Here is a 288,358-nt window from a genome sequence, read left to right on the forward strand (position 1 = left end):
CTCTTCCTTTTGGGTGGTCCAACACTGGGGAGGAGGATGACAAAAAGGATAAAACAATATGCCACAATGTAAGGAGACATGAGAGCTGTCAAACAGAAAGTGGAATGGATGCTGTGGCCTAACCAGACATGGAAGAAGCTTGGGAAACCCTGTGTAAGTTACATATACCAGCATGCCCTGTGGAAAATACTGCCCCATGGCTGTAAATCTGAACCATGTGCTAAAGCCCCAGCGTCACTGCTCGTGTGGGTTGTGGGGGCTCCCTGGCTGGGCAGCTGTTCTGCTGCAGTGAACAGGCACTGTGGAGGAAATAGGGCTGGAAGGTGTTCAGATAGCATGTCTCATGCTTAGCAGGGGTGATTTGATGGGGCTGCTATGAACTCAGCAATCTCTATCCTCACCATACATTTTAGAAACTGCAGACATTTTCAGTGCTCTGGAGATTGCCGTGTGTTAGAACAGGAGGCAGTTGAGACAGATAAAAGTAAATATTGCTCATGTCTACAGCTGTGGCCTTCTTAACCTCCAGAACACAGGAAAAGACATCAGATTAAATACAGGTTATCAGGCTGAAAAAGGATGAAATTCCTGTTAGTCAGCATGATCAATGAAATTAAATTTAATTTGCTTTCCAAATGTATCCTGAGGACAAACCCAAAGCCTCCAGATGACAAGTCCAGACAAAATGGACTGTTCTCATTTCTCTTCAAGTAAATGGCAAATCTGAACAACTTCCAGAGTTATTTGTACTTGTGTTGCAAAGCTGGCCCTGGCACGGTGACAGCTTGAGCGGATGGGGATAAAACCTGTCTGAGGAGTGCATTTCTTTGGGAAAAGCCAGGTTTACACCTTCAGCAGCTGGAAGAGGAAAAGAATATTTTGGGTCATACAGGCCAAACTGCCTGAAAACAGAACTTGAAGTCACAGAGAGTGCAAGTGCAGCAAGGTAGGATGAACACATCCTGAGAGAAAAAATGAAACTAGGTCATAATATCTGAGAAAAGAGGAGAAACCACACTTATCATTCATTAGCAATTCCCAGCTTACTTGGCATCTCAGATCAATTGTCTGGTCCAAGGATGGATTTCACAGAGACCAGAATGATTCCCATTTTCAGGTCACTTTTAAAGAAAACTCACATTTAGCAAGTATTACTCCAGTAACTCAAGGAATTTCTTACATTAGCTGTCTGTCATTTGACAGCCTGGTGCAGCCACACAGCTGGGCTGTAACCTCTAGGAGAGGGGGACAGTGGCAGCAGTGTGCCAGCCAAGGGAAGTGGCAGCCTCCAAGCCTTTGGGAGATATGCAAAGCCTTGGGGCACCAACATCCTCTTAACAACTTTATTTCAAGGGTAAGACAAGCCTTAAAACAAGGTCCTGTGCTGTCTGTCGAGGTTTTTATCATGTGTACCTTCAGATACTTAAGGCTTAATCAAAATCTGCCTTGAAGCTTATCCATGTAAGAGAGCAGATCTGACTGCAGCTGGGAGCACCACAGGGTGGTTGACTTCTCCTTGCCTGGTGAGATGCACTCAGCCTGAGAGTGCACATATTTCTCAGCAGCTACGAGGGGCTGTTGTATCTGTAGTTTCTCTGCTGTAAGAAGTTTCATTGTCTAAGTAGAGATGAAAACATTGGGTACAAACTCCTGAAATCAGGATTGATGAAAGAAAATTGTTCTACTATACAGGTATAATCAAGTGATGGGAAGCACACCATTGACACCTGCTATGGATATGCATGGAGAAAAGAGCATGAAAGAAGCCTTCATCTTTCTTGTATTTAGCTCCTTTGCTAAACAGATTTGTTATACTCCATATCTGGAGTATACTCCATATCTACACACCATATCTGGTAATATTAACTCCTGAAGGGGCAGAAAAATGTTATGGTCATGTCTAGCACTGACTTTCAAATATCCATGGTCACAAAGACAAGGATGGCACTGCTCCCAGGAGCATGGCACCTTGTGGATCCATTAAAAACCAACAGATTTGTGGTACACCACAAACTCTTTGAAGCTTGTCAAACTACCTGCTGTACTGCTCTGAACCTGAATTAAAGTGGAACTTCCAGAGGAGAAAGGAGAATTTATTTATAGTATGTGCATCTTAGAATCTCAGAAGAGTGAGTAGCAAGAGTGTTTGTTTTTCCTCAGGGTGCTTGAACAGATCTGTATGGGTAAAGTTTGTCTGTTTGCACATTGTTATAAATGATACTGAGCTGCGACAGAACCTAATCTTGAGAAAGTTGGCTATGTTGCTATGGGATAAACTCCAACAGACCCAAAAGTGCCTTTTAGTATTACATGAAAATATTGTTTCCAATCCAAGTAACACTTTTCCAGCTTTCTCTTGCTCTTTCTCATTCAAGAGATTTGTGCCTGAATTACCTTGTTTTCCCAGAAATGACAGATATTTACCCTGAAGGGATTTTGCTTACAACTTCTGTTATTTTACAACATGTCATTGGCTTATGTTGCAGCACAGTAGTGCTCACTAAGATAACATGATATGAAGTTACAGGTGATGACGTGACATGAACCATGGTCTGCCCCAAGAAACAACTCTCTTTTCCCTTCAGAATCAAATATCTGTCCTTACTTAGGCTTTTCCCCAAGAATTTTAAGTTTTGATCTAATTGGAAAGGTGTCTATTCTGGTGGTGGGTTTTTTTAAAATTTTAAAGGCATTGGAGCATCTGAAGCTTCAGTTTAATTAGAGCCACTTTCTGAGATGGCTGAGTATGTCTAATTTTTTCCCTTCAGGTGATGATGTATTCTGGTAGACTGTATGAGACTTGACACATAATGCCAGTGGTTTGAAAACTTGTGAACTTCGCTTGCAATTGCTTAAAAGTTAAATGTTTGATAAATATATACACATTGGGAAATAAAGATTATAAGACTATCAGGGGTGTGGCTGAAAAGTGTAAAGAATGTCACTTATTTATAAGTAGCCACATTTTACTTGCTATAATATTAATTATTTTTTGCTAATATACATATTCCCTTGCAAAACAGAATCTCCCATTTCACCCTCCTTTCCAAGTGTTCTGTTAGACTGGGATCTGAAGTACTCCTGGAGAATTATTTCCTTCACTGTCTACAGTAACTCCCTGACTTAAAGACACAGGCTATTTGTGGATGTCTTCCACATATGCAATGATGACAGCCATGTCTCTACTGCCGAGATTTTTGATAAAAGTGGTTGTCTGCCTATTAGCCTACCTTCCCAGGATTTATACTGAATTTCAAATCTTACATTCAAGTAGCTACCATTTAATACCTTAACAAATAAATGCTTAGTAGCATGTTAAGCCTATCCATAAGACATTGCAGGACTGCAGGAAGAAGTCCAGGGGTTTCAAAGTTTTTTCTACGGGGCCTCCCCCATCAGTATCTCTGGAAAAACTAACAATTACATCCTTGAAAATTAGGACAGATCTCTGCATTTGGTTTTGTTCTACCGATTCAAAAAAGAGTCAGTGACCATATATTTTACAATGCTGTGGTTTTATCTGAACCCTAAACTGTTGTTTTATGGCAATTCCCAGGAATAAAAATAGTCCAGGGCTGCTTTTAAATTGGCTTTTGGGTGGTATCTCATGTACCATTAGTCTAGTCTCTCGACGGATGACCCTAGGTTAGCATGATCTAAATTTATTGCTGGAAAGAATAATTAGTTAACATGTAATGGCTTTAAAGGTGCTTGGTATTATTGAAGTATATAGACTTAGAAAAATATGAAACAGACAGTAGTATAAAATAATACCAAAGCTAAAATGTAGAATCTTTACTTTATGGTTATGTAAACTGAATAAGCTGAAAATGAGATTAAACTGTTGGGCTGGTCTACTTGCTGGAACCAAGCTTCCTGGCTCTTAATGACTTTGCCCTTTCCATAGTGCTGAGCAAGGTTTGCATCCTGCTGTTTCTTCTTGTGTCTCATTTCCAATGGCTCCAAAACTTATCTTTGTCACACTGTAATTGGTTTCACGGGAAATACCTGTCAAAAAGCAAACAGGAAATGAAGGAAAACCCATTTTTATGGGCTGATATATTGTTATACACAATTAACATATTGCACCATGTCTTGGGAAGAGTTTTTTACAATTAACTCATTAACTTGATTTTTTAAATATATTTTATTCAGATTTAGTATCTAAATAAAAAATCTTTTTCAACTAAATCTTTATGACCTTTTAGTAAACTAAACACAAGGAGAAGGCTATGCACTAAGCAACTGCTGTAAGTAATCAACAGAATAAAAGTACATATAGTACTTATACAGCTCCTTCAGTTACTCAGTGTAATTCAGGCTATGTGTACTTGATAATTTTGCAAGAAAAATTGCTCTCATATGTTCCAGATCTTACCTGCTTACAGATGCTTCTGAGTATTTGCAGCTTCTGAGCCCTCATTAATTCTCAAAACTTGGCTATTCAGGAAAACTAGTTACACTATCTTACCAGCACAGGAATTCAAATGCTACCGGAGAGTGACTGGAGATGCAAGTCTGTAAATGACTTGAATATCAAATTCTCTTAGCTTTCACTTTATTCATCTTCTAAGGCACAAAGAGAAAACCTAATTTTCTTTTAATTTGCAGAGAAAGGAGTGTTTTGCATTCCACACTCGCAGTGTGCTCTGTTGTTCCTTGTGATGGTGGGATAGAAGTACAGCACTAATCTGTGGCCCACTCTGAGTACCCACTGGTTGAGGGTGGGTTAAGCCTGCAAAGACATGAATAAGCTTGAAAGCATCCATCAGAAAGAAAACAAACGTGGTAGGTAGTGAGAGCAACTAAATACAAAATCTTTCACAAAACTTGATGCTGCTCCAGCAGGTAATTGCTACTTAAGTACAAAGTAAGTTAATTAGAAATAGCTCCTGGCTTAAAAAGCTTGACTTATGTCTTCCAGAGATAAGACTGAATGACCCAAAAATCTCTCCCTCTAGCCTGAAAAGACAGGAAGCAATCAAAGAAAAAAAAAAAACCACCAGCAGTAGCAATAACAAAATTAGATCATTATCCAGTCATGCATTGACTGAACTGGCACCTAATGGCAAACTGTCTTTGTCCTGCACAATTTCTGAAGGTGCTTTTTGCAGCCAAAATCATCCACAACCTTTAAGTGTGAATTCTGATTAATTTTAGCCACAGTTTTGTGGCTATAACAGCTGTGGTTATAACATCTAGCAGAAGAATCAAATTCCTTTAATAACCTAACCCTACATTATGACCTTTTAATTGGATTAATCCATTAGAAAGACCCCAGCAAGATGGTCAAGAAGGATAAAACTGATGGCAACAGCCATAAACTGTACAGGTCTTTCCTGCAGGGACACAGAAGCTTCAAGACTCCCCAGACATCTGCTTCCTTCCAGGCAGCTTTGTTGTGGAACTGTCAGCACAGTAGATTAAAAAATTGTGGGTTTTTAAAAATGTATTCTATTCTCTTTTCTGAAGAGGCTTTGTAATGTTGGCCAGACACACACAGAGCTGGGCTACAGGTTAGAGTAAAAATGATTTTTGTGTTACAGAAATGCTGCTTGCAGTACTAAGGTCGCAGCACTCCAACAAGAGCCTGCAGCAGGGCTCAGATCCATTGAGTTGTGCGGTGTCGCCCTCAATTAACCGAAGGCGCTTTGCCCCAGGGGCCGCCGGTTCATGTTTGCTTCGACTTGCACCAAATTAACACACAATGAAATCGAAAGAGTCTTCCAGGATGAACGGCCTGCTGAGTCACTCTTGTTGCACTGTGCTGCTGTACTCATTACCACACTTGATTTCATTCGTAAGTGCTAATTGTGAAAAATACACTGTCAGACCCTTGCTTTGGGGCATGAAAGATCAACAAAGCAAATTGATGCTGCCTTTTGGGGCAATCAAAATACACTCTGTAAGATAAATTTGGAATGGCTTGCAAAAGCTGCAGAATAAGGAGCTAAAAAGGTTTTAATTCTTGTTTAGAACTGTAATTTTTTTGAGGGGAGGGGAAGTTAATGTTTTTTAATATCTGATTTGCACAAGCATAATGTGTGAAGGATTCCTCAACATACATAATCCTTTTCCATCTTCATATATTTCCCAGTAAAAAAAAAATAATAAAGTCAGATCCATATTGTAAGGGGCACTGTTTGCTAGAAGAGTTACTCAGATCATAAACCTCAGCAGTGAAAACAGTAAGTGGCATCTTATAAGCAGCTATGAGGAACTATCAAGCACACACACTGGACTGAAAACTGAAGTTGCACTAATAATTTCTGTTCCAGTTCATATAGAAATAGGCTTATTTACTATGCAATTTGAAAATTACTTTGAGTTAATAATATGACATTCAAGAATTCTCAACAGTTGTGTTTAAACTGCGAAGATCATTTTCTTTTCTGGTACCTTTCTAAGTTTAGTAATGACAGCTGGAAAGACATAAATACCGCAGATCAAATGATGGAACTTCCTTCTAAATTCTTGCATTTTGGCAGCAAATAAAATATTAACTAATGAGGATTGCTGGTAACTAAGATTCCTTTTTAAATAGCTTGTGATGATTCCAATAATATAAAATGAAAATGGACAAAATAAAATTCCATAAAAGATGCTGCATCTATTCAGCCAATAATGCTTTTGCACTTCACACCATGTGACAGCAATTAATGAGTGTTTCTGTCACCTACAGAATGCTCTGTGGGGGAACCTGTGGGCACACTTCTTTAAGCTCCCCAGCAGCCACCTTCACCAGCTACAAGTCAAAGATGACGGTGGAGAAGTAATAAATACTAAAAAAAAAGACATAAGATTCATAAACTTGTTTAGGGTTTAGCTGAGACATTCTCCTAATACATCAGAGAAACATGAAAAGATTTCAAAGGTCTGTTTCAGGATGTGCCATTTCAGATTGCCTTAACATCCCACATTTCTTAAAGGTCTTTTAAAAAGGTCAGGTTCAGAATTCATGTAAATTTATTCCTTTTAGCTAAAACACAAAGTATGACAGAAAGTCTTCATTTGTAGTTAGTAGTGGTAGTTAGATTAATCCAAATATTTATTTAGCAACAGTGTTTATGTGGTAGCACATATAATGTGCAATGCCTTATTTTCAACTACTAGTTATTAATTCTGCAAGCTTCTAAATAGCCTTCTGCCTAATTGAGATCCAGAATAAACTCCCTCCTGGGCAGAGAGGAACACATGCATTTATACAATTTTGTACCAGTTCTGTGGAGTCTCTCAAAATGTTAAGACTATAAACCCAGGTTTTCATGGCATTAGGGATGTAATTTAACTTGCATAAACAAATGAGACAAACCATACAGACTGAATTTATTTAACCCATACACTGCAAGGAATATAAGAACTTTTGCTTTACATATGTATTTAAAATTCTTTTAAAGTATTTTAATTTTAAAACCTAACATTCAGTAAGAAAGTATACTATCAAAAGCTAACATGAAAACCAGTTAGGAAGTATTTTTACTCTGTTTCTTCACAGATTGTCACATGGGAAAGTTTAAAATCAATTTTTTTCTGCATAAAAGTCAGAAAAAATCCTTTTGTGTAATCTCTTGTATACAGAGGTGCAAAGTTTTCTAGCTGCATTTGAGTAAGTGTTATCTTTTAAGATGATAAGTAATTGAAACTCAATCTTTTTTTGCTTCTCAAAATAACACAAGCTTTGCCACAGGAATGCATTAAGTATAGTTCATCTACTTTGAGCTGGTGTTCTCAGAATGTGTATGGGACATTTGCTCTGGCTAACTTCTTACATAATAAAAAAAAATTTGCTCATCAGAGCATAGCAAAGTGCTCTTTTAACTGTTTGAGGAGCTGCTGTGTATCAACATGGCCTGGAAATGCTTCCTCAGACTTCTGAGCTGCTGTATAACTTCTCTGAAGATCTCCAACCTGTAAGAAACACACAGACTAATTTTGAAAATCCAAGCTCTGCATCTTGTATTCTTTGCATTTTGTGCAGTACATTTCTGATGCTCACAAATTTGAAACACAGCTAGTTCAAAGAGTGAACAGTCAGAATAAAAACATTTGGACACAGGATTATGTTGCCCTTACATCAAGGGATGAGAAAGAGAAATGTGATTTTAATGGGAGGGATGCTTCGAGACATCAAGGTAACCTGTTCCATTTCACCCAACTTCTTGGAGAATGGACAAGGCACACACCATGCCCAGTGCTTGAAGTACCATCTCTGTGATTTCCTGCTTCCTCACAGAGATGCACAACAGTGTTGGAGAAATAATGGTGTCCTCAGTTGCTTTTAGAAGAAATTGTACCCTACTTAGATAACTTGATTTTTTCCCTTATTAGACATCACTTTTTGAAAGGATTAAAAGGAAAGCATCTCAGAAAGTGGGTTCAGCAAAAAAGAACCCAAATATTTGGGAACACATCTAGTAGAAGTGACTACACCTGAATGGAAAGAGAGGAGCTATGGACAGCCAGGAGGCCTTTTTTGCCAGTGCATCACACAACAGAGAGCTTCAGCACAGCTTGAATTCTCTGAAGGAGAAAAAGCCAAGGCCCCATCCAGAGAAGTCATGTTTTGTAAACCATGGCCTTACACTGACTGTAAGGATTGCATTACCCCACTGCACCAGCACCTGGCTGATGTGGCTGTCTGTCTTCTCCCATAACCTGTGAGAGTTCTTTGTGCAAAATCTACCTAACAAGACATTGCAGACTAGGATTTACTCCCCTATCTGTAAGTAAAAAATACAATTATTCAACACCCTCCTGTGTTTCACAATGGAGGGGATATGCTTACAAATTAAGAGGTTATTCTCTTCTTGATGCATGTACTGCAGCATCTGTAGGAGTGGAGCTGCCCACACAACACAGAATCATAACAGAAGCATGAAGTGTAGGCACAAGCAAAGGAGCAGGCTTTTTTCTTACGAAGAAACAAAAAAAAATTGTACAAGCTTCTCTTATTAATGGGAATGTTGGACACTATTACTACGTCTTAGACACTCTGGATGAAACTGATCATTAACACAAAGAATTCAGAGGTTGTAAAGCTAAAAAACAGATCAGTATGATACTATCAGAAAAGGATATTCTTTCTAGCATTACTAATAAATCATATGATATTGTTACACTTCACATTCTGAAAAAGCTCATGACTATAAAGACTGTAGATGGAATTGTAAACAAATTGTTCATCTTCCAGGCATCTGGACAATTATAAAGTTCCTTCATAGCCAGTTGGCTTCATTTATTCCCAAAAGCAAACACTGGAATGGCTACTTTGGCACACTTCTGGGTATTAAAATGAAAATGTAATTTAACATTTTCCTTGAGTTTACACACTCTGTATTCTTTTGTCTTATCTATCTGGCATTCTCAGTAATCATAAAAACCACCTGCCTCACCAAGGCTCAATTTTTTAGATTAGAAGAACAGGATAATGCATTACCTTCTCTGAGAGTATGGCAATATTGAAATGGGGCTCATACATGTGAGGTGCTAAAGATGAAGCAGTCTGCAGCAAAGCTCTTGCCTATACAGAGAAATTAAAAAATAATATTGTGAAATCTGGGAGGAAGAGTAACAAGAATCTAATGAAATACTCATAATTCTTAGAAGAAATCATCCTATTTTTCTTTACTAAAAAAGCCATTTTCAAAAAGGTTACATCAATAGCATAGGCATAACAGAGTCAAATAACATTGAAATTAATAAAGACTTTTGGTTGAGTCAGGAAAAAAAATTATTGGGACATATTCAATTAAGCAATTCAATTAAAACCCTGATGATAATATATCAAGAAAATTAAATAAAATCCAAAGTATTTAAAGAACACCCCACTTTATTTATCTGTTGTCCCTGACAGCTCTGTCTTAAGCATCCCTGAAACCATAAATTTTATCATATAAATGACAGCTCTTGCACTCAAACATTTTAATAAAATTAGGGGTTTTTCTCACTAGCAAAATAGAGGCATAAAAAGGTAAAACAAATTAAGTATCAGTATGTATAGTTTCATGCTGTAAATCCAATGCAGAATTAAGGTCCACCTGTGAAACATTTTACTAAAAAATGGAGAACTTAATGGGCAAAACTCCAAAATGTTTAAAAACAAAAGTAACTGCAAACTGTGGCAAGACTGAGCTAGGAACTTATTAAAATTTCCTACATCTGAAAAATCTGAGTACATGCAACAGTACTTGCATGTACTCAGTGAAAGAACATTGTGAAATAAAATCCAATATAAGCAAAATATCATCTCTTTTTTAATTCTTCTGTGCGTATTTTTATTGCTAAGGTTATAGCAATTTTTAATTATACGTAAGATACAAGAAGAAAACAGAAAATTTTAAGCCAAAAACTAAAGTAGACGGGAAGCTATACTAATGGAAAGTCTCTGCAGTGCTAATTGTGAGCAATCACAATTTCAACAACTGAGTATGCTCCATTAGGGAATTAAATGTCTACAAATTTCCTGATTATGAAACTGAAACTAAACCCAAAGTTTGTCACTGGAAACACCTAATGCTGGGTTTGTTTCAGTGTTTCCATGGTAATTGGTAGGTTATCTGAATAAAGTTAACTTCTGTCTAAGAGAATTCGCTCTTAAAAAAGGTATTTATAATTTATTTTAGCTCCATGATGTATATATAAATCCATCAAATTAGCTTTCTCTCATAAGCCAATAGTAGTTCTGTCCAAAACCACATATTCATTTTCCCTGCATGTGCATAAAAATGGTTACATTTATTCCACCAGGCATGTCAATTATACATCTAAGCACAATACACTTAGTATACTCATATTAGGCAAGATGAACCACCAAGCTTATTGATGCAAAAGTATTTATCAAGAATCTGTTGCTTTCTGACAAAATTTTAATGCAATCTCCTTGCTAAAATAAAGCCCCAAGTTTCAAGAGCTAATCTGATTGCTCTTTTCTGCCACCCAACCGAAAGTGTGTTATCTACATTTATAAACTGAATATAGAGTCAAAGTTATCTTTTAAGTGATGATTACAGTGTCATGGGGTTTGCTTTGAGTATCAATTTAAAACAAAACATCTCAACAACTGCAAAGCTATTGGAAGCCTTGCTTGTCTTTGCTGATTCATTTGGATAATATGCCAAAGAATAAGCAGTTTCATGACAACACAGAGTTTACACTGAAACATGTATAATAAATTATCCATGTTTTCTGCCTGTAAGAGTAAGTTAGACATTTATATGAGGCCTCCACCTCAGAGAAACGACATGTTTGTTAAACACAAAATACCTAAATGAAGCATTCTGCTTAGGCTGAGATTCAGCACTGACCTGTTCGGTGTGACCTTTTCGCATTTCCAGCACAGCCAAGTTGTTGTAAGCTTCTGCATAGTCGTTATTGTTGACTAATGTTAGCTTGAAACACTGGTAAGCCAGATTCAGGTCTCCTATGCCCTAAAAGTAAGATTGTGTTTTCATTTGTGAAAAGATTGGAAACAACATGCATCTGTTTTGGTTTTTGGAGTATCTTTTCACCCGTAAGTACTACACTGGAATGCAAATTACAATAAAATATGCTGATCAGAAATGCTTTCTTACCAGACCCTCTCCTTATTTTTTCTTTATTCTTTCTACAGACAGAATAATTCTCTCCAGCACAAAGTTCCATGCTTCAAGTGATATTCACTTCATCTAATTTAACTTTTAAATTCTTAAAGTGTCATCTAAAGGATTATGTTATCTGCTACTGTCTATAGCAGGGTAGGAAAAACTGAGATGTCTCCAGAGAGGAAATCACCTTGCCTCTCTGCCTCTACACACATTTATGTTAAGGAAGATTCACTTCTCAGATGGAGCAGCTGACTACTAGTACTATAGTGTTAATACCAATACTGACACAGCATCAGGTTAAACATCAAAAGTGACAAATGCTGAAAAATACAGGCCCATCAGTTCAAATTTCCATCTTTAAGGCAGTATACATTACTATGTTTATCCTATTTGCAGTACAAGACAAACAGTTGTGTTTCTGACTCAAATCATTATCAGCAATTGAAGACAACTCATGTGAGAAAGTTGTCAAAAATTTTATTCAGCAAACTTATTCTGGGTGTGTAGCTAAAGAGACATCCAACACAACTTCTTGAAGAACATCTGCAAAAATGGACAGGACTGTAAGAAAATTTGTGTAGAAATTTAGCAAATTTATCACACAACGACACAATATTTTCATAGCTGCCTTTAAGACAGAGGTACATACCTTCTCAACCATGACCTACTTACTGTTTTAGTATTGGCTACTTGGTGAAATACACTTGAATGTGTATTTTCATGACAAGGGAATCAGTCTAATTCTGCATGTAAAACAAATAACAGTTCCTAGAAAAATACCTTGAATTCCTTTTTTTTTTTTTTTTTTTTTTTTTTTTTGGGCCAGATTAGCTTGTTTTGCAGCCAAGGCCTTCAAGGCCTGGTGTACATTGCAATTTTTAAAGAAAGATGGGAAGGTTAAAGACAGTGGGGAGTGAGCACCTTTTAGCAGGAGAAAACCACATTTTGTAGAGAGTTTTTTTTTCTTGCTGCTTTATCTTTACTGAAGGGCAAATAAACATTCCATCTGTACTGAACTTCATCCTGTACACTATAAGGTTTCGTATTTCCAAGAAGGGAAATTATGAAATTACTCCTTCCTAGTTATTTTTTTACATTTTTTATAAATTGTATTTATTCAGAAAGATGGTTAATATTTTTCATACCACAGCCACGTGTCCCAAGTTGTACCACACATCTGCTGTCTCCTCCTCATTTTCAGCCAAAAACAGTGCCCGTTCAAATGACGATAGAGTCATATCATACTGCTGGGCATAGAAGCAACAGAGGCCCAGATTGTTAAAGAGCTGGCAGTTATAAACACCCATCTGCAGGAGCCGTCTAGATTGAAAGAAAACATTTGTTTCATTTTTTAAAATTAATTTCAAGGAGGAGTTCTACTCTAAAAGACCAAGTTCTCTCCTCTTTTCTCCCTATTCTGAGAAAGTGTGAAAAGTGTTATAGTCTTACATTTGTTAGTTTCATGAAGGGCAGTGCAAGGTATTTTTTATTAGAATCACAACTGTGCAAAAGTCTGTGTAAATTAGTAACTTCTGTCTTCTTGACTGGCTCATATGATCTGAATTTACTGTAAGACAGAGATGTCCTAGCAGACTTTCTCTGTTTCCACTTTCCAATCCCTCAACATCAGCCAAGCTGTAGTTTGTTGCAATTACTGCATATAACTCTTAAGACTTCAATTTTTTGCTTGATTCCCATCCTTCAGTACTGCTCTAATTAGTAACAGTATTTAGTATCTAATAGTAATCATATTTAGATGTGAATATATATTAATCTTACACATCAAGCTTAACTCAGCTTTTGATTCACATTGATATTGTTTAATGTGTCTTTTAAAATGGAAATGTATTATAAAAATTATGTTTATTAATATTTATAGGAAAAACAGAAATGCTATGAGGGCCAGGAAAAAAGAGGGCTGCTGTCTGCAGCATGACTGCGAGGTTCTGAACCTAAAGCATAAAAGGGCTCAAGTCCAACAGAAATGTGATGACAGTGCTCTTGCTAACTTGACCTGCTCTTAGCGAGATAACTTCAGGCTCCTTTGCACCTTGACTGTATTGAAATAAAAATCAAGCAGCAGTGTTTAACAGTATCTTTCCATTGCTTTCAGTAAAACATACAGGAAGCCCAGCTCACATTCCAAGTCTGGGATTTTGTGGTCACAACTCCTGGTCACTTCAAGTGGAATAAGGGCTAAAGAGGAAGTCCTTCTGCCTTTTGTATTTCTGCAATTCTGCAATTAAGTTGAGGGTAAGATCCACTGCTCTCAAACTGCCACATGCTTCAAAAGAGCTTTCCTTGGTTTTGGTTGAGTGGTAACTGTTTTGATAATCTTTATTGATACTTCTACATACTCCTCATGTAATGATTACAAGTTTGTAGTGATGTACATAATTATCACTGTTTAAAAAGATACAAAAGTTGGTAAACAGATTTAATGGCAGTATTTGCCCAAATGCTCATTCATACTCCCATGCTAATCTCTAAATTAATTTTTTTCCTGCATTACAAAAATCAACTTCTTATATTACCTTCCCACATATTCTGTTCCCCCTCCCTCCCTCTCCATAAGTACAGATACCTGTAAAACCGCAGAGCTATCTCAGGTTGGTCTGAATAAAAATGGTTACTGCCAATGCAGGCAATGGCTTCCACATGAGTATTGTCTTGTTTTAAGACGTCTTTATAGTACTCTGCAGCTGAGGAGATATTGTTCATTTCCTACACAATTGGACAAAAATTCCAATTACTTCTACTGTTTATCATCTATTTTTAATATGGAACTTATTAAAATGTTAATTCACTTTATCTATGCCTTGTACAGTACCTAATTGAGATTAATTATCTATGCTCTTAAAGTTCTCTGATTGTACCATTGAACACCACTGTTTGGCATCTTCACTTATTAGTAATATCTTTACCTGAAATTAACTCTGCCACAGCTACAAAAGCAGATGTATTCGGGTTTTATTTTTTAGAATAAGAGACAGCCTGTTGTATTGAGTTTGGAAGTCGAAGGGGGACTATGGGGGTGGCTTCTGTGAGAAGCTGCCAAAACTTCCTCCACATCCAACAGAGCCAATACCAGCTGGTTCTGGGATGGACCCACCATTGGCCTCAAGGCTGAGCTCATCAGAGAAGGTAGTTACATCTCTGTGATAACATATAACACATTTAAAAAGGAAAAAAATGTTATTGCACAGATATAATTGTGGCCAGGAAGACAGGAGTGAGATTATGTGAGAGGAACAGCTCTACAGGCACCAAGGTAGGTGCAGAAGGAGGGGCAGGAGGTGCTCCAGGAACTGGAGCTGGGATCCCCCTGGAGCCCGTGGTGCAGACTGTGGTGAGGCAGCTGTGCCCCTGCAGCCATGGAGGCCAGTGGAGGAGCAGAGATCTATCTGCAGCCCACGGAGAAGCTCCATGCTGAAGCAGGTGACCCTGCTGTGACCCTGTGGGAAGACTGTGCTGGAGCAGGCTCCTGGCAGGACCTGTGGCCCCATGAGGAGAGGAGCCCACGCTGGAGCAGATTCACTGACAGGATTTGTGACCCTGTGGGGGACCCACGCTGGAGCAGCACCAGGTGCAATAGACCTTTGCCCCTTCTTGCAGCTGAAATATCCAGACCTGTGCAGTCAATTTCCCAGCATGGTAACACAGAACAGACTGATTTCCCCAGACAATGTCTCCACTATTTCCAGTGCTTTTTAAATCAACTCATTAATTCTCTGAACAAAAATGAGAATATAATTGCATATGAAAATCTATTATGTGCCTTTGAAAACAGGAATAATGAATTTACCAAAACTTGTACTACCTAGGGTATGACAGTTAAGAGAACTATATTGCATATAAATATATGCTTGGATATGTGCTACTTCAAAGATGAATTACGGTAAACTCACTGCTATAAATGAGAGTGCACTGTTTCTGAGGGGTGCTAGGCTCTGAGAACTCTATCCCATATAAGCAAAAAAAAAAAAAAAAAAAAAAAAAAAAAAAAAAAAATTGAAAGATCAAACTCACTTCTGTGTTTGTATAGAAATAATTTCTACCTGTGTGCTGTAGATAGAATGTGCTCCCAACATAACTAAAGAAGAAGCTTTTCTATAACTTCAGCAGTGTATTTAGCTATCAAAAGGAAGAAAAAAAGGATTTCTTGTGATTAAAGGAAACAATAATAAAGCAGTCCCTTTAAAAATTAAGCTTTTTTTTAAACCAAAAACGCTCTACATCTCTTTGTACTGTCAAAAGTTAGTGACTGAGAAGAAAAGCTCTGATTAAGATGCCTGATACATATGTTCCACTTGTACTCACAAGTCTATGTAATGAAAGCAGCCCTGTGCTGCAGTACAAATCTTTGCTAATGAAGCTATAATCCTACACTCAAGTGTCAGTGCAAAACTAGATTCTATCAAATATATGCTGCTCTTCAGTGATTCCTTAAAGGGTTATGCAATGTTCTGCAAAATAATATCCATATTAAAAACTATTCAACAATTCAGAAAGAAAAGCCTCCAAAAATTATGCAGCTGTTTTCTTCTCGCTGAAGGACAAAAAGGATTTAATATGAAAATGGATTAAGGCTTAGGGGTTAGATGAGAATGATGAGAACAGGATAGAATGCCAAGCATGAATATAGAAAAAAAAATAATTCATCACTTTGTTTTTAACATTTGTTCTGGAATAGGACATTACCAACTTTCAATGAAAAACAATATGAAGTCCACTGTTTGACATGAAAATATACAATTTTAAAATACGAAATACATGGTTACCATGCTAAAGTGAAATTACTTTGTAAGTAATCCTACTTAATACAATATTTACTTCCTAACTAAGAAGCATTTACATTCTAACTGTTCTCAGAGCGTTAAGAAACTAATGGTAACACATAGTGCTAACAAAAAAAACACAGACAAACTATTTTGCTGTTTAATTTTGCTAGTTGGTGACTTGAGCAGTTTTAGTATGATGAAATATATATAAACTAGCAAGAACAGCATCTGGACAACTTGACTTAATATGGACTTGCTTCTGCATGCCAAGGGCAAATGGGATCTCACTGGTGTGATTAATTGTTGAAACAAATAAACCTGCAGGGGTCCCCTGACATTACCTCGTTACCTTTGTGGAAAGTTACGTTTTGCATTAGTGACACTGAAAATCAGCACAGTTGGTTTTAGATGACCTTATAGTTATATGCAACTACTGAGTCTTTCTTCTTGCTCAAGCAGCTAAATTTGGCCACTATAAGGATTGGATAGTGGGTGCATACCTCGTAGATTCTGGCAATTCCACAAATAAGAGTCACTTCTCCAGGAAATCGCTCTAACCCTTGCTTGAAAAGGTTCAAAGCTGTTACAGGCTGATCCAAGCGCACATACACCTAAGCAAATAAAAAGTGTATATAGATGTCAAATGTCTGACTTTTATACATGTTCTGCTGTTTAAGGGAGATAAATAAAAGGGATGACACCTCCATTTATGCAGTAAACCATTAGCTGATATGATTAATAATACTTGGAAAATAATGGAGTGAATACTGAATAAATCTGTGTAATTAAGATAAAATAGGCTACTTAAGATAATTAAATTTACCTCATAGCATCTATACATTATTAATTTGAATATTACTAATTTAAAATATCTTGTTATTTATTATCACATATAATATACTTTGACACTGAGGTGAAGGTATCACCTTGAATATTTCCCTGTTTAATGTATTTTCAAAAACTTGTGTTTAGGCTTGAAAGAAATGATTCTTCAGGTTGATAGTGCTGGAAGATCAAAATGTTCTACTTAGTCAAATAAGACTGCACTGCACAGAGCAGTGACACTTTCAAGTTTCCTTACTGCTCAACCAACCTCCCGTCACAAACAGTAAAATCCTACAGAAAGAGGGCAGTTTTGCCTCTATCGAACACCACATAGCCACAGTACTCTACTATGTAATTCCTATATCCAGTGTGATATCACACTGTCCAACATCTCTGTAGAAAGTAAAGGTGCTCGCTAGATAAGTGGCAAAAGAAATTAAAAAACAGGTGAGACAATTTCCATCTACTCGCAGTTGCTTTGGGGAGACCTGCTCTTTAAAAGTACAACATCTACAGTAATTATGGTTTATATACTAAAGGCAGAATATAAATGGTTTATATATTAAATATGTCAGTATATGGTTTATATACTAAAATCTCCATTCTCTTTTTGGACTCTTGCTTCTCTCTTGTAAAAATATCACATTTCTAGGTCTTCTAGGTCATGAAATACCTTGTAAATTTGCAGCAGGTCCTGAATGCTTTAAAGACTCCTACTTATTTTTTTTCTTTTGGTCTTTTATATTTTTGTAAACTACATTTCAAGGGACAGATCGGTTTCAAGAAAATATTATTAAAAACCCAGATAGCTGTTGCAATAATGAATATAAACAAAACTAATTAGTATCATAATATCTGTATATTTCCACAGAACTTTATGCAATCTTATTATTTTTTAATGGCTGCTTAACTCAAGCCTGATTTTTTCAGTTCTGTTAAATTGAGCTATATCTCAGCGCCTTAGTCTATTGCCTGTCCACTAAGAGTCACTAAATCATGCTGTGCAATGTTTTATACTTGAGCAAGCTGATCTATAGAGTGGGAGGTGGAAGTTCAAATGCAGCTCCTGCCTGAGCTAGTACTGATGTAGGGGGATGCAAATCTCCTGCAATGAATCACTGTTTGTTAATCCAATTACTCTGCCAATTTAGTAATTCTGTGTAGTTCATGGAGTGAGTCCAGAGAAGGGAGAACACCTCTCCTGAGAGGAAAGGCTGAGAGAGTTGAGTCAGCCTGGAGAACAGAAGGATGTGGGGTCACCTAATTACAGCCTTCCAGTACCTGACAAGAAAGCTGAAGAGGGACTTTTTACAGAGACATGTAGTGACAGGACAAGGGGAAATGGCTTTGACCTGAAAGATGGTATGTTTATATTAGATAGTAGGAAGACATTCTTCACCATGAGGATGGTGAGGCACTGGCACAGGCTGCCCAGAGAAGCTGTGGATGCCCCATCCCTGACAGTGTTCAAGGCCAGGTTGGATGGGGCTCTGAGGAACCTGGTCTGATGGAAGGCATCCTGCCTGTGGGGGTGGGGGGGGGGAGGGGGATTGGAACTGCATGATCTTTGGCATCCCTTCCAACCCAAACCATTTTGTGATCCTATGTATTTTGTAGAATGACTTGTGATAGAGACAGGAAAATTAATAAGCTTCAATGAACTTCAAACACAGTATTGAAGACATGTCTCTAGATAGCAATGATGATCATTTAAATACAAACCACAAATTGGTCAAGAAATGTAAAGCACATATGAATATCTGAAGTATCCACTAGCAGTGATGACTTTTGGACAGGCCTGTAACATTTGGCTTAAGGAGACTGATAAAGAGCAACTGGTTTCATCTCCTTCTAGAACATGACGAAGAAAAATGCAGCTTTAGTTTCTCACAGGCCATATTTTCTTGAATGTCTTAGAAAACATTTTGAATCTAATGTGTATCCTGCTCTGAGATTCAGCTGTGCCACTTCTTTTAAAGCTTTTAATGCCTTTATTTTGACAGAACATTCCCTGTTTCAAGGTCTCTGATTGCTTCCTTTAAGCTCACTTTGTTTTGATTTTGCTTGTGAAACTAGGATTTTGAGCTTTGTTCTTTATTTACAGATTTATTGCATTTGTTTCCTAGGAGACCATATATAGACACATTGTTCTTCATACTGGAACTCCAATAATTTTTTTAGCTATATAATCCTCATTGGAATTTAGAACAAACAATCCAGTAACATAGGAGATTTTTTAAAATCTTGTTTTAAATCTGGGAGCTCTAAAATAATTTCATAAACTATCGATTTCCATTGCAACTGTTAGCATGTATTGCCTCAAGAGAGGCAATGGAGAGAGAGGTATGGAGACCATACACTTTAAAACACAATGATGTGTCTCTGACTTACTTTTGCCAAATACAAGATGGTATCAACCATGTCCTGCTGCTTAAGGGCTGACTTAAATTGTTTTTCAGCTTCACGATATAATCCCAACCTATAGAGAAAACAGACACATATAGAAGGTACTTGTTTATTGGGGTTTTTTTAGTATTTTTTTAAAAGCTTATTAAATAATGAACCAGTTCAAACTAAATCAAACATAAATGGCCTAAAAGCCCACTTTTGTGTGCATGTTAACAAAAACCATGTCATTATATAAAGAAAACAAACCAATCATTCAAAACTATAAAAAAGACAAATCATGAAATTTGTCCCCATCTCATACATGCAGCCTTCTGGAAGGACTGAATGGTGAATAATGATGTCTTCATATTCATAAGAATTCCTCCTGCTCTTAGAACAGACAGTAGAATATGTGCAATTAATGTCTCAACTCTACCCAAACTGTTTCAGACCAGAATTTCCTCACCCATGGCAAAGATCACATAGATAATCTCCACTGTGAATGAACATTACAGAAGTCTATTTCATCTCAAAGGCATTTATTTTGCATAATTACAGTCAAATGTTTTGCATCGATCTATAAAAGCTACATAACTACAAATTAAGAGGACTATGCAATTTCAACAACAGAAAACATTACACTTTATCAGATACAAATTGCTTTTTGTTTCCTTCAGCTGAAGCATTGAAGAAACACAAAACACAAACAGAACAAGTCAGCTAAAACAAAGAAACATGGCCAATTGGGACATAAGGTATTTTGGGATCCTGGAAGTCCATATACCTGCTTGGATGCATTAGTCTCTATAACAAAATTCATAAAAATCCTGGAAGTAATGAGTGACCTCTAAGCTCATATGTTGGGTTTGCATGAGAAGGCTTTGGTAGCTGGGGGTTTCAGGAATGGCTTTTACAAGAAGCTGACACATCTCCAATGTGTGACAGAGCCAAATCCAGAGCGCTCCAAGATGGACTCAAGGCTGGCCAAGGCTGAGCCCACCCATGATGGTGGTAGTGCCTCCATAATCAGCATAGGAATAATGTAACATGCAGGGATAATACATTTAAGAAGGATGAAAAAACAGTACAATGGCAGGCAGAGAGAGAAGTAAGAATTTGTGAGAAGAGCTCTGCAGACAACAAGGTCAGTGCAGAAGGAGGAGGAGAATGTGCTCCAGAAATTCTTCTGTAGCCCTTGGTGAAGACCATGGTAAGGCAGCTGTGCCCCTGCAGCCAATGGAGGACCAAGAGGATGCAGAGATCCACCTGCAGCCTGTGAAGGAGCCCATGCTGGAGCAGGTGGATGCCTGAGGGGACTGTGACCCTATGGGACGCCCATGCTGGAACATACTCCTGGCAAGAACTGTGGCCCCATGGAGAGATGAGCCCACTGGAGAAGGTCTACTAGCAGGACTTGTGACCCTGGGGAGAACTCATGCTGGAGCAAGGGAAGAGTGTGAGGAGTCATCCCCCTAAGGAGGAAGGAGCAGCAGACGCAAACTGATTGCAACCTCCATTCCCTGTCCCCCTGTGCTGCTGGGAAGGGAGGAGGTAGGGAAAGCAGGGAATGAAGTTGAGCCCACGAAGAAGGAAAGGGTGGGTAGTTGTTTTAAGAATTGCTAATATTTCTCATTATCCTACTCTGATTTGATGCTTGTGTATAGGGTGCCAGCCTGAGGCCTCAGCATATTTTTAACTGGTACTTCTTGGGCAATGTAATTCTGGCAGAAAGTGTCTAACATGAATATTTTATTCTGTATTATTTCATCAATCTGAAGCCTTTATTAACAGGTTATTTCTCAAACTAATACTGTGATATTTATTTTATGTTGTCTGTTTTAGCAATAGTTCTTTGCATTTATTAACTGACTTTTCAAATAATTACTTTGAAATCCACTAACAAAGACAAAACTGCAACTAATTCAGTAACTCATTATGGATGCCTTTATCTCAAGCAGTGGTCTCCTTGTACATTAAAGGAGATTTAACAGTAAGCACAGCACTCTCCAACAAAACACATTTTCTGAGCTATTTCTCAGTGTTCAGCATTGCCCAACACACCCAGCAGTACAGGTCCTGCACTCACAATCACTCACCACAGAAGAAATGAACAATGGCTTACCTATAGTAGCACTTTCCAATTTGGACTTTCCACCACCAGTCCTTGAATTGTGCGTGCTCAGTGGCAAGGGCTGCCAAATCTAGAGCCTTCCAAAACAAACCCATCATCTTAAAATTAATGTTTACATAAAGAAATCACAGTAAAGATTTTTTTTAAAGAGAAAATGTTGAACAAAAGTCCAGTTAACTTGAGGTGAAGGCACTGCTTTTTGTTTATTACTTTTATAGTTCAGTACATAAAATAGATGAAAGAATTATTTGTCCCTATAAAAATAAACAATCCAAACAGTTTCTTCTAAATCAAAGAGAAAATTAATTTGATCAGACTCCTGCAATGCTGCTTCAGAACATACTATTTGTTTAAGCACAAACACTTTTTCCAAGCTTCCCATCCCTTTTCAGTAAAGTTGTTAAAACCAAGTAAAAATCAACTGAAATAAATAAGTTCAGCAAGTTTGAAATACTGTAGAAATTTTCATCTCATTGCTATTATCAGGTTGTCATCACTTCTGGAAACTCTCAAGTGTACAATAAGAAATATTTCTTCCTTTAAAAAGTCTATTATGTAAACAATTGTTTTATTACAGCAAAACCAGAGAAATATTCTAAGAAATAGATATCTATTGAAGATGGTGGAGGTCTAGAATCTCTTTTATCTGGTATACTGGAAAAGCAGGTAAGCTAATCAATGTGCTCTGATCAGCCACCACAGCCAGAATCTATGGGCTTTCATGTTTTAGCTATAATTTTAACACCTCTGTTAAAACAAATATATGTCTTTTCTGTACCACAACCTACCACAGAAGCACTTGTGTTTCTTTTTTTTTTTAAATTTCATTTTGTCTCAGAACATATCAAAGCCATGTTATGTTTGTTATATTTTCAGGATGTCATCAGAAAGAGGGTAAAAAGGTTTAACACAGTGCTTTAATAACAAAGAATCAACCTTTCTTGCCTGCTTTTTTTGGCAAACATTTTGCACAGAAACATTTTTGGTAATTTTGCACAGAAATCAGAAACAAGTTACCTATTAGGAACAATATGTAAAAGTTCTGTGCACCAGTCACTCAGTAGCTGAGAAAGAAATAATTCCCGGAAAAATTAATCTGAATACTGAAATGCTGTAAGAGCCCAATTTAGTGACATCCACGCCTATGCTGGATTCCTGTTCTTTCTGCTAGCAAAATGAGGCCACAAGTAGTCAATGGGTTTAGATCTGACATAATGAAGAAAAGTGAGTGGAGCTATGACAATTTAGACAAGTTGCTCTCTTTTGGCTTTGTGAGAAAGAATAATTTGTTTTCAGTAGCAATTCAGGATAAGTAGTTGCATCAATGCTGTCCCTAAGAGAAAGAGACAGCTGTCATTCCCTACCTCTGTGACAGGAGAGAGAAAACTAAGGTAATCCTACAACTCTGAATTCACTGTTTCTTCAAGTTAGGTGGAATCCTTGAAGGCCTTAGATGGCAGCTCTTACCTTGGCTGCCCTTTGTTTCTTAATGTCTTTGCAAACTGGCCAACAGGGCCTTTGGATGCTACAACTATATGGGGAATAAAGTTTGCTTCAAGACAGAAATTGTCTGATACTCTTTCAGACAGATTTGTCCTTTCATATGAAAATACATAAGCAATTTTGTCCCAGTACTGGAAAATTCATGAAAGTAGTTGATGTTAAAACAGTGGTTACTTTTGATGCATTTACAAATATATAAACAACGTGGGTGACTGTCAAATACCACACCTGCTTCTAAGGCAGCAGGAGCAGCCACTTCAGAGGAGTAAGGATCATACTGCAAATACTGTGCTCCAAAGAGCTTTCTTCAGAATTCTCTGATGGCAGGGTCTCAAGAAGGAGGACTGAGTGTCAGAAAATGATCCCATCTGTAGCTACACATTCAGGTTTTTTTCTGGTATCCTAATTGCTTCTGATAACTGTTTTATGCAAGGCTAACAATTTTGGCTGTGATTGGAATATGGGAACTAAGACTGCTTCAGGCTTGGTAGACAGTAACATCAGCAGTTTATCTGTCAGTGCAGATCTTGAACTCTTCCTGGGATCTTCTACTAACATCAAGAAACACAGCATGACTTAATTTTCAAGTTAGTTTATGAATTCAATCCTGTTTTTATATATTCCAATTAATGAAAAAGGAAAGGAAAGAAACATCCTCTTTCTGATACTTTACAAGAGATTACAATAACTTCCATCAAAAAATACTACCGAAGTGACAAATACTTCTAAAATGTATTTGCTTGAGAAGGCTTTGTGCATGCAAATAGTTAAAATTTTCTGCTGATATTACAAAAAAAATCTTTTGACAATGTGGCCCTTAAAATGCTGGTAAATGGATTAAAATAGTCTTTTAAAAGTAAAAGCTTTCAACTTGCCATGTCAATACCAACTGCTAACATATTTAAATTTCAGTTTTCTATAAACTTTGGGTTTTTAATTGTACAGTTTGGGTACAAATCAATGTTCAATCTGCACAACATGTGAACTTAAAACCAATATAAAAGAGCACTAGTGATATGCCTGTCTGCACTCCTGTGCATTGCTGGATGTTGGTGCAGTCACATTGATAATTGAAAGAGAAAAACAGGACGGATTTGGAATTGGCAGATACTGATATATCCTTTTAAGGATTTTTGATTGTAATACATATATCAGTTCAAAACTTACATTGCTTGTCCTGAAAGTTTTAAAAAACTTTAGGATGTAACTCATCATCTGGACATACTGATGAGCTGAAGTTGTTACTGTCCAGAGCACTTAGCATACTCAAGAATGCAGATGCATTTCAACAACAGTCTTAACCATGGGAAACTTTTAAGAACAAATTAATTTTACTCACACTTCTTATGTTTGTGAAAATAAAAATCTTTTAAAGACTGATACTTGGTGGATTTTCTGTTTCTTTTTTAAAAGAAGTTTTTCTTAAGGAATGAAAATTAATGTAGATTTTTAAATTGTATTTAGCATGATTCTGAGTTTCTTTTTTTTTTACCATTACTTTCCTTAGCTAAACTGTATTATAATTAAGACTTCCAAACTATCTACCAGCTGTAACACAGTATAAAACAGCCTGTAGGGTTGTGGTAGTTTACTATTATATTGCAAAATTAAATTGGTAAATGTACAGTTGTTTGAAACAGTAATTTCATACAGAGTATTGTATGCACCTAGAAATTAGATAGATGGAAACAACAGTGAGCATCAGCTACTTCATTCATGTGCTGTTGAATGGCAGTAATTTTCCCAGCAACAATTATTGACTAAAGTCTTATTTGTAGACAAATCAATACCAGATAGTCTATAAGATGGCTGAGGAAATGACATCAGCCATAGTAAATTTAGCACAATTTATTTTGGAGAGTGTCTTCTGGATTTCAATATTTTGTAGATCTAACATGGTTCCATTTTAAACAAATTTCTATCAGAGAGTATAAACTACAAAGTATTGAGAAGAACTAAGGAAAAAATGAGAGGTTGTGACTTTTGGCCACAAGTATATGTTGTACAATCTTTGTGCTTCCTCAGGACAAAGTGTTTTGTCATTATTACCCACCTGGGAATAATGGCAAAATACGATGTCATGGTCTACCGAAGAAAGTAGCAGCAGAACTATTTCTGGACAAGTCTTTGAAACTGCCCTGTGCTTACAGCATTTAGCCCATAAAATGGCTTTTATAAATAGCTCAAGAGGTACAGAAAGTCAATTATTAAGTATATGTGTTCAAAAGGAAACAAGTCAAGAACAATAATGGATACAGAAATAGTATTTTCTTCTGACAAGTGTTTAATTTTTCATTACATAAGACAAAAGACTTTTGAATATATTTTCAAGTGCTGAGAAGCTCAGTGCTTCTCTGTTCTTCTTGCATCCCCACGTTTCTGATAATTGATAGATTACAGATATATTTAGTTTTATATATTTGAACCAATTTCCTCGCACTATTTATCCAGTTGAATGCACACTGATTAATGGCATTTCTCAACTGAAATTGCTGAGTCTTTTTTTTTTCTTTCTAGATACTGGTTGAATATGAAACAGAAGATAAATAATAAAACTGCCTTTGTTTCTCAAATAATAACACAAATGAGAACAGTACAAACTGTTCCAGTTCAGCATAATGACAAAGAAAGGATATTGTCATTACTGCTTTGTTTTATTTGCAAAACTGCAGGAAGTGGTATTCTATCCATGTAGAAAGCCCAAAGTAAAGACTTTTCAAACTTAAGTCAAACTTAAGTCAATTGTCCAGACTTCCAAGCCTTTCAAGCTCTTTCATCTCATCTCATGCAGAAAAGTGCTGGGTTTTAAGAATATCCATTATCACACAGCAGCAGAAAATACAAAGATGCAAGAGATGTCAGTGAATGTTCTAAGAAGTGATCAAACAAGAGCCAGATCAACTTTTGAAAGTTAACATATCTGCTGTTTCTCTGATGAATCCTAAGTGACCAAATTCTTTTCAGGGAGATGCAAGATATTGAATTTAGTGAAATGCCATTGCTAGGAGAGGTGAATAAACAGTGATGCAGCCACATTTTAGCATGCATTAAAGTGTTTCTTTTTTTAAAAAAGAAAAATTAAGGCAGATGAGGTTCAATAGGAACAGAGAACAGTATGGAAAATGGAGTTATATTGCAAATGGTGTAGAAAGCACACAAGAAAAGAGTCAGTGAAAGCAAATGAGAGAAAGCAAACGGAACAGCTAAAAAAATCTCTTCAGAGATATACATTACATGATAAAGACATCTCATTCTGTGATGTATGAATTCAATCCACAGCAATATTTTTTCCAAGAAGACACAATCATTAACCAAACACTGATCTCTCTCTCATTATACAGTAAATGGTGGTGATTAAGCTGACAGCTCTTTGCTTACAAGTATTTATTCAAACTGCTCAGGTGGGTAAAAAAATAGAGACAGAACTTTTCCTGCAAGACAGTGATTTGGGATTCTTAGCAAGGATTTCAAAATCATGAAGTACAGTGAAAAAACATCCTCAAATTTTTTCTGGAATTCTTGAAAAATTACTTGCATTATATGAATCTATGACTAGCCTATAGATCCTGCATGTCCATAAAGTGTAGACACGTGTAGCATCATATCAAGTGACCCTTTTATTCTTAGTGAAGTGGACTTTCAGTAACAAACATCAATTTTTAATTACTAGTGGGCTAAACCCCAGGGCACTTCCTTCATATTCAGTATTGGATATATAAATTTCTCTCTGACATTTCTGACACTTGCATTTACTGTTTCAATGGTATTTTGGATTAATAGTGCATTACAATTCAATCCTCTTAAAAGAATGCTATGCAATAAATTGACAGTGTACAACTATAATCATTTGATACTAGATTAAAAAGCTTCACATAGGAGTACATTTGGAAATTATTAGGAGCTATGTCAACAACAGCAAAATATTTTTGTGTGTGTTGTTGATTAACTGGATGGTTTAACTCCAGATCTAATTGCACACCAGCTAGAAGTGTTGCAGAAAGTTCTATAACTATGCATTAGTGACATAAACTTCTTTCAAACAAACTTGAATATTTTGATTCCATTTCAACTGGGTGTATATATCTAATATAGCAATGAAATATATTGACACTTTAGTAATTCCATAAAGAGAATCCTTCCCTGGGTGAACTGCCAAAAAAACCTCTGCAACATTTGTCTCTTTCTGAAAGCTTAAACAATATGTACCCAAACTTGATCTTTCCCATCCAGAGAAGTAACATAAGAACCAGAGAAGAAAAATTTTGGATAGGTTAAGACAGAAAATATAATTAGGAAAATACTTGAAGATTATATTGTCCATACAGACAATTGTATGGGCAATATAATCTTTCTCTTGATGTCACAAAACACCTCAGCACTACAGATTTTCATTTCTAGAAAAAGTATCCAAAATCCCATTGATATTTTATTTTTATGTAGTTTCACCAAATGTTTTCTTTCTCTTCACCCAAATACATAAGCAATCATCTCAGGAGTATAAAAAGTCAAGTGATGTTCAACAGTATCTGTTTTGTCAGGTATTTTCACCTTCCTCTGTTAATGAACATTCTTTTGTAACTTATACTCAAGCCTCAGGACTCTGAACTTTCTAGGCAGTTCAGCTACCACTCAGGCTCCAATAAATCCAGATAACATGAATCCATTAGATTCAGAGACCTTGTCATATTGATAGCTGAGGGACCCAGTTTTAAGAATTAGAATGTTTTGCTTCTCAAAAAAAGATAGTAATCCTTATCTTGATATTTGCCAGTTATCATTCCTGCAAGAAAGAATTTCTCTTTCTTAAACAACTATTAATGCTTCACTTCTGTACTTGTGATGTTTTACCTGAATCCTTAGTTTAGCAGAATACCAACAGATAACCGAACCATACATAATAAATTCTGAAAAAGGAACACATGAGTTACTTACATTTTTTACATCATTTTCATGGTGAAAGATATATTCAAACAATGCCTGCCAGAAGAATATTTAAAACACTGTCATATTCAAAGAGAAAAATTGATAATATTATTTTAGAGGAACACATAATCTCGATTATGCTAAGCTGAAATTAATTCTTTGGGAAAACAATCACATTAACATGGAACAAATCCTGACATTTACATTTTTTTAAGACTCCAACAGACAAAAACTATAGATGTGCTACATTGTCATCACAGGAAAGCATCTTAATTCCTAATTTGTTGCAAAAGATTAGGGGAATTGCCTCTTATCTTTGGTACTTATCATCACTTTAAAACAAAAAAAGGCAGCTATAACCTCAAAGTGAATATATATTTGAGAATCTGGTATCATTTTAATAACTTTTTAACTGTAAAATCAACCAGTAATCTAAAAAAAGCTTTTTTTGCAATGGACATTGATGTGCTTACCTAGTGCTAAACCTACTTAAATTAAACACAAGTTTATTAAGAATGCAAGCTGAGCAAACTTTGTCTTCAGAGACAAAAAAATTAAGCTCTACAATGTTCTGAGATCTGTAAAGGAAAAAGAATTATTTTAAAAAATTGTTTGTAAATGATAAATAAATGCTAATAATACTGTGCTTCATAATACCAAAGCTTAAAGAAGTCACATTCATCAACTGTGCTGTGGTATAAGCCCACAACAATTACACAGCAAAATAACTGCAGCTTTATTTCCACCTGTATAAAGCTAACTAAGTCATACTACCTAGTAGGTGTCCTGCACAAGAGTATTAGATGAGGATATATCAGGTAATGGGGATGGCATTTTCAGTGAATAAGATGATATTGAAATATACTGGATAACTAAATCGCAACTGGAAGCCTGTTCCCAAAAATGTATTATGGGTGCTAGTAACACAAGGTTCAATTGAGTTGAACCTTGACCTTCTTCTGGATCCAAATCCCACGTCTTAATTGCTTCAAAAGAACAGAATGTTTTTCTAAATTTGTTTAATTCATTCTAAAAATCCAGGAGAAAATATTGTCCCATGAGGAAAGAAATACAGAACAAGAACTCAATCTCCTAAGGGCTGCCATGACCCTTCTGCCAGATTTTCTTAGACACTATTCTTAAAATATTTACCTTCAGGAAACTAGAGAATTACTAATGAATTGTTTTATCTTGTGAGGAAAATAAACCACAACCTACTTTTCTTCTCGTTTCGGTTAGAAAAGACTCTGAACAGATGATTAAAAGACATTAAAGAATTATAAATAGTAACACATTTATAAGGAGCTTAGATTAGGTAGATAAGAAAAGAATAGACAGTAAAGAATTAGTGGGACATTTTTTCCTCTTGTTTAATAACATGGAACCATTCAGTAGAAGTGTGTAAATCTAAAGTGACAAAAAAAAGATGTTTTCTTGCATGGCTGGCACGAGGAATTTACTGCTGCTATGCACAGACTCTGACCTTCAAAAGGATTTAAGTGACTGAACATTCACTTGGATAAAAATATCCAGAGTTATCTTAACAAGTCTATTAACAAACAACAAGCTAAAAAAGATAAAACTTTCTGTTTCATACCAGAGAACAGTTGCTAACTGGGATTTACCAGAGGTTTTCTCTGGTGACAGGTGATACCTTATACGTCTACTATGGTGTTTCCTGGGTAGTCTTTACCATGGTTATTGCTAGTCAAAGACAAGCCACATTTCTGTATACTTCAAAACCTCAGACAGATAATCGAACTTCAAAAAAAAAGATAGTGAGGCTACTTTTCAAGCACATAAGAAGTATACAAGAGGTATTCATATACAAACATGAATAGACTGGCTAATTATGTGAATTCAATAGTACAAGATTTATCACCTTTATGCATTGGGAGAGGTGACAGCTCAAAAAGTTTTAGAACTTTAATCAATTATTCTTAACAGAGAGTGCAGTCTGCATTCTCACATCCTGCTTTGGCTTTAGCCTTAATGCTGTTTTGTTTTAAAAAAAGCTACAAATCCATGTAGCTCCAAATTTAAACTTAGATCTTACATTCTGCGTGAAATGTTAATGTCATAATGTATTAGCTTCATAATAATGACAAGTACACTTGCTGCCTATGGATGTTTCTATGACTGCTGATTTACATTTTTTGGCTTAAGCTTCTTTTCATATGAAACTGAAAGAAGACAAATCTGCCACAGAAAACGCTAATTAAAACTCAAAATTGTTAAAAATATGTATGTTTCTCATTCCTATGAGCCATTGTTAAGAATATTTCCTCTGAAAGCTAACCTACCTACTTAAATACTGTGTAGTTAGCAATCACAATGAAAAGCTAGCTGTCTTCAAGCAGAATAACTATGTCTAGTTTTTATGGATGCATCTTGTGCTTCTTAATCCTTCTCAGATTTCTTACATTCCTGTAATGTAAGAAATTAAGTCTGGAAGAATCCAGACTGTAATGGATTTATAATAATGTGTCTGCTGGCTGATTGCCTCCCAGGACATAACTGGACAAAAAGCAAACAGTATTTTTTCAGCACTGATAAGGAACAGATTTGTAACTGCCCTCAGATGTTAGTCTGGAAGTCTTCAATTACCTCATCAGACTAGAACTTACTATACTTGATACCTATTTTTCTGCCTAGTTTGGTTAAGAGGCCAAGAGACAATGATGCAAGCAGTGGGTGAAGGAAACAGTACAATTACACAAGATTTATTTCCTTTGAAAATGACACTGAAATGCAGTGCCCTATATCAGTCTAGATCAGGCTTAAAAAGCAAAGAAATTTCTTGGCTGCTTATGAAAAACTGTTAACCAAAGTTTTGGACTGGAAGAGCAATTTCCACCAGCACATTATCAGATACTGCCAGTTTTCTTAACAGTGTTCACCATTATGTTTCCCCAAATAGACTGAACTCATATTGGTTTGTTCACCTTTAGGCTGAGAGCCAAATACAGCTCCCTAAAGTGTGTTTGATACCTTGTGCTCCCTAGAGATAATTACTTGATAACACTGTGCAAAATGAGCTGTTGGCCTCAGCACAATAGTTTTTTATGCATACACTATGCACAGAAAACATGTTCAGGCACACAGCTAACTGGTTGTGTTGGGGAAAGATTCAACTGGAAGGCAACAGAATGATAAATCTTCACACAACTTTCAGCTCCCTGCCACGCAGAGCTGAAATCTGTAAGTTGGGCAGACAATCTGCAAAAACCTGTTCTATTGTCAGATAAGTTTCACTGACCATCAATCAGATGATCTTAACTGAAAATGAAGAAGTATTCTGAACAAAAAAATAGTATCCTTTTACATAAAAAGTGTTAACTCATGCCATAAAAGCAAAGGAAAAAGTCCAAACATTGGACTTTTATGGTATTTTTATGCCAGGATTGCCATCTATTTGTACACAGAACCACATTTCCAGACATTAGGGAAGGTTCTGCTGATTTTTTGCTCCTGGCTTTTTTTTCAGTTGCCCTTCATCACTCCTAGATGCACAGCTCAAAAGTATTCACCAGTGGAATATTTTTTCCTATATGAATGTTTTTCCTAGGTTATACTTTCACCATAACCTCTTCAGACATACCTTCAATTTCAAGTCTGGTAAACTTTCAAACTGATAAACTATCAAAAGGTGATTAACACTATTTTTCTGAGGTTAATACCTAATCCACTGTTCATCATTGTTTTTTATCCCCAACCCTATGTACAGTTACATTAGAATGACACCAGAAAACGAGAAAAAGATATCACAACATTAACTAAAATTGCTACATACCTTTGCCAGTTTGGGTTTCTGAGCATATTTTGTTAAATTCAGTCGAGACAGATTTATGAAAGGGCCATCTGGATTTGTTAGCATTGAAGCCTGAGGGGGAAAAAGAAGCTTTTTAATTGAGAAGATCCCCTACACTTCTCCTGAGGATTTTCAAAATAGTATTAGCATACAAAAAAAAAAAGTCAAAATTCTAAACAAAACATTCGTAGATTCACTGCTCTACTGTGCAGTATGGACTTTTCCTTTCTCTTCTCTGTCTCTCCCCACTATTTCCATACAGTGCCCAAGCATGTAACTTGATAGTTGAGATACATAACCAAAAAAAATCTTCAAGAAATACTTAGAAAGATTAGTTCCTACCTGCAATAGTGAGAAGATGCCACATTTTGCCACTAATGTGATTTTAATATGTATTACATATTCATGCTGGTTGTAGTTTATTAATTTTGCCCAAAAAATGGGATAAATTAGTACAGACTATTCCTGTTATCTTTTGAAGTGACAGACACTGAGTGCTTAGCAATTGTTTTGCAGTAGACATTTATGGTGAAATCACGTCACAGACTTTGCATGGCCTTCCAGGAATAAAAATGTGTCTTAAAGAGCATGTGAATTTGGAATTTATAAGAATCCTGGTGAACTTGTGAATTTATGCACATTTTTAAATATAAACAGACTAGCAAATGCACAAGAAGTTTTATTTTCAAACTCTATTTTGAAAAGAATTTTAAAAATTAAAAATACTTGCCTCCTTCAAAGTTGAGTTTAGATGCAGCTTTTACGTAAAGTACAGAGTCACTGTGCCTGATACTGTGACCAAGAAATCTTCCATTCTGGGGACAGGGGAAAGCAACTCACCGTGCCCAGCCTGATGTATCCTCCGGAAGCACTAGTGATGGGACGAGCTGTGAGAGCTGTTCGAGGTGTTCTGATTGCCTGTTCCATGGTACTTGGCCGCCCACTTTGTGTGCTGGGTCTCACAAATCCTGTAATGGGTCTTCCTGACTGAGTTACTGGCCTGAAGATGTTAAGTACATTATCCTTACATTAAACGGTATTTATTGATAGGGAATTTAAACAGTTATACATGAATAATTTCATTTTCTGAAGTTAAGTTTACAATTTGTTCATTTTTAACTTCTCACATTTTTAAAAATAAACTATCACATACCTAACAGCTGGGCTGGGGCCTCCACCTTGGCTAGTTCCAGGAAGTTTCAAAGATGTTCCCGGTCCTACAAAATAAGACCATTTCTCACTTCACTTTGAAATATTACTCCTTTGTCCAGATGACTTCAAACATGATTGTGTTTTACCATAAACAGTAAGCCAGAAATTTCTTTACTCAAACTGAGGGGCCAAAGAACTAAACAAAACAACAAACCCCAAATATTGCATTTTACTACTGATAAATTGATAGACTATTGCAAGAAACCTGCCAAACAATGAATAGTGTTTTTCTTTCTTTCACCCTCTCCATTCTCTTCTCCATCCCACCTGGGGAGAGCAAACAAGTGTCTGTATGGATGCCTACTGGGATTGACCCAACAATTGTCAACAACATCATAGAAACACCACACAGTGCTAAAGTAAGAAAGTTACTGAAACAATGAGACCAGGCTAACTTGAAATGGTGTATTTTCTATCTGGCACCCAGACTTGAGTAAGTAAATCTAAACCTTCACCAAGAGAGCAGATAGAGAATGGTATCTCATGACATTACCCTGGGTAAGATCCCCACCTACAATTTAGAGCACTGTAAGGTGTGAACTCATCCATACCCAAAGGTCTTCGATGAAAACACTGAACTAGCTTGAGCCCAGGTGAACTGACATTTGATTGGGCAGTTTTTCTAACCTCCTAAGTGAATGTCTATAAGATGATTTTAAACACTAGGTTAAAAGCAACATATAACATCTATACCTTGCAGTCTTTTCACTGCTTGTTACTATGTACAGAAAGAAATGAGATTTAAGTTAACACAGACAGTTCTTGACAAACCACTGTTACTCGTCTGCATATTTTCTATATACTTATGAACTGCTTTTATTGCAAATATTTCCAAGAACTGAAGAAAAACTGACAGGGAGACAGTTTCCTTCCTTCTTTTTCCCCGAAGATAAACCCTAAGCAGCCACCTGACTACAGCTGTATTTAAAGTTAAATAATACAAAAGAAGGTATTAACCATGATCTCCTTAGTAAAACCAACTAAATATGCAATTGGTGCTAAACTAAATAAAAACCCCTACGATTCTCTCTCTTTTGGCTGGACACATTTAGGATTTCTATTGCCTACTTGCCTTTTATAGCCCTGTGAATCTTGACATTTTTACTCCACAACAGAAAGGGTGGATAGTTCACACAACACAGTTTCTAACATGATAACTAGGGCATTCTTCAGAGAAATGGGGAAAGTGGCTTTCAACTTTTCAGACTAGCAGATAAATGTATTACTCTTCCACTTTCTGAACTCTTTTTGAAACTATTGCTGTAATATAAAAGTAGCAAGACATTAGAATTCCTTTTTTCAGACATGTTTTTTAGTAACTACAATTGCTTTGAGTTTTTGGTGTACTGGGAGAATGCTTACAGGGTATAGTTCCTCTGACCTCAACCCAGGCAACTCAGTCCTTACTTTGAGAATCCCAAGCCAACTAGCTATAAACAGATGTAAAAGGCCACGGCAGCACATGTGGCCACTAGAAGTGTCAGAATTTAAGAGTGAAATTTCAGCAGTTAGTGATGACTGCAGACGACTCTTTTAACTCCCCAGTTAATGAAATAGCTGCGATTATATTCCAATTAGTAAAACTTTCTGAAAAATATGCTGTCAAGGTCACACTTTTAAACACGATTACAATATTAACTGAGAAAATTAATGGTGTTAATCATCCAAAAGTAACATAATGGACTTTTCTGTAAAACAATGCTGTAGGACATTTTTGTTAATAAACAAGACTGATGGAAAATTAACAAAGCAAAATTATTAAAAAAAACCCCAACTGGTGGAAGAAAGATTTCATTACAAACATGTGAAGAGGAACCACAGAAAAGTAGTTTTTTCTCACAGATTCTATACACTTTAGTAATTATTTAATAACACACAACTGACAGCAAAGTCATTATTAAGAGAGTTTAATCTGGAAACTAAGATAAAGGCAGATGTAAAACTGAAATGGATATGTAACTGATGCAGAAGGATTTTAACTGCTTGGTAGGAAAAGTATAGACAATACCAATTGTAATATGAGAGGTGCGGCTACACAATTTTATGTTTATGAACTATGACTTTAATGTAGGAGGATATCCTGAAAGATCTGCCACAGTGAAAGTCCTGAATCAAGACCAACTATGGCTAACACACTTTAACAGCAAAAGAAAAAGCCCACAGTCAGTAAGCACCCATTTTTATTAAGTCATGTGCCCAAGTGGAGTAATCACAGAACCACAGAATGGTGGAGGTTTGAAGGAACCTCTGGTCCATCTGGTCCAACAATGTTCAAGCAGGGACACCTGAAACCAGTTGCCCAGGACCCCATTTAGATGGGTTTTGGATAGCTCTAAGAAGGTACATTCCACAGTCTCCCTAGGCAGCCTTTGCCAGTTCTCATTCACCTTCACAGGTGAAAATAAATGTTTCCTGATGTTCAGAAAAAACCTCCTGAGTTTCAGTTTGTGCCCACTGCCTCTGGTCCTGTCACTATGCACCACTGACTCTTTCCTCCTTGCACTCTGTTTAGAGATTTCTGTGCTTACCTTTTATGCGAAAGTATACATTAGAACACCTTAGATGTATAAAAATAAAGGAAAATCAAGGTGTAGAAGAAAAACATGTTTTCTGCGTGTTAGTGGAGCATTGTCTGGTTTGGTGACTACAAAAGACAAGTGGGTAACTAGAAAGGCTTAAGAAAAGTTTCAAGATTCAATGCAAAAATTACAAGATATAGCTCAGAATGAGGAGATTGTTTAGTTTATCAAAGAAAAGATCACTGAATGATTTAATGACAGATTTAATGAAAGATTTAACGATTTACTTTGGAAATATACCTTTGAAAATAACTACATATCAGGCATAAAATGTTCACAAAGAAGCAACAGGTGGAGTATAGTTGATAATTCCCACTAAAGATATGGCACACTGACAAAAGCTAGTAAATTTAATAATTTACAAAAGACTGCAGGGAGTTCTCTATCTTTGGAAAGTTATTATATTTTCTGAAAAATTATATACTAGCTCAGGCACACCTAGCAGATTTGAAGCACAGATAGCAGTCTTATCTCAATGATTCAGAAAGGCAGGCTATACTATTGTAATAATTTTTCTTTGGTTTTGAAATCTGTGACACACTATCCAGAAAGTCATCTTTTGTTCAGTTTCAACATAGTATGGATATTTTTCCAGAAAGCCTTGTTTCTAAATAGTACTCATCAAATTATTTTTCTTGGAGAATAATCTCTACCACAAGGGGCACAAAATCAAATAAAACTCTAAATTTTCTTTCTATGGTGTTTTAAGACAGATATATATAATTAGTTGATCACAATGTATAAACACATCTCCAGTACTGTTTGACTGTGACCAAGCATGTAAGAAAAAATTTAAAAAAGGTAATCAGATAGATACGGAATTGCCTACATCTATACAGACAAGAAAAGCTTTTAAGCTTTTCTTTTACTTCAAGTATCAGTTCTGGCCCATGTCCAGTTCTTCCCTTGAATTCCTTGACATGGTATGTGGTAGAGAGCCACACTTAATAAGTTACATAAAAAATTTCCATGTAGACTGTACTAAAGAAACAGAAAAAAACCCCAAATAATGCCAAAAAGTAGTGGAAGACAACTAATAATTGTCCATTTGGAAGGGAATTGATGAAACTGAAAAAGAATTGCTTCAATTCTTCAATAGAAGAATCAATGGCAGAGCTGAAGAACTGCTCTGTAAAGGAAGAGAAAAATGAAGTAGAGAAAAGCAGAAGAAAGAAAATCAGTTCAGATAATGTTTGCAGGATAGGATGGCATAAGGTGATTTCTGACTGTTGTCAACACTACAAGCATATGGATAAAATTCACAGTACACTGTGGGCAGATTTTTTCTCGTTTCCCATAGTGCCTAAAGAAGCCAGAAAGGATTAAAAGAAATCAACATACTGATGGAAAAAGCAAGTGACCACTCGTATGCTCACTACATTTCCTCAAATGTAGAGCAAAAGCTGACAAAACACAATTGAGCACAGTCTGAACTCTCATCTGACAGGGCTAAATACTCCATCAAGAACACATGGTGGATCTCAACATTGCCATGCAACCATAAAACAATCTAAAACGCCTTTTTTACAAATACTAAATGCTGTATCAGGTCACCTCAGTTTGTACCATTCTATGGTAGATGACATAAGAAATGGCCAAAAGAGCTCTTGTTGAGTCAATGTATTTAAGGGAAAGTTAATCTTACGTGCAACTTGAGCAATGGCATTTTCATCCAGGATCATCTCTGCGATTCCTTCTTGATCCATATCAATTTCATCCACATACACCATTTCTGTCAAAGCTCGTGTTTTCAGGTTCCAAGCAGCCTAGATAAGTAAAAAGTAAAATATCTTCAAGACACTAAGTAAATAATCTAATCAGCAATTTTACCATTTCTTTATTATTCACTTCACAGTTTTATTAGGCTTGAATAAGGTATTGACTTAAAACAGCTGAGTACATCCATCTGTTTGATGGAGGTATAAAAGAGGACTAAGTCCTTTGTCCAAAGCATCAGCTGTAAAACACTGTATAAATATATACCCTAAGCATTTCAGATTACTCATAATCTGTATTGGCATTGGAATAAAATATATTGGAATATATTAGTATAATTCATAAATACATAAATAAATAAAACATTAATAAAATGTATTGGAATACATTTTAGTGACCTGAACTGACAAATTACTACATAGTTTTGTCTTGGAGGATAATCTGAGCAGGGTGGAAAGGCAAGCATAACTCTAGCCTATGTGACAAGCTTTGTGTAGACTGTGAAGACACCAAATCAGGAAGGAGAAAAAAGAAAACAAGAAAAATCAGTAGCAGCCATATAGAAATACCAACAAAGTAAGTGCAGGTCCAACCACTTTGACAACTTGATATGCTTGTAAAGTACTCATAGAACTGGCATGATAAAGGAAGTCACAAGATCAATCCCTGATCTTCCATCAGATATTGAACAGATCATCATAAATTTTCCAGAGTAAAAATCACTGCCAAAATAATTAGATTTGTTTCCTTTCTAACACAGAGTACAGCAACCTGGTGGAAAAGCATATTCAATATTGGCTAAGGAGTCCTTTCAAAATAGAAACAGACTGATGCTATCTTAATAGAAATAAAGGTCAAACACATGGAAATATTTGTTCCTTAAGTAAGAGGTATGAGAAGATCTGAAATTCAGATTTATTTAATAATTTAAGTAATCATTTAATGAGACACTTTTTATTCATCCTGTCTTTTCCTCCACACTTCCCTTATACTTCTATGCAAATTTCTGTCAATCAAAAAGAAAGTGTATCTAAAGATGCTGAAATATTTAACTATTCTTATAAAAAGTGCTTTCTTCCAAGCAGAAGTAAAGGAGGGCTTCAGCCAGCTGATTCAACCACAATTAGAAATCTTTGTTCAAGAATGATGAGAAGGGAATTCAGCAGGATGATCTGAATCTAGGCCAGACAGTCATAATCCAGATCTGCATTTTTTTCTTTTAGTTTCTTCTTATGTAGTAGGATAACAGCCTTTAATTAATATAGAGATTTCTGTTAGGTGTTCAACACCTTCAACTGTTTCTCATGATTCTGTGAAATATTTAGTTTGTTGAATTTTTAATACCTTGATGGTTCTCTGTTCTGTATATCTGCAGTCAACACAACCATGTCTATACAGGGAATATGCTCCAATTAGAGCTCTTGTATAGCCAAGGACTGGCTAATTTCTTACTAGAAGAAAATCTGCCCATAGTAATGATCTTTTCCTGGAAATTGGAAGTAGTAATTCCTCTATACTAGTTGCTAAAACTGAGGTCAGTTCTTTACATAGGCGTAAGTGTATTATTGTGATTTTTCCACTAACTAACAAGCAAAAATGTGTTTTTAAAATCAACACATTTCTTTGTCATTACTGGATAAATATCTGTCATAAAAAACACAGATTCCTTAGGTATCTCTTCCAGTCTAAAGCTCCTAGTCTAAGGCATCACAGCCAACAAAAAATTCAAATATCACACAGTATGCCTTATTTAAACATCTGTTTGTAGATTACAGATTATCTGCTTTCTCTTTGTGGGACTGATAATTTTGTTTTGTGATAAGCACCATGTCTGGAGCTTATAAAGATAAACTGAATTTTTATGAAACAGCATTTATGTAGTAGGAAAAAGAAAGGGAAACTGATTTCAGACAACCCACATATTCACAACATAACAAATTTAGTTTGCTTAACTCATAATCAGAACAAAAATTTACAATACATAATAGAAATTAAGGTGGTGCAGAAATGTGATACAGTATATAAGTATACAGTACACAGTATGTAAAGCTAAACTTCAGAAAGAAAAGTGACAAAGTGTTTTTCACTCCATTTATGAGAAGTTTGTAACTGAATCAAGTATTTTCTTCTTGTTTCTGAGAAGTCCAAAAACCAAATCAAAAATATAAACTTAATATTTAAATTTAAATGTTTTCTCTGAACATGGTAACACTTTTCTAAGAGCTTGTATTCTCCAATAATTTTTTCTATTACAATATATTTTATTCCATACACAATGAAAACCCCAGAACACAACTACATTGTGAAGGGTAATAATTACACTCAAGAATTGTAGTGTTTCAGTGAAACCATTCTCTATGCAAACAAGTTGCATGAATTCATGGAGTATAATTAAAGACCTGTAAAATATGTTACAGAGCTGTATTTAAAGATGCTATTTCACATTGCATTTAATCTCTTCTGACTGTGGGCTAGAGCCAAAATATGCCATCACCTGCACAATACTATTGTTATTATTGCCATTGCAATAATCTAGAGTTAATGTGTGCAGAGTGAAAATTAATTAATTACTCTCAGTCTTCCACCACTTATGCAAATCATCATCATGCACCTACAAGGCTACCAGACTCTACACAAGGTAGGCAGTGAGCCTGAGCTGCAAGAGCAGGAAGAGCATGGGTAAGAGCCCACCACTACATGCATTAAATAAAACATGAAAGTGAGCCCAAAGAGCACAAACATTGTTCTGTCTGTGAATACACGTTGTTTTCTTCCTAATCTCATCTGTAGATGAAGGTCATTCAGTTCAAGGTAGATTCAATTTAGCTTTTAGAAAGCACTGAACTGCTGAATAAAGATACAGGGAAAATATGAGAGAAACAAAATTCTATCAAATATAAAAGCTGCCTGTTCAAAATATCAAAAATCTTCCCCTTATCAAATGTAATGCCTTAGCAATAACAACAAAAAAAAAAAAACTACTGAAGACTTAACAACAAAACAAGTATTCAGTGTATCAGAAATTCTTCCCAATGATTGCATCTAATAATTGTATTTATGGAAAGAACTTTACCTGAAACACAGTGTATTCAGAATCGAGCTCCTGAAAAGAGAGAAAATCGAAACTGAGGTACAGAAATGCCAAACAATAAAAACAAAAACACAACTGCATTTATACTCTGTGACAACCTCATTTTACACAAACATTTTCTCTCTAAACACATGTATCCAAATTTCCATTTTATTACATTATCTCAACTTACACCCATTATGAAGCTAATCAATGTTTTGCACAATGACAGTAAATTTGCAGAACGTGTATATTTCTGATACCTTTGCATTCTCGCTTCTGCTGGATCATCCTAGCCAAATCTTAGAATAATATTCAATCATTATAAAGCTGAAAAATGATAGATTAAAAGAAAATGAACTTGGAAGATGTATGCACATCTCCTAAAAATTAATCAGATTATAACACCACGGTCTTTAAAATGCCTACTTAATAAAATCCATTTTTTCACACTTTTTTTAGCTGCTGCCAGTGATCACAATGATACCACTCTAGAAGACAAAAGAAAATTTCAGCACTTTTTCATGGTACTTTTATGATGAAGATGACGTATTCATTGCAACTGCACAGTAATATTGCAAGTGGAATAAATGTCAAATTAACAGCCTACTGCACTACCCAAAAACACAAAAGAAAAGCTACCAGATTAAGTTTACTGTAAGGGAAAAAGCTGGAATTTACATCTACTTGAAAACTTCTGGTAAAGTTGAGTAAATATTGACAAGAAAAAATGTAGGTTTATTACCAATTAATGTTTAATTATCACTTTTACATAATATTTAAGCTATTCTTCAGAGCTTTTGCTGCTCACTTCCAGGGACTGGGGATGAGTTTTTCCGAATGTATTACTTTACCTTTAGACAAGGAAGGTGGGAGATAGATGTTACTTTCTCTAAATCACTATTATTTTGTTGTAGTGTCAGATCATTTTTGCTCCTAGAGGCAGTGAAAATTTTCTTGCATATCTGGCATTGTGTAAATATATGACAACTATATCAGACTGAATATACAATCTTCAAGTAGTTCAGACTATAAAGGGACTTCTGAAGATCTCTAGTCCAAACCTCTCAAAGCAAGATCAGCTATGAGGTCAGCTGAGGTTGCTCAAAGTCTTGTCCAATTGGATCTTGGAAACTTGCAAGGATGGAGGCTGCACAATGCCACTGGGCAACCTGCTCTACTGCTGACTATCCTTATTCAGAGATGTTTTCCTTCATACCAAGCCAAAGCCTCCTTCACTTCCCTGCATCATTGCAAGTGGTCCCTGGCTCCATTTTCTTGATTACCTCCTTGTATGTATTAGAAGGCTGCTATTAGATCACAACAATGTCTTCTTCCAGCTCAAGCACTGCCCTGCTGCTGGCTTGCTTTGCAGCCAAGACACAGAGCTGGCCTCCATTCCACCAGAGGAATGGCAATGTCAAGATCAGCCCTCTGTAGTTTGAGACATGGTCTACTTCGTTCAGTTGGAACAGTTTCACTCAGTTTATTCTGACAGCAGAGACCTGGAATACTGGTGAAGGACACGTTCCTTCTGTAGTGTACTGGAATTTGTGGCCTTTATAGGACTGTATCTGGAGCCAGAAAGTTGTTCACTGGTGTTAGAATGCATAACACATCATACATATCGAGTATACTGTGGAACTAAACATTAATTCAGGGATTAATCTCCATTGACTGTAATGTACCTGGGCCTAAGGCACTGAAACTGGCTTTGCATTTCAGTTGTATGATTAAATTAACTATTACAATTCTTTTATGTATAGCAGTTGTTTTCTAAAAAAAAGAAACTATTCAACTTTCTAAGTAATAAAGGACATTGAGATATTTCAGCATGCATTTTATTCACCTCATTGTGTCTGAGTATTACAGCACACATGAAGATGGTTATAAGAACATTAGGTGGTCTCTTCCATACCATACGTGCAACAGTAACTAATGAGGACAAGTTAGGAGTAATATGACAACACTAACACAAAAACACCACGATGTTACAGATGTGTATCTTATTTTAGGCACTGTTCACAAATTTAAAAAATAAATTATAAATCAAATAAATTTGCTTATGTAGGAGCACTTATATTACTATAAAATTCAGAAATTACATCCCTCATGATTTTGGCAAAAAAGTACAGTAGGTCAATAATACTAAAATCCATTGCACTCCCATAGTTGTAGGTGAGAGTATGCATTGTTAATACAAATTAATACATTGTTTCACTTTTTGATGAGAAATAACTTCGGATTTTAAATAACTCTCAAGCAGGTAACAGGATCCTAAGATTAAACAAAAGTATGGAATAACAAAAATTACATTTAAATATAATATACTTTAACATGGGTGGATGCAGCAGTTGCTACACATGCAAGTAATCCACAGGAACTAGATTTCAAATAAAGAGTTCTTTGAGAGGATTAACAAATAGCACTGCCCTGTAAGCTTGTCTCAAAACAAAAGCTCAAATTTATTCTTCATTTACACATAAAGCTCCCTTGAAAGTCAAAAGATTGTAAAAGCAATGAAGGAACTATTTAATCCATATCCCCAAATCCACTGAGGGCACCTTAATATTAAAATGTAAAGTCAGTTTATTTGAATACCAAAATTACTTAGAATAATTAAGGTTTTTGATGCCTGGAAGAGGGAATATATTACATACCTTTTATTATAATAAGGCTTCACTCTACAATTAGTTTCAGGTGAGTATAATTTTATACATGCAAAATATTAAAATTATTCTATTCTGAAAATGTTCTTCAAATGATTAACAGCAGAAACACAGAAAAAAACCCCACCAAACCTTTACCCAGGAACAATGATTTCACTCTAAGTGTCAATATTTTCATGCATAACCTTACAGTCTCTTGCACTAATAAGTGATTTCTGTTGAAGACGCTTTTTCAAATCAAGTTCAATGTCCATAAACATAACCATGATAACTTTATTATGATCTTACAAAAACAAGTATGCAAATTATAGCAGCTGAAAGTTCAACATAGGAGAAGAAAGGATGAATGAACAAAAGCAAATACTCATAGAAGACCATTAATCAAATTAAAGGAAGAACAAAGGAAGAACCCTATGTCTATTAATTACATTAAGCAATTTTTTTCTATTGTTAAACTAGAGCAGGCCTCATACATGGGTTCTGTTTATTGCCTTGAATCTGACATATGGAACACAAAGAATAATCAGATTAGGTGACTAATCAGGATGATCAACAGAGACAGTCCTGGATTGTATTTCCTCTAGGTCAAGCTATTACTATAAACACAGAAGAAAAGGCCTGTTTGCTTACAATAGGAAATAATTAAACTGAACACCAGTATTTTACTTCTTTCTATGCCCAAATGCTAGTTACACAAAATACAGTTTTTATTTATCCTGAGATAAGAATGTCAGCATAGAAGTGAATTCCACCAATACTACTTATATTCCTAATTCTTAAATAAAGAAATGCACAGGATATTTTACAGAAAAAAAATTCAATCTTCCACAAGATGTAACTCAGTAGCAGTTAATTATTCTTCTATCACAATGTTATTTATTAAGAACTCTTCAGGAAAACTTCATTGATTTTAAAACATTTCAATTTTGTTGTACTCTTTAAGAGTTCAAAATTTATAATAGCACAGTATTTGATACTGCTATGTAAGAAAATTTCTGATTCATGCCCCGTTAGCATGTTCAACAAAGTAGTTTAAAAACCTCCTAGGGCTTATTGCATCTGGTGACAGGGTTCAAAGAGAGTCCTGCACACTTAAGACAGCCTCTAAATCTATCTACATGTGACTATTGACTGGATCATCAGTAAAGTTATTTTTGAGATCTTTATATCCTCTTTTGCCATGTTCCTAAAGGAGAACTTCTTGTCATTATACCTTTGATACAAACATATCCTGAATACTGAGCTAATACAGGGAGTGGTAAATCAAGACATAGGTCAAGATGAACTGGTCAAGAAAATTTCTTACTGCACTTTTAAGTGAGGTGGCAAAAATGCACCTATTTCTAAGGCTATTGTAAAAAGCTGGTTTCAGCAGCCCATAGCTCTAGGACAGTCCTGCAGGTGCAGTGGAGCAGGAGTGGTGCTAACATTTAGCAGACAAGCTGGGAAAAAGGTGCAGGCTTTCACACAGGAAAGGCCATCTCTTTCAGTCATGAAAACACTCTCCAGCTGGTCATTGTTAGTCACTTCCTTTACCTACCTGCTGTTACATTACATGTCTTAGAATGGAAAAGACCAGTTGCTTGAGAATGAAAAAGTTCTGACCTGTCAGAGTCACTGTTTAACTCAACCTGGGCATGTCTTTAAAAGACACCAGCTCCTGTAGCTTAAATTATGCCCTAATTCAAAGAAGTGAATCCCTGAACAGTGACAAAGGCTATTGTTCCTACAAGATCCCTCTTTCTCTGGTTGCAGAGGTTGGGAAGCACATGCTTAGCAGAATATGGGACAAGAGGATAAGAACAGATGGCATAGTGATTACAGCCGTTGAGTATTCCCTCGTGCTGCACAGCAGCTCACTTAATCCAAACTTTCTGCAAGTGTTGTCATTTGTCTGTCTGCTTTCCTGGTGCCCAACATGACATATCTTGAGTTTGATTTGCACTAGTGCTACCATTAAGGGTCTGACCATCAAATTGCTATGTGTTTTTTAAGCAGTATAAACCACACTTACTGGTTTAGGTAGCAAAAATGATACATACTTTATTTTAGATAATTTGCCATCTTATATTAAAATGCTACTAATGTAATTCACACAGATGGAAAACAGCACCATTTTCTGGTAGGTGGCTGAAAACGACAGAATTAAAGTTCAATCAAAATATTTAGGAACTACTGATTTCATTAACATGCCATTTCAAAAATAACAGAGATACCAGAAATCAAAGCCAAACTGCCTGAAAACGATCCTGGATTCTCGATTAATGTGGAAATAAAATAATCATAGATCACTTTTCTAATATTCACAACTAGAGCAAATTTGCTGATATACTACTACTGGAATAAATTCAGAATAATCTAAAATAAGATTAGACTAGGCAAGCCAGGAAAGTTAAGTAATGTATGCCACTTACTGGAGTTCTCATTACCTCAGTATTCAGCCTTGTATCTGAGTACCTTTCAAAGGTTTTAGAAAAATAATGATTTTGTTAAATGCAAGCTATATATACTACAATCCATAAACATGATTAGATTTTTCATTCTGTTGCATTAAGTAAGTTCAAAATAGTTTGCAAGGTTTCAAGGATATATAAAATATATTCTTGAGGCATGTTACTACTTCTGCTAGACTACTTAGTCTAGCAGAGTAAAGAGGATAGACTGGTACCTGAAAGTAGCAAGTGTTAGACAGTAATGAGCTGAAAGTGCAACAACATGGATAAGGAGAACACCCTTAAAAATGAGAAGCTAATAATAAAATAAATACAGGCTAATTTGGACAGATAGCCAGAAAATATTAGGATTTTAAATTGATTACAATAAAAACGGTAAAATCTAAATATCATGAACACAGTTGACTGAGAAAGAGAAATGCTGTTCCATGTTAAGTTTGCCATGAACATTAAAGTTATATTCTAATTAGTCAATCAAAAAAATGTTTTGTTGAAGAGATTTTAGATGTAATATTTTGTATGTTGAACTGGTTTGAGTTTGGTTCAAGTTGCACTCTTGAAATTATTTAACAAATATTCTGCTTCCTGCAACCTGCTGTACCACAATGAACAGGTGGTATAAATAATGCGACATCCTCTCCTGTCAGCAGCTGTGCTTTTTGTCTGGACTTAACAGAGAGGAATGATGGAAAAGAGCTGTGTAGCTATTTCATTACATACCATGTTTGGAGTTTACCCCATGATCCTTCTGAAACAACATGAATTTCCATTTATTTATCATCTCTCCACTTATTTAATTTTTAAGAAAAATTGTTTTTCCTTACATGAAATACTTCTATAGAGTAAAATCCACTTTGTGTCTGCAAACTTTACTTTAACATTGCTGTATTAAATCTTTTCAGACAAGGACTGAAACATCCTGCCACGCATTTTTAAACATTATAGAAAAGGACTGATATTTCCCAATCTCAAACACATATACTTTCAAATACTTTTATAAGTCATTCATTCCTGCTTAAAATGAGCTATTAATAAGGATTCCTCAAGAAGATTATATGAAGCAAGAACCAAACTAATCTTATTTCAAGTTTGCCTCTCTTCCATCTGAACTTTCCAGTAGGTTTGAAGCTGCTGCTGAAGAGTACCTTTTTCACATAGAACTCTGAATAGGAACACAGTTCTGAAACAAAATACTGAAGTTATAAAATCTGGTCATTTGCATGCAACTGTGGCCTGAAAGTTTTTTCAAAACAGTGATGAAACTTGATCTTAAAATTCAGAGACTTCATGTAAGACTAAGAGCATACAGTTTGATCTGGTATTGACAATGTCCACAACCCCTCCTTACCCCACTTCTCAAAGGAAATTATCTTAAATGTTTTTCCTCTTTCATTCTTATAAGAGATGGAGCTTATAGGCTGGTGTGAACATTTCAAAGATTAAATTAGGTGATCAAAATTTTTTGTCTCAATAGAGGATTTGGAAAAACTCTCATATTGCTGGTATATAAGGTCCTTGTTCTCTAAGGAGAATATGTACCTTGTCTAAGAAAAAAAAATTAATTTATGTACTTAGATGTTTCACCATGTGCGATCCATATTTGAAGAAGGAAAACCAATTAGGATCTACATCAGAGAATCACAGAATGTGAAGGATTTGAAATGGACCTTAAAGATCATCTAGTTCCACCCTGCCCTTGACATTGGCAGGGACACCTCCCACCAGACCAGGCTGCTCAAGACCTTATCCAACTACATCCTCTAACTGCTGTTTTGTTAATTTCCGTCTAAGCATTTTTTTTTTTTGGCCTCACACATCTTTTTATTCCTTACCAGTTCTACTGGAAACAGCCCAGCAGAAGTTTGGTGCTGACAAGTATAACAATACCATTTTATACTTGAGCTTAAGCACAGAGTAGAAATGCAGTTGCCTTTACGTTCCCATGTTGACATCATAGATTGCAAAATGTTTTATCTATTAAAACGCTATAAATTAAGACCAATAGAAGCATTATGAACTTTATAACTTTTATTTACTGTTATCTGTGCTATTTCAAGTGTTTCTTTCACAAATCAAGTGTTGTCCTTCCATATGCAAAAGATCACATATATAAAGACCTAATAATGTAAATACAAATAAATAATAAAGCACTAGCATGGAACTAATACTGAGTCCCATTTAAGGTTCAGGAATAATGTTCTTGGAATACTTTCTCCATTAAAAATGTTTCTGCTGATGGCTCTTTGTTGGTGCCTTGCAGTATTAAACATTAAAAAAATAATCTTTTACATATCCATTGTAAACTAGTTCAAATAATTACTGTGCTTTATATTTGCCCTATTGTGTGACCAGGCAGCTTTCTTTAAAGACTTGCCCTTTGTGATAAAAAGAACTGTGTTCAAGATTCTTAAAACATCCGTCTATAGGATGCTTTGAAAGACTTACAAAATTACTGTAAAGTGTTTAAGATGACGTCTGTTCAATTACTGTTTTTAAAATATGGCATTAAAAATGTTTACATCATGTAAACATTAATCCAGAAACAACTTTCCGAAATCCTTTGCTCTTACAGAAAGGTGAGAAAATATGCAGGTTTTGAAAAAACATGTCCTGCATTTCCAGAGATTCTGCAGCTGGAAAAAGAGCAAAAGAGAGATACACAAACACCTCCTGTCCCAAGGTAGGGCTCATTAAGCTGAGCTAAAATGCATCTCTCTTAACACTATGTGATTTGGACCATACAGCAGCTATGATATCTAAACATCTCAACAGGAACATCCCTAGCAGGGCTGATGTTTCATCTCAGCTTTTCTCTCTTTAACTCTGCAACACCTTGGGCGGGTTAAAGTTCTCTTTGCGAAGAGCCCGGCCCGCACGGCGGTCCCGGAGCGCTCCGGCAGTGACCGGCACCGCAGCCCCGCTCTCCCCTCCCAGCCCCAGGGCCGGGCCGGGCCGGGCCGGGCCAGGCCGGGCGGGGCGGGGCGGCTCCCCCGGGGCGTGTCAGAGGAGGAGCCGCAGCCGGCCCCGCTCTCCGCTCCCCGCTCGGGCTCGGGGGGAAGGGGGAGCCGGAGGGGCGGCGCTGCCCGGCTTCCCGCTCGGCGGGGCCCAGCGCTGCCGCCCGCTGCCAGGGTCGGCCCTCGGGCGGCTGCAGCCGGCACAGGGGCCCGCGGGGCTGAGGGGCCGGGACGCTCCTCGCCTCCCGTCACGGCGCGGCCCCGGTACCTGCTCGCCGGGCGGCCTCTCCAGCAGCTGGGAGCAGACATCCGCGCACTCCCGGAACTTCCTGCGCCTGAAGTAGCTCCAGGCCTGGAAGAGCGGCTCCAGCCCCATCTCGCCGGCGGGAGCAGCTCGGGAGGTCCGGCCGGGCCCCGGCGCCTCCCGCCGCGTTACCGCCGAGCGGGGCCGCGCTGGTGCCGCCCTGGAGCCGCCGGGCCCCGCCTCGGCCGCTGGGGCGGAGCGCCGGGGCCGCGGGGAGGCGGCTCTGGGCGGCTCCGGGGCCTGCCGGGGCCGGGCCGGGCCCTGTGATCCCGGGCACGGAGCTGGGAGCCTGCCCCTGCCGAGCCCCTCCTGCCAGCGCCTCTCGTGGGCTTATTATAGCGGTGACTGACTGTAATACTGGGCTCAGTGGGCTCCCAGTAACCCCACTGTTCTTAACTGTTGTCATTTTCTGTCCTGTTATCTAGAGGAGTTAGAATAAGTGCCTAAACAAGAACAATATAGTCCATTAATCCGTATTTGGTAAAATGTCCTTTAGAGCCATGGAGCCCTGGTTGGGAGAAGTCCAGATTGCTGTAAACAACACTTTTCAGTCTTGCAGACTCTACCTGTTCCTTTAGTTCATTAGTTTTTGCAGGGAAATTTTCAGACTGAGATATTTAAAGATTTAAAAGTTGGAATACAATTGCTCCTAGTTTATATATACTTTAAAATTGTGGTTGCAACCAACAACCAAAGTAAAAGAAAAAAAACCTAGGAATGCTTGGAGCAGTAACTACATTTGTGGTGTGAAAATCTTTGAGGGATGAACACTAACAAGATTGCTAAAATCACGTTGTTGCCATTTAATGAGATCATTCTGGTTTTATTGCTTTTGTCTCACCTAAACTGTCGATTTGTCCAAGCTGCATGAAATTAATACTCAGGCTAGCAAGATCAATGTCAGGTGTAAAGATGGAGAAGCAGAAGTGGCAGTCCCAGAACTATGACTTATTCGAATATCAGAGTAAGTGGCTTGAACTGAAGTAGCAGTTATAGACAGCTTTGCTTTGGTTGTCCTGTGAACAGGGCACAGGTCTATTGGGTTCGCATGGCAAGGCTTTGGGTGGGAGCCCATACAAGTGGCTTCTGTGACAAGCTGCTGGAAGCTTCCCCTGTGTCCAGTAGAGCTGCTGGCCAAGGCCAGTGGTGGTAGCATCTCTGGGATAACAATTTAAAAAAGGGAAGAAAAACCCTGCACAAGTGCAGCTCGAAACAGGACTGAGAATATGTGAAACAGCTATGAAGGCACCAAGATCAGTAAACAAAAGGGGAAGCAGTGCTCCAGGCACCAGAGTAGAGATCCTGCAGCCTGTGGTGAAGACCAAGGTGAGGCATCTGCCTCTGCAGCCCATGGAAGGCACAGGGGAGCTGAGGATGCTTGAAGGAAGCAGGTGGCTGCCCAAAGAAGGCTGTGACCCTGTGGAAAGTTCACAGTCCTCTGAAGTCAGATGGGTAGAAACTGCCATATAGCTTCTCAGCAAAAGGAAGGGGAAGATGGTTCTGCAGCAATTTTTGTTTGTTACACTGCTGGGAAAGGTATTCATTGCACTTGGTGATCAAGCTGAACTAACGTTGTCCTATGGTAGCAATTAGATCAAGATGCATCTTCAGCTTTTTTACAATGATACTTTGCAGTGTTGCAAATGACAGGAAAACTAATTTTCCTTCTTTCCAATCACCCCCTGCCAGGGGTTTTTGTTCTCTGTTTGGTTGCAGATAAGGAGGTTTTTTTCAGTTTCTAAATGATATACAAAGCCAGAAAATTTTTCTCTGGTATTGGCACATCCTATGCATCCTATTGGTCATCCTATGCATATCATCTCTGAAGTCTTTTCTACTGATAATACTGCTTTTCACTTCCTGTGTGGAGGAATATTCTAAGCTTTCTAATATGCAGATTCTCATTTATATTGATTATTGAAGTCCTCAAATTTGAACTTTTAACCAGTATTTTCTCTAAATATTAACCTCTGTGGGTGGCCACATGGCACTTCTCTAACTTACTAAAATCCTGGAATAGAACAAAAAGAGTCCCTGTGGCTGTCTTTGTGTGCCTTGTGTATCAGTCCCCTTCCAGCATAACTGCATGGAAGCTAAACAGCCAGGAATTATATTCAGGTCCTGGAACAGGCTGCTCCAGTGTGAGCCCCCCATGGGGTCACAAGTCCCACCATGAACCTGTTCCAGCATGAGCTCCTCTCTCCATGAGGCCACAGGTCCTGCAAGGAGTCTGCTCCAGCACAGGTTTGCCATGTGGCTGGAGGTGTTATCTATCACAAGATAGCTTTTCAGTGGCTTATGGGAAACCAGTGATTGTTTTTAGTACCATTAGTAGTGGTTCGATCTCAATGTTCAGGAATTACTTTTGTCATACTTATGTGTAGAGTGTGGAAAAAGAATTATTTTGAATATACTTTGTTTATTTCCCAGAGCTCAGGGCTAAAACATTGTTTGTAGTTTGCTAGAGTTATATCCACTTCTTTCACCCACCCTTTCAAAATGAGGAAAATTAATTTTGTGGGAAGTTCAACAAAATTAATTTTGGGAATTATACCTGAGATGTACCTGATTTCTATGAGAACAAATTATAATTTTTCTGTTTAACATTGACAGAAAAAAAAAATCAGAATTTAGTGATCGCAGCATCCTGGGAGAGGTTGTCCAGGTGGAAAAAGCATTTTGCCATGCAAAATGCTACAAGTAGTGTAACATTGTGTGATATTATGAAAGGTGGAATTTGCCTGGCTTTAGTGCAATATAGGCTTGTCTGCCTTTTTTTACCAAAAGTTTTGTAGTCTAGTGGTTAGTCCTTTCAATTACCTTGGATAAAAATGCTTAATTGATCATAATAATCAAATGTTCTCCAACTATAATAAATTCCTCCATGTTTATTGAGTCAGTGCTATATTGGGACAATGATAGGTATGTGACATAACTACAGAAATCACCAGGGTTTATTAAAGAAAAGTCATGTGCTTGTCTTGTATAACTATGCACATTCATTGTATTAGAGGTGACCTGAACTTAGCTGGCATGTTTTGAGTGACTATTCTCATCCTCTGTGAAAGGACAGGAAATTTAGTGGTGCTGCTTTATTTACAGCTTGAGTATTGTGATGATATCACTGTCTCATAGATAATTTGAACCTCGGCTTCATTTATTTGAACCAAGAACAAAAGATTCAGGTATTAGAAGTCAGCATCAGTTCCTCTTCTGTCTAATATAGGTTGACTTTGTCTTCCATGACTGTAAGTCTCTCATGGGAATTTTCTGTGCACCGATCAATCATACTTATTTCTTGAATTTGGAATGCTAATACTCAGCCTTATCTCTCCTCATGAATGCACAGTCTTACAATAAAACCAGAAATAGAACCTAAAAATAGATCGATCCTAAAATTTTGTTGATACCTTAAAATTTCTTCGGCAGCTCTGAGGAGAAATGTCCTGTATCCATTAGTAGCTGACTCGTTTAGATGCAGGCTACTGCTTCTGTCAGTTACTCATGTCTCTTGAGATACAAGTTTACAGAAGAAAGATGTAGTTTGCAGCTCAATGTAATTAACAAGGACTTGAAAACAAATGTTGAAGTGGTGACACATCTACCTGCAGATTGCCTCAGCTGGAAATGTCTTGCTCACCTTTGAGCAAAAGTTGGCATCATAAAAGTTGACATGCAAAAAAGGTTCATTCTGGTGAGTCAGCTACCTTTGGTATCAGGAGAATTGAGGACAACAGAGCATAGAGCAGGTTTTGTTTTTTGTTCTTTGAAGGAACCCGAATGGGACTACAGATTAGGCCAGGGGAAGGCACACAGATGTGGCAGAAGGGCAAAAAGAGGAAGTTCCTTCTTTATGTGTTATTTTCAGCAAGGATTCTGACATCTGAAGCTGAGATCACATATTTGCTTGTAGAACCCATTTCTTGCTGACTGTAGAAAATTAAGAGATGTCATGCAAATGAAATTGCATTAAGAGTAGAGTTTTGTTCTGAGGCATGGATTCACCGTCTGGGAAAATAATTTATAGTAACAGCTTCAGGTTTCATTCTGTGACCAGCCAAGACAACAACATGCATGAATAGCAATTATTGCAATCATAAATAAGAATTCTGCTGTTCCTTTCTTACCATACATGATATCCTAACCATGGTTACCTTGGTCTACCTGAAAAGGGATCATCCAGCAGTTGATAACAGAAATGAGGTGGCAATAATGTTCAGGTCCTAAACATCAATCTACCTTCATAGGACTTTGTTTGTCCTCTGTTATTTATGCATTGACTGAACCCACTCTTTTTAATCACACCCACACCTCCTTCAGTGTATAGGACGAATGGGATGATTTTCAAGTGAGATTATTACCTTTCTTTTTATCTGTAGTACTTCATTTGAGGCAATAGTTCTTGTTTGATGCAGATGCTCTGTATGCTGTACTGCATATAGATTGGTGTTCATAACACTAGAAAAAATCAATGCAACTATAAAAAACCAAACAGAGGCCTATGAAAAAGGCTGGCATGTTATTTCCATTTAAAGATAGGTTGAAAAAAATTGCAAAGGATCCACTGATGACTGGATGTTGAGCTTAAAAATACTTGGACTTTACTATTTTTCTTCTTTTTTGAGTTTAGAGCAGCTAGACTAACACACTTATTTGCAGTGGATCTTAAATATCAAAGTAGGAAACCTGATAATACTACTAAGTTAGCAGTCATATCTGGAAATCTTGATATAAATTGTTTTGGTCATACAAATCTGTATATATAAATGCAGTGGAGAAAAAAAAATAGATTTCCTGGTATTTAGCCTACTGTATTAATTACAAAGCCATTCCAGCATCATCAGTTGTTATGAGCATCATCATTTGTTATGTACCTGTTAGCTCCCACCAAAAAAAAAAATATGTAGGTGCCCTACAAATCTACTTTCTTCCTTTTAGGAGTCTTAGTCTGTTTTATTATTAGTTTATCATTTTTAGAGCAAAAATGTGGGGAAAAGATCTATTTTGAGGATGAATGGAGTTTTATGAGGAGTGGCTCTTTTATAAAGCCTTTATAAAGGCTTGTGCACAGTGTGTTACACTAGAAAATTATGTCGTGTAGCAGTTTATGGCCCCTATTTTCTTTTACAACTGGAAGCACTTGAAAAGAACTATTTGCTGTCCTATAAGTAAGCTTACTTTATTTCAGTTGGCAGACTGACTGAAGTGCAGTGTGACTCTATTCCAGCCCTTAACTGATCTGTTCCAGCACTTAGTTAAATCTGGTAGTATGAAGTCATACAGTGAAATTAATTAATTCAAGGTCTGTGCTCCACTGCTTGATAGTATTATGTTATTTTTAAAGCTTCTTGGCATTATGAGAGTTAATAGTGTTACTTTATTTAATGTTTCAATATTTTATTTCCTTCAGTTCTTCTGAAAATTTGTATCATTGCTAATAAATTATGTCATATTTGATAAACATGCAGTATTGTATGTTGATTCTATGTAGTGACTTATGGTTAAGATGTTTCATGATTCCTTTTGACAGCTAAGCTTTTTGAGACCTTTTGCAAAGTCAGTACTGTGCACTTTATTTTGAAATCCTCGTCAGCTACTGTGTAAAAGAAGGTCAGCTTGACCTCACAATTTTAATCTAGTAATTATCATCAGCCAGCTGAAATTTTGATTCGTTCTCCGAACAATTTTAACAACATGTTTTGAGGTTATCATTCTACACTATCCTAGTTGTAAAGAAAGGATTTAAAACAGGTATAAAAGTTAGGACTGTGTGCAGAGGTGTTTTTTCACATTGGTTTTGATGATATCATAAAATGGTGCCTAAGATAGCCATCACATAAGTAGAATTTAAAATAAATTGCATTCTATATTTAGTCATTAGTCAACGGTTGAAATTGATTTTAAGAGTTCAGAATCAGATTTTTATCATAAGTTTATTGATAGAAAATGCATTGGGATTTAACTACCATCCCTTTATGTGCTGCATTTAAACCTGTTGAGGTTGTCATATGTTATGTCAAGTGCTGGTCTTGATACAAGTTCTTCAAATCACCTAGATGAGTAGCTTCACATATAATTTTGCCTCAAATGCACACTAAAGAAAGCTGTTTAGATCCAAGTTGTGTGCACATTGATTAGATCCACAGTATGTAAACACAGTGTCATTGCAGAAAGAGACTGAGTGCTCCATTCAGGGACATCAGAATGCGTCCTGGTGTCAGTTTGTTGACAGTCAGAAACACAGTAATTATCTATCTATAGACTAAAAAGAATTCTTTTAGTGGACTGTTCCCTTGTGATAATGCAGATTTTAGGCCCAAAGCTCATGATAGACATTTTAAGAAAAAGTATAGATGTTAGCACCTAACTTCTGAGATTAATATTAAACACTATTTTACTACAACAACTTCAGATGGAACTAAATGTAGAAGTTCATTTGCATTTATTTGAGGAAAAAATGTATGCTATGATGGAAGTTCTTGAACTGAGATTTTTGCTGTTGAAATCGGAAACCCTTCTTTCACTTTGAAAAGAGAGGATTTGAACTCTGGATTACCCTAAAACAAGATCTTATGGTAAAAATATCATAGCTAAGGAAGGCACCATGCAGCTCTCAGTATTTGTGTTCCCTCTGCGGTTTCAGCTGATGTTGTTTACTGATGTACTTGCATCACTTTCAAACATCCAGAAATTGTTGTTTTCTATACTAATTATGGATTAATTTAATTTTAATAATGTTTTTATCTTATTCATCCCTTTGCCAGACCTAAGTTGGGAAACCATTACCTGAAGACATTTCTAAATTAAACTTCTGTGAATAAATGTACTGTGGCCTTGGTTGCTGTCTGTATTGTGACATACTCATTGTCTTTTCAATAGGGTGCCTGTTTCTTCCAGTGCCTAGCATGAATGTTTGCCAAATGAACACAATTCCTATAATTATCAAGGTGTAATTTTCTGCAGAAACAGAAAAAAAATAATGTCTGTAATATTTCATTTTATAAACATATAATTATTACATTTTAATGTCAGCTATTATATAGAGTTCATCAATCAGCACCAACAGAAAACACGGATTCATAGTTACCATTAGTTTATAATAGAACGTGCTTTTAAAATGGTTATAGAATTGGATGATGCTTTGACACAGCACAATTTCTATCTTCAAAGCATGTCACCTATACAATTTTGAAATTGTCAGAATTTTTGGAAATACAGTATAATGTACTGATGGCTTATTGCTCTTTAGCTTATCATTTTCTAACACCTTATTATAAAGAATTCTCCTTAGGTGACCTTAACCTGTACATGCTCCTATCCTGGATTTCCCAGACTCTTCTGTGTTGAGACAAGATGTGAAGAAATCAATAACTTTTCCTTTGCTTTTTGATCATGCAGTAGACTCGATTATGTCAAGCCTTCTTGTTTCTAATGTTACTCTTTTAAAAAAGTCTGTTGTTAATTTAGTTTATTACTGTGTTAATAAACTATCTGTTTACTTTTTAAGTTGAGCCTGTTTTGCCTTTTTCTCCCAAAATTCTGTTCCCCAGTTGGTAAATAAAATTCAGCAAACATGAAACCACCACACAGGTAATTCTTGTTACTCTCTCGTAAGTTTCTTAGTTTTGCCAAATATCATTTTCAGACATGTTCCCATTAGACTGAGATCTTTTAATCCCCAAGAATGTTGAAATTAATGTTTTCACTGTTGTTCATATCTTTTATATTATATAATTACTACTTGAACCAGCTACTCCATATTACTTAGGACTTAACAGAGAATAATCCCTCATCTTGTGTGCTCTGGAATTAGCTGTTCCAAGAGCATTTGTTTAAGAAATCACTTCTCTAAGCCTTGTTACATTTAGCAGAACATGAGATACATTGTAAATATATTTGCAATATGCTGAGAAGTATGTTTTCTTAATAAGTACACACTGTGAAACATAAAAATGCTACTTACCGGATTTCATTTAGAGAGGTGATGTACCTGTGTCACTGTATATTAATGAAACGTAATTTGCAGTGATGTATATATAGGAATATATAGAACATAATAGAAAATATATAAACCCCTCCACAGGCAGCTAAGGCAAAACGGCCAAACTCTTGTGAAGTGCCTTACTGGAGGAATATAAAATGTCTTATTTTTATAAAAGGTTATTTGTTTCCCACTACAGCCATTGTGGCAATAAGGCATAGCTGACCCTGCCATTGGCTCAGTAGTCAGACCATGGTGCTGATAACACCAAAATCAGGGTTTAAACCCTGTATGGGCCATCCACAGAAGAGCTGGACTCGATGATCCTTGGATCCCTTCCAACGCGGAATGCTCTGTGAGTGTGTGAAGTTTCCTCTCCCGGCGAGCCCCGCCGGCCCGTGTGTTCTGCCATCAGCACCTCGGACAGCGCCGGGCCCGGCCCGCCAGGCGCGGCCGCGCGTCCCGGGAATCCGAGGAGCAGGATGCTCCCTGCTCCACAACAGCTCGGGAAGGGCTGGCCGGGCTCGGTTCCTGCATCTACCGAGAAACAGAAACGACAGGGACTGGTGTCTGAGTTCTGGGGTAAATGTACACCTATACAAGAATGCCACACTGATGGAGGGACGCTGCGGGGCCTTGCGGCTCCCAGAGCATTGACTGTCCGCTGTCAGTGAGCGATATAGGTGGAGACATCCAGAGGCCAAAGGGATGATGTGTGTTCGAGTGGGAACGCTAGACAGAGCAAGGAGAGAGGAACAGGTTGTTACACTGCACTGCTTCCGATTCCTGTCAAAAATAAACGCCAAATGTGTAAAATTCCGCTTGCACCCCTTGTGCATCAGCGTAGGTCTGTAAACTCTGATGATGAATAGTTTTACTCTTGTAATTTTCTCTCAGGCATTGCCCCATTTTAGAGATGGTAGTAAATTCCTGAAAAATCTAAAGAAAATGCTGGCTGCTTGTGTGGTGCATGTGATGTGCAGCTGTTCCCATTCTCACATTGTATGTTGTTTTTCTGAGTACAGTTGTGGGTTCTTCTGTTCATTACAAAAAATATGATCTGCTACCTCCAGATAGAGACAATATTGTTAAGTATTAAATTTTCTTCCTGATTGCTGTGGGGGTTTTTTTGGGTTTTCTCCTCTTCAGTTTTAGTTTTGGAACAAGTGACTGAAAACAGCCTATTCACTTTCACTTACCAAATACTCTCTTGTTCTAATTTCTGAAGTAAGGCAATAAGATTAACAAGTTTAGTTTCATTGAAGTTAATACTACACATTAGTATTAATCTCAGAATCTCTCAGGAGATCCAGAATTTCTCTTTACATAATAATCTAAGAAAAAAGTGTATTTATAGAGAGTAGAAGAAAGTAAGACACCATAATTACGGGTTTTGTACATTCAGGTTTAAATATACATTGTATGGGCAGTAAATAGAAAATTAATATATTATTAATTTATACCATAAAAATACTCCCACTTCGAAATGAGCTTTTCCAACATAAGAAGAAAAATGTATCAGCTGCTTATGTCTGCTGATAATCAATCCAATTTCCAGAATGAGATTAGGCATCATTATAGACTTTTTCTCTAACCACCTTTCCCATGGGATAGCAACACAGAACAGCCATGCAGAGTTAACATCTGATTAGAAAGAATAATACATTTTGCAGTTCTAAGACAAGCTAATTGGGAAATTTTCAGTCCATTTTCCCTGGTTTGTTATCCCCTCCTGAGTGTCCCTGAGAAACTCTGGCTCCCCAAGCTCCAAGGTGCTCCAGCTGTTTAGGAAGCAAATGGAGAAAAAAACTGCTTATGATTTTTTGAGAGTAAGATTTGTTTTTTCTGTTGGTTAGTACATATTTTTGCTATGATTAGGGATTAAAGTCCTTTTCTTTAATTCAAAAAGTTCTAAGTTTCATGGAAGGATAAGTTTCCTTGGTTGTAAGTTTCAGGCTATGTTAATTTCTCTGCAGATTTCTGCTCCATGCTGTGTTGTTTTCATTGTTGTTTTCATTTCAAATGTGTGGGACTGAAAGCTGCATCTAAGCCTGGTGTCACAAACACTGTCATTGTGAGAGCTTCAGAAAAATATTTTCTGTCAATGTTTTACACTATGAAAATATGTTAATATAAAATTAATTGACTGGAATGCTTAAATGCATGCATTCTTACAAAAGGATTATTTTTCTAAAACAATTAAAAGACTAATAAAATATTAAGTTTATGCAAGAAAGATTGAAGAGGAAAAAAACCTCCCTCTAATTAAAATGAAAATAAAGTAGCATGGAAAAATGTCTCCAGTACAAACTAACTAGTTAAGAGTAAATGTTTTGTGGGAGAACAGTCAATATGACTAACAATATAGTAAAAGAGCAAAAAAGGATAAAGAAATGGAGATTTAAAATAAATCATAATAAAATAAATACACTTGGAAAGCCAAACTTGTGCTGAAAGTAATAGGGAAAAGATTTGATCTATTTTAAATTGTCAAACCAGACAGTTACCCAGGAGCTTTTAGAACAGGAATTCAACTCTCTAGCACAAAGCTGTTCGCATGGTCACTGTACATTTATTTAGCCAGAGAGGTGAGTACCTCTATAGAGTGACAAAGCTGAGGGGGAGCGCGTTTTCGTGACCAAAACTGGACGTGGCGAGGGTTTCCCCGGCACTGCTGCCTGGAGAAGCCGCTGCCACGTCTGCGAGGCCGGAGAGCGGTGACTTTGCCACGTAAAACGCTTTCAGAACAGAGCCTGAAGAGTTGTGTATGGGGAAATCAGGGCTTGACCGGGGAAGGAACTTTTGTGTGGTGCATGACTCAGGCGGCGGGCTGAAAGGGTTAACTCTTCGTCATTAAAAGTGACAGTTGACATTCTCTCCTCGGCTGGCAGGAGCTGGCGGTGCTACAACCTATACAGCCTATACAACATCTCCTTGCTGAGCGCGGGGGGTGCTCCAGCACGGCTCACAGGGGCTGCAGCCGAGAGCCCCAGCCGAGACCGGCGGCGGGGAGCCGGGGAACGGCACGGGACCGAGATGTTCCCCCAAGGGGCAGTAAAAGCAAAAAAACCCCTAAACTTGGGGATAGGGGAGAAGACACAGCCTCGCTGGAGGAGGGGGAAAAAAGAAAAATAAAAGGAAAAGGCACACTCCACAAGGCGCGGTGGTGAAGCGCGTTCCCGCCCGCTCTCCGCCGGGGCTCGGTGCCGGTCCCCGCTCGGTGCCGGTCCCCGCTCGGTGCCGGTCCCGCGGGTCCCGCTCGGTGCCGGTCCTGTGGGTCCCGCTCGCCCCCGCGGGGCCCGCGCGCGGCTGACGGCGCCGCCCTTGGCGCAGGCGCACCGGGGCGCGGGGGGGCCGGAGCGCGGCGCGCCCTCGCTCCGCGGCCCGGGCGGTGTCTCGGCGCAGCCATGTCTGGCGGCGCGGGGCGGCGGGGCGCGCTCGGGCGGCGGCGCCCTCTGTGAGGCGGCGGACGAGCGGCGGACGAGCGGCGGGCATCCATGTCGGCGGGCACGGATTAGCGCGGCGGGCACCCAGCCGAGCCGAGCCGAGCCGAGCGGAGCGGGCGGCCGGCCCGTCGCCCCTGCCCGCGGGGTCCCCGGCGGGAGCGAGCCGTGCCCGGGCGGCGGGGGCGGGCGGACATGGCTGACCGGAGCGCGCCCAGCTGCCACCTGCGGCTGGAGTGGGTCTACGGCTACCGGGGTCACCAGTGCCGCAACAACCTCTACTACACGGCGGCCAAGGAGATCGTCTACTTCGTGGCGGGGGTCGGCGTGGTCTACAGCCCCCGGGAGCACCGGCAGAAATTCTACCTGGGGCACCAGGACGACATCATCAGGTACCGCCGGCCGCGCCCCGGGCCGCATCCCGCCGCGGGCTCCGAGCGCTCCGGCCCCGCAGCCCGGCTCGTCCCCGCCCGCTCCTCCCTTTCCCCGAGCGGGGCGCGGGATCCCCCGGGGCCGTCCCGGGCAGCGCGGGTGATGCGGTCCCGCCGGTGCCGGGGGGATCCGGGGAGCGCACCCAAATACACCCAAATACAGCCAGGACGGCCGGCGCTGCCCCCCCGCCCGGGCTTCGCCGTGGGTAGGCACAGCCTGGAAATGGCTTTTAGCTGTCGGATTTAATCAGCCGTGCTGTGTGTCCCCGCTGCCGCCGCCGAGCGCTGCCGTAGCTCGTAGGGGCGGCTGTGCCCGGCGCCCCCGGGTCCCCACCGGGCCCGAATGTCAGAGGGCGGCGGGAGAACAGCCGTAATCGCGTGTGTGCCCCGGGGCACCCGGCCTGCGGAGGAGGTTAATCTGCGGCAGGTAGACCTTGGTCTGGTGTTTAAATGGCGACGATTACATGGGGAATTAGTGGCCTGCCTGTAACTCACGCAACTTTTAGGGTGATGTTAAAAGAGCAGCCTTTCTTGAGAAGTTGAGGGTTCTTCTGTAGCTCAGAAGTTCGCTTGGGTGGGAATGTTACCAGGTGCTGAGCCCATTAAGAAATTACAAACTGATGTTGCAAAAGAAGTGTGCTGGTACAATTTGTTATATATCTTTCCACTCCAAGGATGCTTTTGTAAGCCTAGTGGTGTTGTGAGATCAGTGAGAGAATTTGAGGAGTATGAAGGGCAGATGTGAGCCTGAGTCATCAATCTTTTCCCTTGCAGTAGGTGTCATTGCAGATGGATTTTAAATTCTGATTTCCTTTGGTCTTCCTGTTGGGGTAAGAGCTAGCAGTAGATACTTTTGTAGGTCTTTTGTATGTTTTACAGCACGAAATTTGTTTTTATGATGCTTAGTGCTCCAAGGTGTACCTCTGTATGTGTTACTCATGAGTAACAGGTATTGCCTGTAGAGAGCAGAATAGATGCTATTTCCTTTAAGCTTTTAGACACACTAGAAAACTTGGTCATAATGGCCAGTTTTTTTCCTCTGTTTAAATATTCTTGAAGTAATTTAAATCGTTCTGAAGTATGGCTGTGAATGTTCCTAAGAAGGGTGTCACTTTCGTAGTATATTTCTCCTTGGTGAAATATGTGAAGAAAACCTTATCAATGTACCACGGTAGAGTGTTGTACTAGGGGCGTTGAGTCAGGAGTTCGAATCACTAGAATTTGCATTGTGTAATGTTTTAACATTCTCACTTTAATCCAGGAAGAACTGTTCTCTTAAGAGCTGCTACCCATCTATGATGTCAGGTGCTGTGGGAAATCCAGATCTGCAACTTGCTATTGTGCTGAGGGAGCGGTGGCTCAGTGCTCGTTCTAAGGTCGCGGCAGTGTAATATTACACATTTAATACCATGTATTCATGAGTGCTTCCGAATGACACCGTTTGTTTCGGTAGCACTTCTTGTAGCCTAAGAGTTAAACGGTTTGAGCTACAACTGGGCAAGTTTTCTGTTTGCATGTGGTAACAGTTTCTTGCTCAGTCTCTCTCAGTTTTGGTACAGTGTGCTACATTTGGCTAAAATGTGACAGAATTGTTTGGAATAGTACTAAACAAACAAAAACCCCAAACCAAAAAACAAACAAGCAAATCTGCTGTAAGTCAGCTAACTGGAGAGAAAGAGTATGTCTGGTTTGTGTGAATATGTACTTTGATTTGGATGGTACCATGGCCCAGCACAGCAGAGTTTCTCCTGCTCTGAATTGTATTGATGTAAGAATATACTTCTAAGTATGATAAAGCATTACAGGGTTATGCTGTTAAAATTTTGCATGCTTCTTAAATGCAAAAGCTATAGAGAAATATTACTATGCTTAAAGAAGAATGCTTGATTTAAAAGCTGAATGAGTATTTCTAATAGTACAATTAGGCTTTCATTGATAAGTCTTTCACTTGCTGCTTTTCCTAAAATGCAATGTGGTACCATTTCAATGCCATCTCACACTTTTCGTGATTAAACTTGGGTATCTAAGCATGTTAGTTCTTAATATATAAAACAGATATAGGAAGGTCAAATATTAAAAAAACCCAAACAACAAAACTCAAAAAGCAGGTGCAAAAATGGGATTATATAATGTAATAATCAGTGTTGCTAAATTTTCTTTCTGAAGATAAACTCAACTGTTGTATTGCAGAAGAAATAACATATTTTGTGCTCTAATAGTCTCAGCAAGTACTGTCTGAATGCTGAGATATTTGGGAATTTTTAGTGAAAGCAATGGGAGGATTAAGTGTCTTTTTACAAGTATGGGATCTAATTTGTGAAAGCAGTTCTAGAGTCTGAAAATCTTATGTATTTAAAGAATCAAACTTTCATGAGCTTAGCTCCATAGCTACAAGGACTAAGCATAAATATTGCTCACTGCATGGTGATATTATTAGTAGTCTTCATTATGAGAACTTTTATATTGTTGGCGTTCTTTGGATGACATTGTAATTGTAAACATCAATCAGGAGAGAGGAACTGCAGTTCTTAAGTCAGAGACTATTTCTTTAGTAGTAGAAAACGGTATTGGAGTAATGGACAGCCATAGGACATTTTCCATTGGAAATTTATAACACTAGCAGTGAGTTTTTGTTCTGCTTTGAAGTTTTTCCTGCTTTTGTTTAATGAAACCCCGTCAACCTGCTGCAAGATTTTTTTATATGATTAGGTGTTTTAACATAATTTGTTTTCAATATGAATGTCTAATCTTAGTTTTAATCATAGTGTCCGCACCCCAAACTTCTCAGCCTCAGTTAAGTGTATAGTAAACGCTCTCTTTCAGTGTTTTGTTCCTCAGATCTATTGTAAACTCTTTTGGACAAGACGATCATTTCAAATGTCTGTTATTAGTCTGGGTTGGTGTTTTTTTTTTTTTTTTTTTTTTTTTTTTTTTTTTTTTTTTTTAATTTGAACAATCTCAGTTGTAATCCATTTTTAAAAGGACTTTTCTTGCTTGCTGGTGAGCTTTTACTTTTTATGTTTGTTTTTTATCTCTTCTGAGAGTTACTTTCCAGAAATCAACTGGCTATTCTGGAGGATAGGATGTTTTCAATCTTACTTGTCTCTCATTTCTTTTGCATTTGCATATTTTTATTGTTGAGGTCTAGGATGTATGTGAACACTTGTGGAAAGTGTCAGATGCAGGAATCCTTTGGAAATTTGCATCTGTTGGGGTGCAGATAACTGAGTTTCTTACATTTTCAGGAGTAAATAAGGAGAAAAATCTTGTAATCTCAGGTGACTTGCTTTGATCTGTTACCAGCAGCGTAACTTGGATGTCTGCCGTGTTTGTGGAAGATAAGTTCCCCTGTTCAACCTTGGCTGCGTGTGTGCAGGAGATACTAATACTGAATGAAAATGCAACTTTTTCCTATAAAGCTACTGGTTTCAAGTGTGTGTTCTCTAGGATTTCATGCATCACCAAATTAGTTTGTGATTTGTACAGTGGTTTGCTTTCTGGTAGCTGAGGAAGAAACAGCACCTTGGTGTGTTCAGATTAGATTTTAACTTTGTTCTCTCCATCATTTTATTGGTTTTGAGGATCATAGGTTATTCAATGTTGGCTGATCTTCCTGTGTCAGAGAGACATTACGGCGATTGTATTTAAATGTGATCTGTATCAAGATTTCAGAAGATGCTCCCTCAGAGTATTAACTTACTCATGGTTGTGTTGGGGCTCCTTATTTGTCTGGGCTAGCTAATGCTTTTTTTTTTAATTTTTTTTTTTTAATATATGAGAAAATTTGAAACCCTTAACTTATCCATCTTTTTAAATGGCTGTCTACTGGCAAAAGCCTTTGATGTCAGTGGGACAATTCTCTATGTTGATGTGCTCCAAGGACACTGCTGACATGCTCCAAGGTGACTTGTAGAATAATTTTTCCTTTTGGTGCATTTTTTCTCCTTTTTTTTCTTAATGCTAGCCTTGCAACCATCTTTTTTTTTTTTTTTTTTTTTTTTTTTTTTTAATGAGTTTCAAAGTACTGTAATTTTACTGGGAAAACTTTTCATCTGACATTGATGATGCAATTGAAAAATAAAACCAAAACTTAAGATTAAACCAGTGCATCTTTTTGAGAGCTTTAGTAGACTTGGGAAAAGTTTATATTCTGCTTTCCATGATGTCTGTTCTTGATTTCAAACTTTTGCACTTATTTGTAATTCTCCTTTTGCACCATTATCTTTATGCTGACATAAAACAACTGCACAACTGTGCCAGTCACAGAAAGAAGAATTATGTTTTTCTGTCAGAGGGAGACAAATGACAAAGAGTTGTTATCTCTGTCCTACTTTTTTAATATCCATTATGTGAGCTAGCTGGAAAATAATAGTGCTTTAGTATATTCTTCCTAGAACTTTATCACTGTGACTACTTTATTAAAATGTTTGCGGTACATTTAGGTTTCATTGCTTAAGGTAGTAGCTGGCACATTTTATCCTAGTAAGAAGTCTTGAATCTCTGCTGATAATGGCATTTATGGCCCTGCTGTTGAGCAACCATAGTCTGTGTCTAATAAGTTAATTTCCCTTCTTGTCTGAAGTCTGTATATTGTTCCTTGTCTTGGACTAAGTTGGGGGGAAGAGATCACACATCATCTGCCCTAGGACTCTAGCAGTGTTCTGCTTCTAGGGCAAACATAACTTAAAAAAATTATTCACAAAACATTGGAATTCTTTGCTTTTAGGAGTTCTAGTAGTAGAAACTAACCAATACCATGCTACAAAGACAGAGGAGAAATAAATAGTTCTACTTTTTTTTCTGTTTGGTTAAAACGTGATTCTTTTCCCCCTTTGTGCCCCTCTGTGTCCAAGACTGTAGAGAGGTAAATTGCATGTTTACAGGGAGCAGAGTTGTATTCAAAACAGGTGGAAAGAATGGCAAAGCATTTGTCTCTATTCTCACAGAGACAGGGTTTGGCTGTTCCTAACAAAATAATTTGCTTGTCTAAATCATGGTTTTTCTTAAGACAAGTTTTCTTGCTATGAACTCTATAGGAATTACCTGAACTTTGTTTCCCAAGGAACAAAAATAAGCACCCAAACCTCTGGCCACTAAACAGTGATCTGTCCAGGCACCTTATTGAAGACTGTCATCTTTTTATATTTCAAACTTAATCTACCAGACGTTGTCCTGCCTGAGATACTATGATTTTGTTCCTGTATTCTAAGGTAAAATAAACCCATTTCATTTTAGTGTCAACATTTCTTAGGTTCTAGTGAAAATCAAACCCACTAAAATCATCTGTGCTCTCTGGTGTTAGTGCTGTCTGCCAGCTCTGATTTATCTATCTGTTGTTGCACTCTGAGTGTTAGTGTAACCATCAACCTCTAAGAAATTGTTGGGCTCTGTCAGCTGCTTTCTAAGACTGCTCCTAGATAATGCTCTCCAGGAGGCAGGTCCATCCCGCCTTCCTCTGCGTGGCTGTCAGCTGTGGTTTGCAAGCAGAAATTCTAGCAGTGCAGTGCTTAGTCACATCCTAGTTTTGAGTGGCAACAGATCTTTCCTTCACCTTCTCTTTTCATTAACTATGCATTGTTATGATTTTGGATGACCTTCTGTTGAATGCTTTTAGTAAAGATGCTGTGTATTTCTGACACCTCATTGTATCATTCTGCCTCTCTTTGATCCCTTTTCATTAGATCCTAGTAATTAAAAAAAAACTATGAACAAAAGAGAATATCTTCTCAGAAAAAGAGCCAAACAGTTTTCACAAGAACATAGAGGCAAGTTATTTTGCTTCCATGTTTTGTGTTCCCCCAGTAGACTGGCACGTTAAGGGTTTTCAGAAAATCTCAACAAACAGTTGAAGCAATTGAAAGTTGGGGTATCTGCTGTCAGGTTTATTGTCTTGTTCTTGTCTGGAATAAATGGTTTGTGTTTCTGACCTAGCTCCAGATGACAGTCAAGCACAAATGTTAAGCAATGGATAATAAATACAGCTACAAAATTTTGTCAGGGGAAATTCTATTAATTGGTTTGGCAGCTGATCTATGAATTTTCACTAGGAATTTAATGATTAGTTGTGTGTTTTGGATTTCAGGGAATGTAAATGAATTAATACCATGGTTGCCATCTAAGGAAAAATTTCTAATTGTCATATACAACCTCTTGTGTTTTTTGAATTATGAATGTGACCGAGGAAAAAAAGCTGCAGCATGTTCTGGTGAGGAATTCTTTGTACACACTTGAATTCTATACAGTCCAGATCCTTCTTTCTCGAAAAGAACTCTGTTGTTTATTCATTTGCAGAAAGGTAATCTCCCAAACGATTTCAATAATTATAACCATTGGAGAAGGCCAGTCATCCCCCTTGGTAAACTCTAATAACCAGAGGAAAACAAGAGTATAAAATCCATTTTGTAGTTATGCTTCAAATGTGAAGTGGATCATGCATAGAAACACCTCAAAATGTAGCTTATCTAATACTTAGGAAACTTACACGGTGCATACTGTCTGGATTATTAGGTATGGTATTAGGAAACCAGTCTTTGTTCTTAAGTCCCAAAGAAGGTCCTTGACAGGAGTATCTCCCCTTGACCCAGTGCTGGTGAGGCTGGAGTGCTGTGTGCATTTCTGGGCTCCTCAGTTCAACAGACATGAGGAACTGCTAAATGAGAATCCAGTGAAGGGCCACAGAGGTGAGTAAGAACCTTGACTGTCTCTCCTGAGGAAAGGCTGAGAGAGCTGGGACCATTTAGACCAGAGAGGAGAAGGCTCGGAGTGCATCCGATCAATATATATAAGTAGCTGAAGTGAAAGTGTAAAATGGGTGTATTCAAGCTCTTTTCAGTGGTGCTCAGTGACAAGTCAAGTGACTTTCCAACCAAAAATAAAACCTGTAGGCCCATGCTGAATAGTAGGAGTTTCTAGAATTGGCGGTTCAGTTTGAAAGCTTCAGTGTTTTGACTACAAACATTATTTATTACTTTCTTCCCATGTGCAAATTCAAATAAAAATCATTTAATGTAAATCTAGTTAAGGAAATATTTTTTCAAATCATTTTTTCTTGAACAAAAAAATCATTAACTATAGATGATGGAGTTTTGGTATGCAATAGAATGTTTACTGTGAAATGAAATACCTTTAATGGTATTTTCTGTAACAGAGCAGGCTTTGGGGTCTGTGCTGGTAGGTTGCTGCTCAAACATGGCACCTGGGGTTCATTCTCCATTCACATTTGATAAGGAAACCATGTTCTTGCTTCAAAGGATGGAAGCAATGTGGTGCTGAAGTCATGTGATGTGCCATTCTGAGAGGTCAAATACAGGCACTCAAATCACTTGAGCAGGTTAATTCACCAAGATATTCTACTTTGTTAATAAGCCGTTAAGGCATTTTCCTTTTCTGAATATATTTTGAGGAATTGATTTCTCTTTTTCCCCAGAAAGTTTGTTTCCAGCTGAAAAATCATGTCGTCTCCAAGCTTATTCTTTGGGCCTATATAGTGTCATGGTTATTTTTTTGTTTACACTAAAGATAAATCAATTAACTCACTTTATCATCTCACACAGAATCGCACAGAATACGTAGATTGGAAGAGACCTTCAAGATCATCTAGTCCAACCCAGCCCTAACACCTCAACTAGATCATGGCATCTAGTGCCACATCCAGTCTGTTTTTAAACACATCCAGGGATGGTGACTCCACCACCTCCTCGGGCAGACTATTCCAGTATTTAATCACTCTTACTATGAAAAACTTCTTCCTAATATCCAACCTATATTCCCTTGATGCAGCTTAAGACTGTGTCCTTTCGTTCTGTCAGTTGCTGCCTGGAGAAAGAGACCAACCCCCAGCTGTCTACAACCACCCTCAGGAAGTTGTAGAGAATGATAAGGTCACCTCTGAGTCTCCTTTTCTCCAGGCTGAACAATCCCAGCTCCCTCAGTCATTCCTAACAGGGCTTGTGTTCCAAGCCCTTCACCAGCCTTGTTGCCTCCTCTGGACACATTCAAGCATCTCAATGTCCTTCCTAAACTGAGGGGCCAGAGCTGGACACAGTATTCCAGGTGTGGCCTGGCCAGTGCTGAGTACAGGGGAGGAATGACTCCCCTGCTCCTGCTGGCCACACCATTCCTGATACAGGCCAGGATGCCATTGGCCCTCTTGGCCACCTGTGCACACTGCTGGCTCATGTTCAGCTGCTGACCAGAACCCCCAGGTCCCTTTCCTCCTGGGCACTGTCCAGCCACACTGTCTCCAGCCTGTAACGCTGCAGGGGGTTGTTGTGGCCAAAGTGCAGGACTCGACACTTGGACTTACCAGACTTCATTTTGTTGGACTCTGCTCATTGACCCAACTGTTCCAGATCTCTCTGCAGATCCATCCTATCTTCCAACAGATTGACACATGCTCCCAACTTAGTGTCATCTGCAAATTTACTAATGAAAGACTCAATACCCTCATCCAAGTCATCAATGAAAATATTGAACAGAGCTGGTCCCAGCACAGCCCCCTGAGGAACCCCACTGGTGACTGTCCCCAGCTGGATGCAGCACCATTCACCACCACTCTCTGGCCTGGCCATCCAGCCAGTTCCTAACCCAGCAAAGAGTGCTCCTGTCCAAGCCCCGGGCTGCCAGCTTTTCTAGGAGTGTGCTGTGGGAAACAGTGTCAAAGGCCTTGCTGAAGTCCAAATAGAAACATCCACAGCCTTCCCTGCATCCACCAGGCAGCTCACCTGGTCATAAAAGGAGATCAAGTTGGGTCTCTCCTAAACCCGTGCTGGCTGGACCTGAGACCCTGGCCATCCTGTGGGTGCTGCATGATGACACTCAGTATAAGCCGTTCCATTATCTTACCAGGTACTGAGGTCAGACTCACTGGTCTATCTCCAGATGATCTTTTTTGAGCATACTCAGTTTATTTCCCTCCATGAAAGAAGTCATGATTTAAAACCCCAATTATATCACAATTAAACTAAGCAGTCCTCCTATAAGCCTCTGGCTTCAGTATCTTTTGTCTATCAGTCAAAATGGCATTTCTTACAGCAGAAGCAATTGCTAGGACAAGGTGAGATAATTACCCTGCTGACCATTTTATATTGTGGTTCACAAGGGCAAAGTCTCAGTTAAGCTCTTTCCAGCTTTTCATACTAAGTGGTCTCAAATTATCAAATGTATAAAAGTCTGAAGGGAGGATTTGGATTCATATCCAAATCAAGAGGAGAGATGAAAGACAGTGATGTGCCTTCTCCCTCAGGAAAACCAAGTTTTCTCAGTAGTTCTAGACCTGTTCCGGAACACGTTATACTGTCTGAAAAATGTTTTTGAGGGATTTAGTGTTGAATCTTCATAACAAATCTTTTTTTATCTAGAGTTTTGGACATCATCTTTTAAAAAACATTTTTCTTGGATTTGGTTTGGTAAAATTAAAATAGTTTAGGAATACAGAATAAAAACTTCCCTGGATTCAGTTTGAAGTGAGACTAGAACAAGCCTGTTGTTTAATACACCTGCATACCATTGAAAACTTTATTTTTCCTAATTAAAACTACAAGAATAGAAATACCAAAAATATTCAAGCACAACTGAACATTTGAAATATACTAGAAGTTGATTAAAGTAGATCAACACAGCAAGGAACTACAGGCTGAGGAGCTTGCCTTCATGCACACTGCTTTTCATAGCCAGCAGTCACATCACCTTTTGATCTGATTCTGTCAGCACTCACAGGCAAGGTCAGGTCAGGTCAATACTTAAATGGGAAAATGTCTTGGTGCTGTAGAAAATGCTTTTCTTGGATTGGTAGTTGGGTCTTTTTCTCAGAACTATTGCAACAACATGAGGCTCTAGGACAATGTCTGAGAAGAGCAGGAGATGTAACCAAAAGCTTAATAATATTTGATTCCTAAAAATCTTGAAGTATTTCTGCAGAAATTTTGGGGTCTGCCCTAATATTTTAGTTTTTTCCAAAGTGCAGTCAAAGACGTTTCTAGCTTATGTCATCTACATTTTGGGGTTTTTGAAGTTAAGGCTGACATTGACATTAAGCTAAAAAATCCGAAGAATTTAGTCTTATGTTTCATAATATCTCAAGGTTTGTTTGTTTGTTTTTTTTTACTTCAAGATGTAGTTTACCTAGTTTTTCAAAATATTATTATACAACTTACAGAGTTGTATTTGTGATTTAAAGCAGCACTTTCGTTTAGCATCGACTTTGAAGGAAAAATAATGTATTATTCATAAAAGTGGCAAAGGTGTCTAATCTGTACTGATAAAGATTAGTCATATGCTCACATTAAAATTTAGATTTGTTAAGATACACTTATATTATAATGCTGTTATATTCTGATTAAGGAAATTGGTTTATTCACAATATATTTATTTGACTTGAAATAAACTATTGGTTTTGCTACATTCACATGGTAAACAAAACTACTGGGCACTTGAAATACCTTGAAAAGAAAAATAAAGCTGTAATTTTCCTTAAACTTAGCTAGCAGAGTGTGAAAGCTCCCTTAACCATCTTAATAATTTGGTTGAATCTTTAACCGAGATGGTGTTGAATGTTCTCTTCAAACTACATGTAGTGAAGATTTTTTGCCCAAGGAGATTCTGGTGTGTCATCTGGTGTATTATGCATTTCCCCTGGTGTAACAGTGAAGTGCCTTACAGAATGTTATAGATACATATAAATCACCTTCATTAGGGCACAGATTGCTCTGATTACTCCATTGGCTACAAAAGACTTCCATACTTCCATTTCTACTGGAAATACCCAGTATCATTATTTGCATTGCTGTTATAGCTATTACCATAGTAAGAGACTTTGAAAATGCAGTGCTTGATTTGCACAAAAAAGGTCAGAATCAGCCAAGATTGCCTTAACTCTTGGTAGCAAGAGCTATGATTGTATTTTTTTCAGCCAGGTTTCTGATGCCTATCAGTTTTATATTGCAAAAGATAGAAACCACAAAGAATTCCACTGTTTGCACCATTTGCTAACACCAATACTACTCTGCATTTAAAGCAAGACCGCTTCTGTTAGAAATGCAGTTCTCCTTGTTATTTTACCTAGCTGCTAGAGGGTACCTTCATTATTAAATCTCCAAAGAAATACTTTATCTTTTCTTCAGAGTAGCTGTCCTCAGCCTAGTTGCAAAAGACTGTCCTTTAGCTGGGAATCCTGATTACTGTTGAGAGGCTTTCTGCTGGACTCCTTTTCTTTTGAATAAGTTCTGTAAGATGGTGCCTGATGCTTATTCTTCTATAAATGCCCTAGGTATTCAGATATTGCTTTAGAAAATACATTGAAGAAATCCTTCCGACCATTTTTCATAGGTTTCTAATTTCATTTCACTCTTTGATCTTCCAAGCATTTTCAGAGGAATTCCTTTATAGTGCCTATTGCTTTGAGCTGCAGAGAGGATGGATCAAGACTTGTAACTGTATGCAAAGGCTGATTTAATTCTTTTGCTTTAAAAGCACGTCATTTTAGCAAAAAAAAAAAACCAAAAAAAAAAAAAAACCAAAAAAAAAACCCAAAACAACAACACAATAACAAAACCAACCAACTAAACGAAACCCCCAAAAAACCCACAACCCAAAACCCATCCCAAAACTAATCTTCTTGTCCAACAGCAATATCCAACTTCTAATTGCTCAGGTATTCATGGAGTCATCATAAATATTTTTAGAGGCTCCTGTTTTGGGGGGTTGAATTAAAAGATCAAGAGAAGTGTGTCCAGAGAGTGAGTGGCATAACTGGAGAGAATAATGTCAGTGTGAACAAAATGGTCAGCTTTAGATGTACCTGCAGTAGTACTTCCAGCAGTGGTTTAGCCAGAGTTTCATTTGCCTTACACCGTGTTGACTGTAGAAATTATTGCACCTTAAACATCCTTTGGCTTCATATGAAGTATATTGATAAGATATTTGGCATAAAATTACATGGAAATAAAATGCTTGATTCAGGTGAAAAGTTCAAGTGAAAGAAAAGAAACAAAACTGAGGCATAGGACCAGATCTAATAATAAGGAAAATGTGTCCAAGCTGACAGTCTTGTTTAGAAATTGCTCTTAACTATGTTAAAATGATTGTGTTCTCACAATGCTCATACATTTCACTCCTGATTACTTAATGTAGTTTTTACTTTATCCCAACTGACAATGACATTTGTAGATATGACATATTTTTGTAACAATGTTCTAAGAGAGTGTTTTACTGCTTTGATTCTTTCTATTTATGTGATACATTTCTCGTGACTAAATCTAGTTGGATATTTTAAAAATAACAGTGACCCTCCAATTTTCTGAACCATAGGTAACTTATATGAGGAGCAAAGCTCCTGTAAATGTCAGACTACGATATAGGTGCATGCAAATCTTATATATACAGGCTATTGTGGGAAAAAACACAAAACGCATTTAAAGGTAAAAATCACTTTAAAAAAATTATGCATTTTAGTGCATAATGGTGGTTTGAGGTCTCCATTTTATCAAGACAGCTTGCATGCAGCATGAGTGGATTAATTCTATGTTTTGGTTAGCTGACAACAGTATAAACCTTCTCCTGACTTTTAGAACTGTGCTAATCCCTGTTCCCTGTTTATAATCCCTCTACAAGAGCAAGCAAGGTGAATGATGCTTTATCTTAGATCAAGACAAGGCATCTGACAGCATTTGGAAATTGCCTGAAGAGTTACTGTGGCAAATGTGACATTTTAAGTGAAATAGCCTTCTGGAGTACTTGGGGAAATAAAATGAATATTTGAAGAACTGGTAAATGTTTGGTTTGGGTTTATTTTTTAGATCAAGGTTGCACAATAGATGATATATGTATTTTTTAGTTACAGGTTCCTCTTTTGCCTACTGTTTTGTTCAATGCTGTTTCTTCTGCCATGTAAATAAATCACCATAAAAATGAATAGCCTTTGAAACATTATTCTGTAACAATTTATAAATAATTATGATTTTGTCTTTTGCAGATTACAGCATGTGTTTATGAGAATGAGTATTATATTACATTACATTCCTCATTGGGATTAGCCAACTGGATCAGTATTTTTGAGATAAACATAATTTTTAAGCAGAACATTTGTATTTTCTTGAAAGTGTTACATATGAGTGCTCTTTATCCATCTTCTCCTTTTTATTGGTTTTCCGTAATTAAGTTTGTGAGCCCACATGGGCGATATCTTTCATTGGCTACCAACTACATGTTGACTTCTGAATCCCTTCAATATTTTCTAGTTTTCCTGTGCTTCTTTCCTGTTTTATTTATGGTCTTGGTACATGTGGGGATTTTGTTTGTTTAGGAGATGGTCTTTTGTGTAAATACTTTTGTGGCCTCTATAGCATTTCAATAGTTATTTTCTAAACAAGAGTCAGATGTTGTCTCAATTTTAAGTGGTATCCTGGTTCCTTTCACTTTTCTGGGTGCAAAGTTAGATGCTGGGATGGCCCATTTGTGACAAGTGTTAGAGATGTCCTGGACTTTTTTTTTTTCTGTAGGAAAACATCCCTGTCAAACACCTGCAGAACACCTGTACTAGTATTTCCTGATTTGTTAAAGGATCTCTTTTGGGTCATCAAATCCAGTGACCTAAAGGAGCTGGCCAGCTGCACTGCCCCCCTCCTAAGTTACTGACAGCTGATTGCACTGTCTTCTCTTTGCAGATCTTGTACTCTTTCCTTTTTTCTCTGTCTCTTTTTTCTTTTTCTTTTGTTTTGTTTCCTTGCTGCTAGTTCTAGGGGATTCATATTTGACACTTCACGTGTAATAATGGTTTAAATAGTTGGTTATAAGTCTGTGCCTTGTCTTGTAAGGAAAAGAAGGCAGTTGGATTTTTTTTTAGGTGGGATTCTTACTTTTACTTGCCTTCAGGCTCTAGTGTGTCCCATTATTGTACCACCAGTTCTTTAATATGAATAGCTATTAAAGAATAACAGGACATTATCTTAGCAAATTTATCTCCAAATGATTCTGGAGTATATGATACTTCTGACTTTCATGTGAGAAGATTTTTTAGCTAGGAATAGGTAAGTAATTTTGCTGTCTTCTTTTTCAAGGGGCATATTAGAAAAGAATTTTTTTCCTCAGATTTTGAAAACCTGGTGATTAAATTGTCAAGATCATGTAGAATTTGTAAAAATCCAGCAACCCCACTCAGTCAAACCATGAGTTCTCCTCTTGGCACTGGCAAAATCATTCATATCTGAAAAGAAGGGGAATATCTTTATTTTTAATCAGTTTTCTAGGAATGATAACTTACTAGAAAGCTGAGGGCAATCCCTTCCTCAGCAGTGGAGGATGTGACAATGCAAGACAAAAATGTACATCTTCATTTAGGGGCATATAGTTCCCAGAATATTTTACTCTGTTCTCATATTCAGTGAGTTGGGAACTTTGCACCAGTGTTGCTTTATTCACTCTCTAACTCTTTCCTTCTCTTTAAAGTACATCTGGTTTCTTTTTTGCCCCCTCCTTGGAGTTCAGGAACAAAACAGAAGCCCAAAGCAATCTTTAGGATTCTCTGAGTTGCTTATAAATGTTTCTTGTTGATCTAAAAGCATTCAGATTCAGGAGGAGAAAATATGGAATGGTAATGAGATAAACTGCAGCTGGGAATGTATAGTTTGAGTTATATAGTATATATATATAAACCAATGTATAGTTTGAGTTCACTGTCCCTGTCTCCACTTCAGACTCTCTTACTTTGAAGTTGGATGCTTGTGCAATTTAAGGAAGGTTCAGGAAGCTTTGTTTGACATTATTGGCTCTGGAGCAATAACTATAGGAAAGGCTGGTAGTAATGCTCCATGATGAATACTGCTTTGTTTTGTCTATGGAAATAAGTGCTCTGACTTGATCTGTTTAAACTTTGATGAGAGATGTTTGCTGATTACAGGTCTTTCTGCTTTAAGATCTTAAATAGTATGACAGAAATGGTTTGTAGCTTCCCCTGTTATTCTTTCTGGGAAATATGGGTAAATGACTGCAAATAAGAAGCTATTCTCAACTGTATGTGAAATGTCTGTAAACATACCATGAAAATATTTTGCTTTATTTAAATATATAAACAATTTCACACTTGAAATTAACTCTTAATTAATAGATGTCTGAGATGCTGTTATTTTACTGCAGTATTCTTTTGTGCATTTTTACTGGTGCCCTAGTTTTATGAAGCTCAGGAGTAGTCACATGAATATATTCTTGGATTTTCATCCAATATTGTTGCTAAGGAAACATCATCTTTAATACTGTATCCTTGTCTGCAGCTTGTCTGTATTAATCAATGCCTGCTAATGCTCAGCGCAAACCAAGTAAAGATGAAAAAAAATCTTAATTTCTTTTATTATCAAGTAGTTTATTATTGACTATTCTCCTTCAGGATCCCTTGCCACTACAAACCTCCCACAAATTGGAGGATCTTATCCATGGCTCTAGTCTCATTCTACGCAGACATAACATGGACAGATTTTATATTTTTTTCATTGGCTGCCATTAGTATTTAATAATCTAACATTGGTCTTGTACAGTGCATGGATCTGGTCAAAATGTTGGGAAATGCTTACATATTGCTCTAAAAGGGAGAAATAACCTTTTCTGTATGCATTAAAAAGAGGAGCTCGACTGTACTAAAGTGAGAAACATCCCTTTTCAGTATGCTGTTAAAACTCTACTATTGCATTTCAGCCCAATTTGAGTATCTGGCTAGGAAAAGACCTGTCATTCAGACATGTTGGTGGAAATCTCAGTTCACTACAAGTCCATCTATTTAGTTTTTTGCAATAGTGACAGGCAAGTTTTTTTAATTTTCTATTTCTGAACTCTTCTGAGGAGTTCCAAATTCTAGGGCCAATTTAAAAATTAATTAGACTTAGCAGTTTGTTAGCTTAATACTTGCTTCTTTTTTCATGGTCATGTTTGCCTTTTGGACAAGTTCTTACAAATCTGCTTCTTGAGAAACACTACATTAGATCTAACATCTGTTGTGGAAAAGCCCAGGTCAGAAAGGCCAGAGGCAGACAAGAAGGCCTGAAGAATTTGTCTCATTAGGGATATCTGTTTCCTTTTTTGGACAAGCAGCAGTATCTCATTCATCAGCTTAGTCATCCTTCAAGGACGAGGAAAGAAATCAAGCACCAGTTTACAGTCTAGCTGTGTGGGCTAGATGCAAGCACAGTTTCAGCAGTCTAACCTGGATAGGTCATACCAGCTCTCATTACCAGGATAGTAAAGGGAACTTGAGTTCTCTTCTCCTGAGTGCAGTAAAGGGAACATGTGTCCTTTTCCTCTGAGTGCAGAGCTTCTTATGCCACTAAGCAATCTCTTCCCTCTCCCTAAGACAAAAATAAATGCAAGAAAGTATTTGTGAGGGACTGTAGTTAAGCCCACAGGTCCCACACTGACAAATTGGAAATCTGCCTTGAGAAGTGAGCCATACCCAGACTTTTCTGCCTGAACTCAGGAACTGAGTGGATGAATAGCAATTCATTTGCTATTCTAATTGCTATTGCAGATACCATCCCAATGGTTGCATGATTTTAACACCTCAGAGTACCCAGAGAGAGCTTGAACTCATTGTTTGATCCTGTTAACTGCATGACACTCGTAAGTTCGTATAGTGCATGTATGGAAAGCATTTTTTGTTATTTGTTTCTGGGCACTCATTCTAGTTAAACTCTTTCTTTCTGCACTAGGAAGCTATTTAAAGTGTTTTGCTCAGGGCTGTTCTAACAATGAACATTCTCAAGTATGTGAGTTGTATAGATGCTTCTACTCTAGAGGTTAGATCAAGATACTGTATTTTGTATTGATTGCTGTGCTTATAGGGATTGCTTGATCCCTCATAGTCCAATGAAAGAACTGAAAAGAGTCACCACATTGTGTAAAATTGGAATCTAGGAATCAAATCCTTGATTTTTCATGAGGACCTAAAATTTCAGATGCATAATTCTGCATGGTGCCCCATGGGATTAATAATAACCAAGACTTGATTATTAAGGAGAAACATTGTCTTATCATTCATGTCTCATATCAAAATAATGTAAATATATGTGGTAGTTACTTCATTAAGTGTTAGTAACAGAAATAGTAGTCCCTTGACTTTTTCCATGCTTGTCTTTTTATCTGCTCTGATAGCCTGTGAGATAGAATACTTACAGGTAGTACTTTAAGTTGTCCTTCACTCCTTGGTCTCTTAGAAAAGGTGAGGAAAGGTATTTTCAGGCAGCTGTTTCTTCAGCCACTGCTAACAGCTTTGCTAAATAGTTTCCCTTAAACTCACCATATTTGCATTTTTCATAAAAGCTTGCTGTCTTAAAATATTTATTGCACGTTTATTTTCTTCTTCTTTCAATGACTGTCTACAAAAAATATTAGCAGTTTACTATAGAGACTGAAGTGATAGGAGGACATTGGTAATTCTACAATGTTGTCTGTTGTGATTAAAATACAGGGTTTGGGTCTTAATTTGTGCTGTATTATTGTCCTGTATCAAGGCAGAATTTGAGCTCAGTTTTTTAAGCCAGTATTTTGTATTGTGATGTAGAAAGAACTAATACTGTGATGCTGCTATTAGTTGTTATTTGCCATTTATTGATTAGAAATAGAGGAAACCTTCTCTGTATTCACCTAATATTTTTGGAATGAAATTAGTTGGTGTGCCAACAATGTTCTCCTTTCCCTTGGTAGTACCTGTGCTGTTGTCCCTTCCATCTCTGATGCATTGTGTTTCTCTAAAGACTCTAGGCTTTGATTAAAAACATATAGAGCTAAGTTTTTGTTGCTATAAATTGTTTTGTAAGATGTGGTATGGGGATGCTTTTGCATGTATGTGTGTCCATGTGGTGTATGAGTGTTTTGTTGCACTTGTGTGGTTTTTGCTGGTCTAAAAATGCACTATGCACTTGTAGCACAGATCAGGACAGGTTTGAAGAGGTGGTGAATCAGACATGAGACTGCTGTGTTTTTTCTATTTTCCTTTTAGTTTCTATCTCTTTTCTTGCTTGTTCTTATCAGTTCCTTTTTCAAATTTCTTTATTGTCCATTTTGTGTAATTGCTCCCTTTCTCTGGTGCCATTCTAAAAAAACAGATAATTTTTGGTGCAGCATTTTCTCTCCCTCCAGATGCTTTTCCTTTTTTCCTGTGAGTACACCATCTGCCTTTCTGTGCTCTGGGAGATGTGCAGGTGTTAGTCAGGATTAGGTGGCAGAACTGAATTGAAATGTGCTAAGTTTTGCCACCAGTTCCTTTCAGCAATGTTTTTTAATTGTGAAGTTGCTCTGTCAAACAAACAAGAAGGGAAGAACTAGGGAAACAACTCTGGAAGTGTCATGAAACAAATGGGGAAGTATTGGTTACTTTATCCTGGTGCTGAGGATAACAGGGAGTAGCCAAGAGCAGAAATTCCCATAGTAAAATGGAAAGGTTTAGGGCTTTTTACCTTTTCAACTTTGCAGTTAGAAGTTCTGCTCAGTTTTGCATGTGGAATTTGTCAAGCAGTATCAGCCAACTGAACTGCTATTTTAAAACAGAAAAAATATAGGAATGTATTGTGTACTGTAGTGTAACTTCATAAAATATTAAGCATCTTCTAATGTGGTTTTCTCTTGCTCTTTCTGTATATAGAAAATATATACATATTCTGAATTAGATTTTTTTCTGGTAATTTCCTGGTTAGCTTTGACCTTGCTGTTTTTGCTAATATTTATAGACTTCCCTTGTCTTCACCTTTTGAACTTTATTTATGAAATCCTGTGTTCAAGTTAAAGATCATCTTACCTTTGCAAAGTGCTCAACCTTTCTCCTTTCCAAATCCTTTTGAGAAGATAAATATACTTACTGTGCGTTGTTAGTGGTTCTGTCCACCAGTTTCTCAAGATCATTCATTACCATGGGATTCATCAGGCTAGGAAATGTTTTAGCCAAATTAAACAGCCAGCTTTGAAAATTATGTCTTTCTGACTTCTATGTGGTATTTCTACATCATTTTGGACTGCTGTACCTAGTATGTGTGGAATGTGATCAATTAGTTTGTTGGGGTTTCTGTTAGAACATATTCTTAGTTTTCTGTCTTATGAAATCTGAATCCTCAGACCTCATGTTCTCCCTTACAGCTTGCTGGAATAAACAAAATGAAGAAATATCTTGCTGACTAGAATGTTTTCTAGCTTGGTCCCAGATTTGGCAAAACAGTTCTGATGATCCTCAAGTGAACTCTGAAAGATTGAAATACAAGCTAGAAGAAAATTCTCTACAATATTAAAAATGTGAAGAGTTAATAATTATTCAAAACCAGCTATTCCCAATTGTTCTATATTAAAATTAAGATATTTAAGATAATCGCTCTTAAGTTTAGTCCTCTGAAGTGTAGTCATTGTCGCTAGTCTAAGCTAGTCGTACTTTGGGTTGCTGTACAATCAGCAGAGAGATGGCTCCAGAAAGCTGTCCTCTCATAGAAAGGACATCAAGAACTTCTGGAAATGCACATATCTCTCTGCTGGCGATTGATGTGTAGACAGTTAAACACTAACTTCTGTTTTCTATTGTTTGTGTTTTTAAGTTTTAAGAATTGGAAAGAAAGGAAAAAAAGATATTTCTCTCAGTGCATGAAAATCTGACCAAATCTAGTAAACACTTTTGGAACAGAAGTACTGACTATTTTGCAATTAATTTAATTTAGAAGGCTTTTGAAGGCTAAATTCAAGAAAGATGTTGGTATGTACTATATTTAGAATTTCGCAGCTACTGTGGAATCTGTGATACAAAATGACTTTTTATTATCTAGAATCCATGGGAAAATATCGTAAAAGAATTTTTAAGGAAAAAAAATAATGCAACTAATGAGGCAAAAACAAAAGTTTCATGCAGAAATACTTTATATCTTTTTTTTTGGCAGCCTTGCTTTGCACCCTGAGCGTGTGTTGGTGGCAACAGGTCAAGTTGGGAAGGAACCATACATCTGTGTGTGGGATTCATATACTGTGCAAACTGTATCTGTTCTGAAAGACGTTCACACACATGGTATAGCTTGCTTGGCCTTTGATTTAGATGGTCAGGTACGTATTTAATATCCTTTTTTCAAACACTTGAATGAATTGTTTATGTATTAGAAATTTGTCACATAGCTTTTCTTGAAAAAAGAAAGTGTATTGTCTCAGGTTTTATCTGCTTATTCTCAAGTTGAGGAAGATAAAATTACATTACTAATGAATTCCAAATATTTTTCATTTGGAAAGAAGATTAGAATTTTGAAAGCTTCTTGAATGCATTTTGCATTCACTGGTGGCTCTCCACATTTTGATTGTTTAGACTCACGTCAAGAAAAACGTTTCATTGGGTTATAATTTTGTTGCTTTTGAACATTCTCTGGTTGTCAGAGCTGCTACCTATAATGGAGATTGTTTTTACCAGACACTTGCTCCTCTGAGTAAAGAGACTTTCTTGACTGATGTATTAGAAATGGAAAATTTAATGGTTATATTTACATGTTAGGTAGCAGCTGAAAAGGTAATAACTGAGAAAATCCTTTCTGGAGATGTGCTTTCTTGGTCTAAGAAACACTTCTTTCCCTCCCACTCAGCCTTGCAATGTGATACTCAGATTTAGCTATATTCTCAGTTGCTTTTCCTTGCAGAAAAGGTCAGTGTTAGTTACTGCTGTTTTCTCAAGTGAGGATCTATTGTAGAGACCAGCTGCTGTCCTTAAGAGAATATCAAATGGAGCTGTGTGGAACCCAAGAGGAAAGCCTACCTGTAACCTGTTTCTGTTAAAACATGTTGTAATTGTTGTAGGAAAGTTCTGAGTTTGTTGAAATGACCTCTCATTGTTTAGGAAGTCAGCTTCTAGAGTCAGCTTCTTTCTAGAGCATAATTTCTACTTCACAGCAATATCTTTTCTTTATATTGTTCTTATTGTGAAAACTTGTGTCCCTCCCTCACTTGAATGGCCTTCATAATTAAAAATCAAGATGCATCAAATTAGGATTGAAGTACCCTAACTTTTCAAAGATGGAATAGAAAGATTAGGTTTTGTAATATTAATAAATAGGAGGCATAGATAGAAATTGTATTTAACTTGTTTATTTTTTTTCTCATAATCTTAGAGTTTTTAAGACAGTAAAGGAATTATGTTACTTGGAATAGGTTTCTGTCTTTAGGAAAAAAGGTTATGATTCAAGTTTGGATTTTGTTTTTGCTTTTACAAACTCACTGGATAATCTATGTAGAAATTGAAGCTAAATTTTTCTTTAATGTGTGTAAGTATTAACTGCTGAATAGTGAAAAAACTTTGCCCAAAAGATTTGAAAAACTTTCATTTATCAATAGCAAGATGGCACAATTCATGCAAAAACTGAACAAAAATACTAATTTTCTTTAAAAATTAAACCAAATCACTCAGCTTTTTTTTTTTTTTTTTTTTTTTTTTTTTTTTTTTAAATTCAGTCCTGTTAGTCTTTCTGTTGAGGACTTCTATAGGAAAAATAGCATTTTGACTGGTTAACAGATTCAATACAAGTGGCTAGTTTAGTCAATCATTTGTGTCAAGAAATCAGTGCAAGGTGTCTTCACAGTCAAGACAAGACAGGCTGCAAAGCACAGGAAGATCTCAAAATTTTATTTTTCTTGATTTTTTTGGAATAATCTTTTTGTCCATCCTAGTTTTATGGTGTAAATGGCTTTAAACTCTTTCTGAATAATAAAGACTCCATGAAATTTTGTTTGAGGCCTTTTTAATTCTTGTTTGAGAAAGTATTCGGAAAGAAATATATACTCATATGTGTCTTGAAGAATCAAGCAAAAGACTTTCAAAGCATTTAGCTGTTTTTAATCTTTTGTTTGTCTCCAAGAAGATTGAAGAAAATATTTTTTCTTTGTATCTCTTGAACTTCTAAAATAAATCCTAAATTCTGCGAGTTACATGTAATTAAAGATAATGCAGTTTCATTAACTTCAGTGATTATTCCTTTTTTGCAAATATCTCCTTATTGCAGCTTGCCATGTGTGCTATATATAATTATACATATTAAACATTATAAATCAGAAATATGTTGTTGTCTAAGAAGATCTTTATGGTCATGATGTTGTACCTGAAAAGATGCATCTATGTAAGCTTTGGTGTAAGATATAGCTTATGTTTTCTTCTATATCAAAATGGAGCTATTGCTTCTATCTCAAATGTGATACACACGTTTTGCAACTCATTCAAAATAATAACTTTGGTTTTCATTAATATATTGAGTTATTTTTGTTTGTTTAATTTGGACACTTTTAGCGTTTGGTCTCAGTTGGTTTGGATTCGAAAAACACAGTTTGTGTATGGGACTGGAGAAAAGGAAAATTGTTATCAATGGCTCCTGGTCACACAGACAGAGTAAGTATAACTAAATAGTCTGAGCATCAATGTCATTTTAGTTTGTTAAGCCGTGTCTGTATATACGTACTAGACCTGTGTTTGAACAAAAACCAGTTTGTTTAAGAAATTGAATTTGCCTATAAAAGACATGAAGATATTTAAGACATGTGCATTTATTTCTAGAATAAAATGTGTAACTCAATATTTATTTGTGTATGGTTTGTTGAGACTGAAAACATGTAGGGGAAGTGCAGAATTAATGCACTTCTTAGACTCTAATCCCCATATGAGAAATAAAAATGCAAATAATTGCTTAATTTTTTCTAGTCTATAAATGGAGCTTAATGTATTTTTATAATGTGTTTTAATTACTCTAGGGGAAAAAAAAGCCAGAATGATATTGGGTATATATTGAAATTTCAGTATGGAATGAGAGGATAAAAAAGTCTTTCCAATGGACCCATTTAAAGCATTTCAGACTCCCTGTTAATTTGCTAAACATTTTTACTGTTTTAACTGTCCTGTGCTAGAAAGGCCATCTCTGCTGACATCCTTGGTGTTTTTTGTGCAGATATTTGATATTTCTTGGGATTTATACCAGCCAAACAAGCTCGTCAGCTGTGGCGTAAAACACATCAAGGTAATAAAATAACTCTTCATTTACAAAATATTTAAGCTGCAGTAATATATGCTCTATAAAATATATAAAAGTAGAAACTAAAAGGAATACAGAATGATAACATGGAAGGTCTTGTGTAAGAATAATATTAGGTCTTAGAATTGCAATCATGAACCACACCTGACTGCAGTAGATATATTAAAAGATCTGTATAGTGATAAACAGACCCTCTCTGCTCAAAAGATTTCATGCCCTTGCAGAAGTAATGTAGTAGGAATGAAACAGTTGTCAGCAGCATTGTACATAATGATTGTACTATAATTTAAAATTTAGATTCTCTAAAATACACTGTTTGAAATCCAGAGTGGTATAAGACAGGATGTGCATGTTTAAGGTGACTCCAGGTACTCAAGTTTCTGAATCTTGAACAGTGAATGAATTGCTGCACTACAGAAATGAAATTAATTGGAAAACCATTTCTTACTATTTAGAGAGAGTATGGGGAGACAGTGGAAGAGAAAGGAAGAGAAGCAGCATTTTCCTTTCTTTTAATTCTTTTCCCTGCTTGTATTTATGCCTTTGTCATTTGGAGAACTCTGTACCTGTTACAAGATTCATAATTTGGACAGTTCATGTCTTTTTCAAGCATGCTCTGTTTGATCTATGTAGCAAATGCTGTGCAGAAACAACTTCTTTTTCAGGTTTAACTTTGTCAGCAGGATTATCAGTGATTAGGAACCATGTTTCATGTCAGCCAAAATCAGTCTTCTCCTGTGCACAGTTTTCTGTGTTACCACATAACAGCAGTAGATGGCAGCTTGAAGGTTCTGTATTGCTGTTGTGTGTAGGTTCCCATGGTGGGGAAAATGTATTGCTTCATATACAATGAACTTTTGAAGTCATATGTATTAATGGCCTACTGGAAAAAGTCTTAAATCTTTGACTAGATTGCATAAGTCTGATTTGGCATAGTGTTTAGCATGCCAGTTAAAAAATTTCATGAACTTAATAATGATCTTTTTTTTCCTACTTCTCTAAGAGGACCTTTATACCAATAGTAAGCTAATATTTGCCAGCAGTGATTTAGTATATTTAAGATGGCTTTATGATGTCAAAACATACCTATTTAGTTAAGCAAAATTTGAGCAACTTTTAAGGCTCTACAAAGCCTTTCTAAAAGGCTTTAGCAACATAATTTTAAAAATAATTGCTATTTTCCCTGCAAAAACATAATTGAAAATCAGAATTCTAGAGATATTTAGGCCTTTGGATCAGGCAAGAGATTTTTGCTGACGTATTTTTTTCTTAAACCACACCTTCTTGTTCTTTCAGAGGTCAAGAATTACTTTCATGTTTTTAATACTATTGTATTTTTTCTCAGATGATATTTTATGCTAATTATAATAGTACTTAATCAAAATATGTAGATAATTCCAAGTGAACTGATATTGAAAAATTACTTTTCTTATATATGTCACCTCTTTCCACATTGGAGCTAGGTGTTTGATTTATGAAGTGACTGTGTAGTTGCTTCTCAAGCAACAACATGGTCTATGTCTTGAAATCTGTACTTTAGTTTAAAAAATGCTACTGTAATTGTTGCACCCTAGCCAGCAGCTAAGCCCCAACCAGGTGCTCAATCACCCCATCACTAGCAGGACTAGGGAGGGAATTGGAAGGGTATAAACTGGAAAACTCATGGGTTGATATCAAGGCAGTTTAATAGAGAAAGGAAAACCTGAGCATGCAAGCAAAGCCCACCAAGGAATTAATTCACTACTTCCCATGGGCAGGCAGGTGTTCAGCCATCTCCAGGAGAGGACATGTAACAGTGACTTGGGAAGACAAACTCCATCACTGCAAATGTCTTGTGTCGTTCCACCCCCACCCCTTCTTCCCCTCACTTTATATACTGAGCATGATGCCACATGGTCTGGAATATCCCTTTGGTCAGTTTGGGTCACCTGTCCTGGCTGTCTCTTCCCAACTTCCCATGCACCCCCAACTTGCTTGCCAGTGTTGCAGTAGTTAACCAGAACAGCCCCTGGCTGTGCAAGCTGTGCTCAGCAATAACAAAACCATCTCTGTATTATCAACAGTGTTTGGCCAAATCCAAAACAAATCCCATACCAGCCATTGTGAGGAAAAATAACTATCCCAGCCCAAACCAGCACAACTAGTTAAGATACTGGGATTTGTCTTATCTCCGTACTAGTTATTCTAATCAGTAATGGTAATTTCTAGTTATTTTTGAATTACAGTATTGCAGGTACAAAAATCTGTTTGTGGTAGCTTCTTACATTATCCCATATTAATTGAAGTCTGCTCAGAATTTTGAACTGATTATTGGTAACAGAATGCCTTGCTGTGAAATACAGTTCCATAAACTCATATGCAGGAAACTCTATATGCTGAGGCAATGTAAGAGAAACCTGTCAGCAGTGATGCTTTTGTGTTATTCACTGGATTACTTCAGCAGCTTCACTTTCCAGTGCACGTCTATGTGTTTGGACAGGAGGTTTGAAAGGAATATCCAAGTGCTTCTTGTTTGCAGAGATCTCAGAAACTACAGTGTTTGTCTGGGGACTTAGTTGGCAAGTATTGTGCTCTGACAAGAGACTTTGCATGTCATTAGTTCAGGATTCAGTGGTACCTGTTAGGTGACCTAGGAGGGAATTCACACTTGTGTGATTGCTGCAATTACATACAAATGGTTTATTAGAAAGTTCTTAAAAATCTCTGCCTCAGATGGCTACTTTGTTTGATCCGTGGTTCTGATGAGAAATACATCTACAGTAAAACCAGCTGCCTTCAGAACAGAACAAATAGAGTCTTATCAGAAATGCCAGGTGGCATTGCTTAGGTGCTTAGGTCCTACATGCTTAGGTGGCATCTTTAAATATATAAGGTAACACAAAGTACAAATGCAGCATTTTCAGCATAAAAGTCTTACATCAAAGAAATGTAAGATAATTCTATTATGAAAGGCTTTTCAAAAATAACTGAAAATACAACTGACTCAAATTATTATTTGAGAGAATTTTAGTTTAATACTGATATCCCAAAATTCCTTCCGAACTACTCTGTTATGATGATTTTATGGAAAGGTAATGCTGGCTAATAACATATAACATTATTCAACTGGAGAACTAAGGCATGGCAAAGGGGCTGAATGGTGGGTGATGTCTTTTGGAGGCAAAGTACTTCTCTTTCAGATATACATATTAAATTATAAGGTATTAGCAAAATAGCCGTCTTCCTAAATCACTTTATGTTACAGTTCTGGAGCTTGTGTGGCAATTCATTGACACCAAAGCGTGGTGTCTTTGGCAAGACTGGTGATCTCCAGACTATCCTGTGCCTCGCCTGTGCAAGGGATGAAGTGACGTATTCCGGTGCACTGAACGGAGACATCTATGTATGGAAAGGGATCAACCTTGTACGGACAATACAGGGAGCACATGCTGTAAGTGTATCTCTCTAAATTCACATTAAATGTTAGATTTCTGGAAGGGCAGAAAGGGCAATGCAAGGTCACCTTGTCTGTGCTCCTAAACAGTTTCAATCATACTCAGGATGTCTTACTTGAATAATTTTTTAGGACAGTATACATCTTTGAAAAGTGAAGGCATCTCAGTGAAAGCTTAATAAATTTTTTCCAATGTGCTTGGTAATATCTTCTTTTAATTGAAATGTTTAATGTGAATATAAAGTGATCATAATTTTGCTGTGTAGGTTTTAATTACTTTCCATGTTATTTCAAAGCATATGGGTTTGTGGTTAAAGTAGGCAGCAAAAAACCCCACTTTTTGGTTTGCACTCTGATTTATGCATACTAAACTGTGAAAATCCTCATTACTTCTCATTAGGTAACGTGCAGGTTTTGACATTTAATTGTCCAAGTGTCACTTGAAAACAAAGCCAACCAGTTTCTGGATCTTTAACTTATGAAGCATGAAACTGCTAAGGTCACTTTATAAAGCTGTATGACTTGCCGGTTGAATGTTAATTTTTGTTTTGAAAATCACTGTACCTTCTTGATAATATTTGACGTTCTCATATTAGCAATTTAACATGGTGTGAAAAAACAAGCATATGAATTCAGATATTGCAGCTTCAAAATTCTAGATAAAAATCAATAACAGTTAATGATTCTTACCTGTAAAATATGTTTGTTTTTACTGGCCTGTTGGGCTGGGTGGCCTGGCATTTGTAACTGAAGTGTAAGAGTCACTCTCTGATTTAATCAGGTAGAATGGAGGGGACAAAGTGATGAATGTTATGTGTGTGGGAGAGGTTGCAGTCAGTTGTAGTAAGGAGACTCTTGGTTTACCAAAGATTTAGAAATAAACACTCAGGATGATTGCAGCTTGTTGAATGAACTAATAATTCAAAAGTGATTGGAGCACTTATTCAGACAGTTGTATAATGACACTGTCTCTGGTTGTGAACAAAGATATGAAGAACATTTGTGTGTGAAATGTATCCCACACTATATTTTGCATTTGAGATTTCTTTATAAACATAGAAGTGTATGTGTATATATATAAAAAAATTCTAGAACAACGCACACAAGCATACTGTCCTGTATGCATCTGTAGAAATATTTGGGCCAAGAAGGCCCAAATTATAAATGAGGAAGTATGAGGGGGTATTTACAGCGTGGAGTTATCCCCGATTCTTGCTCTGTAATTTCAGATCTGGTTTCAGTCTTCATAATAAGTGTTCAATAGTGTTCTGTTTTTTTCTGTTTTCCTGAGATGATTGGACATTGCATATGCAGACCTCAATTCCCAGAGGAAAGAATGCACTTAGTCTCCTGTCGAAAACTGATGCCAAAATATTCTCCCATCCTGTTGATGCTGTAGGAGACAGCTGTCCTGCATATTAACATACCTTTTACTTGGACTGTTTAGAACAGCAACAGTTTATTTCTCAGAATAATGCAGTGCTTTTCAGCTGTTTAAGTGTGAAATGACACAACTGATAAACATAAGATGATAAGAGCTTGTTGCTCCATTCCCTTATGTGCAGTCTGAGTTCTTAGCTGACCATAAGATCAAATTTGAAGTGTAGCAACATCCTTATCTTCAGTAACATCAATGGACGGAGCTCAGGTGACCTTAGAGTAGGTCTCATCTAGCCTTCTATTTTTGGCTCTGTCATCTAGGCTCAATGGAATTGTACTTTGCAGAACAGAAAATTAAGTAGGGACACTAGTTCATGTCTTTGAAATTCATTTTTACAAGAGATTAGAGTCACTACAAATCTCACCAATTTCAGGGGGAAAAAAGCCCCAGTGAAATATGGATGGAAACTTCTTTCCAACAAAATAAAACCATGTTTTTCAATAAAAAAATTACATTAAAGGATAATTCTATTAGACTATTCTACAGACTATTCTAAGCCAAACATATGGAAACTTGGAATGACAGTATCTCTTCAGCCATACTAAAATATTATAATGATATTTTATGGCTACTTAATTTAATAAATTATTGTTCTTAATTATATTAATTACATTAATTATAAATTATATCCTTCTTGTCTGAAAAAATGCAAGCATAAATAACAAGATTTATGGTGTATGTATATTGTTGAAGGGACAGTGTGCACATAGTAGGGAATTGATAAAATTTCTCTTCAGTGTGCTAGTGTTGGAAATGTCATCCCTGCATACCTGTTCATCATCCTGTATCATTACTCCTCAACAGGTGTGACATAAACTGTAATCTTATTGAAGGAAGACATCTCATTATTTGCATGGATACTATTCTTTTCTTGAAGCATAAATAGCAGATATCTGAGATACTGGAAAACAGTTTCTAAAGCACATTAATGATGTGAAGAAATAGTCCAGCCATAGATTTATTAGGTTATTAGGACATTTTCTGCATTAATATAGAAAACCTGTTCTTTTCAAAGGTTGGTTCTCTTTGTGCACTAGCTGAAATGACATTTTTCATTTTAAGAATAATTCAATGTGAAAAATAAACCATGGTCTACCAGTATGAGCAACCAAGGAAACAGATACCAACTTGAATAAGCAAAATAAGAATTCTTAATTCAAACAGATTATCTGTTTTCTGTCATAGCAATACTAAGAGAGAGGAAAGCAGAGTTTCCTGCTGATTTCTATCTCAGTTTGAGTAGAAACAAAAAGTTGAAAGCACATAAGTTGAAGTGACTGGAGAATTAGTTGGAAGAGGATTAGTGAGTTCACTTAAAATAGAAGTACGAATGAAAAGTAGAAAAAGATGCAAATGAACAGAGTTTAGGAGTAAAGGCACAGAGTTCATGTGCATGGAACAATGGATAACAGTGGGAAACTCCAATTCTGGATTTGCCTCCTAAATAATAATCCTAATAATGAAAATTTTAAAGGGGAGAAAGAAAACAATAACATGAACATATGTGTTAATTCACTGGCAATGGTAATATTCCATGAGGTTATTTGTAAGTTATGGATCTGCCTCTGAAAAATTAATAAACACCTTTACTAATAAAAAATAATATTTTAATAGATGTCCCATTTGTGTAAAGTGCAAAGAACAGATTATAGAATCTTCCACTTATCACCTTATATCTTCTAAATTCAAGGTAGTCCATGACTATTAAGATATTACTACATATTACTTGGATATTAAAACAAAATTGTGTGCTTAGTTAAAACACTGTATGTTTTAAAGATTCTTGTGTGCTATGCTTTTGCCTTTCATAGTAAATGTACATAAGACACTTTCTCAGCAGATGAATAATTAATTTTCAGATAGTCTTTCAGAGGTACACATTAAAGTTGTGTGGATTGATGTCAGAAACTGAGGTTAAATAACAAGCTTGAGGTTAAATAACAGGCACTCTGTTAAAATTATTGCACGCCTATGTCAGTTGGCTGGATACTAATTAAATATAGATGGAAACAATATAATGAACTTAAATGAATAGTTTTAAGCTAGTATCATGTACCAACACATTAAGTCATGCAGTATTTTCTTCTGCTGCTTAGACTAGTCATTGGTTTCAAAGGTAACTGTCCACTTCTTTTAGCCAGTGAGAGGTATATAGACAACTACTTTAAATTTTTATAGTGATATGCACATTTTAAAACTGTTTTCTGGATGATTTGTTATACAGGAAGACCACATTTCAAAGTAGTGTCTCTCCACTGTAAACTCACCGGCACGTATTTAGTGTTTACAATCCATTTCCTTGCTGTGCAGTTACATATTGGGAGAAGCAATGTCTCAAAGTGCCCAACATGTGTGTTGCTTTACATGTTTTACTTTCTGTGTCCTGTTGTGTATCTGGGAGTAAAAAGGAGGCACTGGAGTTGGTTTTGTGTTGGAATAGTGTCTCGGTTCACTATGTTGCTCAGTAGTAGTCAGTTGCTTCTGAGGTTTCCATATCATCTTCCAAGCTTGGTCCTAATTATAGCTAGCTGCAGTCAACATGTTTTAGGAATAGCACAGTCAGAATTAGAGTGGTGGATTTTATACAGACATTTAGCATTTAGATAAACTGACACTTGATTTTTGTCCACTGGGGGCAAGATAGGTCCAGTAGCAGTAGAAAACCATAAACTGCTTCATTGGAAACTTCTTGGATTCAAGAAGTGGCTAAGTATTCATGCAGGAGGGATCATCTTTGTCAAATTCTTTTTGTACTTCTCCAACTTTCAACTATAATCTCTGGTAGATCTGGGCATTTAATTTTTTATTTACTCCCATTCAACTATCTTCTTTTTGTTTTTGAAGGAACACAGATGTGATACCAGCTGGTTATGATGGAAAAACAGGAAATATTCAGCATTCTGAGGAAATGTTGATTGATTTGAGATATTATTTCCAGAATTTTCATGTTCATTAGGAAGTGAAATGAAGAATTTGTAAAAGAAGAATGTAATCTGTATGCCAATCTTCATAAGTTTTAAGATGGAAGTCTTTGATTTACACCTTTTATTTTTATTCAGAAGCACAGTCTTTGCAGCTCACATTCAATTGAATCTAACAAAGTCAGTGCAATTGTTTGCCTCTCATTACTGCTAGAGGGTTTTTAGCCATCAAGAATCAAATTATGTTAATGACAATTTCAGGCTGAAGGATTAAAGAAGCATGAAGATTCCAAAGTTGATTTGCATTAACAATCTTGTCAGTTTTTAAAAGGAAGGATTTACTGGCCAAGCTACCCCAGTAAAGAATCTGTGTTTTCCCCTTAAAGTGTGAGCCTAGAGCCTAACAATTATATGAAATGTAGCAAAGCTCAGCTTTTTCCATAGATACTTACAGTCCCATTAATGAGGGACATTTTTATAATTTTCATCTCGTTCTATTATCCCAGTGGCACAAAGACTGAAATGAGAGTGTCCTACTGCATTTCAAGAGATTGAGCAAGCACATCTGCCAAATCTCCTTGACAACCAGTATGTCCTTTTCAAGATAAGGATATTCTGTGGAATGGAAAACAGATTAATGCTGGATCCACTCGATCCTATCTTCAGAGCATTCCGCCAGCTCCCACATCGCCAAATGTCTGATTATTTTTTAATACTGACTAATTAAATAATGGATCTTGGAAAGAGTTAATTAGAGAAAAGAAAATAATTCTATTATCAAGATTGCATTCCAAAAAGAGCTTTAAAAGACAAACTTGGACAGAATTCAGCATATGCTACAAAATTAGCTGGAATTCCTCTAGACTTTTATTTATTCCATGGCACCTAGAATCATAGAATCACTAAGGTTGGAAAAGACTTCCAGGATTAGAGTCCAGCTGTTAACTTGGCACTGCTGTGTTCACCACTAAACCCTATCCACAAATGCCACATTCACCTGTTTTTGAACACTTCTTGGGGTTATCCCTCTGGGACTTCTCTGGGCAGCTTGTTCCAATACCTGGCAACATTTTCAGGGAAGAAATTTTTACTAGTATCCAATCTAAACCTCTGGTACAGCTGGAGACCATTTCCTCTCATCCTGTCAATTGTTACCTAGAAGAAAAGACCGACCCCCACCTGGCTACAGCCTCCTAGGAAGTTGTAGACAGTGATAAGGTCTTCCCTGAACCACCTTTTCTCCAGGCTAAACAACCCCAGCTCCCTCAGCTGCTCCTCATAAGACTTCTTTTCACAATATTAAAGGTTAATGCACTAAAATAGACACACATAGAGGAAAACAAATACAGTTTATGCTGTATTTTCAATAATCTCTAGGCTCCTAAAGAAACAGAGGATTTTTAAGATGTTAGAGATAATGAGAATTAGCCTTCTAAGCTGCTTATGACTTAAAAATTCCACTACATTTCTGTTTAGGCACGTATTGCCCCTGAACTTATGGCTTACAATGCTTAAGTCTCTTTCTTGAGAATAGACATGACATGTCAAAAAATTTGAGTTCTGTCACCCTAGTCTTTCAGTTTTGATTGTCATGTGACATTCTAGCAGGCTTCTTTTTTATGTGAAAGCTGAGAGAAAGATAGCTAAGAAAAAGGTTTTTTTTTCTTAATATGAAAAATTATATTCTTGTTACCTGATGCTAGAGAAACAAACACAATCCATATTTCATTATGACCGGTCCGTTATGATATTTTTCTTAGTTGTAATTTTAGAATAAAAAGCATATTGGTAGGAGATAATAGTCATGGGTACCTCAGAATTGTCACAAGTCACATTGTATCCTAATTTGTTCTGTGAGTGTGCAGCTTTTTGCCCCCCAAAAGCCAGCCCCTCCTTTGCAGATTGTTTTCATCCTTGCAGATAATGTGCTTCATTACTATAAAATCTGGACCCTATCTAAAGAACTGTTGGAATTTTACTTCTTTACAAAACTGAAATTTCAGACCGATATTATAGAAAATATGTGTATATTATTGGCTCTTCTACTTTCTTTTGGGCAGAAGTTAGAGACAGATTTTCTCTTCCATTGTTTCTAATGCTCTCTTCTTTACTTTTGTCATAGCTGAATATTACACACTTTAAATAAATATAGAGCAATTGTTTAAACTTCTCATAGGCTTATCAGCTAAAGTTGCCCTTTCAGTAGCTTTGCTTACTGAAATGTGTGAGTTATTTCTGAACATAAGGTTAGTAAGTTGTGTAGGTAATTAAAAAAACTCTAATAGTGTGTATGCCATTTAGATATATATTGTTAAATCAAATATAGTGCCTATGTGGCTATAGTATCTTTATTTTAATACCACATATATCATCCTTGCCTAATTGTTATCCTGAAGAAAACATGTATCAAGTGAGTTGAAGAAAATGAGTTAGGTTTTGTTTCCTGATGTTCGCCTTTCAAATAAGAATTTATATTAATTTTTCAATGGTGTAGCATGATCATTGTTTTCCTTAAGTTTTATTTCTAAACTTAAATTTTAAATCAATCTTCCTTGGTGTAAAAAATAAAAAAAATCCCAGATATTTTTGTGTTGTTGTATAGCAGCTGAGTGCTAGCAACAAAGGCCCTAAACCAAGCCTAACAGAGATCATGGGAAATCTTCATGCTGACATTGATTAGAGTTGGACCAGGTTCTAAGGCAAGAGGATATAAAATTAAACTCTTTCTAGGGATAAGAAGCAGCATCTCTATGATGATGATCATCAGAAGGAAAGCATTCCTGCAGCAATTCACTTACTGTTTATCACTTGTTGGTAATTCTGCTTGTTTTGAGTTGTTTCCATTTCTGACTTGCATGTATTTGAAGCTTGTGTTAGTTGCATGCTGGTTTTCTCTAATCTGTGTATGTTGTTAAAATAACTTTCTTCTCTCTTTAGGCAGGAATTTTCAGCATGAATGCATGTGAAGAGGGGTTTGCCACTGGTGGCAGGGATGGCTGTGTTCGCTTGTGGGACTTAAATTTTAAACCAATTACTGTGATTGATCTCAGGGAAACAGACCAGGGATATAAAGGTAAAGAGAAGTTTGTTGCTTTCAATATACCAGTAAGATAGGAAATTTATCAGTGTTTTGAACAAGAAAAGACTTTAAAACCCAAAACATTGTTTTTTGTACATTACTATGAACTATTTGCTAGAAATAGAGTAGATCATGCTCACTAGTATGAAGGTCACAGTTACTTTTACTAACAGTACATATTATGAGGATTTAGACACAGATTTAATTTTTTTATGCATGCTGTTTCTAGGCCACAATAGTTTTTAACAAGGAACAGTAATGCTTAAGAGAGCTTGAGGCAGTGAGATCTACAGTGTAAAACAATGGAGTACAACAATTTCACTTGCTGGTTATCCAAATTTTCATTAAAACTATTTGCATGTTATCTACAGTTTTGTGGAAATTAGAACACTGCTTACTTGTAACTATGACTTCAGTTACTGTTCACGTCATGCTAAAATTTTACATAGAGTGTTTCAGATATTGTTGCTGTAATGATTTAGGATGAGCATACAAACATGTACTGAAGCACTAATGTCACTTACGATACTGCTTTTGTTGGCATTTGTTTTTCTTCTCCCCCAGTCACTTTTGTTATTTTCTAATATCTTGCCAAGAATTGGAAAATGTGCTAGAATGTCTGATAGTGATGAGATACTCAGGGTCAATACATAACTGATTACAAGTGAAGTCTTTCTATGCTGTAACTGACATGGCATTCCCACCAAAATTGTGAAGTATTGCAACAAGATGGAATACATTTAATTTTAAATATGCCCAGCAGAGTGGCTCTGCTTTATATTTAAATTTACTCAGCTGCTCCCTCTCAGTTGTGATGCATGTAGCTAAAAGCTATTTCATTCCCTGTTTCATTCTTTCAGACATGTTCTCACCTGCAGTTTGCCTCCTTTATTTCTGATGTAACAGACTCTTACCATGAACTTTTGCCTTGTTGAATGCTCATGACAGAGCAAGCAGATTTTTAAAAATCTTATCTTGAATAAAATGAGTTTCCTGATTCTTTTCCCTTCACTCTTTTTTTCTTATATACTTCTGAGGATTGCCTTTATGACCTGTCCTCTTGCTCTTTTTCTTAATTCCATTTTCTACTACTCCACTGCCTTACCTCTTAGTAAATTCTATTTTTTCTTATTAGTCACAAAAAAGTTTATGTTCCAAGGGAAAGTATGCCACTATCTTTGAAATAGATAAAAAGAGTAAAAGAAGTAAATCCAGGAATAAGAGAAGAGATATGGATACTTCTTGACATTTTCTTGCTTTTATGCTTTGTCTTTTGCTACTTTACCTTTGTTTTGCAAGTTCTGAGGATGCATCTCTCAGTAACAATCTCTTCTACAGGTCTCTCTGTAAGGAGTGTTTGCTGGAGAGGAGACCATATACTCGTTGGGACACAAGATAGTGAAATTTTTGAAATTGTGGTGCATGAGCGTAATAAGCCTTTCCTGATAATGCAGGGGCACTGTGAAGGAGAGCTGTGGGCTTTGGCTGTCCATCCTACCAAACCCCTGGCCATGACTGGAAGCGATGATCGATCAGTCAGGTTAAACTTTGTTTCTTTGTTAAACTGCATACAGTTCTATACAATCAACTCATTTTGTAGGTAACCTAATTGAAATGTATATGTTTTAAAGTTAGTAAAATGTGGCATTGATATACTTCTACAGTTAAGCTATGCAGGAAATTAGTGCTCTCCAGTAATAAAATACAGTGGAAGTATATGTTTCTCAAAGACCCCTATATATGAAATTTGGAAACATTTCATTTAGGCTAACATTGAGCACTCAGAGACAAGTATCCTTTAAGTCTTTCCCTTTCAGGAGTTATGTTAAACATGCAGAGCTTGCAATGAAAAAAAAAACTGTTATAAAAACTTACACATTTTACTCTTATTGTATTTACTTTTCCAAATGATGCAAATTAACTTTTAATGTGTGAATTTCATCAGACTTAATCCATGTATTGTAAACAGAATATAAATTCTCAGAAAGTACGCCCAACTGCTCCCTCTTACATGTTCTTCTCTATTTTTTTTGGTCAAAACCACCTTTTCTTTATTATGAGTTAAATGTGTTGTTATTTTGTTAAATATCTGAAGTGTGACACAGTTAAGCAAATCAATATTTCAATTATTAACATTGAAATACTACTCTCAAATTCCAGATATGATTGTAAATAATAGATGTAATCTACCTTGTTATAAAAACTTAAATATTTTAATATTATTAGTTATAAGGAGTTATCAATGACTTTTTAATAGGAAAAGTTGTTTATACTGATCCAAGTCTTCAATTGTTATTTAACGTTTCTGGCTAAAATGATTAGCAAAATACTGGAATTTTTGCGGGAGTGCTCTAAAAGTATGTATTGTCATATGCTATCATTTTTTATATTCAGAAAATCAAAATTAATCTGTCCCCGCATTTTCTTATTAGAGATATTCCCACCTTTTAAAATATAAGAATATATCTTGCTGTATGCAAAATTCACACTTACATCTTAGATTTTCCTTTGTGGAAAATTATTTTAAAATAGGGATGCTGCCATGTCCAGCACTGTGCAGAAATTGAGAGCTTCATCTTACCTATGACAAAGCTGCACACCCATTTTACATTTGGAGTTATTATTTCATTGTAGGATCTGGAGTTTAATTGACCATGCTCTGATTGCCCGGTGCAACATGGAGGAGCCCATTCGCTGTGCCGCAGTTAGCACTGATGGGATCCATCTCGCTCTTGGAATGAAGGATGGTTCTTTCACTGTGCTTCGAGTCAGGTATGCTACAAAACTACTAAAACCACATTATTAATGTTTTTTAAGATATGTTATTAATATTTTGATACCCTTGTGGCCATACGTGTGGTCGTTTGCGGTTTTGTTTTAAATTGCAGAGGGTGCTCAGATTTTTTAAATATATCCTACATATGTTTGTGTTGTTCTATAACAACCCATTTGAAAAAAGTATATTGGTCTATTTGCAGAGAGTGGCAATGTTCTAGGAAATGTTTTATTTTAGAGTTTAGATTTGTGAATTATCCTTGAATTACTAAGAAATAAATTTTCATTACTTCCTAAATTGTTTTCATGTGTTGGAATTCTGCTGTCAGCACATCATGCATTCAAAACCAGTACTGCCTTGTGCTGCTGTGATCCCACAGTTTTAAAGGGAAAATGAGATTCATGTCTCATGTCAGAGAAGTTTCCTTCCCTGGGTGAATAAAGATCTCATATTCTACCCAATGAAATTTTCTTGTGGACCCAGTTTGGACAGTTCCTTTTGTTCACTGTCCCTCAGCCCCATGAAGAATTTTCTTGTGTTACCGTTTCCTTCTTTTTTTCTCCATGAAACCCTAACCAACTCTAAAAACAGCAGTGTTGTGTTTGCACATAGGACAGTTAACAATGTTGTTCATTTTTTAGACTGGGAACTTGACAGTATGATGAGGCTCTTCTCTACTTATGGCATGCTTTCTTTCATACTACAGAGATATGACTGAGGTTGTTCATATCAAAGACAGGAAAGAAGCTATTCATGAACTCAAATATTCTCCAGATGGGAATTTCCTAGCTGTTGGTTCCAATGACAGCTCTGTGGATATATATGGCGTTGTTCAGCGATACAAGAAAGTTGGGGAATGTATTGGATCCTTAAGCTTCATCACGCATATGGATTGGTCTTCGGACAGTAAATACTTACAGACCAATGATGGCAATGGAAAGAGACTTTTTTACAGAATGCCAAGTAAGATCCTGTGTTGCCTTCATATTACTTGTTACTTATAACAGAAATAACATATAGTGGCTTTGTAAAAAAAGCCAAATGTAAATGGGTGTATAGAGGAAGTTTCTTGTTAGTTAATAAGAGTATTTGCCACATTTCAATAAGTAGAACATTTTTCTGGCAAAGTTACTGAAATATTTATATCCTTATATGTTTACTCTTCTTTCCAATGCATCTTTTTATACTAGAGATGCTGCCTTATAATTTGTTTTGTTTCTCAAAAATAAATTTTTGCTCCACTTTTTTTAGAAGAATTGAGATGCAGCATTTAAATTAAATTTTGCAATAGCTTAATATTTTTGTTCTTATGGAGCTTGGATATTAAATAAATTATCATTTCATTGCAATGAATAGTTTTTAAAATGTGTGGAATAATCAGTACTTTGCAGCTCAGAAGAGGCATTTGGTTTTCTATAACTATGTTTGCAGCAGACTGAGGAATTCAACTTAAAAGAGCTTTTACAATGAGGAACTTTGTGACAACCCCATTATTGCAAGTGTTTTCAAAACAATTTTTTTGAAAACTTGACTGAAGTGTTTCATAGACTTGAAAAGATTTCTATCAAGATAGTTCCCTCTGTAGAGGACATATGCACATATTGCTATCTTAAAGTTTGACATTTAAGTGGTCCTCATTAGAATATGCCAATGGCAGTGTTTATCGCAAGGCTTGACTTCTGTCTGTTGCATATACTCTTTACATAATATTCTGTATTCTTCCCACTTGTCTTTTAGTATTTATTATTTAGTAACTATTAGTTATTTTTTATTATTTAGTAACTATTTAGTAACTGTGTATTATCACCTCTTTTTATATTGTCCCTTCATTCTTATACAAGATTTATTCTGTACACTGTACATTATTCACAGATCCTTGGAGCTTTTTATGACTCTCTGCTGAAGCATCTAATTCATTCTATGCACAACTTTGATTCTGTGCACTGAATGCGACAGAAGATGTGTAAGAAAAGATAGTGAGAATTTAATTAGACAGTAACAAATAGACCCAGGAGTAGGAATTTGAATTTTTATAGACAGCTTTCAACCTGTAGTTTCTTCATATGTTAGAATGTGGGATTGTAAAACCTTGTTTATGGAAAAAGTTTGTCAAAGTCAGTGGAGTTAGAGGAATCTCTCAAATATTTCAAAATAATGATCAAATTGTGTAACACTTGAAATTCTACTGTGAATTAAAGAATTTACAGTTGTCTGGCACGAGAGCTGCAGGATTTAGTTATGGATATAACCAGTATTGTTAATCATTGTTTACATAGATCAGTGATTGAAGGGTAATAAGTGAATTGTTGTCCTGCTCACCTTTTGCAGATGTGTGTTTTCAGTCTGACTCATAGCTCTTGCCTTTGCCTGCACTGTTCTTGCATTGCTCCAGTCCTTGGCTTCTGGCCTTTCCAGGAGACACAGTACTTATTTAATGGGCTTTTGGTCTGACTCAGTTCCTCGGCTCTTACCTTGTGGGATTGGATCAATCTCATTACAGTAGAGCTGGTGTGAAATAATGTAACAAAGATCTAAGCACAAAAGTGGTGGTTTTAGTAATTTGCAGTGGCCAGATATGAGTTCTTCAGTTCTTGCTCTAAATGATCTAAGTTTCTACAATCATTCAACAGTTTGTTTTTTTTTTTTTAATGAACTTTATCTTAGAACCATTGCATGTATTTTTGATAAACATTTTCAAAATAACACAGTCTCAAGCAGATACCAAGAAATAATAAAAATTATAAAGTACCAAACCTATAATCTTCTGTTAAATAGTCTTCAGAAGTCTTCTTACTGATACTGCAGATCATAGTAGGGAATACTATGTCAGGACAGTTTCAGAAGTCAATTTTTAATTCGGTTGCACTTGGATTCAATTTTTAGAGAATTTTTTTAATGTTACATTCTTTAAAATTGCATGAGTGAATATTGAAAAATGGTGTTTTATTTTTTGCTTAGGTGGAAAAGAAGTAACAAACAAGGAGGAATTGAAAGGCATTCAATGGGCATCATGGACTTGTGTTTCTGGCCTTGAAGTTAATGGAATCTGGCCCAAATATTCAGATATAAATGATATAAATTCTGTGGATGCAAATTTTATTGGTCAAGTTATGGTTACAGCTGATGATTATGGAATAGTAAAGCTCTTTCGATACCCATGTCTAAGAAAAGGTAGTGCCTTTTAAATTCAATTATATATATATATTTAATTGTGACTATTGTGTGACTATTCAAGAAAAATGTATTAGAAGACTGGAAAATGAAATGTTTTTTTAATATCACTTTTTTCAAAAAAAGTTAAAAAAAATGGGGGAATATCAACTTCAAAAACAACACCCAAGCCATTTCTTTAAGTACATAAAGCATGAAGACATATCCTAAGACCTACCCATGCAGTTGTAGCCACTATTAAACATGGATGGTATTTAGAATGAAGTTCTTCAAACAGCTCTGAAACAATGAAGCCTTTCTGGTATGAAAAGATTACTTATAATGGAGCTGTTAGCAGCTTCATTTCAGTAACTCATCCAATGACTGTGGAGTAGTTATGTAGCCATGAAAACATTAACTGGATGTAGCTGTACTACTACTACCAATTCTACTGCTAAACGTGGGAGGAGATGAATTGCTGCAAGTGCTTAGCATTGAGATTGTATATTGGGAACCCATGCTGCAAGCATGTATATGGGGGTGTTTTCACAGACCTAAATACATATGATTTAAATAACTGCATTTTTTCAAAGTAGAAGTAATAATTGTCAAAATTTTAGTTTGTAAAAAGTAAAATAAAATTAATACAGTGAAATTCTAAAAATCTCTGGTACACCTCATACAGCATTATCATATGACTTCTGTTCTTGTGTTTAACTTGATTAAGTTATTATGTTTCGGAGCCTAAACTTAGAAATGTATCTTATACACATATTAAAATTTGTGAAATCTGCAAAAAGTTGTTGCTATTGATTAAAATACCAGTAGTAATTAGAATATCTTTATTAAACACTACTTTTTCTATGTGTTCCTTAACATGATTTTCTGAGGTGCTTCTGAAACATGTATTTCACAAATATTGAGAGAGATTTTTATTCTTGCTCTAGGAGCAAAGTTTAAGAAATACCTTGGTCATTCTGCTCACGTGACAAATGTCAGATGGTCACACGATCACCAGTGGGTTGTTTCCATTGGAGGAGCTGATCATTCTGTCTTTCAATGGAAGTTTGTCCCTGACCGCAAGTTGAAGGACACTCTTCATATAGCACCCCAAGGTAGGTAACTAACTAAGAAAACACCAACAAAAAGGTGGAAGGCAGGGAGGCTGAAAGAAGTAAAAATTTTTAGTGCCAGTATTGAAATAAATATTCAAAATTGTCAGTCTGCAGAATTACAACAGCTCTTGTTCTTTAAACTTTGCAGGTGCCCGAAGCACCTGATAGAGTCATTGAATACTTGTCAGTACCCTGTTGTCCTGGTTTGGCATTAATTGATCTTTGGTGAAGGTGGCATTTGGCCAATGGTCAAACCATCACACCTGTGCATTCAGGCTAGCAAGGGTATGAAAAACCCTTCACTGCTGTGCTTTCTTTGTGATGGAAAATTTTAGAAGCTCAAATCATAGATGTGAATTTCTGAATTCTGTATATATCACATTTTACTAAATTGACAATTGGGTGCTCAGGTGTCACTGGAAAAATACAGTTTTATACTAATTTGTTTAAGGTTTTGAAGTATTTAAATGATAATTAAAATATTATAACTGAATTTTTTTTTTCAAAGCAGAATGTAGATGTTTCATGTTTGGGAAAAAATTAAGATCATGTTTCCTCTAGTGACTAATTAAACAATTATTCTCATGAGTTTCCTAAAATCAAAACGGTTAACTGAGTGCATCCCTTAGAAATTCCTAAAGGAAATTAGAGAATCCTTTGGGGAAATGAGAATATAGAGTTACAATCAAATAGGCTGTTTCACCACCTAATTGCTCAGATTGGATGAATATGCATCAGTGTGGATCCAGCAAACAGGTAAATAATTACAGATGCAGTGGTGAACTTGTCAGTGACATGTGCAGAAGGAAACAATATAGGCTCTTCCTACATGTCAAACTTTATAGGACTACCCTTTTTCTCTGCAGTCACAACAAATTTTGCCTCTTTCTTCCCATCTATAATTTTTTCCCTACCCCTAACCTACCTGAAGAATTTCTACTTGCATCAATGGCTCACTTAAACATAAGTTTCTCCTTGGACCCTTTGTTAATTTTGTGCAAATCTCAGTTTCTGCTTTATAGTGATTATTTCATTATCTTCTTTTTTTCTTTCCTCCTAACATTAAAGCTGATGAAATAATTTTAGTTAATAAAAACTAACTCACTCCAACACCCAAATTATCATATTTATGGCTTATTTCTTATGTAGCAGCAGAATTGTTCCTATCAATTATTAGCAGTTTATGTTGTAGTTAACATAAGCATTGATTATCAAATCAGAAACTTTAAGCAGTTTAAACTTTCTGGCTTGTAATTCAGGTTTCCTAATGGTTTATTTCTGTTTTCTTGGTGACAGAGAGTCTGGTTGATTCTAATAGTGATGAATCAGATTCAGATCAGTCTGATGTTCCAGAGCTGGACTCTGAAATTGAACAAGAGACTCAGATCACCTATCGTCGACAGGTAAACATTTTAGTTTTAATGGCAGTTGGAAGCTTCCTAGGATTTAGGTTGGTCATTTATGAAGACTGTTGAAATCTCAAAACTGAGGAGACTGCACAGGAACTGACCCAAATCTTTTGAATTTTTGTTACCTGATGCATTCAAAAGATCACATTATTAAAATAAAATTATTAATTAATAATTGCAAGCAAGATTTGATTAATATTAATAGAGAGAAGAATTATTATCAGAACTTTGCCAGGGTTCCAACACAGGTAATCCTAGAAAACAATTTAAAACCAAGTTGCACTATATAGTCACCAGCTACAGGTATTAGGGGGTTTTCAGTATGTCAGAATAACATTTTCATGAATGATAACAGCAGCTGAATTCTCAAAAACATGTTTTTCTGATGAGTCTTTTAATTTTAAATATGCTTTTTCTTAAAGGTTTACAAAGAAGATCTACCTCAACTTAAAGAACAATGCAAAGAAAAGAGAAAAAGTGCAGCTTCTAAGAGACGTGAGCGAGCTCCAGGGAACAGTATAAGGCTACATTTTGTTCATGGGTATGCAAACTCGGATTCTTTAAAATATACAAGCAAACTGATTTTGTAGCCTGATGTTTATAATTTAATAATATGATCAAAGACTTTTATGTCTGTTCCTTTAGGTTTTGCTATTATTATTTATATCTGTAGAGATAAATTTACGCTAAATAAATAGAAAGATTTGATGCCAGCACAATAATTCTACACATGAATTCAGAAGTGAATTCACATTCAAACTTTAGCTGGTACTTATTGCTTGAATACATGTGACTAAATAAAGTATTCAGTAATCTCACCCATACTTTTCAGTAATAGTTCTCTTTCATGTATGATTTTGATAGCTGGCACAGAAACTTTGTGCAGTTGAAGATGACTGGGTTCTGGACAAAGTGGTGTTTCTAGCAGTGGTTTATTAAAACAAAAAAAAGTCTAAACTTTTTACCTAGTCTGAAATTACTTACGTTTTCCTCTCTTAGTTTAGGGATTAAATGTAATTTTTAATAGGTCTTGTAAGTTTGTTTAAAATTAGTTTATTTTCTTTTTGGAACTAATTTGAATTACTTTCAGATGCATCCTTGAAATCTTATGATTTCATCATTAGGATTAGTAGTTTCCCATAATTCTTCATAAGTGAAGAATTTTTATCAGAAAAAAGATGTGGTGTTTTAAAGCAAACTGGTACTAGATGTTACTGCATTAGAATAATGATCAGAAATATAAATTCTATTGAAATAAAGCAAAACCAAAGCATTTATTTAAAGAAGACATTGCAAGTCAGGTTTTCCTTTCAAAAGATATCTCTTTTCAGGTATAACTAAATGCAGGGAGGAGTTACTGACACTGTCTTTATAATGGCACTTAATTTTAGTAGGGCTCCACATGGAATGCTTAATAAATTAATTGGCTAAGAACAGTTAATACTCAAATGAGCAATTTTATCTGTAGTCTGGTAGTAGCTTTGGAAATAAGGATGACTGGAAGCTTGGTGTACAGAGTTGGAGTTTTTTATTTCTTTTTTTGGTGCTGCAGAATTTTCAGTTGAAGATTTTTATATCTGTATAGAAAATGCATTAAGATGGGTAGCTGCTGTATGTAGTCTTTAAAATTTGGTCTAAGAATAAAACCAAATGATCCTGAAGAAGATGTAGCACAAGCAAGGGCCCTGGATCTTTGGTATTATTGTTATTTCCTTCACAACAGAAGTGAAGCTTGACCAGAATATCCAGGAATGACCAGAAGTAGAATGTCCTGTTGAGTTCTGTCTGGTTACCCAATGGGAATCAAGAAAACTAATGAAGAATCCATGCTGAACAACAGATTTTTCTCAATGTCCAGGCTGTTAACTTTAAAGTGACCCACATCCAAGTGAGTAATAGGCATATTCTCTGATTCAGGAAGTCTGCTTTGCTTCATCTTTCTTTAGCTGCAATGGAAATGTCTTGGATGTTTCTTGAAAATGTAAGAAGTGGTGCTTTTTTAAATTAGGGCAATCAGAAGCTCCTTTTCTTTTCTTTGTTTTTGAGCTTATTGGTCTTGTGTTTTGAATTTGTCAACTGTCTTGAAAGACAAATTTTTAAAAATCTCTTGATAAGCTGTAAGAAATCTCTTAAACCTCTGGTTACTTCCTGTTTTGGAAGGGAATAAATTCAGAGCATGTGAGCCAGCTTCTGACTAACATGGATGAGGAAAGAACTTCTGTTAAGAGGTTCAAGTGTTCTTTCTCTGAGAGATCTGATGCAGTCATGATCAGAAACAGGTTGCTAAATTGGTGTACAAATCTAGCCTGGTTTTGACTATTCCTATATTTTTATTCTGCCATGTCTTTGTTCAGAAGCATGAGCTATTCAGAAGAACCTTTTTCTTGGACTCAATGCTTATTATGCTTTCTTTTTCCTGGCAGGAAATAAGGATGCACATGTAATACTCATGCCCTATATTCTCTCAGAGCTGTGCTGTTGATGTCACAATAATGATTTTTTGTATTTTTGAATATTCACAGAATCATATAATGATTTTTCAATATTCAAAGTATTTAAGCACAATCTAGTTTGAGTTTCAGGATATTCACTGAACTAACCTTATCGTAAGATGAAATTTGGTAACAGTTTCAAGGTGACATGGGAATGCTCTGTTAGGAGAGCCTTGTAACACCTTGCATGGATTCGTACAAGTACCTACAAATCAGAAGGGAATAGCCTATGAGTGGGTCCTCTTGAGAAATCTACTTCTATGTGGAATATTTAAAAAAAAAAAAAAAGGTCTCCACCTTTGTACTAAAGACTTGGGTTCTCAATTGTGTTAGTTTTGAGATTTGGTTCTTTAGAGGTTTTTGGGTAAGGGTCAGACTACATGTGGAAACCTCCCCCTTACACTTTGAAGAGTAACATGCAAATTTTTAAGTGCTCACAGCATTAGACAAGCCATGAATATCGACTCTTTTCCCAGAGAGGACAGTACTTGTGAAGCTGCCTGTTAGTTGGATATAGATGTGTAACTTGCAATTTGTGGGTAGGATTCAGCTTCAGGTTACAGAATTCACAGTGATGTGTCCAAAAGGAGATGGTTTTGTGTGTATATCTGAACTTCCATCACAGTCTTGGGAGAGCCAGTTAGTCAGTGGAGCATAAGGTGTGATTTGGATCAGGTAAAATGGCCAGCTGAGTAACCCTGAAAGTTAAACTGACTGTATTGGCTGCAACACTGTTGACTAAAATGTAGGAATTAATCTATCTAGCAAACATATGAACAGCTATGTTTACATGTTAATCTCAAATTGAATGCAGCTCCTGCTATTCATGACTTTGGTAATGGCAACTTTTTTCCCTGTGTAGCACTGAGGAAGCTACATCTTCTGATAGTTACTATCATATTAACTTGAATTAATCCTGGATAATTAACTATGACAGAATGCAGTCTTATTTTTATTGTGCCTTGATATATATTATACTGTAACTATGATACAGAACTCGCTTTCATTACTATTTAATTTATAGTTGCTAATCAAGATGCCTTGTAAATTTCTTTGGTTTGTTTTCCACATGTGAATAAATTATTTCTCTTAATGCCTTTTCAGAGATTAGCTAGTAATCTCAGTTCTAAATTGGTTTAATAATACAGAGATGTAAGTGTTTTGGAACTGTGTAGAATATTCTTAGGGAATGATCTTCTACATTGAAATATGCTTCTCTTCATTGCTGTTTAACCCAGACCCATCACTTCCCTAAGGTGAAAAGTACCTGTATTGTCAAGGAGTTAGTAAACTGGCATGTGGGAAAGACCAAATGTGTTTAATTTGACGATAAAGAGTCTTTGTTGACACTTCTTGATATTTTGGCAAAATATGTTGTATTTGAATTGTAAACAATTGATTGTACTAATTTTTGTAATTACTAGAAGAAATTAATTAAATAAAATTAACTTCTATCACAAGAAGTTATGAGTAATAAGAACTGCATCCTAGATACATTTTGGATATTTTGAATAGTCCTGTGCTACATGGCATTAATGTACTCAGTTTCACTATATTTAATTGAGGCATAATTTCACTATGTTTAATTTATAGGCAATTGTTATGATGAGCTGGGAAAATTCTGAGTTTCTGGGTTGCATGTAGAAGGACCTGAAACCCTTTAGTTGTCTTCACACCTTTTATAGGTGACTGCTAAGCTTGCAAGAAGTTGCTCAATATCCAGTATTTCTTTCAGCACGCATATTTTCATAGATGTTGGTTTTTGTTATTTTTTTTATTATTCTCCTTTAGGGTGCATATTTGGCCTTTTTTGTTTTTTAATTACTCTGTGCTTGCAAAGGAAATCCAGTATGCTTAGCAGAGCACAGTGCAGAGTGAAGCACAGGAAAATGATGTCTGAGCAACAATAGGCTCAGGTATCTTCTTTGGCACTGTGCCTTCCTTAATAATCCCTGCCCCTCACCTACTGTTGTCATGTACTTAAAATGGTGATGTTACATTCTGTGATAGGTTATTTTTGGTTTTTTTTCTTCCTAGTTACTGTAGGTCATTGTATATTCTGTTCCTTAAAAACCAAGGTGGTGAACATCTAAGAAGTCTGCAAGCAGACAGCACTTTGGGTTAGGCAGAAATCAGCTTCAAAACATCTGCACATGCTGCTGCAGGGGAAGGTTGTTAGTGAAGGATGTGGGTGGAAGGATAGCAAAGCAGGACTGAAAAACCTGCACTTGTATTGTGAGTCTAACTTGTTGGTCACTTTGAGAGGAGCAGGGAGCAGACATAGCTGAGCCTTAGATCAGATGTGAAGAGGGATTCTGCTAGAGACCTTGAAGGGACAGTAACTCAGGAAACACTGAAAAGTTGCTGGACTGGGATCAAATATGAAGTAAAGAGTCTGCCTGTGAATACCAATCTAAACAGTGAGTTGAAGGGAGCCATATTTAAAAGCTTTATTTCTGTTCCATCACAATTTTTGCTGGGGTTTTTTGTGATCTGATGAGACCCAGCTTTGGACTTCACACTATGGCAGACAGTACTAAGCTGGGAGGAGAAGCTGGCAGACCCGATGGCTGTGCTGCCATTTGGAGGGACCTGGACAGGTCAGAGAAATGGGCAGGCAGGAATTTAATGATCTTCCAAAATTTGAGATGCAAGTTCATGAAATACAATATTCTTCTTCTAGGGAGCAGTGGATTTGAATTATCTGCTGGTCTGTTTAAAAACTTTGTGTGGTGGTCTTAGTAATTTTTCTCTAATCACATACAATGACTGATGCACCATTGTGTGCAATGTAGGTGAGCCAACAGAAATACATTATATTCAAATCTGCTCCAAGTATGTGCTCTGTGGTTGACCAGTAATGCATAGATCTACTGTTTATGAATATGGATCCATGGTTTTTGGAATATTCATTAAACTAAAGTTGGTCATCTGCCTTACAAATTCATTACTTCCCCAGTGCATATGGTTGTGCTGTGTACATAAGGAAAGATGTATATGACCTCATGAACTTCACACCTAGGAAGAAATGAATGTACTGAGATAGTGTATACAGATCTCAGTTGAGAATTGGCCTATTCATGACAGTTCCTGTATCAATAAGAAAGCAGACAGGTTTTCCTTCAAAATAAGAAGCTGTTCTAGAAAAAAAAAAATTATGCATTTGTTTTCTGTTATCAAGTTTCCAGAAACTATCATGTTTTGCTGCCTGATTTTTGAGCAGCAGGAAATAGCCGAAACTAAAACTACTACTGTGGACATTTTCTACTTCACTTAACTACATGTTGCATGCCCAACTTCTCCATGTGATCTGAAAAAATGACTAGCTATTACTTTCTCTTCTAAACTAGCTGTGGAAAGTAACAATTAAGTGCCACTTTTAAACTAGTGCTTGTAGTACTGATGTCTGAATAGTAAATTAGATTGATAAATTTGTGTTCCTTTAAGAATGGGAAAGTATATTCGTAATTTTAAAACACAGTAATTGGTAAGTAATACGAGTTTTACATGAATTAAATTCATTCAGCATAATTGTATTTCAGTTTCAGTATGTATGTTTATGACTTTGGTGAGCAACCCTTTTTTGTTTATTAGTTACAGAGGCTACGACTGCCGAAGCAACCTGTTTTACACGCAGACGGGTGAGATTGTGTACCATGTGGCAGCAGTGGGAGTGGTGTACAACCGCCAGCAGAACACGCAGCGCTTCTATCTGGGTCATGATGATGACATCCTTTGCCTTGCTATCCACCCCTTAAAGGACTATGTGGCAACAGGCCAGGTAGGATTCGTGGTTTTCTGCCATAACAATCTGAAGTTGTTACTACTGACTTTAGAAAGGCCTTGAGGGTCTTGGGAGAAGAGTGTCCAGTCTATATTTATTCATGTGAAGGATTGCATTTCTGTTGCAGATGGAATTGTGGTAAAAAACTGACACAGAAATGTTTTTGCAGTTATTTATATTATGGGAAGAGTCTATAGTCCATAGGTTTTCTGAATCCCATTTAAGACTAAGAATAGATTGATATTTTTTATTCAGCATTATGTTGCAGATTCTTGATAACAGGTGGCGGAAATGTCCAGATAAAATATATTTTTTAATATCTTGTTTGTGAAGTTAGTATATTAACATTGCATTCATTTATTATTTCATAGTGTGAAGTGTGCAGTTGTTACAGTCTGACATTCCATTTTAATGCATTTTCATTATCACCCATACACAAACTATGTACTGTTTGTGCATACAACGAAGGAATGTATGTTGCTCAAGTTCATTTTATAATACTAATAATAGTTAATTTTATCTTTTGTCAGGCAAAAGATTTAAGGTATACCTTTAAGGTATTATTTTCACTCATGTTTTCAGACAAGCAAGCCTTCTGGTAAATATTTATACACTAGGACTTGAAGGTTTGAGCTGATGTTTCAGGGTTGTTTATTTATGCTTATCATTTTTATCATTGTTGCTCTTGTTGTATAATAAATTGGAAAACATGTGATCTGAATTTTTAATAGAAATAAACTTTTTCTATTATGCTCTTGATTTCTATAAAAATGTTGAGATTAACATAACTCTGTAGTTCAGTTAAGAAATTAGCCTTAAATATAAGAATTGAGTGGATTTAGTTTTGGAGTAGTAAAGGCTATGAATAAAAAAAGTCCCTGAATTTACAATGACTTATGCTATCAGCAGAAAAATATACTCCATTTTGTATACTGTTGTATACATACACATTACATACTGTTGTATACATACACATTACATACTGTTGTATACGTTACATGAGGAAACTAGGTAATGCAGTAATGAAATTCTTCATGCCACCCTGGTTCAGATCTTCCTGATAGTGAATGTTCTGAAAAGCTTTACAAATATCTCATGTTAAGTTTGTGACAAAACCAATAATAGATCCTGGTTTTTGTGAGCCTTAAATGCAAGAGAGTTTTTTTCTGGTTTTGCAACCTTTTTATTTTTGCACTGAGGTGCAAAACCCTTGGAATAGCAAATTATCTTTTAAGTACTATTATCTGGCTAATAGTGCTTTTTGTACATAGTTGAAAAGAATACGCTATATTCTATTTCTTACCAGGTTTGTTACCTACATTAGTGCATTCTAGTGGAAATTGCTGCACAGGTATCAGTGTATTAGAATCTATCTTGTAATGACACCAGAAAGCAGCAGAAGTCACCTTGATTTCTGAAATGTAGAGAAGCTGACATACTAACAATAAAAATAACCTTTTATTTTTAGACAAGGAATGATTGATGAAGAATTGATGGAATAAATATGCTACAGTGCAAGTCACTGAAGGGCTTCCCTCCCCCTCCCCACTACAGGAGGACTTTAGTTAATTGTGATTAATGTGCCTAAGTCAGCTGGGAAGTGGTATTTGGGAAGTAGCAAAAGGAATAATGTTCTGCTAGCTAGACAGCAGTAGTACCAGGAAAAATTTATCACTGTAATTTTTTTCAAATATTTTTGAAGTATTCTTAATATTTTTTAAACAACTGTATAAAATAACTGTGAAATGAAAAAAAAAATGGCTATGAATATGTATACTTTCAGGTTGGTCGAGATTCCTCAATACACATTTGGGATACAGAAACAATAAAGCCACTCTCAGTATTAAAGGGCTATCACCAGTATGGTGTTTGTGCTGTCGATTTTTCAGGTAATAAGTATCTATTTATTTATTTACACTTTTCCTTTTCTGTGTGAAAATACAAACAGTTCTATTGAGAAACTGGGGGGTCCTTTACACTGAAAATTTTGTGGTAAAAATATTCTCCAGTGTTCAATGTCAAATGAGAGACACTGTACTAAAATGACCATTCATTAGAATGACCTCCTTTGGAGTCTTGCACATAGGAAATGCAAGAACAGCTGCTGTCCTGTTTAACAGCTAAGCTGAGCACTTCAGAATTTCTTTGTTGTACAAGGCAGGTGCACAGATCTGGAGTGTTGTGTCTACTTTACAACTGTGTAAGAAGATTTTTGAGCAAATCAATCAGGTGTGCAATCTTTTCTTTTTTAAATGAAATCCCAAAATCCATGTGGGTAGCACACTGAACTATTCAGGAAGTCTGGTCAGGGAGTTGTTCTGGTCAGAAACACAGGCTCTCTCTCCACCTCAAACTAACATGAGACTATCAATTAAATCCCTTTGGATTTTTGCACCCCCTACATTGAATTCCTGTACCAATGTTAAATTTCCTCTGCTCCACTAGCTTCTATTCATTTTTTAATTGTTTGGATTTACTGGATAAGATCTCCGAACTCACAGTGAAGATGTGTGATCAAAGATGAATGCTTTGAGGACTTTGATGCTTCTTACTTTTGTTTCTCCTTTTTCAAAATATGAATCTCATTTCTCAAATTCCAGCAGGGATATATAGCAATTCCAAAAATTGATACATGTCAGAAAGTCATTGATTTTGAGTGAGAACAAACAGCCTGTTTATTGAAGGCTAATGTGGAGTATGTGTCAAAACTTTTTACAAGGCTTCATAGTATTACTCAGTTTAAGGGCATTTCACAAATATCATGGTATGGCTTCAGTGCTTTCCTGTTCATAAATGAACAGAGATTTTCAGAGCAAACATAAAATTTTCATGAGAATAACCTGTGGTGAATGCTTTTGTGCAACTATGTCAGCAGCTAATTGAGCAAGGGATTTAATACAAACAGAGAGAACCTAAGTTCAAATTTGAGACAGGATAATTTAAAGTCCTACACTTCATCCAAGTTTAAAAGCAAACGGATGAAGAAGCATACCTCTAAAAAACGTCATATGCTTATTTTCTTGTTTGTACATTCTTCTTATATGATTTGTGAAGTAATAATATTTTTAATATGGTTTCTTATTATTGCAACATAGTTATCTATCTCCTCTCTTAATAATAAATTTATTATTCTAGCGGATGGGAAACGATTGGCTTCTGTTGGAATAGATGACAATCACACTATTGTACTCTGGGATTGGAAGAAAGGAGAAAAGCTTTCAGCAGTAAGGTAGGAATTTACCTATGCTTTAAAATCTGTACCTAGATTTACTATCAAATGGCAGTAAGGAAAATACATTCATTAAAGAATAAGAGTTCTCCAATAAATTAGCAGTTTCTATTAGGTCAGTGATGCAGGCAATAACATTTATGGCATGTTAAAAAATTTCTGGAAGGAGTAATTGAAGGTCTGATAGTCAACAAGAACTATTACAGTGGTTGCTCAGCTGGTGAATAAAGATGGCTTAGAAGACATTGCTGTGTTCTGAAATATTTTCTTTAAAACTCTATGCAGTTCTGTTTGCCCTCTTAAAGATCTGGAAAGAAAAAGTTTGGAAAGAAACTGTTTCATCTAGTGGTCTGAAAGGACAGAAAATAAAAGATTATTGCCACTTTTGAACAAGGAGGAAAAAACTGGGGGCTAGGGGCTCTTCTGCATTTAAGTAAAGAAAAACAACCTGTAAGCTTTGCTTTGCATAGATAGCAAACGTAGTTGAAAGCTGTTTTTCAAACTGTAGGACTGAAGCAAAGCATGTTTTATAGAAGCAGAGTAAGAAATCTAAACCACAAAAGTTTTAATGTTTTTAGAACCGACTGTAATTTCCATCAAGATTCAATAGGAGCATAAATTTTGTTCTAACAAATGCAGAAATATCAGCTAAATGGTGAATGACAGTGGTGGTTTGTTTTCAAAATAAGTGAATTTAAAATAAGATTTGTGACTTTACCCCTTTAAGAGTCATTATGAGCTGTCAAAGATGTAAATGCCATTTACCCAAACTTAATGCAAATATATTTTCTTTTGCAAAGAAAATGCTTCCTAGTGCCTTTTTGAAGTAACAGAATTACTCACCTTCCTTGGAAACTAAAGGGTAATGAAAATAGGGCAGAACTCAGTATATTGCTTCTTTAGTTTTCTACTTCCTCGTTATAAAGTATTGTTAGTGATTTGAAAGTAAATATTAGCAAGGTAGAGCAGGTATACATGAAAATAAACAAAAAAAACCCCTCCCAAATCTATTTAAAAATATTAATACTTTTATTTAAATTATTTTGCTTTACATTTCAGGGGAAGCAAAGATAAGATTTTTGTTGTTAAGATTAATCCTTACATGCCTGATAAATTGATTACGGTTGGAATTAAACACATGAAATTCTGGCGGAGGGCAGGTAAGAACACTTTTCTGTGTTCTTGAATTTGAATTTGAACATTTTCTGTTACTGATAGTATAACTATTGCATCTCTTACTGTGTGTTTAACGGATGAAAGGCAAATGTTTTCTCTGTATATCTCTTAGTTAGTGTTTCCCTAGCAGTAATAATGTTCATTTGCCTTATGGCAGTAGGGGAAATTCTTTTTAAGATCAATCTGCCATGGAGCTAGAGCTACATATGTAGAAAAGACCCTGCATTTTCTACTGTCTGTTTTTATATATAATAATAATAATAATATAGCATATCTGAAAATTTTACAGTGCTGCTCTAAAATCATAGAACAGTTTTTGGAAGAAGAACCTTTACAGCACATGTGCTGTAAAAGGGCACAAGTATAAACAATATTAAGGTTATAAAAAAATTCACATACAAAATTCAGATGAAGTACTTGAAGAGGACACATCTGCCAGTTGAGAGCTCTTTGACTGGATACCTCTGGTGATCTTGAGAGTTAAAAACCATGGTTATTTCTGCTTGAGAAATTTTGAACAGTGAAAAACACATTCTCTGATACTTATGTGAATGTCATTGTTTCAGACCTCGAATCATATATAAAGGCATATGTGCTACTGAAAACTAGCTTATCTGCCAAGAATGTTCTAATTATTCATGCAGAATTTATGTACATTAACTTACATGAGTCCTGATAAAGATTACTTGTGTAGAGAAAACTCTGTGATGCAAAAAAATTACACTGTTTTTCTCAGTCCTAGCTCCAACAGAAATTAATCAAGATTGCCTGAGAGAAAGGTGTTAAATCTATGTAAATTATTAATTTTCACAATTGAGCTTTCTATCTATAGAAAGAACAAAGAGTCTCAGAATATTTACTAAAAGAGCTACTATAAATTCTTTGGAAAGAAATCTTAACTATGATAAAAGCTTGGAGATGATGATTTTGAAGAAAGAAAGGAAATGGTTTAAAATGCAGCTTTGTTCTCTGGCACTGCTCAGGGGAATCAGATTCCTCTGATGCTGCAGCCCATCTGTGTGAAACTTCAATGGCACACTGGTGAGGCTGTCCTCCCCAGGAAGCACACTCAGCAGTGATAGTGTGAGCAGCAGAGTGTCAGTGCACCTGCACAAATGCCAGCTTTCTGAAATCTGCAGTTGAGCAGATGCACTTGGTTGAGAAGTCCAAAGCACATGCTCTGGACTAGCTTCTCATCACTGACTAGTGAGGGCAGAGGGATCCCAAGACCTGAAAACTCAGTACAGAAAAATACGAGGTGTCAGATCCTGAGGGACTTCTGTTTTATACCACATTGAAGTTTCTTTGTTTTGTTTTATATCATTGTGTTGATGCAAATCTGTTTTTCTAGCCAGAAGTTACTGTGTGCTATAGCTGCCAAATTATTTTAGATATAAAATAATTATAAAATTTATATATCTGTAACACTTTTATTATATGTAGTCTACTATAAGTAAACCTCTATAATAAAGTTAAAAATCCTCTCACTGAACGTCATGAAAAGAGTGAGCTGTGAAGATCTAAATGTTTTTTTATTCTTTCCAGACAATTCATTAGTAGTTTCTATGAACTGTGTGTGGTAGATGTTAATTTTTTGTTTAGATGCAAGTTTACAAATACATTTTATCTATATATGTCTGTATGGCTCTATGTACATATTCAAATCCAGATTCAAGTAGTAAGTTAAAAGTAGGGTTGGGTCTTTTGGGTTTTGTTTTTTTGTTTGGTTGGTTTGGGTTTGTTTTTTGGTTGGTTGGTTTTGGTTTTTTATTGTAGTGAAAGTTGACAAAGGATAAAATTTATTTTGTGAGATCTCATTTTTTGGGGAGCATGAGTGGACTAAAAAAAAAGGACTTGTTGCTCTGGGTATGGTTATATACTTCTTGTACTATAGTTCCAAGCAGATGTCTAATGACTTGTTTTTGGTCCGAACCAGGAGGAGGACTGATTGGGAGAAAGGGCTGCATAGGTGCACTGGGAAGAACTGACACAATGATGTGTGCAGTATATGGCTGGACAGAAGAGATGGCGTTCTCTGGAACCTCCACGGGGGATGTGTGTATTTGGAGAGATGTGTTTCTCATAAAAACTGTCAAAGCACATGATGGTCCTGTGTTCAGCATGCACGCATTGGAAAAAGTAAATAAACTGCTCATTGCTTTTTTTATGTCTGGACAAAAAAATCTATCATAAAGCTAAACCTTTCCCAGATTCAGGAATCCATGTTCTTATTTTCATTACAGAAGAGCCTTGTGTGGTCCAGATTCAAAATAGTGTTTAAAGCATTAGTGCAAAATAGTGTTTATGCAGTCTCTTACTCCTGTTATGTAGCATGCTGTTTGTCAAACCCTTGTGGTCAGTGATATCTTATTCAGTAATTTTCATAACCTCTTACTAAAAAATATTAGGAACTGATTTAAGCATCAGTAAGTTCAATGGAATATGTGAGCTTGTGAGAGGGGAAAAAAGACCATACTTGTACTATTTTGTGCTGTAATTACATTCTACCCATAGGCAAATTCCTTCTGTAGATCATTAAGTACTTTCTCCAGATTCTTGGCTTTGTTTTAGCCCAGGAAAGCCTTTAAGCATGTGCTTAAATGTGCACAGTTAGATTTTTTGTGTCTTTAAAGTTATGTATATGTTGGTGTTTTACTAGGTTAGACCAAGTTGCTCCACCTCCCAATATTTCCATTTCAGAAAAGTCGCATCAGACAACACGTGTTATTCATACTGCAAGAACTGAGTGCTCTAAAGGAAGGAAATAAGGATTTCAGTATTAACCATACCTGTTGCTTTTTAAAATACCTGTATATAATTTTTAAAGACAGAATGGCACAAATGTGCATATATTTGAAAAATATAAGCAATAATCAAATTTTTACTGTATGAGGTCTGGTTTCAAGTAATGAGAAGAAATGCCAAAGGGATATGGAGGCTAAATATCAAGAGAAACCACTACAGTATGTTGGTTATCTTTTTTTTTTTTCTAGAATGGTAGAAGCATACAGGTTAGACCTTCTAAATCCAGCCTGTGTACATGCAATGTACAGAACTGTGCTGCCTTCATCAGGAGGAGAAGTCACTCATTTTGTTGCTCCTGTTCTTTTCATCTCTAACATCTGTAGCTCTGTGCATTACAGTGTTATATATAGTCCATTTTCAGTATTGGCAGAAATCACTGAAAATTAAGGAAAGATAATAATTTATTGTAACAAGTGATTTTCATTTCTGTTCCCCCAGGGATTTGTCACTGGAGGAAAGGATGGGGTAGTAGCTCTCTGGGATGATACCTTTGAACGTTGTCTCAAAACCTATGCCATCAAAAGGGCTGCTCTGGCTCCTGGATCCAAAGGTAACACAGACTTTGGCTATGTTCTGTCCTACTTTTTAAGTACTTGCTTTAGAAATCTTTCTGAAATTGCTTTCCACAGTAAGAGGGAATCCACATTTGACATAATAAATACTAATTTTTTTTAAAAGCTTTATTGATTCTAAGTAAGTAATTTTTCTATTGGGACAGGAGTCATGTGTTGTAGGGTCTGTTTGCACATTTGGTGGTTGCAAGTCATAATATTTAGTTTACTATTAGCCTAAATTAATTGCTCTAGCTGTAACTTTCCTATAATCCAGATGTTTTCTTGCTTTGTTTTGTTTTTATTAAAGTGGCAAGCAAAAAGCCTATTACATTGCTGACCATGAAGTCTCTTACCTGATTTTTTTTTTGTTTTGGAGAAAGGAAGGAAATCAGAATTGTGGTTAGTTTTGTAAGGTATTAGTAGATAGTTTTCCGTAAATGCATGTCTTTGGAAATAATTAAAGAACATTTTAATTTCTGTTTTTCCTGTTTCTACCACTTATTCTTGATCTTAATGCTAATTTGCAATTCCTTGTATTTTCATTCTGGATAGTTTTTTCTCTTCCATCCCCTTCCCTTAAAATTATGTTTGCTGTGTTCTAAAGCACATGATTTGATTTTCAAACATGATCAATATAAATACTGATTAATGAAAACATTGTATTCAGAGTGTCTCATTCTAATAGCTTCTTTACAAAAAGCTAGAATCGGAGGTACCATAATTGCCTATATATATTTATATAGCAATATAGTGTTATAATTGATGTTATAATTCACAGGCACAAAGTCAGGCTGGTTAAACTTCTTGATGTATTGCTAAATCCTCCCAAATTAATCCAGACATGTTGTTTTGTGCAGGAATGTTTTCACTGTTACTACTGAGTAGATTTTTCTATAGTGAGAATGTAATGTAAGTGTGAAAAATCCTCTTTAAGGCAGACTTGACAATCCTATCTTTAAACACTTCAATGTTCTAGGTCTCCTCTTAGAAGATAATCCTTCTATACGTGCCATATCGTTAGGACATGGTCATATTCTAGTGGGCACAAAGAATGGTGAAATATTGGAGGTGGATAAAAGTGGACCAATAACTCTGCTGGTTCAGGTATGTGTTAAATGTCAGTCAAATATGTCATACCACTAACACAGTTTCATTTTTCAAGTAAAGATTTGTGCAATAAGAAGCACTTTAGCTACTAATGAAGTTAGTGAGTTAGTATCACTTTTGGTTAGACTAGACCATTATGACTCCTTAATGAGCAAGACAGAACATAGAATTTCATTACTAGTTTGTTCAATGAGTTCATCCTTCCAAACAGACCAAGATCATAGATCTATTTAGAAAAAACAAGAAAAGTGTGTGAAATAGTGGGTCTTCCTCCAAATTCCTTATTAACTTCTCTTGAGTACTAATTACTCTTATTTTTAAAAGTCTCCTTAGTATTTGAGATTTTACTTGTAATTATGTAAAAAAACTGCCATACAAAACAACTGCATTTTTTTAAGCTTGACTACTAAACAGATTTTTACTTTGGATCAACATAGTATTTTCTTTCATAGTTAAGTAAAAATCTCTGAATTCTCTCCTTTCTGAGTGGTCAGTGCAATAGATAAAGAAGTGTATTTGTTAAAAGAAAGTATTAGACCCTAAGGTAAAGAAAAAACCTAGTTCATAGAATAATTTGGGTTGGAAGGGACCTTCAAAGGTCATCTTGCCCAAAACCCCTGCAGTAAGCAAGGGGACCTTCAAATAGATCAGATTGTTCAGAGCCCCATCCAATCTGACCTTGGATGTTTCTGGGGATGGGGTGTCTGCAACATCTCTGGGCAAGCTCTCCCAGTATTTTACTGCCCTCATCATAAAAAATTTCAATTCTTCTGTGTAGCCTGAGTCTACCCTCTTTTACCTTAAACCCATTACCCCTTGTCCTGTCACTACAAGCCTTATTACTAAGACATGTCCCTCATATTTCTCTCTCTGAAGTACTGAGAGGCTGCAACAAGACCTCCCTGAAGCCTTCTCCTCTCTAGACTGAGCACCCCCTCCTCTCTCAGCCTGACTTCATAGAGAGGGCCTCCAGCCCTTTGACCTTTTCTGTGGCCCTCTTCTGGACCTATTCCAACAGGTCCATGTTCTCCTGTGCTGAGGAGTCCAGAGACAGACACAGCACTGGAGTCTGACCAAAGTGGAATAGAGGGGCAGAATCACCTCCCTTGACCTGCTGGTCACGTTTCTTTTGAGGCAGCCCATGACAGTTTGCTTTCTGGGTTGCAAGAGCACATTGCCAGCTCATGTCCAGTTTGTTGTCCACCAAAACCTCCAAGGGCAAAACCTTCAGGGCTGCTCTAAGTCCATTCTCTGCCCAGCCTATGTTTGTGCTTGCTGACCCACATGCAGGACCTTGCACTTGGACTTGCAGAGCTTCATGGCTTGTGTCTTCTTGCCAAGCCTGTCCAGGTTCCTCTGGATGGGATCCCCTTCCTCCAGCATGTTGAGCACACCACTCAGTGCAGTGTCATCTGCAAACATGCTGAGGCTGCACTCAGTCCCACTGTCCATGCCACTGACATACCTGTGTATGAGGATTATTTTGCAGAAGTTTTCTGTAGTACAAATTACTACAATTTTGCACAAGTAGCAGAGTGAATTTTTTTCAGGTGTTCTGTGTTTTTATTCAGATATTTATTATCTTCTAAAATGCATGTTGTCTCTCTCTGTTTTTTTCAAACTTTCTTAAATGCCTTAAAGTATTTCATATTTCAATTTCAAATAAAAAGAAATCTGATTCATTGTGTTTTTTCAGGGTCACATGGAGGGGGAAGTTTGGGGTCTAGCTACTCATCCTCATTTACCTATCTGTGCCACTGTAAGTGATGACAAAACCTTAAGAATATGGGATTTATCTCCTAGCCATTGTATGTTAGCTGTTCGCAAATTGAAAAAGGGTAAGATGCTTAGTATGAAAAAATATTTACTGATTCAATTGACATTTACAAGCATGATGAATCTTTTGAAAGCAGGACTTGAAAGCAGAATAAATTCCTTTCTTTGCTCAGATTATTTTATTAATGCTATGTTCATGTGTATATATGAGCCCTTAAGCTAATGAATTTGTACAAAAATTCTGTGTAGTACTGTTCTGAAGATTATTTGCAATTGTAACTTAAATAAGTCAGTGAATTAACAATAAAAGTTGAGTCAATTACATAAATGCTGTGTTGCTTATAATATTGCAAGACTTTTTTGAGACTTTGAATCTAGAAATTTTTGGAAGAAATCTTAGAAGAAATATTGACATTTTCTTCCTTGTGAATGTTTGAAAGATCTTGAATGTCAAGAAAAGAGAAGTCAAAATTTTTACTTGTTTAGGATATAATTAAATTCTATTTTGACAGATGGATAATCTGTTTTAAGTGACATCCTATAAGGTGATTTGTTTAGGATTAGATGAGACTGGCCCTGACAAGCTTCTGATGCTATGTATGCTCTGCTAGATAAAGGAATACTGTAGGCTTTATCTGTTTGGCATTCAGCAAAGTGGTTTGATTCAAACATAATAGGAAGCTTAATTGAAGATGATTTAAATTGACAAAGTAAATGTAGAAGAGTTAAAAGCTCACACAGGCAGGGATTAAACAAGAAAGTGTCTAGCTGGTGAATTCTTTTCAAGTTTTAAAGCTGATATTTCTTAATATTTTTTGAGAGTACTTTTGGCAAAAAAGGTCTCTGATGACTATTTGCTGATGAGACACATTTTGAAATGCTTTGGCAATCTTAAAAAGTTCCTGTGTACTGTACAGAAAAAGATGGCTACTTCTGCAGACTGAGTAATGGAATTGAAATAATGTTTTTTGATGATAAAAGGCAAGATCCAGTGACTGTAAGAAAAATGTCTGTGTAGGTCAGGAGTAACTTAAGGGGCAGAAGCTCAGGATGTTGTTGAATGCAGGGTGAAAATTACATGTGATAGTGAGGTATTTTTCCCAAGACATATTGCAGTATTCATGTAAATTATAAGACAAAAATCAGGATTTTTTGGTATGCATTTCTCATCTGTATTCAGCTGAATGCACTTAAAATAAAGTTGAGAATGGAGAAAGGAACTATGGAATGCAAAGCCTTGTGCTGAAGCCATCCAAGTAAAGGATTGCTGTCTACAAGTTAATCAGAGGAACAAATAGTAGGGGCAAATATTTATGTTAATGGAAAGCTCTGGTATGAAAACAAACCTATGTAAGTTGACCATATATAAGTTTAAAATGGAAATTAAACTGTGATTCAAACAATGCTTGACATGTTTATTGGAAGGATTCTATGAGTTAGTCTTATTGTTTGTGATACCAAATGACTGAATTCCGGGAATCCAGAGAGTCTTCTAGCTGTGTTCTCCTTATCAGAAGAAATGATAACAAACAGGCAGCACCAGATACACAAAGAAGATCGCATTAAAAATATACAGACAATAGTGATTAATCTACTAATTTAGAACAGATGTCAATTCATATGCAAATTCTAAGATTCTGGGCCTGTGTACCTGTTCATATGCTATCGCAGCTTGGAAATTATTTTGGCAGCATCTGGAAAACTTCCTTGGAAGTTTTATAGATAAGAATAGCTTTCCTTTACTAATGGAAAAATAGATTTGAAAGAAAGATAATGCACCATAAATGTATCTGAATGCAATGTCTTTATTTCTCATAGGAGGCAGATGTTGCTGCTTTTCTCCTGATGGAAAAGCATTAGCTGTTGGTCTCAATGATGGAAGTTTTTTGATAGTTAATGCAGATACCCTGGAGGATTTGGTCTCTTTCCAGCACAGGAAAGATGTTATTTCAGAAATCAGATTTTCTCCTGGTAAGTGATTTTTTTAGATGAAAATTTTAATATCAATGTTGTTCAAGTAAGGCTTATGACATTGAAGAGATAAAAGTAGTATAGAAAGTACTTTTAGATGTAAAAAATAGGTCAGCAAAACTAATACTAACATTTTGAAAGACCGTGGTGTGAAGTCCTGTGTTCCTTGTTTAAGGATGAGATTATTGGAATAGGTTTGCTTATAGTAACCTCCTGAATACAACAGTCAGTTTTAAATCATGAATATCCAGCAGCTCCCTAGGGTTCCACTTTCTGAGCTGCATAAATTGGCACATCACTAAAGGTACTGTTAGCTAGTAAGAATACTTGAAACTGATGTGTCAGAAATTTCTGGCAACTTTTTTTCCTTATTTTTCCTCCCTCACCCCCCACAGTGAGACTAGGGTGTTTCCTACATTTTAGCTCATATTTTAGGATTTCAAAATGCATGACCTACTTCAGTTAAAATTTTTGTTGGAGAAATTTGATGCAAATTACTGATACCAATTCTCATAAACCTTACTTTCTGGTTCCCTAAACCTTACCATTCTCTGAATGCCATAAATGCTTAAAATTTCAGCAAATGGTTTTTATTGTTTGAAAATCTAATGCTATCATAGCTGTATGTTTCATGCTGATTATGTGATATGAAAATCAGTTTGTTGGGGAATATGTATAAATTAACAAGCTGATATCAAAGAATTGAAAGTTGCATTTAGCTAAATTCCAGAATTTACTTATGTTAGTATGCAGAGCACTAAAATTTTATGAAAATGTTTTCTGTTTGTACTGGTGTGTTTTAGGGGCTGGAAAGTACTTAGCTGTGGCATCCTGTGACAACTTTGTAGATATTTACAATGTCATGAGCAGTAAAAGAGTAGGAATCTGCAAGGGAGCCTCCAGCTATATCACGCACATGGACTGGGACATAAGAGGTAAGCAGCATTCATTGTAAAAATGTACTGGAAGATTGAATACACTATAGACTAATAAAGTACATGTAGAACATGGATTTGTGGTATCACTGGCACATTTGATTCTTCAGCTTACAAATATGCTCTCACAGCATCTGAATAAATATTAAACCCATGATATTTGCTGCCACATAAATATTTAGAAGTTGTGAATTTGAAGTAAAATGGTTTGTATTCATAGATTGGTTTGTTTGGATTTTAAAAAAATCTTTCCTGTTTATCATTTGACTTCACATGGGCAGTTAGTGATAGAACAAGGGGTAAGGGCCTTAAGCTGGAGGAGGGTATATTCAGATTATATACTAGGAAGAAATTCTTTATTATAAGTGTGGTGAGGCACTGGAAATGTCTGCTCAGAGAGGCTGTGGATGCCCTATCCCTGAAGGTGGTCAAGGCCAGGCTGGATGGGGCTCTGAGCAACCTGGTCTAGTCTCAGGGGTCTAAATGGTCTCTAAGATCTCTTCCAACCCCAAACATTCTATGATTCTATGTTGCTACTGCTTTAATAATATACTGTACAAAGTGGTTGTCTGTAGCTGAGGAATATGTATCTTTGTTGTCACACATAGTGGAAAGACTGGATTTCTTGTGTTCCAGAGTATTAATATGTGATTACTTAAAATACTAAATTTAGTCCTGTTTCATTAAAAAGCAAGGCTGTGCAATCTATTTGTTCAAGTTCTTATTCCTCTACATAATCACTTTTGTAACAGTCTGATTTATTTTGAAAGAGTGTTGTAAGTTAGCTTCCTTTCAGAATTTTGAAAAGGAAAAGGACAGAAACATGGGTGAGAATTTCCCTCAGAAATGGAGTATAAAGGTTTAAAGAAGTCTCCTGCCTGGGATGAACTGGTGGCCAGGCAGCATATGTGCCTCTCCATCCCAAAAACACATGCATCAATAGCCAGTTATCCTGAACAAGATTTGAATTATACCCACTACATTTTGTCTACTATCTGATGGGATAGCCATAATAAGGAGAGAAAAAGTGATGCGTTAGTACAGTTTTCAAAGAGAGGAGAAAGGGTTGTGAATTTAAGGGGTCAAAGGACTTAGATCTCTTTAGAAGATCACACTTCCAGATCCATTATTTATATATCCAGATTTTCCAATAGAAACAAATAATGCAATGCTGTTAGCGATAAAAAATTCAGACTCACCTTTCTTTTTTCCTTCTGTAAAATGGAATCTTCTGTGTTAACATACAATATGTGTGCCATATGTTTTATAGGAAAACTTTTGCAAGTCAACACTGGTGCTAAAGAGCAGCTGTTTTTTGAAGCCCCTCGGGGGAAAAAACAGACCATTCCGAGTTTGGAGGTGAGGAACTGTACTGCCTTCTTAACTTGTTTGCAAATTAGTTATGATATAACCATTTATATTACATAAGAGGGAACAATGTATGAAACTGTCATTTTAAACCTTTTAAATAATAAAATATGTAGGGAATTTCACATTTTTCTCTTTTATTAAGAAACAGGCATTTGGCTCATTTAGTCATGGAACTCTCACTAGACTTCTATGAGTCTTTTCTGGTACCTAAACACCTTTGAAAACCTATTACAGATTACTTAACCCTAACCTTGCTGTGGAAAACCTCATGTTTGTCTTTATGTAACAATGTAATACAGTTTAAATAATACATATAGGCAAGAGTAGTATATTGTAGCTATAATGTTGTTTTGTTTTCTCAGAAAATTTTTCTGAGAATTTGTTTTCACTGTCATAGGGCAGAGAGCAAAAATGGATCATTTCCAATTGATATTTTCCATGGTATTGAAAGGCAGTGTTGGAAAATATAATTTGTTTTCTTTAGCCTGAAAAGGCAGCTAAAGTAAAACTTTTCAAAATATTTTGCATTTTGGAATTGAAGGTTTATAGAGGTAAAATTGCAGGTCTCAAATGAAATTCTCAATGTTAAAAAAAAGGTGATTAATATATTAAAATACTATCTTTTAGATGTGATGTGTCTTCCAGTGCAAGGACTTTCTCTTGAAACTGGATATGGAAGAAAAATGCCTAAGAAGTATGCACTGTCTCAAATGGGTTTTTTTTTTTTGTAGGTAGAAAAGATTGGCTGGGCATCATGGACAAGTGTTTTGGGCTCTTGCTGTGAAGGGATCTGGCCAATAATTGGTGAAGTCACAGATGTAACTGCTTCATGCCTCACTAGTGATAGTAAAGTACTAGCCACAGGAGATGATTTTGGATTTGTGAAACTGTTTCGATACCCTGCTAAAGTAAGTAATTTTCAGCTGTTTATGGAAAATATTTATTAATAGATCTGCCTTTTCAAAACTATGAAAATTCATCACTCTGAAGAAAATAATGCTTTTCTATTTTTCTCATTTTTATCAAAGAAAGCATTCAGTATTACATTGCAGTTTGCAGTGCATTAAACTTGCAATGAGCAAGAATCATCATTCCAGGTCAGACTGTAGAGCCATCTCATGAGTGATGAGCCATCTCAGCAGTGTCCTACTGAGCAAATGAATGGAAAAATCTTTAAGAATGAGAATGGTTTGGAAGAAAATGAACATGCCTTTCTCACCTAGATTTTATTCATGATTTTAAGGACCTCGATTTTGTCCAGTAGTAGTTACTTTTTTTCTAAGATGAAGACCTTTAAAATCACACATTGTAGAAAAGCAATTCCAGAAGCACATTGTATTTTTACTGCTCTTGAAGTACCTCTACTTTTCATGTATATTTGGTGGTAAATGTGTCTTCGGTTTTGAAATTGTACTATGCTAAGGATGGTAACAGTTCACAAGTACTGATTCAAAATATTCTATGTGTATTTTATTCCAACTCAGAATATTCTTGTCTAGATTATTGTCTCTTTTAGGAAAAGTGATTCAGTGTTTATTGCTGGAATCAGTTTATAAACTAACTCTCTCATGCTTGATATGAAAATTAGGTTAACATTCCATGAAGTTTCTATAGGAGGGGCACTTGGAAAATCACGTGTTACAATCATATGAAATACAAAACAGCTGAAGCATGAACTGCAAAGAAGTTAAGATGATGTCATTGTGCACCAGCAACTCATTTCAGTTTTGTCTGGCAGGCTGGGTAAATTTGATCTTTGTGGTTTTTTTCCCTTTTTTTAGGGAAAGTTTGGAAAGTTTAAGAGGTATGTTGCTCACAGTACCCATGTGACAAATGTCCGTTGGACCTACGATGACAGTTTGTTGGTCACTGTTGGAGGAGCAGACACCTCCTTAATGCTGTGGACTTATGAGATGGAAGGACATCGGGATAGCAGGCAGTGTGACAGTGAGGAATCTGATCTAGATTCTGAAGAAGATGGAGGTCAGTAATAGTTTACACAACTAGCTGGATTATGCCATTTCAAGAAGACCTTATTGATGTAAAACCACAAATTTAGAAATAATTCATGGGTTGTTTCTATCTTAAGTAGCAAATAGTCTTCAAAAAAGTTAAATAAAATATGGTTTTGGGGAAAGGATTGATAAACTGCTGTAAAGCAAATGATAATGAGGTGTTTGAGTTACAGCCTTGAGTCATAGAGAGACTCTTGATATCTTCTAAATGAAAAATATAAGTATTACTTATACATAGCTACCCAAAATCTGTATTTAAAATAGAATCATCACAGTTTAAATTTGGTCACTAATTCTAAAGAAATTATATTGAAATCTGTATAATGTGTGATGATCATTATCTTAATGTTATAGCATCTGCTTCCATAACATGGAAACATAGGAGACTGAAGAAGACTGATGTTTATCTATCTATTTCAAGGTCACAATATCAGTAGTTATAAAGTGCTAATTCTGTTTCGTAGCATTAACTTCTGCTGTTTTTCCATACTTTTGTTTTCTTTTTCATGTTAATTCCAAGGGTTTATGAGCCTCCAGACTTGTTTGCTCTTTTCCCAAGTGCAGTTTTTCCTCCTTGTCAATTCCTCAGTGTTCGAGCGTTTTTAAACTATCACTGCTACTCGTTAAATAGTTCTGTGTAATGAATTAACTTTAGTTGTCACTAAAATGTGCTAAATAACCAAGGAAATACATTAATTATTAAACATTCATTGGAAAAGAATTTTTAATCACTGTCTTTCTTCTTAAAAGCACTGAAGAATACATCCACAAAGTAATTTAATTGCCTATAGGAGGACTTTTCAACTTTAACTTTCTCGGTCAAAAATTGTAACCTTCAAAGTTTCTGTTCAGCCTCTGCTTGAGACCTGTTAGAACATCTTAGCCCTATAATCTTCCCTAGGCTCTGCTGCTTTACACAGAACCCTCTTAAACTGTGTGTTCAAAACTACTCTAAAAGAGAGCAAAGTCTGTGAAGATTTACAAGAAAAGACATTGACATCTTTATCCACAAAAGTTTCTCTTGGTCAGGTCCCATTAATTTCAGTCAGAGTTAAGAACTATTCACCATCATCACATTGTTTGCATTAATAATCTCTATCTTTGGAAAAACAAAATAATGGAGAGTAAGAAACAACCCTGTCACAACTTAGCTTTTCCAACATGTTTATTTTACTATAGTAAATAAACATCATCTTGATGTACCTTACTGTCCCTAAGTATTGTGTAGGAACCTTGTGCACACCTATAGATTCCATGGTAATGGATGGATCCTGGAACTGAGAACAACCAGGCACTGAATCTTACAGATACAGATACAGATACAGATACAGATACAGATACAGATACAGTAAAAGCAGGTGTCAGGTAAAGATGTTCTTTGTTAGTGATTGTAGTTAAGGCCAAGCAAGCAGAGATGGGGTAACTTTTAAAGTCCCTTGACTTTTTAATAACTTCTTTTCCACAAAGATATTGTAGGGAATTCTTTTTATTTGAATGTCTTTTATTAACAATGTTCTTGATTCCCAGCTGCTTTCTTTCTGTTGTCTATTTACGTTACTAATAATCCATGCTATAATTGTTTTTGTAATCCAGTACATTGTTGAAAGCTGCACAAATTAAGATTGAAGTGTTGTTCTTGTACCTTATTTTGGTTTGATACTCTTCCCTCTCATTTTGTTAGGTTATGACAGTGATGTGACAAGGGAAAATGAAATTAATTACACCATCAAAGCCTTATCAACAAACATTAGACCAATGTTTGGAATTAAGCCTCATCTGCAACAAAAGGAGCCAACCTTAGATGAAAGGTAATTATTAAATTGCAATTCTAGCCAAGAAATCAACCTGAAAAGATAATAGTAGAACAAAATTATATTGGAATGCATAATTCTTAACTTTAAAGGATACGTATAAAAAGAATCCAAATACTTCTTTGAAGGCAAAAAAAAAAGGTTACCCAAAGGACTAGTCTGTATCTATTTTCAGAGAGCACAAAAGACTACAAACTATGTGTGCATATTTTTATGTTAGGGGATTTCCTTGAGATGATTGAATTTTTTGCTGGTGTTTAATAACATTTGTTTTGAAACTTAATTACTGACTGGTAGTTAGTGATGGCATTATAGGCATGACCCTGTATGATTATTTTAGTGAAAGTCAGCTCTCTGTCTCTTGGTTCTGCCAACAGACTGCTCTGATGAATTCAGCTCTAATTGCTCCTTGCATTGCTTCAGTCTCCACATAACTTCTACCTTTCTTTGAAAACTTCTGTCCACAGTGGTTCTGCAGTTTCTGTTAATGAATCTTGGAAAATGAAGTTGGTTGCTTTGCAGTGTTAGTTTTATATCTTGATTCACTATTATATGCTTTAGAAGAGAATGGGATGGGGAGCAGACTACAACAAACCCAGAAGATAAAGTAGATGCAAAATAATAAAAAAATTTATAACCTCTAGAACATTATCTGTTATAGAATCTGCAGCTGAGCATGGGACCATGAAAATTGTTTGTGGTCCACAAAGCAGATGTGGATAGGATTTGTGAGGAAAAAGGAAGGAGGGATTCCTAATACAGAAATTGGGGAACACAAATACTAAACAGAGGGAAGTGAGGAAAACAACAGGGTATAACAGGGTGTAAGGAGATGGTGAAACTGGAGAGTAGAAAGTTTTGCAGGAGTGTGAGGAGTTCTGGGGCAATGCTCACACCTCTTTCCACAGTGAAGCTGGACAGGTCTGTGATGCCCTTGTTGAAAAATGCAGTGTGACTTTTGTGGGAGTTTCATATCATCTTTCATTTTTAAGTTGTGTTTCTGTAGGAGAGAGTGGGATCCCTGTGTATAAAGCTGTGGCTTCCTGTCTTGCATTTATGAGAAATGGTCTTTCTCTTTTTTAATTAGATATATTTGATGTGAAAATCAAAAAGAAATAATGTGCATGGTATGAAAGTGTTGATTAAAGATTTTTTTTTTTCCTTTTAATGAAATTTTAAACCTCTTGTGCTTCTTTCAATAACTGTTTCTGGAAGCTGAGTGAATTGTGTTTTTCAGTTTCAGATAAATTACTAAGAGAATTAATTCTGTAGTAAGGTAATTGTGATTCAGAATGCAAAATAGATCATGAAAGAATTCCATTACCTGCATTTTTGAAAACTTTAGGGCCCTAAAACTTCAAAGAATGGGGGTTTTTTTTGTGAAGAATAAAACCAGACTATTGTTACTGTATGTATTTTAACTTCTATTCTGATATTGATATTGTGTAAAATTGGTAAATGTTTTAGAAATGTTTTAGTCTACTGTCGTGGGTACTAATTTTTGTTTTATTTTTATTACTCTTTATTTTTGCTTCCTATGAAGGCAGGGGGTAGTAAGGTAAGTTCATGTACATAAAGTCCAGGATTAAATGCATTTTAATAACTTAAGTTGCTTGGAAAAGTAGTGACAATTTGCAACAGAAGTGAGAGATTTACCTCTTTACTATTAAATAGTAGCTTGTCAGTGGGTAGAAAAGAGTTAAGGGACAAATAAGTGCAGTTCTCACTCTGAGTTGACATGAGTCAATGCTGGAGTATTTGGGAGAAGGTGATCAAACCTCATGCTCCTTTCCTCAATACTTTGAAGTGGCTAAGGAACAGCTTGACTTCCCTGTCTGAGTCAGAGCACTTGCCCCAGTGCTTGTCGTGCCTGTAACACACAGGTGTTGTCTCACTGTTGTTGTAGAGGTTTAACCTGGAATAGAGTGCAGTGAGCACGTTGCACAGGTGCCTGAGGTGGCTCTAGCAGCAGCATCATGCTGGAGCTAATAAAGCTCAGAGGTGAAGGGAGCATTACTGCCTTGGCTGCAGCATTTTGCCAGTGCACCTCTGCTGCCTGGGGGTCTGAGCTGCTGGGTCCACGTCGTGTGCATGTGGGAGTCTCCAGTGTATGTGCCTGCATTAGATTATGAACTTCTGCACCTGCTCTGTTCAGAATATATGCATATGCAAAAAACATGCTGTTAAATTTGGAGCACAACAAATCCTTAGGCTGTTAGGCCACCCTGCAGACTTGTAGACTGAGCTGCATTCATGACTGGAACTTGAGATTTCGTTCAGATTCAACTGGTCTAAGATTTGCTTGGAGTGTTAAACACCAGCTCTACTAATGATATAGTGTTCTCTAGCAGGAAAATTACCATGCTATATCATTGAAATTGGAATGCTGATTTAACTTCTTTTGGAAACACAAAATAGCACTGCTGTGAGGCAGCACTTAGGTCTGTAATTTGAATTATTTATCATTTCTGAATAATAATGTTTATAGGTAATATTTTATGTGAAAAGATGTGTCCTGTGTGTTTAATTTGGTTGTGTAATAGCATTGTGGATACGCAGCAGCACAAAATGCATTTGAAAACTGTTTCTATCCTTTACTAAGAGTTCTTTCCTAGTATGTTTTTGTGCTAGGTAAATTACTCAGAAAAAAAGTCCATCATGGTTGATTTTGAAAATGCTTCTGACTCAGCTACTCCCTGAACTGCACAGCACTGAAGGTTGGGAGATGCCTCTGGAGAGTAATGCTCCATTCTTACTCTGTTCTTACACTTCCTGAAGTTGGCTATTTGTGGCTGTGAAAGGGGCAGTGCTGTGATTAATGTGCCTTACAGACAAATGGCTGTACCAAGAGATCACAAAATTAAACAACCAGAAATTTCAGTTAAAATTTTTCACCAAAAGTTTTAAAGATTTGCAAGCAGATAAAACCGTTCCTTACTCCATGTGCTGAGGTGTCTTGCATGAAAAGATCCCAGCAGCTTATCTTTTGAAAATTCTTTTGGTGTTCTGCATATTCTCCCAGATATAATTCACAACTGGGTGTTGTGGGAAAACTGCCTTCAATTTTATTTATTTAATTAGTTAGTTATACTTGAGGATTTTTTTGTGTGTATAGGGACATATAGAGAGATGCAAAAATAGATAACCTATTTTAGATCCTTATGTATTCAAAATGGGAAGCAACCTAAAAAAGTATTTACAAACCAGTCCTATAGAGATTGAAATGTGAAGAATTTTTTTTTTTTTATTCAACACAGACAGTAAATAAATCTAAATTATGCTTCCAAGAGAGTGAGAGAGGAAGGAAGCTATTGAAATGAAACATTTTTAATCCAAAGCTTCCAACTATCACCTTGTAATTGCCACTGAAGGAGAAAATCTGAGATTTTATACAGACATCTTCCACATATGCTTTAGATAAATGAAGAGAATGCAATTGCATTTTCTGTTTGCCAGTCTAGTGACTTGTGATATGAATGTAGATAATATAAATTCCAGAGCTCTTTTTGTAAAAAATCATCTTTATCTTCTCCTTTCATTTTGTCAACTTGTGTCATTTGGGAGAAGGGAGAAGCCAGAAGTCAAAATGAAAAACTATAGCAAGGGACTTTGCATTAGCAGCTTCTTCTCTCTATTTACCATGTATGCAGAATAAATTAGTTTACAGGAAAGTTTAAATTTAATATTAACATAAGCCCCCCCCCCCCAGTTTTCTGAAACAGGGCTTTTTGAAGCTTACCTTTTTTGCCCATTGGAATGTACATTAGTGCAGGGCATTAACCTTGAGACTGAAAACCCTGAAATTTCAGACTTCATTCTTTCCCATCATAAATTTAGTTATTATTAGTTACTTATATTGCAAGCTGTAGACTGGAACAACATGATGGAAAACAATGGTCTCCCTTTACCAGTTTGAGGTAATTATTTTTTCCTCTCAGAGGTGAGCTAAAACCCATGTCTTTGAAGAAGTGAATAAGACAGTTACCAAAGTATCAAGGTTTACCAAATAATCTCAATTTGAAGGCAAAGAAAAAACCTCTTCTCTTTGCAACTAAAAAGGAAATGTCTAGAGAAGCAATTGCGTGGCCCAGTGATGAGAGTTGGAAGATTTGCATTTGGTTTATGATCTGCATAGATTGGTTTTATAACAGAGAATCCATGTATTCCTTGCTTTACTGTGAAAAATATCTGGATGTATTTGAATTTTGTATTCCTTGAAGAATTGCATGCTAAACCTGTTCAAGCTATATTTGGATTTTGTTGTGGGAAAGGTTTAGCTGTTTCCTTTATGAATAAATAGTGCATCAGTCTTGCACTGCAAAATAAAGTTAAACTAATTAGAAGACATTCAGTAAAATCCATTGTTTTCAATATGGGAAAAAAATCAGTTTGTGAATTGGTGAGTTGTTAACATTGTGTTCCTAATTTTCAGGATTTTTTTTCCCTAAATTATTTTGCTTAATTTATAAGTGAAAAAAACCTAACTAGTGTTCACCTTGCCACAGTGAAGTTGCTTAGTGGTTCTTAAAAGAAGAGCTTATCAAACCAGTGGAAGTGTACCAGCTAATCAAACTAATGTAAAGTGCCCATGCATATACAAATATTAGGAAATAATCTGTACATGCCCATATGCTTTTTAATTTTGAATAATGGCTTTTGGCTAGCCAAAGTATAGGAGTATTCCATCATACGTGACTGAGGAAACCTATCCAGGGCAAAGTATCTTCAATCAACATAAGCAGAATTAAGTAGTCATGAAAAAATAGTACATATCAGTAGTGCTCAGTACCCCACACATTCTGATTAGCTAAGATAAAATTATTTTAGTATAAATGAATGTATTTTTGTGACTGAACTTGAACATCTGTCTTTAATAGTGAGCTGACTGTTCCATCCATCAGCTTATTTCAGGAAGTTAAACCTACACAACCTTTCTTTGAGTTATACAGGTGTTGTGTTTGCTGACTCTAAACACGTGGTGTAGTTCAGAGGTTTTTGGTCCTGCTTCTGCTTTTTTTCTCTATTTACAGTAGAGTTATTCCATAGAATTATATTCTCATGCCAACACATGTTCGTAATTCCCATTTAAGTGAGTGGGAGTTTTCTATACAAATAACAGATTTATATAGTCTATGAAGTGAATAATCCCCGTGTAAAAAGAAGTATACAAACCAGGAAGTCTGCAATAATTATCTATATGAATAATTCAGTGGCACCTAACTTTTAGCCAAACTTGTATAAGTAATCCTTTTCTCTTTCCCATCTGCTGCTGAAAAGAGGTTCCAGGTAATGCTTTTATTTTCCTATCTAGTCCATCTTTTACTGCCAGTTCTCATTTTCCTTAAATAGCCATCTGTCATGTTGGGTGCCATGCCATGCACCTATCACTCTTCAGGATATTGCTGTATGAAAAATCTGAAAATTATATATATTCACTGCAGTTCTGTTTCATACAATAAGCTAGATACAATTTTACCTACCAATATGAACTCCAAGTCCATGAACTATTATACTTTCCTATGTTTCACAATAATATTTTTCAGTATTATTTATTAAAATATAAAGGTTAGCAGTCTTTCCAGCCCCCTGTTGGACAGCTGTTTTACATGTGATGATTTGACAGTCTCACCTGACATGTCAAGGTATACATGTTACTAAATTATTTAAGCATTAGATTGCCTGTATCTATGTTAGAGAGTATAAACCGGCACTTACTGCTCATAAGACACATGAAAATAATTATTCTTATATAAATAATAATTTTTATAGATTATTATTAGTATTATAAGTAATTTTTGTCAAGAAGCAGTATTTAGAAACTACCAGCCTTCATTGTCTTCTAATGGAAACCAGACCTCTGTAAAGTTTCACAGATGACTTTGAAGAACTTGTCAAGAGTAAATGGGAAGAAGTCCTCCTTATTTTTAAAATTCAGTCTGTACTTCATCCTTGCCAGTACTTCTTGGGGAGAGCCGTGCAAGGCACTTCATGTTGAAAAGTAGTGCAAAGTCAATTGCTAAGTTCTCTGCAAGTCCCCCTAAGTGTGAAGTACAACTTTGGTGCCCCACAAAGAAAGGGACTTTTTCTTTTGCACCAATAACTGTAATTTGCTCTATGAAATTGTGCCCAAAATAATACTTGTATTTTTAAAACGGAAATAAATATTGCAAATCACACTGTTATAAGTTACCATAGATCTCGAAGAATTGGTGGTAATTTACATATGCTATAAACCAGAAAATCATTCCTAATCATTCTGTTAGTAACTTTAGAAACTCAGTAACAATGAGGAAAACATGGAATGAAATACATCATACAAAAGTGGGTAGTAATACTTAAGCTACATCTAAAACTGTGGGCAAGGTATTTTTTTGTTTCAGAAGCTACTTCGAAATGTTTGCACTCAATTTTTATGGTTTCATAGCAAGAAATATTAAAACGCATATGCCAAATCTATTTTTATTTTGAAAATAAAGTACCAATATTGAGGTATTTACTTTCCTTATGATAGATGGCTGGAACTCTCCCTCCCCATGCTAAAACTGACCCTATCCATATGTGAATTCACCCAAACATGTTATTCATGCTCTCCTTCCCATCTTTCCCACATAGTTTTTGAGCATGCATCCATTTATGCATACAAGTATATGACCACTGTGTTTTATATGCCATTAGTCACTTTGCTGAACATTTCATAGCAAATTAAATGTATTTTCAGCTTTCACACCTTTAAAAAGGACTTGGAAAATGTATTCTCATATCCTTTAGCATTCCTGTTTTTAAATGCTCAAGTTGGTATCTTGAAACTTAATTTGGAAGAGAATACATATGTGCTTGTAATTTGTGTTCCAGTTCCACTGTTCTGGATCAACATAGAGTTAGTCTTTCCTGGACAGATATTTAGATAAATTGTTTAGGTGACCTGTGACATAATGCAGCTGAGTGAAAGTTTTCCTGACCAATGTGCATTCATTTATTCTGTTGTGTGGTGATGTATGAATGTAAATATATTCTAATGGTTAAGGATGAGATCGAACTGTATTTGTATCTGTAGAGCCTTTAAGTAGAGATGGTCATCTCAAGCAGTTGTAAAATGTGAGATTGTTTTACTTCTTCTCCCATTCTATTACAAGGGATTAACAGGCAGTGAGTGTTATAAAAACACCACATTCTAGAACCAAGCAGCAGAGAAATACTCAGTTCTGGAGACATAAATCTCATCAGAACCATATCCTTTCATTTTTACTGTTTTCATCTAGCTTCAAATATGTTCTTCTGCTATATTTAATTTTTCTGCCTTTTTTTCTCCCTCCAACTAATTTTTCCCTCTGTGTTTCAGGGACATAAGTGAATTAAGGCCAGGGTAGGAGAGGGGGAAAGAGATGAGGTTTGAGTGCTCTATGTCAAATATGAGGCTGGCAAATGGAAGAAGGGCTTTTAATGCTGTGTTTTGGTAATTTCTAAAGGAACAGTAATGAGACTGTTGCAGACTTGTCCATGAAAAATCAGAAACTAAAAATATAAAGTCTTATGAAACATTCTGGAGTGAGCTGTTTTGTATTAAAATTAGACAGGGAAAATGAAGAAATAAATCTAAGAAAATGGTATTTTATTTGATTAACTGAAAAAAAATGCTTCTCAACTGACCTTCAAAATACACAGTGTACAAGCAAAACATATTGTTCTGAGAAAAGACAGTCATTATTTTGAATCAAAGTCATCATTGAAGAGCAGAGATGAAATTAGAAGTACTTCATACTAAGAAGGAATATGAAAGAGACATTGCTTTATGTTTGATATTAGTTTATTACACTGCCTACTGGATTAAATAATCTGGATGTCACTGAATTTATGCATAGAATTTATTTTTAAACTAATTGCTCCTTTTAAAGGTCAAGTTTAAAGGATTGTTATTACAGCCACAAATGCTGATGCTATATCTATAGAATCAATAATCAATGCTCCTGCAAATTGCTAAGAATAGTTGCATATAATTAATAAATAAAGCTTATTTGTTTATGTGTTTCTTTGTATAGGTACAGTTGAATGTAATGTGAAAGACGTTATGGATATTTGTTAAACATATCTAATTGAGATTTCTTAATTAAATCTGGGCTATTCAGAACAGTGGAGTATAAGTTATGGCTGTTACTCCTGCATTTGCATGGTCTTGGTTTACTTCCACATAAGCCTTGATCAATATCCCGTTTCAGTTATGTAACACTGAATGGGCAGGTGCCTCTGGAGTTCTTTATAAACTGTTACAAAGGCAGGAAAAATTAGGGATCTGTTGGAGGCATGTGGAAAGAGGCATTATTAGATTAATCAGGTAAGCCTCTATTCAGTAAAATCGCTGCAGAGAAGATGAAAGTACCTTGAAAACATAGCTGGAAAAAGCTAAGAATATTTTAAAAGTGGTCAGTCATTTTAAAACAAGCTTTTACTTTAACTCTATGGATTGCTGAAGAATTAGAGAACCTAGCATGTTAAACAAAGGATTTTTAGGTTTTGTCTTTCTGCTTTGACAGAGGTATTTCTTTTAAAGATGAATATGAACGTGAGTTGAGTGTGCCAGGGCTATAAGATTCCCTATGCATTAGCAGGTTGGAAGGTACTGTTAGTATGGAATGGGTGACGGACAGCCTTCTCTTATTCACAGTTCTTTATTTCAGACCACCAGTTAGTAGGGCATTGCCACAGCCAGAGAAACTTCAGACAAATAATGTGGGGAAAAAAAAGAGACCTATAGAGGTAAGAAAAACATTGCTTTTCTCATCTTCTTTTAGGATTTTGTTTTGCCAGAAACTGACACACCTGTGAACACATTAAATGATTGTTTTATTCTAAATATATCAGAGGTGGAAATAGTGAATAGTGGGAAAATAGTAGAAAAAGTGGGAGACAATTTTTTCTAGTAAATAATAAAAAATATTCCTTTTTCTTGCAAATAAAATGGAATATAATTCAATTCCTAGTAAACATGAAACCTTAGAACTGGCTGTAGAAAGCAGGATGGCTTGTTTAGATAACTGGATTGTTAAAGGGTGTATTGTTGCTAATAAAGCTAAGCATTTTTTAATTCCAGTCTTCTTAGAATTTATTTTAAAACTTCATTTTAAATTCATCACTGATAAGAGTTTTAAAAATAATTTTAAAAATCCTATTAATGATGAGTTCAGCTTTGGCACCTGTTTTTTCATTACATGGCAATTGCAAAGAAATATACCAATTTTTGATTAATTTGAAGTAAAAATTTCATCTAACCTTGGAAAATGCAGTTCTTTACCAACCCAAATATTGTTGATTCTGCAAAATATTTGGTGTAGCATGATAAGCAGCTTTTTGACATCAGTGCTCTAGAAGTTTTAGGCTGTAAGTTAGGTTTCTAGTTGCTGACTGGAATTAAATTGTGGACCAGTGTTTGTCATTCTTTGTTTCTTAGTGTCTTCTGCTTTAAAGGAACTTAATTCTTCACTGCACTTTATTTATTGATGTGTATGAGTATCTCTTTCAGTGTGTATATATATGTCTGTGTGCATTATATGCACATTCTGCAGCATCCCCCTGAGCGGTGTGAAGGGGTGACACTGCTGTGTGTGACAAGAATGAGCAGCTGTGTGAACTGACAGGGGAGGCACGGGCTCAGTTGCTCTTGGTTTGAGGTGTTGTTAAACTCCTTTACGACATAAGGGCATAAATAAAAAAATTAATTCCTACAGAAGAATGGGAAGTTCATAACTGCTTTAAGGTTTTGTGTGTCTATTGATATGACTGTCTTTTTTTAGGACCTAATTTTGGAGCTGGCATTTGGGTATCGAGGCAAGGACTGCAGAAACAATGTGCACTATTTGAATGATGGTGCTGATGTAATTTATCACACTGCTTCTATTGGGATCTTGTATAATGTGGCAACAGGTAAGAGAAAACTCACTGGAGGGAAAATGTTTCTTTGCACTCATGGAGTTACAGTTTATAAAGTAATTAATATGCTTTAAGCATTGTAAAAGGATGTGGAAAAATGTTATTTGTTGCTAAAAATTCAGTCTGTAGAAAATACTCATAATAGCTACACAAGCAAACAAGGGTACTGAAATATTCCTGGTGACTGAGCTTTAAAGAAAGTAAAGATTTGGGTTTTTTTGGTATTAACTTTCTGAAATTTGCATGTTGAAATGATCAGAGAAACTAAAGAGATGAATGATGGGGTAATTTTAATTTATTTTTTTTCTAACATTTTTATTTGGTTTACTTTTCAGTCATCTGTATCACATATTTTCCTTTCCAATAACCCAGTCAGTTTAGATAACTTAGACCTTTAAAAAAGTACACAATGCCATTTGTTTCTGTGATAGTTAAGCAACTTGCTGTGTAAAACTTGAGGGAATAGTTTGGAATTACTGAGTGCTGTGTGTTGAAGTCAAGATAAAAAATTAGGAGTTTCTGTTTTCTAGTTTTACACTTCAAAATGCAATATGACCATAATGCTGTTTTCTAGCAAATATTATAAAATTTTCAAACATTAGCCATGTCTATGTGTGTATAAATGTTTTAATTAAAGTTGAACTAGGGTTTGATTTCTTTTCTTATTTTTAGGCTCTCAGTCATTTTACCAGGAACACAATGATGATATTTTGTGCCTCACTGTGAATCAGCACCCCAAGTTTACCAACATAGTGGCAACTGGCCAAGTAGGTATGTTTGTATTTTTGTAAAAAGAATTAACATAACAGCATGCAATCAAGGCCTTGTAAATTCATGATAAATCACAAAAATATTTGATTATGCTATCTCCGTTTGTATGAGTGTTACTCAGTTACCTGTCCTCTTTATATGTTCCTTCAAGTGTAATTGAATAAATTTGACAAAAATATTGAGGCATGAAAGATTAAACATATCTTCTGTTTGGAATATTATCAAAACTATTTTTTTCAGAACTTGTAAGCCCCATTAAATTAGTCTGGTTGTGTTGAACTATCAGCTTGTGTTAGACCTTCCAAAGAGTCATAGCCCTTCCAAAGAATAGAGCTAACCTTCATTTCTTAAAATACATGTCAATCTTTTGTAGGGTTTACCTAATCAGGTAGATTTATAATACCTGCTTGGTGGTTGGATATAATATAGCTGTAATATTCCAGGCAGAACCAAAGCTTAATGGTGTTCCCTACAGATAATTTGGGATTTAGAGGAAAAATGTGTATATATATATATATACATATATATATATGTAAAACATAGTGACATTAAGATCTATGAAAAATTCAGTTAAAAAAAAATAAAGAAAAAGCAGTCCATTTTACATTAGCATAGCTGGTAGGAATTGCTGTTTCTAGATTTTGTAGAGTAGTGATTTTGTAGCCCTACAATCTGGTTGTAGTTTTCATATCTTCCAGTGGTTCTCAGCAGATTCAAACCCACATTATTTTCTTCAGTGCATAAAATACAAAACCCCCCCTTATTTTATTTCAGCCAAAATAGCTTTTTTTTGTTTATGTTTGTTTTAGAGGTTTCATGTATATCCAATCAGTTCTGAAGAGTTTATTACCTACTTTCCTGCGTCTTTTGGGTTTTAAGGTGCATTTCTCATTAAAATTGACTCACTGATAATACTAACTGCTTAGCTAAAATAGCTTCCTTTCTTGATGAATTTCTTGCCTCACATAATCTTGAACATTTTTTAATGGAAATTATTTAAATGGAAAAAATCATCAGCAGATTTTTGTCTGTGGTTTGATTGCAAAGAGCATTTGCAAGAATTACAAACTTTGTATTGTCTTTGAGAAATTGCTTTTTCATCATATTTCTTAATCTGATCCTGTTTGCCTTTCTGTAGGGAAGGAATGTGTAGATTTTTCTTCTAGTGTCCATCTTACAAAACACAAGACTTAATCCTTTTTTCATTTTCATAATGCTTTCTACGTCAACTAGCAGTAGAAAAATTTTAACAGTGAATGAAGGCATACGAAGCAGGGACAAATCAGATGACACTTAAAAATTACATACACTTTTAAGAAGAGAATTAAAATAAGCTGGAAGTGAAATATCTTAAAACAGCACTTATTTTTTGATTTTGAAGTGATGTTAAGGAGCGTATATACTCTATAAAGAACATACTTAATTGCTGCTACTTTTCTTACTGATACAGTTGGCACAAATAGTGTCACCATAATGATTTAAATCTTCAAAAGATTTATTGAATCTTCAGGTACTCAAATGCTACTTCTTCGTACCATTTTTTCCCCACTTAATTTGTTAAAATATCAATGACATGAAAAAATAGGTTTTTCATTTATTTTGGCTGAGAGAGACCTAACATACACCAAAACTAGATTTTTGTGTTGTAGCTCAAAATGGAAACTAAAATATATTCATTAATTCAATATATTCATTCTCTGATTTATTTCTGATGTGACCTCCTTTTATCAGTGATTACTTATCTTTAACAGCAGTATTGGTGCTGCTGTAATGCAAAAAGATGACATCAAGGTGTGTGTTAAGAAATTACACTGAATATGCCATATATTTTCTTTAGCACTTATCTTGTTTCTGATCTAATTATTTTTCTGCTGCTTTTCCATTACAGGAGACTCAGCAGATATGTCAGGTAAGGGAAACAAAATATTAACGTCTTCAGGTGTAGTTAGTCTATCTAGTAGCCATCTGCAGCTTTATAGAGGCATAAGTGATGTGAATTCATTTTTAGTTTATTAAATCCCATGTATCAGTCATATTACTGTCAGCACTGAATATAAGTCAAAACAACTCAGCATACTGTAAATATAGAAAAATTTAAAATGTTAGAAAACACTTAAAACTATTCTTGTTGAAGCATATTCCCTCCTTGCTGCTTAGTTATTAGTGAGTTCTAATACATACTGCTCTATAGCATTCCCATGTATGCTTGCCAGTTTCGTAGACGTGCTGGGGCTCACAACATTTGGTTTAGACCTTCAATTGAGTGTAATTTTAAATATGCATTTCTAAAGTAAATTCTATTGAGGAGGCCTAGGTGACTGAGTGAAAAAACTAATCACCTTTCACATTTATGTACAATTGTCATGCGGTTATTACCACTGATCCAAAATGCTTTCTATTATGTCAGTTTAATTTTTCCTATATCATTTTGGGTCTTTAACATTTTGACAGTTTTGACTGAGATTTTTTTATTAGTATTTTTTTTTCAATTGTAATTGTAAAAACTCATCACCATCATGTGCGAATGAGTTCATTGTTGAGCAGCCATACTTGTCTGTCTTGTGAAGAATCTTCAGAGATGCATAAATGTATGGTCATGTGTACTACAAAGTGTAATAATCTTCATGTGGATCTAAAGCTTGTTCTGTAAGAACAAATGTTCATTGACATCGTTAACGTGTGTTGATTTCTCTTAAATATGGCAAATGGTGCTTGCTCTAAGGATGGGAGGAAGAATATAGGTACCTTTTCCCACACTTTTAACCTGTATTTTAAAAAAAATAATGATGATATGGATATTTATATGAAAGAACATCTTTAGTCTTGCATATGGTGCTCCTGTGTCATGTGCCTTCTTCCTACTGCAACTTCAGTTTGAACCTTGTGTATGTTACTAAATTCTGTTGTCACTGCCTGAAATGAGCACTCTCTACTTTTTTCTTTTCTTTCTGGACCCATTAGTCTGGAATCAAAGCTGCTGCCTGCATTCATTAAAAAGTTGAAAAGTTTTACTTAAAATTTATCAATGACTATTGGGCATCCTTCTTACCCACAACTTTTGCTTTTTGAGTTCCAATTTTCAATTGTCTACAATGATGTAGAGGTTCTTGAAGCAATAATATTTGTACTAGGCTAGAATGACAAATAAAGTTTCCTAATGACTGGGTGTAGGTTTGATTCACCTTACTAAAGATTTTTTCTGTCCTGCCAGCCCATGGTACTTTTATCTAACTGCTCCCAGAAGGAGATGACACATTAGAACATCCCTCTTATGAAAGTGTTGAGTACACAAGCAGGATTCAGTGTCAGGACAGAGACCTTCAGAAGGATTCCATCACATAGAAGGACCTAAGAGTCCATGTTTTCTGTCTTGCAGCTCTTGCTCTGAAAGATCTTCTCAGTTCTTATTCAGGAAAACTAGGTGACAGTTTCTGTCTGCCACCCAAAAGAAAGCTTTTGGCCAAGGTTACTGGGCCAAAAGTGTGCAATTCAAGGGTAATACAGAGTTTTACCAAGGAGAGTGTTGAAGAGTGAAAAACAGTTCAGAGCCATATGAAGCTTTCCCTTCCCTCAGCTTCCCATAAGAACAGCAAGGAGTTTGCTGACAATTTTTGGGAAGCGCTTGTTGCTGTCAACTCCTACCCTTTCTGTTTTAATGACATGTCCATACTACACTGTAGTAAAAGGTAATGATAACACCATGTTGCTGCCATGAGAGGGAATTCCAAATGTAAATAAAAGAAATGAGGAAGTAGGTCCTAAAGACTTTTGGAATAGCTGTGGAATTGTGCTCAAAAACTGAGTTTCATGTGGCTGAAATTTTGCCTAAGTCCCTGTGCCTACTGTTTCCCATCACATACATGCCTTTGAGGGCCTAGATTTAGCTGATTAGAAACACAAAGCATGAATCTGAAAGAGAATTTAGTTTATGTGAATCTAGGGCTATGACAAATACCAGTAACCTTCAGACTACAGTCAAATTTATTAGAGTTCAGAACTGAAGAAGTTTGAGAAACTTACTGTCTTGGAAATACCTTGGATGCTGCTCAGAGATTTTAAACTATATATGGATTGCAAGATCTTTTGAGAAGGCATTGGGGAAAAGAGCAGCTGCCATCATGGTAGAGACAATCACATAAATTGGTAGCATGGAAAGACAGTTTTTTACTGCAGAGAGCTTCCAGTCTAAACAATGCAGACTAAATACCATTGTTCTTCTACATGGGTAAGCAAGCCAACGATTGGGCTGATATTCTCCTAAGAAGGCAAGCATTTCAGACAGGGGGCCATTTTGTAGAAAGGAGATTTTGGCCCTGCACTGTAAACTGATTTCTCTGTAGTTGTCAGTTGTCCAAAAGCTCCATGTAGAAGTTACATTCTTGATGAGCAGCTTTATGAAGCTTTTTGAGTTAGCATGCTGCTCTACATTTTACTAAGAGAAAAACAGGAGAAGACAGCTTGCTTTTAGAACTTCTGTTGTGTTTCACAAGTCCCATAACAAAATTAAACTACAACTTAACATCTCTGGTTATGTAATGAGGCCAACTTGATCATCCTACCTAATGATCTGTTTGTCATAAATTGGTTTCCAAAGGGAGGGCAAAATCTCCTTTCTTTTCTTTCTCTCTTTCCCCCATCTGAACACAGCAATTTTTGGGAAATGCTTATTAAAAAATATTAACTGCTTCAATAAGCAAATTATCACACATTTTCAAAATGAATACTAATGGCATGTTTTTATATTCGTGTAGCTACAGCTCCTTCTATTCATGTATGGGATGCAATGAACAAGCAGACACTGTCGGTACTGCGGTGCTACCATTCCAAGGGCGTTTGCTCAGTCAGTTTCAGTGCCACTGGCAAACTGCTGCTGTCCGTAGGGCTGGATCCTGAACATACCATTACCATTTGGAAGTGGCAGGAAGGTAGGAAAGAGACTGGTTTTGTAGAAGGTATTTATATTAGAAATATGTTGCCTTGAGTCAAGAGCAATTGTGACATTAAAGCATCGGCTGATCAAAAATTATTACAACAAATGCTGTGCACTCTGCTCCGTGCAGCAAGATCTAAAATAGATGTGTTTATCCATTCTAATGACTGTTAAATATATCTCCATTGAAACTATTGTGTAAAGATCAAGATAATTCACTGATTTCCAGTAAGAATAATGTAAGGTTTTCTCTTTTTTTAAATTGTCATTATCATCATCATCATCATCATCATTATTACTTTACTCTTCTCTAAAGTCTGATTGCTGACTAGGTTGTCATACTCCTACAATTATTCCCGAAAGTTGCAAATTGCAGAAATGGGGTGCCAGGACAACTCCTCTAGGCATGTAATCAGTGCCTTGAGCTATGCTACATGTTTTCAGATCAGCTTTGATCTGTATTCCTGATTTAGGCTAAAGAGATTCGAGCTCCTTTCCTTGTCTCCTTTCTTCCTGGCAAGGCCACGCCCAGATTATGGGTCTTTGGGGGTTGCTATTGATCAACTAGTAACACTCAGAATGTTAAAGATCAAATATCAAGTTTATAAAAAGTGATCTCTCACAGCTTGTCTGATAGATCCTGTGGTGATGGATGCAATGTCAGGTGTGTATTTATATAATCTTAGGTAGGATGCAGGATGTGTGGTCAGAACATGCCTGTGTTCATCTTAAGGGTTGATAGACATTCAGAATGGCAGCTAAGTATCCCAACTGAGTAATCTTCGTATGGGTCAAAATTATTTTAACATTTTTTAACCAGAAGCGTGTATTTTTCTCATAAAATTCAAAATGTCCATTTTCTTTCTGCCAGGTGCCAAAATTGCCAGCCGAGCTGGTCACAACCAGCGTATATTTGTAGCAGAATTCAGGCCAGATTCAGATACACAGTTTGTTTCTGTGGGAGTAAAACACGTCAGGTTCTGGACCCTGGCTGGAAGAGCTCTCCTCAGTAAAAAAGGGCTGCTGAGCTCCATAGAAGATGCCCGCATGCAGACGATGCTTTCTGTAGCTTTTGGAGCGGTACGTACTTCAAAAAACCACCTGAAAATTCATCAAAAAAACCTTTTTTTACTTTTCTACCTTTATGCAGTTCAGTGAGACTTATAACCTGCTGATGAGTATATCAGTTGTTAAACTCAGTTTAGCATTCCTAATACTTATGTGCTAGTTAGAGCTAGTACCACCTTTTTTTAGAACAGAAAGGACAAGACTATGGGTTTGTATGTTTTCTGGAGAAACAAACATAGATGCTTTGAACTGATTAAATAACACTGCTTGTTATTTAATCCAGGTAAAACAAAGCTGAGTCTAGACTGCAGGAACCAAACAGTAGAAATGAGGCTAATTTTATGCCCACCTGGAGGTGATTGTTTTGTAATCTGTTTGTGCTATTGCTCATGGGTGATCAGAGAGCAGCATTGTCCTGGGGCATTTGTTAATGTTGGACACTGTTAGACATCTGCTTTAGGGGTTTCTTTTACTTTGTGGGTTTTTGGACATGTGCAGGCCATCTTGCTAAATTTCACAGGACTGCTGTGTCTGGAGTTTCTCTGCATGAGCAGTACTCATATCTTCACCAGGGCAGAAAGCCACAGATACCTTTTGTGAAGTGATCCTTTCCTTTGATTGCCTGCATTTCTGTCCTGTTTGACCATCTGCCTGTTTTCTCCAAACTGAACTTACACCAGTTTTGATTTTTGAAACTCTAACTGGGCTGTGGATTCCTTTTTTTTTGCTACACTGTCTCTTTTACACAGTGGTGTCTACCTGATTTAGATGAAGGTCTTACAAAAAACCAAGAAATTTTCCAGATGGTAACTGTTATTGATGCCCAGCCCAGGCATTAGTCAAGGGTTTGGGAAACCTTTTAGGAAGTTGGTAAACATTCTTATGAACAGACATCTTCTTAGTGTGAGAATCAGGGTGTATGCTGCATGGCCTGAAGTTTGGTATGAGGGTTGAGGAGGGAGAGCTGTCAAGAGTTTTGTGAAAATCTGTCAGGGGTTTTGTGCAAACTGAATAAAGCCAAACCTGGTATGTTCTCAATACTTCTGTAGGGAGCAGTTTTGGGAGTGCTCTTCTTGCTTTTGTCTCCAAAGGAGCTGCTTCAGCTCTCCCTAAACAGGAGTTGGAAAGAGTGCTACAGTTAAGCTGTGAGGATGATCTGAGGATCTGCTCTCAACTTCGTTTCCAGTCCTCTTTTATTTTATTAGAGCCACACACAGGCCCCTTAAAAAAAAGGATGTAGAGCATCAACCTGCTTCAGTCAAGGAAAGTGTTTGTGCCACATGTGTACATGTGTACTGATACTCTTGAAACGTGGTAATACTACACATGATATTGAATTAGAGGATTCATCTAAGTTACTAAACTGGTTTTGCTCAATAACCAGTTCCTAATCCTAATAAATAGCCCTCTTATTTCAGAGGTAATTAAATTTATTTTTACTACCTCTCGAGAGCAGGAAGCAGAAGTAAAGAACAGACAGCTTTTAATTCTAAGTAAAGTAAAACTCTTTTCTTCCTGAACTAGCGGTTTCTGTAACCATGTGAGTCTCTTCACCTAACCTCAAAAATTATGCAAGCATAACATATATAGCAAGGGGGTGAAAATTGTGTGCTTGTGTGTTTGTGTAGAATGTCAGTACTTACTGTGTACTTTTTTGCCACATGTTGCACACCTGATTGGCTGAAAGAATAGGTAACCATATGACTGAAACTTAAGTCATTGCATTTTTTCTTGCAAAATGAAATGTGGTGATTATCTTTGAGCTACAAAAAAGCATCTTTCAGACTTCAAGAAGGAATTTAGTAGCTCATTGTTTTGTCCCTAGAGGTCCTTATTGCCTCTTCCACAGTTTCCTCTTCTGCAGGAGCAAATAAAAGCAATTTAGCCTCTGAATGCAAATGGTGTTTATTTCTGAATGTTTTTCTTCCTACCTTGCTCAGAATGAGATGATGAGTATATTTTTCCCCTTTTCAGAATAACTTGACATTTACAGGTACTATCAGTGGAGATGTTTGTGTTTGGAAAGATCATGTGTTGATACGAATTGTGGCCAAAGCTCACAACGGACCTGTTTTCACAATGTACACCACACTAAGGGATGGATTGATTGTTACAGGAGGGAAAGAAAGGCCGTGAGTCTTCTTTTTTCTTTTTTTTTTTTTTTTTCTGCATGTGCGTGTACTCTTTAAAAATGGTTTGGATTCATCCTATCAAGACTTGTTGAAACATTAAAGGTAGAAGAGTAGTCCCTTTCAGATTCCTGATAGATGTTAAGAAGAAAAGCAGCCACCACCTCCAAAGTGCAAATAACCCTATATGAGCTTCAATTAGCTATTTTTCCCATTGACTGTAAGAGAAAGCATTTAATCTGAAATTTGGAATCACAGAATGGTTAGAGTTGGAAGGAGCCTTATAGATTTCCTAGCTCCACCACCCATTTAGCTTTAAGCACTAAAAAGTTACCTAGTCCTTGGATTACTTTTTTCACTGAAGATGTACTGAGGTTTGTTAACCCAAGGAATTTGTACAGTTTTGATTGAGTACATGAATGATACATTTCAGAGCAGTATGATGCACAATTTCTTTCAAAGGAAAGATCTACTTAGTTATGATGGCAGAGGCAAGCTGTCTTCTCTGAAATCTGAGGTATAGCAAGGTGTTTTGTTTCTGGGGCTGCAAGCAAAATATCTCCTCCAGCATTTTAATTTTTGGTACCTTTCTAATCATAAGAAAATGCTTCAGCATTAGATACAATCCATCTGATGACATGACAGTGCTCCATTTTGCAGCACACAGGCCACTTATCTTTTCAGACCCAACTGAAAACATACTTCTGTGTTTAAAGTATTTCCTTCTACTATTTATAAATGTTGTTGTTATTTTATTTGGAGGATATTCTCTCTACCACTTAGCTTCAGAGGCTCTTTATAATTAGTATTTGACCTGAAACAAATAGTAACAAATAACAATAAGAACCCAGAATTAGTCTCCTGTGGGAAAATGAAGTATTGACAGTATGCAAAACAAATTTTCATTTGGGAAGAATGCATGCTTTTTTTTGACTTAGTTGCAGTTCACCAGCCTGTTTTGGTAAAATCTTCTTGCTGAGTACAATGATCAATCATATGTCAAAATAGTGCTAGTGGGAAGCAAAGAATATACTACTGCAAGGAGTATCAATTTATAATAGTTATAATTATAGTTAATTTTAATTAATTATTAATTAGTTATAAATTATAAATTCTAATTCATAATAGTTCTGTTATTAATGCTACTATAAATAAGTAATTGTGATTAAACATTCTGAAGTTCTTTGTAAGATTATTCAGTAATCAAAGCAGCTCGGTATTGTGGAACATTGTATTTTTGTTTCTAGAGGAGATTGAAGACAGATAAGACATGTCCCAGCTCAACTAGAATTGCCAGATTTATCACTGTTCCAATAGACATTATCTCTTTTTTTGAAACATTTTTATTTCAATGTGTTCTGTACTGAAATACCAGGGTTTTTTCAAGTAGGAAGGAAATACTTAGTGTTTTCATAATTAATACCTATTAGTTGTGTGGTTTGTCTGCTATATCTGTGTAACTTATTTTACAGCAGTGAAAATAATGACATTTTCACAAAAGTGAAAATCTTCTATCATTTATTTCACAAAAGTGAATTATATACCATTTCTGTTTCTCTCAGTTATAATTTGAAAACCTCTGCTTGTCTGATTATTGAGATTGTGGTTTGCATGCTTAACTGTTCTTTTGACTAGACAAATTCCCTCAGAGCTACTCCTTCAGACTAAGTTCAGCAGCACCCATCTTTCAACTTGTTCTGTAAAGTAGAGCAGTGAGGGAATCAGTGTGTCTTGCTGGGCTGTGAGGCTCAGCGTGTCAACTGGTCAGTCAAACTGAATCTTTAACAATTTAAAGCAGACTAAAATGCCTCATTTGCAGTACAGTACATTAAATAATGTAGTTCTTTCATCCATTAGTTGTCCTTTTAGTGCCAGCTGTTATGTTTATGGTTCTTCCTATGTCTTCATAGTTCAAAGGAAGGAGGAGCAGTTAAATTATGGGACCAGGAGCTGAAGAGATGTCGTGCCTTCAGACTGGAGACAGGACAAATGACAGACTGCGTCCGCTCTGTTTGCAGAGGCAAGGTAAACAAAGCTGCCTCTCTGTAAAATAAAGTTTATAATTTGTGGGTTGATGTCTAAATATCAGATAAATTGGTTGTGCTTTCTCTTACGGCTAGTATTTGAAATTAAAGACAAAGCTAGAAGGTATCTACAACTGATATTGTGGCAGGAAATCATTACTTTGTGAGATCTCAGTCTTTCTTAGGATAACATTTCATATATATTTTTATTAAAGGATTATATTTCATATATTTTTATTTCATATATATATGAAATTTCATATATATTTTTATTAAGGATTTCTTTTACATTTTCTTTTCACACTTCAGATATCAAATATCAAATGACAAGCAGTAACTCAGCCAGCATCATGATATCAACAGAGCTTTGTACTTTTAACAAATCAGAGTTTAAAAAATAATTTTTCTTTGATTATTGAATGACTTGACTTAAGCAAACTTTCTTGACAGAACTGTAGCTCTAGATGATATTTTAATTACTGTTCATCATGAGAGGTTAATGTATCTTACCAGAGATAATTCTTTCACTATTGTTCAAGGGGAAAATTCTCGTTGGGACAAGAAATGCTGAAATAATTGAAGTTGGAGAGAAAAATGCTGCATGTAACATTCTAATTAATGGTCATATGGATGGACCCATCTGGGGTCTAGCAACACATCCATCTAGAGATTTTTTCCTTTCTGCTGCAGAAGATGGCACAGTAAGACTCTGGGATATTGCTGAAAAGGTAGGTGTTAGACAATACTTGTTTAGGAAAAAAAATAGACTTGTGATGATGTTGCAGAATTGAAACTTGTTTTTTATTATATTCTGAAAATAATCCATCTGATGCTGTTAGCATGTTAACAAACTATTAGCATAAAATGCTTTTAAAATATGGACAATTAGTAACAGTTACTATTCTGGGTTTTTTATTTTTTCACAGAAGATGCTGAACAAAGTCAGCTTAGGACACGCAGCTCGTACTGTTTGTTACAGCCCAGAAGGTGATATGGTAGCTATTGGCATGAAAAATGGAGAATTTATTATCCTGCTTGTGACCTCTCTAAAAATCTGGGGGAAAAAAAGGGACAGAAGATCAGCAATTCAAGATATCAGGTCAGAAAATATTATTTGTGGTCTATTGTGGTATGCTAGAAATCTCTAATGTTTTGGTTTTTAAAATTACAATTCCGTGTTCTGAGGAACATGGCAATATTTCAGAGAGCTGGAATCAATGAGCGAATTGTGGAGTTTGTGTGATTATGCTTATACCAGGAATAAAAAAGAAAGAGGAGATACATGAAGATGAGAGATAGCATCAGTCAATGCAACTGCTGGTGTTGAACACCAGTGAGGAGTGGTGTTCCCTGGGGGCTGGTGTTGGGAGTGGCACTGTTTGACATCTTGGTGGCAGCAGGACAGTGGGATACAGTGCCCTCAGCAGGTTTGCCAGTGACACCGAGGGTGTGGTGTGGTCAATATGCTTGAGGGAAGGAATTCGAAGGAGGTAAAAGGAGATCAGAAACTTACAGATGAAGACTGGATTGTGAGACATAATGGAAATGCCAGTCTGTCAGTTTGCTGTTTGTTGTGTTTGTTAGAAAGGAGTTATAAGTAAAATTTTGCTTCTGTTTCCTGAGTGGAGGAACAAACCATTTCTTCTGTGAGATAAATTGGTCATACTCAGCTAAGGAAAGTTTTGGAGAGCAAAGTGTGATGAGAGAGAAATATAAGCAAAGACCTCGCAGGAGAGCTCTGCTAGGAATTAGGGGTTGCTGGGGTTGGAAAGCCATCCCAAGGTATGTTTCAGAGAGAACAGAAATAAAGAAACTTCCCTAGTAACACAGAAGTGGCTGTGAGGGATTTGTTCAGCTCAGGAAGCTACTGAGTTTCAAGACTTGAAAGGAAAAGTGGAAGCCAGAAACCAGTGTGCAAAGATACATTGGGCAAACAAAAGGTTTGATTTACACTCAGTGCATTTCGTCTAGGAATTCTGGCTTTTCTTCAGTTACAGCACTTCAGTTTTCCAGTTTTTAACCTTATTAAGTGTAGCATCAGGGAGTCAGAGTGTCATCAGGAATATCACAAGTCGTTAGACCATGGGATGGTCATGAAATCAGATAATGGGAATTATTCTAGCGATGTTCCCAGTTCACTTATATGTGTAATCTGTACCAAAGTTATTGCCACCTTCTGCTGGATAAGCATTCCCTGAAAATTTAATTTCAAAAGTTATTTTGCTTAGCAGACTGAACACTCTGCCTCCCTCCAGTTCTGGGTAGCAGATACTCGAAATGCACATTTCTGTACTTCTCAAATATTATAATCTGTTGTAAGGGCCAACCTGTGTTCATGAAACCCTTTTATCTGTTCAGATTTAGCCCAGATTCTCGTTACCTAGCAGTTGGTTCTAGCGAGAATGCAGTGGATTTTTATGATCTGACTTTGGGTCCCACGCTGAATCGAATCAGCTATTGCAAAGATATCCCAAGTTTTGTGATCCAGATGGACTTCTCTGCTGACAGCTCTTATCTCCAGGTATCAGTCATTAATTGTTCAAGATACTGAATGGAAAACATACTCCTGAGAGATACTCTGCAAGTATTCTCCTTTGACAGCTTTTAAGTTTCATAACTAAGTGTTGGAGTATGGTGTTCTCATTAGACTTACTTTGTTGTAGTACTAAGTGGATGCCTTTAGTTTTGAACAGTTTTCCTGAAGATCAAGTACAGAAAATAAGCAAAGAAATGAGAGACACCCTTCAAACCTCCTGTGATGTATCTCCCTGTTTTTTTACCCCTATCTTAAAAGAGGAAGGAGTACAGTCTGTCATTCTGCAGGACCTGGGGACCTATGAATTCTTCATCTTTCTGACCTTCATGATGGCATTACATGTCTTTTTAGTGCTAGACTTTGTGGAGCAGCACCAAAATTGTGGTGTTACCACTTCCAACTATAGGAGGGCTTAACATCTTTCTTAAAATAGAAATAAAGTAAATATAACATGCTTTCTATATTTTATTTGCACCTGAGAGGAGAAATAAGCTTCTTTCATTATTGAATCAATATTTACAGCCCAAGAAGAACACCTCTGTGTCCATTTTAAAGATAGGAATTTATTTTGCTTTATTCGTATCTACTCACACACTAACACATATGTACAGAATGTGAGTTCTTTCAGTTATTTTTTACTAATTAGACATTTAAATGTTAAGATTTCTTATGCTTTCCCACTATTGCTTTATGCTTGTCTAGATTTTTGAGAATTTTCAACTCATTGACTAATAGCTGTTATTTTCTGGAGTAAAAAGTGACTGTCACAAAAATGCTTTTCAAAGCCATCTCAAATTATTCTTTCATATTTTGAAACCAGTTAATGTATTGTAAATTCTCTGTGGTCAACTCAAAGGTCTCTACGGGGTCTTACAAAAGGCAAGTGTATGAAGTGCCTTCAGGAAAGCAGCTTGTGGACCAGGCTGTGATTGACAGAATAACATGGGCTACTTGGACAAGGTAAATGATTCATGTATTTACACCTGTTAAACACCTGGAACTTCCAGGAGAAGCAGCTACTATTTAAAAGCGTATTTAATCCCTTCAGTCAGATTTTTTTTTTCCAACATCTGCTCTGGCAGCACAGCAAAAGGCAGTACAGAGCAGATTCCCTCAATACACAGGGGCCGTTTATTAAAATAGCGATGAGAGTACAGGGCCAATTAAAACAGATCCAAACATGAAAAGACAACACACAACAACTGTGGTAATTCAAGTTTATTTACAGTACCACACTAATGGTATCTGTATAAGTTGCTATTAAAATTTGCATATTAGAAGGATACATACAAAAGCACTTTTAAATATCCTAAAGTTATTATATTTCTTTCAAGATATTACATTAAATATAATACCATATTTTATTTTTATTTTGCAGTTAAATAATTTGCTTTCTATTCTATGAAAATCTAATTTTCTGTGCCCTTTTTCAGTCTCTGTTGCCTCCTTTTAATCGTCGTTCTCTAATTACCACCCTCAGGCAAAAATTGAGAAAAATTACTTGAAAATTTTCCATATTTGAACCACTTTAAATAATAAGAATCCTGACTATTTGCTGCAATATACAAATAAAACTATAAGCTTTTAGAGGGCTCTCCAAGACTTATTTTGTTAGATTTCTGATTTTTCTTTGGGTAATCAAGTTTTGTCTCCTTTTGAGACAAAACCAAGAAACTGGTATTTCCTGATCCAATTCAGTATGTCTGATGTAAATCATGCCTTTTTGCATGTAGTTTGCTGTGCCCTGAATTGGGGGGAAAAAATCACAGAAAAAATGCCAAACCGTTCACTTATTAACAAATGATAATTTTTTTGTTTCTGTGCATTCCTGGAAGTGTGCATATACCTTGTAGGCAAAGCTGAATAAAAGCCCTTTTACAAGGCTTTGCAAAGGAATTTTTCTGAACTCTTAAAATAATTATATTTTCAGGGCAGTGCAGGGCAATTTTTCTCTCCCTGGTTATAATGAAGAGTCTTCATTGGACTCAGAGAAACTTTTTTTTGGATTGATACGAAAACACTACAGAAGCAACATAGTTATATGCACTAGAGAATGTATTTTTTTTTATTTTCCAAAAGCTGAAGCTTGTTCATCTAAGGCTTATGCCATGGTGTTCTATTTCTAATTGTCCTTTCTTTATTCTTTTTTTTTTTTTTTTTTTTTTTTTTTTTTTTTTTTTTTTTCTTTTTTTTTCTTTTTGCAAAATGCCTCACTGGACAATTGTAGTAATAATGATTTCACTTCTGGTTCGCTCACATTGCCGTGGGCCACATTATTTTGGGAATTATATCACTGAATCAGTTTCAGGGGCAATTATGCAATGATTCAAAAATTAATGACAGAATAAAAGCTATATAAGGTGTGCATGTGTGAGAATAAAATGTAAACATTGTATTTTTATAGAATCAGTTAGAATATGAGATCTGCTTTCTATTTCCTGACTTTTGTTTTTGCAGTGGTTTTCAAAAGAATTTCTCGGTCTTCTGTTTCAGTGTTCTAGGGGATGAAGTAATTGGAATCTGGTCCAGGCATGCTGAAAAAGCTGATGTGAACTGTGCTTGTGTCTCTCACTCGGGAATCAATCTCGTAACAGGCGATGATTTTGGCATGGTCAAACTCTTTGACTTTCCATGTCCTGAAAAATTTGTAAGAACTAGTTTTTGCATGGTTACAACAACAAGTACCGTTGATATTAGGATCTTGTCTTGTTCCTCTAGAAGACATATGATGGAAATATTTTCTTCTCTAAATCTGTAGCTTTTTAATACCTCCTGAGCTCTGTAGTCTCATATGCATGCTCCACATCAGAGTTTCCCTACCATTTTATGAAATAGCTCAAATACTTTTGATATTGTCTGCCAGTCTGCTTTAGCACAGTGTTTGCTTCATGAAAATCTCAAAGGCCTTAGTGATTTCCACATGTCTGATCCATTTGACAAATGAGGAAGATAGCTGGTGATTTTAGTCCTATCTGTGTATCTTCACAGATGAAGAGTTTACAGATTTTTCACTAACACTTTAAATTGTTTTACTGGTATTTATGATTTTAATTTAGAATGTTTTTTTAATTTGTTTTCAGTGTTAATTTGCAAGATTTGAGACTGCACAGGGTAAACTTCTCACACAATTGCAATGAAAATTTATTTTTTTTCAGTGTGAGGAATTTTACCCAAAACCTGGAAGTTAGTCATGTGTCAAGATGTATTTAATATTATTGCGTTAGCTTGAACATTCTTCCCAATTTGCAAGTGCTCTCTTATTGGCTGACCATTTAATCTGCACTGCAGCTCAATAGTAGTTGTCCTTCAGGAGATCTTTCACATTTGATAACCTCTATAACTTTTGAATATTATAAATACGTGCGGCAATAAAAGGGTAGATAAAAACTTGCATGACTTCTTTGATTTAGGAGGTTACAGAATATTTAGACAGTCTCATTCTGTTGTTGTTTGTGTGGTTTTTTTCAGGCAAAACACAAACGATTTTTAGGTCACTCTGCCCACTTAACTAATATTCGATTCACAAGTGGAGACAGATACGTGGTCAGTGCCGGCGGGGACGACTGCAGGTAGGTGACCTTGCCATTGCTGTCAGAATCTACACTGGACAGACCATAATAATGTAAAGCTCAAGTTCAGCCTTTTATCTGTGTGTTTGCTTTCCTGTTCATCCACAGAGAAAAAGATATTTGTGACAAATTAAATAGCCCAACAGCTAATATTTGATAAGTTAAAATGTTCACATGAATATTCAGAACATCATACTTTTAATGGGAATTTCTTTTGCCTGTGTTAGCCATTTCTTTTAACAATGTTGTGGTTTTCTATCTCTCATATTTAATATCTTTTTGAAAACACAGCTTATTTGTTTGGAAGTGTGTGCATATGCCTCATTGAGAGAGACATGGAGACTTGCAAAGAGGAAACTGCATGAAGTACCAGGCATGAAATACCCAGGATTGCAATGTGACATTCTGCTGTGCCCTGCATGTGTAAGAAATGACCCAAGACACAGAGCAATCTGTCTCTGAAAGACAGGACCTGGAGTCTGCCAGAAGGATGGACTGTCACAAACACACTGAGGCTGCTAGGCTTGCTTCAGTGTCAGATAATCTGGGTTTGTATTCCACTCACTGCCAGATGTTGAAAACAAAATACATGGATGAAAGGAAAAAGTGAATTGTTAATCAATGTACAGTTTTGCAGCAAGTTCTCGGGGTTTTAATCAAGAGATCTATTTCTGACCTAGTGCTGTACATTGATCTATTTTCAGCATGAATGTTTTTCCTTTAAGTTTTGAGGTCAAAATAGCATAGATAAAAAGAGTATTCCATATTTTATTACTGAGAGAGACCATATATTAACTCTTAAATATATAGTATTTTAATAAATGTTTAATTATTATAACGGAAATTATATTTCTATGGCTGGTCAAAAGGAAACATCATATCTGATGAAGCAGAAAATAATAGAGTTGATTCCTTATGTCTGAAATATTTCTGTATTTAGAGGCCTGGGTCACAGTCATGTCTGGTGAGAGCCCTTGGGTATGCATGATCTTCATGGCTAATTTAGTGTTTTTGTTGCACTTAAACATTAAATTAGTTCTGTGAGCAAAAATAGATTTGCTCACTTTGCGAGTGCCTTGCCCACTACCTAAAAGTCTAACTCCAATTTTTGCCTTGTGAATAAAAGTATTCTCAGTGGAAGAGAGATTATTGCTGTGTTACTTGACTGGGCTGTGAGCCTCTCTGCTGGAAATGAGGACCAGGGTGAGGATTTTGTAGTCTTCTTGGTAAAGTTTTGGATGTCAGCAGTGGCAAAAATAGGATTTCAGAGCAATATGAATTGATTTTATTTTCTCAGCATCATAGGGGAGATTCAGAGAGAACTTTCTGAGCATTATATTTTATACATTTGAACTTTTTAATAGAGTTAGGACTAGCTGGGAGATGTCTCTATTCAGATTTCTCTTCTGATTGTAAAAAATGTCCAGTCATCTGCTTCTTTGAATGGACCTGCTGTCACTTGAGCATTTTTTCTATCAGGCAACATAACTGAAGTTCTAAGTTGGAAAAACATTTCAGTGATAATAAAATCCTGAACAAAGCTGTGTTTTGGGGAACAAGTGAGGAAAATTTTGTTAGCTATTTGTCTAAGTCATGTCAGAGAGAAGCATTACAGACAGTTAATTTTCATGCAGTAATAGTAGAGATCAAAAATCACTAATTATCAGCACTGCTCTCATTGTGGTATTCTGCTGAACAGAAAGCTCTCTTTCTATGTAAGCCAGCATTGCTTTGACAGTGGCACTTGTTTAGGTCAGTCAAGAGGCTTTGTTATTTTTCATCTCTTGCATTTTCTTATGCCAGATGAAAAAGAAATAAACCTCATCTCTTCTTGTAATCATCTCATGTGCGTGTTGGTTACAGAGGGAATGGGAGGACTTGCAGGTAGAAGAGGAGAAAAGTTACAGAGCCAAATTTTTGCGCTCTCCTTGTTATGTGGTATACAAAACTAGTTACCCAACTGTCTTAGGTAATATATTTTATATATCAAACTATAACAAATTTTTGTTTTAAAGAAGCTGATGAACAAAACAGTTATCAGGTTTCTCAGCATGATGGTTCTTAGCAAAGTCTTGACAGTCATGCAGCTGCTATTCTACAAGAGCAAAAGCTCTGAGGATTTTGTTATGAGTGTACAGGAAGATTTTGGCATCAATGTGTTTGAGTTTAGGGAAATTGGGTATGAGAGTTGTGATTAGACCTGATGTATCTCATAACCTTGTTTCCTGTCTGTCTGTTGTAAATGAAAATTAGTCTCTGGTGTTTATATCTTCTCTTTACCAGAGAAATAGTTTGCAGTGTGCTCTTTTATGGCTGTGATTCTATCCCTTAGGAAACACATCTGTGCAGGACTTTTGGACTTGAACTAATTTTTTGTCCTGCCTCTATTTTAAAGTTGCCTTTCATTGGATCAAGATGGATGACTGTTAAGAGCTCACTCATAGTCTGTTGTCAGACTGCCAGATCAAAGTCCATATTTTTCTGTCTCTGAGTTTTCCTCACAAAATCCTAGGCTCTGTGAGCTCTTCTATAGGCCTTCACCCAGTGAAGGAGGTCTTGTGGATCAAGAGGGTTTGTTCCTTGAATCCCTGTCACTGATCCTTTTCTCCTCCCTCCCCCTACCCCCTTCATTAGTACTGTGCCTCTCCACTGATAATTTGTCCATTGGTGCTTTTCCCCCAAGGAATCCCAAAGGCCACACCAGAGCTGAAGGATGAGCAAAAAGGAGCTGGAGGGACCGGGCTGAGGGCTGCAGCCTCCAGGTCTCCCTGCTTCTTCACTCTCTTCCAAACCTCACTGCTACTGTAAAGGGCTGGGATGGGAGCAGGAAGCTGAGGAGCTCTTTAAAAACTAAACTGCCAGCATTGTTCCTCCTCTTGCAGTCTGTATTGGTAGCCAGTGTTTTCCCTGGTGAAACTGCTCTGTGGTTTGCCAGGTAAAATGGGGGCAGCCAGCTGGGGATGAGCACAAATGTTGAGGAGAAGAGTGAGCAGAGTGTCAATTGCAGTTTGGAGTATAATGTAGCTGTGAGTCTGCTGAAGTCAAGAGCTGGCTGTCACCATGGTCCAGGCTGGCAGCTTTATGGTGTTTTTGGTCTTTCTGTCTGTGATGGTGCTTGCTACTGTGCCTCATTTTCTGTTTACATTAAATGCTACTGTAGTAACTTGCTAATTGTTGCCACCCATGCTTGAAGCATGTGTACAAGGGAACAAGCTACCCGTTCTGATAGGCAGTGGGAGCTCTGGCTGGATGCTCCACAGAGAAGTCAGAGGATGACAGAACCCCGTAGGATAGGTCAGGGAAGAAGCTGGAATGTGGAGGGACTAGTGACAACCTTTCAACTGGAAGCATCAGAGAGAACTGAGGGCAGGAGGGCTTTGCCTGAAGCTGGAGGAAACCTCTTCTGGGGTTATACAGCACCAGAGAAGGGGAGGCAGAAATTCTTTGTATAATTTAATCACTCATTGTGGATGATTTTTTACTGTAGCTTGTCTTTTTGGTTAGCAGCAAACATTTATCTTTGGGCTCTGTAGTTGGCAAATTTTTTTTTAATAAAATAAATTAACTAGAGAACTGAGTAAAAATAAAATGACATTTCATGTAATAAAATAAGTATGCCCTTGAAAGCTAATAAGCATACTTGGAAAAAACAGAATAAGGAAAATCCAGCTCCTATGAGCAAGGAAATAAAAAAAAAAAATAAACACATTTAGAACTTAAAGTTTTCATAGTGCAGGAACTGAGGAACACAGTTGGGAATTAGGTCAGAGAGAGCAAATTAGCCAAATATGTTGAATCATTTAGACTTGAAATATTTTTTTTTAGTCTCAAGAAGGTAGTCAGCATATATGACTTTCTTATTTTGCTAGGGAAAGCAAGAAAAACTGTGAAACTAAAATATAGGATTCCAGAAAATTAAGGCTATTTGATCACTTGGTGACAGCTGAGGAAAAGCATACATTCAGAGCAAGTTCTGACTTTGCTCTGTATCAGGGTTTTCAGTGTTAGCAAGATCCATTTCAGCATAACTGAACTTTCTACCAGTCAGGTTAATGCTGATCTGGAATTGTGCCATCAGAAAGCAGGTCCACTGCAGGTGAGGCATCTCCTCAGTCTAAAACAAGACAAAATAAATGGCTTCAGCACCAAGAGCAGGACTTTGATAGCATTCAGGAGAGGCTTAGTTTGAAACCATGATCCAGTTCTGTCAGCTGCTGCCTGAACAAGCTCAGCCTCTCTGTTGGAGCTGCCAGTTTGCCAAGAGACCCAACGCCCCTGAGCAGCACCTCTCCTGCCTTGGGATCCCGCCCAGAGCCCGGCCTGCATGGGCTGGATAAGCTGGGAGAGTGTCACGAGCAAAGCATCTTGGCTTCAAATACAGCATTTAGTTAGGCAAGGTGACATGTTCCCTATTTCATTATCAGTGTCAGAGATGTGACCAGCCTTAATCCTGAAAGTGTTTTGTTTTGTTTTGTTTTGTTTTTAAATTCTCTTAACATAAGCTATAGACCGATGTCATCTTGGAAGTGTTTTGGACACAGTGGAACATCCTGTAGACTCTATAGAAGGAAGTAAGACTGCAAATCACAAAATGAATTGCCACATCAGTGATGTAGACACTCCTAATTGCATTCCATTTGTGTGCTTTTTTGTTCTGATTGGGTTTTTTTATGCTTCCTTTCAATCTGCTCTGTTTTTCTAAAATTTTTAGCAGCATTTGATTTCTGCTCATGTGGTTAGATCCATGTGCTTGCCAAAGCCTGCTGTCATTCTTCATACCACTCATTGTTGGATGATTACACCAAATCCATTTATTTTGTTGGCCCTGGCTTCTGCTCTTCATTTAACTTTTACTTCAGACTTGAACTCTGCATATCTCCTTTTAAAAATGAAGATAGAATAGTTTTAAGTGTCTAATATGCATAAAAGCCACAATAGGTTTCCTTGCCAAAATCATTTGCACCTAAGAAGTACTAGGTGGTCTTCTCAGCCTATTTGATGCTAGAACAGAGGTAGACACTCACCATCCTTTTCTCAGTTTACTATCAGCAAACCAGTCAAAACCTTGATACCTTGATCTGGGTTTTTTTGTTAACTGTGGGATCATCAATCCAACCCATTCACTACTATTTTGGAAAGGAAGAGGGGAAAAAGCATGGAACATAATGTTCTCTTCTTTATCCCTCTGTTTAAAACAAAACAACAAAAGGTGTAAGCTCTTAGCATGATGACAGTAGGCAATTCTTCTTATTTCCATAATGTTTATAATTTCTTCTTCTTTTTGGAATTATGGAACATAGGGTGTAGGAAGCAGTAACAGGAAACCAGTAAACAAACATGGAGAAAAGGCAGAAGGAAAGCAGAGAAAGGAACACTCAAAGATAGGCAAAGGCAAGACCAGAGAACTGACATGGTGGTGAGTGGTAAACATCTTGTTTCAAGTGGGAAGCACTCAGTGGCTGCTTGGGAAGTGTAAGGATTGGAGAGCAGCAGAGTGCTCAAGGAAGAGCTGCAGGCAACTTTGGTTGCTCTGTTTTTGTGAAGATGCAGCCACTCCCACTCACTGCTGTCTCCACTCCTCTACCTGTGGGACACCTCTTCAGAGCTGAGGTGCAGCAGCAAACAGCAGGTTACCCACAGCTGCAGTGGATGCAGTGGAACAAAGAAAGTGCTATAAAGACAGAAGTGCTCTGTAGTACTGAGAGCTCAGGTAAAAGAGTTTAAGGATGCATTTTAAAAGGCTACTTATCTTTCCACTTGAACCAAACATGGATTATTTTAATAGGTCTCTTCTGAAAATTTTCTTCAAACAAAAAAATATTAAACCAAAGAAATATTATACTTCAGAAAACTCTTCTTAACCAAGCTGTTGCAATTACTGCCTCTTGTTTCTTTCCTATTCAGCAGTTCTTGATTCTGTTCCCAGGCATTCACAACATTTAAGATGACAGACATGAAAGCTGTGGGCTCTATTACATTTAACTTGAGGTGTGACAAGGGTACTCTGCAGAGGGCAGTTCAGATCCTATTTGAGTCAAATTTTCCTTCAGTAGTTCCATGCCATGGGCTTTCAGATATACAGGAAGTCAGGTGAGTGTAATTAGACCCAACAAATGCATCTGAGTAGAAATAGATAAAAGTTCTTGATTTTATCCCATAGCAAACCATTACTAAACAAGGAAATAATGATGGCAAACTTTATATAACAAACAATCCAAACTCTTTATAGGTGCTGGTTAGACAACTGGATTTTTACTTGTAGCAACTCTTTGTAGGAAACACAAAATTTGTTCATGAATAGCTGGACTGATCTTTCTCCACCTGCTAAAGGGCAGTGGAATTTGGGAATGAGAGGCAGGATGTTCTATTGCTTGGTATGTTTGGATTTCTCTTCCATAAGCCAAAGTAGGTGTTTCCTTAGTTTCTCTTGCTGTTTGTGGGATACCTTCAAAATCACTACAAAGCGATTTTGCCCTCACTTAGTTTGGGCACAAATGTTGTGTGAGAGCTTAATGGAAAACAGGAAGAAACCAAAACCAACAAACCTCAAATGTTTTTTGTTTTTTAATGATATCCCCTCCAGTATTGTCATGTTTGTTCCAGTGATGTGAAGATCTGTGTGACTTGCACTGTTTGTAAAGGAAAGCAGGTTGTATCCACTTAACTACTAAGTGGCCCCGACATAATGGGTGTTTTAAACCAGAGGATTAAGGCCAGTTGTGCTTTACCAGTTTTCTAAGATGAAGGGACAATTGCCACTGTCCCATTTTGCGTGGTGCTGCAGAGCTCATAAGCTGGTGCTGCCTTCAGCTGCCCTTAGTGAGGCTGAGGCAGCAGATGAGGCCATAAGGACAAAATGTAAATTATTGCAACTAGTGTTGCATTGGTGGGTTCTGAAAAAGAGCTGTAGCAGAGGGGTATTTTAGTTTCAGTCCTCTGCAGGATTGTAAGTCTTTAGGGAAAACAGAAAGACATGTTCACATAATATCCTCCATTAGTCCTTCATTAGCTTTGGCTTTTATTACTCTTCCTCCTTCCCACAGAAGCCTGTATCCCAACTCCCCCCTCCCAGCCACCAAATAAGTTTATTTTTCCAATGTAGTGGCTGAGAGGGCCAACTTTACCACAGCTTTGCTGTTACTTACTGTGGTCATTTGTAATGCAAAGCCAATCCTAAGCATTCATTCTGTTGCTGAAAATTAATTTTCTATTAATTAGTTGCAAATTCTTGAGATGGGGGAGAAGGGAGTTGGAAGTGGTACTGCCCTACCACCATGATTTTTTCATCACCAGTTGCACCCAGGTCATGTGCTACACTGTATTCTTTTGGAATCCAGTAAATATCCTTTCTAAAGGAACTCCAGGCATGAACACAGACACACATTGCATGAAATAAAAATGGTTTCCTGTACTTTTGTGAAATGTTGGTGCTGTTGGGTAGTACTTTATACATTTCTGGTCTGTTTTTCCTTTTCTTGCTACTACTTACCCTGGTGTTGTGGTTTCAGGTGCAAAATAGCTTGATTTTTTTTTTAAAGCAGTATCTGGTAATTAGCTTCATTTTTTCTTTCCAGTTCAGTTATGGGTATACAGCATATAGTAATGGAAAAGCTACATTACTGATTTGTGAAGCAAGTTAAGGCATTTTTAATGTAAAATTCCATATTAGAATATACTCGAGCCCAAAATGATAACTTGAAAATGTAACAAACTAAGTAAATGCATTAGAACCATTTCTTTTTTTAAAAAAAAATGCACTTCTAGCTTTGTAACTTGTTCAGTTTTTAGCAGAGGAAAAGCTTTTCTCACGCTGAACACTGTGCAGTTGGTGACAGACCAGCACAGCAGTGGAAATGCAGCAATGGAGATGATCCTGGTCTTCTGCTGCCCTTACAAATTCTTGTCTCCTCATCTCATATGGAAAACAGCTTCATGGTGGCAGCTATTTCTGCAAGGGACAGCTACTTGAAGGCATTGGAAAATTCTGTAGAAAAATCATGTTCTTTGCAGTCTTTCATCTGGAAACCCATTCCAGCAGTGCTCTGTGCAACACCAGAGCGCATCCTCTACTCTCCTCTACAGTTCCCTGTCAGGTCACCTTACAAAAGTATTTTACTGTAGTTCTTTAAGCTTAAAACGCAGTTGTCTGTTCAGATTTGTTGTTTCATTATGGAGTGTGTCAGATAATCCTTCTTGCTTTAACAAGAAAAAAAAGAAAAAACCCCGGTATTTTAAACTAGTCCAAAGGTATGGTCATGTATTACTGTAATAAGGATCATGGGTTTAAGTGTTCTCCATTTTGGTTCCCACCATGAACATCTAATTCCTGTAACAATGTTGTATGTTTATTTAAAGTATATATATATATATATACATAAAAATTAAATGTCAGATTTTTGCATTAAGATTTTTTAAAATTTGAATATGAACTTTGAGTACTTTATTTAAAAAAATATTCAAAAATACTTTTCCTGGAGTGTTAAGTTTCTGAATTCAAGACTATATTTGTCAAATTTAAGTTTAAAATATGTAGCTATCATTGTTTTCTGATATTGAATGTAAATATTTGTAAAAAGAAATTCTTTTGTATATTTTTGTGAAAATGTAGTTCCCCAAAATATAAAAAAGATTTAATAAAAAAGTGCATTTATGTTACTGTTCAACATTTTTCATCATAGTATCACTTAACCATATTTTTGGGCATGTGTGTGCATTATTTTTTTGCCATGTAAGTCACAGGAACCTTCTTGAAGGAGGAAACCACAGTATGCCTAGTAGGAAAAAAGAATTCCTTAGAAGAAAGTTCAGCACTACTTTCTTTCTGCTTGGTACAAATGGAGGCATCTCAGAGTATCTATTTTCAAGTGAAGTGGCAGTTCATAGGCTTTTTAGGTGGAGAACAGTATCAGTAATTCTTTAACTGTTCTGGATTCTGAAGCAGGTTTTTTTCCCTTATCTTTTTTTCCCCATTTTAGAGAGCAGGACTGTGACAACCACTGCAGTGGAACAACACCCAAAAGACAATTTGCTTTGTGCCTGTGCTGGGTGGAGAGCTCAGTCCCTGGGTGCTGGGACAGCAGTACAGCATGTGCACTGTACCAAACAGTGGCTGTACAAAAAGTACTTCCAGTATGATCCCAACACAGGAATAAGCATTTCTGCTTCCTTCTTAGGAGCACACTTCCTAAGCACTTCTGCTCCCCTACTTTCTTCTGCAACACACCAACTCTTAAACAAAGAACATTACCCAAACAGAATACAAAATGTGCTTTGAAGGTTTTTAATGGAATTTAAAGTAAAACTTTCCTTACACAGATGTTTTTTTTCTTACAGTGTAAAAAAACATGTAAAATTGTCCAAACTTACAAACTTGAAAAATTAGGGACATTTCAAGTATGCAATCAACCTCGTTTTATGAAAACAATGTATATTCAAAGTCCAAAATGTGTAAGTCTTTCCTAGCATCCTGTGTCCTGGTGGTTAATCTTCATGTCCTCTACAGTCCAGAGGAGGCAAAGCTCAGTCCTAGGTTGTACCATATTCATTCACTGAGGAGGAAGAAAAGAAAGAATTCCATAAGGAACAAATTCTACCCCCTCTATAAAGATGATTTGAGACCTGCTCTGCGTCCTACCCCTGTAAAGGTTAAAACTTTTGCAGAGGGGATTAGTGGGAGTGAAAAGATTATTAAATCACATGAGCATTAAGGGAGGCCCATAGCTGCAGCTTTGGGAGTTTTGCTACTGGTTTATGTAATCAGGAGTAGATGACAGAAAGGAGCTGCTCTGGCAGAAACACTCAAAGAAACAGCTGAAGCTATTGTGGAAAATACAGCTTAGACACAAGATAAAAAAATGGTAAAAGGATTTTTTCAGCTTTATTCAAATACAACTCAGAAAATACCACCTGTCCAAGTCAGGATTCCAGTGACTCTGCCCTATCTCAGCTGCAGGGCACTTGTTTATCAGGGTTGCATCACATTAGTTAATGTTTATACAATTACTACCAAGCAACAGCACAGAGTTGTCTTTAAAACAAAGTTGCCCATAAGGGGTATCTTTTCTTCATATATCATTGTTGCTCCTCACACACACATTACTTCTGTGAGTAAAACTGTATCAGTAATGTCACAACATATTTTTTATTTTTCTTGGTTAAGTTTAGAGTGTTTCTCACCTGGTTTGAGTTCGAGTCCATTTCAAGGCGTGGCGTGGAGGTACAGCAACAGTGGGATGGTAGAAAGTGCAGTCTGGTCTTGTACACTGTGTATTAAACCTACAATGCTAAAACCAAAAGTATTTCAGAAAAGGCTTCTCAGTGCTGGCTGCCTGAACTCCTGAACATGCTGAGCTGCACTGTGACCCTTGTACTGCTGTGTGACACATCTCACTTGAAACTGGGCAAACAGCCCCCTCCACCAGTGCAACCAGCTCAACCCAGTGACAAAAAAAATCCTTTTTAAAAAGTACCAACTAGGAATTTCATGCTCCAAAAGCTGCCACTGCACTGACTGATAGAAATTCCTTTGCTTGCAAGAGTTTACAGAGCTCAGTTTGAATTCATCTTTGTGTACAAGCTGGGAGCATGACACAGCAGTACCTGAAGGGGAAGAAAAGCCAGAATATCTGGCTAGATAATATCTGAGCATGGGTATTTCAGCATTATTAGGGCTTGAAAAAGCACTAAACTTCCTGGCATTAGATGCAGGGACACAATTCTACAGAAGTACCCAAGTAAGAGACTCCTGTAGTGTATAGATTACATTAATACATTTTAGGGTAACTGGGCAATCTTCACAGTTTTTGTATGTTGTTGTATATCTGATGGAAGAGTCAGGAGTCTTGAGACATACTCCTTCCCAGAAGGTTCCTCTCTGCCCTCAGCATCCTGGCTGGGTATATTTTGAAAAGAGATATGGCCTGTTTGAAGCTCCCCAGCAGCATTTGGTAGAAAGATTACTTAAAAGTATAATTTCCAAATTCCTCAAGTTACTACCTTTGTGTATTCTGTTTATAAGGCAAAGTTAAAATGTGAAAACTAAAGCAAAAAGTGTTAAATCCTAGTAATATTGCCTGTCCCAAACTCACATGTTTCAAGTCCCTTTCTAGAAAGGAAGGAAGATAGGAGATGTATCTTACTTTTGGGTGGTAAAATGGACACTCCATTTTCTTACAAGCTGGAAAAAACTTGCACAGCGGACTACTGGAGGGTACGGACAGTGTGGGCAGGGGTGCTAAGAGTAGAAACAAAAAGAACAGGAAGTGAGTCTGGATCAGAATAAATTGCCTTTTTGAGACAGCTCCACACAACCTTAAATCTATCAATCCTTCTGCTAAAAAATAAAATAATTTAAAAAATATTCCATTTTATAATACACCAAAGTTCAGCAAGAAATATATACAGCATTTCCCAATCCAGTTAGTGGATTCTGGAGTAGAACAAGGCTATCAGATAATCATTTAACTTGGTTCTTCACCTCTTCAGGACAGGAAGTACCACGTCAAGGCAAAACTTGCAACAAATTACACAGAAATTCTGGTAGGCAGAGAATCTCAAAGGTTAAATTTAGACAGCAGCAAGCCTGTTGGAGTTTCAACTGACCAGACTGGGAAGGCGCTGCACTTTCCAGGAATACAGAGGAGCTGCTGGAAATGATACGGGAGACAAGCACATTGTACTTGGTTTCTTGGCAAGGTAACAAAACTGCACTGAACTGTGACTGGGGGCTAAATTACTTCCAAAAGATCATTCAGTAAAGGCCCTGCACCTCGGCATGGTTCAAAGGCTCAGCAACACTAACCCATATCAAACACAGGTACTGCCTTCACCAAGTAACCTCACCCTGAAAGCCATCTCATCATTACACCAACTTCACTCCTACACTGGCATTAAAGAAAAAAACGTTCAAAGGCAGAATTCTGTTTTCAGTGTGTGCTGCAAGCCCTTGGTATAACATATGTCCAATTTAAGAAAAAATCAGAGCAAAACTGCAGTGCTGGCTAATACCTTCAGAGAAACGGACTTGTGCAAGTCACCCACTTTGGCCTTGCATGGCCTTCATATGGACTCCTGCATAAGAGCACTGGGGGATTTTTCTGGTAACAGTTTTTGCAGTAATACTGGATTACTATTCTTCATCTTGCATTAAGAGTTGTAAGAAAATTAGGTCAACTCAAGCAAAAAAAAAAATTTTCATCACTGTCAGTTTCTGTTTCCAAAAATACCATTGTCCCTTCAGCACTTTCATTTAAAGCTCAGAAAACAAAGTGTGCTCACCTGGTTTAGGAGATGGATGGGGGGTTCGTCGACTGGCGTGAGTGTAAGGACAGTCTGGCTTAGTGCACTTTGCATCGTATTTACAGTTTGGGTGGATGAACAAGCATTTATCAGCAAATTTGCAGTTAGGAAAAACTCTGAGGGAAAAGAAATTGAGTCAAAAGCTCATACTTGGAGCAAAATCCCCAAACATCTGCTGCACATTAAAGCCAGAATATCACAGAAAGCCAGAGGTGGAGCAGGGCTGGGGCACATCTTGGTTCTCTCCCAAGCAGGGCATGTGGTGCAGTGCACAAGCTGTGCACCCTGCACTCAGCTTCCCTTCCTGCAGACCCTTCCTCCATGCAGTGAACAACTGAACCACCTCACTCTCAGGGCAGTTTGGTCCCAAACTCCTTGGTGCAAGCCAGGACATGTCAATCTTAGTGTGCAGCACAGAGTGGCAAAGGCAATGTGAAAGCAGACCTTCCCCAGAGAGGGGTGCAGTGCTCCCTAGGTAACACAGTTTTCTCTGAAGAGTTTAATTTTGAATTTAATTACACCAGTTTTTATAAGATAAATCAAATGTCTGAGTAACTGAAGTTACCCAATCTGGTAAGAGTTACCTCAAAACAGACACTTCTTTTCTGGACTGTTCCTGCTTATGGAAGAGAAGTCAAAGGCACAGGGCACGTTCAAGAGTTTGCCTTCCCTTTCAAATTTAAAACCCACAATCACTACATTAATATGTAATGATAATCTATCCTTCAAAAGCATTGTGACAGCTGACAAAAGAGGGCCTATTCCTTTAAGATGCTAATTTATGCATCAAGAGTTTGCCTTCCCTTTCAAATTTAAAACCCACAATCACTACATTAATATGTAATGATAATCTATCCTTCAAAAGCATTGTGACAGCTGACAAAAGAGGGCCTATTCCTTTAAGATGCTAATTTATGCATCTTTAAGCAACTCAGGAACACCACCCAGTACTCTAAACTAAAGCTTTCTTCTGCAAGGGTGCAGCTGCCATCCATGTGTTCTGACACGGAGAAGGGCAGAAAACAGAAGGAATTACAGTGTGATAATCTAGCTCTGATTCTGCCCTGGCAGGTTTGTGCTGCCTTGGAATATTTACTGACACAGAGCAGAAGTTTGCAGCATTGGAATAAAAATGAAAATAGCATGTCAAGTGGATGAGTTCTGTACTACTCACTTGCAAGGTAGTGTGGGGTGATGGTAAACACATTCATCTCCATTTTTACAGGCAGGCCAGTACTTGCAGCGCTCCAGCACCTTCTCCTGCTTTTGAAGCATACTTAAGTCCTCCATTTCCACTGGATGGTAAGAAAGAAGGAAAAAAAACCCAACAAGTTGAGATTGTTATGATTCTATATGCAATTTGGTATAATCAAAATTCACTGTACTCCTATTCTCTCTTAATCAAAAAGTCAAGACAGTAAAAGTTTACGTATGATCATATTTTCTGAAGAAAATTTCCAAAACTATAATGTGAAAAGTCATAATACTGGACTGACAGCTACCTTTTGGTGATAAAAGACCAAATTTGTGCTGTTTACAACCAAAATAAATCAGTTTTCTTTGCAAATCTGAATTGATTTAAAGACCTGAACAGACAAGACAATACTCCAACTGAACCTGAGTTAAGACTGTTCTACTGAGCCATGAGTTAATTATAGCCATGTTTCTTTTATCCAAGATAATTTTTGCTCTAGAAAATTATTTCAAGAGATGAAAATTAAAAATCAACTTTTATGCTGATCCAATTTATTATTATGGAGGCATATACTGAAAAAGAACCACTTTCATGTAATTTGTTCAGATTCTTTAGTTACTTGAACCCAGACTCTAACACAAAAAATATTTAAGAAATTCTAAGCTGAAACATTCCATACCTTCACTACTCTTACAGGAACATGGGACTTTGACTATCTCCTATTTAGCACTGCTTGTAAAACCTTATTCTCCAAATTCAGACAATTGCACATATGTTGCTGTTGTCTTATCTTCCCAAATCTGCCTAAACCTTTGGCTTTTCAGAGTTTTCCAGCACTGCCTAATTTCCCTCTCTGATCCTACTAATGACACAAATTGCTCCAGCTTCATTCCATCCTTACCCTCATTGATGCCTTCTCCTTGCAACACACCAAAGCCAAATGATGCCATCCTGTTTTAGGACCACACTGCCTGATACAGATCACTTCCACATGGATCTGGTTGTGTGTGAGCTTCAGCCTCATCCCTGCTACTTCACAGGAATCCTTAACAGAGCTAGGACTGTACTGGCAACACTCTCCTGTACCAAATAGCTTTGGTGAGGAGTATGAGGCTACATATGGAAAAGCATGGATCTGTAAAGAAGTACTCTAATGAGGGTCTCTCTGTGCTAGTAAAGTGCATAGATACACAACATTCCCTAAGCTTTAAGACTGCCTGATATGTGCAGTAATTCTGCAGCCAGAGGACTGAAAGGATGTGGACTTAAAAGATCTTTTGCTATGGTGCTATGGTCATAATTGCACTACACATTTACAGCTGGATCCATGAAATTTAAGGGTTCTCAGCAAAGCATCAAATAGTATTCCTTATTTAGTTCAGAAATTTGGATTCACTGCTACTACGGAAAATAAGGATCTTTATTTTCTTAAGAAAGCTAAGTAAAAAACATGAATCCAAGCACAGCCCTCAGGCAAGTATTCAACAGGCCTATGACAAAACAGTAGCCTCTGTATTTTTCATCACTATGTCAGCATTCTAAACAATTCAACCATGTGGCTCAGCAAGCAACTTCCCATGTTATTCAAAAGAAATACAGAGAGAGAATACAGAAACCTTCATGTAAAACTCATGCACTGTTAAGTTCTGCTTTCAGGTGCTAGCCCACGGGACTCTACCAACACCTTACACTTAACAGGCTCCTTTTGGTGTCTCAACCTTCGAAAAAAACATTAAAACTGTCTGATATAGTTTTAAAAGTTCAAGGCATGTCAATATGTTAACTGTAACATTTCCTGTCCATCAGCATAGGGACAAATCATAAGAGGTCAACCAGAAGGGCAGATTTCTGGCAATGAAGACCAACTACATTTGCAAAAAAACCCCCAAAAAACCAACCAAATTTTACCAATATTGAGATGTGTGCAGAACTACCACATGCCATATTGCTCTACTATACCAAGACAAAGGCTTCTGAAAAGATGGTCCCAGTGAACTCCCACATTTCATTTGCCTAAAGAATGTTCTTATTAGAAGAATAAACACCATCACTTTGGTTTCTTAAGAACGATACATCCAGGAGGTGTAGCCATGATCAAAGCACCACCCCAAGGTTAGATCCTGTTGGTCAGTGTAATTACCATCACAGTCCTCCAGCTGTCTGGTGATAATTTGCATCTGCTGTCCACGAAGACCTTTTAATCCTCTGCCAGCACACATGTGCTGGGTAACTGGCTTTACTCCTTCCAGTATACACGTATCTTCCTCCTCCTGATCAGAGAGGTATCCTGGTGGACTAGGCACGCCATCCAAGGTCACAATGAACTTGGGACTAGCAGGTTTCTCTGGCTGTGCAAGCTGGTCTCTATCAACAAAGAAATGTAGTAAATTTAGATTTTCTGACTCAAGAGGTTTGAGTAAATGTGAGCTGTGCTAGTGGGTGGAAATAGTACAAGCTTATCAATGAGGAGCTAAGCAGGAACAGACCTTCTTTTAGTAATTACTGGTAATGCATTCCAGTTAACAGTCAGCCTTCAGGTCTCCCTGAGGCACTAATAAGAACCACAGCTCTCAGGTACAAGTTCAGTTTGTTGCATTCTGCTCAAGAGAGAGATCCAAAAGCTCGTTTACAAACAGTCAATCTTGTGGAATTTGCAGTTTTGAATCAGAAAAAGAGAGCAAATACCATTCTTGAAATGACAAACTTCTTAACACAAAAAACTTGTGTCTCCTTTAAATTACTGAAAAGCACATTATGAAACAGTGGTGTAAAAGTTTTAGAACTAGGATGAGAGAATTGAAATACTGATACTAAGAACTTGGACACTCAGCCTGACTAAAAGGTCAGTCTAGCCTAGTGTCCTGTATCTGACAGTGGTCAGCATGGCTAAGAGGCAGCATTAAACCAGGGGACACATACATTTTCTCCAGTCTTTCACTATCCCATCCACTTCACTGAGGGGTTTCCTGACAGGTGATTCTAAGTATATGGAGAATTGTGGAGTTCTCATGTTTGACAAACAGCAATGGGATAAGCCTTTCTATGAAATTAGGCTAAAAGCAACTACATTGTAGGAATGCCTTTAAGAAGACAGAAACCAGAACATTAAGAGCATCATGAGGTAGAATTTTTAGACTGAAGCAGTCAGAAACTGACCTATGCACATGCAAAAAATTACCTCTCTCCTGTAGTAGCACAGTCACAGATTTCAACTGTGATAATGCCAGGTTATCCTTTTGGGTTTGTTTGCTCAGTGTTGGTTTTGTTTCCAATTAACACAGGCTGCCAAAAGCCACTCACAGAAAGGAAACACTAGCAGTTGCTCAAGCAATGTAGTCCATGTGATGAAGCTCACCACACGGCTCAGAGTGGTTTTAACCCATAACAGGTAGGACTATTTTGTTACCTGGAACTTCGAAGCTGACATGAACTTTAAGCTTCTCCAGGTCAAACTCTCCAATAAGGAGCCTTAAATCATTGCCCAGGATTCACCACACTCAATGCTGTGTTAAAAGATGTTTCTTAAGAAATGTAATCCAAGGGTGAAACAGGTATAAAAGTAAAGGGAATTTAAGCAAAATGGTTACTTGACTAAGATTTCATAAATCAGAACAAAAGAGCAGTACTTTCCAGTTCCTTCTTCTTCTTTCCTGCAAATCAAAGAGATGCTCAAGCTACAGCTGACCCTAGAATTATTTTCCATTTAGAAGGATTTCTGGGAGGCCTTTTTTTCTTCTGCAATTCAAAGTCAGTCCACTTTCCATGATTTCACACCTCCTGACTGAACTGACAAAGCAGAAGTCTGACCAAATGGCTCCATCTAAACCACAAACAAGCAGTTTGACTAGTAACAGTGCTAAATGAAGTAGCTTATTACCGTGTCTGTATTAGACGTCCTGAGTGAACTCGCACTGCCTCTGTGCCCTTCTTTCCCAACTGCAGATTCTGGGCTGCCACTTCCTCTGATAACCTGGGCTTCTTCAGGATAAACGACCGAGTATCTGAGTGGACCATAGATTCTGGGTCACAGTAATCTGCATTGGGAGAAAAATTCCATAGAGAAGAGTAAAATAAGGTGGTAGTTGTACTCTTAACTTATACCATATTTCTACAATCAATTTATGATCAATAAGCTAAACTTACTTTGTTTAAATTTCTTCTTAGTAGTTTCAGAGAACATTTTTACTTCCCTGTTAATTCCACAGAGGTGGATTAACAGAAGCCATAAGCCATATTAGGTCAGATCAGGAAATTTTATAAATGGAATGGCTATGCTGAAGAGGGTCCACCCACCCCCCGGCCCAGCAATCTCCCATCCTCTGAACAGCTACTAATGTAATGCATTCATTCCTTAGAGATGCAGAAACTAGAAAATTGTAGGAATCAGTATAATTAATTAATAAAGAGTATCTTAACATTCACTGGCCAGTAATACTAGATTTGAAAATAAAAGATCACAAGACTTAACCTTGAGTCACTTGCAAGGCATCTTCAACCATAGGATCAATCTGAAGCCGACAAGAGAGCTCCTTTTGTTCGATTCCTAAAAGACCAGCAATAAGAAGCATATTTTACAGCATGTCAACACAAAACTATAGATTAGAGAGCTGCAGCACACTCTCTAATTTTTTTGATAAGAAAAAAATCAACAACAAAAACACTCCCACTTTTAACAACAAAAAAAGCCATTCTCATTGTTATGAACCCTTTTCTCATTGTTTTGGGAACAGTAACATGCAAAAGCTAAGTACTGTAGGACTCTACTTGTTCCCATAATTGCTGCTCAGTACAAATGAGGTCTGTGGGCACAGCAACTGATGAAGGCCAAGCTCTTCCTCCTCATTTGTAGAGGAGTTGGCCATTCAGAGAAAACATACAGAGGAAAGCAACTAACAAGGGACTACTTTACAGTCTTCTTAAAAGAGCTGAAGCAAATCAGAGCAGCACTGTTCATTTGAGATATGGCTTAAAAAATTATTTTTGCTTTCTGCAGATTTCCTAAGCAAGCTGTCATTTCCATTTCAATGGCAGAAGAGTGAAAATATTTAGCATGATTATTTTCTGTGCATTAATTCAAAGGCTGATAGAGCTTTTTCTCACATACTTTACAGATACAATTTCAACTACTTAAGGGTGGCAGAAAGATTCCAAATACATCTATATGAAGAATAAGCAACTGCAAAAATATTTTTTAAAATAATGAATGTTTACCATTCCTTAACAATGATCATGGGATGATGTAACAAAAATCTTATTTAAAACCAAATTTTATTAATTATCAAATATCTAAACACTTAGCAAGTATAAACTGAGTACTTATAGAATATTTTTCCCTGCCTTACTTCCGTGACTCCTTGTGACTAACAAAAACAATCCCCCATCCTCTATAAGAAAACCATGCTGAAAAGTCACTCTGACTATCTTTAAATGTTATGCCCTCTAGGAGATCCAAAACAGAAGTAAAAACCAAAGCTGACACAGGCTGGTATCAGCTGCTCTGTAAGAGCAAATAGAATATTCCTATATTTAAACTGAAAAATAAAACACTAGAACCATTTGTGTGGAAACCATGTGTTGGAAAGAATCTTTTAATACTTCATATGCTGGAAAAGTGTTCTAAATACTTCAGAGTATCTTCACTCTCACTTAAGTGTCATGACAGAACTACTCCTACAAGATACTAAGGATAAGTAAAAGAAAAGCTATCCAACTCTGAGTGCCTGTGCAAAACTATTCTTCCGTGACATGCCACAATGCTATACCATTCGTTGCTCACTGATTAATTCCTCTGAGGTTGTTTGTTTGTGCGTTTGGATGCATGTATCTATCTGACAGCCATGCTTTAGAAAGCTGCATTGAAGGCAGTTCTGCATGCAACTTTTGATGCAGACTTGGAAATTGAAAGCATTTCTTTCCTTTTCTCTGCTCAGCCTGTAAAACGGCACCTCCTAGTAAAAATTCTTAAAAGAACATTATCAGATGACCTTGAATTTCTTCAACTGTCTGCTCCTTTGACTCTTCTACTTGAAGCTGGGAACTCAAAACAGGCAGTCTGCTTTGCACATGAATTACTTCTAAATGTGATTCCTCTGGGCTAATTCGAGTTCTTGGTGCAACTGGAACAGTCTGTTTCTGTGGAACTTTAAATAGAGAAATAACAGCAAATAATTTACATACTACCCAATCACACAATAGTAGTATGTTTAGATATTTTGTGCTAAAATAACTCTCACAAATTCCTACACACACACACACACACAAAATAAATCCCAAGCATCTGTCTCTACAAAAAGCAACTTTAAGCTACCTGTAAAATTCTTAGGGTGCAAGCTTATTTGTGCATGTGCCCAGAGCACCCTGAGTGGCCCCTCACAACACTTACTTTTAAGACAAAACAGCATGACAACGATTAGAGTGACAACAGCAAACTTTCATCCACTTCTACATATAATTAATGTGGTACTTTTTGATAGTTTTGAAATCACTTTTCATTCTGTCTTTCATATAAATAATCATGGATCATCAGTGGGTCTCTTCATATGATGCTAGCTACCCTTTCCTGAAGTGCTTGCAAATAGAATACAAAACTTAATGGCAGCAGAATCATAGAATCACTGAGGTTTGAAAAGGCCCTTAAAATCACCAAGTCCAACTGTAAACCTGTAAACTTAGTGCACCACTAAGCCACATCCCCAAGTGCCACATCTACACCTCTTTTAAATACTTCAGGGATGGTGATTCCACCACTTCTCTGGACAGCCTGTTCCAATGCCTGACCACCCTTTCCATGAAGAAATATTTTCCAGTGGAAATATCCATTGGATATTTTCCTAATATCCAATCTTTACCTCCATCAGCACCACTTAAGGCCATTTTCCCTGGTCCTATCACTGGTAATTTGGGAAGAGATTGACCCTGACCAAACTACAACCTCCTTTCAGATAGTTCTAAATCTCTGTACAGATAGTTGTGGCTTGGAATTTGGGGCTAGCAGAACAACAGGCTGACTTCCTTACTTGGCTTCTGCTAAGACTGCCAGACCTGATTGTGAGAAGCTAAACCCTTCCCTTGGCTGCGTATCAGATCAGCATTTAACTTCTGACACAAACAACTGAAAGGTACCACCCAAACACTGGATTCATTATTTATGAATTTACTGTTTTGTTTTACCTCTGTATTTTAAATTAGTTTACTTCCATATTCCATCAGAAAGACTTTAAAAAAATGTTAAATATTACTTCTGAAGTGGAAGAACCTGCATGATACTTCACATATAAAATTCACAAATCACCTCCATTAAATAACAAAGTAGTGCCTTCTGGTCTTTCCACTGAAATACTCTCATGTTGGTAAGTCGAGCTACAACATCACCATTATTAAAAAGATCAACAGTTTTCATTAATTTAGACCTTTCTAGCTATGTTTCCTACCATATTGCTTTGCACATAGGGAAAGAACTTCCTGCATCACCTCAAAGTACTGTTTCTTACAGTTTGCAGAATTCGACAGAGAGTAGGCAAGAGTCTTCAGACGGTACAAAAATCTACTTCAGAAGGTGTAAAAGTCATGGTTTAAGTAATTTAGTGAATTAACCTTCCCTCCCTGGCAAGGTGCAATGTGTCCTGCTGACAATATGTGGATTTATCATCACCCAGTGAAATGAAGGCATGAGACAACAGCTGGATTTGCCCTCCTCCAGAAGTCTCTCCTAGCTAGGAGAACTGAATGCCTACACACCTACAACTGCTCATCTGCTGTGTCAACTGCAACTAAAGTCACTGAACTGAAATTGCATCCCTTCTCTTAAAGGACAATATACATCATCATACACATCCTGATACTTATCAACATACCCTGATATACATCAATCACTTTGTTCCTCGTTATTTTGCACTTCTATTACCTATACCCAGTGCAGGGGTTTTTTTGGGGTTTTTTTTCTGTTTGGCTTTTTTTTTTCTCCCCTCTCAGAAGGAAGAGTGAAGAAAGGGAAAACAGATCAAGTAAATAGCTCAAACCACCTGGCTTATTCTGATTAATTTCCCCTTGGCAACTATTGTCTTCAGAATACTCTGGCACTTCCATTTTGTAAATATACACTTCACAGACTTACTATCTTCATTAATATATTTTAAATACAACTTCTCTCCCTCGTTTATGTTTTCATAATTCGTTACTGAACATCAGTGTGATGAAACAGGACACGATAAATCCCTCATGTATAAGTGACTTGCTATTTAGCATTCTGTCTTATCTGTAAGCATTTTCTTTAGCTTGGATTTATACGACAAGAGTCTGGAAATATTACAGATTAGCACAAGCAAAATCAATGTTAATTACCAGTGGAATAATTGGTTGTTTTTGTAACTGATTCCTGTGCTTCAGAGATTGCTTTCAGTATTAAATTCTTATTGGCCTGTTTTGAAGGTGGCAATGAAGGTCTAAAGGAAATAAAAAAAACCATTATTTGTATGTGGATTGTACAGCGATCGTATCCATGTTAAAGACAGTTGTTTCAACAGATTAACACAGGAATAGTATTAACAGAAATCATCATTTACAATTATTTTATCCAAAACAGTTTTCAGTTAATCTACTCTCTCAGTGAATTGAGATCTGCAAAATGCTCTAAAAAATGGAAGTCCAGAAGTGTGATTTCACCTCTCAACTTAAGCTGCTGTAAAACCATGCTACAAGTAAAGGCACTCTCTGCCATTAATTTCTTCCCACCTCTGCCCATCACTTATCTCTTGCTATGTTTGTGCTGCCATCAATAATTATGCAGCCATCCTGAGAAATATGATCCAGCTGCATAATAGACTGACTCTATCAAAAACATATTATTTGTAAAAAAAAGGCTTTCTGCTTGTCTTTAACATCAGCAATTAGAAAGCTTAAATCAGATAAATGTGTTATGGTGCTGAAGACAAATTCAATACAGTGTATTAGCTTAAAATAAATCTTATAAAAGCTACCACTGTAGGTCAGTAGAACCATCTCTCCTCTAGTTTAAATTTTCTTCCTCTATTGTTAAAAATCAGATACAAAATTCATGTATTTTGACTAATGCCTGACACTTAGACAGAATTAGGGAGCAGAAAAAAAAGAAAAACCTCTGAAGACTGTTTGAACAGTTCAAATCACCTTAAAGAACATGTGACAACGGTTTTGAAAACAATTCCTGAAAATAAATCAAATTACTGAAAAATTATTTTGCCACAATAAATACCTGGTCTGAAACACGTCAACATTTGTGTTCTTTTGCCAGTAAACTTTGCCCAAATTCTGTAAAAATTCACACTCCATTGCATCTTACATGCAATTATAAAAACAGGTTACAAAATCAAAGGCAAAAGGGTGGCATAAACAGGTACCTCATCCACAGAGTTGTGAGACAGTACAAAAAATTTTAAAATGGTTTACTAAATTTTGTCTGTCCATTTTCTAAAGTGCAAACTGATTTTCCCCACTTCCAAAGTTTTTGTTCATTATATTAATTTTTGAAAACTCAGAATCACTGAGATCTTCAGTACCTCCTTTCTGGCTTTGCAGGTACAGACACACTGCTGGAGATGCTTCCTGTTCGCAATCCATAGTCTTCCTCATCCTCTTCATCTTCTCCATCATTACAGAACTTTTTCACTTTGACTACCGAGCTTACAACAGGCAGCCGCCTCTTCCTGGAGCTCTCCTCCTACAAGGTACACAGCAGGCAGAACAGCTCATTTAGCATAAACCTCGTACCAGTGAGCCTGCAAAGAGAGCACTGCAATTCCACCCGGAGCCAGGAGATGGAGAACTTCCATTCCAGTTGTACAAGTGACTGCACTGGGTAATACGAAAATCAGATACATTTACACCGAAACATCTCATTGGAAATGTAACTGTAAACAACATTTAGGAAAAAAAAAAATAAGAAGAAACTCTCAAGTACAGGAAAATTATCCAACACTTTTTCCAAAGAAATTTATAGTATTCTTCAAGATGAGTATGGTCAAAGTCTGAGACAGAAAAGTGAAGTCAGTATAAATTACTTTCTTCCTCTGTATCAACTCTAATTTCAGGTAAGTGTAAGGATTCATTTCTAGCAAGGAAATGACATATTCCAAAGGATGCTAATTGTTACACACAGTCAGGATGGTCCAGTTTAAATAGTACAAGGTTCCTGTTGTCTCCTCTGGACGTTATTCATGAAACAGTAATAGAAGTACCACAAGATCTTTTTGAACATTTCCAAGGAGAAACACTCCGGACATTCATCATTGATTTATGTACAACATTAAATAAATCACTATATTCTCATTTGCACTTCTCCATTCTCAAAAACTAAGACACCAGCATGTATCTTTGTAAAGCATTCTAGATTTCCAAATAAAATTCATTTTACAGAATGAAGGAGTGGCAAAGAGAGAGAACTTTATGAGCAGCAATAAACATAGGTGCACTTGCAGTACAAGGTATGTAAAGTACTTGTTTCGTTACAACATTAGCAGCCACAACTATCCTCATTCCTCTCAAAAAATACCCTTAATTCATTCATATGGATAGTCTATCAGCTAGGACTACCATCCTGCCTGGCTTAGCTTGGCCTCCAAAGTACTTAGGGCAGCCACTGTCTTTTAGTTTGTCCTTGTCCAACATCCATCCCAAAGAATTCTTAACTGACACGGTTCCAAATAGAACCATCATCATCAATGTATCTAGGCTAATAAACAGCATGCAAAAAATCCTGATTTACAGGACTGTGTAAAGCTGGGGGTATACATAGCACTTAGGAAAGATCATGCTGATTCAATGATCTTAGGATCAGAATTATAATTCCTGATTCATCATATGCAGCTCAGTAGCGTGCTAACCTGTTAGTCCAAGTCAATATGACATGAAGATGTACATGGTAATTAACTCTGAGATGCATCAAGCTCTCAGATAATGATGTCAAATTATGCAATCTGTTTTTACCAGTGGACCCAAAGGATGGAATCTCAAACCTACTGGTACCAGTGACAGAAGTATTTTGATTTCTCTGAGGTCAAGATTTTAGTGAAGTGTACATAGCAATTTAGGTTCCTAACAAGAATAAACTTTTGCAATAGTTTAGGTTGTACCAACCTCACTGCCCACTTTATCAGCACCGTGTTTGGAGGTGGGTCTGTGACCTTCTGCTAAGCTGCCAAATGCTTCTGGATTGCACAGCTGGCCTGTTTCCAAAGGCCTGAAGCCCTGTGTGTCTAAGTGCCGGCCCTCCTGCAGGCCGCCCTGCTGTGACAACCTGGGCACGTGCGCGTTGCCGTCCGCGCTCCTCACGGCTGGTGGCCGGTAGATCTCGGCTGAGGGACGAGAAGAACCGTAAGTCACAGTCACAATGGGTTTCTTCCGTGCCAAAGGATTCTCCTGCACAAAGTTTAGGTCTTCATCAATTAGATCATCTGGTTCAGGTTTAATGTCAATTACAGCTTCAGAAGGTGACAATTCCCTCAAAGGCTTGACGGTAGATGTTAAGCGGGATGCAGAACCATCTTCACAGGACTGCCTGATAAAAAAAGAAATCACCAACTGTTATCTGCAAGTCAAGTCCTGGAAAATAAGAACTGTCTTTTAATCAAAGCCAGGTGGGAAGAATCATTAAGGTATTATTGTTTATACAAATTTAACACAGTGATTGACATTTTCAGTTTGGTTAATTAATCTAAGCCCATATGTTGCTTAAAGAACTGAATTCTGATTTAATGTTTTTGATACAACAAATTGTAGCAATGCTTTACTCTTCAAAAGTACTTGTATCTTTCCAAGTATCTGTACTCTTTACAATGGCTACTAGACTCACACAACTACTGATGTCTGAAGGAGTGTTAGGAAGTAGCCAGCAGCCTTACCTGGAAGCAGTGTTCCTCTGCTCCTGTGAGCTGGTTGAAACTCTGGAGTCATTTCTTTCAGTCCGAGAGCTTGACACTGCAAGAGGTGGCAAGATATCCTCACGCCTCCTCTCATCACTCACACATGAAGTGCTTTTGCTGGAAGGCAGGCTGCTCTCAAAGATATTAGATTCTGAAGTTTTTACACTGGTTGGTTCTGTGGAGACAGGTACTTTCACTTACTTTTACAATAAAGAAGAGCAACACAGATTTTGCAATAAATGTAGCTACAAAACTGCAAACAAGATGTTGCACAGGCCTGAAAATACAACAAGTTGGAAGATGTTTCAGCTGAATATATCAGCAAGAAACACAGAGAAACAAATAGACACTGAACTCAAAAAATAATGCTTTATCTCAAAATATAAAGGACTTTTATTAACAGTCTGGATCCAAGAGACCACATAAACAAAAAATTCTTGAAACAGCCGAAATATTTTTGCAACTCATGAGACATGTGACACTATAGAGAAAAAATCAGCCTACCTTCAGTCATAATTAATTTTCTTACTTACCAGTAGTCACAGATCTCAGCTTATCCAAAACACCATGGAGCCTGAAACAGACAGCAGACAGGGAAGGAAGCAAGAGAAAAAGGAGAAATAAAGACTTTAACTTACATTCAGACTAATAATTTCTCAGAAATTCACTGCCTTTCCACGCCTATGACAAGCACTTCTTTTATCTAAGACTTCACTTTCCATCAACCACAGTATGTTTAACCTCAAAAGGGAGGCTTAAAGTACCTTGCCTCCAGTATGTCTTTAGTATTCATCACATCATCTACTTCTGGCATTTAGTTGGTTTACATAACCAAAGCCAATACTACCCACCTTTCACTATAATCAATGGAATTAAGTATCAAAAAGATTGATTCAAAAAACCTAAGTTAGAAGCCTAAAGCATAGCCTAAAATTTTACTTTGTATATGAAATATTAATTACACAGTAGAGTTAAACATTGTAAGTACAAACTCAAACAGTATATAACTCACAGCACATAAGATTCTCAGGACTCTTCCAGCATGCTTTGTGTATACCAACAGTACTCTGAGACATGCTCAGTGAAGTACCAAATTTGCCCTCTGCCTGTGAAAAAGCCACTAAGCTGAAGTAACACAGAAAATTACAGGGCTTTAATACAACAAAGTTGCTTAAAAATAAACATATATTACAGTGAGAAGAAGGAAAAAAAAAACACGCAACACTTTAATTCATATCTTACTTGGAATTCAAACCTGATAATGGGCAAGTCCATAATTTAGGCTGAGTATAAGAAAGGAGCTAAGGAACAAGAACATATTGAAAAGACTGTATGTGGGTTTAATGAAGGCCTAAACTCGTCCTCCTCATGAACTTTCACTAGAACACTTGTCAGCTGAGCTCTGGTGACGCACATCAGTTTTCACACTGACCGCAGTAACTGATCTGACACTTGGTTCAGAGTAAGAAGTGGTGGCCAACCAGCGGGATTGCCAGATCTGTCACAATTGCTGCAAAACTTTTGCCAGAAGGCCCAAAATTACCAGCTACAGAGACAAACCAAGGAAGGCAGAACTTGCTGAGTACTGTATTTAACTAACATTTAAGAACGTAAACATTCTAGGTTGTCTTTAGAAGAAGTAAAAGCATATAAAACTCCCAGCTACAATGCTATGCAACACTTTTCCACCAGTCCCCTTACAGCTTATTCATAGGTTTCATCTTGTCTTCTTTTCCATCCTTCTTTTAACCAATACCTACTTTGGTACCTGATAAAGCACTCTACCATTGAGTCTGTATTTATATATATATATATATAAAATAAGAATACTGACAGGTTTAAAACAGTCTCTATGTTTAAAATTTAAGCAGGTGTCAAAACCAGCTGGTGCTATAATATCTGCACATAGTCAATACACCATTTTAAATATAAATATATAAAATGATCTGGACTTCTTTCTGAAATTTGCTTTCTCTAAATATTATTTTTTCAATAAAGTTTTAGTTTCATTTACAAAGCCATGAAGGTGTTTTCTGCTGCATTATTTCCTACATATATAAGGATTCAGTCAAAACTGTAGTACAGGAGCTACATCCTCATCCACTTGTAAGCTTCACTGACTTGTCTGATTCCTAAAACTGCTATGGGAAAAACAACTGCGTGACTTCTTGATACACTGAAACTCAAAAGTTTCCCCTAGGCAGGCCACAAAAGCCAGCAAAGAAATGCCTGTGCAGTTTCCAAAAAAGAGGTCCATGCTTAATTGTACTCCTTTATTATATTTTTGACAAATGCCAGGAGAAAAATGAAACCTGGGTAAGTAAAATCCAACTACATTCACACAAGTTACACTATCACCTGGAAGTCCATTAGTATAAAATAACTAATATAGTGAATTGTAATAGCTGGAACTATTTTTCATTTTTTTGTCAATGTTTATGATTTTATAACAGCCAATTTCTAAAATGTTTCTCTCTGCTATTCAATAACAGAAAAGCTCCTAGGAACAAATTACATAGAAGAAATATTGGAAGTGAATGTAAACTGTCAGTATAAAAATGTCAAGGAAAGCAAACTGAAAAATAAAAAGACCCGTAGTATTTCTCTCATCTATACAAAACAAAATAACGTTCCTTAAAGCTCTGTTAGGTAGGTGATTCAGAAATAAGATTAACTTGAAAAAATACACAACTCTGAAAACAACAAAACCTCTACAATCAAATATCTGACATGTGAATTTACTTACAGGTTTCTACTGTAAAAAAAAATCAGTATTAGAAAATGCACGAGAAATCTAATGGCTAAGTTTGTCATGCAGCATGGAATAAGGAACCCTCATTGTCAGCAGCTGACAGGAGAGCTGAAGTGTTGCTAACTTGTCCTGTTCACAGTAATACTGAGGTTCTACTTTTGTTTTTTAGAGTTGGGTGGTGGTAATAAATAAACAGGCTGAGAGGTGGGAATACCTCAGCATTTGGTGCTAAGCCTTGTCAAAGACAGTACACAGAATTAGATCCACTGCTCATCTGCCCTGATATAGTAATTCCCATGCACAGCAATCTGAATCAGTGTTAGCTTAAAAGCAAACAGATTGGTCCTTTACATCTAACTGCAGTGAACAATGCTCTCATGCTCACAGTGGGTTTTGCAGGAATAATTTTAAGCCAACACAGAACCCTCACTTACCTGAGCACTTCATTTATAAATCTGACTGGCTTATAAACAAATGAGTCCTCCAGTCCTTTGCCATCTAACTATCACCTCAAAAGTCTAACTGTTGACAGACTAAAACTAATTTATTTATTTATCAGACATGCAAACAGAAGTTCTTATTATTGCAAATTACATAATGGGAAGATAAACAACTTTTTAAAATGTCAGGTGTCACTTATAGAAAGCAGTCCTGCACTACTGATAAGAAGTGTGACAATAGTTTGCCAACATACCAGACAGTAAACCTGACAGTATTGTTTCCAAGGAAAAGGGAAAGGTCTTCTGTCATCTGCTCTTGACTCTTCTTATTGGCCACCATAACCATAATATAATCAGGGAGCTCTTCATCTAATGGAAAAAGAAATATGTTGTTTTAAAGTCTAATAAATCATGGAAGACATAGCAAACATCTTTAAACATGTAACCAATTTTTTTTCTGTCTTACTTTTATAAAGACTGTGCAGACAGAGGATTAGGTAAGCAAATTAACAAGACTTCCATTCCCTCTTTGGTTCAATACAAGTCTCATCTACAAGCAAGGAATAGAAGATCATCAACTTCACAAGGGTGTAAGCTGAAGATCAATGTATTTAAAAAGTGAGTAAACACAACAGAAAGAAGGACAAGATAAAAGAAAGCCACTCTGCTGCCTATATTCTTTTTTTTGAATACTAATGAACATCTACAATATTCATCACCTCAAATAATGCTAAATACAGCACCTTATTCTTGTCAAATGTCCTTTAGTTACAAAACTAAACAAATAAATATCCATTTCTGATATGTACATCAAACAAATCAAAACTGCATTAACTTCCAGATTTTCTACCTACAAAAATAAAACAAACCCCAGCAACTGAATTTCTATTCTGTAATGTATGCAATTTCACACACAGTGAGAAACCCACTCCCCTGCATACAAGGTACTCCCACTCATCAGAATGCACAGGAAGGTGCTTAGAGCCCAGCATCACCACATTAAGGGTTTGGGGAGTTTGGTGTTTGGCACTTCACTCAGGCCCAGCTCTGGCCTCTGCTGAAGGACTGACTGGCACAACTGTTGCTCAAAGGCATTAGCTGTGCTTCTTGAGCACAGACTTCAATTTAGTTTAATCAAACATCTCATGCTCTCCAATTCCACTCCACGGCATGACATGAACATAACTACACTAAGTGAAAACAGATGGGAAATACTGTCCAAATTATGAATTTTAATCAAGGCACTAATACAGCTGCACTTATTTAATTAAACTAAGACAGCACACAACACTAAAAAGACCTAAATAATGAAAAACAGAAATCAAAATCCAAATGAAAGTAATTGCCTTTCTTCTATGTCTATGTACACTGTAAATAATTTATCTCTACCCTAGGCTACAAAAATAACATTCACACATTGTACCTGCACTACCACTACTCAATTGTGCCAACATAACCCATCCCTAGCTTAACCCCTCACTTCTTTTTGGCTGCTTTTGGTTTGTTTCAGTTTTTGTTGCTGCTTTGTGTTTGGGTTTTTTCTCACTGCAAACTACAAGTTGCACAAGATGGACTGATGTTCAGACCTAGGAACTTAGAATGAATTTTATTTATTGGCCAAGCTACTTTTAAACATGATAAGCTCTTCAGGTGGTTCAACACATGATGAAGTAAAGAAGATATTTTAAGTACCTATAAAAACATAAGTTAGCACCATTACCTGTAACAGTATGATAGAAGAACTTTCTTGGCAACTTTGTTGGCTCATGTGGAACTACAGCCTTCTGAAAATTTTCCTAGCTGATGAATAATTAACTGACTTCACCTCGCTTAAATATATTAATATTTTGCTCTACACAGCAATTAAGTTTCAACATATCTTGTTGTAGAAGAGTTTTCAAGAGAAAAGAACTAGTAGTTACAAAAAGAAACAAAGGCACAGTTCTCATACAGCAGCTAGAATGAGGGAGAACCAACTTTTTACTCAGTACCTGAAAGAAGGAATTGGGAGTTTTTGAAAAACATTACTTGAAAAGTTGTCTGAAATAGTCTAGGCAAGAAAAGAAACCTGAAAAATCACAAGAATTTGGAAACGGCGGTTTAAAAAGAAAAAAGAGCCTAAGGCAAGACAGACTTAGCAATAAAGAATACAAAGTTATTTAAAGAAGTTCAGATGCTGATTGAGAAGAAACTGCAGACATTGTCTGCTGATCCTGGGAATAGAGAAAACCTGTCCTCTGAATACAAGAGACAGAAGGAAAACAAAGAAAGAATAATCAATCATAGCTGGAATCAAAGATGGCGAGTATTCCACCAGCATCTTAGCACTAGAGACAAGAAAGACTTTTATTTCAGAATACAGGAGAAAGCAAAGAATCAAGGACTGAGAAACTGAAACCTGGAATGGTGATAAAAAAACCCAAACAAACAACAAAAAATGAGTTACTTAAAAAGACAAGTTTGAGACGGTGAAAAATATGATTTTATAATTAAAAAGTTCTAAACACGGTTTCTAGGCACCAGCTGAGCTCAGAATATCAGCTCATAGTTAACTCCCTTCTATGGAGCCAATACATTTTTCCATAAATACAATGCCTCTCTTGAAACAAAAAAGATGAATTTGGGCTCAAACTACAAACTTTGAACTTGGCCCTGCAACTCACAGGATCTCTAAATTATGCTCTCAACTCCTTTTCTTCACCCAAAATCCAAGAAGCATCAAAGACAACAACAGTACAGTTTCAGGACTGAGGTATTTTGTTTCCAAAAGAATGCTGTGTTAAGTTACCAACTTTTACTGCTGCAGAAAACAATATCCATTTCTTCCCAGGTTCAAAAAAAACCAAACACACAAAACCATAGATGTTCACACTGCTCACCTCTTCTGTCACAAACCAAAATAAAATCTCACGCTGCCTGTAAGATTCATACACATGTATTTCAGTATCATTAGCTCTTCACAGCTCTTAGTCTCCTTAATGGTCAAGCTCTTCCATTTTACTGGTTTGTCCCACATAATGTTTCTGACGTGGCCTTTTAATTTCCTAAGCCACTAACTCATCTTTGTCCTCTCTCCTACCTTCCAATGACACCTCACCCTGAACTCAAGAGCTGTTAAAAATATGCCTAAGAAAGACTGATTCAGTCTCAGCGTGGTCACACCTAACTGCTGATGTATTTCCAAGGCTCTCGCTTTATACAATGTTTCTCCTAATGCTTCAAAGAAATTTCCGTAGATATTCACATCATGGTTTGTTTTCCTTTCAAATCCCTTGCCACCATTTCTAAAGGGGAAGACTATTAGACTGACTTATTAGTTATTGGACTGACTTATTAGTTATTTTCTTTTAGTTCTTCACATACTGCTGTTCACATACTGCTTCCTCTTATGCTTAGACTGTAATATTTCGTGAAGTACATCTCTTTCTTTCTTTCTTACTAGTTCAACACTTCAGGTAATTCTCATGCTTAAGGCTTCTGTATGCAGTAACAGAGTACAGTAAGTTCCACTAGCTAAGCTGATTTTTTTTCCTGCATAACAAAAATGATCTAGAGAAGATTGCTGAACACATGGCAAAACTTACCAACATAAGCCCCCAGCTCCTGTAACTTTCCTTTTATAGCACCCTAAAAAATAATGAAATATTATTCAACGGATGGATCAACAAAGTATTTCTAACTACAAATAGGTGGGAGGCTTATCAAACTTTCTTTCATTTACTGTTTGGACACACGTTAAACATGTTAAACTCTTCCTATTCCTAGTGCTCAGCACAGGAACAGCGAGGGGCTGGCAGCAGAGTAACGGAATCTCACTGCTGTATTTCCGACACTCCAGTTCCTGGCGCTACCATTCAACCTCCAAGTCCCAGCTGTTCTTTGTTAAGCACAGAACACCCGGACTCATAAGGTGCAAAGAAAACGACTCTAAGATGGTTTGATGAAAGGCCATTCCCGGCTCAGCGGGGACACAGAAACCTGCCGGGAAACTGTGAATGCCGAGTGGAGCCGCTGACAGGCCCTGCCGGCACCGAGGGCTCACACCCGGCCAGGCTGCGCGCCCCCGGGACGGCTCCTGGCCGCCGGGGCAGGGGTGCCCCGACTCTGCTTCGCACAAAAGCGACTCTCCCGCTCCCGCCCTCCCCGGGGAGTCTCGAGGCCAAAGGACCCGCCGCCGGCAGCTGTGACGGGGGGGCCGGCCGGAGCCCGGTGCCTCGGCCGCCGGCTGGGCCTGCATCCACAAGCGGGCCCGGCCTCCTGCCGCGGGCGGAGGGAGCGACCCGGCTGCTTCTGTCTCACCCGGATCTTGCGGCTGATCTCGGTGCCGATCTCCATGGCCGCGCCGAGCCGCCCCTTCCCCCGCGGCCCCGGGCCCGGCTCCCACCGCCGCCCGCGCGGATACCGAGCGCCGCTCGCGCCCCGCTCGCGGCCTCCGCCCGCACCGCCCCCTGCCGGGCGGCGGCCGCACCGCCCGCGGCGGGACCCGGGCCGGGAGGGGCGGGGGGTGTGTGTGTGTGTGGCGGGGGGGGGGGCGCTCCCCTCACAGCCCGCTCCTCACCGCCCTGCGGGACCCTGGGGCCGGGGAAGCGGGGTGTCTGTGTGGTGGGGGACGCTCCCCTCATGGCCCGCTCCTCACCGCCCTGCGGGACCCGGGGCCGGGAGGGGCGGGGTGTGTGGAGAGAGGCGCTCCCCTCACAGCCCGCTCCTCACCGCCCAGCGGGACCCTGAGTGCCGGAACAGCAACCGCGGGGCTTCGTCACTATTAGTGCTCTTTCTAGAGAGCTACACAGATAGAATATTCAGTTATCTGTTAAAAAACCAAATAAATTATGGGATAGCCGTACACAAAGTATTCAAGTAACTTTTAATGCCACACTACAGCTGTATATGTTTCCTGGTGCCCACCGCAGCCTCTTTATCACCTCCTTTTCTCAGCAGTGCAGGAGAGAGAAAACACAACAAAAAGGCTCATGTGTGGAAAACAAGGACCAGAGACCTCACTCACTGACTACAATCATGAACGAAACAGACTTGGGGAAATTACTTTAATTAATCAACAATCAAATCAAAGTAGGATAATGATAAATCAACCCAAATCTTAAAACATCTTCCCCGCACCCCTTCCTTCTTCCTGGGTTCAATTTTACTCCTGATTCCCTACCTGTGTCCCCCCAAAACGGGAATGGGAGTGGGGGTTATGATCAGTTCATCATCTGTTTTCTCTGGCACTGCTCCCTTCTCTCCTGCTCCCAGCAGAAACAGTCCACCACAGAACCTGCCTACTCACTGCTGCGACGTGAGTCCTTGTCTTGGGCTGCGGTTCCTCACAAACCGCCCCGCCATGGGTTCCTTCCATGGGGTACAGGCAGTCCTTCAGGAACACGCTCACAAATCCCAGTGGCAGACCTGCTCCAGTGTGGGCTCATCTCTTCACAAGGCCAGGGTCCTGCCAGGAGCTGGCTCCAGCATGGGCTTCCCACAGGTTCACAGCCTCCAGGCATCCATGTGTCCAGTGTGGGGTCTTCCACAGGCTGCAGGTGGATCTCTGCTCGCCCACTGACCTCCATGGCTGCAGGGGCACAGCTGCCTCACCATGGTCTTCACCAGGAGCTGCCTGGAACACCTCCTGCCCCTCCTTCTGCACCGACCTTGGCTCCTGCAGAGCTGTTCCTATCACATATTTTCATTCCTCTCTCAGTACAAGCTGAAATTTGCTTGTACGCAATAACTTTTCTACCCTTCATAAAAATGTCATCCCAGAGGCGCTACCAGTTCCACTGATGGAACAGTACTGGGTGTGTGTGTGGCTGGTTTTGGCCGGTGGAGGGTCCATCCTGGAGCTGGCTGGCATTTTCTTTATCAGACATGGAGGAAGCGTCCAGCAGCTTCTCACAGAAGTCACCCCTGTAGCCCCTCCACTACCCAAACCAGCCACACACACCCAGTACAAGCATCTACTCCTCTTACTGCTACAAGGGGTTTGTTGCAGAGAGAGGAAGAATGATGTAGAGAAAAGCATACAAAGTAAGCATAATAGTAAGCAAAAAAGAAGTAATGTTTGAGGCAAACAATTTCTCCTTTGCACCAATTCCCCAGATTCACTTCAGCTGATTTAATGAGTAGTAATATTATAGAAAGCCCAGCCTACAGATGAAGGGTATTTTACAAGTAATGCCACTGATTAAAATAAACTCCGGGCATTGTAGTTAACAGCTGTATTAATCCCTTTCTGCATCACTGTTCCTAATATAAATCAAACATCATACAGAGATAGCTTAGACTAATTATTGCTAATGATCTGAGCTTTTTGCCTGACTCTACTTATAATATATTGGTATTACAGTGAGAGGGAACCAAAACCAAATTAGTTTAATTAAACCATTTCATTTTAACCTTTAAGAGGCACATTTTGCTTTTTATGATTTCAATTATGTTATACTATGTTGTATTATTGGAAAAAGAAAAATAATTATTGCAGTACAGAAACAAGAATTAAGTTTATTTCATAAGGATTTACTTTAGAAAAAGACAATGTGTTTGAGAAAAGTTTCCTTTGCAAATAACAGCAGGAGCTCATTGCTTCAAGTTCAGCACTACATCCTGTGTAGGAAAAGTGCCTGTTTTCTTCTAATAGGAAAATTCTATAACCCTAATTAGTTACTTAGTAGAACATGTCAACACTTTACAGTGCCTTGTAAGTAAAAATGAATCTTGCACACATGAAATTGCAGGCTTCAAGTACGTAATAGACATATGGTATGGTCATTTTTCTAGCACTCCTCTCTACTACCATCAGAAATACATAATGATGCATAAAGACCCAGCCCTCTCTTGCTTTCTTGCAAATAAGAAATAGAGTGATGAAAAAACAGGAAGGCTTCAGAGCCAAAGCATGATGAATAAAGTGAATTTGTTTAGAGAACAGCTTTCAGATTTAGAATTAGAGGTATTCCGACTTTTCAGTTCATGAAGTTACTATTTTGCATGGTGTAAATCAAGATATTTTTCCACATGACTTCTTCATTGTTTCAACACTGTGGGAAAGTCCCTTTAACTAGCAGTTTCTGGGTTATCCTGCCTGTGTTTTTATCACAAATGGGTAACTCTCCACTAGGTTGAGAAGTATATACTTGTATACCACTTTTCTGCCTGGAGGGTGGCTGATTCTGCTTCCTGTTTGGCTTGCTTCCAACTTTCTGTTTTACCTTTGGTCAATACAAAGACTAGATGCTGGAGAGTTCCTCCAGAATTCAAATAAGGTGAATATTTGCATCAACTTCCACCTATTGGCTGATACACTCGAAGTGCAATCACATATTTGGACCAAGATGAAAAAGAAAAAAAAAAACAACCACCCTCCAAAAACTTGTCTCAGAAGGGAGGATCTCTCCCTTTTTCTGAGAAAAAAAGTAGGTTTATCCCCGTTCCACTATGGGCAGGGCATATTCAACCCAGTGGGCAGAAACTTTCCTTTGTACCTATAGAACAAGGACTGCAAAATTCAGCTGCTCTGGGATATTATTTGTTTCCTCACATAAACTTCAACAATGGAATAAATAGTATGGCAAAGATAAACCATGAAAGAACCATGAATGTTGTGAGTGTTGACAGGGCTTAAAGGGGAAAGCAGAAGCTCAATATTGTGTCCTCAGGTAATCACTCCACATCTTGTTGATGTGTCTTTATCAGAGTCCATCACATGTTCATGCTGCCTTTGTCTCTCTGTCCCTTTTATTAGAGTTGATATTTGGAGCAAAGCAGGAAACAGAGACATGGTGAGATAAAAATAAAAAATGAGGCAGGGCAATATGGAGAAAGTGTGGAAAAAACACAAAGCTGGGACAAAAACTGGGGTTATAAGAAGGAAAAAGCAGAAGAAAAAATTATTCGTGAATACAAATATGATGAGCTTCAAAAGAAGGTGTAAGCTGCAGAGGAGCATGTTGACAATGTCCTAGCTGTCTCTTTTAAGATGAGGTGTTGTCTTCAATGTAAATGAAAAGAAGGAAAATGCAGCAAGAACTAACTATGGAAAGCAAGGAAAGTCTAATAAATGCAAGTTCTAGGCAGGGAATCAGGCAGGAAAAGGGTGTGATGAAGAATTAGAATAGGAAATGTGAGAGATAAGAGAATTCAGACTTTGTTTCCAGTATGAATTGTCTAGAAGTAGGAGGGGTTGCCTCTGTAACTCTGTATTTTTGTGGCTTGGCTGTTTCATACATTGTATCAGTCAGTTTTCTCCAGCAAGTAACTGCAGTTCTGTCCTCTAGCAGACACATTTAGAAAAGGGTATCCATTTAGGCTAGTTCAAAGTTAGTTTATTTTACTGAACATAAGACTCCTTCAACTAATGTTTTATATATTGCTTATGGACTGCTCATCATAATTATGGCTGATGTACGGAGGGGAAAAAAGAGATACTCCTCTGATCTCAGGGAAGATGGTTGTGTCTAGGAGAAATAACTCAGAAGAATTCATTACAGTACAAAATTACCTACATATTTCAGCTGAGATTAGTGTCCTCGTGAGCAACTTGCTATTTGCATAGTTGACCTGCAGGTTAGACCTGCTCAGACAGTAGCATGTTTGTGCACTTCACATTACCAAAACACTTTCTAGGTTTTAAAGTTATTAGTCAGCGTTCACATACTCACTTTACCTTTTTCCTCATCCCTGACTGGTTCCAAGTTTGTATATACTTTTACCTGGTTCACTCAATGTGGAGAGCCAATATTCCAAATTGCATGTAACAATTGTTGATTTCACATGCACACAAACATATGAAGGTCTTCATATACTTCTGAGACTGGAGCACAGCCCCTCTCATGGTGTTTGCATTAGTTAAACACGGTAAATATTCCTGAATTTATATGCATTTAAAGCTTGCTAAGACAGTTGTTATAAAGGGTAAAATTTCTACTGACACATTTGGGTGTCAGTAGAAATTTAAGTCCAGACAGGCTAAAAGATCAGCCTTTAGTCTGCATTTTTTTGCTGTGTATCTCACCAACAGCTGAAACTTTGCAAGGACATAAATGTATGTGCATAGGTCATTTGGTAAAGCACACAGGGATTAAACCTTGAAAATCTTTCCAAGCTGCATGAAAGCAAGACCAACAGAATTTTGTTAAGATGTTTGCCTTAATTGGAAAGGCTTAAAATAAATGATCATATGATTAAAAAAAGCAAGGATTGCCTGCTATTTGTTGTAACCCCTATTTCTGTAGTGCCCCCGTAGCCAGAGAAGCAGCTGTTCATTGCTGACATTCTCCCTGCCAGGCATTCCAACTCTCTGAGGTAATGGGCTACAAGCATACGGGCCTTCGCTTTAATTCTTTCAGCGTATCCTTCCGCATGGATAGAGCGAGGGGAACGCCTCCAGGAAAAGAAATTAAACGCACACACACAGAGGCACCCAGGGACGGCCGATTTGAAAATATTCCTGAGAACGCAATTTGCGCTCATGCGGCACAGCGTCACATGAAAAAGGCCGCCTGAAGAGCTGGCTGGCACAGGTTTATTTTGTTGTAGTATTTTCTTCCACCCCCCAGCTCTTTACCCAGTGGAATGATATCCACAGCAAGTTTTTTGAGACAGGAAGTGAGGAATGTTTTCACTATGAGTGATCTGAGAAGAAGGTGGGTTAGCCGAGATAGCAGCTGTTTGGGACAGGAGGAGCACAGTAAGTCAGTTCCCGAGGAATACAGATGAGATGGCTCCGGGAGAAGAAGTCTTGGAGCGTTGGGGTTTTTTTTCGGCTACACGTTTGTGAAAGGAGACCCGGTGTCTTTGGATCGCTGTGCAAGGTAAGGGGAAAACAGCGGGCACAGTAAAAACATAGCGGCTGATCTTCTCTGCTGTGTACCGTAAGGCTGAAGAGTTTCAACCACTTTTGGAAAAGTAAATGGTTGTGGGACTGTGCTTCTGGAGGTGGACGAAGTTTGAGATATGCACTTACTGCTGCTCTCTCAGTCCAAGAGTCATGTCAAAGATTAACTGGTAAAACAAGGAGAGGGTGGAGTGTTTTGATTACTTTTTTAGTTGCCCAAATATTTCTGAAATAAAAGTATATGTGTTTCAAGAATGTGAAGTAATAGGAACCCGTTTTCACCATAATATATTGCCGTTTTATTTTGATTACTGTCATTTATGCATGCTATTTAAAAATGTTTGTAAAGTAAAATGCTAATAATTGAGGGGGGAGTGAGAGGTGAAGGTAAAGGAGAAAGCACAGTGCCCAGTAATCACACATTAGTCACGGCCACGTTGCTGAAATTCTAATATAGCATTTTTGAAATGACAAGTTTCTGTTGAAATATAAAGGTACAAAGCTTGGCCACTAAAAACATTTTAGCTGTTGTATGAAAATTCCAGACTTGGTAAATAAAAGCTTGTTATTGTAAAGGTCATCAGTTGGATTTGTAACTCCTGGCAGTATGTAGCCATGAGTTTTGACTAAAGTAGTTTAAAACAATGTAGGTAGATCTGAATTTAAAGTAATGCAGCATGCAAATTTGAGAGCACCTAGGAATGCAGAATGCACAGCTGCTGAATAAAACCAGTACAGCTATGTTTGCAAGAACTTACACATGGCTAGCAGTAGAAGATACTGAATGATACCCTGGTGTTATTCAGCAAATTTGCCTTAATTCTACAATATTTCTTATATATTAGGAATATTTTTTTAGTTGGTCTTTTGTGACATGGCCTGGAAGTTAATTACTTGAGTTTTTCTTGTTATAAATGGGTTTCAGAAGTCATGAAAATTCTGTCAGGTGTACAAAAATGAAATAATTTAGGGTAAATGCTCAGTGGAGCATTTAATGTAAACAACAGATCAAAACCTGGAGAATGTTCCTGGCTGGCACATTCTGAAAATTCTGCTCTAAACTTCCTTCCTATGTTTGCATTGCTACCTGTTTGCGTAGTGAAATAACTGAAAGTCTGAGGCTGCCTCATGTCATCATTAGATGGTTTGGAAATTTCACCTGTCAGGTTAGTGTGTGGTTAGTGATTTTGGGTGGGGTTTTTTGGTGGTGTTGGTTGGTTGGTTTTTTCCCCATGCTCTTAGAATACTTTTCTAACCTTTGATATGGGCATAAAAGATTTAAAGTCTTTGAAACTCAGTATTACTCCATAAAGCCTGAGATTAAAACACTTCTGCATTTCTGAGTGTAGCTTTCAGAGAGGAGTAAATTGGATTCTCTCATTGCTGTAGCACCAAAGAAGACACCTAACTGTGCAAAAAATTTATTGGAAAATGGGCCTCGGGGACATGAGCTAAGGTCAGCCAGCTAAAAGTTACTCAGTCAGGAATAAACCCAGTGTAAGATTGTGCTGGCAGTGGACAGAGGAGTAAAAGCCTCTGTCTGTAGAGCATTCCCTGCATGCTGTTCAAGCAGGGCTGGATTTGAGGATCAAAGTGCAAAGGGAGTAATAAAGTGAGGATTCCATCTGTATCCCTAAAATTTTCAGGGAAACCTTTTGTTATCTGTTGTTACTTATTCTGCAGGTACCCCCAAAAGTTAATTTTTTGATGTTTGGGTGAGGATTGTTTTCTCATTCAGCTAAGATTTTAGGTGGTGTCTGTTGAGGATGGGGATTGTGTAGAATGGGAGAACTGCTTCAAGATTATCACAGACGAGGTCATGAAATCTGCTTCTGGTCATTCTTTGGAGTAGGGTTGCAAAGATATCATTGAGAAAAAATGCCATGCTGCCTTCTTTTTCTTCCCATTGTAGGCCTTTAATGTCTTTCCACCTTCCTTTCTTCTTTGGTGCTGCTGGCTGGGGAGTAGGGAGTACATACGAGGTTTTTAGCCTCAAGACTTTGTGGTTATGTTGGATAAGTTTCTAGGTGGGTATATCAATGTCCAGGGAGAATGTGGTATCTGTTTACAGCTATACCTTTGAGTTGAAAAGCAGGTGTGCTAGGAAGAGCACTTCTTCCGGTTTCTCCTTTCCAAAGAAACGCATTTCCTCACCTTCCTCCAGTCTGGTCATCCTGCGAGTCCTCAGAAATCAAATTGTACCTTTTGATATGTGCACGATACCTGTGCCTTTTAATGTGTACCACTCCGGAAAAAAAAAATCAAGAAAGAAAAGTAGGCGTTTGTTTTCTGTCCCCGTCCGTGGGGCGGCCCTGGGCTGGAGGTGCCGGGGCAGAGCGGCGCTGTGCGGGCGGCGCTGTGCGGGCGGCGCTGTGCGGGCGGCGCTGTGCGGGCGGCGCTGTGCGGGCGGCACTGCCGGGCCCGGGCGCGGCTCCGGGGCCCAGCCCAGCCCAGGGCAGAGCCACCCCACCCCACCCCACCCCACCGAGGGAATGGCGTCTCCTGCCCAGGGCAGCGGGGGGATCGCTACGGCGCCTTCCTTTCCGTGACGCTGTGACAAGTTTCCCTAAGAACTTGGAAGAGGAGAAAGGCAAAGTGTGGAATGGAGTTGACAGGAGAGGAGGCGTGAAGGTGTTTGCAAAAGGTGGGGAGATGGGTGGCTGCCTGTAGTCTGGGTAAGAGTAGGTTTTTCAAGGAAAAATTAGAAAATAAATGGTTCTCAGAATTCACATACTCCCTTGGTGAGGCAAAGCATAACCTGGAGCATCATACAGCAGTTTAGCGTAAGGGATAATGGTATGATTTGCTGTAATCCGTGGAAGATTAGAGGAATTGCACTTTGTCTGCTAGGAAATGGCTAAGGTGAGAGTTTTTATGCCTCCCGTGCGTTTCTTTTTTTCCCTGTTTATCATTTCTGGGGCTTTGTTTTGTGTTTAATCCAACAGCAGGTGTCTGAGGCTGCACGATGCTCTGAAAAACAAGCCAGGTTGCTGGATTCGTTCTTTAAGAAAATGTCTTTGTTGAGTACTGCAAATACCTCAGATTTCATAGACAAATTTCATTTAAATATCAATTCAGTTTATAAATATTTATCTTAAGACATTGCAGTCACACCTGATTAAGACTCATTATTCACTTGTGAGTTTAAAAAAAGAGATCAACTTGCCAAAACCCAGTGTCGTCTGTGGAAAAACCAGAAACTCTGGTACTTATTTCATTATTTGAATACATAAGAGCCCTGCAGTTTGGAAAGGTAGGCTGATTATTTAGATTTAGCAAAAATATACATGTTATTTTTCCCATGTTACTATTCCCCTTTCAGTCAAAGTATTTCTGATTCTTGTATTTCTTCTCTTTTGTTCCTTACTAGGACTCCAGTGGATGTCTCTTCTCCTTGTCTCTTGGTGGAAAACTTGCTTGGCTTTAATGGATACTGCTGCTGCTGGCTGATCTCTGGAGACTTAACAGCTCCTTACCTTTTGAGAGGAGGTGACTTCTCGTCACCTCTCAAGGTCTCAGTGGTAGTAGCTCTTTATTGCTGACCATCCCTGGGGGAAAAGGAAGATGCCTCTACCTTTTGGGTTAAAATTGAAACGAACTCGACGTTACACAGTGTCCAGCAAGAGTTGCTTGGTGGCTCGTATCCAGCTGCTCAACAATGAATTCGTGGAGTTCACACTGTCAGTGGAAAGCACGGGCCAGGAAAGTCTGGAAGCAGTGGCTCAGAGGCTTGAATTGCGGGAGGTGAGTTGTCAAGTGAAGGCATAACTTTCGTTTTTGGTGCCAGATGACCTCCGTGGTAAATCCTTGCCATGTAGGGTAATCAGCTACTGGAGCAGCTGTCCTGTGTTCCCACCGTTTCTTCACCTTCTGGTCTTTATGGAGACTTGAATTGCTCCGAAACAGTTACGAAAGTTGTTACAGAGTTTTGGGAATGTCCAAGGGCAGGAAATGTGAGAAGTTTTGGAGAATAAAAGCTTAGAATAATAAAGCAATTATTTTTTAAATGTGACAGTGCTGAAAATTCTGCTTAAAAAAAAAACACAAAGGAAGAAAATAATTTCTACCTAAGCAACCTAAGCAACATGGTAAAAAACTACAGCCAGACTTGAGTCATAAGACAGAAAGTTATTTGTGTGCATGTTTTTTTCTGATGGATTAGTGCTGTGAAAAGAATCTAAAGCACAGAATGTGATAAGTGTACCAGTTACCAGCTGTTTGTCTTGCTTGTTTAAATACCACAAATATATTTGCAGACACTGTCTTGGAGGTCATATATAGTCATATAGATTGAGTGCTGGCATTATGATGAGACTTGGTTTGTGCTAGTTGGATACGCAAGTATCTGTTCAACCTAAGTTTTCCCCCCAGAATCAACTTACTTGATACTTGATATTTTGAAGGATTCTTTTGGAACTGAGATTACTCTTCCACACATTTAGTGATTATTCCTACACCTCCTGTGTTGAGTGAATTCCTTTGGAAATTCTAAGCTTCAAAATGTTAATAGAAATCTACATGGACGACCAACATATGAACCAGTGTCACTATTTTATAACTTTGTTGATCACAGGTGGTTTGAATGCAGTATTTGAATGCTCTCAATCCTGTATGAACTGACATTTCCCCCTAGAGTCTGAAAGGTTTAGTTTAGTTGATTTTGGAGTCACTGAACTGCGACAGCATATGCACTTCTGGGGGGCAGGAGAGAGAAAACTAGTGATACAAGTTTAATGTTGCTAACATTGTTCTGAAAAATGTGCTTTTGTTCTGTTGAGTGGTCTGCCATAGAATGACCTTTTGATTATGGGATTCAAATACAGGATGAAAACCCTGTCCTTAGGTAACCAAAATATGAGTAATTGTGAAAATAATTAATAATAAATATTTGCATTTATAACTATGATCTTTTAAAATATTATCTTCTTATTGTCAAACAACAGCAACTGTTGGTAACTTCGCTCAAATATTGAGCAAATATGTTTAGAACACAATCCCGCAAACAGTTATTACTTTAGAAACCATGCATTACTATAGGATTCCTCAGTGGGAAATGTTACAAATAATCATTTGTTCTCAGAAATGTGTTTTCTCTTTTCTGTTTAAAGAATAATAAAAAGTGAAATAGGTGTGAAACCATTAATCTATAATCATTAATCTGTGGTTGTTTTCAATTGCAATATACATTCTTGTAGAGTCTCCACGTATTTTTTCAGTGTACAGTTCTTTTGGAAAATGCAATTTTTTGCAAGGGTATGCTGTCTTGTTTTAATCTTTCTCCTTCTAGCAAAAGGAGAATCTAGCTATGCTTGTAGCCTTAGCGTTAACTTAGAAACATCAATATAATATATTTAGAATTCAATTTTTTTTTTGAAAGAATTTGTCAGTTTTATCTGTCCACTTCAGATGTGACTTCTGAGTCACAGAAAGTATAGAATTTTTACTGTTTGCAAAATGCAAAGGCTTTGTCTTCCCGAATGATGACTACTAGCTTCTATTGAACTAGCCAGAGAGTGCTGGAGATGCAGTTTTTTCAGCTATTCTTCATTATCTCTTTCTTTGGATCCACGCCTAAAAATCTTTTTAAAAACCAAAAAGAAAAAGAGAGCAAGAGATGCAATTCTCTCAATTAAGAGTCATATATCAGAATAAGGGAGTGGACAGTACACTATTGAACTCTGGGCAGATTCCTTCAGTCATGCATTCTTGCATGGATTATTTTGGCAGGAAAACGTGTTGCAATAAAAGGGAATGGAAAATAGGCGTATAAATTACTTTCCATAGCTTGCATTCAAAAAAAGTTGTTCTGCCTTTAAATAGTCAGATTTGCCAAGCAGATACTGGATCATTCCTGGCGGCTTGCTTAGTAGAAAGTTTTCAGAAAGAAATATGTGTTCAGCACTTTCCTTAAATCTGCAAAAACAACTTTAGTCTTTGATACAGTAAAATACAAAGTATTTCTGTAAGAAGTAGCATATTTTTAGTGCACTGGGCAGCTTTAAAGTATGAAGTTGAATTCCAAGTGTTAAACATGAAAGTGTGACTGTTTATCTGAATACTGAGACTCGGGACCATTCTCAAATCCAAGGTATCGGTTTCAGATTACTGTATATGGCCTACACAGCTAGGACAAGCAGTTCCCAAGCATCTTCAAAACAGTTTACTGCATGAGGAATTAGGGGAATGTCTACCATTTTTTACACATTCAGTGGCAACATTTGTAAATAAGTCTTTCCCTGTGGTGTAGTCTGGAATTACTGAATTTGGACAGTGAACTGAACTATTTTTAATGGTGTGCCATCTTTTGACATATTTGTTTTAACAGATCTTTATGTAAATGACTAATCTTCAAATTATGCATTGCATGGCCAAACACTGTTTTTCTTTTTTATTTTCCAATTAGTACTTCTCAATTTCCAAGTTGTATACTAGTATGGACACATGGTTAGCATTTAGGAAGATTTACATATGTTGACAATTTTATTTTTTCACAGAATGATAAACTTTATAGAAAAGTGAAAGGAATTCATTAAACTGAGTATCTTCTGGTATTCCTAGATTGTGACTCATCAGGAATGAGTATGTAATCCAGCTCTCTTAAACTGAGGAACTGGGGAAAGAAGCCAAAGGGAACAGTGAACATAAGTTACTTACCCTTTGTAGCACAGTCTGTCTTTTATCCTGTGAGGGAACTATAACCAAACATGATTTATGCAAAAAGCTATTACAGAAAACCATTCTGGAATCACAAGTTTTGAAAAACTGCTGAGAGTTCTGGTGGTTAACTACCTTAAAAAGATTAGCACAGCAGTGCTAATCTTACATCCAGGGCATGAGTATGCAAATGAAATCCTTGAAAACACAGGGATTTTTTAAAACATTGTAAGGTATATTAGCTAGTTAGGTTTGGCAGGTGTTATAACTGGTGTCTTTCTCCTGTTGATTTTTGTCGATGTTTTCTAATAGCACTTCTAAACCAGAGAGAAGGGGCAAATTCTGCTTCTGTGTAGAAGCAAATTCTGACTGAACTGCAGATATATGGTAGAGTACAAGTGTAAGAACCAATGCCAGGGAACTTCTGTGGAGTGTATGTGTTGTGCATATGGAAGTTCCTGTGTTTGTTTTGGACATGCAGAGGAAAAGGAGCCAAGGTTTTCTGGATCCTAAATAACTTCAAAGTTCTGAAACAATGCTTTGGAAATGCTTGAACTATGCTGTAAAACTTTACTCTGAATTCTAAAACACCAGTTCTCTTTTGGAGAAAACACAAAAAAATACCTTTACTTCATTGTGGTGGTTTCTTAAATGCATTTTGCATATGAAAAGAGTGTTTTTAAAATTAGACCAAGTGCAACCATAAATGCAGTTGGTGTATCAGTATACCTTATTGACTGACAAATAAGAGTTGGGCCATGTCGTGACAGAGGATCATTAACGTAGTTATGTTTATGTGTTGTATCAAAGTCTGACAACATTTTAGATGATTCTTACAGGAATAAGAGGAGAAGCAGTGCTCAAAGTTGAACTGCTGTGGTTGTCTCCCTGAACTGGATTTTCCTTATAATTAGGAAAGGAGAAATTTACATGGAGGAATGTATATAAGAATGCAGATCTTCCACGTGTAACCTGATTCGTTTAAAAGATGCTGCTTTATTGAAAAGCAAATTTGAATCCATCTAAAAGAAATACTAATTATAAGAGTGTGATAACTGTAATTTCGGAATGAAGATAAATTGAAGGATAGAGCAGTCAGGCAAAAATCAGTAACTGCCTCAGTTCAATTATTGTAGTTCTTCCTTTCTCTGAAGAAAAGTAGATATACATTCAGGTGAAGGGAATGCACTCAGACTTATTACACTGAGCAGCACAAAATTAAGGATTTTCCATGAGAACAATAATGGCAATTAGGAAGCCTTCCCCTGATTTCCTTAGCATTTTTATAAAGTTAAGTCAGAATTTGAATATACCACTTAATTGCATTTTGTTTACTGTCATGTCAGTGAATTGCCGTACAGTTTTATACCAATTTTGACAGAAGAGGTTTTCTTTACTTCTGAAGCAAAGGCTTTAGCTTATTGTTTCATATTTTTAGGCTGCCTTGAAATTTGGCTTTTCCCTTTAGTAAAGCAATCAGAACTTAAACTTCTGATGAAGGGGAACATGATGCTTCTTCTGTCAGTTATGTGTAAGGTGGAAGTCAAAAGCAGTTATGTGAGTTCATCCTTCTCAGGGCCTTGAACAGTGGTGGGAAAAAGCATGATTTTTTTTTCAAAAAAAGTATATTTCTACATTTCTGGGTCATGTCGATAACTGACCTATCTCTGCCAGAAGTTAAAATATGCCTTGGCTATAATGTTTTCTGTGCACTATGGAGGTATGGCTCTTTAGCTTGTAAATTAGTCAGCTTACCTTTGTTACTTGTCCAGATAAGTAGAATCTTCTTTGCCTTTAGAAGATTGTTTGTTTAAGATATTTGAAGGGTGTGAAACACCGTGTATTGTGATTTGCAGTGCTTCATTTGAATAAACTAGAATACATCAGATTACCTTGCAACATATTGATTTGCTTTAAACTATAGTTGGCAATTACTTTGTTTCAATAGCATTTGTGAAATCTATATTTGAGTAGTTAGGAGAAGATAATTGTGGGTGTGAGTGTTGGAAAAAATGTTTTCCATTATGAAAGAACTAAGATTTAAGACTAAATTGTCTCTTTGTTCATATACCTACTCTGCTAAATACTTCCTCCTGCAGCTACAGTTGAAGAGCTTGTCAGTGCTAGAACAACAAAAACAGCAAATAGCTTCAATATGGGGGAAAAGGGAAGGGTTTTGTCAGTGATCCTCCTATTTCTGCAAGAATTGGTCATGGTAGTCTATAGAGAAGTGCAACTTTCTACTTGGCGGCTGGTACATGACGAGAGTCAGAGTTTTTTTTCTCCACCACTTCCAGGAAGTCTTGGATATTGTACACTGGCCAGTCCAAGCTGCTCCAAGTCCTTTCTCAGCTAGAGATCAGAAAGTTTTGTGGAGGAGATTGTTTGCTGTGATAAGAATGGAGTTTCTGGAGAATTTTCAAGGCCTGTTGTCTCTTTCTGTAGCTCTTAGCATTGGGCATAGGGAAAAGCTTTCATTTGGTATCTACCAGTTGTGCTTAGAACAAGATTATTGACTCAGTTCTGCTGCATGTGGTTTATTTAAACTGTGCTATCCTGATAGCAGGAGCTGTTCTGTATCCAAGCATATAATAAAGCTAGACGTGGTGGAGCCCTTGGGCTAAATGGGATTTTAAGAGTTTGACTGCAGTGCTTATCCTTCAATAATGAGAAGGTGTTTTCAGCATTCTGATCAGGGAAGTCTCATATGTACCAATGTAAAAGAGAAAAAGCTTGAAAATGTATTTTGGGTGCATTCTTCTGCTATTGTTTTTTCTGATTTTTTGCCTCAGATCTTAGGATGGTGATTCCTCTGGTACCCTTGAGGCAGGTAACCAAATGTATTAATTAGAAGGCGCTGTATTAACCATTAGAAAACAATTCTCCTTTCTAACCTATTGGTAATCTATGACATATTTTTTAAGATTTATATTACAGGGTACAGAAATTAACTGGACAATGTATTATTAAATAGGTAAGGTTGAACACTGCTGTGCTTCAGGGGACCTCCAAGGGTTACATGGTCCTACCCTCTGCTCAGGAGGATCAGATGCTTCAGGGGTTGCCTGGGTGAATTTATCATCCAGGTGCCTCTAAGGATAGAGATTTGACACCTCTTTGGGCTATCTGTTCCAGTGTTTGGCTAGTCTTGTTGTGAAATTTTTTTCCTGATCTAATTGGAATTTCCCACGTTGCAGCTTGTCCCCAATGCTTCTCATATGTGCAGTGATTACTTCCAAGAAGACTCTGGCTCTGTCTTCTCTGTGTTCTGCTCGTAGGCATTTGAAGTGCACAGTAAGATTTTACTTTGTCTCTTCTTGAGGCTGATCAGCCCCACTTGTCCAGCTTTCACTGTACATCATGCCAAAAGATCTAACACAGTCACCTGCAGTAATGTAGTTTTGTGGCACTCATACCTGGTGAAACTCCTCTGCTCAGCATAGGAAGTCTGGGTGACTTCAGTGATGAAGTCACTCTCACCAACTTGTGAGCTGTAAATACTATGTGGGCCTTTTGGTACTTTTGTGCTCTTGACAGCTCTTGAAATTTTATGCAAAAATATTTACTGTCTCTAGTGTCAGAAAACAAGTAGATAAAAATTAACTGTGCAGAAACTATATGTTCTTTTTATTTCTATTTGATTTTCTTCAGAGGGGTGGGTCATGAATAAGTCACTAAAATAAACGAACCTCAAAGTAGTGTTAATCTTAACAGCTTAACATACTTTAAGAATTATGTCATGCCATTCTTTTTAGCACTGGATGTTGTCCTGAGCTGCTAATAATAAAATGTTTTAGCAATGAATAAAAGTGGGTTCTATTTTAATCAGTGCGAATATTCCAGGGTGCATAAGCTCCTCTGAAAACTCACAGGATCAAATTCTGCCCTTGAAGTGAAGTGAAAGGTTTGCATAGAAGTCAGAAGACCAGCTTTGGTCTGTGGTATTTTGCATGGCTTGTTGAAAGATATGCTGGATTCCAGAGGATATTTTAAAATGTGGAAACATTTTTCTTAGTCCATTATGCCAGTAACTGCTCAGTTCTGTCTGTAGGCAAGAAAAAGTGGTCAGTGTTTCAAAGAAATAGATCTACTCAAGTGATCATTATGCCTTAAAAATAGTCTATACATTCAGTTTAAATTCAGGGTGTAGAACCAGGAGTGTTTTATACCAGTGCATTTCAAACACTGGCAATGTTTGTGGTCTCTTTCTCCTCACGTTTGTTATACACATGGGCTTCTATAAGCTTTAAGTACACCAAGGGTGCAAGTGAGTTTATTGCTGTACCTTTTTTGGAGTGTATTTTTAGTTGGTTTACAAATGTGTTTGTGTGATATCATCTATAGAAGTCTTTCCGCTGTAGCTCTTACCCTTTGCTTTCAGTCTCTGCCGTGGCCATTGCCCTTGCCCAGAATGTTGTGGTTCCACATTTTAGGTCGTGTTCAGCCCGAGGCTGCTGTGGTTGTCCTGTCAGAGGAGTGGGCTGGGTCAGAATGTCAGGATCAGAGTCTGACTTTGGCTCCTGTGACTGCGTGCATGGTGTTAATAGTCTTGTGATGAAAGAGAAATACACCTTGTTACATGCATTCCTTTCCTTACTCAGTCTGCGGGAAGGATTAAGGAGTAGTCAGTCATTCAGTACATTTTATCCTTTTTAACATGTGATGTTGCAGTGAACGTGGTATTTCTTTCGTAACGGGGTTTCTGTGGTTTCCTACTCTATAGATTTTTTTTTCCCCAACCTCTTATGGAATTTAAGATACTGTCTTCACAATATCCTTGTGGGGTGGTGGTAGTCACCTAATGATTGGAGGATTGAAGAAGAGAAATAAAATGTCATTTAAGGTATCAGCAAACTTTGTGTGCCTGGACTGGGAAAGGAGAAATATGTTGTTTATATTATTTATATTCAGAGCCATATTTCTTTTGTCTTCTCAAAACTCAAAGTTTTTATGACTTTCTAAATTTGACTCTTGGCTTTCAGGATTTAGGAGTGATGAGCACACAGTGTCCACCTGAGAAAAATTTGGTTTGTAGGATTTGCATTATGGAGAACTCTGTTTCTGATTTGGGAATAGTCTGGTTCTCTACTTTGATTTTTAAATTTTCCCATTCCACACTTTCTCTAGATATCTTCCTCTATACAGAAAAAAACTGCTTTTTTTCTTCTATGGATAGTTCTAATTCAATTGATTTCTTGTCTTGTAGGCTGTCTTTTTTCAGAGGGCCAGAGTTGTTCTAGAGTTTATAGAGTTTACTGGGAAGACTCATTCCCATCTCAAGGTTAAATAGGGAGATTTTTCTGGACATATTTATTTTTTATCCTATGAATACTAATTTTGCGATTACATGGTAGCTAGCACTATTTTTAACTTAAAGAATTTTTTTTAAACCTTGGGGAAAGAAAGCCCCCAAACACCCAAACCCACTAACAATCATTTAGACCCGTGTTTGCTAATTTAGTGAGGAGCAAAGAAGTCCATTTTGCCAGTATGCAATGCCAAAGGAACATTATGCCTTAGAACTGGCTCTAATTTCCTACTTTTGCAATATCCCAGACAAAATGGTTTATGGAATAGATGGGTTTATTAATTCAATGCTGGATCTTGACTTTTGTGCCTCAAATTACTTGATGGTCTGTGCTGATACGGAGCACTGTTTCAGTTGCTGTCCATGAAGTTTGGGATGGGGTATATGTGCTCGTGCTGTGGTTTTTGCACCCAGTCAGACTGTCAGAGCTGTAAGGAAAATCTGGAATCCCATGACAATGGATTCTTTATCCTGTTTAGACTGTAAACTAAGAAGATGTATGTACAGGAATTTTCAGATGTATATATGGATGAGTTTTTGCAGGAATGTATTGAAGTGGCCTTTTTCTACTAAGAGCTGTTGCTCCCCAATGAATTTCAAATCTGTGTTCCACAATATCAAAATGCTAAAGCTTTTGAGAAAACAACAGTAAATACTTTTTTTCCAGGGAGACAATTTTTCCATGACTAGTTCACAGAAATTATTGATTTAGAGAAATCACGATAAATATTCTCTTTGCTTTATAAAACTTAATTGTTAAAAGCTTTATTTTGTGTAACTTAAAAATGTCTGAAAATATGGAAGGAAAAATACTGGATTAAAGGTGTTGGCATTTCTACAATTTCTACATATATTAAAGTTTACGTAGCAAGGACTTGGAGAATTTTCATGTAAATACCTACAAACCTAATTGGTAATTCATAACATTCACTTATCTCTCTCCTGCAGTTCAAACACTCCTAATTATGATACCTAGTTCTGCTATGATAATGACATTAATATTTTTCAGTCCACATCTGTTTGCTGTCCAGAACTGAACGAAATAAGTACCGTGGGGGCAGATTTTAGTCACTTTCGTAGTGGAGAAATTTAAATTTTAGTGGGCGACTTTGCAGTATGGATTTAGAACTGCACTGTGGAGCAAGAGAAAACACTCTGATCCAGACTCCTTCTGGGAGAGGATCTAATAAAAATCAGATTGCATTGCTCAAGATGCTGTCCAGTGGGATTTTTACCTTCCAAGGGTGACATCTCTCAGCATCTCTGAGTGATCTGTTCCAGTGCATACTGTATGTTGTGTTTTGGCTTGGTCAGGAGTTTCCCACTCAGGCAAGATATCCTCCTGCTCTGCTGTATCTGGTCATTTTCCTGCTCATGCTATGAGCCAGCATATACTTTAATGAGCTCAGCTTTGACTGAGCAGCTGTCCTGTGCTCTTTTGTCCTTCAGCATCCCATATCAGCCTGCCTACCAGGTGCCCAGAGAAGCCATGCTTTGCTCTACTGCTGTCCCATGTCATTTTCCATTTGCCTTCCCCACTTCCCTTAGATCTCCTGTCACACGTGAGTGCCTACTGCTAGCATTTGTGAATTGCCACAACAGAGTTATGAGGTATGAACTGTTTCCAAATAAAGAGTAGTTCTGGTACAGTTTTAGATGGGGGACCTTATGTACCTGAGCTGGTTATCTGGATGTAATGTCTACTTTTTATGGTAAATGTCTCTACAGTTCCCTGAAGTTTTCAATAACCCACAGCCTTGCTCAGCGTTTTAAAATGTTTATTTCTATGTAGCAAAACTTTCATACAATATATTTTATCTAATATCATAATATTAACTTTTTTTTTTTAATCATCAAAATGCCTCTTTTTCAGATTACATATTTCAGTCTCTGGTACTATAATAAGCAGAATCAACGCAGATGGGTAGATCTGGACAAGCCTCTGAAAAAGCAGCTGGACAAATATGCCTTGGAGCCAACTGTGTATTTTGGAGTAGTGTTCTATGTGCCTACTGTTTCTCAGCTTCAGCAGGAGATTACCAGGTAAACTCCTTAGTATAAACTTCTGTGTGTTTATAAATTTACTCTGAGCATTCTGAAATGTATAGTTTATTTAAAAGTTGTCTACATTCCACTCCCTTTATAGAAATGAGAACTATTTTAGGCAGAATTTATGTTCAAATTCTGTGCTAATGTATGTTTGGAATAATTTAAATATGTGATAAACTAAGCAAGCAACTAAATTTTTGTGATCTTAGGAATTTGCTCAAACCTGTTTTAAGTAGCAGGCATACCTGCCTGGTCAGACTTTAAATTGTTTTAGTCCCTTCATGTTTGACTTTTTAATTAATTTGTTTGTTTGTGTTATTTTTTGTTATTTTTATTTTGAAGATCCATGTTGTTTTCATGGACATCTATCCTACACAAAGCACTTGCAGATTTTATTAAGCTATGCTTTCTTTGTTTTGCTTTCAGTATTTTCTGTTCCTTTAGTACAGTATCTTGGCAAGCTACAGGCTGCGCTTCAGGTTGTGATTTTTTTTTTTTGTGTCTGTATCACTGGGCCATAAATATGGATGTTAGTTCTGGTATTACATGTATGTTTCTACTGTGAAACTGGGGAACATCACATAATTGTTGCTGACTGCAGGGGGAAAAATAAAATTGAGGATATATACTAGCCTGTTATTCCTATGGGCCTGTACATTGGCTTCTAATGGCTTAATAGAATTAGCCATTCTATTAAGCCATTGATGTTCTGATTTAGTGATTGTTTTTAATTGGCAATTGAGTACAAACCCCATAGCTGGATTACAAACACATATTGTTATTTCAAAAGTATGTGCTTGCATTAACTGCTATAAGCTTAAGGTTGGCCCTGCTTTGAGTGTGAAGTTGAAGCAGATGATCACTCAGAGGTCCTTTTCATCTTAATTTATTCTGTGGTTACATGAAACTGTCTCTGTTCCCAAAATGCCCTGCCAGATACCTTTTCTGCTAATTGTGATGTGAAAGCTTTTCAGGGTCCCCAGGTGCAGGCAGACCTCTTGGTGCAGACACTGGTGCTGTTGTGTACTGCTTTACTGTTTGGCAGCTTTAGTTTTTGGTTTTATGTGTAATTTATGAAAGGTTGTGTTTTTTTTTTTTTGTTTTGTTTTTTTTTTTTTTTTTTTTTTTAAACTCTGAAGTTTTGTGCTATTTCTTGGCAGTTTTAGTGGCTTAAAAATCTGTGGTTCATATTCTGTGTTGGTGTAGTAGAATACATTAGAGTAAGATAAATACTGTGGTATTGCATTGGAAAGCTAAATTGCCTGAAAAACCTTGAACAGTCTTCTCTGGCATTTATTTAAAGAATATGCTGTTTATGCTGGAGCTTTAGCAAAAATTTGGCCATGTGCTGCCTGGTAGAAAGTAGGAATTTATGTGCCAGCCTTATGCTTGTGTCCTAGAGGATGGTACTTACTTCGCTAGTAAGAGTCTGGGTTAAATTCAGAAATCTGTGGGTTTTTTCATGCCTGTTCGATATAAATGAGATTGAACTTGTTCAAGAAAATGATATGTTTAATGTACACCAGGAAGAGGAAATGCTATAGAAAAAAGAGATATGCTCTGTTAGGGTAGTGTTAAGATCCTTAATCTATATGTTTACTTTTAATAGATGTTCTATGGAAAGTCTGCTTCTTGACTGAGAAGATTCATTCCCAAAATGCCTTGGGCTTTTTCTTTTCCTTTTTTTTAAGGCCTGGGTTTAGTCCCAGCTGTTCTTGTGTGTGTTGTATAGAGATGTTATGTGCTGTCATATGACATTCTGGGTTTTTGTAGTAGGATCCCCAAGAGTCTAAATAATATTTATAAATTATCACTGTATTTAACAATGCAGGGTAATAAACAGTGATGGAAGAGAGCTGTCCATTAACATGAATAAAATTTATATTGAATTTACCTGACCTTTCTAATCACTGCATGGATTACAGTGCATACTCCCATGTTCTCAGTATTAATACCTTACTTCACTAGAGTTAACATACAATATGAGGAAGAACTTTTTAAAATTAGACTTTTAGAAGACAAATTTCCTCCTTGGCCAAGTCTGTGTAGCTGTAATGGCAATTTTGAGGTGTTTCAGGCTCCAGATAAAAACTTCCATGGCTGGCTGATAGGGGCAGAAAAATTCAGGCAAATAGTGGCTCAGACTGTGGACAAACAGTACAGCTAATAGTGGTTGCATGTACGAGAGATAATGCAGGAAAAGTGTAGATTAAAAGGAAAAAGTGCCTTGAAAGTGAGAACAAAATGTAGTCAGAAGTTGTAATGCAGAAATGAAAATCATTACTGGCACTGAGGAAGTGTACATTGTTAGATCTATTGGAAGAGAATGCAGCAACCCAGCAGCAGTTTACTGAACATTGTAAAGAGACAATGACAACAGTTTTAAGGAAGGAAGAGGAAAAAAAAAAAAAAAAAAGAGGGTTTGGCAGTAGATGGAAATTGTAGAGGTTCTTTGAGATCACTGATTCTAGAATGATACGTGAAAGTTAAGGGACGCAAGAGTTTTAAAAGGCCTTGAAGTAGTGGGTCAAAACAATGAGGAAGACTACGCTCTACTCAAAGAGGAATGCAGAGAGGAATAGGAAATGCAGGCATACTCTTGCTTAAAAATTAAGAAGCCCATGTTAGGTTTTTCCTTTTTTTCCCCCCTGTAGGTATCAGTATTACTTGCAATTAAAGAAAGATATCTTGGAGGGCAACATTCCTTGCACACTGGAACAAGCGATACATCTGGCTGGTTTGGCAGTTCAGGGTAAGTAAGAAATTGTGCCAACTAGCTAATGTTGCATTAGAAACTTTGGCGATATATTTTCTGTTGCCTATTTTCTATTTGTTACTCAAGAGGCACAATTCAGTAAGTTATGAAAGGGGCTTGCTCCTTAGGACTTCATCATACGGGCTGAGGAGAGGAACAGTGGGATCAGTGGCCCTGAACTTGTTTCTATGCTGTCCTCAGAGGTGTACCTGGGCATCTAACATGTCATTTCAGGATCTGGATTTGAATCAGACATTGGAGTTTCTTTGGGGGCAAAGGCTTCAGTTACCTGCCTACATCGGCAGACCCTTCCTCTGTTTCTGTTAATGAAGACGCTTTATTCTGACATATCTTCATAAATAAGCGACTTTGAATTTACTTGTATTTCCACTTTTTGTCCAAAATTTCCTATCACGTAAGATTATTTCAAGTTAGTGTGCAAGCCCGTTCAAATCTGTTCAAATCACTCCTGAAAACACATTTCTGTGATACCTCTATGAAAAAGGCAGTTTTATTTCTCCTGGCCATGGTCAGATGGGATGGACTATATACCAGTCCTGAGTCTGTCTGCACTGATCATGATCTGTTTTCCTTGCAACTTGCTTGTCTGATACAAAATCTCTCAAAAGTTTGTAAAGGCAACAGCTGTGTTTAATGTGTTTGTATATTGTTATTTGTATATCATTCACAGTGAATGCCACTTCAGTACATTTAACAGAAATTGTAAAACTGCCAAAATTGAACAGGATTAAAAATCACTGGCAGGCAGTATACACAACTAAAGATTTTTTTTTATTATTTTTATTTTTTTATTTTCTTAGTTATATACATTGCTTGTATAACAATAAAGATGATGATTATGTTTTTTTGAAAACATGGTTACCAGTGCAGTAGCATAAATTGTATTATGCCTTGTTTATATAACAGTGAATCTGTTTAATCCAAGCCGGGTTTTAATGATCTTCAACTGAAAAAATCTTGCTGTGTTATTTCCATGTCTTTGCACAGTGTAAATGTGTCTCAGCTTAGTGAGTTGTTTATAGAAATCTTTCAATATAACTCTCTTTCCAGAAGGAAAATATTCATCCTTTTAGCTTTCACCTTCCTTTTTTATTCCTGTGTAAGAGATGAACTGTATGTGTTGATAACACAATGAAAAAATAGCTCCAAAAAAGCACAGGTTCTAAATTAATGTGCTCCAATGACTGAAGTAACTTATACCAGGTAGGTTAGTAATTTTAGCTGGTGAAGGAACAGAAGCAGTGCTTGCTGTTTCAAGTCAACTGGTTTCAAGGATGATGTGTGTTCAAAGTCAGTACAATAGGTTAATTCTAAACACTGATTTACCTCAAGAGCTATATTTGTGTAATGTGTCAGAGGTGCTTCGCTTTTATACAAATAACTTCCTTGTTAAGTGTTTTATTAATTCATCTTCTCAACCCACAAGGACTGTTACCAATTCTTCTGAACAAGATAAAAAGATGGGGATTTTTTTAACCTTTTCTCTTTATAAACATTATTGATTAGTTTGTTCTGTTGTTTTGCTTTCAGATTGTAGTTCAGTAGGATGGAGGTTTGCTACTTGGAGATCCCGCTGCAATTAATTGAGTTTTGAATCATTTTGTTATAAGTGTTTGAATCCAAGATTTTTTTTATTTTTTAGCGGATTTTGGAGACTATGATCGTTATGAATCTCAGGAGTTTCTACAAAGATTCGCTTTGTTTCCAGTGGTAAGTACTTTCTTTAAATTGGTGCATTTAAATTATTAAATTGACAAATTTAAATCCTTCTTAAAATTGGCAAATGCAAATCATTTTTAGGAAGCCTCCATGATCTGTCTATCTTACTGCTCCCTAGGCTGTCAAATTTAGTAAAGGTCTTCTTTGAGATTGGAGTGAGATATGACACTTATATTACACAGAAACAAAGATATAGTAAGGTCTTTTCAATTTTATTGTATAATGGGCTGAAAAGAAGATTGAGGTACAGATGGGAAAGTGAGCAAAACTACTTCAAAACAATGTTTGTGCTTTTGGGGTTTGTTTGTGCATATTACAGCATCTTAGCTCCAAGACCAGAGTCAAGGGCTGATTTGTACGTGTAAAGAAACTATAACCATTTTTATTTTGTAGATTTTTTTTTGTATTTCATTCCACAAATGCTATTTTACCTTAAGGGTTGGCTACAAGAAGAAAAAATATTGGAAGAAGCAACACAGAAAGTTGCCTTGCTACATCAGAAGTACAGGTAACATGGCTAAAGCTCTTCAATGCTTGATTTTGGTCTTCTGTAGCTTCTGTAGCTCAGAAAGTTGCGAATCTTAAAATACGATTGGACTAATTTCACTTCTCATTTAAATGAATTTTTTCTCTAGTATATCTATATTAGAGTTTACAAGAGTTTTTGCTGAATGAAAATGAAAAAGAAAACCGCATATTTAGTAAAATAAATTAGAGGATTCAGCTTGAAAAGAATACAGGGCACAATTAAATAGTGTGACTTCACCTGTATAATGTTCCTGACTCTTGTTCATGTGAAGTTCAGACCCCAGTAAGGATGTTTCATAATAAACAACATTGGGAGATATTAAGGGCAGGAGAAATGTAGAGACAGTAACTGCCAGAATGCTGATGATCTTAGGTAGAAGGGAGCTAAGGTGGTCCCTAAGTAGTAGAGGACAAAGGAAAGTTAAGTTCTCTTTATCAGTTCAGTAGTGAAAAACATTTGTGACTCTGTGAGTAATACTGAATATTTTTCCCTGTATTGTTTTCAAACAATGGTTTGAAAATTGCAGTTTCATTTATCTTTAAAATGCACTTGTAACAAGATTGCATGGTTCAGGTTCAGCAAAGAAAACCTAATCTTCATAACATTGGGAAAAAGTGAAGAAATTGAAAGATTTATGATTGAAAAAAGTACTGAGAAATGTAAAAATGAGCATTTCAGGATTTTTCAGGTAGAAATAATGTCTTTTATGAGGTAACTGAGGAACGATGGTGGGTGGGTAAACACAAGCTTTTAAGCCCTGTGATACTACTGGAAGTCTGTAAGAAAACTGTCTTTGTCAGTTGGTCTAATTATAAAGAATTCCACCTTTACCTACAGATCTTGTCTTCATGCTTTCAAAGTACTATAGTGAAATAGTCAGCATTTAGTAGATGAAACTCTTTTCTGAAATGTAAAATGCCAGACTTTGTATTTTCCCTCTAGCAGTATAGAGGACATTCATGTCTTGAACATCCATGCCTCTGATAAAGTGAGGAAATGTGGAGACAGTGCTGGATTTGATCAAGAATGTGATAATTGTCTACCATTAGAGATGGTAATTTTAACTGGTCTTTGTTGCCATTTACCCCTAAAAATGCCAGAGAGAAAGAAGTTACTAGAATCTAAGTGATTTGGCTGAGCCAAATATATCAGCCATTGGTACAGATAGAAACAGCAGGACATCTGGGTGTCCTGGGGATGCTTTTCAAGCTTTGGCAGTGTCGTTCAGAGTAAAACAAAGATGATTTTTTCTTATTGGCAGTATTAGTTGATTGTTGTTTTATTTGTAGAGGCCTTACTGCTCCTGATGCAGAAATGTTATATATGCAAGAAGTGGAAAGAATGGAGGGCTATGGTGAAGAGACCTATCCTGCAAAGGTAAATGGCATTTTGATCTTTGTCTAATTGCCCTTTTCTCCCTGTTTAGAGTGGCTACTTCCTGCCAAAAGTGAATAAAACCTAAATGCCAAAACACCTGCAATTTTCTCCTCCAGAATTATAAAAGCAGCTGTTTCTTATGTAACTTTGCTTTTGAAGACTTTTTTCTGTACTTGCATAATTTTTGCAACTTTTCACAGGACAGCCAAGGAAGTGACATATTCATTGGAGCATGTCTTGATGGTATCTTTGTGAAACACAAAAATGGTCGTCCTCCTGTTGTATTTAGGTTAGTATTGTTCTTTCAGAAAGTACCTTAGTGAACTTCCCATTTTCAGTGTGTTCCTAACAAGTATCAATGACTCTTACTATGATGGATATTTATGCATTTGAAAAACCTGAACGTAGTCTTGTAGTCATCATGCTACAGTGAATACTGAAGCCAGTGGGAATTTCTCAATGTATTAACTGCAGAATGAATCTCTTTAAGACAGATTAATTCTTAGACATGTATATTTAATATAAAATTGCATTGTAGAACAATTATTGAATCAAAAAGAAGCAGTTCTCTACACATAGGGCATCTTAAATCCTGAGATTGTCACATCAGTTCATGCAGAAATATTCACTTGTGAAATTATCCAGGAGTTCCTTTCATGTATTATAAATATATGTGTAGAGTTACAGAGTAACATTTGTTTTATTTTGGATTCATGCATTGTTTTGGTCTATTATTGAATTATAAATTGTGGACAGAACTCTCACTTACCTAAACACTTAAAATTCAGTTTTCACGTGAAATGGCTTCCCACTGACTTTAAGAGGGGTTGCTTGGGTATCTTTGGGCAGAATAAAATTTAAAAAAAACATTTTGAGATTTTTAAAAAAATAAGTCTTGGAAGTTCAGTTTTTACTAAAGCAAGAAACGGTTCATTCTTAGTGAATTTTAATCTTCTAGAACTGAATTTTTGACTGAATATGAACAGAAATCTTGAAATCTTATGGTCCAACAGTTACTGGAACTTCACTACTGGTGAATTTCTGGGATTAGAGGAAGTAGCCAACTATGCTTCTTTCTGTTAGTAATTTTGTTCAACAGTATTTGGAAATTCACTGCTGTTAAATGTCCTTCAGAATAAATTCTGTCTCTGCTGTCATAGGAGAGCTGATGCTGAGCTCTTTTTATTTTTCTGAAGTTGTCAAAGTGCCCTGCTCTGCTTTCCTACAGCATTAAACAACGGCTGTACTTACCAAACACACAGGGAGAGGAATAAAGTTTTGTCCATGCATTTCATATAAGTTCTCAAAGGATTGTGGATGCAGGGTCTGTAAACACAGGAAAAAAGTTCCACATTGGGAAGCATCACAAAGTATTCATATTCCAATTTCAGGATCCAGTTTTCTGCTCTTTTGCTTCGTTGTATGACTTGTCGGCAATTCCATCATGGATAACAGTATCATGTTATTTGAGTGGCAATAAAAATGACATATTAGTATGATTTACAAAGACTGGGTTATGCTTGAGATTGGTTCAGGTAATTTCATAGTTGTGCCTACGAAGGCTTATGAACCAAGGCCTTAAATTTGAGGGATTTTTATTCTACATCAGAATGAAGACATTAATGTTTTTCTATCTCATATACATGAGGCAATAGCTATGGAAAATGCCAACAGACACCTCTATGTAATGAAAATGAGAGTCATAAAAACACCTTTAGACAGAGCCCTATATGCAGGTCATGCTTCTTCCATGTATTTGTGTACTGCAGAATATTTTTTTAATAAATCTATGATACAGGCTTTATTTACACTAACAAAATATAAATGGTTCAAGCTAAATTTGCATTTAAAAAGATGATGAATAAATATATTTTATGGAATCTCTTTTTTTTTTTTGTCTATGGATGTGCAAGAGTTCTAGAAAATATGCATAATAACACCTTAAAGGCTTTGTTTAGTGTAGGTTTATTTTTTTTTTTTTCCTGGAATGTATGGTTTGCTTTCAGGCAATTGGGACATTATAATCTACTGATTTAGACTAAATTGGTCTAAAATTGATTTTTCTTTTTAAAGAACACTTGAAAGAATTTCAAATGGAAGACAAGTAATAATCTTACTGTACATATTGTAATGGTATGGAAATGATGGTCTACAACTTGTTCAGATAGATTAATGAACTTTTTCACAGAATCATAGACTTATAGCATATACTGTCTTGAGAGGGACTCATCAGGACCATCGAGTCCACTCCTGGCCCTGCACAGGACACTCCAAGAGTCACACCATGTGTCCTGGAGCACTGTGCAAATATTTATTGAACTCTGTCAGGGTTGGGGCTGTGACCACTTCCCTGGGGAGTCTGTTCCTGTGCCCAGCCACCCTCTGGGTGAAACACTGTCATGATATCCAACCTAAACCTCCCCTGACTCAGCTTCAGCCCATTCCCTTGGGTCTTGTCACTGGTCACAGGATGGAAGAAATCAGTGTCTGTCCCTCCACTTCCCCTCATGAAGATGTTCTTTATCCACATTCTTGATGCTGGTTCTGGTTTGCAGTTGCATTTTTTGTGATTTGAAAATCAGAGCTTGTCCAGTCATATCCTGTCCCTTTTGTCTGCAGGTGGCATGATATTGCCAACATGTCCCACAATAAATCCTTTTTTGCATTAGAATTGGCAAACAAAGAGGAGACAATTCAGTTCCAAACTGTGAGTACATTTTTTTTCCACTAAGTCATCAATAAATAAAAACAAAGTAAAACTGATATTTTAACTCAAAGGTTAAAACTTGCTATCTATATATTTAGCAGCTTTGAACTGTATGAGTGAGTCAAATGTAATGACATTGTCCTTGGCCAGCTTTCTATGGGAAGGCATTAAAAATTACACATTTTATGTTGAGAACATTGAAGTGTTTGTTTATGTAGTCATAAAAATTTTCATCCATTCCAGTGAAATTTCTAGTGTGCTTTTTGACTTGAATCAGTGGCAATTAAAGATAAATATAGCCTTAGAGCTTTGCTGGAATGAGCCATGGCATTCCTTGCAGAATTAGTTTTATTCAGCATCTACCAGTTGTTTTTGTCAAAAGGCAGCTGTTGACAATCTTATGACAATCTTAACTATTAATTGTTTTAGTATTATAGCTGATAAGTGTCTTGAGCAAAAGCCTTCTACTTTCAAATTTCATAAGTCTACAAAATTGTTAGGCTAGAGTGTATATTTGGGTCTGCAAAGCAGAGTTTTGGGGAAAACCTTGTGACATTAATGAAGTTACATTAAAATTAAATTGGCCAATGGTAATTTAATCTTAAAAATTTCAGTGGCTTGTCTGAAAGCAAGTGAAGGGTCTGAATGTTTGACTCAATGCAAATGTCGGGTTTTGTTTTTTTGGCAGGAAGATATGGAAACAGCAAAATATGTGTGGAGGATGTGTGTGGCTAGACACAAATTTTACAGACTAAATAAATGCAGCCTGTAAGTAGAATACATTAGCAGAACTCTTGGTGCCCTCGCAGCTTCCAATGGGAAGTGAAATCTTCCGCTTCTTCTGTAAAGTCTTTACTGTCCTTTTTAGATGGCAGTAATTAATGACTTGGGATCATTTTCATAATATTTTTGAGAAAATATCACCAGTTTTTGAAATACGTCCTGCTTTATAACAGAGGACAATGTTAAGTGCTGAAATCTTACCATTAGTAATAATGTTTGGCCTTTTTTTCTGGATCACCATACTGTAAGAGACTTCAGTTGCTTTGGGGTTTAATATTGCTGGTGCTGCTGGAACCACCAGGGTTTTGGCCTGTGTTTGGGTGAGCTGCTCTAAAAGGACACTAGAGGCTTTAAAAGGGTGGGCAGTGTATGTGAAGCATTCCTGAAATGTGCTGGATTGACAGCTAAGAGGTATGTGGTTCTTTAGATATCCATGGAATCTGAATAGCTCAAGTAGCACCAGTGCAAAGTAAATTGAATACAATTCATCAAATTAAATTTAAATGGGCTGGTCTCCGACCTGTAAATCAATGGCTGGAATTTGAGCTGTTTTACTGGAACAGCTTTTCTTCAGTTGAGTTTCTTCAGTCAAAGAATAGAGAATTAGACACAGTGAATAGTCTGTCATTGGAAAAGGGTGATTCCCATATGTTTCACTCCTCTTTGTACATGGGAAGATAGATGTTTGAAATCTGCTGAGGCTGGTGGAAAGAGAATCAAGTATTTTGTGCCAAAAGTGACTCATTAGTATGTTTAATGCTCATTTATTTGAGAAGTAAGATAAATTTGAAACAGAGTAAACCTCATACCTCAAAGCTTGTAAAACTGTCTGTCTTTTTAGAGTGATAAAAAGCATTGGTAGAAGCAGTGCATTTGTGGGACTTTTGCATTTCTGTCTAAGTAACATCAGATCCGTAGTTCTGTATTAAGTGTCAGCCTCTGGGATTACTTATCGTAATTGTTTCACCACAACGTGGTTTTGCCTGAGGTTAAGTCCTCAAAAAAACTTTTCTAATTATATCTACTCTTAAGATTTCTTGTCATCTGGTCCTGTAGCTGAAAACCGTCTTATGCATGCCTTTATCAACTTCAGGGTTTTTTTTCTAAATCTGTACATACCTTGTCTTTAGAGACTCCTTGGACTCTCCACCTGAGGAGGGCTCTCAGAAATCTTCCCTCATTCTTTCCCTTCCGCGCTTTCCAATCCTTTCTCGTCCTTCACTTCCCAAAGGGTGAGCTTAAAAACCTCTTTCTCACTAAGAAATAGCAATTCCTGCATTTGTGTCGTGCTGTCGTTTGGCCTGTCTTGCTATGAGATGCAGAGCACAGGTGCAGTGTAGGGTGGGGGGGAAAGGAGTTTCTGAACTTTGTCCTGGAGCCAATCCAACAAATTATGAAAATTCATTACCATTAGCATCAATGTTAGAACATAAAAATGCTAATGCAGTATAGTAATGCTTTCCAGTTCATGTGACATGTGTAATGTTACAGTCCCCAAACAGTTTTATGTCTGATTTATAGAACAGGCAGCTTGTAGAACAGGAGATTAACTGAGGTATTTTGATCTTGGGTTTTTGATTTTTGCTTAGTGATGGTGGCTAATACACAGAGTTCTTTCCTTTAGAGACTCTTGTGGAAGACTAACACAGGCTTGGCTCCTGGAAATGTAGAGTAATTTTTAATTGAACTTGGAAGTGCTTTCTGATGTTTGAAATAAGTCTTGCTATTGTTAAGAATATTTTTTTACCATTAAATTTCTACTGTAGACAAACACAGCCTGTGACAGTGAATCCTGTTAGAAGACGATCTTCATCCAGGATGTCCATGGTAAGGAAAGCAAATAGCTTTATGTTTTTATTTTTATGGATTTCAATTGACTTTGAATCAAATACTAGTTCCCTTCAGTGAACTGAAATGAGCAGTGAAAAAGGGGAGTCTAGTATGTGAGGAATTATTTCTGATTTGTAGGAAGAGCTGCTGTATAATATCTAAATAGTAGACTTAAAACAACTGCAATGAAAAATATTTTAAACACTTCTGTTTTCGGGTTGAACATTGTCTCTAGGAGACTCTCCTAGATGTCAGTTGGCAAGATACAGTCTTGGGTTAGTGGAGTGTGATTTCAAGTGTTTTTTTTCCTGTTTTTTAAAATTTATTTTCTGTATGACCTCAGAGGAGAAACTTACATTGCAGATTTAGAGAAATGGTTTAAGACTAAGGCTTTGTATGTGTTTATTTGTAATATTATTCACATTATAATATAATATATAATGTGTAGTATTACTATGTGAACAGTTTTATATATAATATGTATATTATTATACACATATATATAATGGTATACATTATGTATTAAAAAATTCCAATAATTATTTTAAAAATGAATAATCAGTTTTTAAGTAACAGTGAGATATTTGCTTTCTTAGCCCAAGCCTCAGCCTTATATGATGCCTCCACCACCTCAGCTGCATTACAATGGTCATTATAATGAACCATATGCATCTTCCCAAGGTAAGTTCATTAAATCAATGGCCACACTACACAGTTTTATAAGGTAAAAACTATAATTTATATGTATAACTACTTTAGCTATAGCTGAAGGAATTGATAGGTGAACATGGGGTAGGTTTGTACTAGAACAGTCATGGAAGTGCTTGCTGCTACTCTAGACACGTAGGCTAATGTGAAATACAGTCATGGAATCACAGAATTGTTTAGGTTGGAAAAGACCTTTAGGATCATCAAGTCCAACCATGAACACAGCACTGTCAAATCCATCACTTAAACCATGTCCCCACATGCCACATCTACATGTCTGTTAAATATCTTCAGGGATTGTGACTCCACCACTTCCCTGGACAAGCCTGTTCCAATGCTTCACCACTCTTTCCAAGACGAAAATTTCTAATATCCAATCTAAACCTCCCCTGCTGCAACTTCAGGCCATTCCCACTTGTGCTGCTGCTTGTTACCCAGGAGGACACTAACACACCTCACTGCAACCTTCTTTCAGATAGTTGTAGAGAGCAGTAAGGTTCTGCCTGACCTTCTTTTTCTTCAGGCTAAACAACCCCAGTTTCCTCCACTGTTCCTCCTCTTTGTCTTCTCCTATGGGAGATGAGCAATTCTAGTTAGGACAGCATGTACAGCAATTATAGACTGAGGTGTCTTGTGTGATTTTAAGCTGGCTATCACTTTTTTTTTGGTTCTTGTATCAAACTAGTATGTTATGGCATTGTGAGATCCTTGTCAATATTGGTTTTAATAGCTGCAAAGAGATTGGCCCAAGACACACAATTCACACAACTAAAAAATGTAAAAAAAAATTAAACCCAGAATGCAGGAAGAGAGACATTTGTCTAAGTTTGCTAGACTACAAGGTGTTGAGGAATTCAAAGGCTAAAGAAGTTTGCCAGTTATGGAATTGGTTTATATTTGATCCAAACAAAGAATGAAAAAATCCCAAGCAAACTCTAACTAATATTCTCAAGCAATGTAGACTCCTTATCTTAGCAGTTTGTAGCGTAGTCATGGCTGTTTACTCTCATTATTTTGATTGTTACACATTAAGTCTTTAATGAAGAAAGTTGCTGCCCTGAAGGGCTGAATCTAATCTTTTGCGAAGTCTCCTCAAGTTTGATAGGAACTTTCCAGACCTACAGATCTGCTGGATAAATAGCACTCTATAAAGCCAGCTCACTGGGAAGGGAATAAGCACATTTTCTATCAAAACAGAGTTACAGAGGTCTGAATTAAATACAGGTATTCAGCTACATTCAGAATATAACTGAATTCTTTGCAGTTTAGTGTTGTTAGGTACATGTTAATACAAGCGTCCTATTTTTGAACATTTTTTTCATAAAACAAATTTTGATTGTGAGCAAATTCATGAACATAAATGTGGCAATTATTTTGGCAAACCCAAACAGTTAAATCATGAAGGCATCTACAGCAATGACCGAATTGTTCGCCTGGAGACTGGCAAATTGTACATCCAGTCAAGTAGTAATTAAAAATGATTAAATATGTTTTGGATGTATAAACTGTTAGACCATTTTCTTTACAGTGTAGGTATATATATGTGTATGAATGACATATGGTGGTAGATTAAACTGCCTCCAAGATTTCTGGAGAAAAGTTAATTCAATTTTTTTTTTTTTTTTTGAGGTCTTGTGGTGCTATATCTATATACATTCTGAAGGAGTAGAAGAGGGAAGAGCAAGGGTTTTTGTTTGCTTGTTATGCAGCTGTTTTTAGGTTTTTGGTGGTATTTTTGCTTCGCCTTTTTTTTTTCCCCCCTTTTCTTTCATTGCTCTTTAAACTGATTACATTAGTGCAAATCCTACTGTAGACATTCATTTTTGCAGTGGTGTGGTTTGATTGATATGGACGTTGTTTATCATGGACTGAAAATTAGGAAACTTATCTTAAACAGAAGAAAGTAATTTGTAAATAGACGGTGTTTTCCATAAGGATTTGCATGATTGAAATAAATCCAATATGTTATTCTGGTGTATATACCTTGGGTATCAACAACAACAGAAGAGCTGGGATTTTGGTTTGGGTTTTTTCCTTCCCATTTCAATATGTAGCTAAGAATAACTGAGGTTTTGAAAATCTCAAACATTGCCTTAGCTACATCTTAATAGAGGATAACTCTCTTTGATATCCTGGACATTAAGATTGTTCTTAAACTTTACTTTCAGATAACCTCTTTGTGAGCAGTCAGAATGGATACTACTGTCACTCTCAGACTAGCTTGGATAGAACCCCTCATGACTACAGTGGTCGGATCCGCAATGGGAGTGTCTATAGTGCACACAGCACAAACTCCTTGAACAATCCACAGCATTACTTGCAGCCATCCCCCATGTCCTCTAACCCAAGCATTACTGGAAGTGACGTCCTCAGAACTGATTATGTCCCATCACACAGACACAGTGCACTTATTCCACCCTCTTATCGTCCCACGCCAGACTATGAGACTGTGATGAGACAGCTCAACAGGGGGATGGTGCACACAGACAGGCAGAGTCATTCAATGAGAAATCTTAACATCAGCAACTCATATGCTTACAGCAGGCCTGATGCCTTAGTTTACAGTCAGCCTGAAATTCGAGAGCATGCCCACTTTGCTGCCCCACAGTCTAACCATTATCCATTTAACCTGAACTACAGCTTCCATAGCCAATCCCCCTATCCCTATCCTGCTGAAAAGCGCCCAGTTGTTGGGGCAGTCAGTGTGCCTGAGTTGACAAATGTGCAGCTCCAGTCTCAGGATTACCCAGCACCAAATATAATGAAGACTCAAGTCTATCGACCACCTCCCCCATACCCATACCCAAGACCTGCAAACAGTACTCCAGACCTGTCACGACACATCTACATCAGCAGCAGCAATCCAGATCTTATCACAAGGCGAGTGCACCATTCTGTCCAGACATTTCAGGAAGACAGCCTGCCCGTGGCACATTCTCTTCAGGAAGTCAGTGAACCTCTAACATCGGCACGCCATGCTCAGCTGCAGAAAAGGAACAGTATTGAAATTGCAGGCTTGGCTCCCAGCTTTGAAGGAATAAGAATTAAAGAGAGGACCATGTCAGCTTCTGCAGCAGATGTGGCTCTTCCAAGAGTTATCTCAGAAGGGTCACAGCCCAACATTCTGATGGAGAGAACGAAGCAAAAAGAAGGTGAGCAAGAGGAATGCATAAACTGTGATCACAAGAAAACCCTTTCAGATGCCACTATGCTGATTCACAGTAGTGAGGAAGAAGAAGAATTTGAAGAAGAGAATAAGGCCAGTTCAAGTCTTTCTCCTCTCCCTGAAGATCAAACCCAACTTTCATCTGTTGTGGGAGGTTATTCTCGTGATTCAGTACTAAACTACCCTTATAGCTCTGTTGCTTCATCTGCTGGCCCTTTGCATATTCTTGAACCTAAATTACATATCACAGAGGCAGAAAAGAGAATGAAAGATATGAGTCCTGTTCATTTACTAGTAGAAAGCCAGGTACAGAGAAGAGGGGAAGGACTGCTTACTCCATCTATGTCAGAATCTGATCTTACAACATCAGGGAGATACAGAGTAAGGAAAGATTCAGTAAAGAAGAGACCCGTGTCCGATCTTTTGTCTGGGAAGAAGAATATTGTGGAAGGCCTTCCCCCTCTAGGTGTAAGTGGATACTATTTGTCTTGTTTCGGGTTGTCTGTAGCAGTTGATTGTCGTTTTTGTTTGAGGTTTGCAGTTCTTTTAATCAGCCTGAGATGTTTTTAAAACATGAATTAAAAGCTACCTTAAGCTTGACTTTTATATTTCTATGTATCCCTGGGTAACTTTGCTTAGCTATCTTTTATCCCCTTCTCTGCCATGTCTGAGTTCTGTTTGTTTAGTTCACCCACACAAATCCAGCTGTGCAGTCTCCATCCATCTAAAAAGCTAACCTGTCTAGGAACTTTAGAAGGAGCTAATTTAAAATCAGTTCTAGATCCCTATTCTGCCTACTTCTTATCTGGAGCAGAAGCAACTCTTTCCTTTCAACTTTCTCATCTTCCTCTCACTGAAAAATGGTATAAAAAATGATAGTCAAAATGTTAACTTTTTCAAAAATTTGTTTGCCTGCTTGTTCTGACCCAAGAGAGAACCTGACACCTTAAGGAATAAATTCTTTCCTTGCATTCTCTTCTTTACTTCATGCCTTCCCTTTTTCATATCTGTTCCCTTTTGCCTTCTCTTCAAGCTGTTTTTATTTCACTGAAAGTATTTCTTGCTTGCCATATCTCTTTTTCCTACTCCAATCTTAGGACACTGTAAATAGTGAAAAACTGCAAGTTTCACCCTTCCAGTAATTCCCACCTCATAGAAACACCAAGGACTGCACAATTTCACTGGCACTCCTTTGCACCCACTTTGCCTTAAACTTTGGTTCAGTTTTATGTAGTTTGTGGCAGATTTCAGGTGCTAATAGAGGAAGACAATTTTTTATTATTACTTTACCTTTTAAAATTGATTGATACCTGAGTTAGTGTCAAATAGTTTTCTGCACAAATTGGACTGCAGGGAAACTTCTATGTAACTTGTACTGTTGTGGTAACAGCAGATACTGCAAAAACTAATGCTATGCAAGAGCTGTGTATTGAAATAGCTACTACTCTCAAAAGTTTTTGTCTGTCAGATGTGCTATACATGCAGCTGAACACCATGAAATGAACCTCTATCAGCTTAAATTCATTTTATAATTGTGTATGTTTTTCTATATCTTCTTTCTCCTGTTTTCTTGATGTGTCTATAGGGGGAAAAATCAACTGTGTTCACATTGTGTTCACATTTAGTTAGTTACTTAGTATTTGTTCTCCAAAAGATACATTTTCAGACAGTAATGTGTCTACCAAAATCATACTTTGCTTTTCCTTTTGACAGCTATGTAGTTATGAGATGTTCCTGTCAACCTTAAATGAAATTAATATTAGAACTTTTTCATTGAAAGTGTTTGTAACAGTTTCTAGTTCAGAAACATTTAAGTGTTGTTGCATAATACAGAACATTATCTTTCTGTATTCATAATTGAGATGAATATCCTACTTACAAAGCTGGCCCCTTGCTTTGAAAAGCTACCAATGCTTGCACATTTTGCTTTTCAATGAACTTTTATTGTTGTGTTTGTGTTCAATTCTCTTTTAAATGTAGTCTCATCCTCTTAGCTTTGTCTTCCTATTTCTTACCACCATTTAACTTCTGAAAGCATTGATTATCATACAAGCAGCATATGTGCTCATATTTTCAGTCTATTTTTGTCAACAATTAAACTTAGCAATGGCAGGAATGATGAAGTTTCCTCTTACCCTTTTTAAAAGAATAATTTGAATTTATTCTCTCATAGAAATTCCCCTTTGATATTTTTCATCAAATAATGGATGGTTATCCCATAATTTAGATTCATGGCCTGGTCCAGGACTTAAATCTTTCTGCAGTTCTGTGTTCATGTTTTGTGTGTCAAGTTTGTTGCAAACTTAGTAAGCCACTTAACTATATCCAAATATCTTAAATGTATAGGGTTGTTCCCTGACTGTAGGGAAAAGTGCCTGCAAACTGAACAGCCTAGTAATGAATCATTTTGCTGTATTTTTGGGTTTGGGAAGTGATCCCAGGTCTGTTCAAGAATGTTAATTATCCAAAGTTGCCACCTCACACCCTCAGTCATGAGCTTTGTAGAGAACAATATTTGTCATTCTCATGCAGTTTCATTAACCTGTCTGGAATGAAGACAGACTTGCGTTGGAGGAATGTAGTCTCACCACCCTAATCTCTCACTGCAGTGCTTATCAAAGAAAAAGGTCAGAGCTGTTCACAGAAGGGCCAGAGAAGTATCTTTTGCTTAGTTGAACTCATCTGATTTCTGCTTTATAACGTCATCAGATATTTAAGAATATTTACAAGTTTTAGCTTTTCTTTTGCAGGGTATGAAAAAGAATAAAAATGATGCAAAAAAAATTGGTCCTCTGAAGCTAGCTGCTCTAAATGGACTGGCATTGACTAGAATGCCTCTGCCAGATGAGGGGAAGGAAGAATCAACAAGAGCAACAAATGATGAACGAGTATGTTCAAGTTTTTTAATGCTTGATTTACACTAGCAGTTTTTCAAAATTAGATGATTATGAATGGTACATTTTGTTGACTGTAAAATGTTTCATATTAAGGCAACTCAAATGCTAATAATAGAAACAAAAAGATTCCTGATTGACAAGTCATTGCTAGAAGTATTGGGTGTAACTCAGATTTTTCTTTATGACAGTGATTCAACTATAGTTTAGGCTTTGAGCATACAGGAAACGAATTAACTAGTACCTACTGATATATTTTTTTGCACTCATCCTGTTTCCTTCTTTATTTTGGGGTTTCCAGCGTGAAAAGGTGTGAAAATTTTGTGTAGGAGATTAATTTTATTTGCAATTTTTAGTAATTCATATGGTGTTTGGAGTAAGTTTTGCAGTTAAAATGCATCCCCAGAATACAACTTTTGCAGATTGTATTTATCTGTTTTCTTTAGGTAGAGCCCATAAAATATAGATGGAACTTGTTTGATCTGCTGAAATTTTAAAGTCAGTAAAAGATCAATGAGGGGTCATCAGGTTCTGGAATTTGAGGATCATTCTTTAAGAAATATAAGACTCCATCAGCTTGTGTCAGGATAAAAAGCATCAGGAAATCTGCTTCAGCCTGTCTCATATATCAATAAAGTGCAGGAAAGTGAAATACAGTCAATATTCAGGCTGTGAAGAATGGTGTTACCATCACACATAAGACCAAGGAGCAAGTAGATAAACCAAGTTCTACAGTGATTATTGCCCTTTGTTCAGCCAGTGGTCTCTACAGAATCTGATTCTGAGCATGGTTGGGCATCCTCAGCTGCAGGTCCCCTCTAGCTCAATTTTGTTTCTAGTCACTAGGGATCTAGTCTAGGGATTAGAACCTGAAGGAAAAGTCCTGCTCTCACCAGCTGCAGTTTAAATGAACAGACCAAGAAAATTAATTGCAAATCACTCAGAAAAAATTGTGTTGAACTACATATACATTGCTTAAGATGCTAAGGGACAAAAACTAACGTTGTGTTACTGAGATACAGGTTTAGTATCTGTGTTGGTTATTTCCTCTTAGCTAGAGCCATCATCTCTTTCTGGGTTGACCTTTTCTGGATTCAGCTGTGTTTGTATTCAGCTAGCTCTGCCCAAAGCGTTGTGGCAAAGAAGAAACCATAAAGTCAAGTTATGACAAAGTCATGTCACTACACTTTCTCTTCAGGCAGTCTCATAGGGGTAGAATAAATACTGTGAAATGGAAGTAGTTCCTAAAACAGTTGAGAAGAGGCAAGGCAAAGTAGACATGTGATGTAAAAGGAAGTCGAGAGTGCAGGTATTTTAGAAGATAAGTTTAGTGTTGATTCAGTGCCTGTTTCATTGTTCAGCTTCATGTTATTATCAGTTTAAATATGTGATTTTAGCCTAAAGATAATAAAAGAGCTTGTATAGTTGATGTAATGATGTGCAAATTGCATATGATGGAAGTTTACACCTTCCTCTGCAACATTTGGCATACTTACTTGATATAAGACACTTCTATGACCTGATACCACAGAGCAGTTGCTGTGAGAATCTGGGAACATGTGACATAGATGAAATTTTCTGGCTAGAATCTTACATATTATTCCTCCTTATTGTTGGCAAAGAGATGCACAAATTCCAGAAGTGTCTTATGATTTAGGAACAACTTGGTTTCAAAAGAATAAATGGAAGGAGGAAGCAGTTTATTAAATAAAAAAGATTGAATTATACTATTAAAAAAATTTTTGGGTTTATACTTTAACTGCAGCAAGTTTCAAAGGCAGCTTTCCTGCTGTGAGCAAAATTTAGTTTTTCTCCATCCAAACAACTAAGTTTGTGGGGGTTTTTTATTATTATTATTTGGGGTTTTTTATTTTTATAAGGTTAAAGGAGACCTTTCAAATGATGTCATCTAGCTGCTATATTGAGCAGGGGGATCAAAGGTATTTGAAGCAGTATGCAGTATAGCATAGCTGTCTGGTTGGTCAATTTTTTCTCCCCAGCAGGGCTATCTTTACAGAAACTATGAAGTAATTTTTCCTTTACCAGCAGTATCCACATAAATCTTTGTGACCTAGTGAAGTATAACAGGCTGCTTAGTTTTCACTTGAACAAAATTCCTGCTGGTTAGGGTTGCCTCTAATTTATTCTGGTATGTTTATGGAAACATTAATAGCTGGAAAAGCACTGAAGAAGTATGTAGGAGAAGGAAGTACATAAATTTTATCCTCCATGAGTTCTCTGTTAAGGCAGACTCACCTCAGCATGTCACTTTGTGTGTCTGTCTGTGCTGTGTGTTGCAGTGCAGGATCCTGGAGCAGCGGCTGGAGCAGGGGATGGTGTTCACCGAGTACGAGCGCGTGCAGAAGAAGAGGCTGATGGACGGAGAGTGTTCCATAGCCCGGCTGCCTGAGAATGCTGAGAGGAACCGCTTCCAGGACGTGCTTCCTTATGATGATACCAGGGTAGAGCTGGTCCCAACCAAAGAAAACAACACGGGTTACATCAATGCATCTCACATCAAGGTGAGAGAAATATTCTTGGAGAAAAATTCCCCAGTTTGTGTGGTAACTAAAAATGCATTTGGCTATCAATTTTGGTTTGTTAAGATGAGTGGTAATCCCTCCATCTCTCTCTCTCTTTTCTACTCCAGAGGTTTCTTTGGGGAAAGCAGGAACCTGTTTTCCTAATCACTTAGAATCATGGAGGGTTAATAATTGGAGGGATCTGCATTTTGCTTCTCTTTGATCTACTGTCTCCTTTCTGTGTTCCCACTCGGGGGATTGCTGCTAACAGAAGGCATGTCCATTCTTCCCAGAGCTAAGGAAGCAAACAGGTTTAAAACAAACTGGGATCCTCTGCAATGACTATGATATTTTTGAGCTGCAGTGACAATCATTGTTTCTTCTTTTTCTGTACTCTGACTGTATCCACAATGGGCTATAAGCTAGCTCCTAGCTTAAGCTTTTTTGGATGGTTAGAGGAACTGCCAGGGCCAGGGGCAAATTGGCATTTTGAAAACCTTCAGCTGCCCTCTTTCCCCATTCTTAACTCTTTAAGCTTTGTTTAAAAAAATTTGAAGGGTAACTTCAAGAACTTGGAAGCCAGATCATTCATTTTTCAATATGTTTATCTGCTCTAAGTGCAACTACATTTGATTTCATGCCTTCTTTTCTGAAAAGAATTGGGATTGTCAAAGCGGCACTTGTAGTTGTGTTGCTGTCTTCTTTTAGTAAATCTGTAGACATGGCATCACAGTTTCTCTGCTTCATTCACAAATGTTGACTCTTCTCAAGCAAGATAATATTTTTTTAGGAAATAACAAGTAGTATTGTAATAATATTTACAGCACTAGAGTATGAAAGCTTCTCTAAACCTGAATTTGCTAAAATACCTTAAATTCACAAAAGAGAAATACAATTTTGTTTTCTCAGTTTTACATGATGCTTATGATATAAAATACATTTATTTAGCTGTGAACCTTTACAATTGTGTCTCTTCTGCATCTAATGTGACAAGATGCAACTAAAAAATGGGGCAGATATAACTCACAATGGGATTCTATTTCTGTGGTGTTGCAGTCTTGTTTTGTTTTGTGCATCTTCAAATGGCTGATGTTAGAACTGAGGAGAGGGTTTTCAATAATTACTAATCTAGTGTCTTTGTTTTTACAGATCTCTGTTGGTGGCATGGAGTGGGATTACATTGCCACGCAGGGCCCTTTGCAAAATACATGTCAGGATTTCTGGCAGATGATCTGGGAACAAGGGATTGCGATCATAGCTATGGTGACGGCAGAGGAAGTGAGTATAAATTGGGTCAGGTTACTCCCAGAAATCCCACAATGATTTTTTAAAATAATCTGTTAGACAAAGGGGATCTCTGCTCCAACAAATAAACTGATCAAAGATAAGTTTCTAGTGACTCCTTTCTGTCTCGATTTCTTTGCCAGAGAAATGAATTTGCAAACTCTCTCCTGGAAAGTTGGTTTCTTCAGTAAGAGGCTGTAACACACTGGTACTACTTAGTAGAGGAGAGATGCAGTTGTTGCTACAGGAACATTAGTTGTATGAATGTTCTTGTGTTTCTTACTAAGCAAATGTTCTATTTTAAGGAAAGTGGAAGAGAAAAAAGCTTCAGATACTGGCCTCGTCTTGGTTCAAGACACAACACTGTGACATACGGAAGATTTAAGATTACCACGCGGTTCCGAACCGACTCGGGCTGCTATGCAACTACAGGTTTGAAGATTAAACATCTTCTCACAGGACAGGAGAGAACGGTTTGGCATTTGCAGTATACTGACTGGCCAGAGCATGGCTGTCCAGAAGATTTAAAGGGATTTTTATGTAAGTTGTATATAATACCTTTGTTTTGGGGTGTAGTTTGTGGTGTTTTTTAAATACCTTTTAAGATGGCTGCTATATGTGAAGTAACTTTTGACAAGTATGCCAAGCATTCCATTGTAGAAAGGTTTCTTCACACCAGCAAGATATACTGAATTATATTTTTTGCAGGAATATACCAGACAGTTTATTAAAGGGACTCCTTCTGTCTAGAGCAAATAATTTACCTGAAGACCATATAGAATAAAACATAATTGCGCCCCATACTACACATTTGAATATGTTGCAGCTGTAGCAAGATGGCCCCAAGCCATCTTTAGTAGGAATAGGGGAGAAAGGCAAGGAAATCCTTAAAAGAGTTAGATGGTCCTTATAGATATGTTTTCCTATGGTTGGGATATGACTTGTGATTTATACAATGTATCATTTTTCTGTGGCATGTTGATTGTTAAATTACTACTTTCTGGCGGTCATACAGCATAACAGCATGGCTTATGGGGCTGCATCTCCTAAATTAATTATTCTTATCTTGTTGAACTGAACAGCGTACTTGGAGGAGATCCAGTCAGTGCGGCGCCACACAAACAGCACAGCAGACCCCAAAAGCTCCAATCCTCCCCTGCTGGTGCACTGCAGCGCGGGTGTGGGACGGACAGGAGTGGTCATACTGGCAGAGATCATGATTGCCTGCTTGGAACACAATGAGGTGAGCTCTTGTTCTTGCTTGTGCTTTAAATGGTGTCAGCTAATAGAAGAGTAAATCACCTGACTGAAATATGTTACGGCCGTTCATCTGAGCAGCCCTTGGGAGAGGCCTTGCAGCTGTGCTTGAAATGGCTCTTGAGAATTCAACAGAAGTTAATAATCTTCTAGAGCTGCCCACATGCACACCAGGCACTGGAATGGTCATTTGGATTCTTGACTCCCTAAGATGTTGAGTCATTGAGTGGAGCAAGGTATGCCCTTGGCCACTGAGAATATTTCAGGATTTCATCATGACTTTTCTGCTCCTTGCCTTAATTAGAACGGGTCATATTCAAGAACATGCTTTGTAGCCAGTCTCTGTACTTGTAATTATTTTGTTCATAAGTGCAGTGTATTTGCAGTATCAATCTCAGTGGAGGACAAAGTGGTAGTTTAATACAACAAAATCAGTTCTACAACTAGCTAGAAGTGGACAGCTGTAAAATGTTCATTAATAATATAATATGTCAACTGAAACTCAACAAACATGTTGTTTAATTGTGCATCCCTCTCCTAACACTGTGACATACTTTTTCAGCCATTAGATTTGTGAAGGCCAATACCCCATGAGATGAGTAACTTTACCATTATGCATATTTCCCAGATGATCAGTGGTGTAGTGCAGGCCATACTGCAGGCATGGGCAGTGAATTGTCAGAGCTGAAATCAGAACAGCTGATTCTGTCCTTAGATCACTAAGTAACTGCTCTGAACCTCCTGCTGGGAAGGTGAAGCCAGTTTCATTGCTCACCAGTCACTTGTAATGTTTTTTTCTCTTCTTCCAGATGCTGGACATCCCACGAGTGCTGGATATGTTGAGGCAGCAGAGAATGATGATGGTGCAGACTCTTTCACAGTACACTTTCGTCTATGGAGTTCTCATTCAGTTTCTCAAAAGTTCTAGACTTATCTAATCCCCTGCCACTTCCTAAGAGACTCTGCAAGAGTTTACAGAAAGAAAATCAGAGTTGTCCAGACCTGCTCTTGCTGATGTTTTCTTCATATGATGAATTACAGAGTTACCATTTCGGGCTGCCATGTGACTGTTAGATGCGAGTCAGTGTAACAGTCCCTGCACAGCAGGATCTTTGCTGGGCTGAATTCTTCCCGTGTTCAGCCACAGTCACATGAAGGAATGATTTTACTTGTACTGCTCTGTAGTACTTGCACACGTTCTTTAGAGTGGTGTTACTCTGGGCAAAATAAGAATCTTATGGAATGGAGGTATATAGTACAATTAAACTAACAGTATGTTTTGAAACATAATTGTTGACTGTGCAAAAGCTAAAATTTGTAGGTGCGCATGGGGTCAAAAACCTGCCCCTTGGGAATGTCAAGGTCTTATGCAGTTTGATTCTACATTCAACTTTATATTTAGAACAATACATCTATATTTTGTAAAATAAACATTTGGTTTCCTCTGGTTTATTTAGCAAAATTAGCATCTCTTAGATATTTTAAGCTGTTGCTTTAAGGACAGTTATTTTTATATTTGAGATTTTTAAATTAAAAAGAAAATGAGCCACCACAACAGAAAGCTTTTTAAACATAACAACATTTTCAGAGGAGAAGACTGACAAAGTTTGAACCAACTTTTCAAAAATCATGCAGAAAGTCCTAGGGGATCTGTTGGTAGTTAGTTGTAGTGCCATGTAGTAGAACAGGCAAGTGAAAGATAATGGTAACTGTTAATAACTTTCATTTGAGAGGAGGCATGTTTACCTGCAACAGGCAGGGGAAAAATACTTTAAGTATCTACGAGGTTATTGGAAACAAATGGATGAGAGAAAGTACATATTCAGTATTACTCATATATTTAGAGGACAGTTTGATTTTACTGGCTGAAATCAAAGTGGATGCAAATGTTTTAAGCACTTTTATTTTGCTCTGTTATTTATGTAGCTAAATATAGAGTCTGTAATCATGCATTGTTTCATTTGGTAATATCATTACTAACCTGTTATTTTAAGAAGAGCTTTTTAAGTTGATGAAGTGAGAGAACCAAAATGGGAGTATGAAGGTGCAGAGTGGTGAAGGGGAAATGATTGTATGAAGCATAATGGAGGAGGTGTGGCAGCTATAATTGCTGATTTACACAGTGCAAAGATGACCTTAAAAAATGTTAGTGTTCCCAAGCAAGAGAGCCAGTAAAGCACTGGAAGTTTCTGTCGAATCCTCCAGATTATTTTGTTAGTGTTAGAGCAGATTTTGCTGATGCTTTGCAGCGTTGCAATGAAGAACATTTGAGAACTTGCAGAAGAGCTCTTAGAGGAAACACTGGAGATGTGGGTAATTCAGTAGCTGTGTAGGTGGCTGAGTCAGTGTCTGTGGCATGGATCTGAAGTTGGCAGGTACAGCCTACTGTAGTTTCCATTTTGTCCCATGGGGCTGCTCAAATGACAATATCCCTAAATAATCCTCTGTGGTTTTCAGTGGGGACAGCATGGTTTTAGCTGCCTTTCCAAGTATTTTGAGATTCTGGGTTGAAAATCCCTATTCCAAATTGAGGTATAGTTTTTAGATATCTGGTTTAATTTTAAAAAAACCCTACAGTAGACCAATCTACAGGCATGGTTGTGTACATTCCCCTTGATACCTGCTTAGTGAAATGAAAGGAAACTAAAAATCAGGTTTATTAGTGCTGAAATTGTTGTTTTTCTGATCTCTAACAAGGGTTTGGAAACCATTAAATCACCTTCAAAACAATAGTTGTGTCCCAAAACATTAATTAAGAATTATAAATAGGGTGCCTCAATTTCCTCTGTGATAAGCTGCTTCCACAAAGTTGAACACGTGGTCTGAATGACATTGTGCTAATATGTCATTTTATACAAAATATATTACTTCTTAGTACACTATATTGAACTGGTGCTTTCAGATATGCTTGGAAGCAGTCTGATTTGTTGTACTCTCAGTATGTTAGACTGAATATTTCAGACTAGGGAACAGAAATTTTGTTCTTACATAAAATGCCTAGGAACAATTAATTGCCAAATCTAAAACTGGAAGTCCAGAGGAAACCAGTTAGTGAAGACTGATTCTTTATATATAAAACTTGCAAACATACCGATCTAACATATCTGTGTTGACAGAAGTATTTAAAGGAGCAAACATACTTAGCTGTTTGTATTATGCTGTATTTTAAAAACGTTGTTAATTTTTGCCACAGTTCACTTCTATCTGCAGAAATCTTTTTGAATGGGAGGGCAGGCTCTAAAATGTAGCCTGTACCTTTTCCATTTCTAAGCTTTGCACTGTGATCTTCATAAACGATAGAAGCAGTTTTAATGACATGATGGACAACCAGAACTTCAAGCATGATGGACAACTCAGAACTTCAGTTTCTTAGACAGAACATCAGCTGCAAGGCTTTAAAAGGAGCAGTTACAACAAGTGTTTTAATCCAGTATTTATGGAATTATCTGAGGTGGGTGAGGAAATGTGTGTCTTTTGGCTTATTTTTCTGTTTAGCTGAAAGAACTTGTATTCACTTTTAGAGGTGGTTGTGCTAAAATGTGGTAGTCACAGTCTTGATTAACACTGCTACCTCCTCCCCTTCAGCTTCCAGTTCTGTCCATCAGCAGTCTGTTTTTGCAGTAATAACTTGACCTTATTAGACTTGACTTTATGTGAGTTTTTCTACTGAACACGGTAGGATTGCTTTTCTTTGTAAGCATATGGCTCCAAGTGAGCATTGAAAATGAGCAGTTTCTCTTCTAGATACCAAATGAAATTAAACTTCAGAACCTTCTTTAAAAAAGTTTTTAAAACCATTGTTTAGATTTTCAGGTAACTTATAAAATACAATTCAGTTTTTAGCACTTTTGTTCTGAGCCTTGAAAAGGGATGCATTTTTACATGTAGTTGTGCTGGGTGCTTCATGAAGTTTTGGATACTTTAAGAATATCCACTGTCCAAATACAGTCACAGTGTGAGTCGGGGGTGGATTTATTTGTCAAAAACCTTAAAATTTCTCTAAAAGCCTGTCGAATTTTGCCAAATGTGCATCTGTTTTTATGGGGATGAAATCAGATGATTATGCAAGATTTGAACAGAGTTTGTTTAGTAAGAAAATTATATGAAGAATTCTTGCAGCAAATGGCAAAGATAATGCTGATCTCTAGGGATGTCAGAGCTCTCAGGGACAAAAAAAAAGGTGCTATATACTGTCAAGAGACAGATTTGGTGGTCTAGGTAGGGGATGCTTTCTAGGATCAAATTATATGAAGAGACAGGAGAAGAACATGCAAACTGTAGTAATGACTTCTGCATATTTGATTTCTTTCTTGGTTGCTCTCATGAGAGATTTTTTTGGCCAGTGAATCTTTGTAGTCTTGGGCTAATAGCTCTTCTCTAAGAAGCTGAGTCAGAGCCCAGTCCATTGTCCACTGACTTAGCTGCGTTAGCTTTAGGCTGTAGCTCCCCCCTGGCCCTGTTGGGTGAGGGAGAAGCTCTGAGCTGCACAGGGGAGTTCTGTATAGCCTCTGCAGCCTGCACAGCAGTGCTTTCCTTTTCTGCTGTCCCCCAGGAAGAGCAAGAAAAGTTTTATGCCTTATTATTTCTCTCATTGGAAGACACCTTTGACACAAGTGAACAATAAAAGCACACCATAGCAGAGTGTGCTATGGTTTATACGTAGAAATACATTTAATTCAAAGCAGGTGACCAAGGTGGTGTTCCTGTATCTCTATGGATGAAAAGCTGCTCTAAGTTATCACCAACATTTAGGAAAAAAAAAAAAAAAAAAAAAAAAAAAAGTACAGTAATAACGAATAAAAGTAAAATAAATTTTTACTAAAGTGGAAAAGATTCTTGACATTTTATGTTTGGCTCCTCTTCTAATCCTGTGTATCTCTTTTTGAAGTGGGCAACACTTGGAGCAATCTTCTCCAAAATGGCTGCTTTAAATTTAATAAGTAAGACTGAGGCTGCTGCTCCTGCTGCATATTTTGTGCTGGAGCAGCTGTTAAAGTTGAGTGGCTCATAGCTTTCGATGGCTTCTGGACCAAACTTGGAAACTGCAGGGTTTGTTAATCATAGCTGTGTGATGAGACCTCAGTTTTAATATCAATAGCATTACTTAATCCCTAGACTTAAAAACAGTGAACCCATTACTCTATTTCAATAGTTCCAATTAATCAATTTAAAAGAATCAATGCTTCAGTTACTGAGAAGTCAGTGCATTAGTGTTTAGGGTTGGGGTTTTTTCTGATAATGCAAAGTTGTGGAAGGCAGAGTCCAGCCCTGCAAGAAGCAAAATTCCTGCAGTTCATCATGATGCTGTAGGAATTAAAATGGGCTTGCTGCCAATGAAAGCTTGAGCCCTTGAAGCATGAATACCATGTCTGCTTTAAATTTAAAAACAGATTACAAGAATTAACCAAAAGAATGCAGCAGGAATGTGCATACAGGAAAGTACAGCATTCAAAAGAAAAGTAGATGAGAGGTCAAAGGAAATACTCTTGTGCAAGTACAAAATTTTGGACATAGAGAGTGAGGATTTGAGGAGTGGCAGAATGCATTTGGAGGAGGATTTGGAATGTTTTGTATCCAAAGTAGAGCTGCTAGTAAGGGTTTGAGTCATATGGTATGTCTTTCATGGCATGGTAGGGTAAATGAATATGTAGTCATAGGTGTTATTTTTACTGGCTTTTTAAAATGTGATTTTTTAAATCCAAATATTTTTTCAGAGGCTCTGTTATTTTTACATATCTTCCTTTCCAAATGTATTGAACGCAATCTGTCAGCTGAGTTTCTGTTTACTTATTAAAGGTCAGATTTTTTCAAACCACAGTCTCTGTTTTTACAGATGCAAAAGGAAGGGGGAAGAGGCATATTTGCAATTTTGCAGTGATAGTTTCTAATGGATGCAGGTGAGAAGATTCAGAAGTCTAACTATGTTTTGAATGAAGCCAGGTGTTTACAGTTGGTGTGAGTTGCACCAAGTTAAGGCTGGGCTAACAGTGAGACTCTTGAAATGTGGAATTTACCACATATACTTAGAAATTCTGATGCAGTGCAGCATTTGCAACACAGTGATATTAAAACAGTGTAGTACTGTGCTAAGGTAAGGGAAAAAAAGCTTAAACATTCACCTGCTGTTGCAAACGTGTCTGTAAAAAGAGAAGTTAAAGAAAAAAAATTTCTTAGTACGTTCTTGCTGGAGACCAGCTAACTTGGTGCACTCTGTTGGCATCACATGTTACTTTAAGGCCTAACTGGGCTGAATAAAAAGTATTTGTTAAGTTAAATGAGCATTTCAAAAATGTTGCTGAATAGCCTTTGGTTCTATTCTTTGCTATTTTCCTCATCATGCTGCATTCAGTGGTGAAGAATAACCTCCAGTGTGTTTGTTTTGTTGAAGTCTGTTCTTCAGCTCTACTTAAGGAACGAAGATAGAAATCAAATGTAAAGAATCTAATGAACAGAGTTTACAACAGATCGAACCTGTGGCAAGTCAAAAGTCTGTAGATATTTTATTGTTCTTTCGGTTCAGATATGCAGCAATCAAAATTACCAAATTATTAATTTTATGAGAACAGTTTCAGAAGGTGCCTAACTTTTATAAAGGGAATTAAATGCTGTTTTTCCATTTGGAAATATTTAGGTAAAATTAGGAAACTTTCTTTTCATATACTTTAAAGACATTGCAAATGCCATTAATTTTTAGAATGGTAGGAGGTTTGATGGAGAAAACCCCTGTAAAATCCTCCAGTGTGTTACCTTGCTAATCCTGGATAATTCTGACAGACAAGGTGTGTATGCTCTTTACAAAGATACTTGCTTAAATTGCTTTGAAATACCCTACCTATCTGTCCTCTTTGTGGCTTTTCTGGGGGCACTTGGATGGAAATTTAAGAGGCTTTACCTGGCAAATCAGCAAGTATGTAGAATCCTGCACACTGCTGAAACCTCTTCATTCATTAAAAGCAAATGGGCTTTTGAAAGCCTGTCAGCAGTTTTGTAGGATTGAGTCCTTAGTGTCAGAGGAACACAGGATCTGGCTCCATTTTCTTCAGTTTTCACTTGAGCCAGTATGCAAGGATTTAAATGGGACTTTGTTTAAAAGTAGAAAACATGAAGTATTATTTTCTAGTACTAAGCTAGTGGTTAACATGTCTGTTTTTTTGCTGTCTTGCCACCAATACTGTAAAAATGTATAATCAAACCAGCTTTAATTCTTGTAAAACTGAAATTGGTTTGTAAAACAATGTATAAATTGTGTTTCATAGACAGAAAAGCTTGTATTTCTGAATGTAATATATGTGAAATGAATATATTATAGTCTATTTTTGCCATGGAAATAAATATTTGAAGCAATTATGAGTTTTTATTGTTCCATTATTAAAGGAAAAATCCAAGAAGTTACTGTTCATGTGTAGTCCTGGGCTGGGACTTTGCCTTCAGTTCACAATGTGATACCTCTTCTAATGTGCTGCAAGTAGTGGGTATAAAACTTGTGCTGTCAAGTACTAATTGGTGTCATCTTTATGGCAGGAAAATCTTGTCCCTGCTGCCCTGTCATAATTTTTCACAATGTTTTGCATTTTCTAAAGCTGTTTTTGGTACTGATCTCCCAGTTTCCCTCTAACATCTAAGTGTAGGAGGGATTACAAACTTTTGAAAGTTGGAGAACCCTTTCCAAAAGCATGTGAGAGAAGAAACAGTTGATTGTATGCTTACTATCATTGGAGCTGCTGCCAACAACTAGCATTGAAGTTATTTTCATTCTAGAATTGGCACTGAGATAAAAAGAGAGGTAATGCAACAGCTTGTTCTACACACCTGGTACAGCATGAGGCTTTGTGAGGAGAACACAAGAATTGCATACTGGACATCATAGTTTCACACTGGACAATTGGCATTTCCCTTGTCTTTGCTAAATGTCTAGAGTGTTGTCCACCTAGCTACATCTGAAACAATCAGGCTTCTAACTATATTTTTGTCTTCTAGGTGCACTCAGTTTGAAGGCATTAATCAGATTAAGGTAAGACAGTTACATACTATAGATACATCTGTACTTGTCTGATCAGTTCCCAGGTCCTGGGGAATGTCCTGTGCAATGCTCTGTGTGAGCAAAGCTCTTTTATTAGACATGGATTCAAAATCAGAAGAGGAAAACGGGGGTTCATGGTAAAGCATTCAGCGGTTTTGATCACATTATTTATACTGGTTTTAGACCTCTGGCAATAACATCTTCAGAAAGCTAAATTTCCTCTAAATCCAAATGGTTTTAAACTGCAGCTGTTATTTTCCAGCCAGTGTAAAATCCCCATTAGAGGCTTCTCGAGCCAACCTGGAGTTGGCTGACAGGGGTGTGACTTGATGCTTGGATTTGGCACATCTGGCCAGAAGCTTTCTTGGGCAAGAGCCCCAGGGCTTGGTACATGAGAGACTTACAGGAGCTGATGAGAGAAGTTTCTAGCTCAACCAGAACAGCAATGACGAATGACAGCTATCAAATGCAGTAGCTTTGATGCACTGCAAAACCCCTCCATCTACCCAAAATAAGGAGCATTGCTGAATGTATGCACTCCCTGCAGTCAGAGCAAATTTGTTCTTAATGTCATGGTGTTAGGAGCGCCGCCCTGGTGAGTTTAGCATTTTCAGTGCATAAATGCCATCAAGCTGGAAGTAAAATGCTCCATTTGAGCCTGTTTTCAGGACAGAAGGTCAGCCTTATCCCTCTGCACAGTGCTGGTGTTTAAATAATAGCAAATAAGCAGAACTGAGGGTAATGGACATTCTGGAAATGTTGCACAAATACTACAGGCTGAATTTCCTGATATTTGGGAAGGTAATTTGGCCACAGGGTGGCCCATCCTAACCACTCACCTGCCCCTCAGCTTTGTTACTGGAGCGTGCCTCAGACTGCACCACGGGTGTTTTATAGCAGGGGTTTATGTTTTATGTGCTCTCACCTGCCTGCTGCTTCCTCAGGTAAAGGGAGGAATGAGGAGCTGGCTGGGGAGATGTGCCCAAGAATCCTTTGGGCACATCTGATAGCACCATAAAGTGCATCCAACAGAGACTCTGAGATGCTCAAATAGTGAGGAGGAGCCATGGAGAAAACACACCCTATGGAAAGCCATAGCAAGGGCCATTAAAGACTGATGTTTAGGCTGAAACTCCCTGTATAAAACTAAAAACTGTCAGGGTGGGATGGAAGCAGCCATTATGCAAGCTTGTGTCTGGGGAGGGGAAAACCAAGATGAAAGTTTCAGGAGTTCTTCTTTCTCTTACAGTGTTAGATGGTTGTGCCCAGCTTTTGGGAAGCCTCATAGCCAGCCTTCAAAACAGTGCTATCTGTGTCATGGCTCGTTTCACTTGTGTCAAACATTGGGGAAAAAGCAGGGTGTCAAATGCTTCTGAGCTGAATTTCTGATTGCAGAGGCTACACCTCTGAGGTCCTGCAAGGAATTCTCAGGCTGACAGGAGAGCTGATGGCCTTTAACACGTTGCTTCACTTCTTTGGCATGTGAGCATGCTTATAAGTGAGAGAAATGGATACTGGGAAGAGCTGGGGTCACCTCATAGTTGTGTTACTCATCTGGAACCAGTCTCTGGCTGCTGTGAGATGTAAGATATGCTGCAGCCTTCACACAGATACTGTAAGGGGAGTATCTGAATGCTGAATTCTTGGGATAACTGCAGAGAGCTCTGCACCTCGTGCTACAGATCACGCTGCCTGTCCTCTACGAGAATGGGACAGCACAGCTCTGTTGCCTGCCAGCCTGAGGCTCTGTTCGAGTTTCTCAGGTTTCAGAGGCCTCCCTACTCCATTTATGTAGCCTTTCCTTGCCCTTCTCAAGGTCTGATTTCATTCCCCCAATGTGGCAGGGCTGGAAGGATCACAGGAGAACCTGTGTGTGCTGAAGCCTGTGATGTACAACAGGAAGGGCAGAGCAGCAGCAGCAGCCTGTGTTGGTGCTCTGTGGGGATGCCTGGCATTCTTCCAGCCCAAAATGTGGTGTTGGGTTGAGAGCCTACATTTTTGCAGGCCATTGTCATGGTTTCAAAGATGAAAGTAAGTGAAGTTTTGTGTGTTGTCACCTGGCTGTCAGGCACACCTCCTGCCCTTTGCTGTCAGCTAGAATTAGCTCAGTGGGTGAGCTAAAAGGTGCCATTAGGAACCCAGCTGCTCTGGAGACTGTCTACAGAGAACAGAAAGTCCCATGCCCACTAGACACTATACCCTTCACCTGAATTAACAATTCTCGTTGCTACTCCTCAACTGCATGACACTCTGGAGTCCTCCTAGGCTTTCTTTAGGGTGGCTGAAATGGAGATGAGCTACGGGTATCTACAGCTCAGCTGACTGGTCACACCAGTGGTAACTGCTGATTCTTCTTATCCCTTCCCAGTGATGCTTTATCCCTGACATGCTCAGCTTCCGCTGGCCCGTGACCTGCTACAGGTTTTGAAACTGGATCCCTTGACTGGCTGTGACCCGTGCTGGGGCAGATCAATTTACTGCTCACCTGTTTGCATATCACTTGCTTTACTACTGGAATACAAACTGAAGGTGATTGTTTCTGAATGAAGCAGATTTCAGAAAGATTGGACAGCTTGTATCTGTCTTGGTTGTTTTGGAGAGTGAGAGATGATTTTTGTTAAAACTGCTGGTTGCTGTTCTGTTCTTTGTAATCTGTGTAGATACCAGGTGTCAGCTCTTGAGAACAGCAGGTTAAGTGCCTGGGAAGCGCCGGAGAAAAAAGGTTGATGGTTTTGGAGACATCACACAGCTGCAGTGCCCTGCTCTTCCTTATCAATGCTCCTGTCTTGGGGGTCAGAAATTAAAGCAGGATACTAGACTTCCCCATAGCTTTCTGAAGTAGACCTTGAGTTCCAATTTTGTGGGTTTTTTCCCCTTTGCATAAACTTTTAGGTCTCAAATACAAGTGCTATGATACAAAGGTGGAAAAATTGAGGGAGCTCTAAAATACATTTGAAGGCCAGTGCTAACAAATGGCACCTAAATCTCTACACTGCATATGTGCTCTACCCAATAATAGGTCTCACCATTTTTCAGAAGATGAAATCAGGAACAATTTCCCTTTTGCCAGTCCTTTTTTCCTGTATTCTCTTTAACATTCATTTTCCATTGCTATTTCTACTTATCCCAGGCTGTGGCCTGGGGCTGCTGCCTCTCCCAGGTACTCAGACACAGGAACAGTAGCTGTGCACTAAAGGGCATTATTAGCATGTCTTGTTGGTTAGAAACTGTGCTGTCACCACAATGGAACAGCCTGTCTTAGGGGCTACAAATGAAACTCCTGGGCTTAGTTTTTATTTATGCTGATGTTCTAGTTCTTTTACTCATAAAAGGTGCACAAAACATTGGTGAGGAAAAAGTAGCCCTTTTTTCTCCACTGTCTGATGGAGCCATTTTGTACTTGAATCATGAAACGCTGTCAGTTGAGCTGCATCATTCTTACAACTACTCTTGCATAGCTGTAAATGATGAAGTGTATAGAAATGCAGAGAAACAAGATCGTGAAGTCATTCTGCAGCTAAGCCTAAATGAAAACTCTCCAAGAGCTTTAGACACTGCGTGGATCAAGGATAAAAGGATGGCTTGAAGTTGTTTTCTGGCCAGCCCTAAGACATGTAAGCACCTTTTTCTTTGATCCCATAATCTTTACTTCAAACAACCGAAAGCCCCCCACTCTGCTTTGTAAATAAACAGAATCCCACCTTTGAAAAAAAGAGCAATGATGACAAAACTGTAGCTTGAAAGGTAACAGGCCATTTTGTTAGAGGAATGCAACACTGGCAGGCTTTTGTCTATTTGAAAAATACATTGTGGTGTATGTACTCATGGCCCACATGGATCTGGGAAGAAAAGTCTTTATGTTGCAGATCACCACTGCTGACTGCTCCTAAGTTTGCTACGTCTGAAGGCCTCAGGTGTGTAATGGTGTGTAACTGCCTTGTTCTGCTACTGCTTGTGCCAGGACTCAGAGTATAACACAAAGTAAAATGTAACAAGAGAAAAAAATTCAAACCCAAACAACTAACACCCTCAGGAAAAAATCCCCAAACCTTGCAGTGTTGATTAATCTTATCAGTGATGTGGGTCAGGCTTGCATATCAAGGTCTTCAAACAACTTACATTTTAAGCACCACCTTAAAGTAAGTGTGAATAGAAGAGAGAAAGTCTTAAGTCCAAGGCAGCCTGAATTTGCTCTTGAATCTGCAGATAAACTGATTTTATATAGGTAACATTTATCTAGAATGTTTTTTTCCCCACTATCTGATAGGAGTGCCTGTACAATGAGAGAAACCAGTTCTGTGGACTGGACTGACTGCTCCAGTTACTGGATACTGGGGTGTGTGATTCTCTGGTTCTTTACTAGACATTTCACTGTGGATCCAATAAATGTTCATGCTTACGGTTTAGGCAGACAGGTGCTTTCTTTGTGAAAAGTCTGTTTTAATCAATGTCTCTTCTCTTTTAAGCTGTATCTACCCAGAAAAAAAGGTCGATGATGTTGAGAAAGTTCATCAACAGGAAATATGGTCAAAGAACTGTTTTTATTTATTTTTGTGTTACGTGTATTACAGGAAATGAGTATGTAATTACTTGTGCCTTTCTGTGAGGTTCACTGCTGCGATGTTTTCCTACATTATTTTTTCATTTACAGATTTTGACAGTGAAATTCTTATTCTTTAATCAGACTCATGTTGACAAGAAGCCAAAGTTTGCCGAGTGACATTTTTTACGATGTACAAGTCACATGTGTAGAGAGAGGTAGGGAAAAATCCCCCTAAATTCCCATTATTGACCAGGAATGGAGAACTTCGAATGGAGGGCCCCAAGAGTGGGTGAAGTCCTGTCTGAGGAGAAAGAGGCTTTATACTTGGATACATCTAACCATGCTCTTTAGTTTTCAAACCAGTCTCTCTGTGTCAGCATTCTTCATAAAGTAGAAATAGTTTCCTAGGGCATCCCTTCTGTTCAGCTCTCTGGGGTAAGGAATAGAGAGGGAGTTTCCTTGAGGATGGGAGGTCTGTGATCTCTCGTGACTGAGGACAAAATCTTCCTGCACTGTACTGAGTCCTGTGGCCACATCTTTTCAATAAGATGAGCTCTGATGGGGAGATGAAATTCTCACATTATCTTGCTTTTCAGTGAGCCAGAGCACTCATGCTGCAGGCCAGATTTACAAGGCAACTACCTGACTGTGGCAGATGAATGGCTGGTGCCCATCACATGTACATGGCTAAAATAAACTCTGGTCTCCTGTCACTGTCAACAAGTTCAGTTTATTATTGTGGATAAGGCACCCAGGAAAGTGCCTTCTGCTTTCTTTGGGAATCATGCTCTGCACTGCAGTGCTGTGATTGTGCCAGACATGTTTTTCTCTGACTAGCTTTCTTTAGGTGTTTTTTGACATTTTTGTCTGAAAGTTTATGCTTCACAAGTGAAGCAGTGGTCTGCATCTATAGAAGCTACTTGAAGCTGCAATGGGTCCTCTGGCCAATGGAGTCACAGATTTTGGCTGATGCTCACAAGGTGCAGGGGAGGCAGCTGGTGGCAGTTGTGTAAGAACTGGTACAACTTGGGCTTGTCCTTGGAGGAAGAAGGTTAAAAACTGACTCTTGGAGATATTATAGGGGATAGGCTCTATCCAGATTCCTAAGACTTCTCCTAGTTCCTTATCTAAGCAAGACAATGTAACTTGCCAACATTTCCTCAGAGCCTGTTGAGCTCATTCTGCACCAACAGGAGCACCAGGCAACAGTGAACTCGATTAAAGAATGACGGGGTTGATTTCGTGCAATGCACGTGCTTACTTCAATTAAACTTTAACCAGAAAATACACCACCTCTTTTCCATTTGCTGTACAAGGTGCCTGAAGTGTCTTCTTCTAGATAGTCCTAGTCATCAATCAGTAAGCCACCCAATCCTTTTCCAAAACCAAAGCTTGATGTGGAATGCTATGCCATGGCTGTCATCAGTGCAAGAAATTGAACTTAGCAGTCTCATTCCTTTAAGAACTGAAAATAAAAAACTACAGTCACTCATCTACATGGAGCTGTTAAAAGTTGGATTTTCTTCTTGTGAAAAAGTTTGATTTTCCATTTGTGAGCTTCTGCGAGTGGTAACATAGTACACTACATGGTGGATGGAACTGTTTGTCCATTCTGGAAAAGCACATTGTTTGATGCTAAATTTATGTTAAGTTTTGAATTCTTGCAGACTACAAAATCTCAGATCTTTATAGCAGGACTACAACTGCACTATCAATTAATTTATTTAAAGCAATAAATATTTCATAACTTATTATTACAGCTCTAAAAATATAAATCTAATTTTAATATTCTCAAGTTTGTTTTAAGTTATACAATTATAGGCAAAATATACTAAATACTTCTGATAACTGACTTTTTATCCTTTAAGGTCTAGTTTATACAGAGATTAATGCCTAATTAATTGTATCCTGCTAGAGAGATCTTAGTAGACTTTAAACAGAAATAACTGACAATAAACCAAACAATCTACTATTGGTTGACAAATGGCAGTTCACCACAGAAGGAGCTCTATCCCCATTGAAGAGGTAAGTTTCGGTTACTATTATGAACAGCTATGTGAAACGTGAAGGTCTGCAAAGTTTTCCTCAAGTTCATCAAGTTCCTTGTTGACTTCAGAATCACTGTCACAAGCACTCAAGTTTAAAGCTGCGTGACAGGTGCGTGAAGTGTTTCGGTGTTTTTCAAATTCCACACCACAGCACTCAGACTCTGTTGCAGCATCCATAACTTCCGTGGTATCATCTGAGGAGTTCTCCCTGCTCGATGTCTCTGTTGATATTTCGCTCGATGACAGTAATTCACATTTCTTTGGTTCCTTTAATGACAAGTCCATGGGCTCAAGGAAATCTACACTTTTTGTAGTTTTCTTCGGCCTGTGACCTTTCCTGTTACACTTGAGCTCTTCTATCACATCCTCCTGCAGATCCAAGAATTCCTGGCCTGCATGGATTAGCTCTCTCTCATTGTCCTGGCAACAGCCAAGCTCTGATTTCAGCACATCCAACATCTGGCGCATTCTGCCCTAGGGGGTGAAGGAAGAAAAAGAAAAAGACACTTCTCCAGCCCCATGGCACCTGAGCACTGCTCAGACTCAGGGCTTAACTCTGACAGAAGGAAAGGGATGCTGCTTGCAATCAAGTGACTAAATTAAACACTGTGTCACCAAACTGAATTGACTGTTGTCCATTCTTTGTCACTGTACCTGTGACTCCTGATCTGCCATGATCCATGAGTGAGCAAATCTCATTTATGGAGGGAGAGAGGCTCCCCACTAAGTATTCTAGTTACCTTTATCCTCAAATATACCAGTGCATTTACCCTGCTCTTTGGAAACTTCACCTAAATCACATACAGAGACTACTGTAAGGGCAGCACATACCTCATCAAGGTGATTCTTATTTTCTTCTATATGGCACTCAAACAGTTCATCCAGAACTCTACAAATAAAAAAATCAAATTATTTCACAGAAGGAAAACCAACTTTTACCAGATGCACATAACCTAATGACTAGGTTTTGTATTTCCCTTTCTTAGCTGAATGGCACTTCTAAGACTGTTTCCATTCCACTCTGTCACAAAGAGGGCTACTGCAGTCAGTAACCCTCTGGACACATGCTCAGCAGGCAGACCTCAGCAGGCTTTGGGCAGCACATAGCAATTGTGGGGTGACTGGCAGCACAACTATCTGTGTGTTTAATCTCTTCGGCCTATGTGCTGGGAGAAATCAACAATCCAGTGGTGATTCTACTGGCATGCTGAAGTGTTCAAAATCTCTTAGATTTGCTCGCTAGCATCATAATGGCTACTATACACAAGAATAAATAAAGAGAAGAAATAAAATCCAGCTTTATTTAAAAAAAATCCACAGAAAAGTCCTCAGTCCTGAGAGCTCTCCTTCATTTCTTAGGCTGAATGAGAAAAAAATTCTCTAAAGAAAGTGTTTTGTGAGAAATAAAGTACATAGTCACTGGAACAAAATTCCAGTGGAAGTCAAGTGAATGTAACCTAGCTTACATGAGAGTTTATTTTAAAAAAGTGCAAGAAGGGCTCTAATGGAAGAAAACCTTACTGTAAAAGAGTCAGAGGGAGACTGCACTCAGCATTTCCAGAAGATTAAATTTTTTATTTGGTGTATTTAGCATTCTAATTGGCAGCCTTCACATAAGAAGAAAAAAATAAGAGAGCATAGATTAGGAAAAACTGCTGGGAACATTATCAACCGAAAGCAAGATCAGAGTATTATGAAATTAAGACTGCCTTGAATGGAGAAGTTAAAAAATGGGTTAAGATGCTGTATATGTATTCTGTATATGTATAGAAATACTGCAAATTTTTTGCATAAATTGAGAGTTCTTTAATCAGAAAGAACCAGTATAATTTTGAAAAAAAAATCTGATTTAGCAGCTAGTGAACTTTTATCTCAAAGAGAATGTAACCCATGTTGAAGACTGAATTCATACTGAAACAGGAAAAAAGATAGAAGGGGGACAAAGGACCTGTTGTGTAAAAGATTAGTGACTCAGTTTATTTACCAAAACAAATGTTGCAGACTAAAATGAGTTCTTAGTATTATTCCACCTAGGGTTCCAGATCAGTTTTTAACAGAAGCCTTTATCTCACGGTACATAGCAGCAGATCTAAGTTAATGACCCAAAGGTATTTCCTAGCTCCCCTTTCCTACATAAAGCAAGAAAAGAAGAAGAAAGAAAACAAAAGCAAGGGCTAACTGTGTATATGTGTGTATAAAGAAATTATTAGTAATCACTACTTCCCTTACTTATGAGTTTCTGATATAGCATTACAAAATTGAAAACAACTGTAACCTACCTGTTAGAAAATAACCCAAGTTTAAGAATTTCATTTGTTACATCTTCAATGAAATTTAAATACAAAAGCTCCTCTTCTCTGCAGGGAGAATAGAAATCCCAATGTTAAATGCTTTACCATACAAACACATACTAAAATATGACATATTTTAGTAGGTTTAATCACATTCATGGGAAAGGCCATTAGGAAAATTTTATAGTTCTTGTATCAGCAGTTATTTTTCACAAAAGGTAAGGCTATCGCAACAAACTAAGCCCTTCCTTCAATCTGGATAATCAGAAAAAACTGCAAAATATGAGACTGTTAGAACAGTGGGCATGGTGCTTTGTTTTTATGCTAACTTTCTGTTGTGGTATCAACTAGCACAGAGATCCCAAGCAAGGAATCGGTGAATTTTAGCAAGCATTCAGAACCTGCACTGCACTCAAGAAAGGGGAGCTAACTGGGAAGAAAGTGTACAACTGCAGTTTGATGCTCTGTGTAAAAGCTTCCAAGGGAGCTTCTAGAGAACCTGACTGCAGCTGAAAATTGCTGGTCCTAAATGGAAGCTGAGAAGGATTTAACTGCTCACTTGGCAGCATCTGCTCATTTCAACATATCTTCTTCATGTACAAAATGAAGTTAGTGTGAGACATTACTTTCACCTCTTATCTCTATTTTAATACCTCTAAAAGAGTTGTTGATGCCAATGACTCTAAATTGGACACTCTCCTGGAGAGTGCTTGAAAGACAACAGGAAAGAAAACTCCAAAAGGAAATATTTCTAAGTCTCCCAAAGCATCCAATCAAACTCCATTGAGTCATTTTCCAGTCTTAATAAACAGAAAATAAAAAATGGAATACATCTTGCATGATTTTAATTACACAAAATTTGTTATCGTCCCTAAAGTTTAAAATTTTGGTTCCCTCTATAGTCAGGAAAGTTACCTACAGCTGGTATTTGAGACTTCTGTTATAAGCATTAAGTGAGGAAAACACAAGCCTGTCCTAAACCAAAGGATTAAATGACTTTTCCTAGGTCACCTGATGAAGGATTAGTAGTGTTTCTGAATATAACCCAAAACTCTTTTAATTTTCATCAAATTTCAGTGCAGAAATGTGGTAAGAATGCCTTTCATTTTGGTGTTTCATTTGCCAATATTTGCTTCAGAGATTACAGACCTAAAAAGCAATGGAAACAAACTATAGGCACTGTACAATCTTCTGAAGTTATAATGAATTTTCTTCATTTTTAGATTCACATAATTTTTTTTACATATTGCATGTTTCAAGTTCATCACTTTTGAGGAAAGTTTCTAGTTTGATCTTGTAAATGAGCAGAAAAATGGTTTAAGCATACTTACTCAGCATCAACAGTCCTCCCTGGTGAAGACTTCTGAGCACAGCATGATGTCTCTCTAATCAGAAAATCAGAGGGCAAGAAAAAGAACAACATTCTAAACCCCTTTTATAGCACCTTGCATGTAATTTTCTTCTGGAGCCATGGAGTGCCATTATACTATTTCCTTTTCTAAAAAACCCACAATAACACCCGTAAACACTCCTCCAGTAGCCAAACCCCCTGCTAGCACTGAAACCTGAAAGATTATGGTTCAAGAGTATTACAGTACCTCACTTGATGCAGTGCTCAGAAGACCTTGGTGCTACTTCAGATGCTATTCAATCTCTGTTAGCCGTAAGAATGCTTTTTTAATTCAAAGTACATTTTTTTCCCTCAGATAAAAATGCATTTGTATGAAAAGGCCAGAGAGCAAATCAGCGAGTCATGCATGGCCCTTAGCTCAGCAATGAGGAGAATCAGCTCGGAGCCCTTGGGTTCTGGCCTCATTTCCAGCACTGCTCTTTTATTGTAGCAATCTCAGTATTAAATTTTCAGGAAAAGATGTGGGAAATGCTCCTGCAATGCAGTGTTTAGTTATAGTACTATATAGTCTGTGAGCTCAGATGTACAGAACTAACAATTGTATTAATGTGTCATCACTCAATCCTGACAAAAACACTCATATATTTCAGAGCTCTTCCTTAATTGCCTTCCCAGTGGAACTTTATCACAAGAAAATATTGAATTTTGAAGTTGAGAAAGACCATTGATATAAAAACTCAACAAAAATCCTCTGAGAAGATGACATAAATAGAAATGCTAGTGAAGACATATGGCCTAAGGACCAGCTGTATAAAAAGGAACATCTCAAATATTCCCTCCTGCTGTAAATCAGGCACCTTTGGCAGGAGCATTGACAGCCATTTATTTCTCTCTCAGGCTCATCGCGAGCACATCCTTTATCTTCAGCCTACAACACAGAAATAAAAATCTTTATTATCAGTGCAAATACACAGCGAATTTTACCATTACAATGAATCTAATAACTCTCTGTGAATAAGCAATGCTAGAAATTACATGTCTTTTCTGAGAAACTCTGGGTAAACAGATAAAAGGGACACCTTCTGCTGGAAAGTCATATACCAATTATTTATGACCTTAGCAGATATTTGATATTGAACTTATAGAAACAACAACAACAACAAATTTAAAAAGATCTCTTCATGTGCCTCAGTGTTTTTTCTACAGCTTCCACTCAATGTTCTGAAATTCTCTCTCCTCTATGGAACTAATTCATGTCATGGCAATAGAGATAAGAACACTTAAATCAGCTGTTCACTGCTGTGGCAGTGATGAAGTGTATTACCCCACAGTGATGGTTGTGGGAAGAGTACCCAGATGACTGATAGATGCATTATTACCTTTGATGTGATCTTCTGTTCACTCATAACTTTTCTCACATATACTTTGTCTCCAGATGGAAAGCTACAAAATTGAGAGAAGCATTAGATTTCCAAGTAGACTAATTTCAAAATATGCAGGATGAGAATACCAGTGCCACCGTGGAAATGTCTCATTGGCCTGAACAGAATGCAGTACTGAACAGTTCAGAAAATTTCTGCCAGACACACAGGTGATCCCAAATTAATTATCTGGCTGCATATTAGCAGGGGATAACTAAATTTTTCTAAATAATTGTTTAGACTCAAGAATGGAGATGATCCTCAAATTATAAGTGCACCAGGAAAAGAGACAACCTACAGCTAGAAAATCAACAGTTGCAATAAAAAAGCCAAAGCTATCGTAATTACAATCTTAGAAAATCCCTAATTTATTCTATGACAAAACTGGAGTTGGACATGCAGGCATGGATAACACCTAAGGGAGATGATTTCTCTTTACAAGGTAGTATCAGTAGAAACAAAACTAAATCAGAACTGTTCAATTTGCTAAGAAGTTCAATGCAAGAGAAGGACACTAATTTTGTTTAAAGTATTTTATTCAGGGTATATCTGAACGTATTTAAATTCAAGTGATAAAAAAACAATGAAGAGCTGCATTCAAGAGCTAAAAAAGGATGTTTGCATGATGTATTAATTAACAGACTGGAAAGTATAAGACTACAGGGGCAATAGTGGGGAACTACTTGCATGCTTATATTGGTTAATTCTTTACAAGCCAGAACTATACATCAGAGAGCACAGGGAAGAGAGGGGGAATGATTATCACCAGCAGATGTGAGTCCACAATTTGAATTTAGTGGCACTTCATATCCAATCTGCATAGAGTAAACAAGTTGTTCCAGAAAGAAGAGAGCAAAATATGCCAGTGAAAAAAGGAAAATCACATTCTGTTCTAGCTTTTGCTGAGGTATATCTAGAATAATGTCAGAAAAATTATTCTGGTTTTATACAAACGTAATGAGAACAAACCATCTTGCTTTTATGAAGATACTGTTATGATAACATATAAATTCCCGAGTTTCAAAATAAAGTTTCAATCTCTGTACCTGATCACATCTGTCTGTGTTTGAGCTTCCACACAGTGGCTGTGGGGATTTTTCTTCCTCCTTCGAGCACAAGTGTAATACCTGTACTCTGGCAGGGAAGGTTTAGCATCTGATATTAAGGTGCGTGGAGTGAATGGTTTTTGGACCTTAGTGAAGCACTCCGAGTGCCTCTCCAGGAGATCCCCGGCGCTGGCGCTGTTTCCTTGGCACCTCCTGGAACTACCAACGCTCACAACGCTCTCGGTGGAGCGACTGCGTGCAAATACACAGTGTTTGCTGGGCCCGGACACACAGGTGTTTGAGTTGGAATGACATATCCTGGATGTATTCCGAGAACATTTCCTGACGTGTCTTACAGGGCTGGAGTGAACCAAGCAATGCCTGCCATGAAGAGATGGTGGTAGTGATGGGCACTGTGCCTGCCCAGCACAGGGGAAGACGTTCTCTTCTACTTTCCTGCGACTCTAGGAAAAAATAAAACAACATTTGATTGCATTACCAGTTGCCTGCTTTGCTTGTGATGGTACTCCCACCTATTACTGTTACCAACTTGGAGGTATTTTCTCTGTAAAAACTTTCAATTTTTGTAAAATCAAACTGGTTTCACAGCAGCCTCAGCCTAACAGATTTTTAAACCTAGGCACTGGAAATAAGAGAGTAATAAGCAAATGGTTGGCTTCAGTAGCAAAACATTGGTGGTCTGTTACAGAATATTGATGGCTACATCAAACCAAGAGTTTAATTGATAAATTTTTAGAAGTCAAGAAATCATTGAACTGAGGCAAATGATTTTATCTGGACAGACTCTGTTCATACCACTTGGGCATGCTAAGGTAGACCTTATCCATAATTATCCCATGCTTAGAAATTCAAGATTATTCCTGAACTGTATTACAAGACTGTGGCAAATACAAATAAGATAGAAACACAACTTAATTCAAGTGACATTTTAAGGTGGAGTTTTGGTTGGTTTGGTCATTTGTTTCTTTTTTTCAATTAGAAAGAACAATTAAATAGAAATTTGATTTCACTCAGAGAGAGAGTTTTGAAAAATTTGCAATATCAAAGCATAAATACCTGCACAAGGTATACACACTTGTAAATTTGCTTTACACTTTACAAAAACAGCTGTTGTATGCTCTTTTCCTACCTAGGATACAGCCACCCACCGAATATTCTGTCAATCAGTGAAAATTATGTATGAAATTTTACAATCCCCATGAGCAGGCACATTGCAGAACTGGAAGATTAAATCAGAAGCCTATCAGCAGACAAAATTTTGTATAAAGCAATTTATTCTATCCCCACATGTAACTATTTATGAAATTCAAGTTCTGTTACAAAACTGTATGGTGCAGAAGAGATGACTCCCACTGTGCATATTCAAACTATCTAACACCACTCCCAGAGACAATGCTTACAGTGCAACAGTGAGGGAGACAAGCTGAGGATAGTGTTATTCTGGAAAATCTCACTGCTGTACCATGCAATCAGCAAGGCAAAATAACAGCTGAATGACAACAACTGAGAAAATCCAATTCAAAACCAACAGCTAACTGTCTAAAATTACTATCATACTCTCCTAACACTAGTTCATATAGGTTCACATCATCAGCAAGAAAGTGCTGTAAGATTTTAAGAGAATGTATACAAGTGGAGGTGTTTCCTAAGAAGAAAATTCAGTTTCTAAGGCCATTTGAGGTTTTTAACAAACCTGAAATGTAGTTCAGATAGGCTAACATAGAAATTAACTTGTCCATGTACCTCCACCACCTGAACAAAGAACAGGAAGGTAAGGAAACACCAGTACAGACTATAAGCAGTGACAAAAAAAATGAAAAGGAAGATGATTTCTGTATGTGTTTCATTCATCTCTGTTATACTTCTATCAAACAAGTTAAAAATAAAAGTTATTAAGCAGAAGCATTCCATTACTGAAGTTACTGAAGGAACATGTGCCCTATGGGAAGCCTGAGAAAGAGTGGATGAAATGTAGTATGACTTATACATATGCTGTGATGTGCATTTATTTATGACATACAAACATAATGCCAATTGAGAAGATTCACAGATTCACCAAGTAGCCTATCCTGATCTCACAATTAAGCTATATGGAAACTATTTTGAGAGAGTGACACTGAAACAGAGACCCAGTGCATTTCCAATGGGGCTTCATTGCCTGAGCACAATATAAACCTTGAGAAAATCCTCAAGATATTTTTTGAAAATAATCAGCTGATTAAGATGTGGATTGAAGGCTGGATGTGTGTGTGATTTTCCCCACCAGGCAGTGACAATGGACTGAATGCCAACAAAAGTCACAAAAACAACTGCAAAAGAAAGTGCCTGTGGGGATTCTGCAGGATAATACCTGTCCTGACACTTCTGAAGCCTCCTACTGGCGTGGGCATGAAGAGAAAAAAAACCCCAATGACCAAAACTGGAAATCTTAATACATTGATTGAAAATTCAGGACATTCTAACCTACAAATATATAGTATAAGATAGTAGTACGTTGCTAGTAAACCACCAAGATCTTGTGTAGTATATTAACCTATATATTTGGTAGTATAGCTTGTCAATATACACAGATTTTCTATTCTACCATTCAACCCTAAAAAAAAGTGTTCTTAAAAATTCTAAGCAATAGACTCTTGTATAAATGCTACATTTTCTCATAACCCTGCTACTGTTACTGCTTAGAATCTACACTATTTCATTCTTTTTCCTTTCAAACACAATATTTTAAATTAAAGCTCAATTTTGATGAATACACATTTTCTAGCATGCAGTAAATGCTATTTAGAGGAATATTAAAATGCAGGTATTTTATTATGAAAATAAGTCACAGGTCACACTGCTGTCATACCATGTATTTCCTTCACAACAATTTTCTCTCACATCAGTAAGACCTATCTGAAATATTCCAGTACCCCAAAATATCCAGAGTTGCTGGTGCCTAATGCAAAGAGGGTTTTTTTAGTAAGCTGAGGCAAAATAAGCTCTTCTTGATGGTGTCTCACGTGAGTCAACTGTATTTTACTACTACAGCATAATTAAATGCTGAACTGATAACATGCAGTTACAATGCCAAACAAATGCCTGTGTTAGCAAGCAGAATAATGAGGCTTACCAGTGAGATTGTTTGCATATAAAGTAGTTGCAATGGTAGCTCAGCGCTATAGAAAACAGATAAGACTAGAAAGTTTCAGCATCCACCTATATAGATAAAAGCTAATTCCATACCCTTCAGTGCATATTATAAACAGCTTAATTCTTGCAAACGCTTTACTTTCACTGACTTAATCAGTCCATTGAGCTGCAATATAAATTGGATTGTAGGAGCATTTGTGAGCATATGAGGACTGGTTCCCTGCATTACGCAAAATAATTATTAAGAAAAGATACAAAGCCCTATTAGCCAATCACTTATCTACACCTCATGAAAATGATGTTCTGTTCCTCAGAAGCAGCTGAGTTGATCCAAAACAAGGCAAATCCACGAGGTTGAAATGGCAATATCCTAAATTTAAGCACTCCTTATATATGAGGAAGCTTAGGGCAGTTATCTTCTTCGCCTTCTCAAATATTTCATAAGTAGAACAGACCAGGTAGCTTGCTAGTGACTAGAGAGAATTGCAACCCAAAGCTGCATGTGTGTCAGCGGTGAGATGTACTCATTCAAACACTGAGAAAAGAATGTCTTTCAAAGCCCTTATCCCGAGGCAAAACTTTACTACTCAAACAGGGAGAAGTACACTCCAAATAGACAAAGAAACAATATCATGAACAAGGAACCGTGTCACTTCAAAAGATTTTAAGGAGTGTCAGAGAATGTGGTTTGTCTCTTTTGAACTTTCAGAAAATTATCCTGTGTTGCAAGTAAACTGTAAGCAAGTATGTGCTGTTCTAGTCTGTTTTCTTAAAAAACATCAGATGTTTAAGTAGGAAACAAACAAACAAACAAAAGGCAAAAAGATGCCTACAAATAACACACTTATTAAAATATATTTAGTCCTGTTCTTCAAATAAAACTTAAGAAAATTTCATTATAGTAGCTGAACTCTAGCTATTATGAAGAACTACAAATAATGTAATCTGGACTAAAAAATCTTGTCTTATACATTGCTTATCAATATATGTTTCTATATTGTTGATTGAACCAAGTATAATCTGTTTTGAATAATACAAATCTACTTGATACATTTCAGCAACTCCTTTAAAAAGTTTCATAATGTATTGATGCTTCAATTTTATTAGACACAAAACTGGGTTAAACTGAACAGTACATTGCAGCAAGCATGTAGAGAGAGGACCTCTGAATTTTAATGGACCCTGTGGAAGAGAAAATTCAGTAAAAAGAGATCAAAGCATACTGCTGTCATCTGACAGGCAAAAGTAGTAGCACAGAAAAAGAATCCAGACTGCTCTATAAGTTACTTTACTTTCTACAAGAAGTTTATTTTCCCAACTCAAAAGCCACTAAAGTATCAGCCGCCTTATAAAAATCAAACTTTGAAAAGAAAGGTTGCTAAATACTTTTTCACATAAAAGGTCCAAGGCAGCCCTCACTGGGGTCACTGAAATTACAGTAAGATTAATTTAATCTTGAAAGTAACTTGTTCTTGTATGTAAAAGTCTTCCAATAGAATAGTTCATCTACCATCATAAAATGAGATCAAAAAGGTGCTTTATGAACTGCACTGTTGGGATAAAGAAGCTGCAGATTTGCAATAAATGAGCGTATGATTCTTTTAACTTGAGAAAGCCATTTAAATATTGCTCTAAGTTAGCTGAGCACCTGCTCCCTGCTGTCTGGACAGAGCAATGGTCTCCTATAGGGAGTGACAAGCCGCCTTTAGAGAAAATTCATACAAGTATGTGAACAAATTGGACCTTCTATGAATATATTCAGTTTGTATCTTGGTATCAGTATTTTTCAAAACTATGTTTCTGATACACTCTTTCATTTTGTGCATGTGCATGTGTATCAATTCTATAATGTGGTAGGTTCATACTTTTATCAGATATGGTGATATTATTAATAAGGTGTATTACTGAGCGTGCATTAATTCAAAAAACCAGCACTGGAGGTGATTGTCACCATGAAGCCTGAAAGGAAATCTGAACATTCCTAATGAAAACAACTTTCTTTGATGCTCAGAAGCATCTTCTGCTTTATTTAATCACTGACATCTCCCATTATGACAGAACTAATTTAAGCACAATACATGTTCAGACTGCTGGTAGCATAAGAGTATAATAAATCTTTAAATATAAAGCTTTGAGTAGGCATTTCACACAGCCACACGTGTGTTGCATACAAAATTAACTAGAGACTAGAAGCAGTTAATGGTGTTTCCCAATCTATATTTCATATGCACAGATGGCCACAACTTTCATTCTTCAGAAAAAAAATCTCAAAAAACAGGCTTAAAGGGATCTTGAAATTTCAAAGCAATGGCATACTTCAAAAGGTTAAAAGAGCAAATTTAACCTCCTGTGAAGCAGCCTTCCTTCAACTGACTTTTGGCATTGATTGATTTATTTTAAAAAATTCATTAGCTGCCAGAAATGCCTATTAATAGGATTACTTGAACACAAGATATGAAATACCAAGTGTTGTTCAAATCAGAGATCTCACTCATGCCCAGCTTAATTCAAGTAGAATTTTAGAAAATCTTATTTTATAAAACAAAGGAAAAAAGCTGCACTTTGTTATAGTGCATCCTTTTATTTTAAAGCTGGGAATTCATGCAGTAGAGACACACGTTACTTGCGTTTCCAATGAAACAATTTAAGGAACTTTGCCTGCCCCAAGTTTGCAAAAAATAATGTGGAAGGACAAAAGTGGTATTAATAAAAAAAAAAAATTAGATTTTAAGTATCCCATTTCCTCCTTCTTATTATTAATGCCTGTGCTTTCATCCATAACTAAGAGCCATGTATTGAATTTCAAAGCATTATTTCTCTGCACTGCAATAAGGTCACACTCAGGCTGCCTGCTACAAAAGTCAGTCACAGAAAGAAACTGATGGTGTTTGCTGTACTACCTGGAATTACCCTCTAGATTTACAAATCTTTAAACAATGAAACTAATGCTGTTAGAATCACAGAGTTAAACCATTTTTCTGTTTTAAGCTGTAATTGCTCCTTTACAGTGATGAACAAGAATGCAATTTATTGGGCTATTTATGTGTTTATTTGTTAGAAAGACACACCACATATTCTGATTAAATGCCCGCCAAACTAAGCGAGCCTGTGCATATAAGCAGAATATATACATACAGCATGGTATATTTTGGTCTAAGCACAATTTCTGCTTTCAAGAAATGCAACTGATTTAGTACACTGTTAGATATAAAATGTATTATCAACTAGGAATTTTCATAAAGAAAAAAATGGAAGATTCCTGATTCTTCTGCTTGGAAGGGTAGAGGTAACAGAGTTCTGCCACAGGAAATGGTACAAAGCTCTGGAGCAGCAAAGGACAGGAATTTCAGCTGAGGTGAAAGCAAGAGAATTCAAGACTAATTAGAGCTTGTATCTACTGCAAGCACTTTTCATCCAGATACCTGACATCTTTGTCAGAAGGTCAAGACATGCATTCAGTGCTGGGCACATGTCAGGAAGACCTTTGTCTCCTTTCTGCTGGTTGAAAGATGCCAGCCCTCACTGCTGCATAGCAGTGACCAGTTGTTACTTGGAGGCAATTATATTATAGTATCTACTAAAGAGCATTAAAATACATACCTTTCTTAAAGTGGATTGGGGCAGCCTTCCATTGTCTCTTGAACAGCACAGAGGGACAGCTTCACACACACTCAGTTTGTCTTCACACTTTGCTGTCTTCTTTTTCAGTTTCTCTCTTCTTTGCTGGTCAGCAACTTAAGGAAGAGACAAGGTTGGTCATATCCAAACTAAAATATTCTTTATTATCCTAAGTGATTTGAAAACATTCTAGTGGTTTCCAATTGCTCAGTAAATTCAGACTATTGAGATATGTTCAACTTCCAACACACAGCAGTTTTAAAATTTATGTCTACTCTTAGAAGAAAAATTACTAATAGAGCATGGTGGTATCTGAAGCTGTGCCTTAACTTTCCTGAAATTTTCTTACCTCACAACAAACATCAGCATACAGGACTTCCAAGATCAGTACTGCTAAAAGAGCATTTTGCTCAAAAAGTTACAAGCTTTCTATCAGTTTTTTGCAGCTAGAACTCCTTTGACTGTACTCTCATCCAGTATTTCAGAAAAAAAACTGTGTTTATTGTTAGCAAATCTGATGCTTGCAATATGGAGTTTCCTAAATACAGAAATCTGGGGCAGAACAAGGTTTTTATCAAGAACACACACAAAAAAAATTAAGGCCATCTCTGAGAGGGCTACTGTCAGATCAGGAGCAGGGAATTTTTATCAGTCTACCCTGGTCTGCAGTCCAAGACCTCATCAGCACTGCAAAAAGTTGAATCAGGTATCTATGTCACCAGACAAAGAACTTAAAAGACAGATAAATTTTCTCTGTATGAGTTTGCCATCAGTCACCTAAATCTTACAAAATACAGACCAAAGTTTTTTACATATTGTGAGCTGCCATGTTTCACAATGAAACACACAATCATTTTGGTTAGAAAAAACCTCCAAGAGTGAGTCCAACCTTTGACCAATCACCAGCTCACCAACTAAATCACAGCACCAAGGGCCACATGGAGCTGTTTCCTAAACACTTCCACCACCCTCCTGGGCAGGCCATTGCTATGCCTGACAACCCCTTCCATGAAGAAATTCTTCCTGATGTCCAATCTAAATCTCCCCTGGCATGGCTTAAGACTGTGTTCTCTTGTCCTGTCGCTGGTTGCCTGGCAGAAGAGGCTGACCATCACATGGCTACAGCCTCTTTTCACACAGTTGTAGAGAGTGATAAGGTTTCCCCTGAGCCCCTCTGTCTCCAGGCCAAACAACCCCAGCTCCCTCAGACACTGCTCACAGGACTTGTGCTCCAGACCCCTTCACCAGTCTTGTTGCCCTTGTCAGGATACACTCCAGCACCTTGATGTCTGCCTTGAGGTGAGGGGCCCAGAACTAGACACAATACTTGAAGTTCACAAAGTTGAAAAATCAAAATGAGGCTGATGAAAAAGTTAATAATTTCATTTCCAAATAGAGAAAAAATAAGCAAACACACTTTCGAAGTCTGTATACCAAACCAAAATTTCCGCCTTCACTTATCACATATCCAAGTGCATGAATCATTTGTTTGATAGAGACACACAAAGGCCCTTGAGGATTTCTTCTCTGGTTTCATAATATATTTATATCATACTCTGGGAGACCCCAATCTGCACATGCACTACTATATTTAATGCATGGAAATGTAAAAAAAACTTCAGGGATTGGTGTGGTACATTCTTCTACACAGCTGACACTTTTAGCAATCTGGGGACGTTTAATCAACCTTTAAATTGAATGGTAAAAGCTAGGAATTTTGAAACCAGCAAAGTTAGAAATAGAGAAATTCTTCTTAAAAAGAGTTAATGCAGATGTAAGCAGACAGCTGGAGGTAAGTTAGGATAGCTTTGAGGCAGTCAGCAAGCAACACGAATGCAGAAACAGGCATGCTGCCCTACCTCTCCTTAGTTCACATGTCCTTTACCATGCAAGGACTGAAGAATCCAGACTTAAGCTTTGACTTCAGCCAGATAGAAAATGTGCCTGGAACTTTGAGGCACTAATCATAATATTACAACTGAGAAGAGGTGAAGATATTTAAGGCTGTCATACATAACCACTTGTGTTGCAGTGTGAATATATTAAACACAGAAAGCAAGAGACCAGCATTCAAGAGACATCCAATTTCAGAAGGGAGATTTAACTCTTAATTGAAAACACCGTTCACTGCTTAAGATATCTTCTGCTTCAAATCCATTACAGACAAAAGCTTTTGCTTTCAATGAGGTTCATGAACTAAATTTGAAAGAAGTGCCCTTGGCATACTGTCATAGACTAGTGGGAAGTAAACATAAACTGCATTTGTTAACAGATACTTAAAACAGTTTCACTGCAAGTAGCTTTTATTTGAACACTGGCTCCAGGAACATGTCATATATGTAGAGTTAAATATGGGGAAAGTACATAATAGTAAATATCTTGTGACAAATGAAAGAAAACCACTGGGTTACTTTTCATATTTTTAAAAGGGGAAAACAAAATGTTTAGGAATAAAATAATACAGTCTGTAGATCCAAATAATGAGTACCTTTAAAAGTCTTATTAGAGCTTGAGAGATTAATTGTATCTCAAGAACTACTGTGCTCAAAACCCTACAGATTCATAGTATAGTAAGAGAAAATGTACTAGAATATAAATGGTTCAGTGATTCTGTAGATCAGATCAACTCAGTCTGTGAACTTAGATTCCATAACTTATTGCATTCACTCCATTAATGCATTCTCCTAATCTTGTTGTCAGTGAAAGGAAGCAAAAGAAAGACTGTGAATTTCAGATGTTAAACTCTAGCACTTCTCATGAAGAGATACCTAGAAAACACTGATCAATCTGTCACTTTTGCCAAGGCAAATACTCTTTGCAGAGTACACCACACTTCAAAGCAGTGATCACATCATTTTATTTCCCTTTTAGAATAGTCCCTCTATAAGCTTAATTATTTTTTCTATAAATCTAGACTGCAGCAGCATTTCAAGACATGCTTAGAGCTATAAAACAAATGTCATAAATCTGAAAGAAACAAACTAATCATATGTATCACAGTCCTAGTCAACTTGAAAGCTCTTCACTTAGAAGGACAGTATGATCTGGAATGCCAGTGGTTGTCCTTTGCTCTGAATTTCGAATTGCTAAATTTATCACATATCACATCACAAAACAGTTGGCAGTTAAACTTCAAGTTATTTCAACTTTGATGTAAATAATTGACGGCAGACAATGAAATATAAAGTTAGATTTAAACTGAGTTCCGCTTGCAGAATAATGTATCTTAAAGGAATTATGCAACACTCAGAATTTCTCTACTGTGTTTTTATATAAGCTATTTTTGCAATAACACACTTGGAGTTTTTATTTCCCTTTTGAATTCTTTTTTAGATAAATCATACAAACATCATCATTCAGCTGAGCTTGAAGTGCCTAGTGACCATAACTAAACTGTCCAGCATGTGAGTTGGCGATATTACTTCTGTTCGTAAGCCATTCCTTTTCTAAGAATTTTTACTATCAGTTTCCTAGCTCTACAAAGATTTCCAGTATACCATGATTTAAGGGTAAGATCTCATGAAATGCAAATTAAATTTTTCCATTAGCTATGAAGTTCAGGTTTCTGATAAGTCCAAATCTAAATTCCTTAACACAGAAACTTTAATTTTCATAACTCTAATAAGAGATGATTTTGTGATTTTGCAGTCCTCCTTCACATCCAGTATCAGTAGCACTGTGTCATCAAATAAGGGAGGAATCATCATAAAAAAGGGTGACAAAGTATTAAGGGCTTGATAGTAAAGCCTTGCTTGTATCAAATACAAAGTAACAGCTATATGAGGGTATGTATTTCAGAAATCTGATACTACTTGGCAAAGCTACTAATGCCAAAATCTGGTCATTGCTAAGACTCGGAAATAAAGCCTGAAAGTGAGATATGGATCTTTCAAAAGCATTTTGGAAGAGGCTAGAAGCACTGGATTATCCCAAGCCCATCCACCCCTGACGCTCATATGGGGCCCTCATCCAGCAGATATCTCCTATATACTTCTGTCAGCCATATGTAGAACACAGCAGTCTGCAACAGTGACTGCACAGAACCTGTGCAATGCTGCACCAGCCCTGAAGGAAACAATTAAGCCTACCCACTTAAAACTCCATTTGTGCACCCCAGAGTAAAGTCCTTTGGGCTTCTAGGTGGCCCTTGACTGTGATTTTTTTTTCAAGGTACCACTGGGGCAGCCCCCAAGGACAATTTAGACACACTGTACTGAGATAACATTGAAAATAAGTGGAATGCATAATTTTATTCTTGTTCCCTGGTATGGCTATTTTGTAATCCTGAGTAATGGTGGACAATTGTATAAAAACAACAGTCCTCTCCACCAGCAGACAGATGGTAAAGCTGGGTATTTTTAGATTATTAGATTAAAAATCAGGGACACATTTTCAGTAATAATTATTTATCATTATTACTGAAAATGTGTCACCACGTTCAATACGGCTGTTAAGTTCCATACTTGCACAACTGGATGGAACTTTTGGTCTGCTTAACTCATGATGTCAGACTAGATGATCTAAAGTCTTTTCACAACTATGAAAAATGTATTTTTGATGTGCATATCTAAAATTAATTACCTCTCATTAAAAAACCCAACTCCTTTTATCATAGAAGAAACTTTACCATAAATAACTTCTGGGAAAAAAGAAGTAAAATCACTACAGTTAAAAGTATAGATTCATGAAGATTTTTTACCTGTAAGTTTTCCTGCTCACCAAATTTCAGACTTGATAAATATACCAGAACACCTTTCCAAAGACGTAACACAAGCATAAGAATTATCTGAGTGTTTGAATTTAAAGACCTTATTATATTAGTTGCTTAGAACTTTCATTTTCAGAAACACATACTTAAGGAAAAGATTTAACAGAAAAAAAGATAGGGTGATTTTGTGAAAGCTTCCTGTAAAATGGCAGCAACAACAAAACATGTAAGATGGCTTTTCAGAGACCTCTGCTTTTTCATAACGTAAAGTGTAGAGAGACCTACGTGTTCACTGGAAAAGTTAAGATTTAAATGCAGAATTACATAACTATACGTATTTCTTGATATTTTTGCTTGAACTTAATCCCTTTAAAGGGTAGAAAACCAACATTACTATCAGTCTGAATTGTTGCCTCTCCCCATCTCTCACTGCTCTCCCTCCAAGAATTCAAGTTCCACCAGGCTAAAATAGATCTATGGTGGGTAACTTCTCAGAGTATTTGTTTTCCTTCTTCTTCTCCCCCTGCCCCAGTATCAAAGAGACCTGCATTCCTAAGCACACTAATCACTGGGTTCAAGCTGTACTATCAATATGTCTTGTGGAAAAACCTCTAAACATATGGGTTGAAAAGTTAGTGCTGCTAGAAACCAGGCATGTGTAGCAGCAGCTGTCTTTACTTGGCATAGCCTTTGTCAAGTTTTCTGGCACAAGTCTCACAACCACAGACTTCTAATGGCCACTGGTATCAATCAACATGCTTGGACTAATTCTGAACATAGAAGTTTCACATTTCAAGAAGTTTCACATTTTAACAACTATTTTAAGTCAGTAAGCCTGATCTAATACACAGGAACATGCTCACTGTGAGCCCAGAGGCATGGCACCTTGCCTGCTTTGCTGCCAGCTAAGATACCAGGAAAGGAACAGTGGAAACTAAATCCACTTTAAGGACAGAACATATTCAGTTGGCCAGGGAGAATGCAGACTACAGTATCATGTTTAATTCTTAAACACTAATGACTGATTCATGGCAACAACCCCAAAGGGAAATACTCACCTGCTATTCTAGCAGTACAGGAAGCATATTTTCAGAAGATGTTCTTTAACACTATCTACAGGAATTCTGTTTTGTAACTCTATGCTATTAATAAATTTTATAGTTCTAAACTAAATTTACCCCCCTGACCAGATCTTGAAATAGAAGGGGAATAGAAACTTTATTTGGAATGCAGTAACTATGACAAAGACACAAAGAGATGAAAGTAATAGTATGGTTCAGTTGAAGTAATGACAGGCAGAGAACTACTGTGAGAATAAAGGTGCAAACCCTCGTCCTCAGTGACACTACAGAGACACCGCTGATATTCAACTACATTGAAGTTATAATTGTGCCTGGATAAATCATGTGTCTCACCTTGAGCAAGAAAGAAGAAGTTGTTTTGAAAGTATTCTAAAACCCCTTTTCCATTACTTTTCATCCTTGGCACATTTTCAACAATCTTACTGTCTGAACTACTGGCCGTCATCTCCACATAATCTGTTTCACAAAACGACAGAGGAAGAAAAATGATTCTCCAGTGGTTTATCAGAGGCTCTACAAATGGTACCTTGCACTGAGCTTAACATCTGAACACGTCACACTTGGTTGCATGGTTGTTACAATACAGAAATTTGCATTTCTTGATGAACAATGCATAGAACTGCAGGAAAAAAAATGCAACCACTCTAATTTTAAGTATGAAATAAAACTGAAATAATTTTTAATTGCATTCCAAAATCCTAGAAGTTACCAGGATAGTAAAGAAACTGAACAAGGTATGCCTGGGTATTCTTAACTTTAAATACCTTGATGTCAGTGAGACCAATAATGATGAATTTGAAATCAGGTATTTCCTATGGAACTAACTCTTTGATAACTGCAAAACTTTCAGCCTAAAGACAGTTTCTTCTCTGTTTGTAAAAGAAATCTCAGTCAGGTGCAACAGCATATAAAAGAAAGCAGATCAGAAAAAAAACCACCAAACAAACCAGTTACATGCACACATTGAGCAGTGAGAGAAATCCTCAAGGGCTTTTATTAAAGAAAGGTCCAGGATTTTTGTCTATGCATTTGTACCAGACACTTAAGATTATCCTATCTCTTGCAGTTGAGACACTTTTGCTGTAGACAAATGAATTGTCATGCTAAGCACAACTAACCACTGAGAGCCCAGATCCATCTCCCCAGCATTCCATCTGATGCAGATCAAATACATCTACAAGTTGCTGTAGGAGGATGTGAAAGCTGAATAAATAAGCAGACACATGAATGGCCAATTAAGGTTTATATGCTATTGTTACTTTTCACTGGCTCTTTTGCTAAGATGGTTTTATAGAAGCATTTGGAGAAACAACATATAACAAATACTTACATTTGATGCAGGTCAACCTACTTTTGGGCACTGAACAGTCTACAGCTGCTGAAAATAAGAAAAACACCAAATGTGAGTGATTCAGTTTTACTTAGTATATGTGATAGCTAGAAAAAAGTAGTAATAAACCAACACAGAACAAAGACTATTTTAAAACATGCTAGTTACTGTGTACTTGAATATTAGCTTGATACTAATACGGTCACAGGATTTGAAAGATAAAGCTGTCTGGGTAAAACACATATTTAAAGGAAGAATCATCACTTGCATGAAGACTCTTTTCAAAAGGTTTCTGTACATTTTGTTCTAGTGGCATTTACCTGGATACCTGAGAATACTGAGTATGTTACATGAGAGATAACATTGTGAGTATTGTATTTGATTATGGACTCTGTCAGTAACGTGATTTTCTCATTTGCAAACACACAGGGCAATTTTCACATCCTTAGAACTCGTTATTACTATTCATTGTAAGATGAACAAAAGATAATAAAATTTTTGAAATTAAAATAAAAAATAATAGTAAATGGACATAGTGATCTGAGTATAACTAGAAATGTTCTGCCTTCATTCTAAAATAATTTCCATTTGTTTGCTGTTATAACTATCACTATGACTTTCAGTTCAGCATATTATTTCATAATTCATTATTTCATCAAAAGCAGAATGAAGCCAATACAGCACAAAGTGCTCTAAAATTAAAGTAGGATCTTTGGTAACACTTAAGGAAAATGTTTTCATGCAAAACCTCCCATCTCAATAATACAAAAATATTATTAAAGTAGCAGCCACATCTCCTTGCTGACATGTGTTTGGGTAAGAAACAGGAAGAATAGTAAACTTCCAACAATGCAGTTCATTCCTTCTTGGTATAAGCCTCTTCTGAGAGATTGAGCTAAACATAGAGGGAAACAGTTCATTCATATATGCACATTTTTACCTTTGGCTGAAAGAATTCTGTTATAATGAAACACCATGTGATCTCTGATCAGGTATTGGCTAGTTAGATTTTGAGCAGAGTCAATGCAGAAAGCTGTAAGATTAAAGTACATTTGAACATTAGAAAGGCAAGCAAAAAACCTCTGAAATTTTAAACAGTTCTTAACTGCAATTCAAAGTCACAAAGTTTAAAACACTGTTAGTTTAGCTTCTTTGCTCAAAGGCAGTATTTTTTTTTTCCATTTACTATCACATGAAGTCATCCTGTCTCCTTTTTCTTTCCCCAATGAGCCATTAATTCAATAAATAGCTGCAAAAGTGGCTGATATTGTACTATGGAGGTGTTAATGTGGAAACTTCCTGTTTCTTCACTCTATGTTCTTTTGAACAAAAAAAGTATCTGAAGTGTCAGTACAGATACATACACTAGCCTATGTAAACTACTGACTCTAAAGGAACATGTTTAACCTCAGGGGTTCTTTAATGTGCTAAACATTTATATATATGTGTATATGTATATTACAGGTAAAAAAGATAGGACATCTTTATATATTTGTTAATCTTGCTACCAATTTCTAGCCAGCAGTACAGTCAGGGCAAAACTTACTCCTTGAAAGTATTTTCAGTAATGCATACTAAATGTTAGTACTATTAAACTCCAAATAAGCTCATTGCAAAAGTTTTAATAAAAACATCTTAAGCATAAAATCAATGAATTGACATAAAAGGAACCAAGTCAACCTTCTCATAAAAGTACACATTACTTACCATTGCTCTTTGTACTTAAGTGTCCTTTACATGGCCCAGATCTGGGAACGACAACAGCTGAGTATCCATGCACTTTAACAAAACATCAAACAAAAACCAAAAGTTAGAGAAAAATCCACGCACATATTTCTACAGACAAGATAAAGTCTTTCTCCAAAGAATGCATGAATGGTTCTAATGGATCTTTTTCAAAATCTTATTCAATCATTTTATAATCACTGAACTACAAGTGTAGTTAAATAACTTAATCTAAACACCAAGATACATTGATAGTGGTCTCAGTGGGTCAGGGAGCTAAACAGCAGAAGAGACCATCAGAACCCTTTAGTCATAACTTTACACTGGTCATTAAACTGTACAGAGATCCAGCCACTACTCTGTTTCTATGCTAACCTCCAATTTGTTTCAAAATCCCCATTCATGGCAGTTTGATAGACTGGGAACTCCACAGACAAGTGGAGATGCTGACAAAAACAACTAAACCAGTTGTTCTGAAAAATGAAAGAATGTGGATTAAAAGAACTGCATCTCCTCTTTGAAAACCACTAGCTGTCATGTAGCCTACAATTTAAGAATTGGCACAGGAACTAATTAAGAATCTGCAACACTTTTAGAACAAATTTGAACAGGACATAGGCTAGTGTATACAGAGCATTGCTTTAAAGCATCCAAGGTATATAAATATAAACCAAAATAAATGAGATTTTTTTAACAGGGTAAATATACCAACCACACTTAACATTAATTCTAAAACTGTACAGACAAGTTCTACGAATTTATTACTATTAACTATCAAGGTCCACATGGTCTTCCCATTCCCAATCATACTTCTCAGCTGCCAGTTCAAGAGTCTGCAACCACTATGCAGGTGAAGTAGGCAGCTCGACTGCTCCCCTGCTCCTGCTGACCTCCAGCTTTCCCATTTCCATCACATGAAGAAGCACACTGGACCTACCCAGTCTGAGAGGAAATCTCTTCCCAGTGACCTTAGCTGGGGTGATAAAGACAGACACCATTACAAACTGACTGGGGGGCGCAGGAAGCCATGAAGACACACATGGTAAAAGCTCTTAATCCCACCTCTCATAGTTTATTTCCTGCATGCCCAGCACCTGGCTGTCCAGGGCTTCTTTTTTATTTCCCACTGTTATATAGTGACGGTTAAAAGTGCTATTGCAATTACATATATAACTACTACAGTATACAGCTTTGTTTTTAAGCTCAACAGCATGTTGCACAAGACGGTTAACATGGTGTCTTTAATATTAATTAGTGGAGATTGAAGCAAAAGAAACCTTTTCATTTAACAATGTTTTAACATTTTTTCTCCAAAGGCCTCATTAAAAAGCCATACTGCACTAAGTTTTGAATGACTAGGACTAGTATAGGAGGCCATAAAAAATATCTTAAGGAAAAAAAGAAAATGAAAATAATTTTCCCTGTTGTGAAATGACATTAAATATGGATCAACAGATTGAATCTCCTTTCTTAAAAAGCACAAAAAATACCAGGGCAACCTTGAGTAACTTTCATACTTTGAAAAGCCAGCCTTTATACAGTACAGGTTTCTGTGGATTTACAGTATTAGCTGTGGTGTTTGCAAAACCAGCACTCCCACTCGTTTTTGCTGGGAAGTTGCCATATCAGCAGTTGCAAAGGGACAAAGAAAAAAAAGACAAAAATGCTATTGGAGATTTTTTCAACACTATCTTGCAATTGTTTTAACTTTATACTATTATCTTTAAAGCCAAAGGACAACATTCCTGCTCCTCTGCATCAATTTCAAATGGCTCATTCTCCTTATGGTACAATTCTTCCTCATCTCTGTTTGTGATTTTAACACACATTGGGACAAAAAATAAATTATTTTTCAAATATTAAAATTCCAAACATACAGCAAGAATTTATTAGATTCAGAATGTTTCCACAATGATTGCAAACCACTGCCAATAAAGCCCTTCTTTCCTGTTAAAATACTGTATTTCTCTACCACACACTATTACATACAAGTGGTATTCACAGTCTAGCGGGATCCACCCTGAAACCCGTAACTTCCAGAATTTACAATATGCAGGTGTTGGAATAATGCAAGTCTTTGGGAGGACCTGAACATTGTATTATAAATTTCAGTTGATAGAATGTTCTCTAATGATAAAACCCTGCATGCATATATACCTGCAATCTGGATTACACCAGACAACTGAGAATCAGAAGTGTTTCATTCACAATTGCTCAAATAACCTAAATATTCCAGTGTTTTCTGTGCTTCAGAGATAAACTATAATTCCAGAGGGAAGTGCCTGTGGTATTGTGGTAAATGCACCACCTCTAACTCACCCTTACGTGACAGAATCCTAGAAGGGCAAGCATGATCATTTTAAAAAAAATAGACACTGTTCTCTCTACAATTGATTCTCTTCAAATAAGATAAATGACTTTGTCCCGTGTTAAACACCATCAGGGACACTCAGAATCCTGTTGCCTTTAGTGTCTTCAGCTGTACACGCAACTGTTCAGCACTGCAGAAGTCCAGACTTTATCACGTTCACTTGCTTTGCACCACCAGCAGATGGCACAGTGGAAATTCTACCGGAAAAATTACTGTCTGCTGGTTTTGTCCTTTACAATTAATTTACATCCGGCTTGCGGGGAAGGAGAAGAGAGGAAAACAAGAAGTTGGCATCGGTATTTCATAGGCAAAAAAAGCTATCAAAAAGCATCAGTCGAGAGAAATAAAAATATTTCTGTGCCCTCTATTTTGACTACATACATAAATGGCACAGAAATCACTCTTACAATGAAGAAGCATGTTGCTAATGTCAGAGAAGAAACTGGAGAAATTGATATGTGGAGGCTCTTACTACCTTACTGAAGGTAGAAAGAGCTAATAGTCAAAAGTTTCACAACTATAGTTTCAGGTTGTCTTCTGACTTGAATGGGTATTTATTTGGATTCAGGCTGTGCTTTCACAGTTATTTGTACAACAGCAGAAACAAACTGAAGGCTTAGATATGTGAAGAGAATTTTAAAGGAAAAGGTGGGATTTTCAATAATTTACAGTTAGTCAAATATAAACCAAACAATGGGAGGATAATTACAAAAATATCTTTGATACGTGACACATGCAACTATCTGATCTAAACGTAAATATCCCTATAGATGTAAGTGGACTGTCTATACTGAATATAAAATCAGGATTTTCACAGTGCTCTCCTAAAGTACAGAGAGCAAATAAATCAAATAATTCTAAAAACTTATTTGATCTTTTAGTTCCTTCTATGACACTAAGCAAGAATGAAGACAAAACCAAAAAGCTTTCTCTGAATTTTTTTCCAGCCAGTATCTAACATAAATAACAACTACATTAATCCAAAGAGAATTGAAAAATATTTTGTTTAAATGATATTTTTGTTTGAATTTAAAATACCTGCTATCTTAATTTCTGGTTTTACAGTACTAAAAATGATAAAAATTGGTGGTTTACTTTGTTTCCTGGTTGTTAGTGGATATGCAGAATTTATGGAAATTATTTTTCAACAAAGCCATTTCAGATTTGGAATGTGAATATGTACTGGAAAGAAGCCCAGTCTTTCATTACCATGTTCTCCCAGAAAAGATTTTAAACACAAGTATTAGACTTACTATTTTTATAAAAAGCAGGTACTTCAGTCATAGCAAATAAAAATTAAATAAATAAATAAATAAATCTATCATGCTACCCTTAGCCACCATGACTTGCTACTTAAAAGATAACCCATAAAAAAACAGAGACCTTAGGTGGTATATTGAATATAGGCATCTAAATTTAGCACTACAAGACATGAAATCTTAACTTGTAGAGACCTGTGAACACTGTAACTTCAAAAGAGCAGCTCCCAGACCATATTCTGGGTACAAATAACCCTCAACCCCAGGTGGATTTAGACCTCAGATCTCCCCAGCTGTTCTAGAAGAATAAGCTTATCACTGTCAATATTGACCCTTCTGTGCAGTGGTTTGGTTTTTTGGTGGCTCCAGGACTGGCATTCCTAGCTCTACAGTGGCCTCCTCTCAGCTGGCAATGCAGAAAGCACCTCTGTCTCTAAAGCCTAGAACTGCATCATTTGGGGATTTGATCCCCCTGAGCCTGATAAGGACCCAAGCTGACCGATGCTTTGCAAACACTCTAGCCACTACAGTGAGTTTATAAAGGTTTGGTATTCTTGCTTCTTTCACTGCCAACTTTTTTTCTTCCTTTTTTTCTTCCCTAATATCTCAATGCTCTAAACCAGAAATATTTAAAGAGACACTTCTGTACAAGTGGATAATTCAGGCAACAACACACAGAGGGTTTGTGCTGTGAATGTCATACAAGTCAAGGATTTCTACCACTACCACCCTTATCCTACCCTCATTTCAGTGGGCTTCCTGCTATGAATTAACTCTTCTAACTCTATATGACTAACAGTACACTACAGCACTAATGCTATACACATTATGCTATATACGCATGCTGAGGAAAGAACAAAACTGGTTTAAATAATCTCTGTGAAATCCCAAACGACTTCAAGCAGTGATGGAAACTCCTTTAAGCATCTTATCTAATATGTCTGACAAGATCATACTTAAAGGAATTAAATTACAACCTGAAATACATGTTCCTCTCCTTTTGGCACTAGGAGAATTTTCAAACTAGCGTATCCATTAATTCTTTATACTACAGAAATTGTTGTATATAGGAATACAACACAGAAATACACAAAGTAAAGACTGATATTGGATTTAAACTTTATTTAAATACAGAACTATTTTTTTCTATTTTTAACTATTTTCCCTTCATATTAGCATGATATACTTGAACCCCCCCTCCCCCCATATTCTATCAGTAGCACTATTAATGAGGCCAGCTCTCCTATTCATGTGGCTTACATCTTTGTACCATCCCCCTTAAACTCATTTCAATGCTGTCTCTTCCTTACCTGTAGTCATTCCTCCCCTCAAACACCTCCTTTTGCTCAGCTGTGGCTGATGAGGTGCCAGGAATAGGAGCTACAATTGCTCATCTAGTTTAAGCTTCTCTGGTTGCTTATCCTTGGCTGCTTAGCTCTTACCCTCTACTTACATATCTGGGAATGAACACAGAACAGAATGAGTTTCTCTAAAATATGTGCGCTAATTTGTTGGGGTTTTCTCCTACCCAGCCACTGGGTAATACTAATGCTCCTAGTTCTTATCCACAGATGGGTGAAGTTGGCAAATAGATGAAGAACTGAATAGACAAAAAGGCCAGCAGAGAGCAGTGACCCACCTACAGACTCCTTCAGATGAAGAACACAGGTGCATAAACAGAGCAAGTCTCCACTAATTTTCTGCAGCACCTGTGCCATCACAAGAGACCTTCAAACAGGGCTTTAGATTTAGCCACTTACTGAATGCAGAGAGTACTCCACTATTTGAAAGTTACAGTGAGGCAAAACAATCACATCATAATCACACCTGTATTTTCTTTCCTGTTCAACCAAGTGAAACAGAAGCCTCTTGGACCCCTTTCTGGTTTCACTGATAACAAAACTCTTCTCAATCCTGGGAGTATATCTGGGAGTATAAGATGTGAAGCCATCTTTAAAAGAATTTCATTTAAGATTTGTTAATAAATAGCAGAATTCACCTGCAGAAAGAATAGTCATATTATCTAAATTTCCTGAAGCAAAACTTCATGAATAGAGATCCAGGAAATCACACTACTCCAATTTTTAAAATAAAGTCCTGAATGTTCCATCTGAATTTTGCATGGGACCATTTGTGTCAGAGGAAAAATATGATGAAAATGATACAATCCCTGACATGCACTATACATGACCTCCTAAGCCATTAATTAGATGGGTGCTATTTTTACACTTACTATGCTGGATTACACAAAAGCTCTTCTTTACAAATACTCTCAATCTCTAAGAGTTAGGTCTCTTAGACCTTTAGAATTTATAACCTTACAGTATTCTGTGTAAATTAAAACCATGCATCCAAAATTTTATTTCTGTTTCAGGAGTCAAACCTGCCTCTGAAAAATTTAAGGAATCTAATGAAATTGTAAAGTAGTCTTGAGTCATATCTGATTAAATAACTTTCAAAAAATATTTGTGAAAATTTTTGTAGCTAGAGGCTTCAACAAGAGAAGTTCTGGATGCAAGCTATTGCTCTATCCATACTCCAAATGCAGAAACAAACACATTTGTGTGTCAGTAGCACATTTTGTGATATGAAATGCAGGCAAAAGCAAACGAATTTATGCCAGTTTGCTACAACTACCTGAAAGGAGGCTGTGATGAGGTGGGTATCAGATTCTTCTCCCAGGTAACAAGTGATAGGATGAGAGGAAATAGCCTCAAGTTTTGCCAGGAGAGATTTAGATTACATATTTGGTACTTTTTTTCACTGAAAGAGTTGCAAAGCACTGGAGAAGACAGCCTGAGGAAGCTGTGGAGTCACTATCCCTGGAATTGTTAAAAAAATACGGGAGTATGGCACCAGAGGATATGCTTTAATGGTGAACACGGTGGTGGTGCCAGGTTGATGGTTGGACTTGATGAACTTATAGGTATTTCCCAACCTTAACAATTCCGTGATCACTGGCTTGGGCAGCACCTCCTGAATTAGCAGGGGCATCAGCAGTTTTTGGTTTTCTAGGAGGATGTGTGAGGGGTGGTATTCCAGAAGGGACTGTACGCTGCTACTCAGTGATATGTGAACAACAATCAGTACTCATATCACAGTTTAGAAACTTCTGTCTTAAAAGCTTAAAGCTTGAGTTCCCTGGATAGCTGTGCCTGCACAAGACACTCACAGTAACCCAGGAGCAGATGCTGCCAGGTGCTGTAACAACTCCCCAGTGGGAATGGTGCTCATCAAGGGTGGTACAACACTGGCTCCTAAGCTCACCCTACATAACCAATGTGTGTGCTGGCTTCTACTGCTACATGAAACTTTACATTACATCACCCCGTAAGTCTGCAGTTGTCTCAATATCTACTATCAAACTGGTCCATATGGAAAACATATTTAATACCAAAATGTATAGGCACAATACCAAAATGTATAGATTCTTCTATATATATGGAAAAAGATCTATTTTGCTAGTATAATTTGCACCTACAAGGATGCCCGCTTCCTCATCCATGAGTACCTATTTCTACCTGGAAATACATTACCAAAACTCTAATGCACAGCCAGCCTCACCCAGAATGAAAAGAAGAGAAACCTTGATCCCCTGAGCTTCAGAGAAAGCTGCAGACTATAATCTGGAGCAAAGAAGCTACCAGAGCTAATGGTTTGAACAGTGCTCACTTTAACAGGTATTTCACTTGAAGCATGAAAGAAATCCTTGATAAAATGGGACCAATTAGGCATTTAAGTCACTATAAAAACTTAAGTTATTTGTTGAACAGAGTCAGGATTTTAAGCACATTAAGTGACTGAAACTCACTTAATACACTATTTGACTAATGGTTAAATTAAGGATAGGTTTTAAGGGATTTACTGAGTGATGGTTTTAAGTTGGTAAAAAGTTAAGAACAGTGATTAACATTTCCCAATTCCAGTTAACATTATTATGATTCAAATGAAATTTCTAAACCTCCTTCCTTCTTTGAAGACATAACTAGATAATTTTTCATCTTTCTTGTTGGTCAAAGAAGGCTTTGACCAAAACCTGGTGCTACCAAACTAATAATTTAGTAAGCTTAATAAGCTGTTTGTTCAAGTGGCAAACGAAGGAATAATTTTTAAATAAGTAGTTCACAAATTTCTGTGTTAACACCCTTTCAACTCTAGGCAGAGTTGAAAGGACTCCTGACAATGCAAAAAAAAAAAAATCTAAATAAGACGGTTTTGTCTATCAGCATGTGAAGCATTTAAATTTTGTTTTAAAATCCTGGAAGCCTGTGCAAATTGCCTAAATCTAACAGCAGCTTCCATGCAGCAGTCATGATGAGTTCCCCACTGCTGTAAGATAAAAGTGGCACAAATGTGTATCATTGATGAACATTAAGTGCACGATGCTGTTAGGTATTGCTGTTCAGGTATGTATTCCCACTGGCTGTGGGAATTAAACAGCCCAATGAGACTGGATTCAAACAACAAAGCTGGTTTAAAATTACAATATTCAGATTATTTGAGGTCATACTATAAATCTGTGAGTATATTAACTGACTCCTGAAATCACTACAGTAAATAACTTCAAGGTTTATACCTGGAATTTGGGAAAAACATAGCGGATTAATTCTTTTATTCTAGCAGGGTAAAAATATCTCAGCCTTATCTGAACTTTGACAAGACCTACATACAAATCCTATATACTCCAATATAGTAGAGAAATTATATATTTTTTTCTCAGTACTCTCACTAGACAAAACAAGGCCTGATACAAACAAGTGTAAAATTTTGGGTCTTTCTTTAAAATGATGAGGCTAAGTCTGAATGAGAACCTTTGCACAGCATACAAGGACATGGAATAGTGCATCCCACCTTTTCTGTATTAACATTTTAGATACAACTCTTTTGAGAAACTATAAACATGGTGTGTGCTCCCCCTTTCATGAACTCCAAGCAGCTCAGTAGCTGTTCTGCCAAGTCTGCTCAGGCAAACAGATTTCCAGCTCAGCTCAGTGCATTAGTCTCTCTGCCAGTGCTAATCCTTGCTCAGGGTAAAGATCCTTCCTACGTGCCTGAGAACCCCCACACTGGACTGTTCAGTCACACATTTCTGTCTCCATCGTAACCTCCTATGCAGACAAGCAATGGCTTCCCAAATTAACAGACACACAGTAATTCTTCTCTAGTTTTGAACTTTTTTTGTTAAACAGAAGTCATTCAAGCAAAGCTTCCTGCAACATGAATGAAATTTAGATCCTGTGTCCTATTTATTCCCTTTTTACGGTTAACAGACAATCAGCACGCTTTCTGATTGTCTATGAAAGTATTTTGACAAGTATTTCTGACTATTCTGTAAGAATAGTCAGAAAAAGGATGTATTTGTCATAGAACTGCCTTCACACTACATAAGAGAGCATAAAAATTGGGTGCAATAGTTTTTGCTCTAAATTTCATATTCCCATATAGTATTAGAACTTATGTTCAAACTGTACTTTGATATCAGACATCTCCGAAGTGGCATCTGTCACTGTCTGGAAAGATTGGAACTGACACCGAGATGCAACACAACAGCCTAACGTTATCTCAAATTGCTCTGATTTTATGCAGCGATGTATGATCTCGACATTACAGTGCAGCACTGAATAATTCCTACCATTGTCTTACATTATGCATGTAATCCAGTTCGTATCTAAAAATATTTTAGGTATTTTCCAAGAGCCACAGTTGGCTCATGCATGCATTTTTCCATGTTTGTGTCTTTTTTTATCATGGATGACAAGCGCCTCTAGGATTATTCATAGGAACAGGGCACCAGAGCAGCCCATGGTTACATGGGGGTAAGGAACCACTTTATAAGATCTTTAAAACTTTTGAGTCTTTTATTTTTCAACTACACTTGCATTAAAATCCCGCCAAACCAAAACACATGGATCTACAGCCAAACGCCGTGGGATGTTGTACACACAGAGTGCAATCCATTATAATAACCCATGGATAACAGCTTTGGAGAATACGAAAGTTGAGTAAGAAGTGGGCCCAGAAGCTGGCCTCGCAAAGGGCCGATCCCGTCAGCCCGAGGCGCTGCCCACAGGAGCCCTCGGGGCCGGTACAGTAAGGAACCACCGTGCGATGACGGCTGTAGGACGCGCAGCTCCAGGCCCCGACTCTCGGGATCCCAGCCCGTCACGGGCTGTACGTGTCCCCCCTCAGAGCCGCGGCTCTCGGCTCTCGGCTCTCGCTGCCCACGCGGGCGGCCGGGCCGGGCCGGCACAGCTCGGGGCGCCGCGAGGGCGGGAGCGAGGCGCGACCCCCGGCCCCGCTGCGGGAGCCACGGCGGCCCCCGGGCTCCGTGCGGCTCCGTGCCCGCCCACACACGCCGGCGGGGAAGGCGGAGGCGCCGCCTGCCCCCAGCCCCGGGCGAGACGGGCCGCGCCCCGCACCCCCACAACCGGCAGGGACGGGGGAGGCCGGAAGGCAACGCGTCCCCCGGGCTGCGGCCCCCGCCCCGCCGCGGCCTGCGCTCCCCGCTCCTCCCGCGGCCGCCGCCGAGCCCCCGCACCTGGGCACCGCTTGCCGCCTCTCTCCTTCTTCAGCCCCATGCTCCCGGCCGGGCCCGAGGGGGAGGCACCGGCCGGGGCTCGGCTCGGCGGCTGCGGCGGTTCGTCCCGCTGTGCGGGCGGGCGGGCGGGGCGCGGGCCGGGCCCGCCGGGTCCCGCCTCGCCGTTGCCATGGCGGCCGGAGCGCGGGGCCCGGCCCGGCCCCGGGGCCGCCCTCTCTCTGCCCCGGCCGGGCCCAGGGGCCGCTCTCTCTCTGCCCCGGCCGGGCCCAGGGGCCGCGGGGCCCAAACCCCCTGTCTGCGGGGCCTCGGAGCCCCGGGAAGGTTTTGTCCCCGCCGTGGACAGGCTATCCTCACCTAAGCCTTTTTTTCTTGTAACTTGACAGGAAGTTGAAGAATCATGAATGCCCGGGAGAAAGTTACGGCAAATTGCTGCTATTTCAGGGAACGAGTGACAAAACGAGAGCCTGGAGCGTCCGCAGTGCATTACACTGAAATTAATCTCAATGTCTTTGAAAACGAACAGCACCTTAAAAATGAACCACAAAATTCCTTTTGAAAAGCAGCCTTTAATCCCATCACTGATTAATGTGTGCATGCCGATGTGCTGGATTTGAACTTTCTGGGGAAGCAATAGAATGGTATTTTCAGTTCCTCTAACAGGTTGCTGTTTTCCCTAATGTGAAATCTCTGAAGGCTTTTGTACTTTTTGTGTGAAGATTTTTCTCACTGACTGGTCAGGGGTCCTGCAGTCCCCTCCATAGCCTGACATGTCACAAAAGGGTACATGTCCCAGACATTCCCATTCACTCTCTAGAAATGAGTATTAATTACAGCCTAAATACAGTGTTTTATGTGATTTGCTACACTTCCTTACATGCTAGGAAAATTAATTGGAGTGTAGTTCAAAATCATAACAAAATCAAGGGGACGTTACTTCGAAACAACTTTCTGTATCTACCTCAGTCAATGCCCTCACTTGGTCACACAGACATACATGCTGGATGAAAGCAGCAGTTTATCCACCCCAGTGTTTTGTGTAGACTCTACCAAATACTTCAAAAAGCTTTTCAGTAGTATTCTGACTATTGAATGTTGTGATGTCCCATTTAATTTTAGGTATATAATTAGATACATGAACTACTCCTTCAGTGTGACCTTAGTTTCTGTGCTTCATGTTGTAGTGATCATTTTGGCAGTCTAATTCTGTTTTCTGTAAAATCATCCTTAAATGTAGTTGGTGTCAGATTTGTTTGGGAGAGGTCAGGGGAGGGAATATATGCCTTGGAAGGTCATTGGTCCTCCATCTTCTGGTGGTCTTCTGTCTTTCTGACTGCTTTTTATATAAAAGCCATGACATTTCAACTACTATCAACCATAAGGTCACAAACACCTTACCTTCTTGTCAAATCAAAAGAATTTCATAGCGTTTTCTCTTTTTTCTTTATGTCTCTTGGATTTGAGGTCAATGTCTTGGAAAACATTTGTCAGGAAAAGTCTACAAAACCAAAAAACCACAATCCAAGAGTTTAGGTGTGGGTTTTGTTTGTTTTTGTTCATTTGTCTGTTAATATATTTTTGTTTTGTTTTATTTTGTTTATTTTTATTATTTTTTTTCTCTGAAGCATATTGTGTGTGAAATTAGAGATTTGGAGAAACGACTTCAGGAAATTAGTTACCATGGTTCTTGTGTTTCAGGGCCTCTGATTTATACTGTGATACAATTCAGATCACTAAATCTGTAGATTTTAAAGGTAGAAATAGCCTTTAAACAGTTTCCATTTCAGATATCTGAAGATACTGGAGAGAATGAAAATAAGTGTACAAGATTCTCATCTCTACGTGGTTGGCCGTAATACTTTCTACTACAGAGATCATGTCAAAAAACACTTGTCTCTGTTTGCTTTTTCAAAAAAAACCCAAAAAACCCCCAAAACAACACAAACAAAAAAAACCACCCCAAAAAACACCCCAACAAAAACTGTTCATAGTTACCTTTCTATACTTTTTAAAGACTTCTTTTTGTTTGTTTCTTTTTCTGAATTCTGGATACCATGTTCTCAAATACTCAGTTTGTAGTACTCAACATACAGTGTTAGGCTGTTCTGTACAAACACATATGACAGATTTCTCATAGTCTCTTCCATATTGTTCCTATGCTTTTTTCCCACCATGTAGATAATTAAAACACATAAATGTAAGTAAGCATTTTTAGAAATATTCCCCTGGTTTCTAGGCAACGCTGAGGGACTGTAGAGATTTCTATTTTCTATTCATTCCCTCTCACTCAGCAGTCACAGCTTCATAGAGATGTCCTGTCTCTGAAATTTTTGACCACCAGTGGCAACACATACCAAAGCTTTATGTATTTCTAATTGGTTTCACTTATGGACCTTAGGCCTTTGCTGGCTTTTGGCCCCCTTTGATCTGTGAGAGTATATATATTTTGAGTGTAAAAAAGTAATTCAATGTTATAGTGGTCTGCACATTAAGTCCTATAACATGCATTAAACTAAAACAAAAACAAAACCAAAACCAGACCCAAGCCTTAACAAAAATTGAATCAGTTCTGGATTTTGATCCACTCAGAAAAGTACAAAATAAGTTACAAAGATCACTGCAGAGATCTTACATTGTTGAAGAAGCAATAACATGTCAAAACCTGTAAGATTTGTCCTTTCCCAATCTGAAAAGAGGAAACACGGCAATCACTGTTGCTGTCTGTCCTTTTCAGCCGGCATTTTCCCCTCTTCCTCAGAATGCCTTACAACAGAAGATGGTTTGAAAATGTGCCTTCACTGGGAGGGAAGGAAAGGAGCAGGAATATGAGAGTCACATTTGCAAGTGTAGGTGGGCATGTGTCCCCACCCTGGCATGAATTTAGGGAACAATTGCCTTCTTGTCTACTACCTCTGCCCTGTGATCATGCGGTGTAGACACCTAATTGCTGCGAAAATGTTCAGTTCATAGTGTTCAGCAACAAACCAACACAGAGAGAAATATCTCCAAACAAAAGGAAATACCCCACAAGATGTCCACTTTCTTTCACGTGCTTAGCCCAGACAAGTTTCCATTCCTCTGAAAAAGGTGGTGTGTCTGGCCGGACCTCAAACAATTACCTGCTCACTTGGGACTGAAATCTGTTCATAACGTCAGAACTTTGCTTTTGTAGGATTTGGCTTTCTGGGAAAAATAGTTTGTGTGTACCCTGGAAAATTAAAAATTGCAGTTCTTTGGAGAGTCTTCTCCTCTTTCAAGCCATTGATTTTCCTTCATGGTTGCTTTTTCCTTACATCAGTCAAGTGAGCATACATGTGCAGGCAGGAAATAGCCAGATCTGCATACTCTGTTCACAGAGTATTCTAGAAAGTCCTAAATTCATCACAATATGTACTTGATCATGGAAATAAATCTCATGGGTTTACGTGAGTATTTATTTGGCATAAGTGCCCTATCTCAGTGCAGATTGTCACCTGCCTGTGGCTCTGTGTGTCAGCGTTCCAAATCCCTCATTGCAGCTCTCAGACGGGTGTCACCAAGTTGCAGCAGTCCCCACCTGGCACATTCAGACTATCAACCTTTCAATCTGTTCCCCTACAACTATGTGGAAATAAAAAAAATTACCTGAAAAATTACAGGACATAGTACCTTCTAAATGCATTTAAACAGACTGGTTGAGCAGTTTTCTTTTGCTACCTACTTAGGAAATTCTTGTGTTGAAACAACTTGAAGTAGCTTTTAGACAGCTGGTGTGAGGAAAAAAAAAAAAAAAAAAAGATTTAATAGCTACTGAAATATGTATTTTGCTTTTTTGGTTTGTTTTGGATTTTTTTTAAAGTATTACTTTTCCAGGAGGGGTGGTAGGTTCTTTTCTGCCTTGTGTTTGCTGCATGTTCTTTGGTCATATGGTTCTTCAAGTTATTTAAAATCATGTGCAGTCTTGAAATATCATTGCAGCTTTCTAAATGATGGAGAATTATGTGTTTTGGCAGGACTCCTTCGCTTTCTTCATGGCAATGCATTTAGTTGTTCTGTTATTGTCTGTATGGCAGCAGTAGTCATAGATAGATCTAAAGCTAGGGCTCCAGTGGGAAAGATGATACAAAAAAAAAAACCCAACCAAACTTCAGAGGAGATGATCCATATCTTAAAAACTGTAGGTTTTAATACCTTGTAATTTAGAATGCAATAAAAGATGGGGCAACTGTAGGAATATATAATGATAAAAAGTTTCTATGAACACAGTTTTAAACTTCCATAAAATTTATCATCTTAGAATAAAAAGTCTCCCCTGCAGCATATATAGAATAAGTACTACAAAAACCCCTTCAGGAAGCCACTGTGCAGATGTACACTGTACAGCTATTCTTTCTCTTAGATCTATACAGAATTTTATAGTGCATCTACACAGTGATATGGAACTATTTTTAAATGTGTCAAGGAAGAAACCTGTATAAATTATATGAGATGTTATTCTCAGCTGTAATGTAATATCTAGTAGCTGGGGTGACTCAAGATCTGCTTTTATTTCTCCTTATATTATGTCATTTTCTGTTTATCTACTGTTCCCATGCAAGTTTGCAGACAGAAGGCTTGTAGGTGAAAACTGTCCTTTAGTAGGGCTGACTGCTGAGGGCTGTTCTTTTCTCATAACTTTAATTGCACTATTAGGTATTAAAGAATGTAGACTGGAATAACTAAAGAAATATATTGAAATTTTAAAATGAAAGAAGCCCATATAAATGTCATAACTCTGTTGTCTAGACCATAGGAAATCCATTATTTTCTAACTGACTTACCAACTGTGATACATAGAAATGCTTACTCATACTAATTAATGAGAAACAGGATGATTTTTTAAAATATGTTGGTGAAGATCAGATATGACTCAGATTAGGCATATATAAATGATACAACTCCTGAAAATTCAGTGAAGCTATTCCTGCTTAGGCCTGATGGATCATCTCTGTCTACCTAGCTCTTGTCAGGCAGACAAAAGAATGTCATTGTGGCATTTTGCGTGGCCTATCCACTTTCTACACAGCTACTACAGCATGCTCAGACTCACCTGGCAATGCATTAATCCATGCACATGGTTGAATAAACGGGATTCTCTGTGCTAAATAGGGTTCTTACAACTTTGTCAAGGTGAAGAAGAGAAATTCTCAAGAGTATCTTTAGAATTGCCTCCAAAGGGACACACAGATATACTATTATTTTCCAAAGCACTTTGAAACATTTTCAATATCTGCGTGACTGTGAAAAAGTTTTCCTAGAAATGGGCTTAAATTCCTGCTCAGAAGTGTCTGGGGGTATTATTTATCCTTAAAAGGGTGCTGCAGTGTTTATACATTAACTTCATAAAAGCCTGTGTGCTTATAAAAACTGGAGGACGAAGGAAACAGACTGAGAAAATAGCTGGTATGCAAAGTTTCATAAGTAATAGCAATTTTGATCACATTAACCACTTCTAAGTATGTGTGAAAGAAAGCAATAGCCAAGAAAAGGGTCAGAATCAAAATGGAGTGTGTGGAGTTAAACTATTGTAATGAAATACTTCAAGAGTAATTTTTCTGTGGGATCATTTTATTAAAACTTAGAAAAAATATTTGGAAGAATTACTATAAGTACTTTCTTTTATATTCTTTAGGACTTTGTTTCATCTAAAAGTTATGTTCCAAGGAAAACTGCTCCATCTACTACACCCTAAACTTTCATGCTTTTACTGACATCATAAAATTTCAGGAATATCCAATATTCCTATTTAGACAGAACCTGAAATTTACTGGTTTAAAATTTGATATACACCCTTTTTTGCCCCCTCTGTCCATTACATGTTAAATATATCAGAAAAGAAAGGAGCTTCAGTTTGATGGATGTTTCACAGGCCCAAGGGCCAGGATGCTCAGGGTCTGTTTATAGCTTTATCAGTGACACTTGTGACCTTGTACAGCAATTTGAGTGTCTCAGTCGGTTGTAGTCTGAATCACCTTAATTCATAGTTGGTCGTAAAAATGAAAGCATTTAGATTTAGTGCATTTGTCTGCATTTTTGAGATGAGCGTTTTTGCACTGTGCATATGAACAATAGGAACAGAAATTATGTCTATCCTTTGAATAATAAATATCAGAACTGCAGATTGCATTATATGGATGAGACCTAAACATAGAATAATATTTATCCCTAAGGTAATGTCACAGAAGCCAGTAGGACCTGTGATTTTTAATATTAAACATGAATATCTGTAATGGAGTCTAGCAATTCCACACAAGACTAGAAGAAGTTGAATTTACTCTGAGTAAGAAAATCAGTTATATAATGTAGAAAGAAAGAAAAATACAATTAGGATGGAAAGTCTTATGTGTTATGAAGGTTTATTTAATAAAAGACAACATCCTCATATGATTCTCTTTCATAAGTGTCATGTTTAATCTCTGTCTTAAAAGTTGCATGTATTTCTTCTTGCAGCCCTTTTTAAAAGTATGCACAAAAATTCAGTTCCATAGAGGAATACAAAACCTCTACATTCATGATCAGTGTATACGTAGTTAATATTGTGTATTAGTCTTGTGCCCTTCTGTTCACTTTTCAGAATTTAGCATTCAATTTCCCCATTTCCATTTTCATGTTTTCCTTCACATGTTCTAGTAAGATCTGTGCTAGAAACTTCAACCTGGTTGATATGAATTTTATTTTCTAAAACTTTATTAAATCCTTATTTAATATTCCTGTCTCATTCTTTCTATGTCATCTGCTTTTCATAATGGCAATTCCTCTTTCTCTTCCAAGGCATGCCTCTTCACTTGGTGCTGCTGATACCAATTGTTTCTAGTCTCTACCACACAAATCTGCAGTATTAGTAAATACTCTTCAAATTATAATATGTATTGGCAATACCTTTCAGTTTCTGTGATTCCCTCATCCCATACATTTGCACAACTAGCTATTTTACAGAGTGTACTCTGATATTATCAAAAGTTTTTCAATATTGGTTTTCCAGGATCATCACTAATAGCTTCAATTCTTGTAGTTTACCTATCAAGAAAACATATTTTGTCTCCTTTTTAGTTAAGTGCATCTAAAATCCCTCAGGTTTTATTTAATTAATAAACCTATTGAGTTTTATTGCATTTACTGATTACTCCTGCAAGTCTTTTGTTTTTGTTTTCTTTAAAACATATCCTTGTAGAGTGCTGAGGTCAAGCAAACAGGCCTCTCCCTACCTGGATAATCTTCCTCCTTTCTATACTGTGTTCACAGTTTTCCAGCTATTTAGTATCCCCTTGAGCTTAGTTGCTTTGTTTGGGCAAGCCTTGTTTCTCTCCCAAGTTTTCTTTTTTCAGTTTGCTCAGAACTATGGAAGGATTTCTGGAGAACCTTCATTGTGTTATGAAGCTTCATAATCCTGCTATGTCTGATAGACAAGAGCCTTCATCTGTGAAGGGCTAAGACACCTGACAACCATAAGGCAACACACTCTTCAGTAAATGCCCAGTGAATTATACATTAATATCATGGATTAGAAAATATTAGGAAGTTCTTTTCATCTCAGTGGAAGTTATGGGAAAAGAATTTCTGTTCACTTTGCTGGGGGTATAGTAATTTCGTTCTTAACAATGTGTTCTAATCACATCTCATAAGTAAAGGGGCTTAAGAGATGGCAATTTAAGACAGAAGTTGCTTGACTGATTAAAGCTTATTGCAAGTTTTAAGTAGCCCTAGTTGTTGGTCTTAGAGACATTAGCAATTTTTGAGGTGGAATAAAATGTCTGAGAAGGAAGATATCGTACAAAATAAAGCACTCATGATCAAAATAAAATGGAAGTGAATGCAAGGCTCATTGAAAGACTTTAGAGCCTATAAAAATGTTTAATTTACAATTAAAATTAAAAAAAATAAAGATTTTTTTTTTTGGGGGGGGTGGGGGGCGAGGGGCGAGCAGTACTGGTAAATTTCATTTGAAGATTTCACTGGCCATTTCATTTGAATGCCAGAAGATTTTGAGGAATACATTACTGCTAACTAACTCATGTTTGCTGTGTTGTGACTGCTGCAGTGTTACTGATTTGAAAACTCATTTGTCATACAATAAAGTGTATAGCTATATTGGTTTAGTTGTCAGTTCCCATGGCAGCCTCTCCAGCTCTAAAGATGGTATCAGCTGGCAGACTGTTATGTATCCAATGTTTGCAACAGCTGGATTTCCTCCTACCACTATGTGTTTTAATGACATTATCCCTAAAGCCAAAACCAAAATATTACTCATTTTGGAAAACTTCATGACAAAGAGTGACAATCCTAAAGAATATTCATACACAAAGTCCTAGTCCCTGTCTCTCAAAATCTGTTGGTTCATTGCATAAACCAAGAAAAAACCCCACTTGTTTAAATATCCATCTCAAGTCAGTGAAGCAGAACGAGGTTCTATGTTCCATGAATATGTGACAACTCTGAATAAGAAAAAAAAATGTTTAAAAAACAAATACTAAATATCACCTCATTTGTTTTAGAGCTTATCACAACTTAAGTGATTACTGCTTTCAGTGTTTCTGACAATTTCCTACAAGAAATGGGCAAACTATAGGTTCCTAGCATTTATGTAGTTCACCTTGAGTGAAAGTCTTTACGCAGTTATGAGAGAAGCAAAAAGTATTATGGTGTTTAAAAGCACTGAGAATAATGCAAAAAAAGTTTGCAGGTAAAGTTGAAACAGGTCTTTAATGAGCATACCTGTGCATTCAGTTTTGACCGGGGCTTCTCAAGACAGTGGAATGAAGATCAAAAAGATGAAGAGCATTATGGGAGTCAGAAAGGATGCTGAGGCAAAAGGTAAAGTTGGCAGGTATAAATTTCTGTTCTTACACAAAATAAAAAATTAAAAAGCCTTTGTGATTTTTTTTTTGACTGTTAAAAATCAAGAATGAGGTATTTACTATTAAAAGATGATGCTATACTGCCAGAAAGTGATATGAAATTTCCAACATGTATAATTTATAGAGGTTTGTAGTTTTTGAGGGAGAGGTTGGTTTATGCAAAGATTTAGTATTGAATAAGCTGCTGGAATAATAGGTATAATATTTTCAAGCAAAATGATAATTATGGTTCTGTATATATCTTCATTATTATACTATTTCTTTAACAACAGTGTTTTTTAGTATACCAGTCTGGGTTCTTAGGTCATAAAATTACCCTCTTTTCTTTTGTGACTAAGTGGTTGGGTTTTGTAAAACCTTATTTTCACTTTTCACTGTATTGAGAATTTTCACGAAATCAGATGAGGTGCTAGACCATTCCATATAGCAATTAAATAATCTGTAAATGGCTATAATAATATATATTCTAAAGGGTTTTCCCGATTCACTTTAGCTAGTGGACTGTTTTCAGATACTGAGCTGGAAGATGCTAAAGAAAATAAAATGAGTTCCATCTTTTTTCTCCTTGAAATATCATGTACTGGCACTGGCAATGGCAAATTATTGATCTATCTAGCAAGGACCTGCAATAGCAAACTTCCATGCCTCTTTATATATTTAGCAGCATCTAATATTAGTTAAGTCAAATTTATGGAAACAGTTTTGTAACCACAGCTGCTCTAAGTTCCAATTTAGCATTCAGAAAACTTGTTCCATAAATGTGCACCTTTGCACTACTTCTGAACTCCTTGACAGTGGAATCCACTATTACAAATTTGTGCAGATAGAGAATTATGATGGTGGCAGAGCCTTCATTCCATCACCTTTCTTTTCTCAAAATACTGGCCAATAGAGTAGTGTGCTAAATTCTTTCCTTCTTTAATTCCATTAGCATGGTTACTGTACTGATGCATTAGGTGATATGTACTTAAGACATCTTCAAGATATTTAGATGCCTGCCTAACTGTCATTGACTCTGAGTTGCTTGCCTAAATGCCTTTGGGAACTTGTGAAACTATTTCTTTGAGGTAACGAAAAACGAAGGGGAAAAAAAATCCAGAGTGCTTTCAGACTGCTGCTCTGAGTTGAACGTGCCTTTTTTAATACAAGCAATTTTCATCCAACTTTTCAATAATGTTAAGTCTCTGACATCTAGATATTGCCTACAACACATTGTTTTATAAAGTAAAAAGGCAGATTAGAATTACTAAGTGGAATCTTTATAGACAAATACAATGTAAAAATGTAAAAATACATTGTGGTTTATATTGTTCCTTTTAAATGGAAGATCTCAAGGCTTTTCTATGTATTACATACAGAAGTAACTGCAGCTGGTTTAGAGCTGTAGGGGTGCATTCCTGAATTACTTCATAAGAGGCTTAAAGGAAGTGTTCATTCACAATGTAAATGTATAAAGGAGGCTGCCTGCAGACAACCTGCAAATGTTAGCTTAGGAAATTAATGTACATTACATTTTTCCATTCTGCAGCATGAAGATGTGTTATCTTCAAAGATATATTATAGTTCCCAAATCACATAAACTCTCTTTTCCTTTATATTACCAGACTATAAATGGTCCAGAACATTATTATAATTATGTACAGTGACACATTTCTTTTGATGGATAGCTGAATGAAGTGCATGTCACCTCTTGGTCTGTAGGCTGTAGCAGATCTGCTAAGTGTGAGAAGTCACTGCCTATGGGTTGATTCACAGTGAGGTTCTCACTTTGCTGAGAATATGCCATGTGTGAATAATACTGCATTCTCTTGCCATGTTGCATCTAAACTGTTGCAATTCCACTACATCTTCTCCCACAAAATACTATTAAACAGTTAATGAAATGGAGAATGGTAGTTGTTCTAGAAGGTGACATTATGCATTAGGATGAATCTAATCTTTTCAGTGCTCTCTTTTTGCC

General features: G+C 37.2%; 5 protein-coding genes across 7 annotated transcripts; 2 read left to right on the top strand and 3 right to left on the bottom strand.

Moving 5' to 3' along the window:
- Positions 1-6,880: 6,880 nt before the first annotated feature.
- On the bottom strand, positions 6,881-49,040 carry TTC8 (tetratricopeptide repeat domain 8). The gene is made up of 15 exons (XM_083862552.1): positions 48,866-49,040; positions 40,525-40,554; positions 37,381-37,501; positions 33,098-33,161; positions 32,785-32,944; positions 31,927-32,016; positions 28,143-28,187; positions 21,699-21,784; positions 19,580-19,667; positions 16,864-16,974; positions 14,167-14,306; positions 12,728-12,902; positions 11,304-11,426; positions 9,437-9,520; positions 6,881-7,908 (listed from the first exon to the last, which is right to left on the bottom strand). Exons 1-15 carry the CDS (start codon positions 48,971-48,973, stop codon positions 7,792-7,794), a joined length of 1,542 nt encoding a protein of 513 aa, XP_083718678.1. The 5' UTR covers positions 48,974-49,040; the 3' UTR covers positions 6,881-7,791.
- A 12,059-nt stretch (positions 49,041-61,099) lies between these two features.
- Positions 61,100-156,158, top strand: EML5 (EMAP like 5; the record flags this gene model as incomplete). Its single annotated transcript, XM_083863991.1, has 43 exons — positions 61,100-61,242; positions 62,018-62,143; positions 80,646-80,805; positions 83,021-83,119; positions 83,673-83,741; positions 87,001-87,186; positions 94,489-94,624; positions 95,969-96,170; positions 97,265-97,402; positions 98,113-98,369; positions 100,365-100,577; positions 101,504-101,671; positions 102,968-103,074; positions 103,503-103,621; positions 109,167-109,353; positions 111,140-111,245; positions 112,492-112,585; positions 113,645-113,745; positions 115,698-115,900; positions 117,005-117,116; positions 118,097-118,224; positions 119,924-120,065; positions 121,822-121,974; positions 122,778-122,909; positions 124,180-124,268; positions 125,012-125,188; positions 126,062-126,263; positions 127,977-128,103; positions 136,779-136,857; positions 137,892-138,021; positions 138,700-138,798; positions 140,687-140,707; positions 143,550-143,723; positions 144,600-144,808; positions 146,771-146,928; positions 148,836-148,950; positions 149,489-149,677; positions 149,876-150,048; positions 151,308-151,470; positions 152,342-152,445; positions 153,979-154,132; positions 154,954-155,054; positions 155,346-156,158. 43 exons carry the CDS (start codon positions 61,100-61,102, stop codon positions 155,380-155,382), a joined length of 5,982 nt encoding a protein of 1,993 aa, XP_083720117.1. The 3' UTR covers positions 155,383-156,158.
- An 8,162-nt stretch (positions 156,159-164,320) lies between these two features.
- On the bottom strand, positions 164,321-188,023 carry ZC3H14 (zinc finger CCCH-type containing 14). Its single transcript, XM_083863714.1, has 17 exons — positions 187,932-188,023; positions 187,217-187,259; positions 183,887-184,001; positions 180,974-181,014; positions 180,420-180,615; positions 179,656-180,076; positions 178,080-178,240; positions 176,887-176,987; positions 174,531-174,686; positions 173,015-173,089; positions 172,424-172,580; positions 170,687-170,910; positions 168,526-168,646; positions 167,331-167,467; positions 166,193-166,287; positions 165,231-165,337; positions 164,321-164,602 (listed from the first exon to the last, which is right to left on the bottom strand). The coding sequence occupies exons 1-17, from the start codon at positions 187,965-187,967 to the stop codon at positions 164,596-164,598; spliced, it is 2,193 nt and encodes a 730-aa protein (XP_083719840.1). The 5' UTR covers positions 187,968-188,023; the 3' UTR covers positions 164,321-164,595.
- Positions 188,024-193,004: 4,981 nt separating this feature from the next.
- Positions 193,005-238,364, top strand: PTPN21 (protein tyrosine phosphatase non-receptor type 21). Of its 2 annotated transcripts, XM_083863900.1 has the most exons (20): positions 193,005-193,438; positions 196,832-197,205; positions 207,297-207,466; positions 210,127-210,224; positions 211,891-211,958; positions 212,405-212,475; positions 213,786-213,873; positions 214,074-214,162; positions 216,493-216,580; positions 217,269-217,348; positions 218,494-218,595; positions 219,130-219,190; positions 219,790-219,874; positions 222,070-223,535; positions 225,818-225,955; positions 228,262-228,483; positions 229,633-229,761; positions 230,073-230,307; positions 230,850-231,010; positions 231,834-238,364. In XM_083863900.1, the coding sequence occupies exons 2-20, from the start codon at positions 197,026-197,028 to the stop codon at positions 231,960-231,962; spliced, it is 3,660 nt and encodes a 1,219-aa protein (XP_083720026.1). In that variant the 5' UTR covers positions 193,005-193,438; positions 196,832-197,025; the 3' UTR covers positions 231,963-238,364. The 2 variants fall into 2 exon arrangements, with proteins under 2 accessions (XP_083720026.1, XP_083720027.1); XM_083863901.1 differs by lacking the exon at positions 218,494-218,595.
- A 5,197-nt stretch (positions 238,365-243,561) lies between these two features.
- SPATA7 (spermatogenesis associated 7) lies at positions 243,562-277,636 on the bottom strand. 2 transcript variants are annotated; one of them, XM_083863629.1, is made up of 13 exons: positions 277,529-277,636; positions 267,343-267,414; positions 266,576-266,668; positions 265,636-265,683; positions 264,639-264,761; positions 258,498-258,631; positions 251,745-252,208; positions 250,657-250,720; positions 250,135-250,205; positions 249,258-249,311; positions 247,915-247,992; positions 246,467-246,524; positions 243,562-246,109 (listed from the first exon to the last, which is right to left on the bottom strand). In XM_083863629.1, exons 1-13 carry the CDS (start codon positions 277,566-277,568, stop codon positions 245,630-245,632), a joined length of 1,779 nt encoding a protein of 592 aa, XP_083719755.1. In that variant the 5' UTR covers positions 277,569-277,636; the 3' UTR covers positions 243,562-245,629. The 2 variants fall into 2 exon arrangements, with proteins under 2 accessions (XP_083719755.1, XP_083719756.1); XM_083863630.1 differs by lacking the exon at positions 264,639-264,761 and having other exon boundaries at positions 243,563-246,109.
- Positions 277,637-288,358: the final 10,722 nt, after the last annotated feature.

The sequence above is a fragment of the Zosterops lateralis genome (genome assembly GCF_965231275.1).
Source record: "Zosterops lateralis genome assembly, chromosome: 6".
Classification (NCBI taxonomy): Eukaryota; Metazoa; Chordata; class Aves; order Passeriformes; family Zosteropidae; genus Zosterops; species Zosterops lateralis.

What these genes read in the sequence shown, in the direction of transcription:
- PTPN21 (XM_083863900.1), top strand. Translation starts at nt 197,026, where the DNA reads ATGCCTCTACCTTTTGGGTTAAAATTGAAACGAACTCGACGTTACACA. An exon ending in CTTCATCCAGGATGTCCATG is followed by an intron (nt 219,191 to 219,789) that starts GTAAGGAAAGCA and finishes TTGCTTTCTTAG; the next exon opens with CCCAAGCCTCAGCCTTATAT. An exon ending in CTATGGTGACGGCAGAGGAA is followed by an intron (nt 229,762 to 230,072) that starts GTGAGTATAAAT and finishes TTCTATTTTAAG; the next exon opens with GAAAGTGGAAGAGAAAAAAG.
- ZC3H14 (XM_083863714.1), bottom strand. Translation starts at nt 187,967, where the DNA reads ATGGAGATCGGCACCGAGATCAGCCGCAAGATCCGG. An exon ending in CTGATAAAGTGGGCAGTGAG is followed by an intron (nt 178,241 to 179,655) that starts GTTGGTACAACC and finishes TGTACCTTGTAG; the next exon opens with GAGGAGAGCTCCAGGAAGAG. An exon ending in ACAGCTGGAGGACTGTGATG is followed by an intron (nt 168,647 to 170,686) that starts GTAATTACACTG and finishes CTTACCATCCAG; the next exon opens with TGGAAATGGAGGACTTAAGT.
- SPATA7 (XM_083863629.1), bottom strand. Translation starts at nt 277,568, where the DNA reads ATGGGGCTGAAGAAGGAGAGAGGCGGCAAGCGGTGCCCAG. An exon ending in AACAGAAGATCACATCAAAG is followed by an intron (nt 250,206 to 250,656) that starts GTAATAATGCAT and finishes TCTGTGTTGTAG; the next exon opens with GCTGAAGATAAAGGATGTGC. An exon ending in GGGAGGACTGTTGATGCTGA is followed by an intron (nt 247,993 to 249,257) that starts GTAAGTATGCTT and finishes TTCTCCCTGCAG; the next exon opens with AGAAGAGGAGCTTTTGTATT.
- TTC8 (XM_083862552.1), bottom strand. Translation starts at nt 48,973, where the DNA reads ATGGGGCTGGAGCCGCTCTTCCAGGCCTGGAGCTACTTCAGGCGCAGG. An exon ending in ATGAAAATGATGTAAAAAAT is followed by an intron (nt 21,785 to 28,142) that starts GTAAGTAACTCA and finishes TTGTTTTGGAAG; the next exon opens with GCTCTAGATTTGGCAGCCCT. An exon ending in GAATTGCCAGAATCTACGAG is followed by an intron (nt 14,307 to 16,863) that starts GTATGCACCCAC and finishes CCAATTGTGTAG; the next exon opens with GAAATGAACAATATCTCCTC.